General features: G+C 37.7%; 2 protein-coding genes across 5 annotated transcripts; one reads left to right on the forward strand and one right to left on the reverse strand.

Moving 5' to 3' along the window:
• Positions 1 to 4,738: 4,738 nt before the first annotated feature.
• lrp8 (low density lipoprotein receptor-related protein 8, apolipoprotein e receptor) lies at positions 4,739 to 202,458 on the reverse strand. 4 transcript variants are annotated; one of them, XM_053498480.1, is made up of 19 exons: positions 202,255 to 202,458; positions 201,498 to 201,617; positions 100,506 to 100,628; positions 74,277 to 74,405; positions 58,842 to 59,225; positions 55,994 to 56,119; positions 54,947 to 55,069; positions 51,112 to 51,231; positions 49,708 to 49,833; positions 37,650 to 37,821; positions 33,870 to 34,097; positions 30,370 to 30,488; positions 29,649 to 29,788; positions 23,066 to 23,207; positions 20,485 to 20,637; positions 19,914 to 20,318; positions 15,610 to 15,669; positions 13,124 to 13,293; positions 4,739 to 11,006 (listed from the first exon to the last, which is right to left on the reverse strand). In XM_053498480.1, the coding sequence occupies exons 1-19, from the start codon at positions 202,319 to 202,321 to the stop codon at positions 10,968 to 10,970; spliced, it is 2,946 nt and encodes a 981-aa protein (XP_053354455.1). In that variant the 5' UTR covers positions 202,322 to 202,458; the 3' UTR covers positions 4,739 to 10,967. The 4 variants fall into 4 exon arrangements, with proteins under 4 accessions (XP_053354455.1, XP_053354454.1, XP_053354453.1 ...); XM_053498479.1 differs by having other exon boundaries at positions 13,124 to 13,311; XM_053498478.1 differs by lacking the exon at positions 4,739 to 11,006 and having other exon boundaries at positions 12,968 to 13,293.
• A 69,303-nt stretch (positions 202,459 to 271,761) lies between these two features.
• dmrt2b (doublesex and mab-3 related transcription factor 2b) lies at positions 271,762 to 275,355 on the forward strand. Its single transcript, XM_053499339.1, has 4 exons — positions 271,762 to 271,782; positions 271,910 to 272,219; positions 273,724 to 273,820; positions 274,433 to 275,355. The coding sequence occupies exons 2-4, from the start codon at positions 271,947 to 271,949 to the stop codon at positions 275,158 to 275,160; spliced, it is 1,098 nt and encodes a 365-aa protein (XP_053355314.1). The 5' UTR covers positions 271,762 to 271,782; positions 271,910 to 271,946; the 3' UTR covers positions 275,161 to 275,355.
• The last annotated feature ends 13,003 nt before the right edge of the window (positions 275,356 to 288,358 follow it).

Raw genomic sequence — 288,358 nt, forward strand, 5'->3', positions numbered from 1 at the left:
TCCATTTTTTTTTATAGATGACTCTATAATCCCGCCCCCAGCCCCTGACATAAGTGGTTCTTTGTTTTAGCCGACCAAAATGTTGGTGCCATCACGGAACTAATTTCTCTGTCTAAAGGCCGGTGCTTTGGCTGTTGGAAAAGGCTAAACTGCCCATTCACTGAATCAACATGCTCACTGGAATGTCCAAAATATATGATTGACATAAGACAAAACAGAGTCGAATTCCCTATTTATACATGCATTAACAAAATACTACAACATTAATCAATATAAAGGTAGTAGTAACACGTTGCTGGAGAAAAGTTGTGAAGGAACTGGTTATGTAAGGAAAACATTACAGTACATACGCCTCTCCAGTGCTCTCTCTCTCGCTCTCTCTCGCTCTCATGTGTAACATCTGCGGTTGTGTCCTCAGGGGGGTCGAGATCTAAATGTCACCCATCAGGCTGAAACTCACAAATTACAACAGGGAACACGGGTAACCTTAAAATATTCCATCCTACTCCAAACCCTGGACAAAAGGAAAGTGATATTTCAATATGACAAAGGTGACTGCACTGCTGAATGACACTGTGTTGTGGTAGGACGGATGTATGATGTCATTAAGTCCCCTGGGAGCACTAAAGAGCATGAGGTTACTGCGCAGAAATGAAGCTGTGGGCAATTCACGTCGTAAACCTGGCAAAATTCATAAATCCATGTACAGTGGGTTCAGATCTCCACAGATTATTGTATTATACTGTACATTCAGTGACTCTAAATGTCCTTGAAAGCCCATGAACCTTATAGTACATCTGTGGAGGTACTGCACATGAAGAGGGCAGTTTACAACACATCCCATCTCTATGAGTTCGATGGAATCTGGCAAGGAGATTGATAGAAACCACCAACATTTATGGAAATATTTTGACAGCAAAATGAGATAAATCTAATTTTTACAGTTGAGTAAAAAATGTTTTCAAATTAAGCAAGCAGTATTGCAATCTAATAGAGCATATTGTGTGCATGTCTTTGGATCACAAAGGGGTTAAAAAGCACAAATGCTAAAATAATGTTTTGGTTATACAAGTGCAAATTTGGAGACTTTTGCAAAAAGTTATAAGTCCACCTCCCAAAATCTTGGAACGATGGATAATTCAGAAGAAGAGTAGCGGACAAAAGCAGAAGCATTAAACCCAACAGCCTCCCACAAACACAGTGTGTACATCTCATATTATGCATCTTCTGAGTGTTAAGTTAAAACTTGTTGGGTTTTGATTAAAAATGTGTCCACTAGTCATGGTTTATCTAAAACGTGGAAGACTTCTAAAAACATTGCTTCTAAAATGGTATTATAACAGGTTTCACATGAAATGTTCTGTCGTGTATCAGAGAATGAATATATCATGCATTTATATATGGCGTTTATTATGCTCTTTTTTGTCAAACTCGTCATGTGGGCAACGACTTACCGAAAAAGACTTGAAGCTGTAACTGAGGCTTCTACAAAGTACATTAGAGATCAGACCTTGTAAAATAAATAAAAAAATTATATGTAAGAATGTTTTTTTTTCTTTTCTAGTTATTGTGTAAACTGTTGACCACATGAAAGTAAATATATTATAGGCCTATATTAAATTAAATACCATTTAAATGAACTACTATTTAATTGGACTATATCTATATATTTATATATCTATATCCAGTACCAGTCAAAAGTTTGGACACACTTTCTAACTCAATGTTTTTGGTTTAGTGATTTATTTTCTACATTCTAGAACAATACTGGACATTCAAGTACAAACATTTACTTTTTACTCACTTGTAACCAATGAATAATTTATAGTCCTTACTAAATAATATACTTTAGAATAACAAGCCTGGACACTTTAACTATTTTATAACACAATGACCAGGAAAAGAAAGCCAGAGTATATTACATCAGCAACCCTTTAGCAATAATAAATAGGCGGTAGCTTAATCCTTAGTCCTTAAGCTTGAATAGTTTAAAGCCATTAATTATTTATGCATTGTTGTATTGTGCCAATATTGTAACTTATAGTCCACTATAAACACTGAGCTCAGCTGCGACAGGGTTTTTCAAGGTTTACTATTACTCACAGCTCAGCCAGTGGTGAAGATATCTTTTTCTTACATTACCCCGGTACTGGAATACTTTCCCATGCAATATAAGGAACAGTGGTTTATAATGTTTTATTTTAATACTATTATTGTTTTTTTTTTTTTTTTTAATCTAGATAAAAAAATACTTGTTTAACCTAGTCTTATTTCAGTTATTTTTTTAAAGTTAATTATTGTTAAATTAATGAATGTGCTTTATTTAAAACACACACACACATAAAAAAATTATGCCATTTTAGTAGGGTCACAATTTTGCCCAGCATTCAGCAAAGAAAGCATATCTGAAATTACTGGAATAAAAAACTTTTTTTTAAACCCGATATTAAAACCTAGAAGGAGAGTGCTAAACTCTCAACTTTGTGGAAGAAACAAATCATATAAGGGGATCACTTAAATGCAGGTAAAGTTGCATTGTAAAATAATCGGCAGTAAAAATCAGAGCTATGTTTAACAGTGGAAATAGCAGCATTTGCATATACAGACATGGGACAGTCACAGGATTGGGACTAAACAGTTGTGTGGCCATAATGAGACTATTCAGAAAAATATGCTTCAGTTTGCCAGGGAGCATAAAGATTGGACTTTGGAGCGATGGAATAAGGTCATGTGGTCCAGATTAAGCCTGTTCCAGGGTGATGTGAACATCAGGGTAAGAAGGGAACGCATGAAGCGATGCAACCATCATGCATAGTGTCCACTGTACAAGCCTCTGGAGAAGAGGTTATAATCTGGGGTTGCTTCAGTTGGTTAGGTCTAGACTCAGCGACATTATATGTGGCAATAAAATGAAGTCAGCAGACGACCTGAATGTATTGAATGACCAGAATATCACATCTATGGAGTTTTTCATCCCTGATAGCACAGGAATATTCCAGGGCTCAAATTGTAAAATAGTGGAAGCATAAGGAAGTTCAAATGAAACAAAATAAAATGTAATCCAAATAACTATTAACCTTTATCCTCAAGTCTCTCACCTTTCTTTTTTCACCATCTTACTAATCTAGACTCTAGTTCTGCAATCACTTCAGTCACCCATAGCACAACTTGGCACTACATTGTACGCACATCATATTACTCAAGTTATTTCAAATGATCTTAAAAATCTATGCAGGACCTTTGTCCTTGCATCCTTTGTGCACCTGTCTGAATGTGTCTGTCCTTGTCTTGTATGCTGTTTGTCATGTTAGCTGTAGGAACATTACTCTTAGAGCAAAAGAATTTCTTTGGCTTTGTATCAGAAAGGAACACAATAATAAATCTGACTTGACATGCCTGTTTTGTATTAATTGTAGTAGTAGTAGTATTTTTAGCATTATTAGTATTATGCTAAGTGGCACTGTTGAAATTGCATTGTGTCAGTAGAGTGGTGTTATTAGTTTCCTTTTTTTAACAATAGCAGGTGATATCAGCTAACATGAACACATGACCCTGTCTCATCATGCTCACTGTAATGAGAAGGAGAGGCGAGGGGCTTGACAACAAAGGAGACTCACCGCCTCATAAATGCCATGGCAACCCTATGAATATCACACACGAGACTGAACGTCTCGGCTGCTGACACAAAGAGAGAGAAAGAGAGAGAGAGAGAGAGAGAGAGAGAGAGAGAGAGAGAGGGGTTTTACTTCTTCAGCATACACACACACACACAGAACAGAAACATTAGGCAAATTAGAGTGGTGTGCGGCAGGAGATTTTCCTGTCAGTGCCAGACAAAGAGCCACCGTCATCCAGACACAACACACACATGGGGGGCTCACAGCCAGTCACACACACACTTACACACACACTCAACCAATCAGCTGTCTTTCTAACTGATAATTTGCTTTCTATTCAAATGGATTATTGTAATTCCCTCAATCAGAATTATTCATTAGATCAGACAAGCTGAACTGCTGACCTTGATCAGTTTAACGCTGAATGACGACAAGACAGACGAAATAAGGAGATTTTTATTTTTTTTAAAAAACAATTTAATATATCAATATATAGAGATATGTATCAACAGCTCGATTTTCATAGAAATGTGAGTGAGACCATTTTGGCATACGGTACAGATATCCCATGTAAGTACAGCGTTGCTAGGTTAAACCCCCCGAGTACCCTACACCCCCACAAAACCCTACACGCGGGAAGAAGGAATAAAAACATTAAAGAAAATAACATTGTTGAAAAATATACACAAAACAAGGCACCAATAAATTAAACTCATAATCCTCGCTTTCAACACGTGATCTATTACACAGAATTAAATACACCATCAATGCCTACTTCTGCAATGATTTACTGTTAAGAGACTTATTAAATTATAATAATAATAATAAAAAAGAAAATACAAAGAAAAAAAAAACACTTTGGCTGATTAATTTTTAGTTACAATCAAGTAGTAAAGAAATCCAGTGCGTTTAAACTGTACAAATAAATTTTCCAGTCCGGTCTACACTCTTCCGTCTGCTTCCAGGTGACTAATATAGACATCTTTTTACAGAAATGTTTAAAACATTATCAAAATTTCCGCCATATGAAAAGGTATTTACAAATCTTGATTCCAGCCCAGTTCACATCCCGCCCAAACCGCCCGCCCGCCCCCTTGTCCCTTCCCCTATGTAATCATTTACACAGTGCAGAAGGCTTCTCAAAAGTTTGTGCAACAAACAGTGTAGAAAAGGTTTTTTTTTTTTCCGTAGGAACACGTTAAAGGAACGGTTCGCTGAGAGAAAATATCTGCTTCCTGATACTGTACAAAAAAAAAAAAAAAAAAACAGGAAAAAAAAGAGATGTTTCTGGACATTTGTTCAAGTAGCACATGATCGGTCGAGGAAAATCAAAACGGAGGTCGTTATATTCACAGATGGCAAAAGACCCAGGATGAGAGGGATCCAGTGTACAGGCAAGTCAGCAGTACTGTTGTGTTGTGCAGGATGGATCAGGAGGGGGCGCTCTGCTCTCGGAGTGTACAGCCGTGACGAAGCAGCGGCGCGAGGTTCCACGACAGCTTCCCGGCTCGTTCTTCTGCTTTGCCCGGCGTGTTTTTTCTTTTTCCGGCATGAGGGAAAAGTATAGCCCTTTCAAAAACATCCGTTCTGGGATGAGTGAAAAGTGGACGTGTTAAAAAAATGCCGTTAGTGGTGAGTGATGTCATGTGATGTGATGATATGACATGACAGAAGGGAAGGAAGGAAAAAATGAATGAAGGAAGGAAGGAGCAGCACGGTGCAACCCTGCATTGCACTGCACTGCAGGAAGGCAGGGATTACCTTCAGATATGCATAGAGTAAGAGAATATAGAAAGCACTGACATCTACTGAAAGGTCGGGGATTAGTCGACATCTAAACGCTTGGTGTAGACTTTAACAGGAACCGTGCAATAAATTATCATCCGACTAACACGTGAAACCAAACTCAAAGCCTCCGAGTATCCCTTTAAAAGAAGACAAGCGAGCTCAAGCGCAGCACCTGGTAAACCTGGGACAAAATGCGCAGAGCTCTCATCTTTAAACAGTAAAAACCACTACGAATCGTTATGTACACTTAGAAAAAACACCAGACCTCCTCTGGAGAAAGACGAGTCATAAAATTACCCTGTATTGCTTGTGTAAGATTTGTAACAAACAAAACAAAACAAAACATCGTAGAAGTACGCCGTTGTAATCATTAGACATATTGTTAAATAATGTTTTGGAAGTATGAATCAGGAAGAGTGAAGAGAAGTCCATAAAGATTACGTATTAAAAAATCCAGACACCAGGACTTCATTGCTTTCAGTGTTAAAACCTTGGCAGTGCAAACAAAAACTGTTAATGTGAAGCACAGCAGGGCGACTACAGGAGTGTATCTCGTTCTCCATCAAGTACAGAAGATTGACCAGTGCAGCATGTTCCTCTACTGTAATTTATGTTCTTTTGTAACAATGGCGTCAACAAGCCACGAAATGTCTGAAACGAGTCTTTACTGAATAATCTGTCTCTAGATTCCCCTAAGCCCCTTGTTTCTCACACTTTGCTTCCAAGTCATAAAATAACATGCATATGCTAACGGAATGCACTAAGATCACTTCAGATTTAACACCCAGTGGTTTATTTTCCCTTTAGCATATCATAGCATCCTCGCTTGCTAATTAGCCGGTGTGCTCCTTCTTATATATATAAGCTCTTCTCTGTTCATGTTATGTTTAGTTACTGCAAAGGAATAAAGACTAAAATTCCACACTGAGACCATAACAAACATTTTACACAGCAGCACTAAGTAGCTAAGCACAACAGCAGCAGCACAATAGCCTACTAGCTAACTAGCTAGCCTTAGCTGTTGCAATTACAACCCTGCTAGCCAGCTAGCTTCTTTTAGTTAATTTTTTTTAACTTCAGTAACCTCTTTTTGCTATTCAGTTTTTTTAAATCAGCTGGTTAGCTTTAGAAAATCATTCATCACTTTGTTCTATTAATTTTTTTTTTTTTACAAAAAAACAATTAACTGATTTCAAAAGAAAGGAAGTAACATATCTGAATAACGCTGTGTAATATTTAGAGCTGTGAATCACACAGAGATTCACTGTCGATTTAATTGCATTTGATTTCTGGGCTTTTTTACTGAATCGATTCGATATAACTAATGTTTGCTGTCTGATTTGTCTCTGACAGCTGTATTTCTTTAAGGTTTTAAAGTAGTAAAAACTACTAAAAGTATTGATTATGCATTGATTTTTAATATTTTTTAATATTGTGTTGTTGTTTTAAAATGTCATACAAAGCGATTATCTTTTTTTTTTCCAGCCAAACTTTTCCAGCACACTCCAGGCTAGTAGGTGGTGATATTGCAACCGTCCATGAAGTAAGAGATGCAGAGTCACAAACATTTAAAAGTTTACCTTATTAGTTCAAAAAGTATGCCTTGATTGTTAATTGAAAACCGATCCATTGATTTAATTAACCGTATCGATCAACAAAAAAATCGCTCAAATTGCATAAACGATTAAATCGCACATCTCTTGGTGATATTCACGTAAGCACTGGTTTTTAAGAAGAAAGAGTCTGAGAGAGTGAGAGAGTCTGTCATGGTCGCTAGGTTACAGCATTTCCATTTTTAAAATCCTTCTACTGTAAGAGTTATTAGGGATTAATTACAGCACAAAGTGGTGTGGAATCGTCTAAGGAAAAAATAGAGTTAAAGTGATTCCTTCTCCATTTTCGACAGCTGTCATAAGTCAGTTGCTTAGTAAAAATTCCTCTAGTAATAAAACCACGATTATCTCCTGATCTGATCTCATGCTGATATTTTTTTCCAAGTTCATGCTCTTCTGGTCTTAAATATCTGACATACTGTAAAAAGTGTCATACAAAAATAAACTAAATTAAATATATAGAGCTATTTCTGTATGTGGGACTCTGGGACGCCTCGGATATCTTGACTTTGAGACGTCATTAAATTTGTGTGTGGGTCATGCGGGGACGTGAGTTACAGAAATAAACCAGTGCTTATTAATATTGTAGTCTGGACCCGGAAAGGTGCAGGAACATTTTAACATTTCTTACTTTCTCATTAAACTACAAATTTGTGAATAGTTCAGTATGATCTCGGATGCACAGTTAATCTCTCGGACATTAACGGTCATCCTGGTTAACCCTGCCGCCTTCAGTAGGTGTACGTGAGACAGACACTGTGAAAATCAGCGGCCTTAAATCTTATTACAGCAGGAAAGATTTCCAAAGTGTTCATTTAGAATTTGTTCATTGGTTGTCAGATATCTTATGTCAGATATTTAAGATATTTTTGATTTAAGAAATATATAAAAAAAAACCCTGAAAAATAATATATAAAGATTGTTCAGGTATAATAAATATTATAATAAAATTAAATAAATAAAGTAAAATACCTTGGACCATTCCTAAGTAAAATCAGCAGGATTTTTCATGTGCTGCAATATAGGAAAATTATAATTAGCCAATATTTATACCTGCATATGTTCAACCAATACTTATACATTGACTATGTTCATGCTTAAATGTCCTTAAGTATATTTGGATTCCTAAATATTTGATTTCCAGACAAGTGTGATCAAAATTGTAGAAGAAAAAATTTTTTCTAAGAAAAAATATTTTAGTTTTAGTGGGTACAAAGAATACACAAAAGCTCTGACTGTTTTCCAATTTTCATTCAGAATGTTTTTTTATCATGCTCTTCTTACTGGCCCATGAGTCAGTTTAACCAGTTTTCTTTTCTTTTTTTTTTATTTATCTAGATTTAAGACAAGCACAGCATGAATGCAAATCCAGCATGAATTCAGGTCAGGACATGACCTTTTTCTATCATGGCATAACTTGGACCAACATTGTTTCCTATGAGCTGCTCTGAAAACGTTTACACGATGGATATATTTATATAAACCTAATCCACGACAGACTCTCTGTTTACATCTGCCTGACCAGCTAGCTTTCCCCTGACCTGCACCACTCAGTGAATCGTGACTATAACAAGTCTTGTAGAACTAAAAAATAAAATTCATGCTGTATGAACAAAAATGCAGCAAATGGTTACGCTGCTAAAAATTGTACACTCTGAGGAAAAATCCTTTCCTTGTCAATGGAGTTAGGCTCAGAGATTAGTGTGTAAGCCCGTCTTTTAACTAAAAAGGTGCATGGTAATGCTTTACTCCAAAAAATAATTACACTCCATTTATGCAGTTTAAAGAACTAAAATGTTTACGAAAGTCAAAAACACATACTAAAAGTAGAAAAGATGTCTCAGTGAACAGGGATGTGGGAATGGTCGCCTGAGAGTGTTATTTACTACAAATGCAACTGTTGAGGTTAATAATACTAATACTAATAATGAAACAAACAAACAAAAAATCTTAAGCAAGCTTTAAAATTTGGATGATTTTTAAAAATTTGTACAGTATGTTGTAAATAGACTTGAGCAATATTGCACAAGCAAGAGTGCTTTATACTGAATAACAGCATGGTTGTCATTCTGCTGTAGCTTGTCACAGCTACGCTGATATGTACTATACAAGGGTGAGTCAAAAATTCTCAGCACGCTGGTTATATTAAAACTTGGGTCTTATCAGCGCTTTCCGTTCACGGCTACTGTCTACCCAGTCACTGCTGTGCAGGTATAAAAGTGTTACATCAGTTTATTTGAGCAAAAGTAGGTGCCCCAGTTATGATTTGCGCAAAAGAAGAGCAGCGTGGTCTGAGAGTGCATCTGGTGCCGAAATGATTAGAAGTGGTTGGGTACCTGCAAACTAAAATTGCCAAAAAAAAAAAAAAGTTTCTTAAAGAGAGTCATTACTGGTGACGAGATACAGATTTATCACTACGAGCCTCAGACTAAACGCCTGAGTATGGAATCTCAATCTCCAACCTGGAAAAGGTTAAAAAGCCAACCATCAGCTGGAAAATTCAACAATCAACAGTGCTCGTTACAGTGAGATGCTTATTGAAGAGCTGTAGCCTAAACTTTGGACTGATATCTGAGGGTGTTATGATCTCGCATGATGATGCACGTATGCACACTTTTGTTTACACTGTCAACACTCTGCAAAAACTTTAAGGTGTTATAGTCCTATAGTCCTGATCTCACTACATCGGACCTTTACCTGTTGTGGTCCCCTAAAAGCAGCCCTACGAGGACGAAGATTCATTTATGATGAAGCAATGACGACAGCGGTGTATTTGTAAACCGCAGCTCAGCCTAAAATATTTTTTAACGTGGAAATACAAAAGCTTGTTGACGGATGGACGTTGTAAAGCGAGAAGATTATGCTGAAAAACGGTGTATTTGTCTCTTCTACAAGTTAATTAAAATAAATACTACAGCCACGTACAGTGCGGATCATTTTTGACTCACCCTCGTAATTACACTGCTGTCAATATGTAATCAGTATTGGTGGAGGTGACATTTCAGCCATGACATGACCAAATGTTCTGTTTATTTTTGCTCGGAATATCTACCTGATTATTTATTAATGAACCACCTATTGCCCTTATAATTACATTTAAATGTTATGATACGTCCTGAAATAACGGGGGAGCGTGGAGCGTAATTAAGCCAGGAAAGTCCCTGTGCATGAGCTGTTACAGGTACAAAAGGTTATGAGAAAGAGCGCATTAAATCAAAACCTTTACATTTATCCTACATTTGAACCGTTTCGGCGACAAGGAAAACTAAACGATCGGAGAGTGCACACTGAATTAGAGCGCAGAAAGATGTTCTAAAGACTCACTCTGTTTGAATCTGTGATATGGGGAAGACACAGGGCTAGAAGACTGCTGAGAGGAATGACACGACCATTTATTTCTTGTATAGTGTTTGTAATTTAGCATAATTCCTTTCTTATTTCATCTAAGACCTGCCGGCAGACATCACATCATCTACTGTAGCGCTACACCACAAATGTACTGTACAGTGTGTTTGCAGAAATGTTTTGCTTTTCAGCTCAACAACATGTCTTCAGCTTAAAACAGTCCAGAGCTAACAAAACAGATTAGGCAGACACACACAGACACACTGCGAGTTTACACCAGTGCTAAAATAACTAAGTGTCTACTGAATGAAGCAGCGTTGGATAAAGTTAGTCCTGATGAAAGAGGAGTCATTACTAACACACCTGCTGGAGACGCAGGGATGAAGAGGTTAGTGTTAGTCTCTAATCACTGAGCAGCGCTACACAGCATCTAAAGGACAGGGGTCTGTGTGAGTGTGTGAGTGAGTGTATGAGTGTGTATGAGTGTTCCACTCTCTCTGTGGCTTGCTGTGCAGTGCTGCAGTCTCCCCACCAGACTCAGAGCCCCAAATAAGTGGATGGATGGACACATGGATGGATGGATGGAGGGGAGGAGGAAACAACCTCAGGGTAATCCGTCATCCTCCACACTGAGCGCCACGCGCTGCACACAGCACATGAAAAACAAACAGAAAACATGGTTACATACACTGCTGGAGGGAGAGAAGGAGGAAAGATGGAAGGAAAAGAAGGAAAGAAGCATGAGAGAGAAGAGACGCGAATGAGTAAAATAAATGAATAATTACACAGACGATTACCTAACGAAATAATAATTAGGTAGCAAGAAAGAGCGGAAGAAAAATAAGAAATAAAGCAACTAAAAAAAAGAAATGACAAGAATACAGACAGATAAGTAAATAAATAGATGAAAGAAATAAGAAAGGAAAGAAAAATAACTAAGTAAACAACAAAAAAGATGGGAAAAAGAAACTTGAAAATAAATAAAGGAAAAAAGGATGGAAAATATGAGATTAACTACATAGAAGTAGTAAAAAGTATTTACTTTAACAAACAAATAATAAAAATAAAACAATTAAATAATTAAAGCAAGGGAAAAAAAGGAAGAACTAAATAAATAATGACAGAAAATGTAATAGGAAGATAGTAAAAAAGAAAGTAATTATCAAATTAAATAATCACAAAAACAACAACAAATTATTAGACAAACAAAATATACAAATGAGGAAATAATCAAAGATGGAAAAAGTAAGAAAGAAAGAATTAAGATGACCACAGAAAGAAATCAAACAATAATGTGTGTGCATGTTTGAGAGAGAGAGAGAGAGAGAGAGAGAGAGAGAGAGAGAGTCAGACTGAACCTTGCTCTCTGTACAGAGCATTAGCCAAAGACATCTGTCTATTTTCACTGTTCTTCAGAATACAGATGCGAGAGATTTATGCTGCTTAAATAAACACCCGCACACACACACATACCTGCACATGCGCGCGCACACAAAGTCATGCACGCAAAGACACTAAAGAATGTAACTTCTAAAAAAAGATTGTCGAATCATTTAAAGTGCTCGTTACTCACCCCGATCTCTGCTGTAGTGAACATGAAATACAACTCAGGGGCACGGCACAGTCACTACTTCATACTTATTAAACACTCTGTGTGCTTCCACAGCAGGAACCTTCTCAGGAACTCAAACTTTTCTTTAGTAAAGGCAGAAATTTTGCCTGCACTGCCGTACGATCCTTACTGAGCTTCTCTCATCCTTTACACATTGAAAGCTCAGGCATCTTACTGAGATACATTTTTGACGGACTGGATTTTTATTCACTGGGAGTGGAGTACAAACGAGGCCATAACTGGTAATCCCAGTGATGTGAGGGAATGCTGATAATACAGTAGCTAGGTAGTATCTTTTCTAGTCTAGTGTGATCAATACTTTAGTAGTAATCGAAGATTGGACAAAAAACAGATCTGTTTTATTTTCTAGAAGCTCTTACTGTTTTTTTTTTGGTTTCACCAGACTAAACTTGTGCAGTGAAAGTCACTGAAGGGCAATTTCTTTATTATTATGTTTTTTGCACCCCCCTGTTTTTTAACATTTAAATGAATCAGCACATTGGTTTGTAGCGCAGCTGGAGGCTTACTGTATCATAAAGTACGACCGGTAATGTGGAGTACTAAAAGAAAAAGTAACATAAAATAAAAGTAAACAAGTGGTGAATGAAAAATGCAGCTGGCTTAAATTTTGTGCTTTTTTTTTTTTTTAAAGGCATCTGTCTCATGTGTTTAAAAGCAAGTGGGTAGAATCACTGCTGTAGTTCCTTGGAAGGTTCCCAGAACTTCAGCAGAAACCTGCCTGATAACCAGCTGAAACTGAATGCGATGCCTGTATGAATACAGATAAAAACTTCCACTTACTTCTAACAAACATGATGTGGATTAAACATACGTACGTGTTGTAGGTGTGCAATGACGTGAGAACAGAAAACATCATGACCGCTTTGTGGTAGATGTGGAGGTATGGAATGAGCTTGTGTGAAACATGAGAGCGACGGCGTGTACATTTAGTACTGCAGCATCGTCTCCTCTAACATCAGGGCATACCTCGCGCAGCCCTAATCTCATTAAACCTGCAGTGAAGCGCTTCTCGGTCCTCATTTTGTGCTGGTCAGCATGGGCACCCCTGAGTACCAGTGAGCGGCCGGGTCAGGGATGCCGCCTGCAAGAGGGAGAGCTAAGAACGGCTGCCTGACGTTTCCACTCACGGCTGGGTAGATGTGTCCGATCTGCTCGCTGTGGCCGATGTGGATCTCGTCGTCGTCTTCCTCTGTGGTCTTGCGGTACACTGGATTGTCGAAGTTCATGCTCTTGGTGTTCCGCCGCCTCCAGTTGCGCCAGACCAGGTAGCCTCCAGTGCACGCCAGGGTGAGGACCACTGTGGCAAGGATAGGAACTGCATGCGTTTAACACACAGCCGACACACGGCGAGGGCGTTAACACAGCCAGACACAGGCCAGCGCTTCATGACACACACATACACAATCAAGAGCATAAGCAGCTGGGTACATCTGGGGCAAACTTTTGGGCACAAAATGCTGTATGGGTTCAAATACTCAGACACTTCAGATGATTAAATTATTGGGTTTACTAAAGCGAGATATTTTAAAGTAAAGTATGAGCCAAAATATTTAGTACTTCCAACACTTACATTACACATACCGTGGTAAATCAACAGCCTAATAGTGTGTATGTTAGTTTCTTTTATGAGAAAGTAACTCGCAGATGACAACAAGGTGATATTGTTCGTCTTTTCATTTCAGTACTGTATATCTTGGCGCATACTGTAATTTTTTATAAGATGACATAATACAATTTAACAGTCTCTTTTTTTGTTTGTCTTGGGCTTTGTTCCTTTTACCCTATGGGGCGCCACATCGGATCATTTGATCTGCAAGATCTAGCAAAGGTTTTGCACCAGATGCTGATCCTGCCTCAACCCAGCCATTTTCTAACCGGGCTTCGGACTGGCACTGCATGCAGTGACTGGGTTAATAATCTTGCCCAAGGAACCAAACGTGGTGACTGGCGGTGGCGGGGCTCGAACTCCGGCAACATACAGTAGAGCCTCAACCGCATGAGCCACCACCACCCCTACTTCTGACTGATATAGGCAGGAAATGATCCTGCTTTAAAGGGCATCAATACTTAAAATATTTAACTGTCGCAAGTTAAATGATCAAACTACAAAAAGAAAGAAAAAAAAGAGGTTAAAGTCTGGAACTATCAGGAAGTAACTTTGAGTTATCTATTTTTAAGTAGAATGTATTTATAGGATAGGTGGGTGCACAATAAGCAATGGATTATTTTGGATTATGTGATTGCAAGATGTCTGCTATAAATATCTGTTTAAAAAGCCACTTATGCACAACATCAGAAATGACCACTGTGTGTCTGCATGGTGAATAGTGTGTACCGTTCAGTGTTCACTGTGAAATTATTTTTTTGCTTTTAATCCTGTAGGTACATAAGGGTAGTATACACTAATATAAGCCACCCTTTAGAATGTACTGAACTATTTCCCCCAGTGATAGTTTATGTATTATCAAAAAGTATAACTATTATTAGAATATCAACATTTGGATATACTCATGAGCCCATACAGCAAATGTCCAAAGAGTTTGGAAAAAAATAAAAATAAAAATCAGAGCCAGAGGTACCACATAGACATGCACATTCACTAGGGCTTTCTTAAGCAGCAAGGGAATACAGCCATATCTACTGTACAGTGATCTATAAACACATTCACAGCAAGTCAGGCCACATTCATAAAACATTTTCCATATAGTTATAATTATTTTGGAAAATGCATTACACTTTATTAAGGGATTTTTTTTTTTTTAAAAGTCTATCTTAAATCCGCACTGAAGTACATGTTTTATAAGTGCGTGTGCTTATGGAGGTGCATATAAGTACACGTATCTGGAACTAGCCATATGGCTCCAGGGGGAAAAAAAGGTGTTAAATTTGTACTAAGTACACCATAATTTTGGTAGATACCAATTAGATTTAGCTAAGTCTCACCTGAACTTTGGAATTAATTTCTGTACAGAACGATGGTTGTAGAATTTGTAGAAAGTGGTTGTAGAACTTTACGGTCGGTGTACAAAGCCAGAAAATTGTTATCGACTAAGACCTATTGTAATGTACTTATATGCACCTGAATTTCGATTTAAGACAGACTTGAAAAAAACCTAAACTATTTCTTTAATGCAATGACTGACCTTAGAAAAAAAGCCTTATACAGTATAAACACTGTGCATTAAAACAGTCTAACGTTTTACTTAATTATAAACAAAATATTTCCTGATGTCATACATGACTTAAGATGTCTTTTTTGGGCAATATATTAATTCAGTATGCAAACTGGGACTGAATTTTCTTGGCATTTACATACTAACTAAAAAAAACATCACTCAAAGTGTAATCCAATTTCCATTAATAGTTATAATGCTGAGTATGATGCTTTCATATGAATGCATCACATTCATAATTCAGTAGAAATATCTTATAAAAACATATTCTAAGCATTTATAATGCATCATTCAAAGTATACGCATGCCATATACAGTCTCACACTGATTGACTATAAACAGATAGTGGAATATCATCAGATCATGCAAATCGTTGAAAAGCATGAGATCCCGCTGCATGCAAAGTGAAGCGTGGCACTCGAGTAAGTGTGAAGGCTTACCTATAGGGATGACGACACCAAGCACTGCTATAGTGATGTTGTTCCCCAGGAAGAAGTGACCTGTAGTTGAGGCAGAGAAAAAATGTGTGTGTATCAGTGTGTGGCACGGTGAGGTTTTTTTTGATCGTCTAATTCAATATAAAGTGTATAAATCTGAATTTATATAAAAGGGACATGAGTTTAAAGAGCAGGCAGGTCATGTGATCAGCATATACACTCTGTAACAGCTTTGTCTACTTCATAGGTTTACTTCATTTATCTGCTATACCACTTATTCTATACACAGGGTCACAGTGCCAACCACTTAGCCACCGTGCCACCGCATAGGAGCATTTCTAAGCAGATATTATTTATAAGGTGTGCTCGCTTTGTCCAGACCACTCACATCATGATCTAAATCCTTCTTTTCACTTTTTCAGATCAGATCCATTCATTTGCTTTAACAGTGCCTCAAAATCACACACATCTTAACTCCATTATTTTCTCCTGAGCATAAACAGGTGCTGAAATAAACCTAAAAGATCTAAATCTTACAATTAGTGCATTTAGCTAAAGGCCAATTAATGTCAGGTAATAAAGCCTGAGCCCAGAGAGCAGGGGAACCAAAATGCATACACAGTCTGGTAGGTTCTCTGGAATGTGCTCGGCATATCAAAAAGATGATTGAGTAAAAGATACGGCGACATTAAAGACATCAAAGAAATGACTTGAAGAACACTCAGAATGAAGCGCTCTCGCTAGTTTTTCCGCTGCAAGGAGAGCTGATTGCAGAGAGCTGCACTAGAAAAGGCAATTTGTGGCATAATACGTCGTGTTTTGGACAATATTTAAATCAGATTTTGAGAAATGAGGATTTTGAATGTGCTTTGTATACAACCGTACACAAAGTGGAATTTCCCGAAGGTGATTATTTTTTAATAATATAATGATCAAACATGCTTTATACATCTTTTACTACAACAATTCACCAGCACAATGTGTTTTTTCCCTCAATTAATTAACATCACGCTGCACTTTTTAAAATCATGAATATAATTTAGCTATATTTAATACTGTGGAGAGCCTGTGAAACAACTTACTTCCCATGATCATGACATTATTGCATCCAATAACAGCTGGATCATCCACAGGCTCTCTTTTGTTTCTCTTTTTTTCTGTTAGCGAAGCGCATATACAGTTTAATTAAATTCTACGTGATATAAAATTGATTTGAATTTGCTGCAACCATCAAATATAAAGCAGTAATATTAAACTCATCTATATAAAGTCATAAATCTGAGACAAGTTTAAGACATTTTAATTTAAAATAATAGTCCTGTCTTCTACAAATGTAATAAATGCTCTCGTGTGGTATTACTAAAGAAATCATTCTTTCTCAAGTGGCCTTTAAACACACCAAATTGCAGACTCATTAAAGCAAGCCATTTTTTTTTTTTTTAATGATTTAATCGTATGAAAGATGCAACCCTGTTAGTAATCAGCACCTAGGTTCTGATCTGAACCAGAAACGAGAATGAGATCTTCTAGCCGACAGCTAAATTCCTCAAAGCCACTACCTACTTTTATCAGGATGCTCCCTGTCCTAACAGTTTCTTTCTCTTCTGGTTTTTCTTAGGCTGACATTAGGGGGAAAGCTGCATTACAGCACCTCTCATGACTGCTCAGAGTCATTGGGAAACGGAGAGAAAAGGCCAGAGAGAATGGGTTGGCAGCCGTTTCTAAAGCATTCGTCATTTAGCTCAGAGCTGCAATTCAGGTTCTTGGTAAATTAATGTCCTGCAGCTTGACTTTGCTGCTTTTAGACAGCGATAAAATATCCAAGTGTCCATAGTTTTCTTGGTTAGACTAGAAAGTGGGCTTTCTCATGCTTTACCTGAGAGACTGAGTGGGTAAAAATAGATCTGGAAGAGTAATGTGCTGAGTGGAAAATGTCAAATCGGTACACAACTACTATCAGAGTTTAGAAGACTTCACTATCATAAACACTAAAACAACGTTATGAGCAAGATCCAGGCACAAGACAGGTTTTCACATTTGTAAGTGTTAACTTTTTATTTGGGTTGAATTGGTTAATGTAAAAGCGGTGTAGTGGTTAGCACTGTGGCCTTGCACCTCCAGGGTCCGGGTTCAATTCCCGGCCAGGCTTGATTCCCGTCTCTGAGTTTGCATGTTCTTCCCGTGCTTGGTGGGTTTCCTCCGGGTACTCTGGTTTCCTCCCACATTCAAAAGACATGTAGGTTAAGTTAACTGACGTTCCCAAATATAATTGCCCAAAGTGTGTGTGTGCCCTGCGATGGATTGGCACCCTGTCCAGGGTGTACCTCGCATCGTGCCCTAAGCCTACTGGGATCGGCTCCAGGTCCCCGCGACCCCAAATACAGGATAAAGCGGTATAGAATATGAGTGAGTGAGTGGTTAATGCAACTTTTATTGCAATGTATAATCCCTGTTATATCTCGGATCTTAAACAACAAGGGAAACAAAAAGGAAAATTTCTCAATTATTCAAGCAGTACATTTTGAAAGGGGCCTCCTCTGACAGGGCTTTGTAACAAGCAGAGTAAAGCATAGCTTTTAAGTTTGCCACCATTAGAATGAAGAATAAACTTTTTTTTTTTTGGTAATAAGAAAAAGTTGCAGTAGTCATAATCTACTCATCAAATCCGTTATCTACACTGCTAGTCGCTGTCGGGCCTGGAACCTATACCAGGGAACTAGTGATGGGAAGTTTGAATCATTTTAGTCCTCCTTTAGAATCCTTTTTTGAGTCATTTAGTTCATTTCGTTTTTTTGAGAAGAAATAAAATAAAATGTTTCATTCTCAATATACAGTAGACCCCCAATACATCTACATACACAAATTTACACATTACTGTAAATGTCCGTATAAACACAGTGTTTTGACTCCAGAGGTTAGGAATCTTTGGGTATGATGAAGGAATGTCTCGCTGCGTTCTCCTCCAAGCGGACTTACAAGCTGGCTGCGCTTACCAGCAGGTGACGCTGTCTATATAAGCAAGGCCATGATCTAAAGTAAGGAGCGCTTTGGCTTCTCGAGTTTGTCTGTGCCATATTCTTGTGTGTTCTTAGACTTTTAAAATTTTAGGATTGAACAGACCAGTGCTCTTTGCTTGCACAAAGCTGGTTGATTATGTTGATTAGCTCATGACTGATCCTAATGTTTTGTAACTGTCAAGTGAGAAAAGTGAAACTCCAAAATCAAAAACAAGTATGTTGTGTCATTCTTTCATTAGCATTTTCTGTCAGGACAATTGACACTTACTATACTTTACTATACTATACTATACTATACCCAAGTACCTTTTAACGCTTTATAAATCCATTGTTGACAGATTCTCCAAAGTCGCTGCATAAAACCTGCCATTCCTGCATCTTAATCCCAAGGACTGAGGCAGTTGTTGTTGTTTACGAGTGCTGGCGTTACTGTAGCCGGACAGGCCCACTTACCACAGCGTGCAGAGGAATGAGAGGGAAGAGCAGAGAACAGACCCTGGGGCGATGTTCATCAGTCAAGCCTGGCTGCTTCTCTCTGCCACTGCCTGCTCTGATTCAGCGGAGAGTGAGGCGCTTCTACACAGGGCCAGGGCCACAGCCTAATCCATCACTCTCAAGTGGCTTGGTGCTGCACAGCAAGCGAATTCTCCCACACATTAACTTCACAACCCCTTCTTGCCGTGAGGAAGGCACCGTGATCACGAGCTTGATCTCATTTCCATTTTCAGCGTACGACTGAAGTCAGGGATTTTGTCACAACTCGAGGCAAGACCTCCAAGGAAAATGAGGGCAGATGAAGTTGTCTGAGCAGACTGAGACAGAGGCAGACAGACACGAGCACGTGTACCGAGGTGTTTGATCTCACAAGCGCCATCTGTCATGCCTTGCTTAAGGTCTGTTTAAAAGGTTTTATGTCATGATGTTGCACTGAGAAGAAAACACTCAAGTGCATTTTTGGGATTCTCCGGTTTCCTCCCACCTGCCAAAAAACATGCTATGGGGGTGGACTGATGACTCTACACTGCTTCTAAACTTGGAAATAGATGGAGATGTGCTTCTCTCAAGTGGTTTCTCATTGTTTAGCTCATTCGATACTGCGCTGGTGCAGTGTTATTATTATCTTCCAAACATCGTTGAATGACAATTTCTTTATTAGAAAGTAATGTCAAAATGCTAGACGTTTTCATTATTCCTCTAATTATAAATTGACTGCCGTTATACCATTAAATACAGCAGCTTCTACTAATAATTATAAAATAGGTTTTAATTTTTATTCTTAAAGTCACTCACCACGATGTGAGAGGTTGCTGTTTGGTCCGTCCTTCTGAGAGATGGTGGTAGATCTGGGCGTCGTCTGTTGCCTGCTGTCTGTCGTGTTCTGGGTGGAGACGGGATGTTGGCGTGGCGTCGTGGTGCCGCTCTGAGTGCTGCTTGTCTTGGAAGACGATGATGGAGTTGAATGCGGTGTTGTGGTGGGTGGTGGTGTGGTTAACAGAGTGCCGTGTGTCGTAGAAGGAGCATACGTGCTCGATGCAGTTGTTGTGGTTGGGGTGGATGATGTGGTACTGGTCGTGGTTGTCGAGGACGGCGTGGAAGTAGACGGAGGTGAGGAAGTCTCTGTCGTAGACACCGTAGAAGGCTCTGTTGTTTCTGTAGTAGTAGAAGGCATAGCCGTTGTAGTCTTGGGCTTTGGCACTGTATTAGGAGAAAAATAATAAAGCACAGTGAGTCAATTTCACGCCAGGTCGCATAAAATGTAATTTGTTCATGTTATACTAGTTGCACAACATAGCGTTATACCATTATTCCTCTATCTTCCATCATTCAGTGTAGCTTATTAATTGGGCTAATTGAGACTCACCTGTGACACAGCGGCGCATGTCCGGGCCGAGCTCAGCATCATCAGGGCAGGCGCACGTGTATTTAGGTGAATGCTCGGTGATCTGCGGGGCTCTCAGACACAGGTACTCGCAACCTCCGTTGGGCAAACTCCCTATATTACAGCTGTCTAGAGCTGAGACAGAAAAAGCACACGGCGTGAACTGAAGCGCATTAGCCGAGGGAGCTTCGCTGACGAGGGGGTGCGCGTGTTTAAACATCATCATTACAGGGCAGGGGTCTGTCTAAAAGGCAAGCTCTACTATTAACATAACACTGTGATTAAAGTCTGGCGCTGGAACTAGTGCAGAAATAAAGCTCAGCCAATAATGTCCTTGGCAAATTCCTCTGTCTGAGAGAGAAATGACCTTGTTTAAGAACGTCGACAGCTAACACACTTTCATCTGTGCACACGAGGTAGTCGGGTTTGATTGCTTTTAAAGTGGTTATATAGAGTCGAAGCGAAAGAAAGAGCGAGAGAGAGAGAGAGAGCAGAATCCTCATAAAGAAGAGGCATACTGTACACACATCAGTGTTCATTTTACAGTATTTGTAATCCACTGGGAACTGGCTGCAAGGTGAAGGGAATGTGGCATGACAAAACAAATTCATTCTTAATGAATTATAATACGTTAAATCTGATTTTTTTCCATTGGTAGAATCCCAACTACAATAATAACTTGCCAATATAAAAAATATATATATATATAATTTTTTTTTTTTTTTTTTTTTAATTGTTTTTGTTTTTTTTGCTGTAGTTGCTGGTTGCAGTAGAATGGTTGTAATCCCAGATCCAGGACACATTTTTTTATTATTATTTTCTAAAAATCTATATTTACATCCTGTCTTTGGATAATTTATCTGAGAACATAATTCTAACAGTAAATGATTTAGAGAAACTTTAAATTATTATGCACACCAATCTCAGTGTTAATCTCAGAGCAGGGTCTTTAGTGGTAACAAAAAGTAGACGCCAGGGTTGTCGATGCTTAAGCCTCAACAATTCTTTTAAGTTTTTGTTACTTTGTTCTTACTTTAAATAAGAAGGCAGCTTAAAAAAAACTCATATTTTGCTCTTCATCATGTTTAGATAAATTTTGAAATATGAACTGTTCATCTGCTGTTTATAGTGACTATTTCATCTTAAGCCTATACATGCTATCATCGAAACATACTATCACAAAAGCCTGCAATTTATTACAGGGTATATACTGTACAAACAGTCTGAAATGTATGTAGAGTTTGTCAATACATAAAGCATTTGTTATACTTTTAAATAACTTTTGAAGTGCTAAATAAATATTGGTGCACATCTTCTGAAGGTTTTTATTTGTGCCATTATTTAGTGTTAGCCTGGATGACTATGACTGATTACAAAAGGTAATCCTAGGTAACATAGCATTACCATATGTCTGGAAAATAATCACAATGTAAGTTTTTGATCAAATCATACAGCTCTAGTTTCCATTTTCCATTCCTGGCATTTCCCAGCTGCCCTTATCCAGAGTGACTTTCGTTTAACATCTGAGGGTTAGAGACAAGCCCAGAGGCCCAACAGTATCGGCTTATTGGTGCTGATGTTTGAACTCACGATCAGCAGTACAACGTCCAATTTAAAAACGAAAAACCCTCCTTGTTTTTAAAAAAAAAATATATATAGTGTATTTGACTTTTTTTGACTTTACTTTTAGTATTTCAGGTAAAAATAAATAAATAAATAAAGCTTAGTTTTTTTTTTTTTTTTTTAGAAAGCCATATGTATGTACATGGTGCACTGCAATGGACTGGTTGTGTTTCTCCCAGTCTTGCTGAGATAAATGGGATCCACTACACTACAACCCTGGCCAAGATAAAGCACTTACTAAAGGTAAATGGATTACTAACAATAACATAAAAGCAGCCTAAAATAAAAACAAATCAACGAATGAAAAACCAAAGCAAGACAAATTTAAAAAAAGAAAAAAAAAAGTACTGATGAAATTTTTTTTAAGTATACTGAAATATGTGAAATAAGAAGAATATTAATAAATGGACCTGGAAGACAATGAAAGCATAAAAGCACTGAAAGTGTTACTTTACCGCAACTCTCGCGGTTGCTCCCAAGTGTGGAAAAGAAATTTAAGGATGATCTTATTTCCGAGCCGAGCTCCCACTGCTCGGAGCACTGTGTGCTTTCTTATTGAGTAATATTTCACTAAAGCTGTTGTCACACAGCACCTCATGAGGTTTCCCTTCTGTGAGTGTTACACTCTGTTTTCCAGCAAATACACCGAGCCAAATTACATTTTCATTCGTTTACACCTTTTCACTTAGTTTAGAGCTTTTGTTAGCACCTTTAGTACATTTAATACATTCATTACATTTACCAACACCATTCATTTATCAAAGCGAAAGTGAGAAAGCTGCATTTTCTTTTCTTGCAAATCTGTAAGCCTCATTTAAACATAAAAATGTTTAAAAGTATCATAAATGCAAAGCTATGAAAAATATGAAATATAAAAAATAAATGATGCAGGTCCTTAAAGTTTATTGGTTCGTTAAAGTTTATTGGTTCTGCGTCTGACCTTTGGGCTGCCGGAGCTCGTGGAACACCACTACGTCCAGCGGGCTGTCCAGGTGCTGCGCCAGCATGGAAACATCGTGCCCCGTTAAACGATTCACACTGTAGATAGCGTTGTTCTCCAGATCTGTCCAATATACTCGGTCCTGCAAGAACAAAAACAGTTAGTTTTAGTAGTTAGTACTGGACAAGCAAAAAAAACCCAAACAAACAAAAAAAAAAACACCGCATCACTATTTAATAATCCTACAATGTATAATAATTTGTGGGTCAAGAAACCTTTATAAACACTCCCAAGGCTTCGCCATAGTATTCATGGATTGTTTTGACATTTAATATCAACATATATTTATTGTAGTCGTGCATTTCACATGATCATGTGCCAGGAACTCTATACTCTTCCTAAAAGCCATGAAACTATGTCCTGTTTATCTGCAATTTATTGATTTCTATTGTTCCTTCGTATATTTTTTGAAATGTCCTGTATTTCAAAATGTGTCACATGTGCAAGCTACAGTGCCGCACTGGAATGTGGAAAGTTCACCTTTGTTTTTTCTTTTTTGTGTGTTTACTCTTTATCTTTAAGTATTGTGCTTCCAAATCTGCACTGTGAATTTCTTTACTGGAGTGGATTCACAGAGTGCGGTGACCTCCATTTGTTTATCTGAACACACTGGAACAAATCAATCCCCAAAGGAAAACCTGAGATGGACTCAAAGCAAACATGTCTGTCAATGCTGCTGATCTGATGACCCGTGCTTTTTGAAAGTAATCATGCTCGATCGTGATGCAGCATGTACGACACTGAATTAAGTATGTTGCGCAAAGCTGTTAAAAAATAAAAAATGCTGTGCAAATGTCAATTCAATGATCACAGATTAAATGTTCAAGAGGACGGTGGGCAGAAAAACTGCAGAAAATAAATGTGGTATTGTAGATCTGAAATTGGAGATAAAAGAACGTAAAAGAGAATGGGAGAGGATAAAAATATGGGAGAAAAAGTCCATGAAAGACTATCAGATCTTTTAGGACAATGCAGGGCTTTTTTGATCAGCCTAATTAACACTAACACCACTATCTATAGCTTCTACGCAGAAGAGCCTGCCAACACACGCACTTTGAAAAACAACGCTTCCTCTGCCATCCTTCTATCTCTCTGTATCGCTTTTCACGTCTAAGAAGCCATACCAGCCTTGACAACAACACCCCAAAGCCGTGGACACAGACAGGTCGGTTGCTATGACTACCAGATGTTCACACCATTTTGGTTCAGCGGAGTTGAAAGTAGGTGAGTACGGATGAAAACGAGTAGCTAGCACGCAGGCTGCTAGTTTTAAGCTTGCTGTTTGGAAAGGTCAGCCCTGTGGCTCCCCGCAGAGCCTCAGAAGATCCTCGCTTAGTGCTGGATGAGAAGAACTCAGGCAGTGTGCTCTTTTGAAATGCCGTCCTGTTCTGGCACTGAGAGGAAAATCACACTCTCATGCTCCCGATGACTGGATTAACCTTTTCTAGGAAAGCAAGTTTGCAATTAAGATGCAAAACTTGCAGTACCACTGTAAGAATTAGTTTTTTCAGAAATCTTAAATTGAACCCCAAGGCCCTTTATTAATTAAGTTCTTTATCACATTTGGGATATCCTTATCTAAAATCACACTAGCTTTTTTCTTTTGTAAACAAAACATTAAACTGAGGTAATACGGGAATTTGCATCATTGACATTGATATCACAACTGATTTATGTGTCTAAACTAATCCTCGTACTTGGAACGGTTTACTGTGAGTAGCGTCTATGCTTCATAATCACAGTGTGTCTAGCTCAGTCCTGAATTCGGTTTAACCGTTTCATACAGTATGTTTATACTTTGTCCTCCAGATTCTCCTGTTTCCCCTCCCCCCTTCCAAAAATAGTTAAAATATTTCATCCACTCCACCAGTAGGTAATAGTGTCCAAGGTGTACAAAAGTCTGTGAATGTGTGTATACATGGTCTTGTGTGCAATTGGCTTGTTTAAGCCCTCATCAGGAGACTTAGGGCACGAGCCGGGTATAGCTTTTGTGTAACATCCAAACTTCATGCTAATTTACTAAACCAAAGGAGTGCATTACTGTTTTAAACAACTGTAATCTTTGATCTTGATTCTTAGCTACAGGACAATCACAGTAAATTGTTTAATAAGGATTTCTCCTCCTATTTTAAATATTCTACGCAAAAAATATATACACTCATCACCTCTGTTGCTCTCACTCACTCACTCACTCACTCACTCACTCACTCACTCACTCACTCACTCACTCACTCACTCACTCACTCTTTCTCTATACTGCTTATCCTGTAAAAGGTTGCAGGAGGCCTGGGGCCTATCCCAGGGGACTCTGGCCACAAGGCAGGGTGCCAAGCTTCATGTCTTTTGACTACGAGAGGAAACTGGAGTAATCGGAGGAAACGCACCATGAAAATGCGAAGTTTACGTACACACACACCTGAAAAGGAAACTAAACCCTGGAGGGGCGAGGCCACAGTGCTAACCACTATGCTACCATGCTACCTACATCTGTTGCTACACAATACAAAAACATTAAATTAAAAAAATCATATTTCCACAGCTTTCAATAAAACCAGTCAAATGATATCTGACTAAGTGAAATGTCATTTAAGTGCCTGCAAAACAAGCATTCTCTCATTAGAAAACAAGAAAAATATGACAAAGGAAAGGAATTCTACAAAATATAATAATAGAAAATATTATAGAAAATAGAGTGACAAAAACAGATGGATAGATAGATAGATACTGTAGTTAGATAGATAGATAGATACTGTAGATAGATAGATACTGTAGTTAGATAGATAGATAGATACTGTAGATAGATAGATAATTAGATAGATAGATACATAGATAGTTAGATAGATACTGTAGATAGATAGATAGATAGTTAAATAGATAGACACTGTAGATAGATACTGTAGATAGATAGATAGTGTAGTTAGATAGATAGATACATAGATACTGTAGATAGATAGATAATTAGATAGATAGATACATAGATAGTTAGATAGATACTGTAGATAGATAGATAGATAGTTAAATAGATAGACACTGTAGATAGATACTGTAGATAGATAGATAGTGTAGTTAGATAGATAGATAGATAGATAGATAGATAGATAGATAGATAGATAGATACTGTAGATAGATAGATAATTAGATAGATAGATACATAGATAGTTAGATAGATACTGTAGATAGATAGATAGTTAAATAGATAGACACTGTAGATAGATACTGTAGATAGATAGATAGTGTAGTTAGACACTTTAGATAGATTGTTGGATAGATACTGTAGATAGATAGATAGATAGATAGATAGATAGATACATTTCAGAATGAAAAAAGAAAACTGAATCATAGAGGAAAAAATGAAGAGAAGGAAAAAGATCAGAAAGAAAGAAGTAAAAATAATTAAATGAAAGAAGAAAAGAAAAAGAAGGATGTAGAAAATTCATAGAAAAAGAAAGAATTTAACCTGTTTAATAAATTAAACTGAAAAACAAAATACAAAAGATAAAAAACAAAAAGGAAACAGAAAATGCAAAATAGTAACAAACAAACCACTAACACAATACATATGAAAAACACAAACTGAAAAAACAAAACGATAACAAAGAAAGTACTAAAGAAAGGCAATTACAAATCAACTCTCAACAACCCAAGAAACTAAACAAAAACTCCATATGAGGAAAAAGCAACCCGGTGCATTGTTGTGGACTCTGTGAACTCTTATTCCTCCTTTGTCTCATCTGTACTGAGCTACAAAAGCAATCAGAAGCAAGAGACGTAATGACTCTGCTGCACAACACATGGCTCCAGAGCGAGGTGGAGAAGTGTAGCAGTAGTTTAGAAGCAGCCTGGAGGACTGTGCAGAGCCGACATGGCACCTCATTTCTCAAATACACGGGACGAAAGTTATAGAAAGAGGGAGAAAAGCCATTGTGTGCTGTTTGTGGGCTCTGGCTCCTGGGTGCTCTTGTGTTGAGTTGGCTCATTGACTGGTCTGTAGGAGGTGGAAGCTGATGTATAGTCTGGAGCCGCTGCTGTCCTCAGGGCTCCTGTAGAGTTACCTGCCTGTAAAGGATTTCTAATTTGCTTTGTGTCTTTAGCTACTACCAGCAAACCTGGGCCATTTATCTACTCTCTTCCAGTGAGCACCACTTCTAATCACAGCACGAGAGGATGTGTATGTTTGTGTTTGTATGTATGTATATGTGTGTGTATGTGTTTTGTATTTGATCTTCATTTACTGAAGCAGGGATAAAAAGTAAGACCCGATAGCGATACTAGCAAACGCTCTCTGTGGAAGCGCACAGATTAAACCCCTTTTTGTACACAATTTTCCTTCAATACACCAACCCTCGGAGCACATTTTCACACTTCCACTTACACACAGTTGGTCTCATGGATCTGCCATGGTTACAGCATAGAGATACAGTGTTTTGTGTGTTCGTCAGCAGTGAGCGTGTCAGCCTCTGTAAAACACATGCAGCTCCACTTTATCAGACAGAGCTACAAACTGATCATCAGATCTAAAGCCTTCCTGTAGGACTGGTGTCTGTACAGATCTGAGGGTTTGGTGTACACAAGCATGGCAGACGCGAGTAAACATGGGACAAAAATACAGATAGAAAATAAATAAATGAAAAATAATACAGTGAAACCTCTGATTGAGAGTAACATGGTTTGTGAGTGTTCCGCAAAACGAGCAAAGTTTTTAAAATAAATTTGGACTTGGAAAACGAGCAAGTCTTGGTTTACGAGAACTGAGTATCATGTATCACGCATGCGCTTCTTGTTTTGACGCCAAGCGTCACGTGATCACTACTGAGCCGAAGTTTTTTCTCTCTCTTGCGCTGCGGAATTGTAGGTAATCGTATTCCCTGCTGGTTCTTAGTGCGTGTTTGTTACTGATATAATCAACATGCGTGGCTTCACACACACACACACACACACACACACACACACTCTACACAGAAACACTGCTCTGTCGCAATTCTTTTTAAAAGTAAAGTGCAGGTTAATTCGTTTGTTTGTTTTACTTTACAGCAGTGATTTCGTTAGTATGGGTCACACGAGTGTCATTAGCGATGTTTCTTGCTAATGTTTCCGTTAATTCTGTAACACTGCATAAAAAAATTATGAAATAAACAATATTTAAGTTCTGACTGTTTTATCAGATGTATTACCCTATTCCACTGGCAAATCGAAAATGTCAGCTGTAAGTCAATTTAGGTGAGTGTGATGTGTGCTGAGTCAAAATTCAAATTCAAATTCAAATTTTATTTGTCACATACACAAACATACACAGTACGAAATGTAGTGAAATGCATTATACGACTGCCATTGACCCTAAAAGAGAGTTAAAGTTTACAAATAAGAAATAAATATAAATAAAAGAATACGATAGAAATTAAATAAAAAAATTAAATTAAACTAGGAAAAAATAGAACTAAAAATAAAAATAGAAATGTGCTAGGAAAAATAGAACTAAAAATAAAAATATGATGTACATAAAAATAGAAATTTACTATACATAGAAATATGATGTGCATAAAAATAGAAATATACTGTACAAATTGAAATATACTGTACTGGGTGTGCAAATATGCATAGAACCTATATGACCTCAAATCAATATCATGAATAACTGAACATTTTTCCTCAATTATGATTTATGAATATCGCCCCCCCCCACAGTTAATTGATAAAATTTGTACTGTAAATATGCACAGCTATTAAAACTTGTTTTTTTCTAATGAAAGAGTTATTCTCCATGTGGCCTGCTGTTGACTCAGTAACTAAAGTTGGTTTCTTACAGATATTATTTGTTTAAAGGCACAATTCTTAGATTAGTCAGAACTCAAATTTTTTTCTAATCCTCTTCCATAGATACAGATACTTGTATATGAAAAGAAAACATTTAAAAAAGATCAAAACAGTATGAACAACCAAAACTAAGCAATAAAGAAGTTATTAAAAAAAAAATATTAAAACAAGAAAAAAAATAAAAGCAGGAAAAAAGAAAGTAGCAAGAAAAGAACACAAAACAAAATAAAAAATCTAACAAAAAAATAAGAAAAATAAAGCATAAATTATGAAAAAAACAAGAAAAATGAATGAAAGAAAAAAAGAAAGAAAAAATAGCAAGAATCAAAGAAAAAACACAAAATATAACAAAATAAAAATGTAATCGTAACCATAGAAAGAGAGGGAGAGAGAGAGGGGGAAAGTAAGGAAAAAAGTCAAAAATAAAAAGACACACCTGTATTTAATCTAAAAAAAAATGAAAATAATAAGCAAAGCAAAAAAAGCAAACAATAAAATCAAACACCAGAAAAACAAAATAAGACTAAAAACTAAACTTACAAAGAAATGAAAAAATAAGTAATAAACCAAGATACTAAATTAAAGAAAGAAAGAGAGAAGAAAAGAAATGAACAAGGAATGAAGGAAGAAAGAAAGAAAGGAAGGAAGAAGGATGTCGTCCAGACTGAGATGATGTGTGTAATTAATCTGCTATGAAAAGTACACTCCTCACCTCGAACAGCGTGAGGGCGAAAGGGTGGCCCAGGTGCTCTGTAGACAAGAGCAGAACTTTGCGGTTATCTCCGTTCAGGTCCACGCTGGAGATGAGGTGGAGTTTGGAATCTACCCAGTACAGACGGCTGCTGGACAAATCTGTGAGCAAAATCCAGCAGGAACTTTAAGTGCTGAAATGATCAGGATGGTATGTAATAATTGTTAAGTTATGAAAATTAAATTGCAAGTGCAAAAACTACAGTACAGCTAAAGCAACAGAATGCTGAAAACTAATGAAAATATTGATAAACAATATTGTGTATATAATTATATTTGGTTTGTCCTGAACATGTGGGAAAACCCGGCATGAAAAACACAGCGCTGAGCTTCAGCCCTGCTTCTGGTTGTTGACATTCTTTCCTTTCGTCACTGATGAATCTCAGGCTTTGTGTCAGATATTGTTTTTCTCCTCGCTTTTCGAATTCATTGGATATCTTTCTCTCTTCTTAAAAAAATATACACTGTGGCAACACAACATGTTAACAGGGATTAACAAAAACAAATACAATTCCTTTTTTAAATGCTTTGTGCTTTCCTTCGTGTATTTCTTTTATCTTGCTTTCATCACTTCCTCCAGGTATTTGTCAGAACTTCAATTCCCTGGCTTTAAGTGCACGCTTTGAGAAATAAAAATAAAAATAAAAAGTTTAGGTTGTTTATGCACCGGCATCTTCTTTTACCTAAAGTAATCCCATTAGGCCATTCTATTCGCTCTGAGACCAGCACCTGCCGGTCCACGCCGTTCAACCCAGCCTTCTCGATTTTGGCCTGCGTCCCCCAGTCTGACCAGTACATGAACCTGTTAGCACAAGTAAAAAAAGAAACACAAGAAGCAAATCATAATCATCATGGTGGTTTCACTTCCACTGTGAATATCCCCCAAAAAACATTGTGGTGATGATCCTCTAAATAATATTCTGGAAATGTCAAAATAAATATTCCCTGAACACATCAATAAAACGCCTCACAATGTTAATACGTGATAGAACTTCAAATGATCCAAATTGTAGAAAATGATTGGTTTACTTACCTTTTTAATGAAAGACATTTATCACAACAGGCATCTGATGTATTCATAATACGTTAAATATATTTTATACCACAACACTGATAAATACTTAATTCTAATCAACGGAATTCAAGTCACTTTTTTATAACAGAATCTCTGACAAAAAAACTGGCAAGTCAAATGACAGGTTTATATTAAAATATATTATGTTATTGTTACTGTTGTACACCAGGACTCCTATCAGAACACGCCATATAAACATAAAAAAATATATTTTAAACAAAAACAAATGTAGAGTTCCTGACAAGGTAATGCTCTCCAGTATATTGAGACATTTAGTTTATTCTATAATCTGGTGTACATTGCACATAAGCAAAAAAGAACAAAAACAACATTCTGTCTCACTGGAACAAATGGTTCAAGTTAATAAATTGCTTCAATGTAACATTCTTGCTAGTTAAAAAGCTTCATCATTATTATAATTTTTATTATTGTTTAAGTTAAAGGATGGTTTCACTATTCAGTCTGTCAACTATTTCATCAACAGAAATTAAAAATGATTTGTCCCAGTGCCAATGAGCAACATCAAATGATGTCATTTTGTGGACGTCATTTTAGTCACACTTGTGGTGTGATTCTCCAAATATACAGTAGTCCCCTGCTTGCAGGATCAGCATCCCCATGCAACATGTCTTTTCTGTTTTGTTTATCTATTTAAAACTATTGGGTATAAAAAATGCATTATTGGAGAAAGTGAAAGTAAGTATAATATAAGTAATGTGTGCGGTGGCATACTGTATGTAGACCCATAACAGTAATGATATAGTGATGTAAAAAAGTTTTTATTTACATGTGTGTATATATACAGTTAACTGTTTTTCCTAATGATGGTATTTGAAAACAACAGTGTAAAGTTCTCCACCCTCAAGCATTTCCTCTGCTTTTCCTTTAATGACGACTACTGTGTACCATTTTCCTTAAGATTCTGTAAACTATAACACTGTTATAGTGTTATACTATAGTTTATAGTGTTTACTGTACCATAATTACACAGTACTACAGTACCACTGTTTCCACAACATTGGGACAATTCATTATTGTGTTACAGGACGAGGTTTTGTTAGTAAATTCGATATACATTAATAAATTGATATGTTCAAATAATTTAATAGAGAAAATTACTCATGAAATAATTTTCTACACCATTTTATTCTGTGTACTGGTTTGCAGGGGCCTGGAGCCTATCCCAGGAGACTAAGGGCACGAGGTGGGGTACACCCTGGACTGGATCCATAGCCGAGCACACACAGCTACACTACAGGCAATTTGGGAAAGCCATAAAACCACATATCTGCAAATCTTTGGACTGAGGGAGGAAACACACCAAGCATGGGGAGAACATGCAAAATCCATGAGGTGGAAATCGAACGCTTGACCCCAGAGCCACAAGACCAAAGTGCTAACCACTGTGCCACCATGCCATCATGAGAACATTTAAAAATAATGTTTATGTATTGTTTTGATTAAAGAATAGTTGTTAAGACTAATATTTTTTTGGTCATTATTTTAAAACCATGAATGCAATTGCAGAAGGGGACAGGGCAAAAATGGTGAAAAGTGAAGCACAGGATGCACATGTGTGCATGTGGGTGTGTGTGATATTATAACATGCTTTGCCTTGAAAAATAAAATATGATTTTTCTTTAAAGAAAATATTTTGAATGGACATGGAATGTACCCCAAAAAAAGAATGACTTGTTAGCACTTCGTAACAGAGGAAAAGCTTCTTTTTTTTCTTTTTTTATACCAACATAAAGAAAAACAGTTTATATATGCTCACATGTAAATAAAAACCTTTGTATCCATCATTAGCTTCCCACCAGTGATTTTGGCCAATTGGTCTTGACTCATGTACACGCTATGCACTTGCAAGCCTCCATGTCAACACCAGATATAGACATATCTGTCCCACTATCACCAAACTGCTGTCTGAATGTGCACCATTTGGGAGAAGGCATAGTCTATTCAATTTTATTTCTTTGTTTGCTTGTTTTGCAGTGCACAACTTGTCAACCCTACCTGTCAACCATACCCATCAATTTAAAAACAGAAAAAATTCCACTGCGGCACTTTTTTTTTTTTGGGTGCGATCTCGTGGTACATCTTAGACACAGTGCTGCTCTTGTTTTAAAACATCATAGTTCCATGTTTGGATTGAAAAGTGGGCCTTAAGGTAGAAAGGGGGAAAAAAAAAATCAAGAACTAAAATCACTGAAGGTCGAGAGCATGATTAGCGCTGTAAATATATCTATATTATCTATACAAGTACAAGGACCAACATGGTTGGCATTTTGTCCACAGGCAGCAATTAGTTCTCATGTAGACATGTTCTCTAGAGCTCATTAGCATCCATTTCCTCTACTTCGATAATTTGCTTGAAAGAGGCTCGAGGGGATAGATGGAGACATCATATAGACGACACGCCATGATTAAGAGTTTTAGTGCCTGGCTGAACTTTAGCTACATTATGGTTTGGGTTTTGAACATCCTATGATTCAAATAATCAAGTTCACTTTTATTTATATGCTGCTTTTAACAATTGTTATTGTCACAAAGCAGTTTTACAGATAAGGAAAATGTTACATTTTAAAACTATACGATTATAATACATTTTCTTTTTATAACTATACACCTATAGACCCAATTATTTTGAAAGGAACTTGACTATGAACATTCCTGCCATTGTGTGCGCGCGCTTTCTTCCTGGATGACCACCTCCCCTTCTACAGGACACAAAGGTCCACTGAGTGATTTAATGAGGATGAAAATGATGTTAATCATATGCCGTGGCCTTTACAGTCACTAGATCTCAAACCCAGGGGAGATTATGAAGTGACATCCCTATCATCAAACCTCCAGCTGAGGGAACATTATTTTTGGAAGAATGGTGTTCATCACTTGATGAGGCACAGTGAAGCTGTTCTGGTTGCTTGTGGGGATCTGAAACCTCGCTATGTTACCTTTAACTTTTTTTCATTTAATAGGTCTCCCTTTTGTATTCTAGTGGTGAAAAATAGTATTTTTTTTATAATATCATCCTATTTAACATTAATTATATTTTTCATTAATGAACAAGATTTATTGAAAGAAAATGTTTCTCTTTTTTCTCACCCTTGTCTGGGGTCAAGCGCAATCGCCCGCGGTTCCCTCAGCTCACTTTCAACCAACACTTTTCTCTTCTTGCCATCAGTAGTAGCAACCGAGATGGTTTTGTGTCCTGAATCAGTCCAGTAGATGTTATTGTGGACCCAATCGACAGCTATGCCTTCTGGGGAATGTAGCGCTGAATCGATGAGCGTGACCTGCTCTGATGAGTTAATGGCTTTGTTGATATATGCACTGCAAAACACCACACACACACACACACACACACACACACATATATACATAAGCCTATATACACTATACAACCCACAGGTCTGGATGACACCAATTTGTTCGCGACAAGTCGCAAAGTACTGCGCGTCTGCCAAACCACCTAATGAACATCTCATAAAACACTCTCTCATTGCGAGAGATTTAATCAATACAGCTTCTGTATACATTAAAAAAATGATGCTGGTGCAATAATGTCTTCCACAATCCCAATCTGTTCGTTTGACATCTATGGAATAACATATGACAGCGCTGTGAGGGAATGATGAGCTACACGCATGCTTATGATCATCAGAAAGCAACTCATTGTTACTCCACCAGTGGAGTGGGACTTTACAAGCTGGTAATGTTCCATCTGTGAACACAGTGAACGCATGTTGAACAGATGCTGCTCTACACTGGGTGCCAGTTCTCAAATGGCCCTGTCTCTTCTTATCAGATATCGAGGCAGCTTGGATTACAAACTAAGAGATCTGTTATTTGGAGAATATGGTCTGTCCTCCACATTATCCACAATTTTAGTGAGACACCATAAGCAAAATAAAAGCCAATGGTTGAAGTGGGATAAGTTCTGGGATTAATGGTCAGAACTTTGTGAATTGTGAACATTATCACAATGTTTATCTTAAGTCGTCTTAGAAGTGTGCAGTGTTTAGGGGTCTTTAGGGAATACTGCATCTGGGTGGTTTTACCTTTTTACAGGGGTAGTACTGTGATAATATTCAAAGATTTAAAAAACTTTATTAATCCCAGAGAAAAATTGCTTATTTTTGGTTACAGTTGCTCACAGTTGTTATCCAGTAGAAAGGAAAAGTAAAATAACAAAAAAAAAAAATAGAATAAAATAAAATAAAAAGAGTCCTAAAACTAAGCACCATTTTGCACACTAAACTTTTGAATACCTTAAATGTATACACTAAGTATGCCATTATGACATTATTGCACACTAAATATGACCCAAGAGCATTTGTAAATATTGCATTGTACTGTGTGTCAGGCATAAACTTGATTGGCAGCTACAAAATAAGCTAAATTCACATATATATACCTATTGACATAGATACTGATACACATCAAGTAGCCAACTCATATAGTGTATTTCTGTAAATTACATCAGAGTCTGTTGAAGGATTTGACAATGATGAATTGGATGAAGAAGCGCAGCAGACTGTCTCCCTAATTGCTTGTGCTATTGTTTGCCTGAGACATCTTGGCAGAAATGTCACATCTCATCTTCCTAAAATGATGCTAATGAAGATTAGTTAGAGTAGTCAGAACCTCAGAAAACTCTAACTTTATCAGCATGAAGTCCAGCTGACCATTCTTAAGAGTGTCCACTCTTTAAAAGAAAACATCAAAACTTTCAACAAGTACTGGAACAAATACGTAACTAATAAGCTTTATCACAATATAACATATCAATGCCGTGCTCTTCACATTTATTCTGCAATATTGTATAGTGTATTTTGTTATGCATTAGTAGGGCACTGATTGTAGCACATGTTGTAGCACCACTAGATTTTACTTAGATCTTCCTTGTTCACATCCATAGCCCTATTAACTATCAAACAGCACATTCTTTGCTAGGGATCTCTATGAACAACTCATTCTCCTCTGGCTAGAGCTCTACTTCAAAAGCTGTTTCACAGCCCCAGAGGGCATGTGGTTAAATCCTGCTAGTGAGGTTGAATAATTTCCCTTGCCATTCCACCCTACCAGACAGGGGTCTTCCTCAGAACTATCTTTCACATCTTCCATCGTCTGACCACCTTGTCAGTTCAGGCCACATATTACTAGAATGACTGAGTGTTTTTTTTCTTAGAGGATTGGGTCATTAGCTCAGTGATACTGTAGGTTTCTCACTTGCCATGCGGAAGGCTGGGTTCAATTACCACCCACTGCCCAAACCAAAGTCACTGGATGCAGTCCCAGTCCCAAGCATGGATAAAATGGGAGGGTTGCATCAGGAAGGGCATCCGGCGTAAAAAAGGCCTGTGCCAAGTTGTACGCTGTAGCGACCTGTCAAAGGGAGCAGCCGAAACTGAGTGGTTTACATCACATAGGAGTTTTTGGTGAAGCTAAATCAACATGTTGCCCATTGTGGTTTTTCCAAGTCGAGCTTGGCCACAGGTTTGAAAAGGATAGACTGGCCCACAACTGGTCTCATCATTCTCTAAAACCCTATTTTTCCCAACCAATAAATACACAGAATTCAGCAACTTGGACACAAAGACCTCTCTGTGGCCCCAAAGTGGGGGAAAAGACCCTGAGTTCGACTGCTTGACCTCTGACCATTCAAAAATCCCAGTGGATGATCTCTATGGGCGCCTATGCAGGATAGGAGAACTGGATGCTCTGGAGATAATCTTGCATTACAGATCCAGGATTTTCAAGGTTACATCTACCAATTTTGTAAATTTATCAAGAGTCTATTTGAAGTCTATAAGGAACATTCCTTGTTGTTCCAGGAATTAACCTGATGATACCATTTGTACAAGGGTCATTCAATGCTTAGAACCATTCCTTATCTCTTAAGGAGGTAAGCCAATGAGAGCTTACCTGTCTAAACTAAGACTACCATGGTCTTCAGTCTCGTCAGTTACATGCCATTGCTAGTTAAACTGTACCATCTGTCAAACTAAATATTATTTGTCTGTTTTCTGTAAATGAATTATTTTAAGCATGCAAACTTTGCACTATTGTACATACTCAATTCAATTCCACTTTTTAAATATTTAAAATTAATTTAAAATAGAAGCAAAATAGTTCAGTGGCAACTTACAAGCTACTTACAGCTTTTTACTTTTCCCATATCTCCCACAGTCCTACAGTGTAATTATGATGCAAAAATGCCAGCTAAGTCACCTAATAATACATCTTTGACACTTCTTACAGTTCATACTTCAAAAGTTACATTGTACCATTTTTATTACTGAAAAATAAATGGCACAACTTTACTTTTATCCATATACAAAAACACACCAAGCTATTCCAGAGCTGCTGAATATTATTCAACAGAACTCCACTAATTAGGACATCCAGCTGAGTGGGAGGAAAGACACGGAGATGATGATGGCAAGGAAAGACCGAGAGAATGAGAGAGCATGGAACCTTACTAGACACTCCAAATTCTAGCCAATTACCATATACCAGGTCGTTATGTACATGATGTGAAGAGACTTCAGCCTCGGCAATCAGCAGCCAAATGTCCTGCTTTAGACTTAGCATGGTGATTAAACTTAATTACAAGCAATTACAGCATCGTTTGCATCAGTCAGCCGTCAAGATGTTCATCAGCAGACACCCAGCAGTGAACATATGTGAAAGCCAACATGTTAGAGATACGCCTTAATACTTCTAAACGACTTCTGCTTCCTCGAAACTTGCTTATTGCGGTGGAATTTTAAACAGACCCATTATGTGACCCATAATGTAACTGGGATATGCAAAGAAATCATTTCACAGTGCTGGAACGTACATGTGACAAATAATTATTGTATTCTGTGCATGGTGTACCTGAAAATCTTGCGATGGAAAAGATCACACCAGTATATCTTGTTTGTGGTGACTTCCACATCCAATGCCACAGCGTTTTTCAGGGTGAGCGCCACCTGCGTGTAGCCTTTCCTGACCAGACTGAGCCGCCGGATCTCGTGTCTGTTGGTGAATATCAGGTACGGACTTTGACCTGTGTGGAAAATAACAGAGACATCACACATTAGGATGGAGGAGATGAAAATGATAAAGGGGGCATGGGTGAGCCTTGTCCCGTTACCAGTCATGATCCTGTCACCAGTTTACTGGTTTAAAATGAATAATGTTCATGTGTTAATGTTATGGCTAATCGGTATAACTGACATCACTAAAAATTATTACAAGCTGCTTTACAGTACAGCTTTACAAATGATACATAAACTCTATTCTTTTTTACTCTATGGCTTATGCAAAATCTAGAACTATCCTATGTTATTATTATTATTATTATTATTATACAATATTACAAATATGTCAGGTATCAATTTTCAAAATAAGTTCTTGGAACAGTGAACTTGCATTACATTTCAAGGTCATTAAATTGTATTAAAAATGGCGAAATGCCTGTCTGTGTTGTGTCTGTGTGTGTACAGTATGACACACACAGACACAGCTGTTGTGTCTCGAGGCAATTAGTCTGCGGTGTATGTCACTATATTTGTGCCTGCCTTCTGACAAGTCAAATCAGTGTAGTCTGGTGACTCAATCATGCCACCACACGGCAACAGTAATTCCACCAAATGTTCACTAAAATTCTCTGAACTCAGGTTTCAGAAAGAGACACAAACATCCGCCTTCCTTGCAACCATTAACTTTGTCTCTTAATAATCATTCGAAATCTGCATTATTAGACAGCCTTTCATTATTGCCAAGGACGTGTTTCTCATTTCGTGCGCTCTCCGTGCGTTATGAAAAATCCCAAACCCTGCCCACACTTTATAACTGTCACTAAGAAGGTCATGCTTCTGGCAGTCACTTTGTTAACTGGGGATCAGTAAAGACTTCAAACAGATGCTGGCTGTGAAACCTTAGGAGGAAGCATAAACCATATAAAATGTTAAATTACTTTAACAGATAAAGAATAATGGTGGCAACATGGGAAAGACAAACAAATCATATGACTGAGCTGAACTAGCTAACAGAACGTTACATGATATATACTATATTGCCAAAAGTATTTGTTCGCCTGCCTTCACATGCATATGAACTTGGTAACATCTAATTCCTAATCTATAGGATTTAATATGATGTTGGTCCACCCTATGCAGCTATAAGAGCTTCAACTATTTTGACAAGGATTTCCAAAAGGTTTACGAGTGTGTTTATAGTCATTTTTGACCATTTTTCTAGAAGCATATTTGTGAGGTCAGACACTGATGTTGGATGAGAAATGCCTGGCTCGCAGTCTCCGCTCTAATTCATCCCAAAGGTGTTCTATCGGGTTAAGATCAGGACTCTGAGCAGGCCAGTTAAGTTCTTCCTCACCAAACTTGCACATCCATGGACCTTGCTTTGTGCACTCGTGTTGGAACAGGTGTGGGGTAGTTTTTCAGGAGTTTGGCTCAACCCCTTACCTTCAGTGAAAGGAACTTATAATGCTTCAACATACCCAGACATTTTAGACAATTTTGTGGAAACAGTTTGGGAATAGCCCCTTCCTGGATGTTATCCCATTGATTTAGAATCGGACGTTACTCAAGTTCATACTGTATGCATATGTAGGCAGTATAGTGTAGATACTTTCTAGCTGAGGCAGAAAAAGATCTATTAATGGGTAGTCTTAGTAACTATTAATGGGTAGCATAAAACCATTTAGAATGGGAACAAACTTTAGGGTTTTCAGAGTTTCATTTTCTAAAACTAGACCAGGACAATACCACAGTCTCAACACATCATATGTAGCTGGCATTCCAAATGTTTTTTTAACCCAATTTAACAAAGACGAGTTAGCTACAGTAGCTAACACTTAGCCTGCTTGCAAACTTTGGGTTGTTTATCATGAATTTTAACATCATGGGATGTTTGGGATGTTAATCATGACTTTTACAGAAGTAATGCAATTTTACAGAAGTAATGAGGTGGTATGAAAAAAGTTTCCTGTCTAGCTTTGAACTCGCCAACAGAGCACAAGGCTGAATGCACAGTCTCGGGGAGGCCCAACCTTCATAAGTCAGTGTGCCAAAAGACATCGTCTTGTGTACATTTGGAGCTGTGCAACTGGTGCTAATCTGACCACATGCATCCCCACGTCTGCGATTTCATCATGGACAGCAAGTTAGTACAAGGAATGTGAAATTTTGCATGAAACTGGGAAAATCTACCACAGAGATGTTTGATATGATTTGGCAATTTAATAGCGATGCTGCAATGAGTTGTTCGAGGTGCTTTGAGTACCACATGCGCTTCAAGAGTGGAAAAACATCACTGGAAGATGACGAGCCCTTAAGCAAGGCCCTTAATCTTCAACTACTCAGATGTATGTGGCCAGTATAGGTATAGGTATAGGTATAAAATGCTAGTGCGTCTTCTAAAAGCTGAATCTGGTAAGAGCAGATAGCAATGGTTGCTGAACAGAATCAACGATCGCGATCGGACAGCCAAGTAAATAGGGAAGGAAGTTTTGAAAAAAAGAGGTGGAAATTGCCAAAGCTAGAAGAAGTGAGGAAGAATAAAGGGAAAGAGAAAGTAAAGGGCTGTGTGGCACAGAAAAAGACAGCGTGCAATATAAATCCTGATAGACAGATGGTGAGAGCAGGTGCGGTATGATGGTGAAAGAATGAGTAGAGCATTCAGGTCTGACAGTGATGGAAAAAGATGAGGAAGGCTGATAGATGGGCTCTTATTATCACTCCTCATTCTTTCTTCTTCTCTTCCTCGCTCCTGAGCAAGCTGTTAATATCGCAGCCAGTGATCTCACTAAAGCCAACCTGCTTTTCCTGGCTCTCAGAGTCTCCGGCAAGTGGCCCCAAAGCCATGACTCAGATTATGAGACCCTGCTGTAATAGAAGGGACTTGTGGGAAAAGAAACATTTCATTCCACTTCTCCCAAGTCCCTCATGGGCCATTGCAGTGCAAGCAAATATTTTCATTTTCAGCCAGAGTTCAGGATTCAATCATTTCTTCCATCTGCTGGATTTGCTGTCATCAGTCTGAACAAGCTCATCTAAGATGTACGACGTGGTACGGAGAGAATAAAAGAGATAGAGGAAAGAAGGGGGGGGGGGGGGGGTTGAAGCAAATATCTTAAACATGTGCTGAGATGAGATGTAATGAGGGGAAAAAAAACTGTGACATCATTCATGCAGAGTTTTCACTCCTGAATGGACTGCGTTAGATTAGTAAGTGGTCTTCATCATTCACTTAATGTGTTCTTAATGTGATTTATCACTCAGCCTTCAGGTCTATGAATTAGTGCTACAATGATCCCATTCCTCTGTATTCTGACTTCATCATGTCAATAGCTGGAGCTTTGACTGACAGACTGTGAATAGGGTGGGCTAGGATCTGTAATGTAACCATAGGACGGCACATAATTTAATTTTACCGCTCTGCCATGATGACATCCAGAATTTTTCTTCCTTCAATCATTTCATTTCCTATTTATTCCTTATTCCCTTTCTCCATCTATCCACTATGCCCTCTGTCTATTCTTATCTCTTGTTAACACTTTATCTATCCTTTCATCCCTCTCCCCATCTTATCTCTCATCTCTCTATGTTGCCGTTGTCTTTTCTGTTTTTATTTTTCCATTTTCCCCACACATTATACTTGTTCTTTTCTCTGCATTGATCCCTTTGCCCATCTTATTTACATAATCTCTTCATTTATCCATGTGTATCTCACTTTTTATTCCTTTTAACTTATCAAGGCATATCCACCCTATTCATATTCAAAATTCTCCATTTTTTCTCTCATTAGTCTATCCTCTATCAAGTCTTTATTTTCCATTCTTTCTTTTCCCCCATCTTGTTTTCCTCAATCTACATCTCCATTGTTTTATCCTTCAATTATTATCCCACTCCTTCTGCATTCTAGCTGATCTCCATTTTTTGATTCTTCCATCTATCCTTGCTGCTTCAGTAGGGTCAAATTATTGGCCTCCATCAAGCAAAGAAAACAAGTAAGGAAATTGCTGAAATGACTAGAAATGGTTTAAGAACTGTCCAATGCATTATTCAAACCTGGTAGGATAGTGCTGAACCGTCAAATTTGTGGAAGAAATGTGGTCAGAAAAAAAAAATCATGAACGGAGTGCACAAAAACACTTGGTGAAGCTGACTCGTAAAAAAATAACAGTATTATGTTTAATATTGAAAGTAAGAGCATTTTCACACTTACATACAATGTGCTGAGAACTCACAGAATTAGGACTAAACAGCTGTGTGGACATAAGAAAACCACTTGTTAGTAAGACTAATCAATAAAAAAAGGCTTCAGTTTGCTAGAGAAAATAAACATTTTACATCGAAGCAGTGGAAAAAGGTCTTATGCTCTGATAATTCCAGACTGACCCTTTTCCAGAACGATGACATCAGGGTAAGAAGAAAGTTTCATGAAGGAGTGTACTTATCATGCATATAAGCCCCTGGAGGCAGTGTTGTGATCTTTTACGATTGCTTCAGTTGGTCAGGTCTAGACTCTAGACCTTTATGTGGGAATAAAACAAAGTCAGCTGATGACCTGGATGTACTGAATGACCAGGTTATCACATCAGTGTGTTACGAGGTGCAGATTGGAGAGCCATACCCATAGTACGAGATGTAATAACATTTATAAGAGCCAAACCATAGGGCTTCTGAGAAGGTCAACGAAATAGGAGGCTATGAGAGTGCTTATGACACGCACGGGAAGATCTTCCTGTTTGGAGATAGCATGGGATGAAAGCAAAACTGAAAACACAAAATAAACAGAGCTCCGCAGTCTTCGTGAGATGGGCTCTGGAAACAATATAAAAATACATTCCTGGACTGGAGCTTGCCGCTCTATCTTTCTTTGGAAGACCGAGGCTGAGTCTTTTACCTCAGTCTATTGGCCCTAATACCTTACTGGTGCTACCTAAATGATTACACAAAGTGCGGAGGTATCAGGACCCTTAAATAGACATGCCGGCAGCTGCAGCGTGTCCAGGCTGATTGCCTTGCGGTGGCGTTGCCTGGCAACCCCGCACCTGAGTACCCGCGCTTCTGCCTATTCAGAACGCCGCGGGATAGCAGCCTGCGGAACTGCCCGTTCTGAACATTGCAAAGTACTCTTGCATGGTCCTGGACCCACATTGTTACACTGTGGAGCTTTTCTTTCCTGATAGCATGGGCACAATTCCATACAAATTGTGAAAAGGTGGTTCTGGGAGCATAAGGAATCATTTTCACACATGAATTGATATCTCCACTACACTGTGAGAGTAATCAAAGCTAAAAGTGGTCAGATGTAATAATAGTTTGTGTCTTTTTTGACCAGCCATAGTGTATTTACCCCTCCCCTCGAAAATGTACTTTCTCTCCTTTCACTTTCATTCTCTTTATTCTCCATTTTCAGAACTAGCTACAGCAACAGTCAGTCTATAATAAACAAAGAACAATATATTTAATTAGTTTTTTAACGAATAAGGCTTTCATATGATGGAAAATTTAAAGAGGTGATGCAGGTTAAAAGTAATGATATTCTTAAGGAAACCACAAATGGTCTAAGCAGATTTGATGACTTCACCCTCTGGACCTCTCAGCACACAAGATTCTCTAATCTATTCTCACAAGCCTTGGAATCTGTGCCATGACATGGCACAGGTTTGCTTTCTACCTGAAAGATAAGTTGTATGAGGTGACATGAAGGGGATTCATGTCTGCCCAATGCAAACTCTCTACTACTGTCCTACAGGGCTTAATACTTGGTCCTCTTCTGTTCTCCCTCTATACCCAGTCTCTTGGTAAGGTCCTATCATTGCATGGCTTTTCATACTGTTGTTATGCAAATGACACACAACTTATTCTCTTCTTTCCTCCCTTAGACATTTGTTTTTTTGGGTTTCTTAGACATTTGGGGTAACTCTGGACAATCAACTGTCATTTTTCCCACACACTGCTAACCTTACTCACTCTTGTCGATTTCTTCTTTACAATATCAGATGAATTTGTCCATTTCTTCCTTCACAAGCTACTCAGGTGCGAGTAACTAGTCTCTAGTTATTTCAAGACTGGTCTACTGCAACTGGCAGGTCTGCATTTGTCTACCATTTGTCTTTTGCAGCTGATCCAGAATGCAGTTGCATGTCTCGTCCCCGACCTTTCTAAATTCTCCCACCCCACCGCACTTTTTTACTCCCTGCACTGGTTTCCTGTAGATGCCCGCATCAAATTTAAAACCATGATGCTTGCTTACAAAGCTAAAAATGGCCCAGCACCCACTTACTTTAATCACACCCCGCACAGCACCACGTTCCCGCGGGTCATAATAATAATAATAATAATAATAATAATAATAATAATAATACATTTTATTTATAATGCACTTTATATTTGAAGCAAATCTCAAAGTGCTACAAACTAATTCGACCTGGAAGATCTGATAAAAAGCTAAGTTTTGCATCTAGACTCTTTTCTGTTGTGCCACCTATGTGATGAAATGAACCTCCTACAAGTTTTCCTACTGGCAAACTTTAAACAATGACTTAAGACATATCTTTTTCTTCAAATAAGGCGTTAATCCTGCCTGCCCACAAAATACCTTTCCAACAGAGTTTGACTAATGGTACATAGTTTGTAATCTAGTAACCCAGTGGTAGGGGACCTATCCAATGACGGAAATTTTAGCACTTTTGTAAGTCGATCTGGATAAGAGCGTCTGCCAAATGCCAAAATGTAAATTACCATGTTGTGAGGGGTTGATACTGTAATGGATCAAGCTCTTGGAAGTGGAAAGTTCGCTCTTATTGTTAAGCTTTCAAAGTCGTTCTGAGGAATATACTGGAGACCAAAAAAAAAAGGTATATTTCATAAAGCTCTTCAACTCTTTCATCTGCCGATCAACACAACGTGAAGATCATTACTTATGGTAAACTGATGGTTAAAAGGGTGGCATTGTAGTGCAGTGCGTAGCATCCTACGATCCTGAGCTGCATTATGTAGTCTTTGGAGTTTTGCATGATTTTCTCCATGTTTCCTCTGGGTTTTCTGGCTTTCTCCAACCTCACAAAAACATGCTGCTAGTAGAATTGCCTACACTAAATTGCCCCTGAGTGTTGCCTCATGGAGGGTAATTCCTCCTGCCTTATGTGGTTTGCTCCACCCTGACCAGCATGAACGAATAAATGAATGAATGAAAATATCACGTGCTGGAAATACTTTGTAGGTTCACTTAAAGGCAGCATGTAAAATACATATTTTGTGTACATCCTTATTTAGCCTGGATATTTAAGTACCTGACCATGACACGATTGTGAGAAAGAGAGAGAAAGAGGGAGAGATAGCATAAATAAATCCAATGCCATGACAACAGGTGGTGTCCTTCCACTCACCATGAATTTTCCCACCTGCTCATTAAAAGCAATTTACAAGTTTAAGTTTAGGCTTGCAGCATGCACTAACGGCACACTTCATTCCCTTAATGAGGATGTGAAAGGCCAGGATGGCCACATGTACAGAGCTTCATGAGTCCCAGTAGACAGCATCACACACAGAGGCCCGTTCCAGCAATACTGCTGATTAAAGATGTGAGGGTCTACTCGACTGGTTTTACCCCACAGGAGAGAAAACAGCAAAAAGAAGAGACACTCAAGCACGTTATTACACCCCAAGGCTTCATTTGCAATGCTGCTTTTTTTCTCTTATCATCATCACACAACTGTAATGTGACCTATTAATGTCACTAATATTGATTTGTGATTTATTAAACTTGTAGCTTTAAAGCTTTGAATATATGAATAAATGGAAGTGTGTGTGTGTGTGTGTGTAAGAGAGAGAGAGAGAGAGAGAGAGAGAGAGAGAGAGAGAGAGAGCACAAAGCATAGAGATGAATGATCATCATGGAGCTCCCTGGGGAACACACATCTAGACTGAGGAACATCAGAAGATCCAATCCCTCTCTTTACTGCTTATCCTGGGTAGAGTCACAGGGGTCCTGAAGCCTGTATAAGGGAACTCACAATGGGGTGTTAACCCATCATTGGGCACAAGCAATCACACACTATGGGCAAATTGGAAACACCAATCAGCTAACAACACGTCATAGGACTGTGGGAGAAAACCCAACAAGCACAGGGAGAACATTTAAACTTTGCACATAAAAACCGGGGGCAAGATTCGAATGCCCAACCCTGGTTGTGAGAGCTGATCTAAATAGATTAAAACATCTGCCAGATGACTTGGTTTAAATGTAAAAACTTTACAAAAATCTTCTTCGTCTTAGGGTTGGCAGCCTCAGGAGTACATGTTTTGTGTCTTTCATACAGGTACTGTATGCATGTAGCCTTCTTTTATAATTATTTTCGATACATATTGTGACTTTAAGGTTTAGTCTGGAATCATTTTATTCTGGTCAGTATAATGGTGGATCCAAAGTCTATCACTAAGAACCGAACACAACCTTAAAAGGGACACTAGTACACCGCACAAACCCACTCACACCTAGTGTACCTACACATTTTAGTCTACCTAGTGGTACAGGATTAAACTAGGATGAAGTGGTGACACCGACAGGAGGATAAAGATTACGTATTCAGACTGCAGATCCATGTGGAGAATCTCATTCCATTTCAATTTAAATGCAATGAAACTGGAAAATATAATTCCACATACATCTTTTTTTTCTTTTTAAACCTCAACACCCCGGGTCCTGCCGATCCTTTTAAAAAAAAAACGATAGCCAAATGTAAACAAGCTTATGTAGTGCTTGCATACTGTTTCTCATAATGAACTGCTCTCTGCACTTGCTCTTGACGCCAACAGTCATACTGGTTTGCCAAAGGTCATATTTGCAGTCGCTGTTGTGTCTGTAAAATGGATTTTGAAAACGAGCCTGGGATGCCTTGTGCATCAAAGCACGGGTCTCTTATCTTTGCTTCGCCTCTGCAGAGAAAGCTTCAAAAAAGGGCACGGATGAGAGCCCTAATTCACTTTATGTTATTAAAGAGATATCTATAATGAGAAGAGGATCAAAATTATTTTATGGAGTTCCCATCCAGAGCTTAAGGATAGAAGTAGGGGGGAATAGATGGATGATTGGATGGATGGATGCACTAAATTTTTTTTTTTATTAGGGTCTAAGCATAGCTATAAGAGCTGATGTAGAGAGATTTTAACAATGAAATAGCTGTAAAATGTGTTGAGTGACAGGACGCAAGCGCGTGATTGCTTTGGTGCTGCTTTAATTTGAGGAAATCTAGGTATAATGTTCATACTCTGTAACAGCTACAATCTATCCACGATAGATGTCGGCTTTCAAGTGGTTTTATGGATTGCTGGCTAATGTTTTCTTTTTCTAAGCTGTTTGTCACATCTCCTCCACCTGGTCATCATTCACTCGAAGCAGCAAAGTCTACAAGTGACTAAAATACACTTTTTTAAACACCACGCCTGACCTAGTTTCACAATCATTCTTTTCAGATCTTGCAATAAATAAAGTAAATCATCAAGTAAATCATCTCAATTTTTTCATTTTGAATTTTCTTTATGTATTCAAGACTTGGCATGCTTCTGGTGATTTCATCTGGTGATCACTACAGACTTTTCAGAATTTCCACCAACCACTGATAAAAGTCTGATTCTGTCAACTTTTAAATTTGCTGACCATCAACGCTGTGGACACTTGGGAAACCTTTATAAGGTACTTATTTGTTGACTTTGTCTAAATACAAGATTTGTATTCATTCTGACACTCGATCTTAGTTTAACATAAGGTTTCCCTGTGTAAAAATGAGATAACAGATATCAGCTCGTCTGTCATCTTACGGAATGTGATATCTATTCAAATCATTACCAAGATTTTCATTTCTCTATTGCTTTGATTCAGCCCTAGAAATCATTGATATGATGATGTTGTTCTAGATGTATTGAAAAGATACTCACACTTTGATGCACATTACTACCATCTGGATTAAATGCATCTCAGGCTAAATCAAGTTTGTTTATATGTAGGGCTAGCTTAATTCTAAAAAAAAGTTTTCTAATCAGGGCAGATCTAATAAATTCCATTAACCATTTGGTTAAACCCGACGGTATCTGGGAGCGCTCTGATCTAACTCTTCTACAAACAGATACTGAATGCAATAGCAGCTGCATTTTTATGTGGATAATCCCTATTCAATATACAGCATACACCTGATATTCAAGATTACCAAAATAATAGCATTGTGCTTTGAGAATACGCCCAACAGGATTATTTACCACTACATAAAAAAACGAAAACAAAAGCACCATTACAAGGAGTAGAATGATAAATGAAATGTCTTCCAAGGACAGGAAGTATTCTGCATGCTGCTTAGCCTGAGGCTGAGTGGTTTCAAGCTCACCGTGGCACAATATGCATAATGACAGTGTCCCTTCAGATGTCATCCCCCACTGAGAAACAGAAAGCAGAATCTTGGGAATTTTTTCCACCATCTTTGACAGCGCAGTGAAAAATGACGACTGTAATAATCAAGGGAATATTACATTCGCAAACACCACTTAAGCCACATCGTATATACACACAGGTTTAAATAAATAAATAATAAATAATAATAAAAGCTTTTTGGTTAATAATAATATATATTACCGGTGATTTGAAAATGATCGTTTGCTTGGCTGCATGACTGCACGTGCCGTATCTTAACTACACCGGCTTATTTCTTCCTGAGAGGTAATAAAGACGTATTTGCCGGTGAGTGCAGCAATCAATGTGATTTTTAAACCATTTAAAGCAAAGCGGAACCAATTACTACATCCACTTCCTCATTATTAGTGATGCTTGCAGTTACTTCATGGGATATAAGAATGATGACTGGCTCTTCATGGATCCCCCTCCCCTCTCCTGCTTGAGCGATATAATGAACAGGTAGCTCCTAGAGCATTTGATAGACTTGGCATTTGTATATTAAAGACTGGATTAAAAACAGCAGAAACTCATTTAGCACTACGGAAATTGAACACATGCTTATTGTGCCATATCCTAAATAATAAACTACAGTATATAGAACAACATTAAAAATATTTTTCTCCATTTAAAAAATATGTACTATAAAATCATTTTTGCACTGTATTGTACCACATTGTTACCACTGGCAACTTAATTAAAACTAGATTGTAATTAAAATTGTTTAAACTAAAATTTCATTAGCACATAAAACTTGGATGCCACTGAAGATAACATTAATCATAAACATCATATGTAAGTTGTGAAGAGTGGATTATTCCATAAATCTACTTAAACACTTGAGACGTTTAAGTCAAGCCAGGACTTTTGATTAAATTTCTTGTGAATGGTAAGTTCAAGCACATACAGTGATGAGACTCTCAGCAGCAGTAAAACATTTATGCAAATAATTAAACAATTATGCAAATGATTTAAAGAAGTCTGTGTGTCTGTGGAAGATGATCCCGCGCGAGGTGGCTCGGAGCCCACTGCAGTCATCTGTGAACATTCAGCGAGTGGCACGACTGATCCTTGAAAATCGAAGGATAACTTGTTGCCAACTTGCAAAAGAGAAGCATTTGCCAGTGGAAACTGTACATACAATCATTCACCAACCCCACTTTCACATCACAGGAACTCAGCTGGGTGTTATTGCCACATTGCCCCGTACAATCCTGACCTTACTCTAAACCACTTCCACATGTTTGGTTGGTTAAAGGTGTTCCTGGGAGGCCAGAGTTTAAGATGTGGAGTGTACTGATAGAACGTTTTACCTTGATGAAACTGTACTGAGATAAGTGCATTAGTGTAGCAGCAGATTATATAGAGAAATAAATTTAAAAGAAGTTTTTACTCTCATGTTTTCTGTTATTCTGCACAAGCAAAAGTCCCGGTTTGACTTCGTATATCAAATCTGCAGTTGCTTTAAATGGCTTACCCACAGCCTTGCAGGTGTTGGAAACTGGGTCCATTTCATAGCCCTCGTAGCATTCACACTTGTAGTGACCTTTGTAGTTGATGCAAATTTGACTGCAGGCATTCGGGTTCTCGCATTCGTCTATGTCTGGAAGGGAACAAATAAGTTAAATATGAAGTTCGTATTGTCATCTTGTGGCAGTTTTTATAAACACATATACTGTACATGGCCGCTAAAGCTAGCGATTCATGCTATGCACCTGTGGTTGTAAATGTAAAACATGGAATGTTATCTTATATACAATTCTGAGAACTATATAATCTCATGATAATTCACAAAAAGTTCTAGTTTACAAACAAATATATATAAAAAAAGCATAAAGGTACATAAAAAAATTCCACATGTGTGATGGAGCATTGCATACATTTAGTTTCTTTTTTTCTTCTATTTTGTATCTAGTATTTTGTATTTGTTTTGCTACAGTATGTAACTACAAGAGTGATTTATTTGAATCAACATTTAGAAAAGACACATACAACATTTTCCGACATAATTTCTCCACTTTTCAATAAACATTGTCGATCTGTCAAGCTTTCAGATTCCCTCATTAAAAAATGTTTTGGGCTGAGCTGCAAACTATGGATGCGCCGCTATCGTCACTTCTGCATCAGAAGTTAATCTTCCTTCTCAAAGGGCTGCTTTCAGGGGACCAAACAGGTGAAAGTCCAATGGAACCAAGATCAGGACACTAGGGAGGAAGCTATAACACCTCAAAACCTCAAAATAAAATTCGCAAATTGATCGCAATGCCCTTCGATTTAATCTGAAGTTTAGGATATAGCTCTTCAATAAGCGTCTCACTGTAACGAGCACTTTCGATGTTCCAATACTGACCCCAGATAATCACAGAAGACTGTAAGAATTGATAAATTTTCCAGCTGATGGTTTACTTTTAAACCTTTACTTCCGTTTCATACTCTTGTTTTTACTCTCAGGCTCGCTGTGATAAATCCATGTCCATCCATTACCATTAATGATTCTCTTAAAAAAAAAAAAAACTCCACCTTCCTTAGATTATCTGTCCACATTTTGTTTGCAGATATCCAAACGCTTCTGTTTATGTTCTTCTGTGAGTTACAAATTAGTTAGAAATGTAGTGACAGCAGTGACGTGGATCGAGGACAGTAGCCTTAAATGGAAAGCGCTGATAAATTTTTTAATATAACCAGAATATATATATATAAATATATACAGTGTATATATATATGTATGTAATAAGAGTGAGAGACCCCACAGAGAAAAAGTAATACACTCTACTTGCCCTAAATCAACACCACTTTATCATTTATCCGAAGTAGATATATTAATTTGAATTACAAATGTGCTCTACTAGAAAGCTTCAGCTGAATTAAGAAGAGTCTTTACCTCCACAAGTCCTCTGATCCAGCAGCTTATAACCTGAGGGACAATCGCACTCGTAGCCTATCCGCTGGTCCTTGCATATGTGGGAGCAGCCGCCATTGTTAGTGGCACATTCGTTGAGGCCTATGATGAAGTAAAGACAGCAATAAAAAGGTCAGTAAATCCAGCAGGGATTGGGCGCTGAGTGAAACGTGCCACTGGCGTCCTGACAAGAACCGACAAGATCTGTTAATTCATTTTGCCTTTTCTCAGCGGACTCTCGGGCTGATGGGAAAATGATGAGCTGAGTAAAATCTCGCTCTTTGCGTGGCTATGCAAAGGCAAGAGACAGGATAATGTGCCTGATTGCAGGAAAAGTAGTGGCTGATGTCATGCAGAATACATCTGAGCAATCTTAGACGCCCATTAGGAAGCTTTTAATACTCGTGCTACGTTCACAGAACGGAGGAAGAAATATGCTATAAAGCATCTCTCTCTCACACACACACTAATTACTTTGAAACAAAAATACATTCCACTTCCAGTAGAAATGTTCTGCATGCCCATTATCATAACCAGCTCAAGACGCTTTCACAATCAGCAGAGATGTACACAGTAATTAGTGTGCCTCGCGTCAGCATACAAATGAGCATCGAAATAAATCAAGTCACAGGGTTTCGAGTGTGTACTGTTTTTTAAGGTTAATGTACTTACACGATCTGCATTTGTCCATATCTTTAAACTAAACTGGGTTTTGACCTGAACATTTTTTTTCAATATGAGCCGGATCCACTGAAAAAATCCCAGAGGTAGAAACTCTGACACATCTTCAGCCTCAGCTACATTCCCCAAGTTTATAATTGGTCTTACTTAGTTACTATTTTTATACCTACCATATTATATTCTCACATTTGCTTATAAAAAAAAAAAAGTTGGTTCCTTTACCCAAAGAAATAAACATTTAAACTACCCCAGCTCTGACCAGGAGGTATTTAAAATGATGTCCATGAATGTCTCAGCGTTAATGAACGTGGACTTTGTCCATCCCACAAGCTTCATATCTGACTCACTCATACCTGCATGAAAGTAAAAAACCTCATATTCCTATGACATTTTTATTGCTTCCCATTCCTGATGCACACTTCTCATCTCAACCAGATGTCAGGTGAAGCTTTTTGGACAGCTTTCTCCTCCAAAGGAAAAAAAAAAACAGATAGACTTATTACTGTCCTTATGAGAAAGTTGTGACTTTGATACCAATGATACTACGATATGGAGGATTCTGTAGAAGGAAAAATTCATTGTACTGCAATGTGATACAGAAATATGCAATCTTTAATGAAGCATACTAAACAAACAGTCAGTTAATTAAAAAATTCTAGTTTGAGATTTTAACTTACCACTATTGTTACTGTTCATTACATGTGAAAGTTTATACACGTTTGTAATAATAATATTTTTGAGATACCTTTTTTCAATGTGTCAGGCTTGGAAATGATCTTCACCTCAAGCTAAAACAAATCTATTTACTTCAGCCAATTTTTCATTTATCTGTAACTTACTCCATACAGTATGCAGATTCATTAAGGATGGGAATCACCAGGGATCACATGATACGATATTATCACGATACCTTTGTGGCGATTCGATTTGTTTTGTGATTCTGTAAGTATCACGATTTTATAAATATCCAAAAATTTTTCTTTACATTTTGCTACAATTCTAATAATCTGTAAAAAACATCTTTATAATTGTCAGGGTCACAGCAGACCCTTTTGAAGGCTATCCCGTGACAGATGTTCGCATCTGTAAGTCATGAGTACCACGGGGAAAACAAGTAAAATCACTTATAAAGTAACACCATACTAATGAATTTTTAATGAAACAGTATAAAAATGCAGTTTTTTAATAGCCTTGGCTGGCATAACATGTCTAACCATCACATCTAACATGCATGATGTCCAACTCTGAACCTGTAGACCAAAAAAAACAAAAAGAAAAAAAAAAAAATCAAAACTCAAAGACAAGTAACTTTACGTGGAGAAATAACAAACTGAACCTAATACTAATTAATAATAACCTCACTTTCATATAATTTTTTTATTTGTTAAATTGGTTATTTATTTGTTTTACATTTTTTCCACTGGTGAACCGCGGATGAGGGACCTCGTAGGGGATTCAGAGCTGGGTGAAATGTCACACATGATGATTAAAGAGACATGTTCATGAATATGTTGAAGGTGATGGGTATTCTTTCGTGTGATCTGGATGATCTGGATTCGCCTACCGTGCACTTGAAGCTAGCGGGGCGTGGCGGTGAAGCAGGTGCTCCATCTAATCTCATTTGTAGGGTGGAGAGAGCAGAGCGGCTGCCTCAGGGAAATTAACACCAGCTACAACAGCAGCCGCTCCCCTTTATATGTTTTGCATTAAAGATTCATAAGGAGATAAGCCACCAGAGAGAGCAAGCAAAAGAGAGAGAGAGAGAGATACAGAGAAAGAGAGAGAGAGAGAGATACAGAGAGAGAGAGAGAAAGCACTGTGTGTGCAGGAACATTTACAAACAAAAGCTGGCATTTTGGAAATGTCATATATCCTCTATTAACATCCTGCTGCAGTCAGGGAGAGACCACAGAGAGGAGATTCTTACAGGGGAAACGCTATCATGGTGAAGTCGCAGGGGCAGGTGAAGGCATGTGACTATATATATATATATATATATATATATATATATATATATATATATATATATGATGTCATCTCACTGTTAACATGCCTGCTTTGATAGATGTTATCTGCAGTATTGGGGAGCAAAGTGAACAACTTCATCATGAAACAGGAAAGAGGAAAAATGGATCATGATTCTTTATAATCTCCTTTCATTTTTTGGTTAATGTATTGATTGCCACAAACATCATATTTTAGCTTTTATAATAATGTCAAGAGTAATGAACATTTTTATGAACTGGACTAAATGATCGTTCAAGTCCAACTGGGGCTTGTGATTTCTCAGGACATTTTTCCTAAATGACTGCATGAATCCGATTGACATTAATGACAACCACTGCAGTCATTCCCGTAAACATTCAACAAGTGGAACACCTGATCTTTTGATATACTGTAACTTGTCAACACCTTAAGGAATGAATCTGTCTGTGCAACCACACAACGTGGTTCAGGAATTCAGCTGTGTCCCCGCACAGTCATGACCTTGATCTAAGCCACTCTGCATGTTTGGGGCATTAAGGAGTTCCTGGGAGGCCAGCATTTCAGACATGAAGCAAGCAGTCTGATCATGGCTCCGGCGTTCTGAAGAAACTTTCTACCTTGATGGTGTCCAGGTGCTAGTGAAATGCTGGGATAAGTGCATTAGTGTAGCAGAGGATTATATTGAGAAATGAAGGGGGTTTTTACGCTCATAATTGCGTTCTGTTATTTTGCACAACCAAAAGTCCCAGACTGATGAACTTCCCTCACATTTACTAGCTTAGACTATTTTTGTTATTGTTTGTTTAAACCTATTTCACTGGAGATTACAAGTTGAACAGATTATTAAAACTATAAACCTTTATCTGTAACTGTAACAGCATTAGGAATTTTAGGTTTTGGTTTTGGGAAATGTAAATAATAAGTTTTTTTATATTTAAACAGCAGCTCTTTTTTTCTCTGACAGCCCTAAACAAAATCAGTTTTAATAAAACACTTAATTAATGAATGGGCAAAACAAACAAACAAAATAAACAAAAAACAACAGAAACAAAACTATGCATCTTTCAAAGTTAAATCAGCGTCCACAGTCTAATGAACCTACACGCATTCATGTGTGTGAGTACATGTGAGCGTGCGATACTGTACATACCACACTGCTTTATAGGCTCATCGGACCAGTCCTTACAGTCCTTGATGTTGTCACACACCCTGCTTATGTCGATACACTCTCCGTCAGTACACACAAACTTCAGCGGCCCTTCACATTTAGTAGCTGTAAAAAAAATATATATATTTTTTTAAGTTCAGATTTCTTTCTGGGGCTGGTAACTTTAAATAACCTTCTACGCTGCAGCAAAGGTACGTTTTGGTCTTCATGAGAGACAGTTACATTATGGTGCTTGATGGGTTTTACAATGCACTTGACACAATACTGTTCTTGCAAACTATGGCAGAACAGCTGACCTTCATCTCTTAAAATAACAACTGACTGTTGTTGTTGCTGTTATTTAATTACCCAATGCTATATGTGTTGTTTCATCGTTAAAAAAAAAGAAAAAGAAAAAAATCAGCATTGTTTTAGAATGTGGAAAATAAAATCAAAATTGTGTCCAAACTTTTAACTGGTTGTGAGACAGGGCACTTGAACAAAAAAGGTTAAATATGCTCTCTTTGCTGATAATAAATAGAGATCTTTACAACACATCATGCATTTATGTATGTGTTTATTCCTCTCACACAGGCTGGTAAGCGTATCTACAGTAGGTGTGGCCGATGCATAAATCAATAATTCTTCTTTTTAATTCATCTTAAAACGTTACTCGTCTCGGGTACTCGTCTTAAACCTAATGGCTATTCTTTACAGCCAGGAGTGGGAAAACTAGATCACTTTTATAGTCTCATAAACTTTTGAGGTTATTTTTTCAATTTGAAGAATTTCTTAGATGATCAATGATTTAATTTCAAATGTAGAAATTTTTTAATGCAATCACAACTCAGGAAGATTAATTTTAACATGTAACTTGTAATTAAGCAAATTAAAAACAGACCAGAAAGTTAGTGATGTTGACTGCATCTGAGCTCTGAAACAGATTTTACACTCAACTAAATGGCTGAATACAGAAAAAAAGTGTGTAGTCGCTCTGTAGTTATCTCTGGAAACAAAGTGGGAAGAGGAGGAAAGAGGAAAAAGACACACTTTTGTTGACGCAGCCTGCTTCGTCGCTGAAGTCTGGACAATCGTGCACGTGGTTACACTGCTTGGTGCCGTGGATGCAGGAGCCGTCGCCGCACTGGAACTGATCCGGCCTGCAGGTGAGCAGAGCTAAAAGCATAAACACACACAAACACACGCTAGTTCTTAGTGACTTATCGTGTTACTCGTAATTACAGCAGAGGAAACGGTTTAGTCTTTTCTATTGCAGTCAGGTCGAACACAAAGTGCGCTGCAATTCCAAATCAATCCCTCACTCACATCCGCACTAACACCCCCAAGCCTCACGCTAACACCAATCACTTTTTGCCTTCATGCCGTCCTCTCAGAATAGGGATACACACAAAGTAGGTGCGTGCTGTGATTTTTGCTGCCTGAGCGAGATGTTGTTTTTCTCATTCATCTTTTTTAAAGCGTGTTTAATTATTCATGCTGAGTGTCTCAGCAGTGCGGGAGATAAACTGGTGATCAATTTCAGCAAAACAGAGAAAATTATTCCATGCTGGATGTAGCTCAGAGGATACACACACACACACACACACACACTCACTCACTCACTCACTCACACTCACATGCTTGTCTTACTGTACTTGTAAGGACCTTCCATTGACTTTTTATTAATCCGAGTAACACTTAAGATTCGTTCAAAATGAACGTATCGTTCAAGAACGACCTATCACTACAATAGACCCCGTATATATTAAAAGATGTGCCTTATCCTCCCTTTCTGTACTGTGTATTTATTTGTCAAGACATTTAAGCATGTTTAGCTGTCAAGGGAAAAAAAAAAAAACGACAGAAAACCCAGAAACCCTGTCAGGTCAAATCCACTCATATTGGACTTCTGGGATGACACAACTAGTGCACATAACAAATATTCATAGCTACAGTACACTCTGTACACAAGCGCGATCAGGATAAAAACTGAGAGACAATCTGGGTTCGGATGGAGCTATGATGGATTCATAATATAAACATGAAGTGGGCCCTGCGGGAAAAAAAATTTCCCATCTCGGAAAAACAAACAAACTGAATTAATGCACAGATTCACAAAATTAGCCAAAAGTGTGTCACACTTAAAAGTATCACATATTAAGGATTTTAAAATAACCCTGACTGCAAGACTGTTTACAAACTCATTTTACTCTAATTAACTGAATGTGTAGACGGGATTCAGATTAGTCGTTGTGTCTGGAAAAACATATGCAGGTGTTTTAAATTGGAAATGAAAAGCGTGAAGTAAGAGAGAAGAGACTCTCAAACTCAAGTGGTCTCCTTTGATCCCCGATACACACAGGGTTACCACACACGCACACATACACACACACAGTTACTTAGCAACAAGCAGGGCACTAGTAAACGGCATCACTCTGATTCCCTCTCTACAGCAAATGACTCGGGTTTACATGGCTCAGATGGTAAGATGCATGTCAAAGGGACAGAGTCCTGAACACATACACACATTTAATATTGTGTGAACACTGTTTATTAAGACCTAGGCTACAATGCTACTGAATCATTAATTCTGATTGGTCAGAAGATGTTTATTAATTTCTATAACTGCAGTCAATAGGTAAATAACCAAAAATACATAATTGTTGATATGCTGTGCATTTATTATTTTTTTTATCTTTTTGCAGTCTAAAGTGAAGCTGTAACTTTATACCTACCAACAAAAGAAAGTCTTCAGATGGTGGAATTATTTTTTTTTTTTTTGAGCAACTGTTACTAACATGCTACAGGCCCTGAGGTATGAAAGCAATGTCTATGCGTAGATGAATTTAGCATCCCGAGATGATTTACTGCAGACTGGAGTTCATTTCAAGGACAACATTTGGGTATGCAAATGAATACAAACCTAGGGCATGTATTAAACTGAAGTAATCAGAATTATATCTTTATATCTGTGAGAAACTTTTCAAAATCAACAGCTCACACTGTAACCATGTCATTCACACACTTCATCCTTGTGGATCAACCAAAAGACATCCACTGCATACACAAATGATCAGCTAATTAGTGCTTGCTATTTTAGGGTAGAGCAGATCCTGGAGTTTGTCAAATATTACCATAGCATTTTTACTGTACCGCTTTATTGCTTTACTGCACCACTACAGTATAACACACTATAACACAGTAGCATTCACCTTGTTCATGAACACAGAATCTTTATGGGAAGGATCTTCTGGTTTCCTTCCCTATTCACTTCCTTTAGCTCATTATTTTATTCCCCTCATTGTTTCCTTCCCTACACATTTCCTCTACTTGTTTCCTTATATCATTATTTAATTCTTTTACTGTTTCCTTTAGTACTTGTTTACTTATTGTTTTAGTTCCTTCTTACCTCGTTGTTTTAGTTCCTTCTCATACATGTACCTTTTTTTTTCACATCCTTACCCCATTTTATTTCATACTCACACTCTTACCACATTGTTTTATTTCCTACTCACACTCTTACCTCATTGTTTTATTTCCTGCTTACACTTTCATCTTATTAATATATTTGGTACTAATACGCCTACCTCATTGTTTTATTTCCTCCTCCTTCGCTTACCATTACCCCTACTATTTTTCTTCTCTGCTTATCTCCTCCCTTATTCATTTCCTTACCTCATTGTTTTTTTCGTCATTTCTTATTGTTTTTATATCTCTAAGTTCCCTTCTCTACTCCTTCCGCTCCCTTATTGCTTTCTTACCTACTATATTCCTTCCTTACTCATTTCTGCCTCCCTTCTTCACTCTCATGATTAAATCCACATTGTTTTTTTTTTTAAGTTCTTCTCCACTTGCTTTGTGTGTCACAGCCTTGACTGCTGGTTCCATCTTTACTTACGACAGTTTGTCTCATCAGACTTGTCCTTGCAGTCTGGGTCTCCGTCACATTTCCAGTTAAGATGGATACACTCTCCGCTCCCGCACGGGAACTCTTCAGCTAAGCAGGCCGTCTTCTTTGGCTGGTTCCTGCTGTTACAGCGCTCGGGCGACTCGTCTGATTTATCTCTGCAGTCGGGGTCGCCGTCGCAGCTCCACATAGCCGGGATACACTCAGAGTTGTTGCAGCGAAAATCCTGGGGGCTGCATATCCTGGTTGTTCCTGGAGTGCACTTTTCTTCATCGCTGTTATCTCCACAGTCATCGTCACCATCACAGACGAAGGTGGGGGCCACGCACAGGCTGTTCCGGCACTGGAACTCTTTTGGTGGACAAACCTTTGCATCTGTGAAGAAGGAGAAGCAAGAAATCAAATGCGCCATCCCACACACCAATGTCATACTCACTATATAGGACATTAATAAACATGCGATCAAACAAAAACCCATTAACTTTGGATAAAATGATTATCTTCTCAATGTTGTTAGTCATTTAACAGACCTGTTGCAAGTATTCCTTCCTGTTGAAGAGGATTATTAAATAACCTTTAGCTGTAAAGTTCTTAGGTTTTAATTTTCACCTCATGCAGCTCTGATAATACGTGTACATGCTGTGAGAAATTTGCAAATTTGAAAGGAGGCGATGTCTGTATCTAAATGAAGAAGCTATATTAATGTGCACAATAATAATAATTAAAAATGAAAGACTTAATGAAAATATTACATATTAAAATAGATGGATGGATTGATAGATAGATACTTTATTGATCCCAAAGGAAATTCCAGGTAGCAATAGAGACAGTAACATAAAGACTATATACAATATAGTTGGTATAAACAGGGTAATGTGAGAACTGACCAGAAGTTACTAGTGCAATGCCAAGAGCAAAAAGTACATAACATAAGTGTTGCTAAGAATATTGTCAGGCAGCAGAGATGGTGCCAGTTTTAATTAAAGAGACTGCCAGGTGCAAACAAATCCAAATCATGACACAAAGATGAGCGTCCACAAACGGGCATGGGGTACAATGTCAGGGTCATGCCTAGTGTCCACTGTACAACCCTCTGGAAGCAGTGTTATGATCTGGGATTGCTTCAGTTGGACATGTCTAGGCTCAGGAACATCATGTGGCAAAAACGAATGAATTCAGCTGACAACATGAATGTACTGAATGACCAGGTGTGTGCTGTAATCAAAGCTAAGGGTGAATGAATGGAATCTTAGCATGTGCAATTTTTATTTTTTGGCCAGGGACATGTAACAGGAACACTTAGGGTAAGAGAACAGGTACAGCTTACCTCAATGACAGTAACTCTGGAAAAGCCATAATATATTTTAATCATCACCTTCTGACCAATGGGATTGAAGCACTAAACAGTATAGCTACCATCAACATTATGTCAGCATTATGTCAGTTTGCATTTGATCCGTATTTCTGACAAAAGGAAGGACGCTGGAACATTAACCATGACGGTTTGTTTGAAAGATTTAAGCCATGTCACTCTAATCTCTAACTGCTCTACGGTATGTCGTGCCTATGACTGCAATTCTTATAAAGCACTGAAAAACTGCTTGGCCGATACCTCTAAATTTATAAAACCTTTCTATCAGATGACTCCACCGTTTACCGGACAAACTACAAAATATATATTTCACTCAGATCTCATGCCTAAGTCGTACATCACCTACAGTACCCTTTTCATCGCCTGCCAAATAACCAAGGTGAAAAAGATGGAATTACAAACCAGGCTGGGATAAAGGCTCGTAATCTTTCCTGCAAATTCAACACAAAGCTTTTGTTGGGTGAATAAGATGCTGGTGTGATATATGCTTCACCATTCCTCTGCGTGCAAGGGCACATCACACATCAAACATGGAGTGTTTTTAATAGGATTGTCAGGGAGCGTGGACACAGATTGTTTGCTCTGACCAACATTCTTTTTTTTCCCGAAAGCCAGTGGAGCGGAAGCAGACCACGGAGATGAGATAACCATTGAGAGAAACTCATGCGAGCTTCAAGTCCATCAAGGAACGTCAGTATTCAGTCAATATGATGCTATCTGCTAGAAGGGTCAGGGCTGATGTAGAGAATCAGAAGAGGAGAAAGTAACACAAAGAAAAAGAATTAAACCGTATTGATTGATTCAGGCAGGTGCTGTTTAATCCAAAGCAGCAGACAGGTAATAGATAAAGCCTCGGATTAGCAAGATCATAGTAACCTTGGACCAGACAGACATGTACAGTACATATGTGAGGTGGAACAATGGAACAATACATTTTGTTGCCAAGATGGCTTTTAATGAATAAGGGTCTCATTATACAATGCTAAGCTTTAGGCGAAAAAAAAACAACAAAAACAATCACCCAAAAGATCTGAATCTAAAACTTTTCAATGCACAAAAATACTGAAAAAAAAAGTGACAATGAGAAGATAAACAGTGCCTTCTTCCGAACTGCTCCCAAAAATTATAAGCAGGCAATTTTATCGGATGACTACCAACGTTGTGGTATTAGAGTTTCCCTTCCTTGGAACTGATAGGCCTCAAACCTGTTCCAACATGACAATGTCCATGTGTTCAAAGCAAGCTCCAAGAAGACATGGTTTGCCAAGCTTGCAGTGGAACTCGAGTTTCCTGTCCAGAGCCCTGACCTCAACTCCCACTGAACATCTCTGGGAGGTACAGTACTAGCACAGCAAGTGCACCCCAGGCGTCTTCACCTAACATCACTTCCTGACCTCACAAATCCCCACAGCTTCACTCCAAAGTCTAGTGAAAAGCCTTTGGAGATCCGCATGGAAAAGATGTTACATAAGTAAATGATTGTGATAGTAAAGGGTTACGAACGTTTGGCTGAATAATAATTATTATTATTAATAAAATAATGGAATATATAGTCACACAGTAGCTTCTTGGGCAGTAACAAAGCAAGGGTGTTCAAGTCAAACCTGGACTATTGATTGTGCAAAATAACAACACAGTTATAAGAGTAAACACTCCCTTTATTTCTCTATATAAATCACCTGCTACACTTATCCACTTACTCCAGCGTTTCACTAGTGCTTGGATTCCACCAAGGTAGAACATTTTCTTAGTACGCCGGCGCCATGACCGCATTGCCTGCTTCACGTCTGAAACTCTGGCCTCCCAGGAACTCCTTTAGTGCCACCAACATGTGTTAATGGCTTGGAGGGAGGTCAGGACTGTACAGGGATGTGGCAGTAACTCTCAACCGAGTTCCTGTAGCGTGCAAGTGGTGTTGGTAAATGGTTTCCACACATACAGTAGATGTGTCTGTTCTTCTAGTACAGTAAGTAGTCGATGTTTAAGGATCAGGTGTTCCACTTGCTAAACATTCACAGGAACGACTGCAGTGGGCTCAGAGCCACCTCAGCCAGGATCGACATTTACGGACGTGGAGGCTTCTTTATAATATTTGCACCATTAAAAGTTGTACTGTTGCTCTCATCACTGTACTGTGCTTGAAGTCCTCTGTAAATGTTAATTGGTTTTTATGCCTTCGTTCACGAGAAATTTCATCCCAAGTCCAAATTTGTCTTGAAGGCCCCTTGTAATAAAATTAATAATAATAATATTTTACTTTTAGTTTTCTTCGTATCACACCCACAGCACACAACAAAATGGAGAAGTATTTTAAGGTACAGTGGGTAATCGTACATACAACTACCCCGTGGCCCACAAGCAGCAAGTTAATCGAGCGCTCAGGAACACACAGCCACTACGCTTATATCATTATAATCACGAGCTATAGACACACTTCTCTCCAGGGGATGTGGTGTGTGTCTGTGTGTGAGATAAAGACAGGCAGACTGTAGGTATGATACAGTATAAAGGTAAAAATATCACACTGGAAGTGAGGGAGATTAACATTTTGAGTTGGCAGTGTTTTGAGAGGTCAAAGCCAGCACAAAGCCAAAGAAGGGGGGTAGAGAAAGGTTCTCTGGGTCACAGTACTCACTGTAGTGTCCAGAAAAAAACTGATGTCACGTCCCTGCGTGACTTGTCAATAGTTATACGATTCAATTTGATAATTAATTAAAATCTCACGTTTTAACAGTTTATAGTCAGAAACAAGTTCCTGCTAACACTTACTCTATAACAACCATAAACATCGTTACCACACCAGGGTCTCCCTCTTTCTCTCTCACACTGTCTCTTGCTTGTTCTCTTCTCTTCTTTCATCCAAAAAAACACAGCTTGTTATTTTACAAAGAATCAGGAAAACATAACCTTTAATGTCATTATCTTTATGGTATCTCCTGCACACTGTCTCTCACTTGAAGAACAACGTGTGACAGTAATTTGGGGCATTTTCTTCTTCATGTACACGTGTATGAGTCAGTGTGTGTACAGTACGTGTGTGTGTGTTTGTGTGATGTGCAGGGCTTCTTTTTTGTTATGCTCCAGTAAACGACTGGCTAGATATTATAAAAGGCAAGCATTCCAATTATGCGCCAATTATGGTGCATTTTAAGATTGTCCCTAAACTGCACATGCTATTTTTCATGCTGTGTGCGTTTGACTAATGCAAGGCCGACCTTTATAACGAGTGTGATACCTACATGCACTCTATTTTGGAAAATAATTTGCTCAGAGATAAAAATCATTACAAAAACACCAATTCCTTTAGAGCTGTTGGAACTTGGTTCATCTATGAATAATTTCGCATTCAGTCTAGACAAGCTAATTAAAGGTCTCTCGCCGGCTGTAAGATAATGCGTCCTGGATAACAGGGGAGCAGACAATGCTCTGACAATTACACACACGATGGTGAAGCTCTTTGGTAATTTTCTTTCAAAAGCTTGGGTGAATCGCAGGAAAATGAGATAAACATATTGAATGGGGTGTGAATCTTTTTTTTTTTCTGAATCGGGATGCCAGGTTTGTCTTCATGTTTACATTCCTAGAAAGTTTTGCACTAGAATCCAAAGGACACGTTGGCATTACTGGGGAAAAAAAAAACGCTTAGAAATTAGCTGTACAGTATCTGGATCAGATGCAGGGAAGCTTTCCAAGAGTCCAGAAAAAGAATTTGATTCAGAACTGTGTGAACTCAAGAATGGAAAAGAAAACAAAAAGTTTGCCATGGTGTGTCACCATAGAAAAGAAATCGCAGATGTCACAAAAAGCATGCTTTTTTTTTTTTTTTAGAATTTCGATCAGAAATTGGGATGGATACAACAGATTCCCATACAAAGCGCATCTACATCTGCTCGTGTTGTAATGTTACCTCTTTGTTTCATATTCTTTTGGAAATATTACCATGAGGTACATCTTAGCTGCCAAATTGATTTACTGTAAAATGCTGTTTGCAGAACATCTAAACCGCATCACGTCCACTTCACAGGACAGATCTCGGAAGGAAAGCTTTTTTATTTTTATTTTTTTAAACCCTTTTGCATGCTTTCGAATGTAATATTTCAGTAAATTGATCTCTGGTATTTTTGTCAGGGCACTCGTCGTTATCTACATGCATTCACCAATATCAACAGCATGATCCTGACTGGTCCAGGGGTAAGCACACCATGCTCTCAATGCTGCATCCAGTGTATGAATGGTATTAATATTCTGTGGGATATTAACATGTGGGATAGATATTAACACAATTGATGTGGGAGTGCCATCCCTCCCTCCCCCGGATCAGCTCGCTCTAGGTTCCTGGCTCTGGGAGGCTACAGCATCACCCGGGATTCAAACTTGCAATCTCTGGATGATGAGGCGAGCTTGTTTGTGCTGCACCTCTCAGGTGCTCAATCCCAAAGTATGTTGAATTCCTACAATTTGTTCCAATTTAACCAAGATCCCAAATTGGTATTAGCTAGCTAACTAGTCTGAATAGTTCCTTTGAATTGAATTGTGGTGCACTACATGGGGTGGTAGAAAACTGTACAAACAATGTAATGTGCTTACAATAAGAAGGACGGAGCAACTTGAAGGTTGTTGAAGACTGTTCACTAAGTGCTTATTTTTTGTTCGCTATGCTAAGGTAGATGACAAGACATGAAAGAATATCTCTGACAAGCCCCAAAGTTATGAAATAGTCTTCCCATTAATGTTCGGGACTCAGACACAGTCTCAGTGTTTAAGTCTTGGCTAAAAACCTATTTATTTAGCCAAGCATTTTTGTAAATATATTTCCCTTAGTAAAAGGTGCAGATCTGGGGGACCCATGGACGTAGAGTATTACTGTGAACTGGTATTTTTAGATGCTGTCTTCCCCACTCTCATTGATCACTAAGGTTTGTTCACAGTGAACTGATTGGTCGCTTTATATCTCAGTGAGCCCTCATGTCTGTGTTTCCTTCTGGCTCTCTTTTTTACTTATTCGATTAAGCAAGTTAGTCCCAGCTTGCACTCTGCACTAAATATACATTCACATTGTTTGACTGTGACCATACCTAACTGCCATCTCTCCTTCTCTTCTGCTCTCTCCTCTTCTCGTTTTCCCTCTACCTGTCCCCCTGGAGCTGTCTGACTCATTCTAGTGTCCTGCTTCTGGTTGGAGATCTTGTCACATGGATGCCCCATGTGGTCTGCCTGGGATGCGTGTGGTGACTGGGGTCGGTTCGACTTTTCCACGAAGATGGTCCTATCCTCGACTGATGCAGGCAGCTGGTCTCTGAGGACTTGTGACTTGAGTCGCTTAATAGTTCAGGACTGAAGTTTCCTACAGTGAACCTGAACCACCAATAACAAACCGGACTTCATTTTAACTTAAACACATCTCCTGTTATACTGAACTTCCTGTCTCACACAGTATGACTGCAGATTACTCCCTTCTATCCATGTCACCCAAATGAGGATGGGTTCCCTGTTGAGTCTGGTTCCTCTCAAGGCTTTTACCTTACTTTCTCAGGAAGTTTTTCCTTGCTTCGGCTTGCTCATCAGGAACAATCTTATCATTTTGATTCATACGTGTTCGCATTTCATACAAACTTCAATAATTCCTTTGATTGTGTAAAGCTTCTTTGCAACAATGACAATTGTTAAAAGCGCTAGACAAATAGAATTAAATTGAATTGAATTGACAATGGGTTATCCTTTATATGGTCCATGAAAAAAAACAAAAACAAAGGTAGTCACCCAGGCAATCCTGGATAAGGCATATTATCATCACTAAGCAAACATCTTTGCAATGACAAACAGTAAAAAAAAAAAAAAAAAAAAAAAATAGATAATTTAAGAGACAGGAGTTTAGTCTTCATTTTAAAACAGCTTAGACATCAGCTTTTTTCCTGCCAGTGCTTTTGTGTCAGTACTCTTCATGCGTGTGTAACTTCTGTCCATTTCTACAGTAGCTTTATAAACAAGCATAATGATTTAAATGTTACCCTGGACGAGCCAGCGGCCTCAATTTAAGAAGACGGAAGAGAGACTGCTGTATTGTGGATCAGCTAAACGAACCTAAAGGCATGCACTTTGAATTATTTTTTACCCCCAGAATCTATTTCCCTTCTCATAGGGTGATAAATGTCCTCCGACATTCTCTGAGGGAATATTTATAGGATTTTTTTATTTTTTTGCCTGGTGTTCTAGTTATTTTAAATGCATGACTACATAACAGTTTTTTTTCTACTGAAATAATCCAAATGACTCAGTATTACAACCCTGTGTGGCAGAGGAAATAATTTTGTCGAAATAGAAAACGGCGTTTAATGTGTTTTGCTGTTAAACTGTTCACATGGAGTAAGTTCAGAATGGATCTCTGAGTCATCTGAAATAATTTAGTGGAAAAAGCTGTATGGTGTCGTTATGCTTTTAAAGAGACTAGAACACCAGGTTATAGACTAGAATAAAGAGTTATATAGGGGTTTTAAATTTAAACGTTTTGTTATAGACAACCCTGCCTATAACAAAACGTTCAAATTGAAAACCCCTATATAACATTTTTTCCAGGCTTTAAATATTCATGTTTTAAGCAAATTGTTGACGTCGCTTCTGTTTGTCAAGTGATCAGTGAAGCGAAACCGCAAATTGTGCAAAGCACTGGCTAATGTGAGTGAACCAAATGCGTTTAATACATTTTCAGAGAATGTTGAAATCAAGGAAAATGTTAACACACTCTTACTGCCATTGGAGTTGCACTAAATAGCTCCTTAACAAAACTATGTGGGATACTGTAGTGTAAGTACTGTGGTGCAGTTAGTTTGTAGTGTAACCTTCTGTTTCACTTTCAAATTGATGTGTCAATTTTTTTCCTTCTCTAGCACTGGTCTGGTGCATTTGGGAGCCAAGATGCACTTACGGTACAATATTTATGAAAGGAAATGAAAAAGAAAAAGTAGAGCTATAAAATTGCACCACTTCAAAAATGTGCAAACTTTGTGTACAGGAGACACATGAGATGCATGTGCTGTGTGTAGGCAGCTGTTGGGTTTGATGCATCTGCTTTTATCCATACTCCTGTTCTATATTGTTATTTTAAAACTAAGTTATAACCTTATGAGACCGCAGGGGTATGTGCAGTCTGACAATGCATGAAGGGACAGTAAAAGGTGGATATCTGGACTATGATAAGGTGCTATAGTAAAGCAATGAATTAATACTAAACTTCTGGTTGAGGAGGAGGCTAATGATGCTGTAAAAAAAGTTTTTGTATTGTTTATAATATTTCTTATGATATTAAAAAATATGATTTTGAATTTTTTTGGGTGCAAACTTTTTTTCCTTGATCTAATTTGCTCCCTGTGACTCACTACAAATTCACAATCAAAGCACGAGTTTGCTGTATTATTAAAACTCAACCAAAACATTAATGATACCAAATTGCATACTTCAATAACCATAAACACAACTGCACCCTGATTTATCCATAAACAAAAATGTGAAAGATGGATTTATAGCTTTTTTCAAAATCACACAAAATTTAACCTGACATACCCCAAAATAATTTGGACGTAATATTTTGCCATCTGCGATTTTTAACTCTCTTCTGACCCGAAGGAAACATGCACAAAATAATAATCAGTTTGCAATACTTCTTGTTTATTTGACAAATGGGGAATAATCTAATTTTAATGTCAAACTGCTCATATAATCTATATGGTTCTTTACGATACTTTGTTGTAATAATGATCTACAGTACAATCAGAATGGACACTGTGAAGAGGTTGGTTAACCAATATTAGAGGAAAACTTGAAAAACTGTAAAACTAAAATCACATAAATTCTAAAAAATAAAAAAAATAAAAAAGAAAAAAGGTTTGATTGACATCTGTGCTGTTCAGAGAATGAATGCCAATACATTTATAACATGGCAGTTGGGCCGGAGTTGTCCCCAGTCAGCCTGCAGATGTTTACAGAAGGACAAGGCCATTTGCAGCCCTTTAAAGAGCAGCTACAAGTTTACAGAGAGTCACAGCACTGCCTGTGGGGGGCTCAGCAAATAGTAGCATAGATCAAGGGGAAATATCAGGCCAATATGAGGAAATACAGAAAGTTCAGCAAGTCACAGAGAGAGAGAGAGAGAGAGAGAGAGAGAGAGAGAGAGAGAGAGGGAAGAGCACTTTACCCCTACAATAGGTCGGTCATGCAAGGCTGCGGTTTTAAGACATAGCTTAAGTCTTAAGCCCGGTCAGGGATGCCCTGGACACACATCACTGACCCCTTTGCCCACCATGATTCCATTGTGATCACACCAATGTTATTTGTGTGTGTCTGACAAAAGGCTGATATCCCCTGAAATCCCTGAAGCTTAAAGTAAAGCAGTCTTCCAAGAGTTGGTATTTTAAGACACAAAGGTCAGCTGTTCTGGCAAGAACAGTATAATACAGTGTATTTGCAAAACCCATCAAGCACCATGATGAAACTGGCTCTCCTAAAGACCTTCCCAGAAAAGCAAGACCAAAACTTACCTCTGCTGCAGAGGAGAAGTTCATTTAAAGTTACCAGCCTCAGAAATCATCAATTAACAAACAGCACCTCAGATTAAAGCTGTTATGACGGATTTATAGAGCATAAGTAGCAGATACATCTTAATATCAATTGTTCAGAGAAGATTATTATTATTATTATTATTATTATTATTATTGACTCCTTCAGCATTGTTTTACAATGTAGAAAGAAATAAAAATCAGGAAATACCATGGGAATGATAGGTGTGTCCAAACTTTTGACCTTTGCTATAGCATTACATTTTCCCTTTACTGGAACTTAGAGGCCACAAACCTGTTCCAGCATGACCAGTACCCATGTGCACAAAGTGAGGAACTGTGAAAGAACTTGAGTGTCCTACACGGAGCCCTGAACATTGGATAAGGAGCATAAGCTTTGATTAAAATGTGTTTTCCCCTAAAAACATGTACTTTATTCTGTGTAATAGTACATTACACAGTAGACTGAGAGAAAATGGAACTATGTGTGTGTGAAGGTACCTTACAGAGATCACATTAGAAATTCATTTAGATTAGAAATGTGCTTGGAGTGATTGAGGCACTGTGCAGAGATGACCGATCAAGGCAATAATTTCCATTTGAAACGGCTGCGTGGAAACAGCTTTAGTATTCAGGAAAATCAGATTCTGCATGGGTAATAATCCTGTCGATCCTAATTTAAGCAACCAAATTGACAACAGAGTTAAAGTGGATCCAACAACGGACCTTAGCCTGGCTGATAAACCGTGGGAGGAGAGAAGAAGAGAAGCGGCCGTGTAACGAGCGAGAAGCTCTCTCAGCACTTGCATGTGCTAACAGATGGGAGTGCAGCAGTCTCGGAGACTAAAACTATTACACCCACACACTCGCTTCTAAGCAAGAAGATAGAAATAAGTTACATTTTCCCATCTCTCCTTCTCTCTCTCTCACACACACAATGAGTGTGATATTTCTTTATAAAGTATAATGTGGGTGTATAGATATTCCACTTCCAATTAACTGTGATTAAAAACTGAAATAAAAAGGCACAGGTTTACAGTGTGTGCGTGCATCAGATATGTGCATCAGGTGCTACTACTACAGATTTATTTTTTGTTTTTTTACGTGACACAGGTCATATTTTTTTATGGGCTGTCTGACCGCACAAGTCTGCTGTTTCTTCTGTCTGGATCGGAGTCACTTTCGTATCTGGTGCTGGAGATTTAGACTCTTAAATGAGAATGTGCAGATGGGAATTCATACGACTTTTTTGCCTCTGCATATGCGTGGGCACTCGCTGACGTCTAGCTATAGCTTCTAAAACAGCTTAAGTGAGGCGTCTGGCAACAAATTCAGCCAACTAACTGCTTGCCATCGTCCAGACCGAAGCTCCAAGAATATTCACACACATTGTTTGAAGCAAATTAGTGCTTGCACAAACTCATAATGTACAGTATTTTTAACTCGGATTGTGTGAGCAAAGACATAGCAAGGGGCACACTAGTCCCATTTCAGGAGACAGACATGTCCACATTAGAGTCAGATAAAAGTCCATTTTAATTATGAATGTGAACCATCATGATATGCAAATCCGAAAAACCGGAATTGTGCAATGTGGCTTATAATAACAAAATAGCCGCAGACACTTCTCTGATATGCAATACACATTTTATTCATTACTTTAGATTTATTTGTTTTTTACTTTTATTTAATCTATGTTATATCCTATGTTTAGCATTGTTACCATTCCGGCCATCTCACTACTTCCGGAGGTTCTGGGAATCTTCCGCATATTCATCGAAGCTACTTGATGCTTGCAAATCAATTTTTTAAGAGTGATAGATAGAGAGTATGTGTATGCTGATACTAATGTGCTAAGGTAACCTGTTAACTTGGGCAGAGCTTTGCATTTAACCTTTCTTTTACTCTGCCGGGGTCTCAGGCCGCGACATGGCAGAGCTGTCATCAAAAATACAAAACGCACTTTACCACAAAGTACAGTAAAGTGTCCTCCTGCCCATCATAGCAGGAGAAATGTTGCCACTTTTGCTCGATTCACGTTTTCCTTTTGGGCTTAATGGGTATAAAAGACATGTTAAGGTGAGTTTAAAAGCGTCTGATACTGCTGTTCAATGAGATCTCCCTGAAGTTTAACAGCGCACTGGGGTACTGGTGTCCAAGGGGATCTTCCTGAAATATGTTTTTGCATGGTGGGATGCCTGCCATTACTGGGATAGGTTGTTTTCCATGTGTTATGGATCTGTTGTCTGCATGGTGCGGTTATAACTACAAGATAGATCTATCCATCCATCCATCCATCTATCTATCTATAATTCTCCAAATTGTCACGCTAACGTAGAATGAAAATCACTTTATAATATCTTCAGTTTAGATCTCCTGTCAAAACTTTAGCGTTAGTATTAACTGTGGAAAAACTTGTCTGGTTCAAGTGTGATTCACATGTATTATACTAAAGAATAAAGCCTAACCTTAATAGTGGGTATATCTGTTATTTAAATTTGTTAGATTTGGAAATAACTATAACAAACTACTGTAAAAGTTACTATAATAGTCTTTCAGCATAATTATGATGATGATAATGATTATTTATTCTGTGGTACTCCTGTGCTTAATCTTTAGTCCCTGAGTTACCTTATACTCTAGTGAATAGTGAGCATCCGCACAACCAGGACGTAATTACAGTATGCAAATTTATCTACCATACATTCTAAAAGTAATAATGTACTTAGTTACTATATTTATTAAAACATAAATATGGTTTGAGTTATATATGAAATGCATAGTGCTTTGTTGGAGCTGTATAACAACTATAATCATGTATAATGGCCTATAATGAACTTAAAATATTCGTACCACCGCATGCTTAAACGCAGTTATCTGAATCTTTCAGCTTCTCTATAACACACACTTTGCTTTTTCTTTTTAATGTGCCATACAAACGCCTCTTCTAATCTTTACACGGTCCTGCTCCCCCCAACATTGCACCCATTAACACGCTCTCAGGTGCTCATACTGGACTAGTCTTCTTCTATATCCTTGTTTAAAGCTGAAATCCTACCTTTTTACTCTTAACATTGCTGCACCTTTGTCTACAATGATTTACAGAGCGTCTTTCTGCACAGCAGACGGGCCTTGTGTTTTGACACCGCATTTGTTTAATACAGCAGGAAATGTTAGCTGCTTTTTAATAATGCAAGTGTACAGGAAAGGTAAAGTGATATTTGAAAATGTATTATTCATGTCTGGCTTCTGGGGGGTAATGTTTAATGATAGCAACGTCAGTTTTACACAGGTAAGAGATACTGTGTAGTGTGGTAATAATGCATAGCATGTTAAAGCCAATCAAATGCTTTTGTCATGTTTTGTTAAGGCGGGGTGCCAACTTTATGCCATGACCCTGATTACATGTAATAACATGATAATAAGGCTGAGGCTTATTTTTGTCCTGAAATGTGCATGGAATTAGTGTAAACCATTGTGATGACCTTTAATTGGTAAATTCTGAACTGTATAATATTTCTACTAAAATACCACTAAAATAAGATTCCTGCAGTTGTTTTTTTCACTTATATGGGGTTTATTTTTGGACAGAAATACATTTCAGTAATGCAATATTTATCAGAATTCACTATATACTATAATAAGGATTTGCTTAGCAGACAGGCTAGAAATAAAAGGAAAAAAAATAGATTCCTTTACTTTGATTTCATATGAGCTGGATAAGTACCTGGTAATATTTATTAACGTTACCTGCCATCTAGAACATTATAATCCTGATATCACTTCCAATGTTAATAATTTTTACGGTTAATCATTACACCAGCTCAGCTCTTACAGGTATTTACAGCTATCAGGTTAAATTACACATCACTGGGCAGTCATACAAGCTGTTCCAGCTGTGCAGAAATGATAATGGATCTCACTAAAACAAACATCGAAGATTTAGGAAATCAATTATTATGTGAGTGCTTGGTGACTGCTTTGATAACACAGATGTATAGAGAGGAGAAGTGGGTTCAAATCCTCACTTCATTCCAGTAAGCAGTATCAAAGCAGTTTGTTTCTATTACAGGTGACAGGATCATTTGAAGACACAAGTATTCGTTATTCATGTTGGTTTATCCACCCTACTGTATATAGTGCGCTATGTTCCAACTTCAAGCCAGCTGGAATTTCACCCGAATGCAAATCTACCGTACACCTCGGATAAATTCATGCACAGCTTTATAATGTCAGCTCTTGAGTAAAGATGGCACATGCATGTGTCAGATTGTCTCCCTAAATACTAGGTTATGGTTTATAAAATAGCAGGGCGTACAGGGAGGGTGATAGGTGCTGGCTGCTGGGGGGGATTGAATTTGAATGTATACAAAATAGTGTGTTTTCAAAAGTTATTTTACAAATCACTGTGGAATCTGTGATGGTATGACGTTTTATGGAAACTACGTTACACTTGGGGAGGGAGGAGGGTGGTCAGGTAGATCAACTACACTGCTGCTTGCCTGGTGGTTATTGTAGAATTGTAGAATAGGCGGAATTTTATGTTAGGAACTCCAAAAAGCTTCAGATGCTGCTAACAACAACAAAAAAAGCATCACACTATGATGTTACCCCATGTAATGTCATTCAGTGTGATGTCACTCAATGTGATGTCACACAAAAGTTATATATATATATTTGCATAAATTAACTTGAAACATTTTTCATTCGCCTTGACAAAAATAGCGGGGCGTCATAAGCAGTACATCTTTCCAGAGCAGACAAGAGATTATTCAGGTGAAATGATGGTAAGGGGGCGGGGCTTCTGCAGTGTTGGTTAATAATGGAGAATTTCAAACAACTACGAAACTATCAATCATTCTAGATGCCACAGGCTCATTTACATCATAAAAACAGCTGCAGATTTCTTCTGAGTAAAAACACAAAGCGGCGTAGTCTGATGTTAAAATACAGACCTCCTACACATAAGGTGTAAAAGGTTGCTTGTTCTGCTTATGTATTGCTCAGTCTAATCTAGTGTCTTCATCCTATTATTTGTTTAGACATGGTTGTGCTATAAAAAAAGTACTGTACTAAAAAATACATGGAAATTTATTTCAGTTTATTACCACTATCACTACTAGTATACTTATACTAGATTTATAAACCATAAATGATGAGGAATTTCTATAAATCAACACAGAAACATGTTGAGGAAGTAAGGACTGAAGCTGCTTTACTGTAATTCTCTAGTTCTCTAAACAGCACTTGCTGTTATTTCGTCTCACTATCAGTATCAATGGCAGATATTTATAAGCCAAGAAGGTTCTGGCATGACTAGTAAAGATGTGCCAGTTAATCTCAAGTGCAAGATGTGCAAGATCGACATGGCTCCACTGCCCCTGTATTTGCGACTGTGCTTTCTAAAAAGCAGTGGTCTTTCAATTTTCACCTAAAGCACCACTCACCACACACGCGGCACTAGAATTTCACCATCACGGCTCCACCACTTAACCATGTCCTCACCTGTAGCGCAGTGTTCCTCGTCCGCTCCGTTCTCACAATCCGTCTCTCCGTCACAGCGCCAGGACAGAGACACGCATTTGTTTGCAATGCCTCCGCAGTCAAACTGATCAGATTGACACGTCTGCCGATCTGAAAGATAAAAGTTCACAAGTAGTGAGTACTAGAAATAAACTAAATTTCCAATGTCCAGGCTTTGTTTGCTATACTGTTCCTGAAAAGCACAACTGATTCACTCATCGAGGTTTTATTATAAGATAAAGGAAAATATCATGGGTTTATACAACAGAACTGCTTCTCAGGGGGCTTACAGCAACACCCTTCTTTTCTCAGGATTTTTATGCCAAAAATGCATTTTTTATTTAGGGTCTCTGATCAAAGCTTCCAGCTCTACTCTAGACATATCCAGGACTACCTGCATTTGTGGATGATTTTGCTTCATTTAGAGGTAATACAAAGTCCACCCTTAGTAAAATTAAAAAATAAATAAATTCTAATAAACATACAGTAGATCATGCAGATTAATTTTTAATTTTTATTTTTAGTAGGCTGTAGAAACTTGGACTTTATGCCAGGTGTATTACAATAACAACAACAACAACAACAACAACAACAGTCTGCATATTATCGCAACATTTCTGCAGATATTTTATAAGAAATAAATCAAAAGACAGTTGCATCATATCAGTTGAGACTTTCCAGTTCACTCTCTTACCCACATCTCATCCCAAACAGTTATCATTCATTGTTAATAAAAGCTGTCATTCCGTAACAACAGTATACGATGTGTGTGTAAATGTAAAGTGGATATACTGCGTGCACTACTGGAAGTACTGTTTATTACTTTCAACCGCATCCTAAAAATATCAAGTAACGCCGCAGGATCAGGTTAAAAATGGACGTGATATGCAAAGTCTTAATAATTCCTAGCCTTCATTCCTATACTGGATCCAGTATTTACGCAGGCAGTCCTAGGCTTACGAACATTCGTGTTACGAATCTCCACAGATATGAACAGACCGAATTAATCGAGGAGGTAGGTAGCTCACAGGTATTGTACAAAAAACAGACACTATTATAATTATATATTTACCATTTACAATTTTATACAATATTTTCAGTGTTTAAATGAACGTACAGTATGAAATGTCTAAAGTCTGGTATTTCGTATGTGTGTGTTTTTGGTTGTCGTTGGTGGGGGGATGGCGGGGGGGACTGGATACACTGAATGTCTTTCATGATAGTGAATAATCCTAATTTCGGAAAATTCTCAACAAAACAGGATTCACTTTCCAATACAGTCGAAAACAGCTCTAAGACAAAATGGGGCCCTGGATTCCCCTCGCGATTTAAAGGCGCAGAGACAACACTTACATTTGAGATCTATTTCCTTAGGCGCGGTTATGGTTTTGGCCACATGATGGCAGTATGGGAAAAAGGGACAGAGATTTAGTCAAGTGCATTGGTATTGCTTTAAATGGAATGTTCGTGTCAAAGGCGTATAAGTCTTACAAACGTGCAGAACGGAATTCGGTTGTAAGTCAGGGACTACCTTTTTTAAATTTCCTGAACGGGACACAGACATGCTGATTACCTGCTGTATATGAGCATTGTATAGAATAATGTCATAAGAACTTAATGTGATCTTCTATAATGTGGCATGGACCTAAGTCAGGTCCCTAATACTGTAGGTGTTAGCGTACGCTGTTAACTGCCATCATTACTACGTCCTTGTTAAGCTCTTCCTACATCCTGCTTAAACTATGTCCTCATCAGGCTTTTTATAAACATGTCCAAAAAAGATCCGGCAGCTCCATGTTTATGAAGACAATACTACATTCTTACTAGGTTCTACTTCGTTTCTGCCAAGTTCTACAAGTTCTTACTCTTGCATTCACCCAATTTGTTTAAGGACGTAGTGGGAACGAGGCTCAGTGTGACGAGGGCATTAGTTTCTGCGTTAGCTCTTCTTGTTCCAGACATGTTTTTCTGTTACAAAATGCACAACAAATTCCTTCTCGGCATAGAAGGAAAAATATTCATATGTAACTACAAACATCTTTACAGATCATTTCCCTGGGAACACATCATGCTGCATAGACGAAGGAAGGAACGAAGGTCCATGGACAGAACTAATGAGCTTGTGTCAGCTGCATCATCTTTTTTTTCTTTAATATATCACGGAGTGAAGCTCATCCTCTTTTCAATTTGTCTTTAGGGGATGAAATAAGTTATGAAAGCAGGATGTTCTGTTAGATTACCATATTTATCCAATAATACAAATCACTGTCATACTGATGCAAGACTGTTAATGGGTTTCTGGGGAAAATGAAATCCAAGGGATGTGCATGGAGAAGTTCAAAGACACGTTTGAAATTACAGAAAATGTTTCTGCGTAAAAAAGTGAAATGTATCAACTTTACCCTGAGGCAATGTAACGAGAAACCCTAAAATACATACAGATCATCAAGTCCAATAAAATCTACATAATTGAAGGTAAACTTCCCCTGATTACTCCTAATTGAAAATATTGACAGTTGACAGTTAAAATTAATATCAGGTCAAATGACAAACTCTGCGAATTTTACTTTTAATGGTGCTAATAGTACTGTATATAAAATAACAATCACACGAAACTGATTTTATACTATTTAATGTAACACTTTTTCAGCAACATTACAGTGCTGTAATATAAGGCATGTTCAAGTCAAACCAGGAAAAAATATGTTTATTTCTCTTTTTTACTTAATGCACTTATCCCAGCGTTTCACTAGAGCTTGAATACCATCAAGACAGAAAGTTTTCTCAGTACGCTATGATCGGACTGCCTGCTCCATGTCTGAAACACAACCCTCCTAGGAACTCCTTTAATGGCCCAAACATGTTCAAATGCCTTGGAACAAGTGATGCAGTTGCAGTTGGCCGATTTTTAGGGCCGATATCTTGAAGTTTTCCCTTTCATTTGCATGCTAAAAGGTCACACTAATAACGAGTGGATGCACAACATTTCTAAACTTAACATAATTTATTGAACACTGACTTATAAATAAAACAGGTAATATAAAAAAACTGTGAATCATTTACATAAATGTTTTAGAGCATTTATCTAGCAGAATTTTTCAAGTTTGTTGGAACATGAATAAACTTAAATATACATTTAAATAAAATAAATACAACATAAATAAAATAAATAAAAATCAATTAAACTGAAAAATATAAAAATAAAAACTAATATATACAAAACATAATAAAAAAAATTATAATGACGTGCTGAAACACTAGCAACTAGGGCTGCACGATTTGGGAAAAATGTCACATTGCGATTATTAAGGTCAAAATTGCGATTTACGATTGCGATACGATAAACAAGTGGTATGACTCAACCTGCTTGTTAGCAAGGAAAATGCACTTACATTACTAATAATGCTGAAATTTTAGTTTCTCAACTGAGATATAGTGTACAGTGCAATCTAGCAACTAGAAATGAACAATGTTTTCTAATTAAAACAAAATTGTACAAATTTAAATAACAGTAACATCTTTACATTATTGAATTCAATTACATTAAATTAACTTTTAAATTAAATTAGAAAGTCAAAAGTACAGATAAATAAAACAAATACCTATTTAAAAAAATATATTTTTACATTTTGTCCCAAAACAGGGACATTTAAGGAGGATGTAACATATACTTTATTGGTATTCTTATCAAATCACTCACCATTTTTAATCTAATGATGAAAAAGAGATTAAAGGAAAGAAAAGTGTCCTTTAAACATATTAATTTTAGAGTCATGCTAATAATCATGAAAATAATTTAAATGAGACATTTCTAGTGTTCTTTGTGACACAGATTTCTACACTGTATTTCCATATATTCTTAAATAAATCTGTTATTAGCTGTCCTCTCTAACGTACAGGTAAGTAGCTTTAAATATGAAAAGATTAAATTAATTTAACTTACCGATGGCCAAATAAAGTCTATGCCCGAAGCACTGTAACCTAGTCCAGTGATTAACCCCCCCGCTTTGGCGATGTGCGTGCCGTTGTCTGTTGTGACTGCGACCAAACCATCCTTACAGAGGTCCCATGCAGCCAGTGCCTCTCTTAAACCCGCGGCTACAGTATGTTCTCTCTGGTGTGATCGTCAGGGAAATACCATGTTTGCAGGCAACAGCTTTTCAGTTCAAACTCATTGTGCGCGGTTAGGCTAATATATGTCTCAGTCGTCCTGCTTGACCAAAGGTCCGTAGGAGTTAAAAAGAATTTCACTGCAGTTATTTCAAGTTCAACGTCGCTACGTCACTTACTGAGACTTACAAACACATCTGTAATAATGTGTTGTTTTGTTTTGTTCACACTGGGTTGTGCTTTGTTTGGTCTCTTTACTACTCTTGGCTTTTACCGCCATGCATTTATCATACTTTTCTGTGTTGCTTCAGGTGCTGATATAAATTTGTCGTGTTTGTTTATTTATTATAATCGCAACATTTGCTGTAATGTAATCGCATAGGCTGATATTGCGATTGCGATATGATTAATCGTGCAGCACTACTAGCAACCAGCAACATTTGTGTTCGGTATAAATGACACAGAACATCTGAAGTGCATTCTAGTGCATTGAAGTTTTGGCTTGGGGTCCTTCACACGCGGCAGCAGCACATTCCACCGCATCAATAACATGGGACTGCCCGCGGATGTGCCTGACTTTAAATCGGCGCTACTAAACAAGGATATCGGCCGATGCCGATATATTAAAAAATGACAAATATCGGCGCGATATATCGGCCGACCGATATATCGGTCGACCTCTAAAACAAAGGCAGTGAAAACCATAAGAGTGTAGAGTATATAATACTATGACAACTAAAGTGTGTCCTGGTGTGAGTGAAGTAAAGTTTGTGTAGTTCTCGTAAAGGTCAGTGCTGCTCCAAGCAACACCAAAAAAGCTTCGTTGTCAGAGTCTGAACACAGTCTAGCGAGACAGAGTCAGATGTATTGATGCACTTATCGACAGCTTCCGCGAGAACTATTCAGATCCAAAGATAGAGGCTACAAAGCAGATCCAGGGTCAACAAGACTTTCAGTGTGATTCTTATCAGTTCTGAAGGTTATCTTTTTCTTGAACTCACTCAGAAACGCACGTCTGATTTCTTTAAATCTCTCTGTGGCGTAGCGTTTGGATGAGTTTAAACATTACTAAGTTTGTAATTTAAACATGCAAGAAGTAACAAGAAATCCTGTTATATCCTGTATAAGCTTATTATAGAGATTGTACAGAATAAATATGTAGTAAATGACTGCTTTAACACACTTACATAAGCAACATGAGGACAACAAGTAACAACTCATCATTCGTTCATTTTCAGTAAGCGCTATATCCTCCCGAGATTCCGTTGATCCAGACAATACTATCCCAGAAACACTGGACAAATGTGCACCAGTCCATCACACCATCCAGGGCAGGGAACCATGCACACATTCAGTCCTACCTAAAGAGCTAGTGTGGATTTTTTTTTTTTTTTTGGTCGAAGAAAACCAGAGAACCTAAAGAAAACTAAAAGGAGAAAATGCAAAACTCCAAATAAATAGACAGAAGACCCAGAAGACTGGGGCTATAATAAAGTGAAAATATATGTTTTTACACATTCGGTATCAACCCCACACATTTTCTTCAATTTACCGATTTCTACTCCTTCAGTCATTATCCACACAGTTTATTCTGTACATGGTCACGAGTGGCCTGGAGTCTATCCCAAGTGGCACAGGACATGAGGAATCGAACCCCCGACCCTGCAGGCCTAATGACGTCTTACTTAACTCAATTTCTTACTGTACAAAAGATCCATGTAACATCTTTAACACTCACTCACTCACTTATCATCTGTACCGCTTAATCCTGTATTCAGGGTCGCAGGGGGCCTGGAGCCTATTCCAGGAAACTTAGGGCATGAAGCGGGGTCCACCCTGGACTGGGTGCCAATCCATCACAATGCACACACATACACACACTCACTTACACATTACAGACAATTTTGGAATGCCAATTAGCCTAATCGCCATGTCTTTGGACTGAGGGAGAAAACCGGAGTACCGGGAGGAAACCCACGAAACACGGGAAGATGCAAACTCCAGCCACACAAACCTGGACCCTGGTGGTGCGAGGAGACACTGCTAACCACTAAGCCAACATGCCACCCTTTTAACACACAAGTACTGTAAAGCAAATATAAAATAGCTCCATATTCACCCCGTATGCTTGATACATGGGACAGCTGATTAGTTTTATAGAAGCACCGATGTGGTCAGTGAATATTTAAAATCTTTTTTTTCTAAAGAATTTGGAAGACAAAACACCTCTACATTATGTATGAATGATTATATAAACGTTTGTCCATGCTGCCCTGGACATCCCATTCGGGATCTATCCCGCTTCACCACCTGTTTCCTTGGGATCGGCCGAGACTCTGAGGTGTATAAAGTGGTTGAAGAAAAGTGCAACGAAAGTTACAACATGACAGCTTAATCATTTGAACGCCATGGTTTTTATCCTAAATACCTTTTAAAACTTCATGCCACTAATTTACATAATCCTCTCATCACATTTTGATTTAAATTTTATACATCACTTTAACGGGTTTCTATTACACCCTGCCAGGTCTCTAGGGTTCTGTAAAAGTTGAATATTTAAAATGCCTTGACAGCAGCTTGGAAGCAATGGACAACAAAACTTGAAGCAAACAAACACGAAGGAAAATAAAGTGTCTGGGTCGGTACACAAACGTCCATTCATGTATACTTTAGGGAATCTGAATCATCAACTGTTGTCGGGCTCTATTGATCCAGACACTTATTCCAGTGAACTAGGGGTCGGAGTCTGTTTTCTGATTTCAACAAAACAGCGTAAGATTGTCTCTAATGGACTTGTTGTGTTTACGAAAACATCATTTTGGTGTCCTTGTACTGACACAGCGGAGCGACTGCTGGCATTCCGGTCACGTTTTTCCAGCTAGACTGAGTTATGCTAAGACGGGGAAAATAGGCACCCTTGCAGTATGCTAATGCGTGTTGATGAACTACCTTGCTAATGCTGTTTTCCTGACAGAGGAGAGAGTAAGAAAGAGAGAGAGAGAGAGAGAGAGAGAGAGAGAGAGAGAAAGAATAAGATAGAACTCAACTGTGATTGATTTTGGTCCTAATTTTTGATACTAAGTTGTACAACTTTGTCGGTAATGAGTAATGCTATGATAATCAAACTGAGCTCCAGCTTAGACAAACAATGAAGCAGATGAATAAGAAGCATTACGCCACTGTCATGTAGTAAGAAATAACACATAGATGATCTATCATCACAAGTCATGGTATTAAGTGGAGGCTATACTAAACTTATAATCGTCTATACAGCTTCATACTGTATTCAGGGTTGTGGAGGGCCTGGAGCCTATACAAGGAGACTTAAGGCACGAGGTGGAGTACACCCTGAACAGGGTGCCAATCCATCACAGAGCACATACACACACTACGAGCAATTTGGGAATGCCAGTTAACTTAATCTGCATGTCTTTGGACTGTAGGAGGAAACCGGAGTACAGTACCTGGAGAAAACCCACCAAGCACGGGGAGAAGAAGCAACTCCATGCACACAAACATGAAATGGGAATCGAACCGACAACGCTCAAGGCCACTGTGTTTTTTAAAATTCCCCTATTATAGTTAAAGATGGATAATTGTTTAAGAATAAAACACACGAATGCACACACACACACACACACACACACACACACACACACACACACACACACACACACACACACACACACACACACACACACTTACCATGTGGAATTTACCTTAATGGGCTCAAAATGATAAAATAAAATAAACTATACACAAAGGCTGTTTAAGTTGCGTTGGAATTTTAATGACATTGTAATTATTTAAACAAATGAAATATCTGAATGTTGTAGAATGTTAATGAGACTATAATAACTGAAATGCACCAAAAATTTTTGCATACGTCCTATACCTACCTAACAGCAAGGAACGGGTTTAAAAATTCATATTTATTGTAATAGGATTTTATATTTAGTAAAAGTTATTATGCAAGCAGAGAACACGTCCATGCCACTGCTGCTTCAGTAAACCAAGAATTTTTTTTTTTAACAGAAATAGAATTTGGAAATGAGAACTTATTATATATATATATATATATATATATATATATATATATATATATATATTAAAACACTGGGGTAATCACACAAAATGTCAACTAGATCATTGATCACAATTCCCAGTATTAAAACAGTACTACACATAAAATAAATAAAGGAAGAAAGACATGATTGAATGAATGAATAAATAAATAAATATGTAATGCATCTTTTTAATGAATATGATTATCATAAGTTTTGCAAAACAAGCAAGTAATATAATTACTCATTAACTAAAGTATCTTGTATGTTTGCTATAATAATAATAATAATAATAATAGATCGGATATTAAAGTAACAGCAGTTATTTTCATTTAAAAAGTTTACTTGTGGTCGTTTATACATGTTTTTTTTTTTAGGTGTGGTAACTGGACACAGGTCCCCACAGGTGGGATAATAAAGCTTTATCTTATATTATTTGTTTTCAAGCAGTTTAATAATGTTTAAATAAATGCATTTATCGGTTTGTGAGCAATTTGTGTGTTTACTGTGGGTAGTTTATCTATGCTTGAGTAGTTTAGTAGTTAGTGCTTGCCACGTTTATGTGGGTCCTTGTAATTTATCCTGGTTGGGTACCAGATTGTAAATAAAAAAAACATTCTGTGTTTAAATAGTTAATTTTGGTTCAGTTTGTCTTTGCACTGGGTTGTACACGGAGTTAGAGTTTATCTAAATTGGAGTAGTTTGTGTGTTCCAGTCATGTCATTTATGTTGATACAGCACATCTGTATTCAGTTACTGTACTTTATTCACATTTGTGTAGTTTATCTGTGTGCGGCTTTGTGTTAAGGAAGTAATTTCAGATTTTAATCTGTGTTCAGGGAGTTTATGTGTGTTTAGGGAATTTGCATGCTCAGGAAGTTTAGTTTAGTTTGCATTCAGGTAGCTTATCTTTGTTCAGGTTGTTTATCTGTGTTTAGGTAGTACACACACACACATCCGTCATGGCATATATGATGTATAAGCTCAGGTCTAAGCTTACACGCATAAATATAACCTTCAAAGGAAAAAGCCCAGTGTATTGCTTAAGAGGAAATTAAGGCAACATGGCAACACAGATAAGAGATGAAAGAAGTAATAAATAAAGCATATTGCTGTTACCAAAATTACAGCCTGTAGTCAAGCATTAAACATCTGTTTTATTCATTAATATTAGGTTTAATGGTTGACTTAAACCATGCATTATGCATAAGAGCTATACATTTAACACAGCAAGTTTCAAACGAGCGTATCGATGCTAAACACTAAAAATAAACCTTTCAACATCACTAACATAATAGGAAAGATTAAAATAAGCATCATTAGAGTAATTTATCCCACAAACATTATACTGTCAGGATTGAGACCTTCATTCAGCTGTTCAGTATCAGATCCCGAGAGCTCGCGGTGGGAGGTAGAGCGAGAACAAAGAGGCGCGTGGCTGTGTGCTAACGCAGAGGGAGGTGAAGTACAGTTACCAGAGTCACGTGACACACATGAGGGGCTGTTAGTGGCTAATATGCTGATGCAACACAAATCCTACCCCAGCGCTCGCATGTCTGATTTGCAGCTTCATTAGAATTGCTAAGAGAGAGAAAGAGTAAGAGAGAGAGAGGTCAGACTACGGTGATAATGAGGAGAGTTTGATTTTGAGGAAGAGATTGGGAGGAAGCAGAGCTAATAGCCTACTAATATAAATACTTTACACACTGATCACATCTCAATAATCAGGCTAATAAGCTGCTTGTAGCTTGGGGAGGAGAATCCTGTAATCTATTCACAGAAAGTGGAATTGACTCTGTGATATATTTTTTTTTCTGTCCTCCATTCATTCATCTTCTATGCTGCTCCAGGGTCGCAGGGGGCCTGGGAACAATCCCATGAGGAACGAGGTGGGGAACACCAATCCATCTCAGATTTATTATTATTCAAGTCTGTGTGAATGAAGTTTGCATGTTCTAACCATGCTTACGGGGTTTTCTGGTTTCCTTCCACAGTTAGAAGACATATAGGTTAAATAAAGTTCCCAATTTGCCCGTGTGTGTGTGTGTGTGTGTGTGTGTGTGTGTGTGTGTGTGCGCACACGGCCTGTGTTGGAATGGCACCCTGTCCAGGGTGTAGCCCGCTCCCGCTTCATCCCCAAATTCTCCTTGGATAGGCCTATAATATTAATATTATTATTAATAACAACAATAGTGCTGTGATTTTTATTAGTATTATTATTAATCAGTTATATTTAATTGATTAATCACTCTATTCCAGAGTGTAGAGTGTGGACTGTACAAGCCTCTAGAGGCAGTATATTTTTCAATAAAATGAAAAGTACTGAATGACCAAGTTATTACATCAGTGATGGCCAGGGTATATTCCAGGATTCAAATTGTAAAAGAGTGGTTCTGTGAGCATGAGGAGTCATTTTCATACAAGTTGGCACAGAATCTTGAGCTTGACCCCACTGAAAGCCTTTGAGATGCGCTGTAAAGCATGTTATGAAGTGGTTCGACTCTCTGGTCATCAAAACAAGATTCCAATGCAAACATTGATAAAAATACATTTTGTCACATCAAAAATGCCACAGTGAATGCGTGTCATAATCAAAGTTTGGTCTTTGGCTCTATGGTTACTGATTGGATAGTCGGTGGTTCAAGCACTGTTGACCCCATAAGCATGACCTTTAACCCCATCTGTTCCAGGAGTGCTGTATCTTGACTGTCCCTGTGGCCTGACTCCAGCTTTTTACTTGGCAAATTTAGATTTTTTTTTATTTATATATAAATCGTCACTGTCCTTTAAGGTACATGTGACAAATAATTTAATCTTTTTTTGGCCAGGCAGTGTATTTCTCTCTCTCTCTCTCTCTCTCTCTCTCTCTCTCTCTCTCTTTTAAGGATCATCTTTAAACTATTTAAATATTCTTATAGGCCTATGTATTTTACATAATATACATGTTTTTATCTATATTAGTATAAGTTGGTATAGGAGCATTTAACATATTTTTTATATTTAGAGAATAATTCAAAAAGTTTTAATTAAGACCAGCATAAAAATTGCTTGCGTTCATCATTTTCACCACACACTGTTTTTTCTCAATAGAAAATAACGGTTTGAACGCAGGAAGAATGAGTCATTATGAATAAAATGTTTGCTTGTGATTTGCTATTCACTTAAACCAACTGAAAAATGATTGTGGAATTGTTGAGCTGTAATGGACAAAAACGAAAGTGTTGCTACAAGGACAGCACTGAACAATGCTGGTGTTATTGTCTAACAAAAGGAAATGCCCACACTTATGAGACATATGAGGCATTAATCAAACAGACATTATTTGCAAGTCTAACAGATTCATTCTGATTGTGCATTATTGTTTCTCACATTATGTTCATAAGCTAAATCTCACAATTTTCCTCTAGTGTATGGCACATAGAGTCATGATTCCTCCAGGCTAACTTCCTTTTGTACACAACAGTAGTAAAACCCTACAATAAATGCTGTGAGACAATGCTGCCTTCTGTACTGTGAATATTGAGTCACTCCACACTCACACTCTATTCCTGTTCCTGCCAAAGGCCATCTTGTAAAAGAAAAATGAGTCTTTTATTTTGATGTCGATATGGCAGCAGAAGTGACATCTCGAATGAATCAAAATCTTATTCGAAAGTGTGTAGGCTTGTTTATCATACAGAAATCTAGAATATGAGTGCAAATGCTTGCATTTCTTCTGACTGGATATCACCCTTAAGGAAATAAATACAAGGTTCATCGTGAGTCACACTGATCAGAGGCGGAATTAAGGGATTTATACGGTATGTATTATTTGCAGTATATAGTATATGGATATTATTCAGTTTTTTCTTCCCAAGCCCATTCAAAACACCTCTATCGTACACATCTTTAAACCTCTATGTCTTCATGTCACCTTTATTACAAGTAAGTCCCCATCTTACGAACTTTCGAGTTAAAAATTTCAAAAGGATTTATAAACATTTGTACATACTGCAGTGCACCTGATATCGATATTTACAATCATATACAATATTTTCAGTGTGTAAGTGAATGTCCAAACTTCTTTATATTGTATGCGTGCATGTGTAGGGGTTAGGGAAAAATGAGTCGGCGTCACCGGTTTCAGTAAATCAGTCCTGGAGCACAATGATAGAAAATTTTTGTCCTGTAAATCTGTTCTGATGGCGAATAATCATAATTTTTGAAAAAATCCTCAATAAGACAGAATTTACAGGCTAAAACATCTCTGAGACAAAATAGTTTCTGTTCAAGCGTGCAGTAAACACCATGTAGCATTGTCTTTCCTGGTTCCCAATAAACGAAGTCAGATGACTCTTGCTGTGTCAACGGGATTCCCCTTGTGATTTGGAGGCGTTTTGCAGACACAAACCTGTCTTTTTTTTACATTATATATTTGTTTTAAATGTGTATAAAACCCACTTCGTCGGACTTACAGATGAATTTGATTTACGAAAACGTGCTGTTTCTGGGAGCACGTTCATAAGTCAAATTCGTTTGTAAGTCCGACAAAGTGAGCCCTATTATCCGGAGATCGGTAGTTCAGAGGGGGGGTCTAGGAAAAGCTGATTGGCCGAGCTTTCTCAAAGTGGTTAATCACGGCTCTACAGCCAATCATGGGCATCTGTGGGCTCAAGGAAGCAGAGAGAGCTGTCCTCCAAGTGTGTTAGGCCGCCCTCAACGGTGCATGAGCAAGCAGTTCGAAAAGATGCAGTCGGTTGGTGTCACAAGGTACGGAGGAAAGACGTAATAGTCTTCTAAATCAGGGGAAAAAAAAGAAGTGAGACTTATAGGGCTGCTTTCCAATGGTAAAAGTCCAATGAACCATATGACTATATAAACTATGCTTTAACACCTCAAAACAAGTTCTTGCAGAGTGTCGATGATGAAGGTGTGCAACCTTCATTGAACTTCTCTATCCATTCATACACACTTCTTCGCAACAAAACACTTTCTCCATACTGCGCACAAAGACTTTGAAAAACAACGGCACCAGGTACACACTCAGACCACAAAAACGGATGCACATTCTGAGCTTCGTGCAAATCACAAGCGGGGCCTCCATCCACAGTTACAAATGAACTGATGTAACACGTTCACACCTGCACAGCAGTGACTGGGGAGACCTTACATGGAAAGCGCTGATGAGACAATTCTAAGTTTTAATATAACCAGAGCGAGGCTTATTTTTGACTCACCCTCATATACCCACAGGTAGATACTGATGTTGTTCATTTTTATAAGCACAGAGACAGTACACGTGTTAATCTCTAGTGGTTTTATATGTTTTAACGATCACTGTATACTGTATGTAAGCTTATTGATTAGATACGGCATATGATTGACTGAAATATGTACATCTGGATTCAATTAATTTCATCAGTAGAAGTAAGCACATGCGCTCGAGCCTGTAATCTGCTGCAATCCTCTACACTGTGATATTTTAATAAGGGCTGTCGTCTCCTTGAAATCCTCAGAGGGTGACGACACAGAGCAAAGCCTTGTGTAATGATGAAAGCATGAAAGCAGCCACTTTCCCCGCCCAGCAGGCTAAATTAGTACAAAGATACAATGATTTTTAGCCTTATCAGGCTACACCAAGAAACATATAAGAAATTATACTTCTATAAAGCATAAGTGAGGATTTTGTGTGGTTAGTGGTAAAGTCTGATGAGGATCTCGCCTTATATGATTAAAAATGTCCCTCTTCACTTTCTTGCCACTGCCAGAGTTTAATGCAAAAAGGAAAAATTGTAAAGAAACTTTTTCTTTTTGTAGTTTTGCTGTGAAATTTTGCTTGAGTTTAATTCAGATTTCCTTGGGATGCACTTCATCATCACTTGGTTGGTAGTTATATTGTCTTTTCTGTATAGGACTTAATTTATAATGTTAATCTGTTTTGTCTCAGCTAGTCAACTAATAGTTAGTTAGTTAGTTAGAAAGTTAGAAAGTTTGTTAGCTAGTTAGTTTTTGTTAATTTATGTTGTAAATTTATGTTGTATGTACTGTACTGTATCACCTTGGTCCTGGAGGAACGTGTTTCGTTTTATCGTGTACTGAATTGTATATGGTACATCCTTATCATCACCAAGACTTCACTAACAAGAACTAAACAAGAAGGTTACGTCCAGTTTCCCTGAAAAAAAAAAAAAAAAAAAAAAATTGTGTTTAATTTTAGGCTTTTTTTTTTTTTAAACCAACCTAGGTGAGAAATTTAAAAAGTGGCTTTAAAAGTGACCTAATGGACAAAAATTACATTGGGGGATTGTTGGTAAATGACCTTGCTAGCCTTGACCCAACATTTGCCAAATTTGATACATTTAAACCTTTTCACGGTATCATTTCACGATAATTTTATTATATTTTAGGTAAAAAGAAATACACAAAACCTCTGCAGGAAATACCTTTTCTTAAAAAAGGCTGCAAATGTTAATGATGAAAGTAAACGTACAAAAAAAAAAGTAATTATGGCATGGGCAAAAATTAGGACAGCCTTCTAGCTGTGAAGTCTCTGAAACTAATTACCTTGTTAGGCTTTAATTGACTCATTATGACTTGTTACTTAAGTCGAGGATTGTCATTAGGTATTACTCTCACCACGTAACAAATTTTCTCAATCACAAAGTCTTCTAAGCAACTGGCCTGAGGATCTAAGAATGCATCCAATGAACGGCTGGAGAATCTGAGGTTAGAAAGAGATATGGAAGTACTTCCAGCTTATAGTTTAAACTGTCTGAAATGTTATTGGCATTTACAGATGGCAGTTACAGAGAAGGGCAGAAGTCAAGGTCAAGTCTGGAAGAACAGCATCAACTCAACACTTACTGTAGATAGACATGCCAAGATGCTGGTCAGTAAAGCTGAGGATGCACTACATACCTTCAGACAGGATTTTGTATTGGGTTCAAAATCATGCCAAGTTCATCCTAGTCTGCACCAGCCAGCACAAGTTATTGAAATCTCCAAGTGTGTAAGTGTGTGAGAAGAACAGAATGAGAACAGACTCTTCCTGACACGAGTTAGTGTATCTCATAAACGTTTGAGATTTTCTCAATAGCCAATGAACATAGAAGGAAGCAGAATAATTTGTTTGTTAACTGATCGATCACGTGGTGTGAAAAAACCAAAACCAAAATGAAACACTGTGCGTGTTCACCATGGAAGTGAAGTAAAGTCGAGTTGCTCATGCAGAAACAGTGCTGTTTTTTTTTTTCTCAGCGCAGATGGTGGCGCATATTCAAGCTGTCTTGCTACCTGTCCTGCATCCATGTTTGTTTATTGTTCTTGTCCCTCCTCTTTGTCTTCACATGAAACCCTTGCTCCCTCGAGAGTTGCGTTCAGCTGGCCTCAGCTGGAGTGACAAGTCGTGTAGTCTGTGATCTCTCATCTGCCTGCAGTCGTTAAGTGTATGATCTACTGATTTTGAGTTGTCAATAAACAAAATCTGCGTAAGCCAGTCAGTTAGTGTATTCAGAATCCTTTCTTAAGCTGCAACGGGAGTCGTGGTGCAATCAGAAGGAAAGTTTACTTCTGACCTCAGTACAATTTATATAGCATGCAAAGCAATGTACTGTATAGTAGACTTGATGTGCCTGCGATTTTAATTGCACACTCGTAAGTGCATTTTTAAAAATATAGTGTGTTTTGAAAAGAACTAATGATTTTTTTAAGGTCAAATTTTTATTATATACAGTAAGGGGGTATTCCATTTAAATTTCAAAGAAGCATACTGTATCTTCTCTCCCCGTTGGCCGATTGCGATAAAACAAAGCCTATATGTTACCCCAAGCTCAGGCAAATACACCTGTGTAAACCGCATTAAAAGCTGTTCAGTATTTTTCGTGTGATGCGTGCACGAACAAACAGACAGACAAAAATTTCAAAAAACATCTTAATGTGTTTTATTACTCATCTTGCGTCAAATAATTTTTTTCCGTAAATATCTTCAATTACCAGACACACCAACTTTACAGTTTTATCATATGTACAGTATAGATATGTTTGAGACTTTTTGTAAACAAGTGCTCTCTGACTATGTCGCCACAATCACTTGTATGCTTGTATAAAAAAAAAAAGAGTAGTTATCATGTGATGAAAGAACATCCTGCCAACACATAAGGATGAGAGCAGATCTATTAACGTCGGCATTTTGTGGCAGCAACAGCAACATTACATAAAAAGGCAGAAAAATGTGATTTAATTTTTATATTTTTTATAAATGAAAGCCACATCAGTGGCAACCAGTGGCATTTTTATATAAAGTGTTGTTATATAATAAGAATCAGTATGCTAACAATGCAGGCACATACCAATATTCACATTTACAGCCACGCAGTTATCTCTTAAACACCACCTCTCAAGCAATGCTTATTTAATGTCATGCAGAAGTGGGGGGAAATGGCTGAAATCAATAAGAATTGCTTAAAAAGCTTTCCTTGGACAAGATAAGGCATTTAGGATGGCCCTTTCTTCCATATCGCATTCAGATATATATACACAAGTCCAGGATCACTCCTGGGGTGAGAGGTGAATTTTCACAGGAAGCTTATATTAAATACCCCTGAGGGTAAGAAAAGTTCCTTTTTTTTGTATGTTCAATTTCCATTTTTTTCCTTTAAGACTTCTAGAGGTGACATTATACGCACATTGAGATGCCAGTTAAATTATTCATGATCTGCCACATGAAATCGATTAAACCCCACTAACACATACATGCACATGCACGTACACTGAGGCCACCTCGGTGACTGGATTCTCTCGAAAACACCCCCCAACACTGAGGGGGGGATAAACAGACTGGATGAGAATGTGTGTCTCCAGACCATTTGCCAATTAACTCATCCTCCAAGGAACAGGGACCTTTTAACATTTGAGCACCGGCAGCTCATTCCTAACATGCTGAGCACTTCACAGCAAGCGTGAGGATCACTCATCGGGAACGAGACACAATCAAAAGTCATATAAGTCAATTTAGGATTATGTCCAATTACTGACCAGAGTCCATATCTCATGCTCCACCCCCTTTTATCCTGTCCAGCAGTGCAAAGGGACAACATAGGATGAGTCCCGAGCAGATAGTAGCTGCTGGTGTGTCATACGCAGGAGAACAATAAAATGGCAGTGTGTGTGTGTGTGTGTGTGTGTGTGTGTGTGTGTGTGTGTGTGTGTGTGTGTGTGATGTGGGTACGAATGCAGCAGGGTTTTAAACACTCTATTCATACCTCACACTGTTCACACTAGAAAACAACAAAGTGTTAAGTGCATTGACTGTATATGTCTATGGAGATTTTTCTGCAAATACGGTAGATTAAGGTAAAATGCTAAATTCAAATCCCATGCTGTACAGTATATGGGATGGGGTATCCATCGCCTGATGTGCTGGATGGCACATGGACAGACCAAAAATAAAAAGTTTATCCTACTGTACATGCAATTACATCCCATGTTTTGTCTGATTAGCAAAAATAAATGACAATTTTTAGCCCTTGCTTCATCTTATACCTCTTATTAACTGACGGTTACTGAAGCTCAGGGGTCCAAACACTTGCTCAGCCAAGGCTCTCGAGCAAGGCTCTCTCAACATATCAGCTGTAGAAGTGATGACCCTGCACTTTGACCCCAACCTTATAACAGGTCTAGGTGACAATTAAGGGCTTATTTAATCGCCCAAATGTGTATTTTATGAAATTATTAAATCAATAAAAAAAGACATTTCTGATTTTACATCAATGACTTTGTTTAACTAATTACTGTTTACAACTGTTTTTTTTTTTTTCTTTTAATGTAGAAACTTTTTTAGGACATCTGCATGTGCTTAAGACCTTTACAAATATACATAATTGGATGCGTAAATTGTTTTTAAATTAGTATTAGTTTCACCAAAATGTTTCGGTTAACACCATCACCTCGGTGTGTTTTTCACAGGCTTGACGAGTTTTTAATATGTAGATACTCCGATTTGTAATCCAAGCGTTCTGGCATGCTAGCTACAGTAGCATGTCTTTAGACTGTGGAATGAAACCAGAGTACCTACAAAGAACATACCAAACACATGGAGAACATTTAAACTCCACACACACAGACCTGAGGAAGGAATCAAACCCTCGACCTGGGAGGTGCAACCACCATGCACTTTTGGCAGGAATATTTTGAATAAGCATTAAGGTGATAGATTCAATCCTCCTTTCACCCTGTTAGTGAATCAGTTTGTATCTTTCTCTTGGTGTTGTGAAGTTTGCACACATTTGTACAATCAACACATAATCAGTGCAAAGTTTTACAGTGCAAGCTATTTGCAAGCTACAAATAGATATCAGAGATCCTCCAGGTCTCAACCACTGCCATGCAAAATCCACACGACCCAGCTTTCCTTACAGTTCTCACTTATGGTGCTCATAGAGAACCCTCACCTGGTTAGCACTGGTACCAAGAGAAAACGAGCCAGGTGCTCAGAAATCCAGCAGCGCAAAGTGGGAAAGCTCTTGTAGTCAGCAAATCTCTGTTGTTTGGACTTAGTGAGAAAAATCATCGTTGAAAGGAGTGAAATTAAAACGGGTACATTGGTGACGTTGCTAAGAAGCAATCAGCCTATGGCGAGGGTCTGAACGGTTCAGCAGAACAGGGGAGGACAACTGGACAAGAGGTCTGGCACGGATATCGCGGAGAGTGCGGCCACATGGGAAATTACTTTGGGGAACCGCTACCTGGAGCATGAAATTGAACCCATCCGGTGCATCTGACTGGATCCAACCTTGATATTAAAATAATTAGGTAGCAAAACTACTATAGAGGTGTGTGTAACTGCTTTGGTTTTGTCTCCTGACTCAGTAGAAACTACAGCATGCGTGCACTTGGCTTTTTGTTCTTAATGACTAATAAGTCGAATGCATGAGAACAATAAACACATGAAAACATTGTGCAGACAAACCATAACTTTACAAAAATTAATAAAATAGATAAATGTGACAGAGGCATGATGGGAAAATAAGACAGTAGGAAGCAGGAAAAGAAGATACAAGTTTGTAAAATGTATAACTTGCATGGATATCCAGACGAACTGGGTATTTTGGATGGGAAAAGATGCAGTTGGGTTGCAATCCTAAAGGTGGATAAAATTCAGCTTGTTATTTTAACTAGTAAGTCTTTAGGGACATGGAAAGTTTTTTTTGCACCTGACTGTTAATTATTTATTCATCTCCAGTAATTGCAGTTGTTTTGGAGCTAATCATGGAAACAACTGTAAAAGCAGAGGTTAATTCTGGGTTTCCAGGCATCACAGGGCCGACGTTTATATCACAAGTAGCATATACAGCACTAAGTTAATGTTTTTTTATTCTATTATTTCTATTAATATTTTTATTTCTGTTAATATCTATTACACTTCTATTAAGATTTTCTCAGGTGGCACGGTGGCTTAGTGGGTAGCACTGATGTCTTGCACTTCCAGGGTCTGGGTTCAACTCCATGCTCCATTCATCATGCTTGGTGGGTTTGTTCCCAGAGTGTGTGTCTTGTAATGTATTGGCACCCTGTCCAGGGTGTACCCCGCCTAATGCCCTAAATTTCCTAGGATAGGTTCTAGGCCCCCCGCAACCCTGTATATAAGGTAAAGTGTTAGAGGCAATGAGTGAGCAATATTTTCTCTCTAGGCTTTAATTAATAAACTTAAACCAGTTCCAATATTGACATGACAAGAAATTACATCACATTGTTATGTATTTAATTAACAAATGGTTTAAATAATCCACCCTCTCTAGCAGTACGGTGGCACAGGAGGAACTTTTGCCCCTTCTGGGTCGATATTGAGCTCAAAATACTGTATGTTCTCTGCAGGTTCTCTGTGTTCCCTGGTTTCCTCCTACCACTCAGATAATTTATGCAAATGCACACACCATGCTAAATTGCCCCCGGTTAAGTATGAATGCATGTCTAATTGCAATGTTTATATGTGTAAAGAAGAAACCAGGAATCACATCACCAGGAATTCATTCACTGACATCTTTGTATGTTTTGGAAAATTGTTTAATCTTATCCACATTGGTTTTAACTTTTAAAATGATTCCTTGTCTCAACAGCAGTGGGATGAGAACAAACTGTCAATATTATAATGTATTTTGGACCAACTAAAATATATAATTTAGCAAAGACAAATGTTTGACTTTTCAAGGTCAGCAATGTCTCCCATCATTGAAAATTTTGTGTCCATGGTGAGATATAAAAATCCATTTTTTTAATTTTTCCATTAACATTCTCCACCATCACCTCATTCTCACATTCAGTAAGTATTAGTGCCCGAGATGGCGTCTCTAATGGTTTTTCTTTAATCTGTATGCAGGAGTTTCTTGCGCAAACCCGTCGAATGCATTCGAGGGAAATCCTTCAACCAGAGGATTTTTTTTTTTAGCTGACTGAGGATCCTTGATGGAGACAGCTACGTTTTATAGGTTTGCTCAGATGAAAGGAGGAGTCTTAATTACAAAACAATCCAAGCAAGATGATAGAAGAGGCAGAGAAACATCTGATTAGTGTTTTAGAGAGTCTCTGTGGAGAGCCCTTTTATATTGACCTGAGCCTGATTAAAGAAACTGAGGTATTGTAATATTGTAGAGTGCTAGTGGCTTTGTTTGCATTTTTATGGGCTTTTTCAGTCCACTTAAATCAGCATGAGAGATGGGTGACCTCTCATCGAATTTGAATGTGTACTTTCTCTCAGGTCCATGTTTGCTCCAAAGTGGCTTGTCTTGTGATACTATTCCATAAGCATGGGGTCCACATTAACACACTAATGACAGACAATATAAAATGACATTGAAATGAGATCTGAATGTATATCATGGATCATTTTAATAATAGCACTCAAAAGAAAGAACCACTGCAATATCAATATATGGGGCAGTGGTGGTGGAGTTGTATTCAGACGGGGTTCAAGCCCTCTTCTTGAGAATCCAGGGAGTAATGTGGTTTACAGTAACTATGCTTCACATGTCTGTGCTACTGTATGTACTGTACATGCTGTAAATCCTGGAAGTTTGAAAACATTTAGCAGAAGTGTATTATGGTTTGTTTTTAGGATTATTTCTTTCAAATTCACACTGCATAAATGAAACAACACTTAGGGGCTGAATTTATCTGTCTGTTTTACACGTGATTTTATTATGTTCTGAAAAATGTAAAATACATTTACATTTATATCTGTGACATTTGGCAGCTCCCTAACAAAGCACTTTAAAGTCTATAATAAATATATAATATAAAATCTGATTGTTTTTTTTTATTTTTTAGTTAGACATAAGGTCACCTATACCAGTAATTCCCAAAATATGGGCAGGAACTCCCAGGAGTCCATGTAATATAGCCAGGAACTTTATCAAGTTTATTTAATATAATGTAGAATATACTGTAATCTAAACCCGAAATCTCAAACACACATAGGCTTATAAATAAATGTGAAATTGGGACATTGTTCTTCAGGCTGTAAAGTTCAAGAGCAGGAAAAAACAATGTTCCTTGGCTTCAATGAATACCCAAAAATATCATTGCACATATTTAAACAAGGAGCTTAACATTTAAATATTTGGCTTGTGTTAGTAATAAATCTGTGCTGAGGTGGAAAGTGGAATTTATTTTAGAGTGGAAGGAGTATGAGGCTGCGAAAAGTTTAAAACCCCTGACCGATACCTAAAATAGTTCTGGCCAAAGACTAAGAAATCCAGTAACGCTGTAGTTTAAAGAATCTAATATTATTTGCAGATGATTGCAAATACTATGGAAGCTAATAATGAAAATACACTGCGAAATACCATACAGATGTTTTTATTCTAACTTCAGTTTATATTTAATTATCAAAACATGGTTAACCTAACACTAATGAGATTATAACCCCTGTATGGGCATGTGTACTGATGTACTATACTGTATATCTGGAGAATCAGAGAGCACTATAATCCATTGATATTTATTCAGTTGATCAGATAGGATGAAATGAAAAGTGACAGGGCTATTTGGACATGTTGGAAAGTAAATTGCTTAAGAACTGCATTTACACAACCTCCTCCACTGTGTACTTATACTGTATGACTGTATACACCAGAGATACTCCAACTATCTTGCTCATGCGGTCAGAAGGAAAAGCTATTTCAGTGCGAGCTGATTAACTCACAGATGAGTGAGGCAGGAGCTCGATTTCATTATTCATAATCATGCTGCCGTATGACCTGGACAAGCTGCTGGTTTTGTATAAAATTATGAACGTATGCTTCTGTTTATTCCTTTTTAATGTAACCATAATGACTCCACTGCCGTCGTCTGCACTGATTAAGACATTGACAGTGCACTGCATGTCTGCGGAGCTGTGGTCATTTTTCACCATTACATACCCGCTTTTACCAGTCTGAGTACGTGAGAGTGTCCCACACCACTACTCACTGCTAGACTCAAGCTTCAGGCCTTCCTCTGACAGGAGGATTTTCGTCTTCAAATGGTGGTGTGGGTTCAAATCCCACTTCTGACATTAAAGTTCTGAAATTTCGTTAAGGTATTTTTGTATAAACAAAAACATTTACTCTAATATGCAATTCTACATTCTGGGATACGGCAAGTTACATTTACTTTATTTCCCTGTGAAAACCTTATATTTGTTTAAAAAATAAAATGTCATGCACAGTCTTAGGTTTGATTGCAGGCTGTCACCAGAAAGTCATGCACTCCAATATTCGGTTCAAAAGCTTTTAGCTTTGCTGATATGTGTAAATGATTCAGCAGGCTCCCAGAACCACGCTTTCACAATTGGAATCATGAAATATTCTCGTGCCATCAGGGAAGTAAACCACTCCATAGATACCCCGGCCATTCAGTACATTTAGTTCGTCAGGTGACTTCATTTTATTGCCACATAACGTTGCTGAGCTTAGACCTGACCAACCGAAGGAACCCCAGATCATAAAACTGCCTCCATAAAGAGTACATTGGTTTATATACTTCTAATCTCACCCTGATCTAACCCACACATCGCTTTTGGAATAGATATTACAAATTAATGTTGTATCTATTATACTACGATTAATAAAGTTGGTATTCTGTCTAATGACTTTAACCTAAACATGCATATTTAAATCATTATCTACTATTATTAATTTTTGTTTAGCATACATGGCTCAATTCAGTTCAATTAATCAATATATCGGTCTATATTGCTGGGAATAACTTTAAAAAGCATGAGGAAGCATGTTCGTAAGTCGGATTTGTTCTTATGTCTGACAAGTTTTAAGTCTTGTATGCCTTCAACATGAACATACAACGTAAAGCAAACCAATCCACTTGACTTAATCCCCATTCCCCAGACTGACATCATGTGGCCAAAAACCTTAACCTGGCTAAGGAAATTAATCTCACACGTCACATGTAACAATGTTGTCGGAATCCCGGACACCATTTTGTCTCAGAGCTGTTTTTCACTGTATGGGACTGTGAATCCTGTCTCATTGAGGATTTTCTGAAATTAGGATATCCACCATCAGGATGGCTTTAGAGGACATCCATTTTCCATCATCGTCCTCCTGGACTGATTTATTGAAACCAGTGATAAATATTGGTATCTGGTGCACTGCAGTGTCTATTTTTTTTGTACAATACACGTGAGCTACTTCCACAATTTGCTTGCATCTACAGATGTTTGTAGAACCGTGAAAATCTGCTGAAATTTGTAACCAGACTGGTCGCAAGTCATGGCGAAAAACTTCCTGAGATGGAAAAACCTCAAACGGAACCAAACTTAACAAGGAAACCATCCTCATTTGGGTGAGAGCAGGTAGCAGGGATTGGTCTGCAGTCATACTGTGTGTTAGGAAGCTAGATGCTCAGTGTAACAGGAGAGATGTATACTGTAGGTTTATATACTGTAAGGAGAAGTTAATACGGGGTCCACTTTTTGTTATTAGAGACTCAGGTACAAACCTGTTTGTGGGGAATTTAGTCCTGAACTATTGAGTGACTGCATTCATAAGTCATCAGAGAACAGCTGTCTGCATCAGCCGGGTCCAAGACTGTCTTCATGGTCAAGTACTTGTAGAGCTGCCCTTTAGTGTATAATTTGTATAGAGATTATTTCTAAGATTAAATGTTACTAGATTTCATTGTTAGGCTGCCTTTTATAAAACACTCCCTATGTAAAACTACAGTTTCCTACAGAACTACAGGAGTATTCCTATTTGCTCACTGCCATGCTAAACACAATAGCAAAGTCATCATATTGTGCCATGTCTGTGTCTTTCTATTTTTTGTTGAATTAGTGTATTTTTACTAATTAGACTAATTATAGTGCACCACTGTATGTTTTGTTTCTTGCTGATTTTGTTTGTCATTATTGAATGAGGGTGTGCTGAAGCACAGTTACAATTACACAATTGTAACAACAAGTGACAATTACAGTGTTCGAGTTATTGCTGTCCCGATCATGGTGATCTCATTAAATAATAATTGTTTTGTATTATTGGACTTTTTGCATTTTAGGACAGAATGGCAAGCCGTTGTATTCAGCCAAGCTGAAAAGGCAGACAATAGTCAATAGCCAAATCGTTTGGGACTGGTGCATGAGTGACATGGATTTACATGCATATAAATTCTGCTGACTAGTCATTATCTGTCTTCTGAAACTGCACAGTTGCAGCAGGGAGAGAAGAGACGGAATCAGACATAGAGTTACAGAACCCTTTAGGAAGAAACAGGTAAGCGTTTCTTTGCTGTGTTTTACTGTAACAGCAGGAGCAGAATTTAGGCAGAAGGTGTAGCAACTCACCCTGCTGTAAACACAAAAAAAAGAAGAAAAAAATCTTCTGTAGCACATCTGCTTTAAGGTTTAATATGTTGTGTTTTCTGAGATGCTTTTCTCCTCACCATGGTTGTAAAGAGTGATAAATTTGAGTTACTGTAACTTTCTTTTTCTTCTTAGCTTGACTAATTTTAGCCATTTTTGTCTGACTTCTCTTATCAGCAAGGATTTGTTTCTCAAGTCTAGATGCCAGCGCGATCCAAAATTCAGCAGCTTTTAAAATATTTACTCAACCATGCCAAGGGCAAAGTCACTGAGATGTAAACATTAACTAAAGCTCTCGACCTGTATATTGATGAGTTTATGCATTGTGCTGCTGCCACATGATTGGCTAATCATTGCAGGAATGTCTAAATGTACATTCAAATAATTAATACCTGGCACAAGCTTGGGGTGAACGATATATAACGAAAAAAGGGACTCATATTTAATTTCTGTTTTAAAATTTTAAATGTTTAATTTAACATTATTTTCAACATAAATTGTAAATGTTTTTGCACAAAACCTGATTGTAGTTTTTAAATATATGTAACAACCACCGTCTATTCTTTACTGAACTGTATGATATGCAGTGCCGTGCCAAAGTCTTGAGCCATGCCTCATTTCATCATATTTTGCTTCCAAACAGACAGACTTTATTATTAATGTCAAAATAGAACATTTGTTCTCATTTCTTTCATTTAATGTAAATAATTAATTTAATATGAAGAAATGAGCAGCGGCATGATGTGAGATGTCTTAGTGGTTAGCACTGTCGCCTTGGATTTCTAGGGTCTGGGTTCGATTCCTGCCTCGGGTCTGTGTACAAGAAATTCGCATGTTCTCCCCGTGCTTGGTGGGTTTCCTCCAGGTATTCTGGTTTTCTCCTACAGTGTAGTCCAATGACATGCGAATTAAGCTAACTGGTGTTCCCAAATTGCCCTGTAGTGTGTGAATGAGTGTGTGTGCCCCGCAATGGATTGGCACCCCATCCCAGGTCGCGCCCTACAGTAAGTCGCCTGGAATAGGCCCCCTGCGACCCTGGATACAGGATAAAGTGGTATAGATGATGAGTAAGGGGGGGTGAGATGATGAAGAAACGAGAGGGGTTGGGGCCTCGGAATTTTGCCGTATTTATACATCAAATGCAAAAGCTGATTGATTGTGTAAGTAGGATTGCATTATTTTTATGACATGCACAGACAGATTACTTACTGCAGGTAGACTCAGCCTCATCAGATCCGTCTAGACATTCAGGCTCTCCGTCACACTTCCAGCGAGCTGGCACACAATGCCCATTCTTACAGGTAAAGTCTGTCGAAGAACAGGTGGTCTTCACTGTACCGAAAAAAGGAAACAAAGAGATTTCATTTAGCATAAAAATGTTATTCTTTTAACAGCTCATGTTCTATTTTCTGTTAAACTATTTGCACAGACTTTCAACCCTCTAAAACGGGAACATTTCACAAAATGAGAAAACTCTATTCAATCCCAAAGACAATAGCTGCCCTGGAGAAGAAAATACAAGGGAAACAATTGCAATAAAAGCTATATCCTTGCCTCCTGCTTAATTCCCGAATTACAAAGGACAAATTAAATGTGCCTTAATGTGCCTTTACTGGCATCTTCTCTTCTGTTAAGTCCTTTAAGCTGAGAAAAAGCCTTCATTGGATTGAATGATTGCTCCTTTGAAAGCCATTATAGCCGCACAGGTATACATTATAGTGGGTCCATAAAGAATACAGGGTGATGTGAGTGTGTCTGTGTCTGGGGATGTGTGTAGTGATAAAACAAATTGGGAATCCACGAAATTTATTGTGTAGCAAGTGAGAAGGGAACAAGGAATGGCGGATTGAAAGGCTGGCCCCTCAACAAATAAGATGGTCAAGGAAAAAAGCATCAGTCAATGTCAAAAATGTATATGGGTTGGAAATGATCCATCAGACAAAAGCCAGAATGTATTGGTTATGATGACTGTTTATTAAATATGGCTAATAAATGACAAACTTTTTTAAGGGTTTTTAAGCGTATATTCCTGTTTCAGGTGTCCCTGTATGTTACAAATACCAATAAGGAGATGTATCTATAAGAAAATAAAGTATTTCAAGGAAGACACATTAAACATGCTCCATTTTATGTGGCTTTTCGACCATACACAGAGAAATGTAACAACGAACCCCCAGGACCATGGTGCTGCATAAAACACAAGGGTACTCAAACACAAAAAAAAAAATTATACATAGGACCCTAAAATATATAAACTGCACAAATACATGCATATGCGAACAGTGAAGACAATGTGTGGAAATGGGAACAGGTTAAAACATTACAGCGCTAATTATTGGAGAATGAAATAGCTATTGCACATCTATGCTTTCTCATATACTGTAGGTTCTGTGAAAGTTTGTTGAAATTCCCATGAATGGTTTAGGAGGAGTTGGGGATAGAAGAAAAGTATGACTACAGCGGACGATAGTCGAGTGACGGCACGAGATGATGGTTAGTGATCCCGATGTTTCAGTGCAGAAAACAGTTTGGGAGCTATCCTCCTAGAGATTATTTTTAACGTATGATTTATTCTTTAGCACGCTTCAACATCAAATCCCTTATTAATACAGTATAACTTAATATTAAAATTGTGACAGGCTAGACTTTGTTTATTTTACTACACAGGGCTTGATGAAACTGCCAGTATTAAACTGATTAAAGCTTCACTGTCTCATTTTTCATGCTCATATTGTACTGGGTATAATGTGAAAGCTGGTAGTGTCGCATCTACTGTACTGTATATACAGTACCAGTCAGAAAAAGTTTGGATTAATTTTCTAATAACGGCTGTTCTGGAATAGTTCTTGCAAGAACAATACTGTCGAGTGCATTTGCAAAACCCATCAAGCACCATGATGAAACTGTTTCTCATGAAGACCATTTTAGGAAAGCAAGAGCAAAACTCTACCTTTGCTGCAGAGGAGAAGTTCATTTAGAGTCACCAGTTACACCAGTTTCTGTGTACCTCAGAAATCACCAATTAACAAACAGCACCTCGGTGTAGAGCCGTTATGAAGGATTTACAGAGTATAAGTAGCAGACACATCTCAATACCAACTGTTCAAAGGAGATTATTAAATATTTTGGACGCCTTCAGCATTGTTTAGTAAGAAATAAAAATCAGAAAACACCATGGAATTAGAAGGTGTGTCCAAACGTGTGGTAGGTAGCGTATATATTTATATTTTATTTACATATTTTGGCGGCATGGTAGCTTAATGGTTAGCGCTGTCCACCTCCAGTTCCTGGGTTCGATTCCCACCTCAGGTCAGTGTGCATTTAGTTTGCATGTTCTCCCCAATGCTTGGTGGGTTTCTCTCACAGTCCAAAGACATGCAGATTAGTCTACTTAGTGTCTCCGAATTTCCCATAGTGTTGACCGGAGGTCCTACCACATTCTTACAAAAATGGGAATAAATACAATAGTCGCATTACATACAGTATATTACATTACATTACAATGTCCTTTTTGGTTCCTTATCTACATTTGAGTATTTCATTTTAGTAATCAGATATATGTCGCTGCCCCTCAAGACTCCTAGTATGACTTAATTCTTATCTCTGGTGATTTCAATATTCATACTGACAGCACCACAGACTGCCTCGATAACCAGTTCACTGACATGTTATTAACCTTTGGGTTCACACAGCACACCACCGAGCCGACCCATAAGCAGGTTCACACTCCTAACCTTGTTATTTCTAAAGGCTTTGACATAACCTTGAAATACACTCTAGATCTAGGTTTTTCAGATTACCTTTGTATTTTTTACCAATGTTGCTTTTACGGACCGAGCATACTGCATAAAGTGTGTGGTATAAAATGACGAGTTTATCACTAAATACACCAGTTCTAATTTCGATGTGTACCTGGTCACACTTTGATTGTAATTCTAATCTTTATCAGTTTTCCTTGTCTCGGGTTAGTAACAAGGAAAAAAAAAACATTCAAAACATTAATTAAAAAAATAGACAACATTACACCTCCTAAATTATTAATAGAAATTTTACTTTAACTAAGGTCTGCTAGTATTTTCTCACAATCTTTACCTTTGTTCCAAAGTGTGTAATCAGCAGGTAAAATTTTCTTTAGAATTATTGTTATTTTACGTTTATAATATGTGAAAAGGTTTGTATAAGGAAAAAAGCACCAGTTTCATCACAGTGCTTGATGGGTTTTGCAAATGCACTCAACAGTACTGTACTGTTCTTGCAAGAACTATTCCAGAACAGCTGGCCTTCGTGTCTTAAAATAACAACTGACTGTGTTGTTGTTGTTACTTAATTACCTAATGCCAGATGTGTTAGTAAAACTCCAGTATTGTTCTAGAATGTAGAAAATAAATCCAATGTGTCCACACTTTTCACTGGTACTGTATTTTAACACATTTCTTACTATATACTCTTTATGCCATTTATTTCCCATGTATTTCTGCCTTTCTTCCCCAAAAAACCTGACTTGGACCAGTTTTGTGTTGCCCATCCCTGAGAGAATCCCTTGCCTTGCCTTTCACTAGCTGTCCACATGGTTTCTTTATGTGTTTTTTTGGAGTGCTACAGTACATCCTCCTATATACCATTTCCTTTTTTTAAGAATCCTCTTGTTAAGAAAAAAGTGTCTGGACTGTCTTCATTTTGAATAGAACACGATTAGTGTCAGTTCACAATGTGATTTTTTTCTTTTTTCAGTGCTTCTCCTTCAGTAAGAATAAGAATATCATTCCTGTGGATGTATGTTTGTACATATTGTCCAATGTACAAAAATAACTTCAAAAACATGGAGACTATGGTATCATCCTTGCTAAAGTTGCCTGAAGATGGAATGGGGGAAGGTGGTTATGAGAAATCTTCCAAAGATGGTAGTTCACTAAGCTAAACTCAAGTTTGTTTAAATTGAATGGTAGCATGGGATACATCAACAATTGAGATATACAACAATGGACAGCTTTACATGGCCAATCCATTAGGAGCATTAGTGTCAATGAGAATGATAAGGGATAAAAAATAAAAAAAATTAACAAACCCTGTTAAACCTTACATAAGTTAAGCACTTTAATAGAACGAAAAAGCCAAACGATACAAGATTTTTTGTTTTAAGCTTTTTCTATCTTCTGCACCAACATTCCAACAAAAGAAAAGACTACTTCTTCTTTTCTACTTATCTCTCTATAAAACCAGGACTGCGGGGCTACAGGTTCAGGTCCTCTCCAGATTACAAAATGAGGTGGTCAGCTAGAGGCGAGCCCCTGTTAATTACCAAAGATCCTTCACCAGCCTTATCTCAAGGACAAAGCCTGATGTGACTTTCCCAGACTGCTACCTTCTTCACTTTTCACCTGGATTATTTTGCTCTTAAGAAAAGGCTTTGAGATTGCGAAATGTGTTTTAATTATCCAGAAGAGCAGAAAACGTAGCCTGAAGCGCAGCCAAAAGCTGCTGATTTTACAGAGTACACTCAGGACAATGGGACTGGTGGGGGGTTGCACGTGGTAAAAGTTTTACAAAATGCCAGCCGGCGAAATTGTTGATTTGAGTAAATTTCCCCACGGTGCTGAGGCACAGCTTGGTTTAGAGGCAGACGCTATGTTTAGCATCAGCATTTCAGCTGGGGGTTGTTTATGACGTACTGTAGGTATTACTACCCCAGACAAACCAGCCCATCCAGACACCCGTTTAAAGAACACAATTAAGTGAAAAACACAGTTAGAGTATATTTCTTTGAAAAAGATCTTTCCTGGAGTTTTTATATGTATACTGTACAGTATTAGACCAACCCATCACCAGGACCAAAACGTATACTACATGGCCAAAAGGTTCCATCCCATGCCACATATAGTCCTCTTTTACTTTTATAATAACCTTTGCTCCTTGGAGAAGGCGATCCATTCAGCAACAAAAGAAGTGATGAGATCAGGCAAGGACACATAGTGAATAGTTGCAATTGCAGCTTATTCCAATGGTGTTCAATGGGGTTGAGGTCAGGGATCTCTTTAGGCCAATCAAGTTATTCCACTTCAGCCTAAGAAAGCCATGTCATCACGGAGCCGACTTTGTGCACATGACCATTTCATGCTGGAACAATGTGTTTCTCTTAGTTTGACTGAAAAGAAGTTGTAATGCCGTAGAGTACAAAAATCTTCCATTACATTGTGTGCTTCCACCTTTGTGGCAACAGCTTGGGAAAAAACACATGAGTGTGGTACTCCAGTGTCCACATACTTTTGTCCACAAGAGTCCTGTATGAATGCAACTATTTTGGGCACGTTTACTTTCTTTCAAAGTTTTTTTTTTCCAAACTGAGTCATTGAATCCGGTGAGGCTGATTCATTTTCCCACACCCCCACCCCCACAGACATACAATATACTGTACCAGACTTTAAACATTTTACACATTTACTTACACACTAAAAATATTGTCTATTGTCTATTGATCTATTTGTAGTAGTGTCTTTTTTTGTACAATACACGTGAGCTGCTTCCACAATTTGTCTACGAATACAAATCTACGAATGTTAGATGCAAAACGCGGTCTGTTCGTATCAGTGGAAATTCGTGACTTAAATGTTCGTAAGTCGGATACTACCTGTACAACTAGGTAATCAACCAGAACCTTGCAGCTTTGCTTACATTTACATTTAGGTATTTGGCAGATGCTCTTATCCAGAGCGACTTACAATAACTATTGATTAGCCTAACTTATTGATTAGCTTTAATTAACTACCTGGTTATATTGTTCAGGAAACTCTCATTCAGTTGTGCTCAACATTAAAAGAGATTTTAAAATAATTAAAAGCTGCAGCTAAAAGCTTGGAAAAGAAGTTCCTTAAGAGTTCTTTAAAGATATTTAATTTCAAGTCAATAAAATTTTATTTGTATAGCACTTTCAACAATTGTTGCAAATCAGCTTTACAGAGTCAAAAGAATATTATGGAAATGAGTATGAAATGTCTGAGATAATATGTATGAATCAAAATGATCAGATTGTCTCCGAAGAGGAAGTTGAGGGCGACAGCGGCAAGAAAAAAACTTTGAGGTAGGAACCTTGAGCGAAACCAGACTGAACAGGGAACCTATCATCATTTGCGTGATAACGGATAGCAGGGGTTGTTTTGCAGCCACGCTGTGTGTTAGGTGACTAAAAGTTCAATATAACATAAGATGTGTTTAAGGTAATACTGTATGGAATCCCATTTAGGTATTCTGACTTTCTTAAAGTTCTCGAGATTTACATAAAACATAAAGGGTTCTTCCAAAGAAGGACAAAGCTCAGAACAGTTAATGAAGCCAGAAGGGATTTTTCCTTTTTTTATTATATGGGATCTCATTAGGAAGCCAATGACTATTAAAGTGGTTATGAAGCAGTTTCAGAGCTATGATTTGATTCCTTATGTTGACGCATTTCCTTGTGAAACGGGAAGCCAGTGGAGAGGTATAACGAGGGGTTTCACTGATTTCCACAAAAGCCACTGAAGCGCCAAATATGCTAAATTATTTTTAAAAAGGCTCTAAGAAGCATTTTATTTATTCATTATTAGGTACAGTCACATTAGACCCAGAGCTTATCCTGGGAACACTAAGTTTAAGGTGGGAGTATACCCTGCTAGGCCATTTCAGGGCATCACACACACACGCACGCACACACGCGAAATTTAGAGCGAACCTTTACACATCCAGTAACCTGAGCTCTGGATCAAACCTGTGACTCTGGAGGTGTGAGTGAGGCAGCAATAGTATCCGTATCACCAGCATGCTGTTATTTTGGATTCCCATAGCCATCATCCAAATATTTCCAGCCATGTTGTTTCCATATCTAAATAATGAGCAACAAGTTTTGGCAGTTCAGTGTTTGACTGACGGTCAGAAATGCTGCTAGTTGTTAAACTCCATGAGTGCTTTTTCAAATGGTCAGAGCAGCTGAATAAAAATGATCAGGGGTCAGTGATGGGCCCTTAGAAGAGAAAATGCCACTCTGACTGACTGATGGACGAACAGACTGATAGACAGACTGACTGACAGTCCTGAGTGACTGGGCCTTATCTTGACCTGAGAGCTCTTTGGAGATAAGACACAACCAGTCATTACAGAATACGGCAATCCAAAAGGCACTCACGCAGACACCCAGGAGGGGCCTTCTCTCTCTCTCTCTCTCTCTCTCTCTCTTCCACTACCATTAAAGGCTATAGTTAAAGCTAAATCTCAAGGACAAACTTTTACCTGCACCCTAACACCTGCACACACACACACACACACAGTGAAATGTTCATTCACCACTTGTTGCTAAGAATTACTGCTTCCACTGCGGTGTGTATGTATATGTATGTACAGTATGTGTGTATGTATATGTATGTAAAGTGTGTGTGTGTGTGTGTGTGTGATAGAGAGACATTCTTCTGCACTGAGAATTAAGGACAGAGTTGTGTTACCCCTGTGCTCACCGTCATTTCTGTTGAGGTTTTTCTTTTTTGCATGTTTCTATCTATATCTGTGTCTACTTGAAAGACAGGAAGAAACTTAAAGAAGAAGAGACACAATAAGAATGTGAGCTGTTTTAAATCAGGGCAGAATTCGATTTCTAGGAGCTGAAAAACACCACATGAAAAGCTGGGGGAAAAAAAAGAAGTGCATGCATTCATTTCTAAAGCTTTATCTGAGTACGTGTGATGTGTGAGCGGGCATGTGTGGGATGTGTCGCCCACGAGATGGGCGTAGATGTGAAGACATGAAAAAGCTACAGCAGAGAGTAAGAAGAGTAATCAATTTAGGGTTACAGTTAAATAGAGTACTTTTTTCCTATGATGAAAATACAATCTAGATGGTTTAAGGCATCTTTAGTTGAACCGACTTTTCTTAACTCTATGATTTTTTTTTTAAATGATTTGTCTCTGTCTGTAACATGATCTTTGAAAGGAGATAAATTAGACAAGATTAAAAAAAGTGAAACGAAATAGTTCTGTCTTCTTAAAGCCAAGACCCAATTTAGATTCAAATCCTTTTTTTTTTGTTTGGCCTTTTCAGAATTCAAGCACAGTGTTGACATTAAACAGATTTTCTTCCCAGGCGTTCATAACCATATGCTGTACCAGAAACCAGACTGGCAGCGGTACAAAATGGCAAATGCTCTTAATATCCTTTTAAATATCTTTACAGATCGTATAAATCAATACGACCCCCTTACTGTACTTCCTGGACAGCTTTTTTTATTATATTTAAGTAAGCTGTTTAAATATATAATCAAGATCTGTCGCCATACAATGACTGATTACATATAATAAACTCCTTATGACGATTCTGGTTTTTAACCTTTCAACAGATTCCCATCTTTGAAGTGTTTGTGCCACTCTTTTATTTTGTGCGGCATCGTCCCCCAAAGCCTTCTAAACTGTCCGAATATTTTGCATGGAGGATCATTCAAGCTTAACCCAAAATTTTTCAAGTCATATTGAATGCAACAACCACACAGGACATGTGCTCATGCAACTGCGTCTAACGCCTCAATGACTAGGGCGATGGACTCGTCACTGTTCATGCGAGGGGCATTCTACTCTCTACGATGGCAGAGAAACTATTTCAAAAACAAAATAACAAAACTGAAAACAAAATAACAATTTTAGAAACAAAATAACAAAACTGAAAACAAAATAACAAATTTAAAAACAAAATAAAAAAAACGAAAACAAAATAACAAATTTAGAAACAAAATAACAAAACGAAAACAAAATAACAAATTCAAAAACAATATAACAAAACTGAAAAGGAAAATTACAAATAGAAAACAAAATAACAAAACTGTAAACAAAATAACAAAACAAAACCGAAAAGAAAATTACTAAACCAAAAACACAATAGCAAGGACAAAAACAAATTAACAAATTTGGAAACAAAATACCAAATCAAAAAAACACAACGACAATTCAGAAAAAAAAATCTGTTTTATTTTGTTTTTAAATTTGTTATTTTGTTTCCGTTTTTCTCATTTTATTTTTTTTGTTATTTTGTTTTCGGTTTTGTTATTTAATTTTTTTTATTTATGTTGTTTTCGGTTTTGCCATTTCATTTTTCAATTTGTTATTCTGCTTTAGGTTTTGTTATTTTGTTTTGCACTTCTCGGCCACCGTAACATTCTAGTCCACCCTCCTTGGCCTTGACAGGTTACATTGATATCTCGCAAACCGTTCTAGTTATATTGACAACAGCTGAACGTTTTCCGGACAGAGCTTGTATAATAATAATAATAATAATAATAATAATAATACTCATAAAGCAGTCAGGATTATGATCGCTGCAAAACCCATCACTCTACAGTATGTGCAGGCTTTGCACTTTAGCTTAACTATATTTAAAATGTTTAAAAATTGGCAAATATCTCATTTATACTGTTATATAATCCACCCACTACTAGCGTATAGTATCAAAAGTTAAAGCTCCCACTTTAGGAAACACCATAGCAACGGAAAAGATGAGGAAAAGATGAGCTGGCTATTATGCAGTGGAGTAGACTAGCAGCCACAGTCTGTTCCAAAATATTATAACTTAGTTTCCTTGCAATGTAGATAGAAAACAAAAAAGTACAAAAATATACTGTATATGCAGACAACGCATTGGATACCAGACAGATAAATCACTTTGTATGTGGGATAAATGAACAGAGGGCAAAAAATGCAAAAACAAGGTTCAAAAGTACAATACTGATATATCCTCTGTGTGGATTTTCTTAAACCGTTTTATTATTATTTTTTTATTTACATCATACTGATTATAGCGCTGTTGTGACAGAAGTAAGAATATCCCCAAACAAACCCACAAATCGTCTTTATTTCTATAGCTTAAATGCTGAGAAAAAACTAACAACGTCCACTAAAGATCAAGGAGTAGTCTTGTTCAGCTTAGTATATATCTGTTGCTAACAGTGACTGATAAAAATGAAATAAAAGTAACACCAGTGCCTTCCACGTCTGACAGCAAAGTTAGATAAAAAAAGAGGCCACAACAGCTTAAAGCTACTGAATGAGATCAAAGAACAAAAACACCCAAATACTGTCAAATTCTCCTCTCCTCACATGGTTAAAGACAGCCAGGAGAAGCACAAACACAACTGTGCTATTATGTTACCGCATAAATTTATCCTGGTTATGAACTCGGGTTACACTATTCCCAGAAGTTCTGCTGCCACTTTAAAAAGAGACAGTCCATGATTGCTTGGAAAGCAATATTACAATTATGCAGTCTATTTTTCCTGCTTGTGTATGACGTCAGTCAAACGTTAGGTTTCATCTAAGACAACATTAAGGTTCATCTAAAAAGTTAACCAGGTTGGAGTTCTGCAGCAGATGATGTGGAGGCGTGAGGCTGTTGTTTGAACGAAGAAGGCTTCAAGTCAATTAGATGTTTGTCATATATTGTGCACCTGGTTGCTTGTTCTTCCAAGACTATGAGGCAACTCTTTGGGCTAAAGGTAAGCACCTTTAGCCAATTAACAGGGATCATTCACAATTCACTTCAATTTAATTTAACCCCATGTATTACAGAAATCTGGATGTGATGTAGGTTCAGATCTGGTAAAAAAAAAAAAGGCAAAATAAAGACCACTTGTCCTGAGCCGCAGGCACCCAGTATCCTATCTCAGGGGACTTGGGACACGAGGCAGGATACATCTTGTATTCCAATCCATTACAGGACAGACACACATACACTACAGGGAATTTGTAAATGTTCCTTAGCCTAATCTGCATGTCTTAAGACTATAGGAAACCAAGCACAGGGAGAACTTGCAAACTCCAACACGCAGAATCAAAGCGGGATCAAGGCCAGTTTTTTTTATTTTTATTATAATAGCAGTAGATCTTAGATAAGCACTCTGCACTCCAGGTCAGATTATCCACTAAAGCAAGGGTAAGGACATAATGTTCATGTAAATTGTGTGAAAATGTGGCTGGTTTTGAAGATGCAGCAGTATGTATAGAAAGTGTCCTTAATGATACGGATATTCTCTATGCTTTTTCACTGCAGGACCATGTGCATTCCAATATGGACAGTACTGATGCTCAGCTTGCTTCATAATCCTGCTCTAGAGCATAAGGTTATGCAAGTGAGAGGTCTCCACAAGAAACTAAAACGCTGCCGGCCATTTCTGGTGAAACAAGTGGTGTTTGGTGGCCACAAGACATCAGGAGTGATTCGCACAACAAGGAACATGACTGTTTCCAAGAGAGAGCCATTGGTAAGAGATCACCTAAGGCTCCTTGCTTTTTTCACATTAAGTGTCAAATTGTTGTTTTTACACCTGGCATGATATGGATCGAGCTGTTCCGACCAGTCAGCAGAGTGAACATCACCGGACTGAGCATACACCTCTGTGAGTCAGAAAGTCCATTTGCACTTGTAGAGAAAGGTGTTTTTGCCCTTAACACAATATATTTCTCTAATCATTCATTATCCTATTTATTTGTTTATTGTCCTGTAGATGAAGGGCAATGGATATGGCCCTGGATCTAGTAAAAAAAAAAAAAAAGGAAAAAGTCAAGGTTATATGCAACATTACTAGCCTCTCAATGCACTTTATGGTGTGTAACTGAGGTGAAAAATGTTGAGCAAATGTACTGTACAGTAAACCTAAAATACAGAACAGGTTTAATGGTAGTGACTTTGGAAACCTTGTACAATGGCTAGACTGATTGTTACAAAATGGATATGTCCACTTACAATCATTCTACCTGTAGGTATGTTCTCCTATCTTTTATTTTTCCTCAAGATGTTTTCCTAAGGCAAAATCGAATTCTAAATAAATAAAAAAAAAGTTGGAGGATTGAAAGTTCCCTAATGCCCAGTTACTGAATAAAGTGTTTTTGGTTTAATGGGCATCTATTATGGAAACATGATTTTTTAAAGTCATTTTTAGACATTCAGATGGCTCTCTGATAGAAACTTAAAAGGTGATAATGTGCTTTATGTACTTCTTTTTTTTTTTTAATTGACAAAGGTTTTAAACAAGCCAATTAGATTTTCCCTATAATGTGACCTCATAAGCAGATAACCTATTCCTACTTTGGAGGACCTCTTAGCTTTATGTTAACTTATTACAGAAATAGTTGTACAGTATTGCGTCGCCTTCCAGGTCCTGGGTTTCTCCGTGCTTAGTGAGTTTCCTCCGGGTTCTTCGGTTTCCTCCCACAGTCCAAAGACAAGCAGATTAGGCTAACTGGCGTTCTCAAATTGCCCATAATGTGTGAAAGAGCGTGTGAATGTTGACCAGAGGTCCTATTACGGTTGTACAAAATGGGAATGAATACAATGGTCACCACTGGCCTCCAGGGTCCCTAGTTGGACTACAGAGGTTCCTGGATGGATGGACGAATGGATGGAAAGGACACTATGGGGAAAAAACATAGAACAACAGAGCGGTCTAAAGGAGAATGGTATTCTAGGGATGAGGATGTGAGGATGTGAGTAAACAATAAAGGTTATCACATTAACACCTTTTTAAGAAATAAGATACATGCATGCACATGGTCACTCTCGCTTAGATGCACAACTGTGAGACATTGAGTCCATTGATTAAAGTAATGATCTGCTATACTTTAATACAAATACAATCCTATTACAAAGAATCACACACACACACACACACACACACACACACACACACACACACACACACACACACACACACACACACACACGCAAACAAACACAAAACACTTGTGATCTCTGTCCCCTTGATAGGTCACAGTCTAATACCATCAATCAAGCTTCTTTTATTCCTAGCCCAACACCGGTCAATACTTCTCCCCAGGTGTTTTAAAGACAGTTTGGTGGACGGCATTGTTACCCAGGTTTGTTTTTACAGACTCATTCCTACTGAACTTGCCATTTTAAATCCTCCACATCCTACAGTATGTGAGAAGTAGGAGGTAATGAACACACCTGTTTACTTGTTCATTCATTAAACCATCTTATCTTGGTCTTGCAAAGGCAGATCCAGACCAGAAACGGGCGGAAATGTATCCTGGGTGGGACGTTTTTACACAACAATGCACAGAATGGCATGTTTTAGGGAGGTGAAAGGAACCAGGATTCAGACAAAATGCACTCAGAAATGCGGTAACACCTGTGAGATGCCAAAATTAACCGCTCCATCACTGTGCCACACATCAATGTTTAGTATGCAAATATATTATTTATTCAATGTTTTAAATGCTTTATGCAGTATATTGTGAAGGCTCCATATTGTCTCATCTTTGCCCACCCCTTTAAAATCGTAAAGTGGAAGGTACAAATCTACCCAAAGTTCAAATCCATTTTGTACTGCTCCGGTCCCAGGAGCAGACAGCTTTTATATTTTGCGCAGTCTATACCCCAGACCACTACTTTCAGGTGCGCCAGATATTGATTGAACTGGCCCTGGGTTCAAAACCGATTGCATACCCAGTCCCAGTAGCAGACAGCTTTTACAATTTCTGCCCTCTATTCCCCGGAACACATAAAGCAAGTCCTGGACCACAACTTACTTTTAGGTGTACCAGAAATGGTTTAAACTGTCCAGGGGTTCGAAAAGCAGCTTTCACTTTTTTAACACTCCCCCCCCCTCCCCCTCCCTGGCACCTTTTGCCCCCTGGTATTCATTTGGGTCCTAGTGATGCAAGCGATCTGCCTGCTGTTACCTCAGCCGCATTAGGTGTGGGAAATTGAAGTATAGTAATAAAAGGATTTGGAAAGATGTTGTCTGAGTTCAACGACCCACAGTGACAAGACCACAGGGCTACATCCTCCGGTCATAGAAAACCCCATAATGAAAGGTTTTGGCAGCAAGCCATTGCTCATTGGACTCACATGGCCATACAAATTATCAGGCAAACCCACTGATATTACAGAGAGATGGACGGCCTGCTGGGATACAAGCAACCTGTAGTGAATACAGCATACTAATATCACGTCTCCGATCAGCGACATTCAATCTCTGAAACAACAGACAAGGTAGACAGTAACGACCTTAAGGGTATTTGACCAAAGCTGTGAAATCGAAATTGCCGTTTCAAAGCCATTTGTGCCATAGTGTTATAGCTTTCAGTAAGACAAGCTTATCTAGAAAAGAAATAAAAAAAATAAGGTTTAAAGATGTTATTGTTTTCCCCTAAAAACATAAAGATTTATTATAAACAGTCTTATAGCAAAATGAGATATTGGCAGTTAAAAGAATTTTATTTTTTTTATTAAGTATTGTAAACTGATCAACATGTTTTATTCATGTTTTCTTTGAATCATATTGTGGGGAAAAAAAAAACAAATGGCAAGATTTTATGTAGAAAATATATATTTGGTTATATCAACAGAAATGTTGTATGTTTTTGCAAAACTCTGCCTCCCGCAGCTTTCTTCACAATAGATACATCAGATTGCAGGTCATGTTTAATATATATATATATATATAAATAAATATATATATATATATATATATCAAACTCTACTGAGACATGGTGGCAAACTAGGACAAGAAAAAAAACTGTTAAGTATTGTTGCACATTAAACCTTAAGTAATTACAAAGATTGTAAGCAATGTGTTAAAACCATTCAGTTTACAGCATCACCAGCCTTCCATACCAGTTTCACTTAGAGACTTTTTTTCAAGTACGAAACGCGCACTGTCCATCAAGACATCCTCTAACCACATACATGTCTGTGGTTGTAAAAGAGTTTAAAAAGTTGTGGTCTTGAGCAAGGCCCTTATCATATCAGGACTGACCCTGTGCTCTGACCCCAGCTTCCTAATAAGCTTATGCGAAGAAAATTATTTTGCTGTGCTGTAAAATCTATGTGAAAAATAAAACCATGTTTTTTGTTTTTAAATAGCACAGTAAACTGCATAATGAGTCTCAAATGCTGCGAAACACAAAAAGGTAGTTATAGTCCAAAGCGTCTAAACATAGCATTTTTCAATTATATAAAAAAATCATTATATACAGAATTAAGTGCCAGAGGTCAGAGTAAGTAACTTTTGCGTTCATCTTGTTTTCCTGTTCAACTGGCCATATAGTCCTCTGCTAAATACTGGGTCTTGCAATACATTTTAGTGCTTTCTCAGCTCCCAGCATACCTGATTAAAATATGTAGGGCAATGCTCCTCCAGGAATAAGGAAACCACTGACCTAAAGCACTCCAGCAAGCCATTATAAAAGAATGTACAGTATATACAGTGGTGTGAAAAACTTTTTGCCCCCTTCCTGATTCCTTATTCTTTTGCATGTTTGTCACACTTAAATGTTTCTGCTCATCAAAAACCGTTAACTATTAGTCAAAGATAACATAATTGAACACAAAATGCAGTTTTTAAATGAAGATTATGTTATTAAGGGAGAAAAAAAACTCCAAATCTACATGGCCCTGTGTGAAAAAGTAATTGCCCCCCCTTGTTAAAAAATAACTTAACTGTGGTTTATCACAGTTAAAAGTTCAATTTCTGTAGTCACCCCCAGGCCTGATTACTGCCACACCTGTTTCAATCAAAAAATCACTTAAATAGGAGCTACCTGACACAGAGAAGTAGACCAAAAGCACCTCAAAAGCTAGACATTATGCCAAGATCCAAAGAAATTCAGAAAAAAATGAGAACAAAAGTAATTGAGATCTATCAGGCTGGTAAAGGTTATAAAGCCATTTCCAAAGCCTTGGGACTCCAGCGAACCACAGTGAGAGCCATCATCCACAAATGGCAAAAACATGGAACAGTGGTGAACCATCCCAGGAGTGGCCAGCCGACCAAAATTACCCCAAGAGCGCAGAGACAACTCATCCGAGAGGCCACAGAAGACCCCAGGACAACATCTAAAGAACTGCAGGCCTCACTTGCCTCAATTAAGGTCAGTGTTCACGACTCCACCAAAAGAAAGAGACTGGGCAAAAACGGCCTGCATGGCAGATTTCCAAGGCGCAAACCACTTAAGCAAAAAGAACATCAAGGCTCGTCTCAATTTTGCTAAAAAACATCTCAATGATTGCCAAGACTTTTGGGAAAATACCTTGTGGACCGACGAGACAAAAGTTGAACTTTTTGGAAGGTGCGTGTCCCGTTACATCTGGCGTAAAAGTAACACAGCATTTCAGAAAAAGAACACCATACCAACAGTAAAATATGGGGGTGGTAGTGTGATGGTCTGGGGTTGTTTTGCTGCTTCAGGACCTGGATGGCTTGCTGTGATAGATGGAACCATGAATTCTACTGTCTACCAAAAAATCCTGAAGGAGAATGTCCGGCCATCTGTTCGTCAACTCAAGCTGAAGCGATCTTGGGTGCTGCAGCAGGACAATGACCCAAAACACACCAGCAAATCCACCTCTGAATGGCTGAAGAAAAACAAAATGAAGACTTTGGAGTGGCCCAGTCAAAGTCCTGACCTGAATCCTATTGAGATGTTGTGGCATGACCTTAAAAAGGCGGTTCATGCTAGAAAACCCTCAAATAAAGCTGAATTACAACAATTCTGCAAAGATGAGTGGGCCAAAATTCCTCCAGAGCTCTGTAAAAGACTCGTTGCAAGTTATCGCAAACACTTGATTGCAGTTATTGCTGCTAAGGGTGGCCCAATCAGTTATTAGGTTCAGGGGGCAATTACTTTTTCACACAGGGCCATGTAAGTTTGGATTTTTTTTCTCCCTAAATAATAAAAACCATCATTTAAAAACTGCATTTTGTGTTTACTTGTGTTATCTTTGACTAATAGTTAAATGTGTTTGATGATCAGAAACATTTAAGTGTGACAAACATGCAAAAGAATAAGAAATCAGGAAGGGGGCAAATAGTTTTTCACACCACTGTATGTCAACATACTGAGTCATATCATCGTCTCACAAGCCATCGCGTATCGGTTTCATGAAACGATACTTAGCCTTGGCTTTCGATCTGACTTGCAGTAGTCGGTACTGATTATGAACCTGCGCTGATTGATGTGCTCAGCAGGTCTTTACACGGCAGTTATACAACAACATGTCTATTGCAAGACTGCATGCTGATAAACTACCTCCAGTCTCAGTGTGGGTTCTGTGTATATATGCCACAGTAAACGAGTGTATGTGTGTGTGCTTTCTTGCCTAACATCAGCCCCTGTGCCTGGTCATATTCTATCATCACAGTGGGCGCTCAACCACACGACAGATTGCCATTCAATACAGGAGGAAGAGTACTGCAGAGAGCCAGGACAAAGCAGGAACACACGTGAATGAAGTTAAGAATCCTGATTGCCAGCATGACTCCTTAACAAAGATTGTGTCAATTAACAATTAGGCATTTTTGTTCAATTTAATGATGTTGTTAAAGTGTCATATACTATGATTATTTAAGATGATCTGCACAAGTAGTCAAAGTATATTATTTAGAGTAAACTAGAGCCAAACTATAAAGTGTTTTCAGGTTTATGACTAGAATCTCAGGCAACCTTTGACAAATCTTTCTACTAGACCTATTTCAAACGGTAGTTTGCGCATGGTTGTTTTAAGGGTTGCAAGGTTTTATCAAAATTCCCATTCCTTACAAGAACACTTGATCCTAGCACAAAAGTTTGGTATGGTAGATGCATTTGGGGGGTAAAACTGGTACAGGTTTATGATACACGGTTTTATGACGCATAACGTTTTATCCCTGAAAGGACCCAGCGCCAAAAGGGAACCGTCCGATGCAATTATCATTATTATAATCATTAGAGAGGCCGATCTTAGGCAGCATGTTGATCCATTTTCATTTGATTAGATTTTTTTTTTAGGCATCGCGATTTTTAATTTAATAGCACTATAATGTTACAGTAATAATCTGATTTGACTCAAGCAGCTGTATTTCTTATAGATTTTGAAGTATTAAAAACTACTTAAATCATCTAGCTTGTGTTGTTGATTGTTTAACTGTCGTGCCTTATACATAATCGTTTTCCCTGACAATCATCTCTTCACTTCGAGTGAAGATGAAAATTTTTTGTAAAACCAGAGGGTTATTGTACAAGAAATTGGCGGATAATAAAAGCAGTTTGTTTTCTGTAAAAGCTGAGTAATACAGGGTGATTCACTCGAAAAAGGCCCCAAATATTTTATAATAAATCTCGCTGTGATGAAGTAATAAAAAAAAAGCCAAATACCATGAGCGGTGTGTTTTAGCCGTCGAATTGATTTGCTCATACATGCCGAGGTCAGATGTGTCCACATTAGAGTCAGATAAAAGTCACTTGTAATTATGAAAGTGAATCGTCATGACATGCGAATCTGATCTAAATTTAACAATGTGGCTTGTAATGCGAACGTGGCAAAAGGTCTAATAAAACGTCAAATGCTAGTTCTATTTGTCGAAATATCTAACTGCTTTAGAAAATGACTGTTTTCACAGTTAAAATATATATATTTATTTTGCATTTTAGTTTCAGCGACTAAACGAACATAAAAACAAATCTTACGCAAGGCTAGGAATCTTTTGTGCATTTTTTTCACTCCTGCTCATACCCTTTTTTTTTTTTTTTTTTTTTTTTAAAAAAAAAAGAAATCCCTTTAGTTTATGCAAAATTTTAAATTCAGGCCTGGAGTAACTTCAGGAATTTGATTCATGTATTCAATAAAAGTTGCCGTTTCTTTTTTTTCTTTTACTCTCTGACCTGGCTTTTTTTCCTTTCATCCTTTCGTGTTTAACGTCTCTCTTTATGCATCCGGTCACAGTATGTTTGTCATTCGTCCTGCACGTCCATCATCCTTTAGTAACCTCAGTCAACCCATGCATAAACAATCTACACAAACACGGAGGCCTTAACAAACACGCAGATGCGACACACAACTGAAAGCAGACACACACACATACACACTGACAGTGAAGGATGATGAGCCTTGATTAAGCATGGTGTATCACTGCGTTTGTTCAACCCTAAAAGAAATTCTGATTCAGAGGGTGTGCAGACGTACACTCGACATGCCCCATTCACAACACACACACACACACACACACGTTGCTATGTTCCCACGCATTTGATTCTTCCTTTGCCCTTTGCTTGTGCACAGAGCACCTTTCTAGCTCTCCGGTTAGAGCTATGATCAGTCAGGACACAGCTAGAGAAGCGTAATATTAACATCCTACTTTAGAATTTCATGTTAATGAATCCTGCTCTAATTACATCAATTTATCAGTGGATGTTGGTGCTCTGGCTGCACAACGCTCTCCATCATCATACACTACATAGGTGCTCTATTAGCCTGAGGGTAGAGAAGATACTAGCATACATAAACGTCTACTATCTACAGAATACCTTCAGGATTTTTTCCTCTAAACCCTGTTAAAAATCGAATAAATCTGATTATTCTCAAAGCCGTCAACTCCCTCTCTGCAAAGAAGACAGTTTTTCAGGAAGACAAAAAGACTAAATTGGAAATCTACAGTCGTTGTTGACGAGTGTGAATCGAAACAGCTTCGATTAACTAAGACGCTTCTTAAAATTTGTTAGAATCATTGTTCCGTGCGCCTAAAGTAATTCAACCTTTGTAACGTCTTGTAAAACGCTTCAGTAAAATAGGAATATCAGGCATGCTTTGGAGTCTATTTACTCTATATTTGCAAGGCAGATTGTCCAAGCTATAAAGCATGCTTTTTATAAAACACTTTTAACAAGAATTACGGGGGGTTCTGACCATTTTTATAAAAGGAATACAGTACAGTGGTATCAAAGTTAGTGGTATCAGTAGTCTGACCGAAAAGGGCACTCTACATCATAACTGGTTTTCTGTTGGCCCATCCCATAGTAAATTTTACCATGCTTTAGTTACCATGGTAGTCTAAGGATTCCTGTACCATGGTAAATAGTTTTTGACAGTGCCATGCTACTTATGGTACTTACCATGCTACTTCCACTATGGTACTGTACATGGTTCTACCACCGTATATACTCGTCCAAAACATAGTATTGGTGCTAAAAAGTGTCACTTGTGTAAGTGAATTTTCAGATAGGATCATATAACAGCATTTTTCATATTACTTAATGCTTCTTATCCCACAATCCATGTTTTTTTTTTTTTTTGTAAATACAAATAGACATTTATATTTTTATCAGATAAATATAATAAACAATTTTATAACTGTAGTTTACGTAACTTTTTAATTAAAATATTTTAATGATCTTAACTGTCATTAAGATAAAACTTCTTAGATTTCACGTGAAAAGACATGAACCTTAAAAAGTGTATCATTCTAAAATGCTAAATTGTTAAGATATCGCAACATGAATTTGACATGGTTACGGACACTACAGATTTTTTGCTTTTTAGGCTTTTTCCTAAAAAAAATATTTGTACAGGTTGTATGCATCTAGACTCAACTTACACCAATTTTAGTATCAATACTTATAAAGAAATACAGTATGAATAATTTATATTTGAATTTATTATTATTTGAAGCGAGACAGTATAACCGTATGCGTGTGGGATAAACTTCAGAAGTCGTTTCTTTGACACACATATTTTATGTATTTTATATATAACATTAAAAAAAAAATCTAATCAGCACCAATACTTCATTTTGGCTGACTGTGGTACAATCGTCCTTGTCCTGTAGCATGGTACTATGGAGCACGTTAGAGGATAGTGTCAGAAATATGTTATATAAGTATAATTGTATTGTATTATATTATATTATATTATATTATATTATATTATATTATATTATATTATATTATATTATATTATATTATGGGATGGGGATGATGATGATGATGGCTCTAATGATGAAATCAAAAGATTTGGATTGCACGGATAAAGATTAAGGAATGAAGCATTTGAAAACAAGCTCTTTCTACTGCTGGTAAAAATTAAGTGAAGGTTGCTCCCCACTAGTGCCACAATCAGCAGGTAGTCATGTGGCATTGTGGGTAATATAGAAAACTGTTAACCAGGGTGAAAAGTCCATTCATTCTGACCACTCAAATTCTGGTGGTCTATTTGCTAATCTTCAATCCATTGTTGATCTAAGCTCCCTAGGCTCCATGTGATGTTCTTTGGGCATAGCTTGTGTATAGAGCTGGAAGAACATGTTTAATTTCAGGAGGATAGGCTGTCTTGCTGAGAACTACCCAGCATGTAAAGCTCTCTAATATCATTTCTTATAGAGATCGTTTTTCATCAAAACGGACCGATATTCACGAAGATTCACGTTTTTTTTTTTTTTTGAAAGACCGCAGGGAATGTCTTCTCCTATCTTAAATCCGAGTATGGCTCATCTTTCTCTATCCACAAAATGACCGGGAGTTACCTCCTATTGTGCGGGACGATTTAAACCAGCGTGGGTATGAGCAGGCTTGCCCAGTGCAAGTCTATTCACTTCCTCTCGCCTTGAATGTTTTCCAGTCACCTAAGCGTATCCAGGACTACCCCTCCGATTAGAATACAAATGACCACCCCCTTCCAGCGCTCCGTGATTGCCACTATGTCACACCTCCCTCTGCTCACTCACTTCTCGTCCATTGTTCTCAAGAGGAGACTGACATGGAGGTAAACATGGTCCCGGGCCTCCGAAATGCACGAAGGAGCTCCTGAGGGGAAGGACTTCTAAAACTCCGCGTGCACGTTTTTCTGGGAGAACAGGAGGAGACGTGTCCGGCACTGTTTAATTCCGTGGGGAACTTTGAAAGCGCAAGCAGCAGGAAGCTCTTTTGACATGACAAGACAAGGCACAGGATATAACCCACCACTAGGGTGAAGGAAAGTGGTCGAAACAAACAAAGGCACTTCTTCATTGGGAGATGCAATGCTTTCAGACGTGAAAACCCTTGAAAGAACTCGGTAATCAGTCATCTGCTGACTTCTACTTCCTCGGTGAACACGTCCTGAGCAGTAAGATGCTAAAAAGGTTATATTCCATATTACTCCGCCTTTAAAGGTGCCTTAGTCTACTGGAAGTCCAGAGGTTACGTAGGTGAAGTAGGAATGATGAACCTGCCTCTTAGTCCGATCCACATACACAAAGCAGGCCCCTTATATCCATAGCTTTCAGTTAGATGGATGATGGTGTTAGCATGTTACCTTTATCTGACCTCTGGCCATTCAACTGCATGAAAGCCAAGTTAGAACTCTATAAACATGATGTTTGGTGCATACTGATTTTAGAAAATGGTCAAAAGTGTCTTCTGTTCTTCTTTGGAATGAGGCTTTCATATGATTGTTAACTTCAGGACCAAGTTTGCTGCATGGGATCTAGCATTAAATCCATTTCTAAGAAGGCAGCTTAACCAAAGCAATACCTAACCAGAATCTACCATTTCTTCATCTTAAAACCAACCTGCCCAGCCTATGTAACTACTGTATAATGAAGGCTTTTCCTAAATGGTAATTTTTCATGTTCTGTATATTTTTCAGGTTATTTACACTAAAAAGAAGAAAGAGAAAGAAAAAAAACAAACAGACTATTGTACATTTATGACTTGGCACTCCCCAGATGCCCAGCATGGGTCCTGCCAAATTGGCATACACCTACATCAAAGGTGTCTAAGCCTCTGTCTGATCAGTGCCTGGGCCCCTGGCAGGTGAGTGAGACCTTTTAAATATTTCATCTGTCTGGCCTTTTCCTCCACCCCCTAAATCATCTGGTTAAGCATGCTGCTAAACTGCTCCTCAGAAACAAGCTCAAATGAGTCCTTCTATGATTATCCGGCATAATATGTATCTTCCACATCTGTAGCATATTCACAATTACCAAAGTCAATAAGCTTGACACATTTTTCTACACTGAATAAGGAACAGAAAAAAACCCATTTGCTAAAAAAAATATTTAAAATTGATCTTCTCTGGGCAGTTAACAGAGCATTGATCAACATTTACACAAACACATTTTTACAAAATCTTCAAGGACATTACTTTTTTCATAGCTGATTTTATTTCAAATACACTTAGCAGATGTATTAAAAAAAAAAAAAATCAGCTCAACCAAGTGAAGGTTTTGTTAACTTTTATTAGTTTTTGCTATCCATTTGTGTACGTCCATTACAATATAAATTACATATAATCATATATGTTGCAATGAGAGATGTATATATTTTGTACCGCTCAAAAGTTTGGACACACCACCTAATTAATTTTTTTGTTTTTGTTTTTGTTTTGTTTCATGATCTATTTTGTACATTCTAGAACAATACTGGATTTTATGAAATAATACATGGCATTTTTGTAGGTAATTAGGCAACAACACCACCAACAGCAAGTTGTTATTTTAAGACATGAAGGTCAGGCTTTTCTGGAATAGTTCTCACAAGAACAGTGTTGTGTCAAGTGCCTTTGCAAAATCCATCATGCACCATGATGAAAGTGGCTCTCGTGAAGACCATTCCAGAAAAGCAAGACCAAAACATATATATACACACACACACACACACACATATATATAGCACTGGAGCACAAGTTAACTTCTTTTAAACCCTGTGACCTTGTCATATTGCACTGCACTCGTTCCCGAGGTTTGGTCCTGAAGCTTAAAATTCAGGAGGATGTCTTGTTTGGAGACATTTTTACTAGTGATAATCTGACTGTAAGCCCAGATTCACAACAGCCAAAGTGCTGTATTTACTATACTGTACGAGTTTAGCGGTTATAACGATGTAAGACAGTAAACCACACAGGAGGAACGAACGATATAAAAATAAGACATCGTGCTTACATGATATTCACGTCAGTTTTATTATCCGTGTGTGACGAGTATATTGGGATTGTTTCAGGATCCCTGAGAACAAACAAACATGTAGTTTACATATAAAATAACAAAAACCTAATAATAATAATAATAATAATAATAATAATAATAATAATAAACTCTTCATAGATTACTAATAAACATTTAAATATTATTCTGAGAGCATTTATAACTGCACCTCATCAAGTAACTCTTAGACCTCACATTTCCCTGGGTAAATATTTTATTTTTTTTTTTTTGTCCACACAGCTCCAGGGTTTGGTCCAGAGTTTAAGTTACTGCCTGTGTGCAGCTCTGCATGTTTTCCACACAGGCTCTCTTCAGTTCCCTCCATTCTACAAAGAACATGCCTGTACGTAAACTGACAACCCTAAATTGCCCATGGAGTGAGAGTGTGTGAGTGTGTGTGTTGCATGATGGTGACCAATCCGGCATGTATTCCTGCCTCACTTCCAATGGTCAGATTAAAAAACTTAAAAAAATTAAATAATATATGAAAAGATACCCTTATTTTCACTGTACACATATAATGAAGCTAGTAAACCAAACCTGTTGGTATGGTGCACAAAGTGAGTCAGAATTATTTAATGCATGTAACTGTTTTTTTTATTATGTGTTCATTTTTGTATTTATTTATTTATTTAGTTAGTTAGTTATTCACTTGTTAAAATAAAATAAAAAAAACGATAGCATGATTAATTGTATTAGTTCCTGTAAGGTGTCCCATAATGATGCTATAATAAAAAATCGTCATGCTGAATTCTTGCCAGTTAATGTGGATAAGAAAATAAAACCTTTTTTTTTTTTTACAAAATAAGTTATGGTGAAAGCTTATCCAGGAATGTTTTTTTTTTTTTTTTCGATGTGAATAAACAGCTCACGTGGAAAAGAAGATAAAAAAAAAACAATACTAGAGTGATTCACAGCAGTAAATTGTTGGTTTTATTTAATATTGGATTACCAAGTCAACACCATGGTCATGGAGAAAAAGCATGCAGCGTACCACTATCTTCTTTAAACTTTGTGCCTTTTTATGATGTCCCCTTATGCAGATGGAGATAAACCAGCAAAATATGAAATATATGTAAGGTTTTGCATGATATTTTATCATCTGAAGTATTGGCTTCACTGAAAAAACGCAAGTGCTCTAACACTATATCTCTAAGCGATGCATTTAAATCTTCTCACTCTGGCATTCCTATGGAATATATCTGCTTTCATTAGTATTCTTCAGAGCAAACACTGCTACCCATCTGGCCCCAAAGTGAAAGGTTAACACAAAAGCGGGACGGCTTTCAAAAATGGACCCCCGAAAACCCACAAAAAAAACAAAACACATAATAAGGCACAATATAGTGTATGGAGTGAGTTTATCGACTTTTGAAACTTCGGCTTTCCCAAAGAAATACAGTTCCTTGTATGTTCAGGTTTTTCTAAGAAACGTTGATCAGACAGCTGACTTATGTAACCTGTTTATACCGATGTTGTTCTTTCACTTGATGTCAAAGCAGTAAAGTGGAGAAATAAAACACCAGCAGTAGAGATGAGAAAACACTGAGCGATAAGGATGAGCAGACTCTCTGATGAGAAAACTACGCTATAGCTCCTTCACACTGCTCGCTTGGGAACACTCAGAGTCTGTGCTTTCCTCCGACACCCCGTGAATAAAAACGAGTTTTTTTTTTTTTTGGAGTGACACGTTCACGGCACATTTGGTTCCCGCACTTTCGATCTTTACCCCCCGTCGATGCAGTTGCATCTTGTGTTTAAGAGCCTCTTTTCCCACTCGCTGACGGAGACGGCTGGCTTAAGGGAACTCGAGTGAGGGTTTGGAAAGACTTTAGTGTACTGTGGGAATAATTTACAGCCATGCCACATTTAATTCCTCTCAGTGCGGCCAAAGGCACTCAGCCCAGTGTGAGAAAAAGCGGGATTCTTTTAGATATGAGAGTTGCGGAGACAATCTTGGGGATTATATGAGTATTTATATGTCTATAGATCCGGTAAACATTTGCAGAATCTCAATCAGGATAAAATTTTCAGGTTAAGTTTGGTTAAGATAATTAAATGCACCCACCAATGAGGAAAAAAACAAAAACATTGGTTGGGGTGTGAAGGGACAAAAGCGTCTCATAAAATGCTTTCATTCGTTGGTCAGAAAGGAAAACATTACTGGGTGTGTGTAGAAATCTCAAAAATCGCCTGAGCACTGAAAAACGGGAACGGCAATAAATAAATGATTAGATAATTATATAAATAAACAGAGTATATTTTCTGGTTTTGTTTGTCAGGTCTATTTTAGAGAAAAAGGAGGGAGAGGGGCCCAAGAGAGAGAGAAAGAGAGACAGACATTGGCTGTGCTGTTAGGCAGGGAAGGAGGAGCATACTGTAGCGTTAATCTCTCTTTCCCATATCGGTCACAGTGACACTAGCCAATCAGGAGCATCTGGGAGCTTATGTATGTAGAAGGTGGCAGATAGCGCTTTTGTTCGATGCTGTCAGATGATGGGAAAACTATGCCTGATGAGTGGGAATTGATCATAAAGTAATTATGGCGGAAAATTAAATAGAAAAATCCAGAAAATGTGGAATGTCTGCAGCGCTACAGCTAGGTCCAGCCATCAAAATGTCTCAGGATTCAGGCTGAATCAGATTCGAAAGTCTCTGCAATCGAACACTAGAGTCCATACGAAACTGCACTAGGACTTCGATCAGACTTTCTTAGAGCTTTGGCGTTTGGTATGATTGCTGAGTAAAATAAATTTGGATTAAAATGGACTGAATGCTGCCAAGCACTCGAGTCATGTCAAGCATGTACCTGCTAATTAATTATTGACCTCGAGCACACCATCTCAACAGCACGAGAACCGAGTTGAGTGAAAACCGATCGATCCCTCTTTCAATGTCGATGTCACACATCACAAGAATAGCTTCAGTTTTAAAACAATGCAGTTAACGGTAAAGAAATACAAAGGTCAAAGGTTAAGAATCAAGAAGGCAGCTTGCGTTGCTAATCTGAGAACTTTACTTTGTCAAGGAAAACTAATGGGATACATTAGCTTTTTAATATGTGCTTTCAAAAAAGAAATCAGGCATGACATATTATACCTCACTCTGCAGCAAACTGCCCTAAAGTAAGATTTAAAAAAAAAAAAGCTTAAAATAGATTCTGGCATTTCGGTTTTAGTAGTCTGAAAAGTACAAAAGAAGAAAATAATATGCGATATGGAGGTCAAAGCCAATCACAAACAAAACTCTATTTGACCATTCAAGACTGGTTTCAAGCCTTTTATAAATTTTTAGATTTTTTTTAAGCATGTAGTGCTAAGTTAACGATTTGTTGAAAGACCTGTAACAATCACCTGAACATTAAACCCTGTCCACAACAAAAGATCAGTTTAAAAACTCTTGTTTAAAAACTCTTGTTTAAAAACTATTTTTGCCAATGTGACTGTTTCTTGAGTAAAATATAGTCCACAGTGAAATCTCTGTGAATTCCTACAGCTCATTATTACATTATTTTGATCTTCGCTTTATCATGGTGTCATGGTGGACCTAGAGTTAGGAAAACTGAAGTGAAGCTCCGGTAGAGCCTGGATGAGACATACTGAGATGTACAGTGGTGTGAAAAACTATTTGCCCCCTTCCTGATTTCTTATTCTTTTGCATGTTTGTCACACAAAATGTTTCTGATCATCAAACACATTTAACTATTAGTCAAAGATAACATAATTGAACACAAAATGCAGTTTTTAAATGATGGTTTTTATTATTTAGGGAGAAAAAAAATCCAAATCTAAATGGCCCTGTGTGAAAAAGTGATTGCCCCCCTTCTTAAAAAATAACTTAACTGTGGTTTATCACACCTGAGTAAAATTTCTGTAGTCACCCCCAGGCCTGATTACTGCCACACCTGTTTCAATCAAGAAATCACTTAAATAGGAGCTACCTGACACAGAGAAGTAGACCAAAAGCACCTCAAAAGCTAGACATCATGCCAAGATCCAAAGAAATTCAGGAAAAAATGAGAACAAAAGTAATTGAGATCTATCAGTCTGGTAAAGGCCATTTCTAAAGCTTTGAGACTCCAGCGAACCACAGTGAGAGCCATTATCCACAAATGGCAAAAACATGGAACAGTGGTGAACCTTCCCAGGAGTGGCCGGCCGACCAAAACCCCAAAAGCGCAGAAACAACTCATCTGAGAGGCCACAAAAGACCCCAGGACAACATTTAAAGAACTGCAGGCCTCACTTGCCTCAATTAAGGTAAGTGTTCACGACTCCACCATAAGAAAGAGACTGGGCAAAAACGGCCTGCATGGCAGATTTCTAAGGCGCAAACCACTTTTAAGCAAAAAGAACATTAAGGCTCATCTCAATTTTGCTAAAAAACATCTCAATGATTGCCAAGACTTTTGGGAAAATACCTTGTGGACCGACGAGACAAAAGTTGAACTTTTTGGAAGGTGCGTGTCCCGTTACATCTGGCGTAAAAGTAACACAGCATTTCAGAAAAAGAACATCATACCAACAGTAAAATATGGTGGTGGTAGTGTGATGGTCTGGGGTTGTTTTGCTGCTTCAGGACCTGGAAGGCTTGCTGTGATAGATGGAACCATGAATTCTACTGTCTACCAAAAAATCCTGAAGGAGAATGTCCGGCCATCTGTTCGTCAACTCAAGCTGAAGCGATCTTGGGTGCTGCAGCAGGACAATGACCCAAAACACACCAGCAAATCCACCTCTGAATGGCTGAAGACAAACAAAATGAAGACTTTGGAGTGGCCTAGTCAAAGTCCTGACCTGAATCCTATTGAGATGTTGTGGCATGACCTTAAAAAGGTGGTTCATGCTAGAAAACCCTCAAATAAAGCTGAATTACAACAATTCTGCAAAGATGAGTGGGCCAAAATTCCTCCAGAGCGCTGTAAAAGACTCGTTGCAAGTTATTGCAAACGCTTGATTGCAGTTATTGCTGCTAAGGGTGGCCCAACCAGTTATTAGGTTCAGGGGGCAATTACTTTTTCACACAGGGCCATGGAGATTTGGATTTTTTTTCTCCCTGAATAATAAAAACCATCATTTAAAAACTGCATTTTGTGTTTACTTGTGTTATCTTTGACTAATAGTTAAATGTGTTTGATGATCAGAAACATTTTGTGTGACAAACATGCAAAAGAATAAGAAATCAGGAAGGGGGCAAATAGTTTTTCACACCACTGTAAGTAATGTTTATCTGCAATGGTGGCATAGTGGCTTTAGTGGTTAGCATTGTCGCCTTGCTCCCCCAGAGTCCCCCCAACCTCCCCCGACCCAGAATACAGGATTAAGTGGTATAGACGATGAGTGTATGTGCAATACTTTTGCTGGAATATTCAAACCGATTGAACGTCATAACTTTACCAGTACAGAGGCTACGTTCACATTACCAGTCTAAAGTAACTAAAAGCTGTTTTTGCCCCAATGTGACACAGATTTGATGGTTTTTAGGTTCATCATATAGTCCTTGACTGGATATATGTCTGATGTGTGGTCATGTGACTTGAATGAGAACTGTCAGGTTCAGAATTTATGCGACTTTTTTGCCTGTGTGCATTCAGTAACTACACGTAGAGTGGGGATTTCATAAAAATGTTAGCAATAGTTGCTAATTTGGGGCCAGGGGTAGCTCAGTGGTTAAGGCATTAGACCATGGCTCGGAAGATCCCAGGTTCAAACTACACAACCACCAAGTTGCCACTGTTGGGCCCTTGAGCAAAGCTCTTAACCTTTAACTGCTTAGATGTGTAATGAGATAAAAATGTTAGTCGCGCTGGATGAGAGCGTCTCGTAAATGTAATTTCTTCCTTCTTTTGGACTTCAACGCCATCATCAAGAGCAAAATCCTAAGCGTGCTTTTTGTCAAAATCAAACCCACTGTTTCAACACGTTTTAATTCAGATGGCGCAAGCAAAGACGTATTGATTTGCGCGTGCTTGCCATTTCAAAGGACGGACGTGTCCGCATTAGAGTCAGATAAACGTCACTTGTAATTATAAACGTGAACAGTCATGACGTGCAAATCCAATCTGGCACAGAAAGACTAAACGTAAAAGAACGAATGTGAACAATGCAATGGTGTCGATATCAGAGCTGCTGGTATATTCGGCAGTGTCACCATGTCTCTCTGTCTGCTCCACAGCACTGACATTTCTCGCCAATGATCCTCAGTCAGCTGTGGAACAATCCCTGTCTTGTGCTTTATTCACGACTAGGGCTTATAAGTCTTAATTGTATTACTCTCATCCAAATTGAGTTGGGGGGGGGGGGGGGGTTGAGGGAAGCAGGCTAAAAAAGGAATTTTGATTTAATGAAAAGTAACATAATCCTAGAGCACTGGAGAAAATGCTTTAAGAGCGAACATTACGCTGGCCCATGCCTAAGAGGATTAAACACTGTTAGATTGAAAAGAAAATGACAAAAGAAAAGAGAGAGAGAGAGAGAGAGAGAGAGAGAGAGAGAGAGAGAAGAGGGAGAGAATAATATTGAAATGCAAAGGTGAACAGGTCAGAAAAAGATAATGCACACTATCTGGTTAATAAATACACACAGGGTAGGTTATTACTAGAAATGCCAGTGAAACACATTTATTTCAGGTGAAATATGATATTTTTGGTCCTTGATGTTACTGATACTAAATTGACAGTGTTTCTTAAGGAAAGAAATCACATTCTAATGAAATCGCAACTTGTTGATGTTTACAACCCTGATGTTTAGTGATGTACACTACCGCTCAAAAGTTTGTGATCACTTGCACATTTCTTTGTTTTTGTTAATTGTTTTTTTCCCACATGTTTCACAACAATGCTGGGGATTTCAAAGCTGTAAATAATAACACATATGGAATTAGGTAATTATATAAAAAACAACAACAACAACAACAACAGTCAGTTGTTATTTTAGGACATGAAGGTCAGCTGTTCTGTAATAGTTCTTGCAAGAACAGTATTGTGTCAAGTGCATTTTCAAAACCCATTAAGCACCATGATGAAACTGGCTCTCATGAAGACCATCACAGGAAAGCAAGACAAAAACTTACCTCTGCTGCAGAGGAGAAATCAGAAAAAAACTCAGAAATCACCAATTAACAAACAAACAAACATGCTATCTTAATTCATTGTAGATACCGTCTAGACTACCTACAATGTCAAATACTGGTTGCTCAGTAATAGGTGGGTTTGATGCCAAGCTATTGGATGCAGCACATCCTTACTGCTGGTCCAAGATCAGATGGACCACCTTGGAGTCCTTAACAGGAGCAGCAGACATGTAAAGCATTGTCGATGTCATTCACATCCTTTCGGATGATCATCACTGACCATCTTTTTATTGTCATACATTTTATCCACTTCTAGCTACATTTAATGCTGTAAAATATAAATTTTAGTTAACAACTTACTTCCTGTTATGTGTCGAAAAACTTCATTTTGAGCATGCACTATTGTGAGGTACTTTGCTTGGAAGCACCATACAGCGGATTGGCTTTACAGGTATATAATGCAAATATTTTTTTCTCCTTTTTTAAAACCGATACATTTAAAAAAAAAAAAAAATCCTTGACTGATTAGCACCCTGGCCCACATTTCAAGGCAGGGAGGAGAAAAGCCCTGTGAGACCACTTTTTTCCCCCTTTCAAGTCTTTCTTCAGACATAAAAGGTAATGGCATAGAAGGCTGATGCTTACTGAATATGTCTGTGAATCTCAAGGTCACATCTACTCTTAAAGTCTAAGAGCAATTACCTACGGTCCCAGAAAACCCAAGACGAAAAAGAGAAATCCAGAATGAGGTGAACTGGACAGCAGGAAGGAACGGTGAGGAAGGAGAGTGAAGAAAGAGACGCATTAGTATAATGCGCTAAGAAGCCAAAACAGCTGATATAAACGAGGTAATAAATAAGAAAGGACGGGTGAGTGAAAAGTGTGAAGAATCACATACAGACTGATCGTTGACTGACTCGATAATTGTTCACGCCTCTGAAAACTCTCTCATTGTGCACAGGGCCATTGTAGCACCATTGTGGTCGATTTGGACACAGAAGACAGCTAAAGGATTGAACCCCAAGATTAATGTCTTTCCTTGTGTCCACTACACACTCCATAAAAACCTCCCCTTCACTTAAGCGCACTGTTTAACGCTCTTTCTCTTTGGCATGGTGTTTAGCGCAGTTTCTGTGTCATTATCAAAGCCGGTCTGTATCCCCACACCAGTAAATGACTATTATAGTTACAATATTAGAATGAAATTAAAGCATAATTATCACACTTATTTCATGACTAATGAGTCACTCTAATGAATTCAATTATTAAGTTATGATTCAAAACTTTAAATCTTTTCTCATAGTAGAAAATAAGCTACTTGTGTCCTTTGAAAATACTTGTCGTTAGTTCTCTTTTCACATCTTTCTCGAGCTAAAAAGACATTTTTTTTCTGCTTCGTAAAAGTTGCTAAAACCTTAGCCATTGTGTTTGCCTTCACTCTCTCCTAAGCGATGTTCATTTCGCTTCCCTGACTCAATCATTTTGTGAGCACAGCCAAATGCCCAAGTCACCACTCTGCCTGTGCCAAGAACTCGTCTGTTTCCCCGGTTTCAACCCTGGGATTCTCATTTCTCCTGGCCTGTCGTCATACCTCTATATCTAATGAAGCCAATGTCATCTGAAACAGAATCATTTAAAAGCACTCAGCAGTTATCCTGAAGGTATTAAAGAAGACTCTTTTTCCGATAGACAGTCAGCTTTGATTTTGCTCTATGAAACAGTCCAGTTTCTAAAACATTTGTAAACCTGGAAAATGGGATTTGATTTCAACAACTTTGGTCAGCTGGTTGGGGTGCAGTGGATCACAAAACAAATGGTTTGGATCATATTATGGTTTTTAGTCATAAATTACTATTATCATCACCATTTGAAAAATCTGAAGTATATTCAATGCAAGGAACCTTTATTTTATACATTTTATTGTAATTAAATAGGCTATTTGTTAGTGACACAACGTATGTGCATATATAATTGGGCTACAGTACAACAACTATTACAGATTTGTGTTGTCATTTGGCTTGGCTTTTATTGAAATGGGCAGGTATTCAGCACTGCACTGGGTAATTTTTTCAGCATGATCTGGCAACCCTGACGTGCACAAAGAAAGCATGTAGATGAGTGCATTTGAGGGGGTAAATATATACATTGAAGTAACGTATATGTACAAGTAAAAACATAATTTTTGATTTTTTTCTTACTCAGGAATGGGTCTAAGTATAACACTATACAGCATCAGTAAAATCTTATTTCATGGTATGATGGCTCACAGAACAAGACACTCATCATGAGTGTAGGCACTCTCTAGAAAAGAGCTATCCACCTTCTTTTGCATACACGAGAAAACCTTTCTGTTCGTATTGTCAGAATTTTAAAAACCTTTACAAACTTTGACTAAAGATTAGATGTTAAAAACAATGACAATCATGGTAAAATAAATAAAATTAAGTCTAACTTAATAAATGTAAATGTACTAATATACTTTGCAACCCTTAATATTGCAATTCAAACATTTTTTTTTTTATATTATGAAAATATTCCTGTCATAATTACTCTGTCATATAGCCCATACTGTTATACATTATATACTGTATATATATAATTTTTAACAACCATATTTTATTTTTGTGCATTATATATTTTTTTTATTTAAAGGCAGAACAAAACATTCATATTTTTAGTGGTGCTTGTGAAGCAAAGCATCAATTGTATCATCTAAACCCAAACAATACCAAACCCCAACAATGTATAACTGATGTTTTTTTCAGTTAGTAACCTGGTGAAACATATATATTTATTGATGGAAACATCAAAGCATTTATGCAATTCGACCTTGATAAGGGCATCTACCAAATGCCGGAATGTAAATGTAAATCACACAGGCTTGTTACTATTATTTTTCTTTTTCTTCTTCTTAAAAAAAAACAAAACCTTTTTCCGTACACACTTTGGTGCGTAACTAGTCCCTAACTGTTTGTTGTTGTTATAAAATCGTGCGGGTTATTCTGAAATTATGCGTTATGACTTCTCTAAAGGTGTGGGGGGACTTTTTTTTAAGGGCGGCAATTTACCGTAACAAAGATCCCATAGACTTAACATTGTGACCAAATTTGACGGATTCTATGCAGAGCAAGAATTTTGTGGAAATATAAACATTTTATAAGGCTTGCAAGCTGTATCAGAACATACCCCGCAAGAGAATATAAGTTGTACCCCCTGAGGTGCAAGAGGTGCCCAAATTTGCCCCACTGACATATAACGGTGAAGGTACTCCCCATTGTAACAGGAAGTGCTCACAGTTGCCTTCCCTGCTATGGTAACTTCTATAGGACCTTCGATTGAACCTAAGTGCAGACCCGAGTTTGCTGTAGAATGCCTTAAAGGATGTTTTAATCTTCATTATATTAAAAACATATATTATACGGTTGTTTTTTTATCTGTATGACTGGGCAACTAAATGTAAGGTTGTTATTTGTGATGTAATCATAAAATAAGAAGGTTTTTTTCTCAGCTTCGGACCAAACTGGACTTTTTCAGCTAATAAAAGCCTATGAAAAGATTACACTGAGCATTGCTGCCTCACAGCTCCAGGGTCACGAGCTCGATCCTGTGCTCGGAAGATGAAAAAGTAGATTACAGTAGCTTTGGAACTTTGGATCTGTTTTTAATCTGTGTAAGGTTGCTGCATCTGCTGACCGTTTTGTACCTATTCTGGTTTCTTTAATTCTTCTTGTTTTATTTGCAATTCATTCATTAACTACTTGCATCATTCAAAACGTGCCGAGGTGAATGTGCCTCCCGCGTTGCCAAACAGCAGTACTTACCTTTATCCAATAGGTGAAGAAGCAGTTTAACTTATGAGGGTCATGAGGTTATGTAATAAATGGCCATACTGCAGTTCTAGCTTGGAATCAAGTGTATTTACATACAAAAGTGTGTCTCTGTCATAAAACATTATATATTATTAGCTAGCTACTTAATATAATAAATTACATCTTATCTTTGTTTCAGAATCTGTTTGTAAAAGCATTGAATCTTGATATCAGTGAATGCCACTCATCCTAAATCAACCTCATACACACATTAAACTGCTGGAGAGAAATCAGCTTTGAAACCTCTACAGATAATCTGAAATAATAATCAAGCAAATAACACCAACACATTTTATATATTAAAACATATTTAAGTGTTTTTGTAGTGCTACTTTTTCTTTCTTTTTTTTTACTATTTCTTTCCTTGATTTTTTTTATCATTTAATTGAATTCAATTCATTTTCTTTATCCTTCTCTGGGATTTCCTCAATTTCCGTTTTAGTTCTTCATTTCACCTAATTCTTTTCTATTCTTTATTTCTATTCATTCTTTGTTTTCTTTTTTCCTTTAAATTAGTTTCCTTCATTTCATTCTTTTATAATTTCTGCCTTCCTTTTTTAATTTTCCCCCTTTTCTCCTTATATTATTTGCCTCCTTTTTATTTCTTACTCTCTTTTATTCCTGTCTTCCTCGTTTTTCTTTTTTATTTCCGGGTTCTTATTTATTTTTTCCTTTTATGTATTTCTCTCATTTTTTATTCCTTTTTTCCCTTCATTTATTTATTTATTTTCTCCTTTTATCCTTTAATTCCATTTTCCATTATTTCTTTCATATTTTTCCTATAATTTCCTATTTGCTTCTTCCTTTCTTTTACTTTTTTCCTTTTTTTATTTATTTCTTCCTTTTCTTTTTTTCCTTCATTCTTTCTTCCTCCCTTTCTTCCTTCCTTCCTTACAGTGGAAAATGGCAAAAATCTGGTAGTCCAACTATAAAATTACATGGTGCTAAAAAGACATATTGTCCTGAAAACACTGGACTAATGTTTTTTTTCTATATTATTTTATACTTGTTCCATTATTATTTCAACATTAAACTGTAAGTGCTTGACTCAGGTTATGCAGTGTAAAAAAAACTCTATATTTATATTTTATACAGTCTATTCAGGGAATTTTTACAGAGTGAAATAAAATGTAGTCCAATCCAAACAGATGGTCTGAGTCGGTGGGACGGATCTTGCTAAGTGATAAACATAACACAGATTAACTACTTGCATCAAACAGCATGCTGTAACTTTGTGCCTGAGAGAAAGATTAAACCTGTCTTTATTGTGCCTGCATTTATTACACTTCCTCCTTTCCAGTAAATCCAAGTTCATCTTAGAAATAAGATAAGATGAGATAAGATAAGATATTATTAATACTGGAGGAAATTCTTGTACTGGAAATAAAATATCAATTATCAATGAGCAATTAGTCATAAATCATGGTTTATCTTTGATTCTAATTGGTCAGAAAATGTTGATACTTTTTCTTTAACAGCAGCTTGGACAGTAGTTGTACGTAGGAGATTTATACAACAATTGTTCAGGGCAAACAGATGAAATCTCTCATGAATAAAGATATAAGCTCAGTGATGAGACTCTCAGCCACAGTAAAACATTTAAAATGTGGTGCAAAGTTTTTTAAAAAATACAATAAGATAATATAAGATAAGATATGATAAGATAAGACTTTATTAATCCTGAAAGAAATTCTTGTGCCAGAGACTGCTCCAAGAGCGAAAAGAGTAATAAAATATAAGAAGCAATGAAAGCTAAATAAAAATAAAATATCCACAAAATTGATATTAAAATAAACAAAAGAAGAACACAACAACCAGTACCAATGAGAATAGCAGAACCAAACTCAGTCATGCAAATTCCAAAGGTAAGACCAAAACTTAAGGACACTTCAGATATTGTGCCTGACATGTGATAGTCTTGTGCCAAGCAAAGGAAATGAAAAACAGAATTCTGTAAGAGATACTTCTTTTCTTTCTCCTCACCCCTTAAAGGCACGTGGAACTCTGCTGTGTCCCTGTGGTAATGATGATGGCTTCAGAGTCAAACGAGGAGGATATTGAAAGCAGGGATCACACAAAAAACTCTCCCTGGCACACACACACATACACGCACAAGGATTAAACACTTCGGGCGGTGTCTAATGTGAACTGTCAGTGCAGTAAAGATCTTTAGCTCTGTACTGATGCTCATGTGATCTGCTAGCGCGGATGAAGACCTAGGCCACATGCGAAGAAAAAGATGCATCTAATGTTCAACAGAAAAAATATAATTCTTACTAATAACGGCTAGCCATAAATCATGGTTCATCTTCGAATGCTTGATTCTGATTGGTCAGAAAGTGTTGATACTTTTTTTTTTTACCAGCAGCTTGAACAGGAATTGTATGTGGAAGGTTTATACCGTACAACAACTGTTCAGGTCAAACGAATGAAATCTCTCGTGAATGGAGACATAAAATTCAAATTAAATTCAAATTTAAATTTTATCTGTCACATACACAGTACAATGCCGTGAAATGCTTATACGACCGTCTGTGACCTTAAAAAAAAAAGATTATCAATAAGAAATAAATTATGGAATAAAATAAGAAATAAAATATAGAAAAACTTCAACTATAGAAGATAAAAACAAAATATAAAGTATAATTAAAAAAACATAGCTCTACAAATATTTAACATTTTTCTGAAAATATAGCAAACCTAAGTTGTGAAAATTGAAATGGAATTTAAAAATATCCAGGGTGTGCAAATGTGCATGAATGTGCAAATGTGCAATTTCCATAAATGTCCATAAATGTCCAAGGTTTGTGTGAAAATGTCCATAAAGTTGCAATGTGCAAAAATGTTTATTCCCGACATTTACAGAAGACTTTAAGCACAGTGCGGTGATGAGACTCTTAGAAACATTTAAAATTTTGTGCAAACGTTTTTGTTTTGTTTTTCCCGTGGAAACTGTTTACCAACACCACTTGCACATTACAGGTTGGCTAGAAATTATTCCTCCGTCCATCCCCTGTACAGTCCTGAACTCGCTCCGAGACATTTCCATGTATTTGGGCTATTAAAGGAGGTGTTCCTGGGGGGCCAGGGTTTTAGATATAAACGTATAAAACCTTCTACCTTGATGATATTCAAGCACTAGTGAAAACACTAGAATAAGTGTGTTAGCAGGAGATTATATAGATAAATAAAAGGGAGTTTTTTATAACATGCACAACCAAAAGTCCTGGTTTGATTTGAACACATCTCATATTAATATGTGTCCTAATACATGACTGTTTCCATAGTAACAGGAACCTGTATGGTAGATGTTCCATCCTTAAGTGTTTTATCCTTTACTCATATCACTTAAACCCGATTGGTCAGAAGGTGATAAACGTCCCACAACAGCAAGTTGCTTGTAATCCGGACATAAAATTCAACAGTGTGATGTGTTGTTCATTAATAAATTAAAAAACGGTGATTGCACAAGCATTAATCCTGAATGTGGGATTTGAGAACACTAACCCTGGTGCTTACGGCTGGCTGAGGATTTACACAGCTAATTGCACTTGGAGATTACTGAAGGCGCAGGCTGGGAGCACCAGATGGGGAGAGCGGGTCAGAAAACAAGGCACCACGTGTAATACAACGCCAGTGGAAGCTTTCATGACTAACGGGGGCTGAGAGCATGCTGAGAAACACGCTACGATACTAACACACTTCAGCCTAGGACGATTTGCTTTAATGAAACCACGCACTAAGCCGAGATGCACATGCTGGGCAAATCTTTGTGCAAACCTTCACAACTCACAACATCTAAATTCTCCATTAAAACACAAGCTCAAGTTGTAAGTAAACAAAAAAAACAACAACAAAGAATAAAGTTATCACTGAAAACATTTTCTGTATAAAAAGAAAAAAAAAAACACCAACAAGAAGACCACAGCTGCCCATGGGTATGCGTTTGAAAGCGTTATTTTCTTTCTTATAAAAAAAATCTGCTGTGTTCATCTTAAATAATTCATTCTAGCCAGAGTTTGCTCTTTGGATTCTTCGTTTGATGATCGCTCAGGATGTAGTATTTATTGACAGTTTGTGAGTCTTATGTCTCAGGAGATGACTAGGATGAACATTTTTACGGCCAAGGTTTATGCAGGGTGCTTGCTGACATCGTTCAGCACTCAGTGTTTTACAGTTATGCTTTGTTTAGCTTTTATTTGTCTTTTAAGAAATAGGACTAACGTAGAATTTGAGAGCTGCTGTTGGCACCTTGCCGTTTAACTAGACAACACTGGCCGTCGACAAGAAGGGAGTCGACCTTACTTTCTTTTGAGACACGGTTCCTTGAACGTATGCAATAGGATGCTCCTGATGGTTTATCATTATAACGTTCAGAGCACTATCTTTTTTTGCTGTGGTGTGTTAGGGTTCAACATACTGAATAACCACATTAAAATGGCTGAATCTGTTGTTGGACTTAAGCTGCTTTACCTTGAAGGAGGTACATAGCAACTAACTAAAACTACCGCTCAAAAGTTTGGGATCACTTTCTAACTCCATGATCGTTCCTGATTTTTCTTTCTTTCTACATTGTAAAGGAAGGCTGAAGGCGTCCAAATGCATTAATCTCCTTTGAACAGTTAATGGTGAGATATGTCTGCTACTTCTGCTCTGTAAAGACTTCATAACGCCTTTAATCTGAGGTGCTGTTAATTGGTCAAATTGTTAAATTTTTTAGGCTGATAACTCTAAATGAACTTCTCGTCTGCGGCAGAGGTAGGTTTTGGTCTCGCCCTCCTGGGATGGTCTTCATGAGAGCCAGTTTCATTATGGTGCTTGACGGATTTTACAAATGCACTTGACAATACTTTTCTTGCAAGAAATATTACAGAAAGGCTGACCTCTGTGTCTTAAAACAACAACTAACTGTTGTTTTTGTTGTTATGTAATTACCAAATTCCATATGTTATTTTATAGTTTTGAAATCTCCAGTATTGTTGTAGAATGTAGAAAATAAATCACTAAACAAAAACAAAGAAATTTGCAAGTGACCCCAAACTTTTGAGCAGTAGTGTACAGTATGTTGTTTACTTTCCAGTCTTATTAATATTATAGAGGTCTCATTTATTTATATAGTTTTATTTTTTAGTTCTTTTCAGTACAATGTTCCATTTTCTATATTCTATACCTTTAGTATTATTTATTTAAACGCTGTGGGAATTAAAGTTTCCCTTCTGAGATTATCACATAATTAATCGCATGATCTACAGTCCCAGTTGAAAGTTTCGACACAGCTATTTTAATACTATGAAGTAACACATATGGAATTATGTAATTCATTAAATAATAATAAAAACAACAACAAAAACAACAGTCAGTTGTTATTTTAAAGAATGAAGGTCAACCATTCAGGAATAGGTCTTGCGAAAACAGTGTTGTCAAGTGCATTTGCAAAACTTATCAAACTTATCAGTCCAAACTTTTTGACTTGTACCGTACCGTAAGGTCAATAAGTCATAGTTTTTTTTTTACAGAATATCTTACAGACTGAAGTTACTCCATGCCTACAATTTCCAGTTTTGTGTTTCAAACAATAGGAGGTAAAAAAGTAAAGTTGAATACAAATAGCCTGTCATACAATAAAACTTCTCCTCCTTTCTGTCAATCAAACAGACAGCAACAAGACAAACAAATAGCTGTCTTCATAGAGTAATTACAAGGTAATCATTGTAACTTTCTGTGAAATATTACACTTTGATCGGTGTTTGGAGGGCTCTCAAAATCAGGCATCAATAGTACCCTTTCATACTGACAGCTACGGCTTTGAAGTAAAAACATGGCCTTTGGCAAAGCAGAAATCTATGATTTATTATTTAAATCTTTCATCCTTAGAAAGAAAAGAATAATTTTTTGGAAACTTTATAACTGTGAAATTTAATGATCAAACAAATAAATGAATTCAGGCACAACTGGCTGATATACAGTACATCATTTAAGTTCACTGATAAATAACATATTCTTTGAAAGAAATCAGTGTTTCAGTCTCCGATTAATATAACCATTTATTCGCTGTGTTATATTTGATATAAATGTCGATACACTAACATTTTTTGTTCCTCTGTTCAATGAGCCAAGGTTTCCTCAAAGGTACAGTGAGACATTTTTATTAACCTTTACAGAACATTTTATCTGAAAGTAATGTTAGTTCCTGTTCTCACTTACATTATAGCTGCTATAAACCAGACGGTTAAAAAAAAAATCATGTACAGCACATTATATGAAGTTATAGGGACATCTTTACCAGTTTAAACCCAGAAATATAAGCCATGTACATGCTTGATAGACGTGAGTGTTTGCGATTCCATGTAGCAGTGGATAATTTTCTACCACTGAAGTAATTTTAGTTCAAGCTGATACACACATTTTCTATTAAACATCCAACAGCAATTATAGCTTAACTCTTGTGATTCTAAGTAACTATTTTATTCTAGGTGTAGAGCACAATCCCTTACCTATAAAACCAACTGGTTAAGAAATGTAAGCATTACAATCAAGCAATATCACATCAGAGTGCTGTTGTGATAAATATTAACACCATAAGCTATGATACAGTTTAGGCTGAGCCAATAAGGATGCAGCACTCTAGCTGTTTCCCCAACAGGTCCTGGCCATTAAGGACACAACAGTGTAACTCCCCTCAACATGTCCTGACCAATAAAAGAAGGTGCACCAGTGTATCTCTGGTCCAAAAGGTCCTGGCACCACTGTAACCCCTGCCCAACAGGTCCTGCTTAATGAAAATGCAGCACTGTAACCCCCGCACAACATGTCCTGGCCAATTAGGACATAGCACAGTAACTCCCTCAACAGGCCCTGGCCAATAAAGATACAGCACTCTAACTCCAGCCCAACTGTTCTTGGCCAATAGGGACACAGCACTGTAACTACCTCCAACAATCCTTGCCAATGAGGACACAGCACTGTAACTACCCCCAACAAGTCCTGGCCAATGAGGACACAGCACTGTAACTACCCTCAACAAGTCCTGGCCAATAGACACACAGCACTGTAATAGGGACACAGCACTGTCCCGGCTAATAGGGGCACAGCACTGTAACTACCCCCAACAAGTCCTTGCCAATGAGAACACAGCACTGTAACCCCCTTAACAGGTCCTGGTCAATAAAGATGCAGCATGCAAGTCTCATCTAAAAGGTTCTGGCCAATGAGGATACAACACTGTGATCTGCAAATCTAATTCAATAACTCTGCTGAATGTCTCTCAGTCACTCAGATGCTACGTAAATGTATATAGGACTTAAAAATTTTCTTTAGTTTAAAAAAAATAATTGATGCAGTTCTAGTTCTAGCAAAAAAAAAAAAATTTATTGCTAGTACTGAGCCAGTGAAATAGTCTAAATAAGTTAAATCAATAAACAGTGATTACAAACAGCTTAAAATCTTCCTTTTTGTGTTGCTTTGTGTACCTTCAGGCAACATTATAAGATCTCGCACTTCCTGTGTATTTTATTAAACACTAAGCTTATCAAACCTCGTCACACTCCACCACATCTGCATCCATTTTGTTATCCTGTAGAAGTTTTAATTCTGTGGCATTTCCCATATCGGTCCTCGGCAGCTCTTCCGTCTCGATCGTATCGATCTCCAGTTCTGATTGTAGGAAGTGGTGAAGGCAGACACGGTGAGGAACGGGAGGATGGCTGAGGTCGAACGATGATAACACACGAAATCTCATTTCACGACTCGCTGCTATGTTTGCGAAAAAAGCCAGAGCAGCAATGCGTAAAAAGTAAAAAAAAAAAAAAACAGTGCCAAGGCTAAGGCTACGTTTGCTCATCTGGTTGCTAATGGCTTATTGATTGAGAGGTGGCTTTACTAAACAGCAGAACCATGGAGAACTAGCGGCAAAGATTGGCTTAGCAGACGGCTGCGAACACAGATGTTCTTTCCAATCCATTATGCAGGGAACCGATCCATACCGGTCGTCGAACGCCAAGACTCCAGCTCGGTCACGGTTTGGTTATTTTACCTGCTCGAGGTGTGTTTGAGTGAATAAATCGGCAGTTTGCTAGACTCCAGGTTGACATCTGTCTATTTTAGTAAACGATTAGCAATCCTAAAAAAAATGTGGAGTTAATTAGGCAGGACATTTTTTTAACTGCTTAGATTAAGGAGGCAGATTTGTGTCACATACAATAATAATTAGTTATTAGTTATATTGGTGTGTGGAATGTGTGTGTGCGTGTGTCCATGTCTCCTGTCTGCGGCCTGTCTGTGTATTGGTTTTGGTGTCTGCTTCACTCTCTTTGTGTCTGTGTCAGTCTTTCTGTGCTTTGTGCTTGCTTTGTGCGTGTACATCTATGTGTCTACCCATCTAAGTCTTGGTGTGTGTGTGTTTTTTTTTTGTCTACGCACCTTTCTTTATCTTTTGCTTCCTGTCTGTCTTTGTGTCTGCTACTGTCAGACTGTCAGCCTGTCTGTGCGTCATTCTGTCTGTTAGTTCCACTTAATTCTGAAGAAAACACCACCATCACACCATCGTTAAACAGGATGCACAAAGAGCTCGCTATAATTAGCTGCCACATAACTGCCCATTACATCATCAGAACGGCAGACACAAAGCCGTTTATGGTGCCATGCTGATTTAACCAGGACCTCGAAATTCATTTTATAGCTTCTCATTCTCGCAGGTAATGGCCAAACGCTGGCACCTTCAAGTCCTCCTGATGCATTTTCGACTTTGTTTTACTGAGCATGAATGGCTGCGTCGCTCTTCTAAAGCACAACGGGTCTGATGCGGGGACGCAGGTACACAATGATGCAAAGTGTTAACCATACTCACAACAAAGTGTTAACATACTCATACTCTTTTCAAATTAGATTTGTAATTAATTAATGTTAACCAACTGACCATTTTTCATTTATTTGATAAAGGATCTCTGCGAAACACATCTTACATCATTACACACAGCAGGGATGCAACCACATGTGAGTGAACATTAAGTGGGGGAACGCCTTATCCTTGGAAATCAACAGATTACTTTTTGCCAAATTGCAGAAGAAACGCATTTGTCCGTGTGAACTGTACAGAAATCTGTCTACCTTGATGGTATCCAAGCACTAGTGATACGCTGGGGTAAGTGCATTAGTGAAGCAGTGGATTATATAGAGAAATAAAGGCAGTTTTTATTCTCATAATTTTGTTGTTATTCTGCACAATTAAAAGTCCTAGTTTGACCAGTTTGACTCGAGCACCCCTTAAATATTCTTTGAAATGAGCGTACAATGTAGCCTGGGCTGGTTTAAGTATTTCAGAAACTGATGAACTCACATACGGTCCAAGTTTCACATTAAAAAAGAAACACTCTACAACCGTGTTGAGCAGAAAAGCAGTACAAGAGCATGCAATATATTTAAACAGGTGAGGTATAAAAAAAAAAAAAAAACAGTACTCTGAGCTTACAGCTTACGGGTGTCCCTAGTTCACCCCTAATTCAAATAATCTAAAATCAAAATAAGAACATCAGATCTGCCTGCATTGTCTGTATCTAATATAAAACACTGGACCAAGCGTATTTCTTTTGTACAAAGGAGAAACAGACAATCTGATTGAAGGAAAAAATCCTTTGATCAGAAACCTATTCGGACCCAGAGCCGGGACTTTAATCCTATTAAGCTCGTATCAAAACGTACACCGAGCATCTGAAAACAAATGTGCATTAGAGGAAAGTGTTGCGCATCCACGGTGATACAAAAGTATGTAAATCCGCAGCTATGGAACCCTGGCATGAGAGGAAATGAACAGACAAGATGTTATCCAGTATCTCTATCCAATAGCAAATTGCTTGTGTACACATTTTATCTCCTCTCTATGGTTTTCTGAAGGTGTCTGTGAGTGTGTGTGCATGTGTGTGTGTGTGTGTGTGAGAGAGAAAGAGTGTCTGGGTGAGCTGCCAGGCTAGTGTCAGCTTCCTGGAGGCTGTCATTTGCACAGTGATTACAGCACAGTGATAGAGGAGAAGGGGGGGAAAGGGGGGGGGTCGGTTTGGAGGGACGCACCAATCTGTTCACAACTCTCTGCCAATGAATGATAAGAGGACACAGAAATGAATCTCGCTACGACTGACATTCACTTTGTACTCGCCCACAATTACGCCAAGAGAATTTTCACAATTACAAAACAACACAGAACAGAATAGCATAATGAACCAGATGACCAGAAAGTTCTTTGCTGGGGCACATTCTAAAGATTTACGCGACATTTTAATAGCTCTTTATATGATTACTTTTCAAAGTAGTTAATTATGAAGAAGAAAAAGAAGCAACAGAAGTGCGTCAGTTTTCAAAATGTAGTGCGGATATAATAGGGTGGAAATCGATAAGAAGACCTAAGACTAATCTTTTCTCCTCCTATGACTTATAAACCAGTACCAGAGAGAGACTGACTCGCTCGCCCACGTGTACGAGATTAAAGTTAATGATCAGCTAAAATAAACACGTTTAAAGAATGCAGTGTGGTCCTATTAAACGTAACTTTAATACGTGGGTGTTTTGTTAATCCTCCTGTTCCTAATTAGAAAGCAACTGCAGACAAACGATTCACAAACCTGCGGGATTTACTAATAAACCTGAATCATAGCCGCTATCCTTTACTGGGAGTGTAAAAAAATAAAAGAGACCCGTTTTATATTGAGTGTACAACAAAGTAAAAGACTTGTTCACTCATTAAACTTAAACTTCCTCATATAATCAAAATCAGCACCAGCCAAATACCCCGGAGGTGCGTAGCCTTTATCTGACCACATCATTTACACAGTGATCAATATGCACTAGGAAGTGAAGCAAAAAAAAGACGATTGGCAGGTGAAAATATCTTACAGGTAAATTAATCGACAAATATGTAAAAATATGATTACAACAAACCAAATATAATATGATTCATCTTATTTCCAAAAAAATGTTTTAATCATTAAAATATACACTACCGCTCAAAAGTTTGGGAACATTTTCTAACCCCATGGTTTTTATTTCTTTCTACTTTGTAAACAATGCTAAAGGTATTCAAAATAAACAATAATCTCCTTTGAACAGTCAATACTGAGATGTATCTGCTACTCATGATCTGTAAAGCCTTTATAACGGCCCTAATCTGAGGTGCTGTTTGTTAATTGGTGATTCCTGAGGCTGGTAACTCTAAATGAACTTCTCTGCAGTAGAGGTAAGTTTTGGTCTTGTTTCCTGGGAAGGTCTTCATTAGAGACAGTTTCATTATGGTGCTTGATGGGTTTTGCAAATGCACTCGACAATACTGTTCTTACAAGAACTGTTCAGTTCAGTTTCATAGTTTTGAAATTCCCAGTATTGTTGCAGAATGTAGAAAATAAATCACTAAAGAAAAACAACAAAATTTGCAAGTGATCCCAAACTTTCGAATGGTAGTGTATATTGTACAAATTGTATAAATATGTATTGGCTAATAATTTTAGGAATTAATTTCTTAAAAGTTAAAAGTATCTGCCAATAGAACAAGACATTTTTGCTGACAATTTCAGACTAGAAATAAGAGTTATAATCTTATATTTGGTTTGATGTACAATAATTTTAGGAAAGTATAGATAATTCTGGCCAGTTTTCACTTGCTAAGATGCTAAGATTTTTTGCAGTGTAGAAAAATAATCAGTAATTATAATGCTGATGCAATATCGCCTAATGCAACCTTACAACCTCAAAAAAATATATTTTACGATGTGTCAATGTGACTTTGCAGTTCTATAAAACAGCTTTACCTCGAATTGCTACAAGGCACTGACTGACACTGGAGACAAAAAAAAAAAAAAAAACTGTTAAATATACATTCGATATTGTGTTTATTCGGAAAAAAAAAACATATAACATATATTACCAATTAAACCCGGACCCTGGAGGTGCAAGGCGACAGTGTAAAAAGAAGCTATTATTATTATTTGTTTCATATATAATATATTTATTATATTATACAAGATGGGCAAATTAACATCATAATAATGATCACCAACATCACCAACGCCATTGCATACGCATCTTCAAATGTGCTAAGACGCGTTTATCACGTAAATGGGTAAAGCGTATTACAATGTGTTTTCAAAACAATGTTAACCATAAAGAGCATTTTATTTGAATAAATTGTTTCTTATATAAAATTTTTTTATTTTTCCTGTCTATAGAAACGTATGGCCCAGCCTGTGTGTGTGTGTATATATATATATATATATAAATATATAAAAACATTGTGTATTATAAATAGTATTATTAATAATTACAACAAAAACAATAACAACAACAATAATAATAATAATTAATATTATTATTGCCTTTGTTTTGCTTTTTTTCCATTAATGTCACTTTATTTTTGAGTCTATTTATTTCTGTTTTTTTTTTTTTATTATTGTTTCTAAGCTTTGGCAATACGAATATTCATATTTGTCATGCCAATAAAGCATCCTTTTGAATCTATGAATCTTGAGAGAAAGAGAGATTTGATAAATGTTAAATGATTATCTTTATTATTATTATTATTATTATTATAGATTATGAGTGTGAGATAAAGTGAATGACTGTGTGTGTGTGTGTGTGTGTGTGTGTGTGTGTGTGTGTGTGTGTGTGTGTGTGTGTGTGTGTGAGTGTGTGTGCGGAAGAGAGTAAGAGGGAGAGAGATCTGATAAAAGGTGAGAAGACAATGTTAGCTGTTAATCTGTTAAACCGAACGCTGCCTTTGATGCCTTGCTGCCGCCGTCGCTGCCCTGTGAGCCAGTCTTTGTTCTGAGCCAGAAAATATTCAATATCTCCGCGGTGAGCCGCCACACCAGCTGGAGTAACAAATCTTCAGGAAGGTCTCCAAGACAAATGAGCTCCTCTTATCACTTTCTTATAGCAGCTATAAACAATAGTCTCCTCACCAGCCTCTGTTTTTTTCTCTTGACGTTAACCAAGAAGGCTTTTCTGTTATGAAATTTTTATGCTTTCATAAATGCTTAATAAACTCGTCATATTGACAGTTACGGTACCATTTAAAAGTTTGGGCACACTTTCTACTTCAGTGTGCTTTTTCTACTTCAGGCTTGTAAGAAACAACAACAGTCAATTGTTATTTAAAAAAAAATAAAAATCAGAAATGACCATGTGAATAGAACGTTTGTCAAAACGTTTTACTAGTAGTGTAAATAAATGTATTAATTGTTTTATTTCCGTATATCCTCCATGCAAATCCTTGCATATGGTTTTATTATAGAAATGTTAATTCACCATCAAAGCTGCTGTTACAGATAATTAATCACCACCTTTTAGATTTGACAATGCTGTTGTATAACACTGTACGACGTAATCTCATTGTATTATCTAATAAATCACGCTGAATATAATCTACACTTCTGGCGACTCCTCCATCACATGTGCCAGAACACACCAGCTCTATCGTTTTAATGAATTCGTCTCTAAGATGCATCTTTTGTCCAGAAAACTTCTCACAAGTCAGCTTCTTGGACAAGCGCTCTCCTCGGTCAACTTGCTGCTTTCTCACCAAAGAGATTAAAGTTAATAACACAACAGATCTTGGCTGCTTTAGTCTGCGCATTGTGTGATATAAAGAAGCCATCTGTCACAGGAGGGGAGCAGGACGAGGCACAATGAAGTGCTCCAGGGACAGCGGTGCTGGAATGTCCAAATCAAACGGGAGACCCGCTCAGGGACGGAAACGTAATAGGCGGAGAACTTTTCCAGTAGGATGTGTGGTGATAGATCTGTGAACAATTCGTCTTATATTTTTCTTGGCTCTTAAAGACAGGGAGCTATGCCAAAGTTTCGTTTTAAAATCTTTATTAACTCTGCCGAAGCTCTGTATTTTTCATCTCGAAATAGATTTTATTCGGCAATGCAAGCAAAATGAGAACGTAGACACAACTGCTGACATTTCACACTCCAGGCTTAAATTCGAAAACACATACAGATATTTTGAGCGCTACATTTTCTTCACCACAGGCTTTCAGTGTGGCCATTACAAAATATTGATTTTATGCTTTGTTACGCATTTCTGTATTGATTTAGAAGTACATTGTATTTGCCTCATTACCTATTTAAAATCTATTACCGAGTCTTAACCTCCTGGCAGAGGCAACCAGGTTTCCGAACTGAAATGTCCAGCAAATTTCATCATTTCATTAAACTTCACCAGCCCAGGACCCTTTATATCTATATCCAGTACCTATCAGATGTTTCCTCCTGTCCACAGAGCACGTTTATCTATTATTTAAAAAAATAAAAATAAAAATCTCTATGCTTTTAAGAGCTGATTCTTTTCCCAGTCAAGATGCACTTTAGTATAAAAGTAAATATACAGTATACATTTGAGTGTTTTAAGATATAAAGCTCACTGCTGAGCGCAAATCACAGCTTGATCAGAGAAGAAAGGAACAGCGAGGTGTCTCCATGGGGCAATGTACCACCAGGTGCCTACATTACCACTTCAAAACACAGACAACAAAGCCAAAAGAAAAAAAATGCTTTTCAATGCTTAAAAGTGGGAGAGGTTGAAACACGGACTATGCTTGTAAAAGAAGTTTTTTTAGGATTATGAAAAAGATGGGGATGCAAAAAGTACTGCAGAGTATATATATATATATATATATATATAGAGAGAGAGAGAGAGAGAGAGAGTCAGAGAAATGCTGGAAAGGTTGAGAGAGAGAATATACAAACACTCATTCCTCAATAACAGAGAATAAAGATGGGTTCATTGTCAGAAAAAAAATGACACAAAACAGTTCATAACAAATTTACACATAAAAAGACAATTGTCAGTATCGCTATGGCTCCAAATGTCATAAGTGGGCACTTGAGACAGAGACTATCGCCTAAATGACCCCCAGGCCAGAGACACAGCTTGCCCCTGACATCTATTTTTTCCCAAATGCATACCAATTATCTCTAATATCTCTTTTCCTTCTGCTGTAAAACACACAAAAGCATCCAGGATAATTATCTAGGAATCAGATACAGATCCTTAAGGGATATTTATGCATTTAAAAAAAAAAAATTATATCAGTTTAATAGGACAAAGGAAAAAGTCAATTCAACCAAATAAACATTAGAAAGAGACGCCTTTTGTTTAAAATGGGTCACAGTTGGTTCAACCCCATGCTTTGTTTAAAACCGCTAAACTGCCGACGTGCCAGCGGGAATGATTTCTGATCCTCAGTGCCTTGGAGACCTCGAGTCCCCGTGAGGAAGAAAACTAATCTGAAGGCAATTAGTACTCACATTTAAAGACTTACAGGAAAATTGCATCAGCGCATGGTTCACCGCCGCTTCCTACCACCCAGACTAACTGACCCCTTGCTGCTGCCACCCATGAAATCCATTTGGTCATGTATTACGCTCGCGACAAGGCTGTTTGTTTAGTAGTAAAAGCTTTATTCTATTATGAGAGTTTATTATTATTATTATTATTATTATTAGTGGTGTTTGAAGCAAAGCATCACTTGCAGGCTAATTATTATCGCATTTTGTCTAATATTTATTACTTATTTGCACAAAACTATTTTCTGTCTTCGCTGCTACTTACAAGAAATGTTTACTGTTTCTCCTCCCACTACCTCAACTCATTACCTCATCACCACAAAGTATTGAAACGTGTCATGTTGCCGTTTTGTCACTTTGTCGCATTTCCACGTGCACTTTTGCTACTATACACTATACACAGATTTTTTTGTTTTTTCCTGTAAACTTAAAAATCTCAATCTGTCTTGACTCAGCTAATTAGGTTTCTTAGTTAACTAGTTAGTTTTTGTTAATTTATATTGTTTATTTATGTTGTATGTAGCACGTTGGTTCTGGAGGAGCGTTGTTTCGTTTCACTGTGTACTAAACTGTATATGGTTAAAATGACAATAAAAGCTTACTTGACTTAACTTGAATGGGGTGCTCTGACTTTTCTTAGGGGTGGTGATCGGGGTCGGGGGGGTAAATTGCCACCCAAAAAATTCCCGCAGACTTAACATCGAGACCAAATTTGATGAATTCTAGCGCAGAATCAAGGATTTTGTAGAAATATAAAACTTACCACCCGGAAGAGTAGTTGTACCCTTAGGATGCAAGAGGTGCCCAAATTTACCCAATTGATATATTATGGTGAAGGTACTGCCCCCTATTGAAATAGGAAGTGCTCAAAGTTGCATTCCCTGCTATGGGAACTGCCATGGGAACTTTGAAAGTGAACCTACAGTAACTGTGAATCCCACAGTCATAGAGACATAAGAGTGGGTTAATTTTGCCACAGCAAGCACCACTTACATTTTCTTGAGAAAAATGACTTCTCTAGCTATGACTTCTCTAGTTCTCTAGTTATTAATATAAAAATGTAGATTTTTTAATAAGTGATTAGTTATTAATAACATAAAATAAAAATGTAAACTTTTAATTGTTTTTATATTTTTATATAAACCTTTATGGGTCAATTACAGGCCTCGCACTGCACACTGGACAAAACATCTTCAAGATCTTTAGGCCTGTTGAATCACCAGAGTCCAGCCCATACGATATTGTCACGAGGTCTGGGTGATCATTTATTTTGTACTGAGATTTTGTTAGTATCCCAAGTCTAAATTCTTTTTTTTTGTTTGTTTGTAGTAAATAGTACATTTTATTTATATAGCCCTTCTCAAGACAAGTGTCACAGACACACAGAACATCGAGCATGAGCATATTAAAAGACAATAAACATACAGTAAATAGGTAAAACTTATTAAACAGGTATTATAAAAATACAAGAATTATTAAAGATAAAAAAATACAGTACAGTACAATACATGTTAAAACTATTTAAATGTGTCAAGCTAGGTGTTCGACTGCTGTTTAAAAATGTCCACAGTGTCCACAGAAAATTGTTTTGTTTTAAGAGATTTAGGGGTGAAGAAGCTCAGATATACAGTATATGCAGGGGCCTAAACTCTCAGAGATCTGAAAGTCAGCAACAGAATCTTTAACTAAATTTGATTACTGTTGGTAAGTCAGTGCAAAAAAAAAAAAAAAGTGATTTTAAGTCAATGTGGTGATATATGCAATCACACAAAACAATGTGGTGATGCACAACTGAATTAATTTCTCCTCTTATTTCTACTTGAGACTAACTGGCAGACAGAACCTTATCAGAACACACAATAAATAGCATTCGGTCACTATATTCTTAATTTGGTTTTGTATATAGAATAGTACTTTGTCTTTAGGAAGCTGAAAGACCTGAAGTGTGTGGCATCCTTAGCTATCCTTTCACAATTTGACAATGCTGACAATTTCTATGTCTAGTTTTCTTTTATATCTACTGGAAGACGCATCCTGAACATCATATGTGGTTCTTTCGTACACTTTCACCACAAAGTTGGAAGCACAAAATTGTAAGTGATGTCTTTGCATGCTGTAGCATTACAATTTCCATTAAAAAAAAACCTGTTCCAGCACGAAAATGCGTCTGTGCACATAGTGAAAGCTATATGGAGACCTGCTTTGCCAAGGGTGATTAAGATAGAAGAGCTTGAGTGTCCTGAACAGATGTCCTGACCTTAACCTCGCTGAACACCTTTGGGACGGACTTGAATGCCGATTACACCCTAGGCCTCCTCACATAAGCCTGGCAACAGCGTCTGATCTCACTAATGCTCTTGTAGCTGAATAATGAAGTATAGTAAGCTAGTGCAAAGCCTTACTAGAAGAGTGGAGCTTATTATAACCTCAAAGTGGAATAAACGCTGAAATGGGATGAGGTTGAGATGGCCAGACTGTACTTTTAGCCATGTAGTACATATATATACAGTGGTGTGAAAAACTATTTGCCCCCTTCCTGATTTCTTATTCTTTTGCATGTTTGTCACACTTAAATGTTTCTGATCATCAAACACATTTAACTATTAGTCAAAGATAACACAAGTAAACACAAAATGCAGTTTTTAAATGATGGTTTTTATTATTTAGGGAGAAAAAAAATCCAAACTTACATGGCCCTGTGTGAAAAAGTAATTGCCCCCTGAACCTAATAACTGATTGGGCCACCCTTAGCAGCAATAACTGCAATCAAGTGTTTGCGATAACTTGCAACGAGTCTTTTACAGAGCTCTGGAGGAATTTTGGCCCACTCATCTTTGCAGAATTGTTGTAATTCAGCTTTATTTGAGAGTTTTCTAGCATGAACCGCCTTTTTAAGGTCATGCCACAACATCTCAATAGGATTCAGGTCAGGACTTTGACTAGGCCACTCCAAAGTCTTCATTTTGTTTTTCTTCAGCCATTCAGAGGTGGATTTGCTGGTGTGTTTTGGGTCATTGTCCTGCTGCAGCACCCAAGATCGCTTCAGCTTGAGTTGACGAACAGATGGCCGGACATTCTCCTTCAGGATTTTTTGGTAGACAGTAGAATTCATGGTTCCATCTATCACAGCAAGCCATCCAGGTCCTGAAGCAGCAAAACAACCCCAGACCATCACACTACCACCCCCATATTTTACTGTTGGTATGATGTTCTTTTTCTGAAATGCTGTGTTACTTTTACGCCAGATGTAACGGGACACGCACCTTCCAAAAAGTTAAACTTTTGTCTCGTCGGTCCACAAGGTATTTTCCCAAAAGTCTTGGCAATCATTGAGATGTTTTTTAGCAAAATTGAGACGAGCCTTGATGTTCTTTTTGCTTAAGTGGTTTGCGCCTTGGAAATCTGCCATGCAGGCCGTTTTTGCCCAGTCTCTTTCTTTTGGTGGAGTCGTGAACACTGACCTTAATTGAGGCAAGTGAGGCCTGCAGTTCTTTAGATGTTGTCCTGGGGTCTTTTGTGGCCTCTCGGATGAGTTGTCTCTGCGCTCTTGGGGTAATTTTGGTCGGCTGGCCACTCCTGGGAAGGTTCACCACTGTTCCATGTTTTTGCCATTTGTGGATAATGGCTCTCACTGTGGTTCGCTGGAGTCCCAAGGCTTTGGAAATGGCTTTATAACCTTTACCAGCCTGATAGATCTCAATTACTTTTGTTCTCATTTTTTTCTGAATTTCTTTGGATCTTGGCATAATGTCTAGCTTTTGAGGTGCTTTTGGTCTACTTCTCTGTGTCAGGTAGCTCCTATTTAAGTGATTTTTTGATTGAAACAGGTGTGGCAGTAATCAGGCCTGGGGGTGACTACAGAAATTGAACTTTTAACTGTGATAAACCACAGTTAAGTTATTTTTTAACAAGGGGGGGCAATTACTTTTTCACACAGGGCCATGTAGATTTGGAGTTTTTTTTCTCCCTTAATAACATAATCTTCATTTAAAAACTGCATTTTGTGTTCAATTATGTTATCTTTGACTAATAGTTAACGGTTTTTGATGAGCAGAAACATTTAAGTGTGACAAACATGCAAAAGAATAAGAAATCAGGAAGGGGGCAAATAGTTTTTCACACCACTGTATATATATCGACATACTGTAGTAACACCGACACGAACCAAAACCCTTTCAAAATCCCCGTGTAAAGGAAATGCTTGTTAAAACATCTGTAATGAGTGGAGACTTTACCTTCTCCAGAACAAGCATTACCTCATGTCTCTAAAGATAGAGCAAAAAAAGAAGAAGCGCATGCAATCGTTTGATCTCCATGACCCTCACACATCTCGGTAGTTTTATTTTATATGCTATGCCGGTTTCAGCTGCAAATGCAGATCTCAAACATCGGATAGAAGTGAAGTGTTTATTTCTCTGAGGAATTCGAATCTATAAAGCCCACGTTGCTATAAAAACCTAGAAATCGTGCAACATTCCATACACGTTGCTGTCTAATCGCTCCAGTCTCGCAGTGAGAGTCAGGGCATGCTGTGAGAACATGTCAGCTTGCCGATTATTATGCTGGCTTAAGTGCATTAGAAAACAGATGATTCAGGCACTCTCTTAATCACGCACACCAGGCACTGATTTCATCCATTAGGCATATTAATCCACAACACTCAAAAAGGAGGAAAAATTAAAAGGTTTGAAAATGTACTTTTTTACACAAGTATCACCAATCTAACAAAACATGCATACATTTTCTAAGCTCAATGACACTCGTGTTGCTTGTCAGTTACTTCAAATTTAATTTTACAATTTAATGATGATTTCATAAATAGTTCGTTTTTTAAGTTATTTGTTTTTTGAGGCTAAGTCTCAAATGGGGTTCAGTACATAGTGCCCTGCAATGCTGTTATGTTTTACCTTATGTAGGAAGCACACATAGTGAATGTGAAGCATTTGGGATCAGCAAACATACTGATACCTGAAACATAACAATAAAATTGCATAACAGCAAAAGACTTGAGAATATTATGATCCTACCTTTTTGTGATTTTGTTTTTATTATGAAAGTGTCTCATTTTACCTTTAATGTTTTTTATTTCTTTAATTATCTAATGGGCCAAACACATGGCAGCAACTCAAATGTATTTAAGCATGTAGACATGGTCAAGAAATTCTGCTGCAGTTCAAACCGAGCATTAGTATGAGGACGAAGGGTGATTTAAGTGACTCTGAACATGGCAAGGTTGAGCATTTCTGAAACTGTTGATCTACTGGGATTTTCACGTACAAGCTCTAGTCTACAACACATCTCTAGTGTTAACAAGGAATGGTCTGAAAAACATAAAACAACCTATAAGGGGCAGTTATCTGGGTGAAAATGCCTTGTTAATGCCAGAGGGCAATGGAGAATGGCCAGACTGGTTTGAGCTGATTGAAAGGCAACAATAACTCAAATAACATCTCTTTACAACCAAGGTATGCCAAAGAGCATCTCTAAACACACAACCCTGAAGCAGATGGGGCTACAGCAGCAGAAGACCACACCAGGTGCCACTCCCATCCGCTAAGAACAGGAAACCGAGACTGGAATTTAAATGGACTCACCAAAATTGGACAATAGAAGATCTCAGATCTCAAAGTCTTGATTTCTGCTGCAGCAGTCGGATGCTAGAGTCAGAATTTGGAATTTTGAAAGCATAAATCCATCCTGCCTTGTATCAATGGTTCAGGCTGGTGATGTAATCAGATCAGACCATTCGCTCAAAATTGTAGAGCAATCTCGTTGGCGCTGTGCCGTCCAAGACAGATGCATCTTTGCAAAACTCTTTTCGTTGTGGTTGATTTTGCGCAACCATCATTAAGTCACAGTTAGTGAGACGAAGGCATACTGTATTGCTTCTGCTTCGATCTGGATATCCCAGGTCTTTTTGGGTGCTGTTCGCTGCACTTTCCAATACGATGGTCAACATCTTTGGAGCAGGCGGTTGGGCATTCGCGCCCGGTCCATTCTTGCCATGATCTCCTTATGGTGGTGTCTCTGATGAATGGTCTCAAAAGGGTTGATGCACAGCGGAGGCATCTCACACCCATGGTGTGGGGGACATTTTCTCGGCCCACTTAGGGCCCCTTAGTACCAGCTGATCATGGTTTAAATGCCACAGCCTACCTGTGTATTTTGCTGACCATGTCTTTTCCTTTATGACCACAGCATAACATGCCATGTCTCAAAGCTAAAATCATCTTACACTGATTTTTTTGAACATGACATGAGTTAACGGTACTCAAATGGCCAGGTCTCAATCCACCAGATCTCAATGCAATAGAGCACCTTTGGTATGTGGTGGAGCGGGAGATTTGCATCATAGATGTGCAGCTGAGAAATGCCGTTATGTCAATATGGACCAACATCCCTCTGAGGAACATGTTCTTATTAAGGCCTTTACTTAGAAAGAGACAATTTGCTTGTTGCCTGTGTATTGTGTCTCTTACTTTGTTGGCGTTGGTTGTTGTTTTCTTTATTCTGATAAGAAACAGTCGCAGCTACTGGACATCAAGTTGATAAAGCTGTTGTGTTAATTCATTTGTTTGATTTATGTTTGCAAACTGTGTGAGCTACAGTACTTGGGTAAGAAATTAAGTTTTGAGCTGGGAACTAAAAAAGGTCAGACCACACACATTAAAGGATTAGGACGAGGAATCCTTTGAAACAAACGCTCAGATTTGTCACTTTACATCATATGTAATTTGCATCATGTCAACTAAGCTCAAATCTCATATTATTGTTTATAGCTGTCTCTCATGCAATTACTGCACATAAAATGAATAAATATAGATGGCCTATCATTTTGTCCTTTGCTAATGTGAACTGAAACTCACTCACTCACTCACACCACTTGTATTCAGGGTCGCGGGGGGCCTGGAGCCTATCCCAGGAGACTTTGGGCACGAGACGGGTGTCTGAGAGGGTGCCAAGCCATCGCAGGGCACACACGCATATACACTCTTACACACTCATTCACACACTACGGGCAATTTGGGAATGCCAATTAGCTTAATCTGCATGTCTTTGGACTGTGGGAGGAAACCGGAGTACCCAGAGGAAGAACATGCAAACTCTATGCACACAGAGGCAGGAATCGAACCTGGCCGTGAATCGAACCCAGACCCTGGAGGAGCAAGGCAATAGTGCTAAGGACTGAGCCACCGTGCCGCCTGTGAACTCAATTATATGGGATTTTTCTTTTTTTTTTTTTTAAGTAATCTGAAAGCCCTAAAATGCACCAATATGTGTGTGTCTCTGTGTGTGTGAATGTGTGATGAATTGCATTACTCCACCAGCACATTTAATCAGTGGGTGTCATTCTGGTGGCATTAGGCGAGCAGCAGGTGGGTGAAGCGGGTTCCAACTCCATGACAGCTGCTGAAGTCCCATGAAATGGCATTTTCTCAGGAAGGACGATGTTCCACAAGCTTCCTGTAGTGTCAAGGCAGGAGACGGTGACCACCTCCTGGCCACACACACGCCATTACCCATCCTTTCTCTCCCATCTCTCACCTTGGAGAAACGTGCCGTGGAATGGAACTTGGGTTTGGCGTAGATATCGCCATAGAGAAGGTGACCCTGAGGTCATGGTGATGCTGGGAGCGAGGCGTGAACTGGAGAAGGAATAAAGCTGGCGGAGCTGCTGGTGCTGTCAACGCTGCATGTTCAGCCAGATCAGTCAGGAGAAAGAAAGCGCAAGGCTGCCAAGTAAAGTCAAGTTAAAGTGCTGTGTGCTAGAAAGACTGAAATAACTCCAGAACTTCAGCCATGAGATGATGCATGTGCAAGAAGAAGAAAAAGAAGTCCTCCTTTGCTAATAAAAAAAAAAAGTGATTGCATTCACTGATCTGCATACTGCATAAGTCTTACATAATTTTTGAATAATTACAGGTTAGTGCAAAGATAGAGCTTTATTGAGATCTTTTCCTACAGAGTAGTTTCTAAAAAACCCTTTCAGGCGCTAGATAGAACTTCAGGGTGTTTTGATTATGACACAAGTAGTATGTCAGTAGTTATGTAATACATGATCTGTATTCACTGATGAGTGCGTGCAGCATCAAGAAACCGCCTCAAGCAGAGTCATGCAAAATACGAGGAACACTAGGGTTACGTTTTTGGCATCCATGGAAAAAAAAATGTCTCTGGAGACAAGGTTTGTTGGTTTGTTGTAGGCAGAGCTGGAGTTTACGAGAAGGACCTCAGCATGTGGGAGCACGTGAGTTTGGCAAGCACTGAGACATCCGCTCTTAACCAACATTGCTTCCTTTGTAAGGACTTTCTGGAAAATGCAAGCCACTGAACTAATAATAAATTAAATATGATCTTCAAGTACTACCGGATTCAATGATAATGAAGTGCTAATAAAGAAAGGCTAGCAATTTTATTTACATGCTTATATAATTATGCAAAAGGAAAACTGCTAGATAACTGCTTAGCATACACCTTGGAGATGTGATCTACATAAAGATCATTTATCAATTTATCAATTATCTTCTAATTAAAGATAACAATAATCATCAAATTATCTTTACCATATCGTAATTTTTTTTTAAGTTATTACTTATGAATATATAAAATTAGTTTTTCATTTATTTATTTAATTTTTTGTGTAGAAGAAAGCTGCTGTTCCCTTTCCTACAGTATTAGTGGACAAATGATTAAATCAGCTATATAAAGTCTGATTATCCAGTACGTGTAACTGTACACATCTGTTTTGGTGTGTTTCATCCACTAACGTCAATCTCATTAAAATTCCAAGGCCATAGGTTTGTTCTTGAGAGAAAATCAAACCTGTGAAAGCATGTCAGAGATCATGTTTATTTTCATTTTCATGTGGAAAAAAAGAATAATTTTCCATAAGAATAGATGATAAACCTATTATCACCTCCCAAATGCTTTAGTATTTACATTTCTGAAAAAACATTTGCATTTATTTTTTAGCATTAGTTCAATCTGATTAAAAAAAAATAATAATATAAAATCTGTGAATATAACAAAAAGGCCATGGCTCAGCCCAAATGAATTGATTTCTCAATAATAGGGGAAAAAAAGAAGTTTAAATCAATTCACATGGCACTATATTTATAAGATCCTGAATTTTTAATCACTATCACAGCAGGTCTAAATTAGATCTCATTAAGCCTTATCAGACTGGTAAAATCACCAAACCAAAGTACATCTCTAGCATTCTAGGAAGATCTTACTTTCCTTGATGACCCCATGAGGCCCAGAATTATTTCAGCAAGATAATAATATAAACAAGATCATATAAACAAGTGCTTATGGAAGATGCAGGTAATTTATAGCAAATTTATGCATGCCATGCTGTGTCTGGTGTGTTTCCTGGCAGGAAAGAAAACAGCTTTAAACAGCTTAAGGAGTTGCTTATATTATAATACCAGTGAGACAGCAAGCAAAACAGCACCTGAGAATCAGGAGAATTATATTATATAAAATAATAATAACAATAAAATAAAATAATAAAAAACAGCATTTTATTTATTTATTTGAATGATCGGATAATCTGAGTTAATTTCTTTAAGCCCGCTTTGTCCTTGAGGATCCCGGGTTACAGCTCAAATTGCATAATGTACAGTAAATTAAATGCATGGCACCTTTGTTCTCATATTATGAATATAATGTTAGGAGAATGCACACCTTACAGGACCTAAAGTACTCAAGGAAAGCAAGGAAAACATGAAAAGTAGTTCTGACCTGCAGAAAAAGCAGGAAGAGCTTTTGCTTGGCTGGACACAATGTGCTTCAGGGTGGTCACTGACACTTTAACTGGATCGTGACATTTCAGTTTATGGCTCTGAAGGATTGAAAATCAGAAAGCGACTCACTCTCACTCTCTTTCTCTCCATCTGATTTCTTTTCACAAGCACAAGAGGCTATCAAATCTCTCTAATGTGAAAACATGGTCATAAATGGCAGATTACACATGTGAAATTGAACTTGTCTGGCTCAACAGTTTGCTCTCTGTTGACACAGGATATCAGAACATCCACATTACACGTCAGTATTGAGGATGAATGGGAGAAAACCTACACGGGCAATAGCTTGGAGATGACTATTAGTCTAATGGCCTTGGATACATAAAAAAAAACTTTGAAGAATGGCACACAAATGCAATGGTTTTCCTGGGCAAAACAAAGAAAACTGATCCTTTGTATATATACTGTATATGTTGGTTCCTAAGACATGAACGCTCACCAGTCATGGGTATGTGAGTGTGTTAATGAAGGTGGTGTGTTTTAGCCTGGTTGTTTTAGTAATGGCTCTTGCTGCATAGTTTACTATGGACTTTTTTCAAGTCAATTCATTTCTATGTGGGTTTCGGTTTTGTGTCAGGTCCCAAACAAGTGTTTGTAACTCCCAAATGGTTTGACCAATTTTTTCTATTTTATTTCGAGGAGCACTCAGGAGAATTGGCGAAAGGTTATGATATAAGTTTTATGGCAGAAAGGTAGTTTTTTGCTGATTCACTTTCTTTACGCTGTAGAATCCCAGTTATTTTCAACAAGGAGAACTTGGAGCAAGTTTTAGAAGTGTTTTGAAAGGGGTTATTTATTGTTGTTTTTTTCCAAAAGGAAAAAAGCCACAAAAATACCATAAAAAAAACCTCTCTTGTTGATCTTAGCCTATGAGAATTTTAAAACAAAACTGTATGAAAGTACCATCTGGTCAATCCTTATCAAGAATTTAACAGCATAGTGTTGAAATAATAATGAATTCAGACAGTGTGAGAACCAAATACGCAGCTAAACTGTTCAATCCCAAAAGGCCACTAACAGCACTGAGACTTTCTTGCTCCAATGTGAACTGGCCTTCAGCAGGATGTACTAATGAGAAGAGATATAAGTGCAGACACAGGCCAGGACCTTCGACTTCAACACACCAGTCAGTGAGCGTCAATTATGAATGTGGACAGCTTGAGGCATGCCGTCGGAGAAAAATCCGGTAGCATGTTCTGAAGATATCTGGCGGGACAGATATGCCTGAAGGTGGGTGGAGAGTATATACTGTAGTGTCACCTTCTTTTTTTTTTTTTTTAAGCCAGAAATACACCAGAGCTGTCAAGGCTGTTAAAGAGTGTTCATCAGAGTCATAGCTTCCGTAGCACAGCTAGAATAATCAGACTAGCTCTTTACCGCCTTCAGGGGATGGATTTGACACGTATTTATTACATTCTCACCTGGCTAAAGTTTAGCTACGCCAAACGTAGAAACACAGGCTTCGAAAGCAAACGAAAGAAAAAATGGAATACAGATTGCTATAATTTGGGCATAACCACATGACAAGCTAAATATGGAAAGTCAAGACGTGGCATGTTTAAATACATAAACAGTAGTTTCATGCTGTCATCAATTTTAATGAATTTAGCATTAGGAATATATTAGCATTCAATACATAAATGGGTGATAATTATTTGTTTTATTTGTATTTAAGAAATTAATTATGTACACTACACGTCAAGAGTTAAGTACTTTCTAACTCCAAAGTCACTCCTGATTTTTATGTCTTTCTACAGTACATTGTAAAGCAATGCTGAAGGCGTCCAAATTATGCAATAATCTCCTTTGAACAGTTTATATTGAGATGTATTTGCTACTTGTGCTCTGTAAAGCCTTCATAACGCCTCTAATCAGAGGTTTCTGAGGCTGGGAACTCCTCAGAAATGAAGTAAAGTTTTAGTCTTGCCTTCCTGGGAATTGCAAATGCACTTGACAATACTGTTCTAGAAGGGCTGACCTCTGTGTCTTAAAATAACAACTGACTGTTATTGTTGTTGTTGCATAATTATCTAATTCCATACGTGTTATTTTATAGTTTTGAAATGGCCAGTTTTGTGGTAGAATGTAGACCATTAATCACTAAACAAAACAAAGATATTTGCAAGTGATCCCAAACTTTTGATCAGTAGTTTAAAATTAATTATGGTTATAATACAAAAAGTAAAATAGAGTGTAATCTGTACTGTGTGCACTGTCCACATGGACAAAATTCCTAAAGATAAACCTGTAATAGTAACATCATCACGAGTCCAACATTAACCCACTTTGGACCAAATATTTTATTCAGATGTCAGAGAAGGGACTAACTCACACAAACGCTTCCTGACATGTAATAAATGCCAGTGCATGCTAATAGCTAATTTAGCTTTGTGCATTATGCCGGGGTTTTCTTCATCAAGCACGACAGCGTCTTGGAACGCACTGACCGTGCATGGTGAGCCAAGCCTCACTCGAAGGGACCCAAACAGGATCAGGACTTAATAAGTCATCAGAGAATGAAATGAATTTCCGAAAGCGAAACAGAAAAGGTGTGATATGCACATCTGGTGAGCTGCACAAAGAATGCAAATACTGAAATTAGATTCCTCTCTGGCTGACAGGGTGAGTGTGTGTGCCGTGGCGTGAGGCTGCCTGCGCATCACCTGGCATTGCTCTCACCAGCTGCTGCCAAATGCTGAAGGAAGAGCGAGAGCGGGTGAGTCTGCGCGCCAGGATGCGCAGCTTAGAATTTTGAAGCTGCTATTAATATGGAGACGCCTATCATGAGAACGTTGATGCCATTGAAAAAGCCACACCTTTCCAATACAGATGACGCATATGAACCTACGTGTTTGTAATATTCTTGTGCAAAAATTGTACAATTTGTGGACGTAGTACGAATGTAAACGTGTTTGTGCATCTTTTAAAACTGCCAACATGTAACTACTTTTCTTAGATCAAAATTATGTGTCAAACTAATTTCCAAAATAAACAACGAAATATAATTCACTATAAACCGATTTCCTTAAAAATCCCGTACCCAGTTATGCTATCCCCAGGTGTGTGCACTAAAAACATGAAGGCAGCTTTTTTTAAGCATATTTCAGAACATACTACCTATCATCAAAACATACTACCTAGTACATTTTGCTATAAAAAATCTTATTTCTCTCACAATGTTTTGACAATTATTAAATATGTGAATGTACACACTGGTTCTGTGCCAAACCTGGCGGATAATGCCACGCTGAAAAACATCGTCCCAATCTCAGAGTTATGTTATGATATTCACACTGTCGGTTCATGTTACAGTAGCACATTTCAACAATGCAACACACCGCATTAAAACACAGAAAGCAGACCATTAAAACCAAAGATTCCCATGTTGGCCGTGTTGATTTGGTTATTATATGGAAAGTAAAATACAGTGTAATCTTGGCCGGTGTGTGTACTGTGCGCCCTTTCCATATGGACTAAAATTTCTGTGTAATAGTAACCTTATCACCTAACCCAATCCATTCCAAATAAGGATTAATTTTATTTAGATGGCAAATATGTCAGAGATGGGATGAAGTCTGGTCAAATGGAAAAAGATTGCACCAATCTTATTTTCAGCGGTATGCTTTGACCTTTTCTCATAACGCTATGGGTTTACATGCTACTGATGGTAGCACAATTCGACAAGGTAACATGCCTCCTCAGAACACCAAAAGCAGACAATGGGGTTACAAACATGACTGAAAGTAAGATGAAGATTTCTAAGTCAGCCATGTTGTTTTGAAAGCTGAGCAGATTGTTAAGTGTTTACAAGACAATGTTAAAGTAGTTTCAATCAAGTAGAATTAATCATTTTTTGCACACATCACTGAGGTGACTGAATGGTAATTGTATGCATTTATATGTACAGATCTGCACATATGTGTACAGAGTCAGCTGTACTATATGTCATTAACATGTACTGTATACACACTTGAGGAAAAGGAAAACTTTTATAAATATTTATATTATATTATTAATATTAAGTTAATATAATATACATACTACTATTTTTCTTTTCCTGAAGTGTGTGTAAATTTTTTGTCTGACTCTTTTATTTATATATATATATAAAACACAAAAAAATTCTAACCCTGAAGCTAGGGGCTACTACAGACGAAATTTGCATCAGAAGCTGGCAATGGCAATAAAAAAAAAATTTTAAAAAAAGCCACACACATACTCATGAGCTTCTGAATGTGTGTGTATGTGTGTCTCGGTTGCCACACTGGACTGAAGCCAGCTCATTTAGATTCTTCGCAATTATCAATAATTAAAGCCAGACTGACTAAACCGAGTCCCAGCCGAGAGAACATGCTAATACTCGCCCGACGTCTGTAAGGGACCAGACAAAGAAATAAAAAGGCCTATTTGACCCTAATTACTACAATACTGGGATTATGGGGTATTACATTTTGGACATGGGACAGGACTCTTTTGTTGAGTCCAGATTAGTGCTGGGCATTATGATGAAACGCTGTCAAGATCAGAATATAATTACCTCACGAAACACTTTACTGGGTATAGTTTATATCAGGGGTATGTAACTCGAATGTTTTGGTTTGCGTAGTAAAAAGTTATGTTTTGTTTTTAATTATTATTATTTTTCGCTCTTTCCTGTCACCTGGTCTTTAATTAAAAGAATTGTTGAAGTCTGGCAAACACCTTCTTCTACCTACAAGAGCTCAAAGATGCCCACTATTCACTAGTGTCGCATGAGGGAGCGAGAGAGAGAGAGAGAGAGAGAGAGAGAGATGGAGAGAAAGAGATCACGACCTATTAAGATGCCATGCCACAGGTACGGTGCCTGGGGCATTTGTAATATTCAAACTTAAAATCTTCCAAAGACAAGGCTGAACAAAAATCACACCGTATTGTCCTCATTTCTTTTGATTTAGTATGATTTTTTCAGGAAGCACAGCTGTGTGTCCTGCTATGGCGGGGGGAAAAGGTGTGAAGAAGACGGCAATGCTGCGCTACACTTCCCGATGCGATGAGAAGTGTCAGGGACCCAGATGTTCTCAGCGCAAAGCTCCGCTGCACTGAATGCAGCACGGAACTGGGTTTAGGATGGATGAGTGGAGATTACAGCTCCTTTTCAATCAGCATGCCACACACACACACACATGCACACACACACACACACACACACATACACACACTACATGCAGTGAAGGCTGATTAAACCAATTGTATGCATCATTGGAGCGCTCCTTCTCTCACTGGGCGACAGATGGGTTGGAGTGGAAAGGAGGAGTGGAGCAAAAGACAAGACTTTAAGAAAGAGGAAGAGAAAGAAGGGGCAGCGCACGGGAAACAGCCAGACTCACATGAGCCAAAGGACCAGTTCACCAAACACACAACTCTTCAGCTCACAGCCATGGAGACAGGAGTCCAAAACAACCCAAACACAAAATCAAATCATGCATCAAACAGATGGAGCTACACATGGTATGAATCAGATCTTTCTAAGTTGGACGCATGGTCCACAAACAGGTGTGTGCGGGTAAATCTCTCTCTCTCTTTCTCTCTCTCTTACACACAACATATTTTAAGTTGTTTTTACTCCAGCATCCTGAATGAAGTGCCACCTTAAAGTGCGTGTAGTGTTTTTCTGTCGCTCACGTCCTCCCCGTGTCCCCGCCCGCCTCCTCCTGTCTAAAACACACCAGTTGGCTTGGCTGCTGAAGAAAGAGATGAAGAAAGAGTTGTGTATCTGGGTCACTAGAGGCCATGCATCACAAGTCTGCCACCAACAAAAGAGCGAGCAGATTGTTTCCTCTGTTTCTCTGTTTGCTCTCTTTACCTCCTTTTCTCTCCCTCTGCTGCATATGGAAATTAGTTATTTTTGTGTCTTTTTTCTCCTCACCCCAACAACAAAAATTAATGTAGCTTGTAGTTATTCCATAATTCATGTAATATATCTATGATATGTTTTAATCTTACTATGTATTTGCCTTAAATTTAATGTTTCAAACAAAATGACTAAAGGCATGATGCATGAACAGCATTGCGTGTAAAGAGGGAAACACGTCAAATCTAACGAAAGATTTAAGGGCACACGGAATAAACTTGAAAGCAGAGGGAGGCACCGTGATTGACAGCTTGCGGACAACAGCTGGCACTATTAGTGTGGATGACTCCAGCTCTGGTCATACCTACCGTAGCAAAAAGGAGTCCACCGATTATGATGACGACAGCAGCCTTTCCGCAGGCTAGTTATAGGCTAATGTAATGTTAATCGCAAAATGCAAATATTGCATTCATGCTAACATATGGTCAAACGATTACATTAGTATTTGTAAAATACTAATGTAACATGGATTCTGTTTATCTGTCTTTATCTGTCTTTAATTTATATGTCTTTCTAGCTAGTACTAGTAGTACTACAACAGTGACCCCATTTACCATTGCAAAGAAGGCTACGCATGTCCTGTGCAAGTCAGGAAATGTGTCGTATTTTGCCAGAAAAGGCAAATATGGTGAAATTTCTGCAAAAAAATTGTTAAATTTTGAAGCGGTTAATTATTCTAGTTGGTTTAGGTGGCTTATGTTTTGTTGTTGTTTTTTGGTATTTACTTGGATATTCATATATTCTTTAAAATTTTAATATATTGTTTAATTTTAGGCATTCAATTTTTTGTTCAATAAAAATGTATTCTTGAGTCATCCACCATCATTTTGTGACTTTTGTAAAGTATCGGTTCAGGCACTGTTTTGGCACCGTTTTGAAATCGATTTAGCACCGGTATCGAAAAAAAATAAAAAATAATATCAATATTTACAATTATATACAATATTTTCAGTGTGTAACTCAATGTATAAAATGTCCAAAGTCCGGTATATTGTTTGTTTGCGCGTGTGGGGGTTGTGGAAGAAATGAGTCTGCCTCAACAATTTCAATAAATCAATCCGAAAGCACGATGATAGAAAATGTCTGTCTTGTAAAGCTGTCCTGATGGTGAATAATCCTAATTTTGGAAAATCCGCAACAAAACAAAGCTCTGAGACAAAATGGCGTCTGTTCAAGCGCAGTAAACAAAGTGTGTACCTGTCCTTCTCTCCTGGGTTGTATTTAAACGAGGTCAGCTGATTCGTTAGGCATGTGTAAAAAGCATGCGATTATGGTTTTTGGCCACATGATGGCAGTGTGGGGAAAGATGCACCACTCAGATTTAGTCAAGTGGATTGGTATGCTTTACATTGTATATTCATGTCAAAGGCGTATAAGACTCATTTTGTCAGGCTTAAGAACAAATCCAACTTATGAACGTCCTCCCGGAACAAACTCATTCATAGGTCTGGGACAACCAGTATCATGATTATATTGTATCGGGTGAATTCAGTCCCTAGCGCTTCCTTTAAAATCATGCCAAGGTGACTTAACAATAATGGCAATTACAATTCGGTGTGAATAGTCAGCAGAAGCAATGCAACAGATTGCGAAGATTAACCAAAGATGATGATGGTGAAAAAGGCAGAATTGCATCATTCCTCCATGCCTTCAACCTCCCACATCCCTGTTACACAGCGAAGATCAGCGTAACCCTGTCTGCCAAGCTGTTTAAAATAACTCTGCCTCAGAGAACATCACCTTTCACACACACACACACACCAGCAGTGTATGGGAGCCTACCTTTTCACCTTCTCCATCAAACACCCATCATCCCTCTACACTCTCTTTTTGCTCACCTGCTCGCTTTCTGTCCAGCTTTTCACTCAAACTACGACAGACAACAGTAAAGAACACAAAGTATGTGTGTGTCTAAGTGTGTAAAATTATTGTTATGTTCAGGTAGGCATCCAAATTGAAATCCAATTTCTTGTCCCCTTAAGTGAGCTCATAAGGACACACCTGCTTCAACCCGTTTTCCCCATCCTCCCACTCCATCTCTCCATCTTCACTCATCGTCTCTCAGGGCTAATTAGTACCACAGAAATATCCCACTACACTGTACATGAACACAAAAATATACACACACTCCTTTTTTTTTTTTTTAACCTTAAGTCAACTACAACTATATTTTAAACTACATGCAGGTATATACAAGTCTGTTTAAAAAAATGTTTATAAAAAAAAAAAAAAAAAAAAGACCACTGCAATTTACTCCAGAAAACTTCTGGAATGTCATCAAGAAGAAGATGGATGGTTACAAATCATCAAGCAATGCTTAGCTGCTTGCTTTTTTTGTATAAAGAGTGGTAAATTTACCCGACAGCAATGTAAAAAACTGCTGGAGAGCATACCAAAACACATGAAAGCTATAATTGTAAATCTGTGTTATTTCACCAAATACTATATGCTTGAGGTCTTTTAGCCGTAGCATTACCACAATTTGTTTACAAATTATTTGCATTCTGTTTTATTTGAGTTATTAATGCTCTGCAAATACTTTATAATCTTGAGTTATTTTGATGTGTTGTGATGTCATTTCCTTTAAATATACACTCTAAATAACAATAGTTATATTTTGAATTTGGGAGAAATATTGTCAGCGGTTCACAATAAAATGAAGCAAAACTGTTCATCTCACAAACACATGCACCTGTAAAAAAAAAAAAAAAAACAACTAATTATTTTGCAGTGGTCTTTTTTCCAGAGCTGTAGCTTAGTGTGTTTTTCCTTCTATTGTTTATTTATTATTATTTATTTGTTATTTTCTCTCTATGTATTTAATGTATTGACTTGGTGCTGTCTTTTACTGCTGCATGTTAAGTGTAGCACATGTTTCTGGGAGACTTATATTTCATTCCCTGCTCGTGTCTGTGATTAGAGTAATGCCCATTTGACTTAAGACCTGTCTTTGACTCTTTACTTGTGACTTGATTGAGACTAAACATGAGACCAAATTGAGAATTATTTAAGATAAAAATTGACTTGACTCTTAACTCAACACTTAAATTCTTGACCTAACTTGAAACTTAGCACTAAAGTTGTTACACTTTATTCTTTACTTAAGGCCCAACTTGAGACTCAACTCGTTAACAGTCGAAATTTGACTTGAGACTCGCCGCTCATGCTTGAGACGTAACTTAGAACTAACTTGAGACTCAAATTGAGACTTGACTTGAGCCTTGACCCTTTATACTTGAGAAACGACTTGAGAGAGACTTGTGTCTCAAAATTAAGGCTCAACTTGAGACTTTATTTGAAATTCAACTTAAGACTCAACCCTTGAGACTTGACTTTTGAGATGTGACTTGAGATTGAGTTATGACTCGCATTAAATCTCAACTTGATTTGTTTCGAGATTAGACTTGAGACTCAACTTGATTCTTGGCACTTGAGAGTCTACTTGGGACTTGACTTGAGACACTTGAGACTCAGCTCTTGAGACTTTGAACCTAAGCCTCAACTTCAGACTCAACTTTCAAGATTGCCCAATCAACTGAGACTATATTCTTGGCATTGAAATATTTTGTTCTACAGCCATGACCACGTAGCCCCAATCAATATAACACATCTTCATTCAGCATTTTACCTCATTTTATTCCCCAAACCGCCCCCACCGATTAAACGTCCTGCATCCCTGTGGTTCTGTAAGTGTTCGGAGAGCAGAGATAGTGTTTTTGTTGTCAATGGAAAGTGTGCATCTGTGTTTGTGGTCTAGTGATAATTACAATCAGCCCAAAGGGTCTCATTAGCCGCTAGCTCAGTCTGTGCATGTTGACAGTGAAGTTAGTCCCAGAAGTCGCAGAAATAATAGTGCAGCAGACTATGCCATTGACTTCCTGGCCCTCCAGATGTGTGTTCTCAGTCACGGCCTATCGACACCACTACTCAACAAATTCAGAATCAATGGTCTTTTTAAGCTCGACACTGAAACCGATGCCTGGTCCCAATAAACTCCACATCCTCTTGAGTTCTTAAGTGACCTTGAATGCGTCACTACTAACACTAACAGGATATGAAAAGGGCTAATATATTTTTAATGCAGAAAAAAAGAGTGTCATTTTACAACAATCACCACATTATCTTACATTAATAACGTTGGCTATGTTGCATGACTAGCTTGCTTAACAAATAACCTGTATGGCAAAATAGTAATGACGCTAAGCCACAGTTTTTAATGTTTTGTTGAAAAGAAGTCAATATATCTAGCCTAGCTGCTATCATGTCATTTTTAGTATGACATTACTGCCAGCCACACCATGTTAATTTAAAATTGCTGGAAGGTGCAGGGCCGAATCTAGCATCAGACCTTTAGGTGAGCATCTTGCTATTAATAACTTGCTATTAAGAGTAATTATAATTTTATTATTTACTTTATCTTAGCTTTACATTAATATATTAATTAGCTTTACTATTAGGTAAAAAGTTCTGCACCACATTTTTTTAAAGGAAAAAAAAAAACACAATATTTTGGGCATTACACCTATACCTCTGTGGCCTTTGCACCAGGTTGTTCTTGCTGTTTCCATTCTGCTCTCTCTCTCTCTCTCATTAGGGGTAATTGTGCAACCCTAAAAAGGGTCTAAAATTACCAAGAAACTTCCAGAATTGGTCCTTTCTTTATTGGATAATCATTCATTTTTCACAATGATATTTCACAAATCTATATATCTGGATATATACATCATATCCAGATAAAATTATAAAGTCATTCTTGAATTCTACAAAAATCTATAGTATAAGTGGAATAAAATACTTTGCAGCATGCTGTTATGGTTTAGTAAATCAACTTCCAAGTAGTAACAGATCACACCACCTTGTTGAGGAATCCGATTGGACAAGAGGCATTCTAACAGTGGAGATAACATACCTTTATGTAGGTGATCTAATAACTGTTAATTACACTAACTCTCAGTCACCAGCATGGGTGAAAGTAGGTCAGTATGTCCGCTCTACTAAGAAGAGAGTTGCTCCCTGACAAAACCCACTTTTAATATGTGTCACTGAAGCACTTCCGACAAGAAAACACACCTGATAACAATATGACGTCTTAAACAAACACTCTGACTTCTTAATAATTGCTTTTAAGTCAATTATCACTGAATCACTTTTCTAACAGACTACAGGTACTAACTGGTCTGCGAGACAAGTGATTTTACACCCTAATGTACTAACATTCTCTTTTACCCTATTTGAGATTTAACCCTGGAGCCCGGAAGTTAAAGTAGCTGGTTTTGTAAAGAGAAATAAGTGGAAATATAAAGTAAATCTCTTACATTTTTCAGGCCTGTCCACCATCATCATGGTTTATTCTCCTTTGGCTGGTTAGAAACGGAACAAAAATAACTTTTACCCCTGTCGGACAGCAACTGTTGGTCTCAAGCTTTAGTTAGTTCCACCAGATGCGGAATGATACAGTATGTGTTGGCGGAGCAAAATGACTGGTTTAAAATCTGTTGATAATAAATGTAGTGTTTGTGGAACTGTTGTATAATAGCAATATCACCTAGTATATCAGACCTCCAGCTCCAGGTGACCACTAAGTCACCCTGCTGTTGCCTATATAAGGGGATACACAAACCAAATGCTAGTTTAATATAAAACACTGACAATATCTTTGCTTTAAATAAAGTCACATTTGAATGTAGCATTTCATTAACAAATTTCACTCAAATACCAGATTTTGTCAGTAAATAACCTGACTGCCCTTTTGTTACGGATCTCACATTTTTAAAAGCCCACCATCTTCAATGTTTCTACAGTCCCAATAACCTCTTTCACTCCCACAAACCTCTACGAGTGAATTCAGACCACTGCTAACGGTTTTAATACAGCAGGAAATGAAGGCATTCGCTGACCCTTTATTACTTTATTACCTCACCCCTACCTCAACCATTCATTTGGATACATTAATTTCCGCTCTGTTCTCTTTGCCACTCTGTCACTCGTCTCCACAGAGTCCGCTGACTAAAGGTGAAATGAGGGATGTGTCACATTGCCTCGAGCCACTTTACTTCTGCTGCCTCATTGCCCTCAATTTCATTCACACATCAGTCTAACACAAATCTTACAAAAACCATGAAATAAAGGCGTTTATAAAAGAGTTTATACTTCAAGTAATTATTATGCGGTTAAAGGAGTTTCAGTGCACCTTGATTAGGCTTAACCTTTAGGGTTAAAGCTTACGCCACTGATAAACTTTTGCACCAGAGAGTGCGACTCGCCTCTGCAAATTACTCTCCTCAGACTGGGGACTTGCATCACAAGCTGTATCTGAGGGCCAAATTTGGCTTCCCTTCTTGCCCTGGTACTGTGAGAGCCAAGGTGCGACATAGAAGTAAAGCTAAAAATAGTGCAGACTATCGATTGATCAAGCACAGTCATCACAGACGTGTCCTGATGAATGTCTCTGGCTGGAGTCATTTCTCTACCGGCACAAAAATAGTAGTGGTGTTGCTCTGCTATAACGTTTCTCTCCTTTTATTCAGGTCTTTTATTCGTGCAGATTTAAAAGCTACAGTAACCTCAAAGCAATTTAATGTTCTTTATCAACATACAGTATAAAGTATAAGTATAAAACACCCTACAGTACCTAGTGCCTTCGTTTACTGTAAGGTGCAGCATGACAGGTTCAGGCACGCAAACATCACACAAGGTGTGAAAAAAGACAAAACATTCTCACATTTGCTGTGTTTTGATGCGTGGGCAGTCTAAAAATTTCCTCCTTTTATTTCCACCAAGGTATTGCTTCGGTGTGTGTTAATAAAGTCCTTTTTGGATTGGATTAGTTTATACACATCTCCTTAAATTATAAAAAATCTTGCATCTTCAAAGAAAAATAAATAAAAGGCCACTGGATGAAAAGGTTTCTGCTAGTCTGCATTTTTTTATACAGGGCCCAGAAGTTTGTGTCACATGGTTATTCGATAATGTTCCATTCACAACAATGGCATTTAAGCGGTGGAAGAAGCGCCAGAGTAGAGAAGAGATGGTGGTTCTTATTTTATATCTGTTTGGGGTAAACCAAACCTTCCCTTGACAATTTAAGTAAACAGTGGAACAGTAATCACAGAGCATGAAAAGCATCCTGAAAGAATGAATATGACAAATAGCATCTGGCCTTTAATTGTTTTAGAAAAGGATGGAGCAATACCTGATTGAGGCAGAAATAAAACCTTGTGTACAGTACAAAATTGTATCCCATTCAATTAGGTTTTAACTCACCACCTGATAAACTCCGGAGAAATTCATCTAAATTTTATTGGGAAACTGATACATGTGCTCCGACAGGATGCGGATAGTCCTGGAGTCGGATATGTTGCCGAAATGAACGGTTTGTAGAAAAAGTACTAAAACTAGCAGCTTGGTCTCTTGTAGTGGTAAGAACCTATAGACGCTATATATCAAATGTGAAAAGATATCTATAGGATTTCAGAGCAGTGCTAACAATAACTGCTAAAACTGGCTTTCTCTTTCTTCTTCTGGGTTTTAAAGAAATGCAGCCGACTAACTGCTTATCATCCTCCGGAGCAACATCCCAAGCATATTTTTAGCCAAACTCATGCATCCACTGTCTGAAATGAACGAGCAGTTGCACAAATATGACATATTTTAACATAGATAGCGTGACGTATCGATTGCTGCATGTGTGCCGTTTCAGAGAACAGACATTTCCACATGAGAGTCAAATAAACGTCACTTGTCATTATGAGTGTGAACTGTCGTGACGTGCAAATCAGACCTGACCAAAAATAAATCAGAATTGAGCGGTGTGGCTTGTAATGTGAACATAGCCATAATCTGTTAAATCACACACAAATACATGTGTTACTGGCCTTACTATCCTTGCAGAGCTTCTTCATTGACTTCTTATTGTATTATTATTATTATTATTATTATATCTACATAATACATGCATGCAAACAAATATCCAAATAGCCTAAATATTCTTCTTTGCATCTTGAAAAAAATCATCAAAGTTCAACAAAATGTGGGAACATTTTTTGTCATGTTGAACATTTTTTTTTTACTTTTACAAAGCTTTGCTCTTGTCATGATAAGGATGACAATAAATTATATATTTTGTAGCAGGTAATAGTTTTATTTAGGTGCATTTTTTGTGGATTTTTGATTAGTGTCTAACTAGTGGGCGGAGGTGTTCTTGCTGTTGTTCTTAGTAGTGTGTAGAGATCTTGGATGTGTTGTTTGTTTTTATCATTTTATCTTGTATCGTGGAATGCATATACACAGAGTCGGCCAAAATGTATACAAACCTCAGAAAAAGAAAGGTGAATATTGTATAAATATTTATTGCTATACATTATATATTGATATACATGATAATATTCTGCTAATATTATTAATATGATATTAATAATATCCATCATACTATCATGCTAGTTTTCCTTTCCTGAAGTGCGTTTATATTTTTTGGCATCTTGGTATATTTTATTTTTATTATTATTTTTTTTAACAAGTGAAATAATATTTTAACTGGAAGTTAATTCCCAAAAGACATTTATTTTAGCCCTTTTTTTCCCCCCCTCTGGCTGAGTCTGAAATAGCACACATAGTGCACTATATGGGATCTGGGATCATGTCAATATACAGTACAATTTACATCCTATCTAGTGAGCATATACGCTGAAAACACCACGGAGTGAGTTGGAAGAGGTTGCCGAAAGAATGTGAAATATTAGCAAAAAAAAGAAAAAAAATTCTGCACTTTAATAAACACAAATCAATTTGAAATCATACGTTATGTGATAATATTATGACAGTGCTAATTTTCTGTTTCCAAAAAAAAAATTCTTTACTTTACACAGTATACGAGATATACAGTAAACACAGAGTGTAGAGCTAATGTTCAGACTGTTTAGGTAAAACAAAATGACATTCATTTATCCGTACCAAATCCAGAACCTAATCCAGTTTTCAAAGACTTTCACAGCTTTATCACAGAAACACTATTGTTACCCATAATCCTACTCATGGTTGCATGACTCCCTGTGTGACTAGTCAAAGCCCTTGTTGCACATCAAACACTTGCTCTCCTCCCACTTCCTCTCATTCCACTCATTCCCCTCTCTCTCTCTCTCTCTCACACACACACACACACACCACTCTGCTCTGTATTTACTGCTCAGATATTAGGTAAGTGCATGGGATTGATCTCATTATAAATCACTGACTGTACAGATCTCAGAGTGCTGGGTTTCCTGCTAAGCTCTGTGCAGAGAGGAATCCGATAAGTGGTTTGTAAGCCTGCGCGTTTCATTCTAGGTAATTTAACACTAGTGTGCCGTGCTTTTTTAATATCAGTGTGCAGGGTCCAAACACAGCAATATGGAACCGTATGTGAATTTCCAGCTAAATCTGCTGTAGCAAGTGAAAACATAAGACACTTTTGAGCGGAGAGTACAAGAACAAGTATTCTGGGATGTGACTGAATAAAACAATGTTATTCTAATCTGTTTTAAAAGAACACGAATGCAGATATGAATTGGAAGCACTTTATTTTTCTTTTTTACAAAGTTTGTCACCAATGACTTTTCTGTTGTCTTTGTGCTGTCTTTCATGCAGATGTGAGCGAGTGCTCAGATATGAAGCCTCAATAACATAGAGAAAAAGACCACACCGCATATACAGTGTTTATTTATGCCATGCTGACAGTGCTGGCATTTTTATTCCTCTTGGCCTGTTTTTTCCAGCATCTTTTAGTGTTTCTATGCCTCAGGTATTCCTGAAATATCCCGGAATCATGTTTGAAGTAATGCCGAAATAAAAACAGCTCATCTACTGGTGTGCCATCTAGGATAAGTCTGCATAAATCCTACATTTAACCATTATTTTTAATTTCGCCTTTTCCACCAATAGTTGGAGAAATTTTGTTTTTAAGTCCATATCTCTGTTCACCTGTGCATCCGTCCAACAGGAATTTTTGGTTGCCAAAAAACGTTGTGGTAATGTTAATTTGGCAACGTTATGGATGGCGGAACACAATTGGTATAAGGTTATTTTAGAAAGTTAGAATTATCTTGATAAAATGATGTAGGATCAGTGTGGATGACATGACATGGGGTAACAAAGGGGTGCCCCTTACACAATAATGCAAAAATAACCAAATTAACACCAAAAACAATGGCCTGAGCAGGATTTAAATTTAGGTTGCTATGGTGGAAGCGCTGCTTGCTTACCATTGCTTACCACAATGGAACGTGCTGTTGAAGCTTGTACAGTAAGTGCGCATACATAATGAGCTCTACAAACACCGGAGTGGAGTAAGACGCACCTCACAGTGATAATTCTGAAAGAAAATGAAACAACGGTAACATTACAACACTAAGAGATGAGTGCCTTGAGATAAACGCAGGAAGCTGTTGTGTCCATTCCAATTTCTGATCGGAATTCTAAATCCTTTTAGAAACGTTAGGGATGATGGATATAGTCGGACGTTGTGTGAATGGATGTTAATCACCTTTATTTTAGAATAAAGGTTTGTTGCAACATACAAATTGTGGGTCGTTAATTCAACGTTATCTCAAAATCTTTTTTAAGCAACTTTCCAAAAACGATGTTACCCTGACCTGTAGTTATTTGTAATAATTGCCTGTGATCTTTATTCCGTGCGAATCGGCCATGTCTGTACAGTAATTTGTACTGCAGATGACCTCCCATATTTCACCAAACACCGATGTCCTGTGGTAATATTAGTCCCGTGATAATCAGCATGCCTGTGATTTGGCCAGGATTTGGCGGAGTCGTATATCTTTTTTTTTCAAGGTTTTTGTGTCCTGTGCACCTTTTTATCCACCTTCTGCAAAGAATGCTGGCTGCGTTGGAGTGCTTTGAAAGTATTTTGGGCGTCGGGTCATATCGCTGTACACCATACAATGTGCAGAAAGAGAAAGCTGAAAACCATCAGAAGAGCAAAAAAGCAAAACGAATGATTAGATGGAGAATGGATGACATGTATAGCAGCATGCGGTAAGAAAAGCTCTTCTGTTTATTTCATATAGCTAGACCTATAATGGCAAGACAATTCCAAACCTTGACATCATATCTGGCAGATAAGTCAGAAAATATGAATATAATCACAGGCTTCACTGAATGCGCCACATGAAATTCAGATTGGGGGTCTAAATCACATGAGGTCCCACGATAATACTAATCCTGTGCGAATTGGACTTATATTACAGTAACGGTAATCCAACGTTAGGGTTTTTACTGGAAAACGCTGCAATAACTAATAGTTGAAAAGTTGTTGTTATATGGAAGTAGATGTACCGATGCAATTTTAAAATTGGTTTAAACAGGTTCACAGTCACAGCAAGATCAAGTGTCTGAAAAAGGTTCTCCTCAACAGCTCATTTCAGGTTTGATATATTAATTGGTCGAAGAGGCATCTTTATCATTACATTTGTCATCAAGTTCTACATGTTTACTTATAGCAATATTATAAAATATTAAAAGTTTCAAATTTATGGATTAGTTGACAAAAAATGGACTAAAGTGTCAACATTTGTCTTTAATTCCTGGAATTAAATAAGGTAACATATCTGTGTGACTAACAGAAAGTAAGCTATTGCAAAGACAAAACTATATAAATTCTACAAAATTCAACTAAAAATTTTTGAGATTTTGAACAAGTGCATAGCCATCTCGTTAAAGTCACAGTGAACAAAATTTTAAATCCTAACACAAATACTGATATGAATATTTGAAGCACTAAGCAGGCACAAATATAGTTACCGGACAGAGTTAAACTGCTAACTTGTGTTAAAACAATAGGCTTATACTTGACATTTTAAAAAATCGCCTAAATATTCGGTGTGTGACTCAAGGTTGCAACCTAATGTGCCATAAGTTTCATCACCCAACATGAATTTCCTGAAAAAAAATAGAGAGAAAAGGAGAAAGAGAGTAAGAGAGAGAGTGAGAGAAAAGGTTATCGCCTTAATCATCCTGCACTTGTAACCTACTCTAGTGGACAGATAAAAGGCGCAAACTTTAACAGACCGAGCTAGCTCATTTTCTTAAATTAATATCACAGAGATCATTCTCAACTACACTCACGCTCTGTTTTAACTACCTCCTGAGCACAGCTCTTTTTAACACTGTGCCCATTCCTGCACCTCAAACTTTAACTCCCCACACTACACCGAGAGTGTGCAGCTTAGAGTTAGCGGTTTAAATCATTACTACAATTCGCTCATCCCAGAGGACAAGCAGCAGAACTAGAGAAAATGAATATGTGATGATAAAAATCCTGAGCGCCTAACAGGAATGTGTTTTGCAATCTTTAATATTTATGAACAGCAGAGGAAGCAGGAGGGAAAATAATTAATTAGAGTAAGTGTGATGAATTTTAATTAGTGCTGAATCTCTCGCCCATTTGCTAAATCTACATGTTTGCCCATATAAGAACAAAAATGTAGAAGCGGAATAAAATGACAATTAGTTAACCCCCTTAGCTAAATTTCTCAAGTTCAAAAAATGCTTAAGATTTAAAAAAACGTGCCCTTATTTTCTTAACTGAAGTCTTGACCTTAAACATGGATCTGAGGAAAATAATTTCTATAGAGCAGCAACTGGATAATGGATACGAGATTCTTTTATCTTAATTAAGATAAAAAATAATTAATTTATTTATTTATTTTGACTAAGCCCCGATCAGGGTGCATCCCAGCCCTATCCTGGGAACACTCAGTATAAAATAGAGGTACACACTGGAAAGAATGTGACACACTTGTTTACACATTCAATATGATCATGTTTTTGAAATTTTAAGGGACAGTAAAAAACCTGGAGGAAAGTGTGGAACTTTACACAGTAACCCAGGCTCAGGATGAACCCAGGGACCCTGGAGGGGTCCAGGAGGGTCATGATTAATTTTTTAATACAATTCAAATTATAGTAAGTCACCGACCTTACGAACATTCGGGTTACAAAATTTACGCAGATGTAAAGGGACCGCGGATCTACAAACATTTGTAGATGCAAACAAATTTGCATTCTAGGTTGTAAAAAGTTGCTGTCCTCTATAACCCCAAGGTGATACTTAATGACAGAATTGCAATAGGAACTGAATCGGCACCTAGGTACAGTAAGTCCCCGAGTTACGAACATTCAAGTTACAAATTTCTGCACAACCCAAGAATCTAAAAACATTCAAAGATACAAACACATTGTGGAAGTAGCTCACATGCCACTGCAGTGCACCAGATACCAACATTTATAATTATATACAATATTTTCAGTTTATAAGTGAATGTATAAAAATGGCCAATGTTCGGTATAATGTATGCGTGCAAATGGGGATGCGGGAGAAATGAATCGGCCTCACCAGTTTCAGTGAATCACGAGGATGAAAAATGTCCTGTAAAGCTGTCCTGATGGTTAATAGTCCTAATTTTGTTACGATAGAAGTATAGCAAAAATGTGTGTTTGGTTCTTTTATGCTTTATATTGTGTATTGGTGTTAAAGGTACAGCATATAAGACTCACTTTGACAGACTTACGGATTAACTTGACTCATAAACATGTTCCTGGAATTTATTGTTTGTAAATCGGGGACTTACTGTACCATAAATGTGTGCATGTCATGTCATGTCATATGTCTATACAATAACCACTAGGCACTTAAAGGGGGGGAAAGTGTCCAATATCTTTTTTAGTTAAGACGGAGACAGTTTATAGTAAAAAGTAGAAAGGTTTACCATCTTTCTTCGTGCTCCAGAATCAATAATGATGTTGCAGTTAATAAGAATGCGCGCATGTAAACTTACAATTTAACTCAAAAAGACACGAACATGCTTCTTTCACATCCCTCATCCTTTCCACTCCAGAAAATAGAGTATGCTGTTTTAACTCGATATATTAATACACCTTCTATTGGATAATTACTGCAATGATTAATATGGTTCAGTTGAAAACAAGTTGGTCAACCCTAACTGATGCAGTGAGTAGCTTTTCATTTCTTGAACAACCATGACAGAACACATATGCTAAAATCATGGAAAAGATGTTACTCTGTTTCAGAAGGGTACAATTATTGGTCGAAATATGCAACTTTTTTTGGTAGGGCCAGGTAGTGTATATAATGTGATACTGTCCAAAAGTCTTGAGTCCCAGGCTTATTTCTTCATATTAAATATCATGAAGATTAAATTAATTGTATGGGAAATGGGAACAAATGTACTGCAACAAGCTACAAATCTTAGATACAATAAAAAAAAAAATTGGTTGTTTATGCAACAACCTTAGCAGCTCCTCATTTCTCCTCTCGTCTGTTCCAGCCACTCAGCATTCAGCATCAGCAGTACAGTATACTAATCACCGGCCTGATCATCAGTCATCGTCTGAACCTGTTACCCGCTGAAGTAATGTTTCTTCATGATTCCCTGAATGATGTCACTGTGTTTGGCTTAACAAAGAAACAAAAATTCTCTGAAACTGCTTAGATACAGGAACTGGCCAAAAATGAGAGACGAAAACATCATTCAGGAAGCCTGGAGAACTATTCCTCAAGACGACATTAAAATGCAATGAAGTCTGACTGTTTTGGAAGCAAAATAGGAAAAAACTGAGTCTTACATCAAGACTTTTGCTCAGTACTACATATACTGTACAGTGAATATATATTTGCATGGTTAATGACCTTGCCACAATACAACTACTTCTAGCCTCTGTGAATATTAAAACAAGCTCAGTGTGCAAACACAACCGTTAAATCCCTATTTCAACCTGGTCTATTATTTAGAAACGGCGTGTGATTGTTTCTCCCGGTGGAATTTTAGTATAAACCAATTGATCAACCTTTTTTTATTAGACTAGGAATAATCAAGTGGATAGCCACACATTTACATTCCAAACCACACACACACACACACACACACACACACACAACACAAACATGTTTGCTTCGTTTCATAGCCTGACAGCTCCTAGGAAACCTTTGTGTCTTTGTTTATACACCTCACTAGACATTTCGGCGGGGGGACTGGCGGGGGAACTCCGGACTCCAGACACAATGATGTAGAAATCATACTGGAGGACTGAAAAAGATGGACACATTAGTTATCAGTGACCTGCAGTGACCTTTAAGCATCACCGTACTGCTCTTTATAAGTGGAGACATTAGAAAGAACACCGTTTCTATAATGTATATGTCTTGCACATACATGTTGAAAACCTTGACGACAAATAATGTCTTGATTCCTCAGTTTTTTATGTTATATTCTTTTTGTACTTTTTTTACATACCTTTACTGTCTACAAATTTGCTAAATATTGTGCTGCAAATTTCAGTCTGCAATGTCCATCCATAATTAGGTAGACGCTAAGCTTACAATGATTGAGGTTATCTCCTGTCTTGCTCTCTCTCACACACAGAGTAGCAGCGACAGACATTTCCATGTGTAGTTATTACCAGACATGCCAGACAATGCTCGACCCGACCCCGCTCGCTCCGGCAGGACCGCAACCTCACCGAGCTCGGCAGGAAATCCACTCTGGAACACACTCTGTAATTTGCTCAGTGAGCCGTGCAGATATAATACACAATATAATACTCACATATGACCCACCTCACAAGCAGCATTTGCCCATTATGGAGCTCATTTTATGTCATTTTAAACCAATAAGCTTTAATACGCTGACATGCAGTAACACAATCACTGGAAGGGTTTTCGCAAAAAAATGATGTTATTTTAAAATATTCGCTGCATTCAGACAGAATAGTGAGTTTAGCATATCCTGATATAGAGTTGTTTCAGTGAATGCACAGGTGAAGCAGCATACATGTCCAACAACTTAATCAAAGCCTAATGTTCGCTGTCACTTTATATCTGCATTTGATAGACTCTTTGTAATCAGAACTGGCGTTTTTTACCATTCCACTTTACAGGAAATATGAAAGCATATAAAAAATATTTTTAGTATAAGTTGGCCCAAAAGTCTCCACAGGCAAAAGGGATTTAAAGTGATAAATTTTAAGCAAATTGTTTAAATTGACAGAATCTGACCTCATGGCAGATATGTGCTGAATATATATGGTTAACATGAATGGTTTTAGAACTTTAACATCACCACCAGGTAAACCGAACAACATCAATCCAACATCAAACTATATACCAGCAAACTGATGACAAGATCATGAGCCACGACCCAACGCCCACCCATGTTCACTTGGACCAAAGACCAGCCTGTCAGGTTTGATCCCAAAAAAGAGCCAATGCAGCACAGATCACTGAAAAACATCACTGCTGACTATGATAGAAAGGTGTCAGAATACCCAGTGCACCACCATGTATGAGGAAAATCACCCTAGACTACTGATTTGGGCTTCAAACTCCCCAGATTCCAATTCGATTGTTTACCCGCTGTATGCACCAGACAAAAAATCTGATCCACGGATGCTACACCTCGCTACCCACAGCATCCAAAGGATCCGCTGCCAAAGGAACCGCTGAAGAGCCTTGCCCTAAAGGAGGTAGAACCTCCCCAACGGCACAAGGGTAAACCAAAACCATGGTCTTCTTGGTCTTCTTAATTCTATGGCTGATTTGTGTACAGTACATGCTGAGATGATTTTCTCCTTCAGTGAAACAACTGTCCTGAGCCAGTTCTAACAGACCTAAGAAGACGAGTCACATGGTGTTAGGTCAGGTCCTATTCCATCTTCTATGGTTAGTTTTGCAGCTACACTATATTGGCAGAAGTATTCTCTCGCATGCCTTCACATACATATGAACTTGAGTACCATGAGTACCCTATGAAATCTTAATCCATAGGGTTTAATATGATGTTGGCCCACACTTTGAAGCTACAGTATAAGAGCTTTAACTCTTCAACTGCGAGCCAGACCTTCTCATCCAACATCACTGTCTGACTTTACAAATGCGCTTCTGGAAGACTGGTAAAAAATTCCCAGAAACACACTCCTAAACCTTGTGGAAAGTCCTCCCAGAAGGGTGGAAGCTGTTATAGCTGTATATAAAGGGTGGGCCAACATTATATTAAACCGTATGGATTAGGAATTGGATGTTACTCTAGTTTATATGTATGTGAAGGCAGGTGAGTAAATACGTTCAGCAATATAGTGTGAGGAATATAAAGAAATATATTATATATATATATATATATATATATATATATATATATATATATATATATATATATATTAAATTGAATATAACAAAAAATGTTATCTATGGATCCAGACATTTTCCGTCACTTCAAGATGTAGTGTCAAAGTGTGTTAAAAGCAGAAAAAAACATTTGGGACAAAACTTCAATTGAAGTCATGTCCTTTAACAGAGAAGACCAAAAAGAGCCTCCTCTGTAATAGATTTTTTTTTTCCTTTTTCTAAAGGAGAAGACATTGCATTTGACAAGAAAACCAATTCTTGTACTAGGACACTTCCAATTGAAAGGATTTAGAGACACATTATCGAAATTAAGAGCGACTTTAGACTCGGAACCACAGGCTACTCCTGTGTAAGCCCATGATCACCAGGCGCTTAACTTCATCTCAGGAGATTAACTCGAACCATGCTCCTCAGCTAGCTGTGACGCATGTTTCATAGTGTGTAGCACAGCAAGAGGATGAAGAGGAGAGGATGAAGACTAAGGGAAAGCAGAGAGCAAGAGAGAAGCAGGGAGATAGAAAGTGCCAGGGCCGAAGAATTGTTGTAAGGCTCTAAGATATTCTTCATTGCTCTGGCTGCTGTCCCAAAATCTGCCTCAGTGTTTTGCCACGCACACACACACACACACATACATATACACACACACACACACACACACACACAAAGACACACCCCCACCCACATAAAGAATCCTAGTGAGAAAAATCAAAGGCTGCTAAATGGTGCTCATGGATTGTTTGCAGGATTCTGTGCCAGTAACAAAGACATCAGAGAGAGAGAGAGATGAACTGGACCGCTTATCCGATGCAAATGCGTCCACAACCCACACACCCGGTCGCCCCACATCCCACACGCAAACACACGCAAAGAAACAGCTCCTGTCATGGTGCCTTTAGAACAGGTTCAAAAAGCACGACTTTTTTCTGGTTATTGTTTAATCAATAATTCTGCAAAAGGAAATGAAAAACAGAACTGAAAAAAGAGAAAACTCTCACCAGCTTTGGTACTCAACACCTGTGCATCATTTCACGGAATCAACGCGGCTTGCATAATACATCAGTTCTCCATGTAACTCTAAACCTCTTTCAATTTCACTGAGCACGTTATTTTAAAAGGTGCACTGTAATATTTTTTTATCATTCTATCATTTTATCACACAGAGCCAAATCACAATATTTTTATTAGTTCCATAGAACGCATTTGAGATTCAAGTCGGAATTACTGAAATGTCATCAAGGTTTGTATCTAAACCATTCAGTTTAAAATACCAAAACTTGTATAACTGAAAATTTGTGCTGTAAGGTTGTGCTGAATATCAACACAACTGTGATATCCTCAGTACGAGGGTTTAACCTGACCTCCATTATGATACTGCTTTTACACAGTACAAGAGTTCCACAAATGTTTTTTACTTTCAACAGATTTTGTTTGTTTATTTACCCGATCGCGAACACATATCCTTTCGCAACTGGCAGGACTATTGTTAAACTGGTGACCGACTCTTAGCAACAGACAGTGTAAGTAAAATTATCTGGGTTGAAAATTCTTGCCAGTAGTATGTAGCCAAAAGGTGAGGAGAATAAAGCATGGGGGTGGTGGACAGTCCTAAGAAACTTACGAGATTTACTTTATATTTCCACTTCTTATTTAATCCCCAGGTGATGCTGTTTCCTCAGCTGATTGAGCGAGCTCTCTCAGAGGGGAGGGATAAGAGGTACTTAGTCTTCTTCTTCTTTGTCTTTCGGCTGTTCCCTTTCTGGGGTCGCCACAGCGAATCATCTGCCTCCATCTAACCCTATCCTCTGCATCCTCTTCTCTTACACCAACTAACTTCATGTCTTCTCTCACTGCATCCATAAATCTCCTCTTTGGTCTTCCTCTAGACCTCCCGCCTGGCATGTCAAACCTCAGCCTCTCTGACTTTATCTCCAAAACATCTAACATGGGTTGTTCCTCTGATGAACTCATTCTTTATTCTATCCATTCTTGTCACTCCCAAGGAGAACCTCAACATCTTCAGCTCTGATACAGTACCTCCAACTCTGCCTCCTGTCTTTTCTTCAGTGCCACCGTCTTTAAGCCGTACAGCATCGCTGGTCTCACCACTGTCCTGATGAGAGGTACTACTGTAAGTGCTCCCACATTAATCACGGCTCTACAGCCAATCAGGGGCGCCTGTGAGCTCACTCAAGTTGAATTAGCGGGTAGCGCCGTTCTCCGAGTGTGTTACGCCGCCCCCAACGGTGCGTGAGGGATCTTTCCAGTTCTGCAAACCATACCAAACTACTTTTACCCGTGGCGAATGTATATAGTTAAGTGTCCCAGTGCAGTTACCATCTATTATCATGCTCGTGTAATGCCTCTTGTATCTGATTACCCAGTCTGAGGTAATTATAACTGTAACTGTTGCATTATAATAATAAATATAATAACTTGTTTTGTGTTGTGATTTAGATTTACACTGCTGTATGAAAAATATTAACGAAAGGGAAAACATCAAACTCAACCATAAGCATATACAAATTAAGATAAAGTTACCCCTCCACATGTACACACACATAATGAAATACACATAGTAAATCTGTTGCACGTTGCACTGGGAACTCGGGCCTCACACTAATCTTGCGTGGAGACGGGTCTATTGAAATAGTGTCGGCATGCTTGCAAACAGGAGCGATGCCTTCACAAAAAGATTATAAAGAACGGAGGGAGTGGAGGAGAGGAAGCAGGGGGCCCTCAGAACAGAGAGAGAGAGCGAGAGAGACAGAGAGAGAGGAGTGAGAGAGAACGAAACTTTAAAAACAGAGCATTGGAGTAGCAGCGAAAAAAGCGAACGAGTGTGAGAGAAAGAGAAAACAGCAGGCCTTAATCAATCCATCTTGTGAATCTCATCTAAGAGCAGTTTGAGTCCAGCTCTTCCTCTTCCCTCTTTTTATAAGTGAATACAGCATCACTGTACTTTAGTTCAGTCTTCAGAACCATGAGGAACTTTTTCCTTACTTTTCTATTCTCACAGATCGGCGCAGAGCCCTTTCTGCCCTTTTCTCCGGGCCCCCTGCTTCCGACGTCCTTTGTAAGAGTCCTGACACTACCTCAATAGCTTCATCTTCACGCAGGATTAGCCAGCATTACGGACATTAGCTACGTGCGCATGGACAATATTTTTTCAATCCAACTGAAATAATTCTGATTAGAGATTCCAACTTGACTGTTTACATGCATGCTGATTTGATAAGACGTGGATTTGCACACCGAAAGCTTTTAATTAGAATCGGAAAAAAAAAAAAAAATTCTGCAGAGGGGTGTTCGCTGCATAGCCTTTAATCTACCATAAATATATGAGAGGAAAAACAAGAAGAAGAGGCAAAAGAAAATAAAAAAACTTTAAGGTCAGGTTAGGCTTTCTATTTTTTCCAATAAACCTTCCGTGTTATAAGTAGTTACAAAAATTCTGTCTCATCTATGACTGGGTAGATTTGAAATGGCAAACCAATCTGTACTTCTTTCACAGCCAGAGACCCGGTGGATAAACGTTAAATTAATGACTTGCGATATAGAGAATTGTCCTCATGGAGATCATTGATCAAGAATGAAAGAAATAATTCCTTCCTGGAAACGTCTCAAGTCACTTAATGTTGCAAACATGCACAGAAAAAGTATACTCATTTCAACAACAGAGAAACAATAAGATCTGGTGTTTACATGGCTGATATTTACCCACTGATTATTACAGGTTTACACCACCCCTTACATTTCCAGTGAAAATTCATTCAGATCGAGTCGAATCATGTCCGACTGTTCTGATTGAGGTGTTTATGTGATGTATTTTTATTCTGATTGAGCTAATATTATTCTGATCATTAGTGGAATATTAGGGACAATCTAAATGCACCTATTGATTATAAGTGTGTGTGTATGTGTGTGTGTTACTGAGAGTTCATCAAACCTTCATGGACAACATTTGTATTTGTATTTGTATTGGTATTGTTGTTTAAACAGTTTGCTAATGCTGAAAATGTGAGATTTTAGAGAGACAGGTTGAGCTGGGTTTATACCGTACAATTTTCATTGACTGAAATCGCACATTGTAAAAGCTTTCTTTGTTGGTGAGCGTTGACTGTTTAAAAAGAATTGGACAAACCCTCAGCGATGTCACCCATAGAGGTTTTGTAGAATGTTTTTTTTTTTCAGCTCAACTGTGGGAGTCGCCATCTTGGCAGGGTCTGACTCCACCTAAACCTTGATTAATCCATGAACTGGAACGAAAGGAGCCGAGCTGTTGAGTGGAAAATGTCTTCTTACATCAGTTACCACAAGCTAACAAGTTTAACTTAAGATTAGCTAATAAAATGATAAGGTGGCTAGCATTACAGTAACATTATTTAGCAATGATAAGGTGGCTAGCATTACAGTAACGTTATTTAGCAGTTGACGTCGTCTATTCCCCATGTCGTCCTTTGTCAACTCCAACTGTGTCATTTATTATGGTAAGTTAAACGATTATTATTTAGTTAGCTGGTTAGCAGACAGCTAGCGGGGTTTGATACTGTACCTGCAATGCAGCTGTCACTCACATCGGCCACGCCCCTAATTATGCATAATGTTATGACTTAACATAATTTTAACTGATGAGTTCCATAATAATTGTCCTGAATGGGAAGTCTAGCCATGGAGACCTAAAACCTGGGTTGTGAACATTGTTATGTACATGGTTATTTTAACTCTGGGATTGACTCTTTTTTGAGGCCAGTGGACAAATTAAGGAAATCCGCATTTTGGCGCTTTCACGTTGGCTAATAGAGATTGCTCCGTGGTTGTGAGATGAAATTGTTGGGCTTAAAACATGGAGCTAATTTAATGTCACTAACTTTAGAAAGCTCAAATTACTGGACTGCCTCAAGCAAAGAAAACAACCAGGAAGATTTGTAATTACTGGGATAGGGTTAAGAATGCTATGTTATCAACACGTTTACATTTACATTTAGGCATTTAGCAGACGCTCTTATCCAGAGCGATATACAAAAACACCTTGAAGGACAGAGCTGCCCATCAACTTTGTGAAGGACAAATCATAAATTAAGATCACTTAAACACTTAGTGAAGTTGGTCTAGGTTCAGCAACATTATTTCTGAATGTGCTGAATGACCAAATTCTCACAACTTTTTCTCCCCTGATTGCACAAATTGTGAAGGAGTGATTCTGGGAACGTGAGGAGTCATTCTCACACATGATCTGGCCACCACATTGTGTGTCGTAATCAAAGCTTAAGGTGACAGAATGATTGTTTTTTCAGCCAGGCAGTGTATAATTTCCATTGCATACTCTGACATGTAGAACACACGTTACTGCGCAGAATGTTATAAAAATTTCATCAAAATGTACATCATCTGGCAACCAAATTGCTCAAATCCTGACAAAAAACTTTTGTCTCCAGGAACGAGGTGAACTTTTGCTCAGCGTTCAGAGTCCCGAAGCGCAAAGCCTGGGCTGCCACTTAAAGCTGAGAAATAAGGCTGAGTGCGATTTTCCCACCAGTCACAGAGGACTTGAGCTAAGCCTTGCTGAAAGGACGAGGAGAACTAATGAGAGCGACGTTATAGACTCTTCAGTCATTCTGTGACTTCGCAATAATAACACCCAGCATGCACAAATACGCTACGATGACTCTTAGGTAAGTATTAGCCATGAATAAAACATCAAGCACTGTGAGGCGGAAATGTCTGAAATTCCACAAAGCGACAGTCCTGAGCTTAAGGAATGAATTATGGGTAAAAAAAAAATTTAAAAGAAGAAGAAGAAAGAATCGTTATAAGCTCTGTCGCTAATCTGGGGAGGGATTACGTGCTGATACTGCATAGGGCACAGGAGCAGATCAAACAGCACCGGGATTAACTTCAGCAGTGTTGTGTTTCTTATAGGTTTACACGTCTATATGAATGCACACACACACACACACACACACACACATACACACACAAACAGCCTTGAAAACATCTCTATTGCTGGTACGCTGTCTGAAAGTGAGCAAAGAATCCCTTTCTACATTGATAAGAGAAATAAAGGATAATTGTTGAAAGGGAAAGGAAGGGGAAATAAAAGAAAACAGGAGCTTTGTCAGGAGGGCAAAGAGTTCGCTGAGGGCTTTGTGTGTGTAAGGGGGCAAGTTTGGTGAGGGCAAACGGTAGTAACCTCCGGATTCTACAAAGTTTGTGGTTTAATTGATAAATTTCAGTTGCTGTCTGATTAACTGTCACTTTGGACCTCGTGGGGACATTTGGCCAATTCCCCCCCCAAAAAATATTATCTTATATAATTTTATTTAATCCTAATTTCATTTTTTATTTAAACATTTAAAAGACGCACTGTTTCCTTTTGGTTGCTCAGCTTAAGGTTAAAGTTAGGATTCAAGTTAAAATAACATTAATTTCTGTATTAATAATTGTGTCTACTATTAGAAGAATAGTAAAATAAACATGTGTGTGTGTCCAGTGCAAGAATCAAGCTCAAATATAAGAAGAATAAACTATAAAAAGTTATACCACACATCCAAACACGTCCCCACTCTCTCTCTCTCTCTCTCTCTCACACACATACACACACAAGCATGCACGATCACATCCTAATTACAATAAATCACCATAACAACTCCAATAAAAATCAATAGCCAGCAAGAGACCCGGCCACATGCTCTCAAATATGGATGGATTTATTATAGGTTGTGTCTGTGCATCAGGATTCTGAAAGTGTGCACGCGTTAGAAAAAGTATGACACTTCCTACTGATAAATGTGTCTTCACCTCAAACAAAACATTTGATTACTGCTCTTGTTTAAGAAATGTCAAGTTCACAAAGATTAACGTGTGTGTGGGGTGTGTTTACTGAATCCGCTCTGAATTTATGATCCATATTTCTAAAGAACAGCTAAGATGAAATCTACATGAGAGCAACAATTCTGGAATAAAAGACACACGGGGATGCGCTGTCGTAGGAACCATGCAGGCCGTTACTGGAAACTGTTTAAAGTTTGCATTTTGTGTTTGTTTTTTTAATGTGTTTTAGAGTTACATTGAATGGCGTACAGTATATGAAATAAGAGACTTCCTGTTATCACTCGAATGATACACTGAACTGCTGAAAGTAATGGAATTGAGTTGAGATCTGTCCATAGCATGATTAAAATCTGAAAAAACAGGAAAGAATAGTCAGAAAAAATTTTTACTGTAGAAATCAAAGCCAGGTTTAACAGTGAGTAAGAGCATTTCCAGGCACACACAATGTGATAAGCTTACACGATTGGGAGTCCATAACAGCTGTGTGGCCAAAAGAAAACCACTTGTTAGCTAGTGAGTAATCAGCAAAAGTCTTCAATTGCTTGGAAGTGTGGAAGATTGGACTCTGAGGCAATGAAAAATGGTCGAGTGAAAAAAGGGATGCGCATGAAGTGATGTACCCATCATGCATAGTGTCGACTGTACACACCTGTGGAGGCAGTGTTAAATTTAGCTGATGACCTGAATGACTAGTGTCTAACTCTATAGAGTTTTTTTTTTTTGTTGCTGTTGTTCCCTGATGACACAGCCATATTCCAGGACTCAAATTGTAAGAGTGGTTTTGCAAGCTTAATTCAACATTTTTTCACATGAACTGACCACCACATCACAATCAAAGGCAGTCGGACCAAATATTAACAAATGCGATTTGTTTTTTGGCAAGTCATTGTAGCAGCTATAAACACCACTCCTTTACCAGCTCTTGTTTTCTCTATCCTGAAGACATTCCCAGGTGAGAGAAAAACATAAAATAACACCTCTATCTTTGGGTGTTACCAAGCGCTGATGCTGGAGACTCCTTTCTTGTTGTTAGTTACCTGTACAGTATTTTCATAGAAACAATAACATACTAGAATGAGCATGTTAATATTAAACTTGTACAGTAGCTGAAGTACCTCATAACACATGTGGACAATATGATAATGATTGATGAAAATGAAAATTAATTAAATGAGGAACAACTGAGGAAAAAATACAAGACTATAATGATAATAATGTTTAATAACCTGTACTGTCTGTAAAAGCGTTATAAAGGTATACTGATTTTAGGTTTTCATCATATTATCATTTCATTAAGTGGATGAAACACCTTCATGAAGAACACATGACTCCTGTATATGTCCAAAAATAGAAAAGCCTTGAGGCAATAACTGGGTTCAACTATAATTACTCTAATCGCTCTGGTTACAAATCTCATTTATAAAAGCATACACACACACACACACACTGGTGCTTCATACAAACCCTTTGTAAATCCCCCTTCATCCACAAAACGCTGCTTGCTCATGACATTTTACAGACCAACGATGTGAATATAACGTAAAGCAAAACTCTACAAAAGGGACATTTAAAGACTGATTGGGGTCAAATCTGGACTTTTGATTGTGCAGAATAACAAAACAGAGAGTTTTGAGAGTAAAAACTCCCTTTTTTGTCTTTATATAATCCCCTGCTACACTAATGCACTTATCCCAGAGGTTTACTAGTCCTTGATATCGTCAAAGTAGAAAGTTTTCCCTTTTTTTTTTTCCTGAAACCGTTCCACTCGTTAAATGTTCACTGAAATTCACTGGGGATGTTTTTTACCATTCAAATATTTTACTACAACTAAAAGTCTCATCATCGTACTAGGCTTGAAGTCTTTTGAAAAAACAATGTTTATTCACGAGACATTTCATCAAGTCCCGATTTGCCTCTGTACACTGCACAGAGTAACTGAAGAAGGTCCTGTCATTTCACAATCAGCTGAGAGTACAATAAATTCATGTCTTACTTTCATTTAAATCAATAGATTTCGAAACCTATAATGAGAAAACGACAAAAACTATTTTCATGCCATTTCAGAGTTTCAAACTGTCATTAGAAACTATTCATTATAACATGTACATTACTTACAGTAATATTTATATTTTTATATCATTTCATTTATTTCTAGACAAACCACTCACTTCCATGCCAAGTAAACAAATATTGTTTTGCTCTATTTAATAAACCAGTATCTTTATTTTACTGAGGCTACTGGGTTTTGTACAGAGAAGTTGTTAACCATACTGTATATAGTGATCTGGGGGCGGTTCTTTATGCAAATAAGTATGGATGTGCATGAGCATGTGTGGGATTTATCAAAGGCCATCGCTTGCGCACAAACATTTAGCACTTATACCATGCTATCACGCTTTGATAAATGAGACGAAGGGACTTCAGAGTGGGTGTTTGTGTGTGTTATCAATGTGTGTGCTAGACAATATCAAAATGTAATTTGTCCTTTGATTTTCAGAATTCAAGAAGCAAACGGTACTGAAAGCTCAGATTTGAAAAAGAAAAGAAGGCTGAGTGCACGATTTTACAACCTTTATAATGGCTGGTTTGTTGTAGCAGATGCTTTAAAGAAGGATTTGAGTCTTTTGGTGAATGATTTACTTAACAAATCGCATGCAACACAGAAAAAAAAAAAGACTAATAGTTCTGTAAATTTCACTACAGTAATTACCGACAGCTTCAGAATTGTTTAACTGAACCTGTTCCAAACTAGCATTAACTAGCATTCTTTAGCTAGATTAAACTAAAGAATTAAAATACAGACAACTAACTGTTTGTGGAAAAAAAGGAACCGGACACCTGAACCACACCACGCAGCAGAAACACTGGCTAATTGATGCCAGAACACAAAAGAGGACATGCTACTATGGCTTAATCAACACCATGGCTTTATCTTTTACATTGTTAGTTTATGTCCTTGGATTTACAATTCATTTGTACTGATTACTTTCAAAGGCAATTTAATTCCAGTGTCTATAATCAGTGCAGACTCTGAACATTTGGCGGCCCTGAGTGGACAAAAAACAATTCCTTATAGCAGCTGAAAAGAATGACTTTTATGACCATTAAAATTGCATTTACATTTAGGCATTTGGCAGAGTGAGTATACAGAGCGAGTTACAAAAGTGCTTTGATGTTTCTGTCACTGGACAGATCTTTACACTGGTTTACTAGACCATTAACTACTGTATAAGTACCATCAGTCAAACCCTGTTGGGAAGGATATTTTTATAAAGGGGTTCAACTTAAAAACCTAAGAAACAGATAGGTCTTTAGGTGTCGCTTAAAGATTTAAGCCAGTGCCTCAGCTGTACAGACATTAGACTTTTATGTTCAATTATGTCTAAATTAGACTATTATGTTACTTTGCATGGTGAAACCACAGTTTCAGTGCATCATTTATTCATTAGTTGTGACTGTCTATGCTGATAAATCTTAGTATGTATCGTTAACTTCAACAGGGTAAATTCGTCATGAGCTCAGTTCCCAGTGACAAAGCCAAAGCTTATTTATGGCCCAGGCATGGAAGACAGCTAAACTGGACACAGTAATGAAATTATATATATATATATATATATATATATATATATATATATATATATATATTCATTCAAATGCAATAAAATTTACCCATAAGAGCCCAGACCCATTTCGCCTTCAAGAGACATTATGAGAGATATAACACAGACCAAACAGAACACATGGAACACGTGTGGCATTTTCCCTGACAATTTTAGAGTTATGTGACATATTTCACTGCAATATTTTCTTATCAATTTGTTCAAGACATGCAGTCAGAGCAGGATGAATACAAAATGTAAGATGTTATTAAATAAACAGATTTTTAATAGTATAAAACTTACCAGTAACAAAAAAAAAAAACAAGCTTTTTAATATTAGATAGCTCTGTCACATGTGCTACCCACGTGCACCACCATTTTGGAAATGATGTCATGGGTACACAAATTTACAGACTGTCACATCACTCCACCAGGATGTTCATTGGATGCCACATAGGGACTTTAACTTGAGTTAAAGTTAAATCAGGAACTTTTCAGAACATTTAAAGGGTATGTTACACCAATGTCAGCATGAGTTTTAGCCAGGGTTTGCCTACCAAACCCTGTGTTTGTACGTATTTTCACCTCTTCTTGGGTTGATGCTGTTGTTATGGGAGGTGTGTTATCGTCTGCAATCCATAGTGTTGGGTTAATCAAATCCAGGAATAGCTCTTATTATATTTATCACCCATTTTCTGTAAAAGTCCAAAATATAAAAGCATGCATATCATGCTTGACTTATAATTTCTTTTTTTTTAACCTCTTTTCTAGCCTACATTCCTAGGCTGTAGTTTTTTTTTTTAAGCAGAAAAAATCCACCAAAGAAGTATGATTGTTCTTAACACAAGCGTAGAGCGAAAGTTATATTAAAATCACATTACCACAAAAACTCATCTAACGCTTTTGGTGGTATTATAATGAGGATAAAATCCAAAGTTATGGTTAGAAAGTGTGATGGGACAATAGTGATTTCCACACGTTTTCATACTGGAACTCTTATAGTCCAAATAAATGAGGTAACACTGATATTAAAGCTAATATTTTCCCAAATTAAACTTACCTGATCGAATACACACATCTACAAACAGTGGCAACTTTATTACGTGACCACAGTGCAAAACGTTTACATTTATAGCCTGTATAAAGGAAATAAACTACACACACACACACACACATGCGCACACACACACACACACACACACACACACACACACACACACACACACACACACACACAGTTGTTTTATTGCACAGTAATAAAAGTACATCCCAGACAACAAACAATAGAGATACACATATTCCCATATACAGAATCATAAAACAGAATATTAAAGGAGTGGTTTAAAAGTTTAAGAGCCCTCTCTTGTTTGCGAGAGGAATTGCATTGGCGATAAAAACATTTCCGAGCATTCTCTGATGCTGCCTTCCAAAAAAAAAAAAAAACAGAACAATACTGCAAATTTTAACAGTGCTTATAAAATAAATTGATGGTAACGGTTCTAAAAAAATACTTTTACACATTGCAAATTGCATCTTTAATCATTATCATTCAAAAATATAAAGCTTCTCTTATTGTGTGTGTGCGTATGAGTGTGTGTGAGTGTGTGTAATACAAGAGCTGTGCACTCAAAATGTAATAGCTACATGATGATACATGACACAAACAGCGGCGGCTCGTGATAGCTCTGACCCTGCGTCTTGAAATAAAAATGAGGTTTTATAACAGCTGGCTGGGTCTCGGATTCACACGGCTCCACTTGTTAATTCTAATGGATTCACCAAACTTTCTCCTGCATAAAGGAAACTGATTAGGTGTCTGACCTTTGACCTTGTGGAACATGTCCTATTTGACTGCTCTTTTGAGATGGAGAGAGGGTGTATGTGTGAGGGTTGGGGGGGGTTACTGATTTCGATTTTAACACAGAGAATGTCTGAAGCTGAAGACATCTCTGCGTCTCGGAAAGGAGAGACTTTGGCTTAGACACATTTTGCATTGCTCAGTCAATTAATAATAATAATAATAATAATGCTATGCAATACCTAAGTACTATGAACATAGTACTATTAATATAGTAAGACTGCAAAATCTGACTAAAGAATAAAACATAAAACATAGGAAAACAACTCGAAACCAGGAAAAACAGTGACAAGTCCATGCCTGGCCGCATCACAATATATTTTTATCTCTTTAAAGTTATATTTAACTGTGTCCACAAGACAACTTTCCACGTACATTATCGCATCCATGCACCCTCACCAGCTTTTCTTGAACTTACTATGACAAAGAATTGTTTTGTCCTTGGATTTTTACCCCTTTTATCCTAGGGGTCACCAGATCAGACCATTTGATCCGCAAGATCTGGCAACGCTTTACGCCAGACGCCTTTCCTGTCCCGACCCACCCAATTGTTCTAACAGTGCTTGGGGCTAGGAGTGCATGCAGTGCCTGAGGGTTAAAGGGCTTGCCCAAGGACCTGACAGTGGTGACCCGGTGGTGACGGGGCTTGAACCTGATTGACTCTGATCAGCAGCACAGAGCCTCAACCGCCTGAGCCATCACTGCCCCTACTGAAACAAAGGATGCGTAAAAGTTTAACTCAACAGAATACTGCTTCCAAAAATCCTTATCGTCTGTCCACAGAAAAATAACAAAATAACACCATATCAACTGTTTTTTTAGGATGATGAGAACAGTACGCCGTACAAGTCTTGGGAATGAACCGATAACCTATTGAACTAACAATACCATATTAGACGAGTACGGTAATGTAAATCTGTGATTTTATTGACACCTGGAAATATTAACACCCTTTGACCAATCCGAATCAAGAATTCAACGTAAACTTTTGATAACTGAATAATATCGAACAATATTGGCTTTGAAATACTGATACTTTATCATAACAAAGATTTTAGACATGGGTGTGGAATATTTTGAGAAATAATACTACTTGGATACCAAAGACAGTTTTTATGATAGGAAAAATATGTCCTTTAAAAAAAATAATCACAAAAGACTAGACGTTTCTTTTACACAACCCCTGATAAGTTCAGACAGACACTTGGTTAGAAAGTGTAAAGGGCAAGAAACCAGGAGAAGCTTGAAGTTTGAGAAAATGCCTCAGATGTTAGAGTGAAAATGTTCAAACTGTTTATATAAGAAAGAAAATCAAGCAAAATATAAAGATAATAAAAGATAATAATAATGATAATAAAACAGCTACTTGTTTTAACATATACCATCATAAAGGATTGACACCTGATAAATTCAGGAAAACATCCAACTGCATTTAAAAAAGTGTAGCATTATCCTCATCTATTACAATATCCTTATTATATTATATTATATTATATTATATTATATTATATTATATTATATTATATTATATTATATTATATTGCTCAAACACTTTCTGTTGCAACATTTTTAAAGACGAGCATGTGTTTGAGCACATTGTGCAGCACTGTTTTAAAAGTCTGTGGCGGCTTTCTGTTACAAAACCTACAAACCGTGAAGTCGCACTAACCACAAAAAAAAAAAAATCTTCAGACTCTGCTTTCAGACAGAAGGCTGCGTAAACAGAGTGTGGCAAAAGAGTGCACTAAAGAAAGGAAGGCAGAAAGAAAGAGAGACTGTGTGTGTGTGTGTGTGTGTGTGTGTGTGTGTGTGTGCGGGTGGGTGAGTGTGTGTATGTGTGTGCGGGTGTGAGACGGTTGCTACAGCCGTCTCTATGGGCAACCGGAGACGAACCCTCCGCCTCTCTGAACACAAAGCGCTAAACACCATCCTTGAGGAATTATTTTAATTCCATTAATGTCTGCCTGAATCTGGGGGAAACCAGGGAACGGACCCTGCTCACGTCCTGTCTGCCGAAGATACGACTTAAAGAACGTCAAGCTGACAAGCAGCTGAGACAGCGCCAAGCGGAGTGCCAGGTTGGGAGTGCTACCTCTCTGGAATACCCACACACACACAGACCCCCGCGTCGCTTTTGCTGGGCTCGAGTTGGTGTTGTTTTAGAGCTCACAAAAAGAGAGAGAGAAAGAGGGAGAGAGAAGGGGAAAAGAAGGAGCGCTGGCTGCTGGCATGATGCGAGTCACAGTGCCAGTGGACAATCAAGCTGCATGCAGTAATGCCAGTCATAATTAATGCCCGCTGTGCCGCCTGCACCCTTTAACGTCCGTGTTCATGTTATGGAACGTGAGTGTTTTTGGATCGTGCTTAGAGGGCTGAACATTACAAAAAAAAAAACTTCTCTCACAGTATCAAAGAAGCGGTCCTCTTAATTGCAAAATGAGTCAGAGTTGCACTGAACTCACTGACACCCCACTTTGTATTTGGAGTCTATTTTCTTTTAATTGTGAAAGCACCAGACCTACACAAGAACTCAATTCTGGACCAGAAAGATGTCAATCAACACATGAAACAAAAACAAAATGCTTAATGCATAATCAGTAGTGTTGTGGTACAGAAAGGAAACTACACCACTAATACCATTTCTGTTTGGAAAATATTTTTAATTAAAATATATTTCGGTCAATACTCGTGACCCTGTCTGTAAAAACCCTGCTAGTCTTTTTTTTTGTGATTTACTGTTTTCTACGTGAAATCATTCACAAAAAAAAAAATCCTACAGACAGGGTCGCTTTTGACACTCTATTTTTTATAAAGAGTCGGCAAATGAACTCCCGTCAGCAAATTACTCCCACTCAGACTTCAAAGCACCACTTCCTTGGAAAACCCAGCAAATCTGAAGCTTTGACCTTCTGGTACAGTATAATCTCAGACGACTTAAAATGGTGTATCCTACTGTAAATTCTAAACACTGTACATGTTGGTCTTTGCTGAAATCTGACATTGAGCACTTGGATAACCCCTCCATCTATTCATCCATCTTATCTTTAATAAAATCATACGTCATAAGAAATAAACAGTCCAACTGTTATTCAACATGCGTACATGACTAATATGGACATTTCTTTCTAATGATTTTGGAACGTTGGCTAGATTAAGGGGTTCATCCAGAGGAACAAAGCAAATAGAAAAAAAAATTCCTTTTATTTTATTTAACTTTCTTTCCATATGTACAACTTGTATAAAGTGCACAGAGAAATGGATGCTGCTTTTTGAAAAATAATTCCTGGCTATGAAATCTGCTTTAAAAAAAAAAAAAAAACTCAAATTGTACACCGGAATGGGTTGACAGATTGTAAACCTTTTCTCCCATCCCAGTCATTTCACTGTAATGATCCTGCACACTATTATTTATTGTATAGCAGCGGTTAACTATAATAATAATAATAATAATAATAATAATAATAATAACAACAACAACAGACTGTCTTGGTACAGATAATATTATAAATATTAATCTTTTTTATATTAGAGTTCAATAGTATACTGCATATTTATTTATAAGAGCCTTAGAGGATTTAGATTTCTGAAATTCCCCTCACATATTAGTGAAACTGTCATAAGATTTTAGTTAACCAGATATAGTTGATTTATATCACAAATAGATAAGGTTACTTAAAATACCTTGTTTTTAACCTTAAAGTATACTGTTGCTCTTTCTTGTGCCAGTAGCTTGTGCAGAAACACAGATGATACGCATCCTGTGTTGACTGACTAATATTTCAATGTAACACTATTAAGGTAGAAGTTGGAAGTGTCCTCATTTCACTTTTGATATCATAAGAATTATGTACTTGTACTGAGTCTCTAAAAAAACGGCATTGATTTGCCCCTACTATTCTAAATAGTAGCAGAGAAACTAAAAAGCAAAATGCCTATTAATACAATATTAAGTTTTACACGGACAAAGAAAACCCATAAACTTCACCTCATGAGGTTCAGTCACACTGTGCAGCCTGAACGGATGAATACTCTACTGCTTTCTGCCTCTGTTTTTAGAAAGACAAAAATTCTGAGCAGAGTTCACGGGCGAGCGATCGCTGATGTCCTAATACGGTGTTACTCATTACTTCATATCATTGTAGCAATGCCGGAGACTTTTTTTTTTAATAGCTTTAAAGCTGATCACTCTATCAACACTTATGCACTAGAATGTAAGTTTTAAATTTTGGCATGTTTTTTCTCTTCTACTTTTTTTTTTTACCATTTCTGATCGGGATTTTTTTATTATTTAATTATAGTTTATTGTTGTTGCATAAACACGTATGAGGGTTTTTGTTTATACATAAACACATAAATATGGAAGGAAATTAAAATAAGTGAGAAATGATATAACAAGCCATCTTACTCCTCAATACAGTGATACTGGACTGATAAACACACACACACACACACACACACACACTCACACTCACATAGATGAACACCACATCACCTGAATACAATAGGACTGGACTGATAAACACACACACACACATTCTCACTCAGATGAACACCATCTAGCAACTTCACACACCAACCTTCACAATTGTTTTCTTGCACATAACTCACTGCTGCGATTTGGCCAAGAATTTGTATTTGCTGCTATTACAAGACAAAAAGTTTATTGCATTCACCATCTCATGGAGCCAATCCATATGCACATAGCCGCTGAGGCGGGAATCAAACCCAGATCCTGGATGTGCAAGGCTAACCACTAAGCCAGAATGCTGCCATTAATCTTAAATATACATATAAACTTAATAATACACTATATGGAAAAAAGTATTTCGCCAAATCTGTAAATGATTGAATTCAGGTGTTTCAATTAGGCCCCTTATCCCCAGTGGAGGGCAATCTTAATAATTTAGCATACCACTATGCTTATAACTTTGTGGCAACAGTTTGGGGAAGACCCTTTTCTATTGCAACATGACTATATAGTAGTTTGGTATAGTTTGGAAGAACTTAACTGGCCCTGACCTTAACCTCATCGAGCACTTTTGGGATAAACTGGAAACGAAGAGCACGAGTCAGGGCTTCTCGCCCAATATCATATATGCCTGACCTCATAAATGCTCTACAGAATAAATGGGCACGAATTCCCACAGAAACACTCCAAAAAGCCTTCCAAGAAGACTGGAAGCAGCAAATGACCAACTCCATATTGAAGTGAGTGAATTTGGATTAGGGCTGTCAATATCAACACATTAATGGGTGTGATTAATCTAACGAAATTTTAAACGCAAACCAATCAGATGACCAAGTTTGATCCTAATGGCTTCCCGGCTGCGTGCGATAATAGCACATTTAACAAGGATAATTAGATGACTGAGGAAACATCGCCAGGTGTGCTAAACGGCAAGTTACATTATTAAAAACCTAGATGGACGTTCGGATAAAACCAAAGTTGTGTGCTGGAGCTACCTTTAAGGGGAACTATTGTTACAAGAATACATTAAATATAAGATGTAGGAGTGGTGGCTCAGGCTCCTGTTACTTGTTGAGTTTCAGATCTGAGGACCCGGGATCGAACCCTGGCGTCTATGGGCTCTCACACCCCATACGACCCAGCCACTGCATGCAGTGCCGGTCCCATTCAGGAGATTTTTAAATAAACATTTGTTAAATGTTAATGTTTGAGATATTATAAAAATTTATAATCTGTTTCCTCTTACCAGTTTGTCTCACATTTGTTTATTCCAACATTGCAAATTCATAATGCAAGTAAATCAGAGTATTTAAAAATTCTGATTAATCACAGATTATGATCAACTAGATCGACACTCGATATTTTTACTCGATTGACAGCACCAATGTCATTGGAGGTTTTGGCAATTACTTTTGTCTATATAGCGTATAGACTGATATACAGATATGCTTTGAAGATTCCCAGTACAAAAACTGTCTCTCTGATTCCAGTGTATTTGCCACGACTGGGCGAAACGAGTCAATCTGGCAACCCGGTGCGGTCTGGTACTCACGGCAGTGCTCCTCGTCGCTGTTGTCCGAGCAGTCGTCGTCGTCGTCGCATCGCCACGGCGTCGGAATACACTTGCCGTTTCTACACCTGAACTGTCCCGTTTCACAAGCTGTCTCACTCCCTGCAGAAAAAGACAACATTTTTAATAAAACAAACAGGCAACGAATTAAAACAAACAGAGTTACCTTGACAACCAAGAGGCTAAATTACTCTCCAGTACACCATGTTACCTGTCCCGGCTACCTGTCCTGTCTTGTCCGTTTTGTCGCCCTAGTGATGCGCTAATAATCCGCAGACAGAACAGAATGTCGAAATAAACACACGACACACTATATTAACGGGACATATTTCTTTAATAGAGTTTATTTAAATGTTAAAATGGCTTTTTAAATACAGTGCACGTTATAACGCTAATACCTGGACTAAGGTGGAAACCATCTGTAATACTAAGCGCGTGTTACAGGAAGCGCGAGCGCAGCACGTGAAGGCACGAGAGTGACAGCGCATGTATTTACTTTATTCATTTGAACTCTAACGTTCATCTAAACCGGAAGAGAGCGGTTATTAACGGTTATTAACACCGGTAATACAAGAAGTAAATCTGTTACATCCTACGCGCGCGCGCGCTCTCTCTCTCTCGCTCTCTCTCACACTCACGCGCGCTCTCTGTCTCTGTCTCACACACACTCCCTCGCGCGCGCGCGCACCGCTCAGCATTATGACAGGCTAATTTCCGTTTTTTTCCGTTAAACACCCACCTCCGGTGTGAACAGTCTCCATGAGGAACACGTGTAGAAGCAGGAGTTTTCCGAGTCCTGTCCGCATTCTTCACGCTGGAGGCTCTGCGCTCATATGAAAGGGAAACATACACACACACACGCGCACCCACACGCGCGCGCGCACACACGCATAAATGTATATATATATAAATATATACACACACAGCGCTGCTCCAAGCTTCCCGGTTCAGTTCCTCCTCCAGTGTGCTTCACCTCGCCGCCGCTCCACTACCCATTTGAATGGGTGACGTAACCAGGGGTAGGCGGAGTTACAGCAGAATGCGCGTGTCCCCTAGTAGATGGTCACCTAGAGTTAGAATTAGAAATGTAAAAGTGAAAATAAAAGTAAGCATCAGGAAAAAATAAAAATCTCCTGTCTCTGTATATATACAGAGTTAGCCAAAATGAAATTATACAAACCTCGGGAAAAGAAAAATAATATGATTTATATTATATTAATATAATATTAATAATAGTAGCATATTATTATTGAAATATTATCATATATATTAAGATATAGTGTATGGCAATAGATTCAAAATATCAAAATATTTATAGTTTTTATATTTTCCTGAAAAGTGTGTATACATTTTTTGGCTGACTCTCACTCTCTCCCCCTAAAAAGAGAGAGAGACATGTACACACACACACACACACACACACAAATATATATATATATATATATATATATATATATATATATATATATATATAAATATTAGTTGAAGGTTTAAGCCTAAAGGTACAGGTTTAAGCCTTGAAGGTACATGTCTGCCTATCTTTCTGTATGGGAGAACTCTCTGCCTAACTTATTAATACAAAGAAATAAAATTTCCTTGCTTACGCTAAGTTGTACTTCTTTTGTTGTTAAGCCAAATACACTCTCTGTTTAGTAATCAGTCCGTTAAATTTACTTGTTTGTGTTTTATGTTTTCATTATATTTTCTGCACATATACCTTGCCTATATCATTTCAATCATGACAAGGGGGAGAGAGAGAGAGAGAGAGAGAGAGAGAGAGAGAGAGAGAGAGAGAGAGAGAGAAGATGCATGTGGAGCAGTGGAGAAAGGTCATGTGGTCTGATGAGCTCGGATTGACCATATTTTAGAGCATTGGGGGCATCAGTGTAAGAAGGCAAGCGCATAAAACAATGCACTCATCATGCATAGAGACCATTGTGCTTCACAATTTTCAGATGTGGGGTTGCCAAATTGCGAAAGAGTGGTTCTGAAAGCATGAGACATCATTTTCACACAGAAGTCATTGACTGATGTGAGTCTTCACATGAGTCACCAGATGTAGAGTTTCCTCCCCTGAGCTCAGGTGACTTGGCCATTTAGGAATATTTAATTTCTTTGCTTTAAGAAACTCTCGGGTTTGTGATGCATTTGGGGTGATTATCCATCTGTACTGTGAAGCACTGTGCTAGCAGGTTTTCCAGTGCACATAACAATTCATCTTGCTAATTTTATCAGCAGTCATATCATCAATAAACAACAGTGACCCACTTCCACCGGCAGTCATACATGCCCATGCCATAACACTGCCTCCACCGTGATTGACAGATGATGTGGTGTGCTTGGGATCATTAGCCCTGCTTTTACTTCCTCACTACAATACAACGCCATGAAATAATGAAGAAACAGGCCACAACTGGCACCACCAACTGCTTATTACTTTTAAGCCTGTGATAATGGAGGGCCTTTGTTAAAAATAAAATGGCTAAATGAAAGGTTAATTAAATATGATAGTTAATTGTGCAAACAGATATTATAGCATACCAATAGAAGCTGTGATAAATTTGTTAATGAATACCCCATTCATTGTTCGAATTTATTAGGATGTTATTATAAGCTGAAAGAGACAGAGCTTGTGAGGAAAGGCAAGAGAAAAAAATGGCATGGCAGTAAGCACTTAGCTAAAAATAGATAATATATTGTTTAGTTCTAGTAAGAGAAGCCACCTTCTTCTGTGCATGTGAAAGCTGAGGTGTATGAAGAATTATATGTTAGGACTGCTAGCAATATAAAATGCCTACAAATGTCTTGGTGGGGGCAATGGACTCAGATTTAAATGCGTACATTTGTTTCACATAATTGAACCGAGGTATGTTATGATTTTTTTCCCCAGTATGATTTAAAAATGTATTTTCAAATCCCTGAATATAATCAAAGCCTGCACCCACACCAAAGCTGAAGATTAAACCCAAGTTTCGGTGTTGTAATTAGTCATTAGAAACTTGTTTTAAATTAAACTTAGCATTAGCGTTAAATCACCTTTTAATAATAACATTTATATATTTATGTAAACTACATACAGGTAGTCCCTGACTTAAGAACAAGTTCTGTTTTTGGAGCACGTTCGTAAGTCAGATTTGTTCTTAAGTTCGACAAAGTGTGTCGTGTACGACTTAGACACAAATATACAATGTAAAGCATACCAATCCACTTGACTAAATGGCTGTCCCCTTCCCTCATACTGCCATCATGTGGCTTAAAACCTCATACTGCCATCATGTGGCTCATAACCGTTCTAAGGAAATAAATCTCACGCATGTCAAATGTAACAGTGTTGTCTCTGTGCCTTTAAATCGCGAGGGGAATCCCAGATGCCATTTTGTCTCAGAGCTGTTTTTCACTGTATTGGACTGTGACATCTGTTTTGTTGAAGATTTTCTGAAATTAGGATTATTTACCATCGGTCAGCTTTATAGGACAGACATTTTCTATCATTATGTTCCTGGTCCGTCTCATTTCTCTCGCACCCCCACATGCGCACACATACAATATACCAAACTTTGGATATTTTATACATTCACTCACAATCTACAATATACAATCTATCCATCTCATTTAACAATTCTAATGATTAAACATGTCATATTTTATATTTGACCTGTTCTAACTGCATTTCTTGAACAAACTGATATCAAGCAAATTACAAAAATATCACTGTGACAAAGTACCAACTTAAGGGTACAAGGCTGTGCCAAGTTGTGTAAAAGATGAACAGCCCTTTAACTTCATATTCTCAGCTCAGTTGTAAATCATATTAGATATAAGAGTCTGCCAAGGCAGTGAATAAAAATATAAACACAGCCAAAAGCCTTAGAGCAGTCCATATTACCTGCGCAGAGAAACAGAGGGTTGCTGTATTATGAATTGGTGGCATCCAGAAAGAAGCAGGTGAGAAAAAAATATTTGGGGAGTACCCTCCAAGATGAGAAAATGAGTCCCTAGGCTACTAAGGAGTCAAGTAAATAATGGACAAGTAAACAGACGGAAATGCATTTTTTATTAGTGTTCTGAAAAAAGTGAACTGTGATGCAATGTCCCACCAAACCGCAAAATTATTACAATGCTACAATACAGCGTTAAAGTAACACACCACACCTGGTGAGGGATTGAACAGAGTGCATTCTACTCCAGAGCTTGTGGAATAAGAAACCTGCGAAGCCACAGCTCATTAAAACTGCATTAAAAAGTTCGGTATCCATGGTCAACAATGACCAGGAAAAAGCAGGAACTAAATCTAATGTAATGAATGAATTAACTCCTTCTTCGTTTAATCTTTATATAGCATGTTCTCCCCATGCTTGATGGGTTTCTTCCGGGTTCTCCAGTTTCCTTCCACAATCAAAAGAATGTAGATGGATTGGCATCCTGTCCAGGGTGTACCCCTCCAGTCTCCTGGGATAGGCTCCAGGCGCCCCACGACCCTGTACACAGAATAAGCAGTATAGACAATGAATGAGAGTGAGTACTGTAAGTAAGATGCAGGTCATTCAGAGTAAAGTTTTTCTTTTACAATTATCCCAAATAGATTTCCCAGGATTTTACCCACTCCTCAATTCAAACTTAACCCTGTGATGGTACTTATGGAATTTTTATTTTATACAAAACAGAAAAGCAGGCGATAGAATAATAGCATAAAATGTTTAACCTTGATAAATCAAGCAGCTGTATTTGGTGTTTTTCAGGTTAATTTCATTCAATACAAATTGACTTAAAGTACAGTGCTTGTAACAATAGTGCTTGGGTGATTTATGACAACTCTCTATACCCATGAATCACACGTGCTACAACTGTACCTCAGAGAGAAGCAAATGCCTGACTAATCAAAACCTACACTTAAAGCCAGAGAGTATGTCTGAGTCCTAAACACTAATTAGAAGGTTTTTCTATAGGGGGCATTAGGGGAAAATGTCGTCCCTTTCATTATTCTAAATACAGACAAAGCACAAGTAGAAGCAGTGAAAGAAGATCATAATAGACCAAAGGTTCACTCTGTTCTTGTGGGGTGAGACCATTCTGTGCTTTCTAGGTTCACTCCCTTTAATGGGAGCCAATAGCATGGACAGCAAAGTATTGGTCCAACCTAAATGTAACAGAAACATGGTCTTTCTGTCTCATTTACAGAAACATCTTTTTAGTTAAATATTTAAGCTAAGAGCCTTTCAATTGCTCAAGAGCACTGCTGCAGGAACAGGAACTCGGTTGGGAGTTATTATCTCCTGTACAGACTTGACTTCACTTCAAGCCATTTCCACATATTTGGGGCGTTAAGGGAATTCCTGGGAGGCCAGAATTTCAGACATGAAGCAGAAAGTCCAGTATTCTGAGAAACCTGCTGCCTTGATGGTATCCAAGCACTAGTGAAACGCTGAGATAAGTGCATTAGTGTATATCGAGAAGTAAAATGAGTTTATACCTGCATTCTGTTATTCTGCACAATCAAAAATGTTGGTTTGACTTGAACCCACTTCATAGATCAGTGTTTCTGTTTTAGTACTGTAATGGGGCAGAGACAATGACAAAATCTAGATGTAAAATAGTTATACAGTCAAGCTTAAATCATGAGCCTAATTTGTTTTTCAGATAGGAACATGTAAAGAACTTCTCAGCTGATGGACTATAAAAAATTTATTGCGTTTGCATTGATTGGGCAACAGCGGATGGAATTTCTTGACACTTCCTGGTTGCTGGCACAATAAAAAACCTAACTACTGTACACCCATTCTCTCTCTTCTCCTTCTCTCACCCGCTGTCAGAGCAAAAGAGCTCATAAAGTCTAAGTAAATAAACTGATTCACATACAGTATAGCAAGTCATAAACAACAAACATTTTTGTTTTCCAGTGTACAGAAACTTTTAATTAAAGTGTATGAACTGGTCCCCTTGGATATATCACCTTGTTTACTGTTAAATTGTTCAACCATATCTTGTATACTGGTTGTACACACACACACACACACACACACACACACACACACACACACACACAATTCTTGCTTTTATATACACTAACTAGTCGCTTTATTAAGAACGCATGTACATCTGCTCATTCTTGCGATTCATCCAATTAGATAATCATCTGGCAGGAACATGATGCATAAAATCAGGTTACGAGCTTCAGTTAGCATCGACATCAAGCTTCAGAATGAGGTAAAATTTAAAATCTCAGTCAACTTGACCATGTCTTAGCCAGACAGCCTGAGAAATTGGGCAGACTGTGAAAATGACACCAGGTCTATCGTTGTAGTAGTAGTAGCCTTAGATTCTTGTTCTTGGCTGAGAGGAGCAGAACCTGATTCTACTGTTAGACATGTTGTGCATAAAACAGTTTTCTTCCTACTTACCATGGTTGTTATGAGTGCTTGTATGTTTAACTTAGCATAGCATTTCTGCAAGCTCGAACAAGCTAAACAGCTTGTTTGTTTGTTTGTTGTTTTGCACAATTTGTATAAAATCTGGATCTGAATGTTAAGACAGAAAATTCCAGGAATTGTCCGAAAAAAAAAAAAAAATCCGAAATATTCAAATATACCAAAAAACATGCCATTAGATTAGGCTAATTGGCGTTCCCAAATTGCTCATAGTGTGTTAATGAGTGTGTGTAAGTGTGTACCCTGTGATGGGTTGGCACTCCGTCCAGGGTGTACCCTTCCTCGTGCCCTAAGTCTCCTGGGATAGCCTCCAGGCCCCCGAGACACCGTACACAGGATAAACCGGTATGGACGATGTGTGAGTAAGTGAGTAAGTGTTGTTGATGATGCTAATCCTTTTTTCCCCGAAAACAGAGAAAATAAAAACAGATAAAATAGGTGGAGGAACTGGAAGAACACCTTCCGGTAAGTCAGACCCAGCAGAAATCATTTCCTGCCAAGTCTAAAAATAACAAACATGTGTAGTCAGTACTTGACCCGAGAAACACGATTTAAATGAGATGTACTTATGAGTGAAGACTATTATAGTATTGTCATTTGCATATAAAATACAGCAGGTGATTAGAGAGAGAGAGAGAGCGAGAGAGAAAGAGAGATATTTATGTAAGTTATCAGGATGGTGCAGTAGTCTCTTGCCTTTGCTGATCCCGTTCTTTACTGTTTCTTCTAGAAATCAATTTGTGTATTTCTGAGGTGTATTACTGGACGAATCATAAAATGATAATAATTATTCTCATGTACTTATTATCCAATGTGCAGCATGTATAACAGTATAGATTTTCTGTCCCCCTAAAATTACTCAATATACAGCCACTATTGTCAAACTAGCTGGCAACAAAAGTGATAACAGCTGTACATCTTTAAAGTCATCTTCAAATGTCCAATTCATTATGTTCATGTGTTCAACATCCAATATTCTGAGGGAGAATGTTCGGTCATCTGGTTGTGACCTTAAGCTGGAAAGAACTTGGGTTCTGCAGCAGGACAATGATCCAAGCACACCAGCAAGTCCACTTCTGAATGGCTAAGGAAAAACAAAATGAAGACTTTGGAGCAGCCTAGTCAAAGTCCTGACCTGAATCCAATTGAGATGCTGTGGCATGACCTTAAAAAGGCAGTTCATGCTCGAAAACCCTCCAATGTGGCCGAATTACGACCATTTTGCAAAGATGAATGGGCCAAAGTTCCTTCACAGTGCTGTAACAGACTCATTGCAAGTTATCGAAAACGCTTGATTGCAGTTGTTGCTGCTAAGGGTGGACCAACCAGTTATTAGGTTTAGGGGGCAAACACTCCACACAGGGCTATATAGTTTTGGATTTTTTTCACAACACTCTATATATACATGTTACTCACTAGGATAATCAGCTGAACAGCGAACAAGTTTGAACATTTTAAATCAGAGATGATGGACGATTTTGTATATTCAGGAAGCCATCAACCCTGAATGGATCACAAGGGATGTTTCAGTTTTTTTTTTTGTTTTTTTTTTACCCATGGAGATGCATTCCCTAAGATGCTTAATCTCCATGGGGAGGCATTTGACAGGTAACTTCTTAACAGCCACCTACTGTTGTTGCTGTTATATTGACTCATTGAGGATTCAAACATTAGTCTCCAGGAAGGCTGCTTTGGTTGTTTAACATCCCAAGATTGTAGTAATGCAGCCCACTTTTGGCAGGCCTTCTATTATGTCCCATCAGACCCCTGTAACTGATCCAGAATCCAGCTGCATTTTCAATTACTCCAGGTTCTCTTGGATCATCCGGTTCCTGTGTTCTTTCCACTGTCACACCATTGCAGATTTAAACACCAAAAACAGAACCCCACCTTCTAGAAGGTACTGACCACTGACCCAACGATGGCTTGATGTGACCTAAGAGCAATAGTACTCTATTACTATGACTACTAATACCCTATGGCTATTACACGTCACCTCTTACCTGAAAATGTCTGTGATTTAATGCTGTCAGTCATACAGAATGATGACGGTTCTATTTCACATCAGTGGCTGAGGAGGAAATGAAGGTTAGATAAATGAAGGGTAAACCTGCAGAAAGGATGTTTCCACATAAGAAATCAGTCAAAATTCATGAATAGCAATTTGTGTGCATATAGTATATTATATACATGCCTTTATATATAAAGTATTATATAACCTGTAAATAAACATAACCACACTTCTATTACTATAAAATGTAACATGCTTTCTAAATGGTGGATTACGCATATTTTTCTTTCCCCATCCTCCATTCATTTGCCTTCTGCCGTTGTATTATTTTTATGTTGCTGAGTTATAACTAGAGATAAAGAAAAATTGTTGGCTTTCACCCCCCCAAAAAAACTAAACATACCAAGCTTTGATGGACGGAATAATGTTGAGCTGGGGAATATGTAGATATCTCCAGGTTAATCAGACTTATTTCCCACACTGTGTAACACCTGACATTTTAAATTTAAAATCACAAGCCATTATAGATTACATTCTTCTTAATTATTCCACCATACAGTACACTTTCCTTGTTCTGAAAACTGAAAAGAAACAAGCAAACCTGAAAACCTATTACCATTTCTCACAACATAAACCATCTAAGTAATTACAGAATAAATGTTACTTTAATCAAAACTGAATGAAATGGCTATACAGTACAGTACTGTGCTGTTTCGAACACAAACATGTCTCACATAAATAAGACAACAGGAAATGTGTTTATTTTGCTATATTAAAGAAAAATCAATGCATTTACAAATAGCACACAGGCAAGTTTGGTTCCAATAATGGATACAATGTCTAAATATGATTCCTTTTGTAAAGTGATTCCAGTCGAGTAATAATTTATAAAGGACAAGATGATACAGAGATGGGCAGCATGGTAGCATTGTGTGATAGCACCATGTGCATTTAAGTCCTAGCTTCAGATCTGTGTGTTGTAATGTTTGCATGGTGGGTTTCCTCCCCTGCTGGTATTCCTGGTTTTCTTCCACGGTCCAAAGACATGCAGATTAGTATAATCGGTGTTTTCAAATTGCCTGTAGTACGTGTGTGAGTGGATGTTTGTACCCCGCCCAAGTGCCCCTGAGACCCCTGGGACAGACTACAGACCTTCCACAACCCTGTACAGGATAAGTGATATAGAGAATGAGTGAATAAGAATAATTCAGGGATACTATGTGAACTTGCAGGAGACAAGTGAGAAATCCTTACTAAATGTTGCAGTCTCTTTTAGGAATCTGCAGCCATGATGTCATCACAAGTACTGCCTCTAGTAATGACTTACTTTTAAATGCAATAGAAAGTTGTTTGTATGTTGTGCATGCTTAGTTCAGTATATGGGTGCCTACACCCATTTTAGGTCCTAAACATTAATACTCAACATTATATGGCCAAAAGAATGTGAACACCTGACCATCACTATTACAGTACATGTGGTTCTTTCCTAAACTGTTAAAACAAAGTTGAAAGCATGCAACCATAAAGAATATCACAAATCTACACAGACATGCTCCAAAATCTAGTGCAAAGCCTTCCCATTCTTCTTATAACAAAAAAGAGGACTAAACAGTTTGTGTGTGATGGTCAGGTATCCACCAACCTTTATTATAGTCTAGACGTGCCCATGACTTTGTTTGTGTGGTATGTAATTGCGCACATTTTCCATTTAAATATCAAAGTAGCATATCTTCTCTTCAATGGAACAAAGCCTATATGTTACAGTACCTCAAACTTGGCCAAATACACTTGTGTAAAATGCATAAAAATTCATTTAGTATTTTTTAGGTGGTGATGCCTGCACAAACAAACACACAAATAGACAGACAAAACCCAAAAAACATTGTGATGCCAAATTTTTTTTTTCACAAATATCTTCAATGTACAGACATGCCAACTTTACATTTTTTTTATATGATTTATACAGTAGATGTAACAAATGACTGTTTTAGATGAGGCGAACCTGATGTCATATCATTAGTTGTGGGTGTTAAATTGGTTGTTACAATATTTGAGTGGAAATTCCTGAAAATATTCAGGCGCCTTTACCATTTCTTTTTTGCTTTGAGCTTCTGCAAACCTTTTCCTCCCTGACCAGATCACAATGCTTGTAAATGCCTAATGATTATTAACAATGTTGTGCTATTGATGAGGATTTTGAGGCACTATATAAGAATGATGATAGTGTTGGTAATGAGACTAGTCCATCTAAGGAATTAAGAAATACTACAACAGCGTGTACATCATATTTTGTACTGAGCAAGAGTAAAGGCCACCTTAAAAGTAACAACTATAATCTTTCAAGATTTCTGCAGAGAACAGATTATAATAAGTTTACGAAATGCCAGGCGAAAGGGGAACATCTTGTGCTGGATAGTCTTTGGTATTTCATGTAGACCTGCAATTATTTTGTATTGTTATGGTTTAAAAAAAAGAAAAACAAATAAATGTGTATTAATTTTAAGCAATGTAATACTTGGCATTGTAATTATGACATTTAAAACATATTAATTTTCATTAATGGCGGCACAGTGGTGTAGTAGTTAGGACTGTCGCCTTGCACCTCCAGGGTCTGGGTTCGATTCCCGGCCAGGCTGCTGTGTGCATGGAGTTCACATGTTCTCCCTGTGCTTGGTGGGTTTCCTCGGAGTACTCCAGTTTCCACAAGTCTAAAGACATGCAGATTACGCGAACTGGCATTCCCAAATTGCCTGTAGTGTGTGAGTGAGTGTATGTGTGTGTGCCCTGCAATAGGTTGGCACCTTGTCCAGGGTGTACCCTGTCTCTTGCCCTAAGTCTCCTGGGATAGGCTCCAGGCCCCGCGACCCTGAATACAGGATAAAGTGGTATAGGTGATAAGTGAGTAATTGTCATGAATTACACAAATATTGCTAAGGTATAAAAGTAAGTGTCTGCATTATCTCAGCCCCATACATGTCTCACCATATGTAAATCTGGGAAGGGATATTTGTCCTCCAGATGTTGGTCATCACATCTGCAACAACAACAACTGATGTTGGTTTTGTTTGTGGATCTGTCCGGTGTGTTTGTATCGTCGCTAACCATGGTGCTGATCCTGACCCAGTGGTTCTTTAGGTGCTGTTGTTTTGTTACTTCTTTACCTTTATTAGTACTCTATATTTGTGCAATCATACATTAGACAATTTAATCTGCCATTGTTCATGATTGTCTGGTTTGGTATCACCAGTGGAACATTTTGATTTTAGCCAATGGTGTTGTTTCTAATCTGTGTGGCATCAAAGGCAATTTCACTCTTCCGTTTCCTGAAGTCTAAATTTAATTATTAAAGATCTCATTGTCTCAGCCAGATGCTCCTGCTCTGTTAGTTTTGGCCTTCTTCAGTTATCAATATTCAACCACATCCATTTGACATTAAAGGGATTATGTTTAATAGAGGACATTCTGGTCTACCTTTAAGGTATAGGTGACTACAGTAAAAGTCAATTATTTATGGGGCAACCAGTATGTGCTGCAGCATTGGGGCTTTTTGCTTACTAACCCTAATGGATTAAGATGTTTGGAAGGAAGTCAGATGCCATGAACAGATCAAACTCTCTCTCTCTCTCTCTCTCTCTCTCTCTCTCTGACACACCATTTAACATGTAGACTCTCTCTATTTTTCAGGTACCTTCACCATCATCACAATAATACATCCTAATAATCAGCTCATCTAAATGCAAATCACAAGAAGAAAAAGATTCCTTTAGCATATTGAATAGAATTTCACATCTCTCTCTCTCTCTCTCTCTCTCTCTCTCTCTCTCTCTCTCTCACACACAAACACACACACACACACACACACACACACACACACACACACACACACACACACACACACACACACACACACTGTGACTATGTGTAACTATTCCTCAGGGTTTAACTGTTTAGTGCACATAACTCATATACTAACACTTTAGCCTGTACATTTTTTTAACCTAAACATTTTAGAAACTGGGAGTGAAAATAAATCTCTATAATATCTTAAGCTGTAAAGGAAGAATTTGAGCAAGACTACATTACTACAAGAAATTTTCAAAAGTAGTCAAAAGTTGTTACTTTTATGTAGTGAGGTGTTAATACTGAAAAGATGATCATAAATATTTAGGCTTAGACATAACTACGGATTTACATTCCACTTAGGGAGGAAATCTGCACAGGGTAATTCTGACCTTGAACTCAAATCTGTTTAATATCCCACACCACTGTCTGACAGACATAAAGATAATATGCTACATCAAAATTGTTATTAAATAATTTTTGGGATATTACGTAATGCCAATTTTAAGTGCATAAACATGACATTATCAATGCATGAAAGTATCTTGTGGTCACATTAAACTGTCAAACAATGCTAGAATTCTAAATAGTTTTTATGAATTTTTCAGCCTCTTGCTGTATAACAGTGTCTCTGGCGTTCACCTAATATATCGGCATATATGCCGATCAGCCACAACATTACCTAACACTGCACACAGGAGAACTGAACAGTCACGGGCACCCAAGTCTCACACATGCCCATGGGGGACCAATGGTCAGCCTGTCTGGTCCAATCACACAGAAAATCCAATGCAGCACAAATCACTGAAAAAAAGAAAGAAATGCTGGCCATTGAAAGGCACCAGAGGCAAAGAGCAGAAGGCCGTCGATCCAGCCTCCAAACTCCCCAGATCCCAATCCAATAAAGCACCCTCGGGATGCGCCATGTGCCGGACAAACAAGTCTGATCCATGGAGGCCCCGCCCCTTGAGACAGAGGCCCTCCGCAGCCACACTCAAGGGGCCAGAGCCTATCCAGCCGCACAAGGTGAACCCATAACCATGGTAAATTTATTGTTATGGCTAATCGGTGTGTCCTTATATAAACAAAATCTGCTTCTACAGTCAGTATTTTCTATGCATCATTAAAAAAAGACAACCACCAAAATATGAAATGCAAAATGATACCACACATATTCCATTTATCTAATCATCCACCCATGAATGAATCCATCCATCCATCGATTGTCTATACCACTGTGTAAGGTCTCACAGGGTCTGGATTCTATATCAGGGAACTCAGGGCACAAGATGTGGTGGTATACTGTACACTGAATGGGGTGCCAACGTATTACGGGACATATACCCCACCCAATCACACACACACACATACACACACATACAAAAAAAGTGTGGGGTCTATGACTTCTTTCTCCTAGACTGACCTAGATCTCCACCTCCATAACTCTGAACCTCTGCTAATAATTTTTATTGTGGTTTCTGAATTATTCATACAGTACAATCTCTGATGAATGTCACTGAGAATGAATAGTGCAACAATGATCCAGGGGTGTAAGGGGGTCACACAGGAAATCCAAACAAGATGCATCATTATTGTGCATTTTTCAGCACTCAGTGGTTTGCTGAGTAATTACAGAAACACGATTACACCCTAGCACAGGACGTTTGTCATGATCAAGTCATGCTACAAAGCGCTAATCAGATGGTTGGGTTGAATTATGGTAGGGATCAAAGAGAGATTATACTCTGTTTGTGTGAAATCGCTTTGAACAAACTGCTTAATAGGCAAAAGGGAGGACTGTATATCCCGTACACACATATCTCTGTTGTTGTGCATACTGTCATGAACTCATAATTATTTCAAATGTCCTTGCCCTTTGTACTCCAAGGAAAACAACACCAACCCCGAGCTCATTCAGAGAGGCTTAATAAAGCAATAATGCCTTCAAACTGAAATAAAGCATTGTGCCTGTTTAGAAATTGTTGTGGGTGAAGGCTAATAAGGCCAGCGAGGTCTTTCTGACCCTGACTGCACAATCGCGGTACAATAAATCATTTTACAGTGCAGAGAAATAAAGTGATTTCCCACAGCAATGGAGGAGAACAGAAAAGAGTGAAACATCTTAATTCAGAATCATAATGTATAAATTGAGTAATTGCAAATGAATGGATATGATTGTTAGTGAATGAGCAGAAGGATGCTTTAAAATAAAGTTGCCAATAATGAAGGAATAAAAATTTAATGCAGGATGGTAAAGATAATGGAGATGTTTATCTTACAGTGGTGTGAAAAACTATTTGCCCCCTTCCTGATTTCTTACTCTTTTGCATGTTTGTCACACTTAAATGTTTCTGCTCATCAAAAACCGTTAACTATTAGTCAAAGATAACATAATTGAACACAAAATGCAGTTTTTAAATGAAGATTATGTTATTAAGGGAGAAAAAAAACTCCAAATCTACATGGCCCTGTGTGAAAAAGTAATTGCCCCCCCTTGTTAAAAAATAACTTAACTGTGGTTTATCACAGTTAAAAGTTCAATTTCTGTAGTCACCCCCAGGCCTGATTACTGCCACACCTGTTTCAATCAAAAAATCACTTAAATAGGAGCTACCTGACACAGAGAAGTAGACCAAAAGCACCTCAAAAGCTAGACATTATGCCAAGATCCAAAGAAATTCAGAAAAAAATGAGAACAAAAGTAATTGAGATCTATCAGTCTGGTAAAGGTTATAAAGCCATTTCTAAAGCTTTGGGACTCCAGCGAACCACAGTGAGAGCCATTATCCACAAATGGCAAAAACATGGAACAGTGGTGAACCTTCCCAGGAGTGGCCAGCCGACCAAAATTACCCCAAGAGCGCAGAGACAACTCATCCGAGAGGCCACAAAAGACCCCAGGACAACATCTAAAGAACTGCAGGCCTCACTTGCCTCAATTAAGGTCAGTGTTCACGACTCCACCAAAAGAAAGAGACTGGGCAAAAACGGCATGCATGGCAGATTTCCAAGGCGCAAACCACTTAAGCAAAAAGAACATTAAGGCTCGTCTCAATTTTGCTAAAAAACATCTCAATGATTGCCAAGACTTTTGGGAAAATACCTTGTGGACCGACGAGACAAAAGTTTAACTTTTTGGAAGGTGCGTGTCCCGTTACATCTGGCGTAAAAGTAACACAGCATTTCAGAAAAAGAACACCATACCAACAGTAAAATATGGGGGTGGTAGTGTGATGGTCTGGGGTTGTTTTGCTGCTTCAGGACGTGGAAGGCTTGCTGTGATAGATGGAACCATGAATTCTACTGTCTACCAAAAAATCCTGAAGGAGAATGTCCGGCCATCTGTTCGTCAACTCAAGCTGAAGCGATCTTGGGTGCTGCAGCAGGACAATGACCCAAAACACACCACCAAATCCACCTCTGAATGGCTGAAGAAAAACAAAATGAAGACTTTGGAGTGGCCCAGTCAAAGTCCTGACCTGAATCCTATTGAGATGTTGTGGCATGACCTTAAAAAGGCGGTTCATGCTAGAAAACTCTCAAATAAAGCTGAATTACAACAATTCTGCAAAGATGAGTGGGCCAAAATTCCTCCAGAGCTCTGTAAAAGACTCGTTGCAAGTTATCGCAAACACTTGATTGCAGTTATTGCTGCTAAGGGTGGCCCAATCAGTTATTAGGTTCAGGGGGCAATTACTTTTTCACACAGGGCCATGTAAGTTTGGATTTTTTTTCTCCCTAAATAATAAAAACCATCATTTAAAAACTGCATTTTGTGTTTACTTGTGTTATCTTTGACTAATAGTTAAATGTGTTTGATGATCAAAAACATTTAAGTGTGACAAACATGCAAAAGAATAAGAAATCAGGAAGGGGGCAAATAGTTTTTCACACCACTGTATATGCCCATGTGATAAATCTCTTCTTTGTTTAAGATTATGCTCTAATCCTGCTTCAGTCCCATGACAAGATGATCAACATATGATATAAACTGATGATCAGGAGTTATATATAAGGTCATTAGAGATTCGGCATAAAGGACACTCTTATGGATGTGAATGTATATAAAAACAACAACAACAACAACAACAACAGTAGCAATGACACTAATGGCTAAAGTCGGTAAGGGAAAAACTAATTTATTTTTATTCTATATCTCACAGCACATTATTCTGTAACCTCTATGAATTATTTTATAACTACAAACTAAAATAATTAGATAAGGTGGTAAGGAAAATACACATGTGTAAACATGAAATGCAATACTGATTAAATAAATATGAATAAGATTGAATAATGCCTTTGGTGGTGAAACGTAAATAAATAAAAAAAAAAAAACAAGACCAAGCAAAACATTATGCAATCAAATTACATATTACACAAAATGACAGACAGCACAAGTGTAGGATTTGCATGGTTTAAATGAAAGAGTTGGTTAACAGCGAGCACTTCTTTCCCATTTATCCATCTCGGACCCTCTGTAGTCCAATTAGGGACTGAGGAGGCTAATGGTGACCATTTTATTATTCTCATTTTTACAACATTGGTAGGATGTCTTAGTCTCTTAGGACCTTTTATGCAAATTAACCTTATTTACATGTGTTTAGACTGTGGAAGGAAACCAGAGTACCTGAAGGAAACCCACCAAGCACGGAGAGAACATGCAAACTCATGCACATAGACCCCGAGGCAGGAATCGAACCCGGACCCTGGCACTGCAAGGCAACAGGGCTAACAACTGAACCACCGTGCAACCGTACTCCTTTCCCAGCATTCCAAAAAAATCATTTAATTTGATATCTGCATGTCTTTGGACTGTGGGAGGAAACCAGAGTGTGGAATTGAAGCCAGACTTCTACTCTGTATGGATTATACAGCAGCACTAATGAGTCTAAGTGCACGCCTCTTAATTAGTGTGTTACTTTGTGTATTTGTAATAGCCTACGATAAGACAATGTGTTATAATACTCAACCTAAAATGTTACAGAAAGTTGAATGGAGTGACAGATAAGGAGTGTATGTGGTTATGAGATTGTAACGGTATTTAAAGCCTTAGGTTTGTTTTTATGAATTATGTCAAAAAAACAACATAATTTATTCTAACAAATTGTGTGTAAATCACAGAATGCGCAATAATTTCTGACACTGTTTAACCTTGCTGCTGTCTTAAAAAGATACCCAGCTGTCTTCAAGGAACAGTGAGAACTCAGTGGGTGGGTGTGAATCCATGCATGGAAGATTTTAATAAAACAACAACAACAACAACAACAACAAAACAAACAAAAATCTGGAATCACGCATAAAGTGATGGACCAGGAACAGGACAAGAGTCGCAATCTGGATACGTTTGGTTCGGTGCTTTGCCAAATCCCAGATACAGATTCTGAACATGATGATATGAGATACAGTTAGAAGATCAATCAATGAGAAAACATCAGGAGGAGACAAGAGAAGGAGAGAAGAGTACAGTGGCCCTAGGCTTTGTTAATCATGTTCGGTGTAAATCAGTAATCAGAACGAATGCTCTACCCTCCTCTTTTGTGTAAGTTCATATAACAGCTCATTACCACAGCTGGAATCTCTCATTGAAGAAACGCTCCTAATTAAAACCATTACAGTTTTGCTTTCTCTTTGTTTAAATGATCATTGTGTAAAGCTGTTGGATGCCATTTACATAAACAAGTACTTCCAAATTGTCAGAAATGCTCTGATGAATGCCAGTGCGGTTAATATTTTAATTAACACCGAAACGACATAATGAAACACAAACGGATGGGGGTCGATCAATCAGCTTGCAGCATCCACAGGGGCTTGACAGGATCAGAAATCAAGAACAAAAGAAACAAGGTCAAAGCCAGAGGATCAATAACCAGAATCAGGGATTAGCAACGACAAGTAGCAACAAGGAACAGTTCTTATACCCAGCAGTGAGCTTCAGAGTGAGAGGACCGTGTACTGTATATAAGGGGAGTACCCGCATGCAGGTGGAGTCAGTAATCATGACAGCTACAGATGATTGAGTCTGCCACAGTCATATCTCTGTTCTCCTCTGAAATATGGGATATAGAGTTTAATGCTGACTCAGGCATGGATATAAAGTAACAAAAAGTCTTCCCCAAGGCACTACCGCTGTGAGCAATACTCATTTTAGCCCCCTCCTGGGATGAATATGGGAGGCAGGTATTAAAATCATGCACCAGAAGGGGATCTAAAATTTTTTTGGAAGGAACCCAACATCTTTCCTCCAGTCGATAATGCTCCCTGTCAGTGAGGAAGTGAAGTTGCTTACCTCTGTGCCCGGAATCCAGGCTTGATTTAATCACTGAGCTGTCCTGCAATGTCTAGGGGTGTCACAAGACGGGTATCTTTTTGTCAGGGGGTCTGGCTGCACTGAACATGGAACGTGAGGGAGAGAAGGTGGTTGTGGCTTAGTAACTCTCATGTGTATATTACTCTATTAATTGCGTAATTAGAAAACATCCTATCTGATCATGATGGGAGATTACTTAAAGACTTAAATCAAATTGTAAAAAAACTAACAGTCGAACTCTGCCTAAAATAGGGACTAAACAGTGGTGTAGCCTTAAGAAAACCACTTACTGTATCAGTAAGACTTGGCTTCAATTTGCTAGGGATTTGCAAAAGGACTGTGGAGCACTGGAAAAAAGTCCTGCGGTCCGATCATTCCTAATTTACCCCGTTCTAGAGTGATGGACAGATCAAAATAAGAAGAGAGGTGAATGGAGTGATGTACCCATCATGCCTAGTGCCTACTGCACAGGCCTGTGGAGCAGTGTTATGATCTGGGGTTGCTTCTCTTGGTCAGATGTGTGGCCAAAAAAGTGGTCGAAATGCAATGCAGTGGGATGCATTGGAGAAGACTATAAGCAGTGGTTCAACTCTCCCATCAATACAAGATCTTGGAGAAAAATCAAAAGGTTATCAAAGCAAAAGGCAGTCCAATAATTATTGGTGACTTTTTTTTGTCTTACTTAAATCAAAACAACAAAATGAAAATAGGCAGTGGTCAAAGGATCGGCTTGCAACTATCATAGGGTGTTGGCAGGAACAGGTATCTAGAATAAAACACAGGGTCAAGGCCAGGAAATTATCACTCACTCACCCACTCACTCATTTACTCATATACCACTTTATCCGGTATTCAGGGTCGCAGGGGGCGTGGGGTCTATCCCAGCAGGCTTATGGCTCAATACGGGGTACACCCTGGTCGGAGTGCCAATCCATCACAGGGTACACACAAACACTACCAGCAATTTGGGAATGCCAATAAGCCTGCAGGTCTTTAAACTGTGTGAGGAAACCGGAGTACCCGGAGGAAACTCACCAAACACAGGGAGAACATGCAAACTCCATGCACACAGAGGCGGGAAACGAGCCTGGCCGGGAATTGGACCCAGACCCAGGAGTTGCAAGGCGACAGTGCTAACCACTACTCCATGTACCCGGCAGGGGTCAATAGATCTTTAACAGGGAGGGTAATTGCATGCAGGTGCAAGTCTGTAATCATGGGAGCTGTTTTGGTTCAGCTGGGAGCCATATCTCAAGACTGGTATGAAGTTTAATGCAGATTCCATCATGGGTCTAGAACAAAAGTCAGTCAAGCATTTTGCTAATTTATACCTGAGGTAGAATTTCTGTTTTATAGATATAGATGTATATTATTTAAGTCATAATGAAGACTTTAATTCTGCATTTAGGTCATTTATTTGAAAGTGATTGTAAAATGCGCAGCAGATGGCATATGTCTACAGACGTATATTAACATATGATAAAACATCATTTGTTTTATATAAAATGTGTGTTTTATTTCAATTATAAAATGTGGTGCGAATAGAAACAGACTTGTGACTGAATCATTTTGTCTTCATTTTCAACAAAACACTGAATCCAGTTCAGTAGTGAATGTTGACATGACCAGAAGGAATTGTGACCCCAGTGTGCTGTACCAGCAGTGGATAATGAGCTATGAGTTGAAGCAAGTCCCATACACATTTTAACTCAGAACTTCACCATGTCATGTACCACTCTCCCAGCATGCTGTCCCTGCTTTGAGCAAAGTGCTGACCGCACAATTTTATTTTTCTGTGTATTTTATTTATAATAATTGTCCTTAAATGTCTCGTGTCACCTACGCCACAATGCCCTGTCAGTGTCCTGAATATCTGATTACATTCCAGCCATGTGTGACAACCGTCGGGCTTATCGCTTGGTAAATGCCACATCATGGCCGAGTGATTTATTTGAAATGTCTGCCCTAGTGCACTTGCAGAATGCAAATCGAAACGGCTGCCTGTTTTGGCCACTCCTGCTCAGACACATACCGCGTGCTTTTACATTCAAACAAGTTGTGTCAGCCGGCTGCAGGGTTAAACCTGTTTCCGCCTGAGATCTCTGTTTCAGGTCTTGTAACTGTCGTGGTTTGCATTATAATATAATTACATGAACCTTATTTAAAAGGGATTATAGCTGCTTAGAAATTAGAGTCTGAAAGTCACAGCAATATTTACACTAAGGTATACAGAATGTGTTTATAGACTAAACACCAGTTAGACTATATTTAATACAATACTCTGCTATAATTAAAGCTCATTTTATTGATTTAAAAATTATTGATAAAAAAATAGGTATTGAAATAAAAAAATGTCTGTGATTAAGAGTCTTAAAAAAAAAACTCTAGGAAAAGTAATTAATAGTACAAAATTGAAGGATTCAATATTTGCCTTAAAAGGCGTTCTATTTGTGCAAATCCCACTCGACTTTATGAATATTTCCAAAGCCTCTAATTGCATCTGAAGTCTGAATATCGATGTGCACAATTTGTAGATTAAATCCTGACTAAGTGCACATAACTCAACTCCAAAAATGTATTTAGTGAGTCAATGTGTGATAAAGCTAAAACAGTCTAATATAATAAAAAAATAACTATTCACACAGCCAAAGTTAAGCTTATTGAGCAGCTAATTATAACAGCTTAAACAAGAAAAAAAAAAAAAAAAACCTATATATGAGACAGCGGGACAGCGAACTCTCTGGTTATAATGAGGGTCATTACTGTACAGCCACGTTGCTATGCAACTACAGGTTAAATCGTCATGACATCGATGTGGATTTAAAATAAAATTTGCAGCGTATAAATAGATGTGTGGGATTTGAATGCATCTTATCAATCGTGCTTCACGAGTTAAAAAAAAAAAGGAGTTTGACTGAAAGGTTTATTAAAGCTGAAAGTAACTATTGCATCGTATACATGCTAAAAGTGCAAAAAAATATTATCCAACATTCATCCATCTTCATCAAGCACTTTATTGTATGTATAAATAAGGTCAGACTCAAGGTAAATACAAAGCCGTTTTCAGAATCACTGAACATACCCGCGAGAAATTCCTGCTTTTTAGTTTTTATATTCATATTTTTATTCCGATATCCTTTAAAATGCATTTGACAAACAGGACTGTATCGAAATCATTCTCATGGCCGGATCAACAAAGGGTTGCAAGGTTGTAATAGACTTTAACAGGAAAAAATAGCAAGTACATCACATACAACACAGATAGGACACACTGATTGGCGAAAATGACCTCATGTTTGGGGTTTGAAGTGATTTTTTTACAGCCACGTTTTTGCACAGCACAGACATTACCTTGGGGTAAAACCAAATTCATAGTGAGTGTTAGATGCATCATCAGTGCAGTCTGATTTCACAGGTTCCGTTGTGGCATGTGTTCTCTCTGTGCTCGATCAACGAGCTCTGAGAAATGCATGGAACTTTCCATTATATGGAGTTGACACTTAATTATGACTCAGAGTAACAAGATGGTCCACTGGGGAACTCAAGGTGTAGAAAAATGAAATAAGGGCTCGGAAGTACGACGTCTGGACCATCAAGAGAGGAGTCCCATATGGCTGAAATGAAGACAAGACAAGACAAGACAAACCAAAAACAAGCAAAAGACATTGGCAGTCCTGTTGCTATATTAGCAGAGTAAAGAAAAAAAAACATGCGAATTATATAGGTCATTCAATCAAATCATTTTCAGCAGATTTATCCTAGACAGGCTCAGAGTGAGTCCAGAGACCGTCCCAGGAATAAAGGTGGGAGATAAAAAAAAGAAAAAGAAAAAACCTAAATAGCATAGCAGTCCATCACAGAGGATCACAAAAACACATATACACTAAATATATTTAGTAAGGGGAACCTATGATGGCCAAAATACTGTATGACTTTTAAGGGTATGGTCTTTCTTTGCACATCTCTGTCCTTTAGATTTTTATAAGGTAGATTTTTAAATTCTGATTTTTAATTCCAAAGCTGTTAACTAACTGCAAAAAATATGTTGTTTAAGACAAAAAAAAAAAATGTTAGAGGTGTTTTTTCCCCTCCTATTAAACATAACTGTAACCGTGCTCGCAATGGTCACTGTTAATTTCTCACATGAATTATAAAAAATATAGCACAAGCCAACTTTTAGCAGCAGTATTACTAAGCAAATCACAAATGAGTGACAATAAATATTTAAAAAACATATTTAATGTCTTTCAGCACAACAGAACAGACAGATGCTGTGCAAGGATCTGTGTGCTGAAGATTTAATAATATTCAATATATTCAAATATACAGTATTAATAGCTCTTAATATTTCGAGGCCACAGTCCAAATACCTGAATCAGGGTTAGGGAAAGCTCAGTGGCTAATGGGTTGTTGGACTGCTGAACGGAAGGTCCCAGGTTCAAACACCAGCATAACCAAGTTGCCACTGTTGGGTCCTTGAGCAAAGGATGTCTACCAAATGCCAGGAATCGTTCAAGTGTCAGAATGCAAGCAAGTAAAATAAAGCCTGTAAAGACAAAAAGAGGAAGGGTCACTGGTCATACACAATAAGGGTAATACCATGCCACACGGTTCAGAATGTACATATCGCACTGCCGGACTGAACAAATGTCCATGAGATGAACAGATGAACCAGGTGAACCAGGAGGTGACCTGGACGTGGGTGCAAGTGGTAGAGGTCACATTTATTACCCTAAAGTGCAACCTCTGCTGATGAGGAGTGGAGGATGAACAGGATCATTCCCGAGAGCATTTATGATGTTAGCACTGATGGTGGACAATCTCCGTTCCAGTTCATCCCAAAGATGATTAATGGGGTTGTGGTCACAGAGCTCTGTGCGGCCCAGTCAAGTTCCTCCACACCGAACTAATCAAACCATGTCTTTAAATAGAAGTAGAGAAGGGCCTTCCCGAAACTGTTGCCAGAAAGTTGGAAGCATAGCATTGCCTTGGTATGTCTCGGTGTGCTGGAGAACTAAGATTGCCCTCCAGTGGGGATAAGGAGCCTGATTGAAACCTAAATTCAATAATTACACATTTGTCCATATACTTTAGTGTATTTCGCATCTTATCATTACGCTTCAACACATCTTGCAAAAAAGAGTTCCTTAGTTCGGCCTTATCTATGCTGTAGCATAGATTTTTACAAAACAGTCCCAATCCATGAAACAACCCACACGGAAAAAACCTATATAAAACATATATGTTTTAATATAGGTTTGATATAGGTTTTTAATATATGTGACATATATAAAATTGGCCGTTTTCCTATATTATATGTACATATATGCGTACATATATGTGCGCGTGCATATATGCGTGCATATATGTACCTATAGACATATATGTGACATATATAAAATTGGCCGTTTTCCTATATTATATGTACATATATGTACATATGCGTGCGTGCATATATGTACCCATATAGACATATATGTGACATATATAAAATTGGCCGTTTTCCTATATTATATGTACATATATGTACATATGCGTGCGTGCATATATGTACCCATATAGACATATATGTGACATATATAAAATTGGCCGTTTTCCTATATTATATGTACATATATGTGTACATATATACGTGCATATATGTACCTATATATACACATGCATACATGTACCTATGTGCATATATATGCACCTATATTTTTACCTAGATATTAGTAAAATTATTAAAATCCATAGCTGTTAGACAACATAAATAAAAGCCCAAAATGTAGAAATTTAATTTTTTAATTTTTTTTATGAACAATCAAATAGTAAAAGAACAAAAATAAGACAAAAAAACTCAACAGGAAGAAAACATATATATTTTGAGGACCTTCTCAGCTTCGTGAGCTTTGAATTGATAGACGTGCCTGTCTGCCCTCGGGTGGCTGCCGGCCACTTCTTCAATGTAGCATCTAGAAAAGACAAAAATAATAAGACAGTATAATAATAATAAATGATTATTTATTAAAACGTTTATAAACATCTGTAAACTCCATAAGGCATTAGCTTAGCCACCGGGAAATATCATGTTTGTGCTACATACAGAAAGGCAGCATGTTAGCATGATTTACCTAAACTATGTAAATGGCATTGAAGCCAATGTGTCACACAAGCTGACAAGAGCTAGCTGAAGTGAGGAAAATATTTACTAATATTAGTTTAATATTATCAGAATAAGAGTTATATAAGACTTAATAACTTACCCAGTGTGTCCTCCTGGATTCTCTCTTCAAAATGCTCCCGTTCGTCGTCAGGGCCACACAGTCTTCTTCTGAGGTAAATGTAAACTCCTCCCACTTTCCAGAACATTCTGAAGAGTTTCCTTGTCCGGGGGCGTGGCCTAGTATGTAAATTAGCCGGACTGATTTCCGTGTGATTGGCGTGTGGGCGTGTCCTGCCTCGGGTCATTAGCAGATAACTCGACAGAAATTCTAAAATGTGTTTTTTATTTAGTTAGTTCTTAGTTATTGCCTTGATAATAGAAAATATGAGCGCATCATGTATGACAGTTGCCAAAGTGAGATATGAGCTAAAATGACCAGATCCTGCCATGAGCTATATAGGAGACATATCTTGTATGTACATATAGGGCTTATATGTGGATATAAAGAAGCAATACAGGAGACCTATATGGCCTGTATATGCACATATATGCACCTCAATTTTGCCTATATGCAGCATATATATTATCATATATATGCATATATACTGCATATAGGCTTCATATATGCGCATATATCCTCATGTAGGTCAGGATATATGTGCATATATACTGCATATAGGTGAGGATATATGCGCATATATACTGCATATAGGCCTTCATATATACTGCATATAGGCTTCATATATGCGCATATATCCTCATGTAGGTCAGGATATATGTGCATATATACTGCATATAGGTGAGGATAAATGCGCATATATCCTGCATATAGGCCTTCATATATGCGCATATATCCTCATATAGGTCAGGATATATGTGCATATATACTGCATATAGGTGAGGATATATGCGCATATATCCTCATATAGGTGAGGATATATGTGCATATATACTGCATATAGGTTTCATATATGCGCATATATCCTCATATAGATTCTTTCCATGTGGGAAATGTCTCTTGCTAACTGCAACTTCCACCTTTCACTAAAAAAAAGGCATCCTGATACAATAACATTAAATTGCGAAATTGGGTAGAGAAAAGCTTTCTGAAAGAACGCGCTTGACAGGAAATAATAAACCTGCCAAAATAAAACTGACAAAAAAGCATGATACAACCGCGTGTCAAGGCTGAGAAGCCAAGAGTCATTTTAGCAAAATGAATTTGTATGGAAGAAAATATGCTCCTGAAGCACATTAATCTCTCTCATTAGCATGCGTAAGGGTACTCTACAAAATGCTTCATGTTTTTGTTTCAGATTCTGGGGATTGTTAGAGAATTAGAGATGTTGCATGTGCATAAATTATCCCTATTGGTAAGCATTTAATTGCTATCATACAAGCTGTGCAAATTACCAAGGTTATATTCTGAAAGGCCTAACTCTCAAAATGTGCACGCATATTAGTAGAGAAAATGGGATGAAAGGCGAATAATACTTTTTTTTTGTTCTATATAGTTTATCCACCAATTAAAAGGATGTCATTATTTTCCAAATAGTATAAACTATAACATTGAGAACGTTGGTGTATTGGTTTAATATAATTGCATTGTCATACTGCGAAATATCGGGTGTATGAAAGTGCTGATAAACATGATTCGAAAACAAATGTATTAAATAATGGAGAAAATGAAAATCTGTTCCCTGGTCTGTTTTCCCTATACGTCGCCTTTGCACTCAGTCACGCTCCTAACTAAAAACCAAGCTTGATTAAAAAAATATTTCTTTAACCTGAATAAAAAGTTCTACCTGCAAAGATTAAGAAGATTTACCAATATAAATGAATATAAAGGTTATTGTTTGTAGGGAGGAAAGCATGGTGGCCATGAGTGGGTGAGAAAGCACTCAGCTCAAGCAAAGAAGATTAGAACCACAGCCAGAGGCAATACTGTGGCTCTAAAATGAGATGAATTTCCACTTAAATGAAATATTGTTTTGAGTATTGTACTGCTTTTTGATCTGACTATATTTTTGGCTGAAAAAGCAGGAAACCGACCTTTTCTGATTTTCCCCATATTCCCCAAAATCTGCACACACGCCTACTTCCTGAGAATGGTCAAGTTTTTGTCCTGCATCAGTTTGGTGGTCTCTCTCTCTCTCTCTCTCTTTCTCTCTCTCTCTGTGTTAGTGTTCTGGGAGCGTAATAATTGTATTAGTACAGGTGATGCCTGCAGGCACAATAAACTGATTAAAAAACGCTGTCTTTGTTTGAGAAGTAAAAGTTCTTTGTATGCGGCATCAGAACAAAGAACACTCAGTAAGCTCAGGGCTATCTTAGATAATAACTGTTATTCTCTTCATGCCATCTTGGCTGAACAGAGGAGCAGCTACAATAACAGACTGAGACGAGTCGTTGGAGTGATTCAACCTTAATAACATAAATCAGGGATGTAGATAGGCATGATCTACAGTGGGCTTGGGGGTGGGGTGGGGGGGGGCTACTTAGGGATTATGAAAGCAAAAATTAGTACACTTTATAAATATGATTTTATCAGTATTTCATTTTTATTATGCCTTTCAGCCCAATTTTCTATGAAATATTCTTTTCATAATTATATAAAATTTGCCTTCTATATGATTTTATTAGGAAGTAATGCTAATAGTAACAGGCGGATTGGTTTAAACAATTTCTGGTTTAATTGGTTAACTGCCACTCTCGGATTTCAATGTACTGTACAACGGTTAATACACGTCCTTGATGGTTAAAGGGTTTGTAGAAAGAGTTAAAAGGTTAAAGCTGAAAATAATATTATTTCAGGTCGAAGCCCACATACTGGACATGTCTCCCTGTCCTTCCGTACAGCAGAACTCTCTGCTTAATTTATTAATACAAAAAATTACAATTTTGTAAGGTTGAATATCTTACACCTTGTGTATCGTAGAGTAAAATTTAACTTCAAGCAATTACAAAAGGACTGGCAGAAAAGCATCTAAAAATGCACATCATGTAAAACGTTAAGGGAAGTGATTCGAAAACATGAATTTCAGGCTAGAGGATCAACAACTGGACAGGAAAAGTTTGATAAAAAATCATTGTCTGTTCTAAACTTTAACTCTATTTAAAGCACACATTTCTGTCTGTAATCCTGGCTCACAAGGTTACTGCCTTTAAACAACACCTTTACCCCAATCAATATGACCAAGTATAAATAACCTACAACTGATCCTTGTGTTTTCTCTCGCTATATAACATTTTTAATTTGCTTACCCATAGACCTTTGGTGTGAGAGTTATGAAATATATAACATCTAAAATTCTCACACTTTTCTTTAGATTCATGGCCTTGATACATATGATAAACGCACAAAGGCACAAAGTATTTCAGGAAAAAAAAAGTGTTTTATTGTCTTGACGCAGTGAATTATGAGAAAATAAAATTACTGTATAAAAGGTCTTTGTTTTCAATATTTATGCATATGCTTTCAGTGGAACGAAGCATAGCTGCACAGCGTTTTTCTAAAGACAGAAGAATATGTTAATTATGCAAAACAATATGGAACATAGACACACATACAGTGCCGTGCAAAAGTATGCATACAACTTGAACGTTACAACCACAAACCACAAAATGTATTTTATTGAGATTTTATGTGATAGACCAACACAAAGTGGCAATAGAAAGGCACCAGAGCACTCACGCTCAACAAAAACAGGGTTAAGCAGACAAAGAGTCCAAGGCCACCAACCCGTCCTCTAAACACCCCAGATCCCACTCCGATTGAGCATCCATGGACTGTACCTGACAAACAGGTCCTATAGCACTCAAAAGATCTTCCATTGTCATGGTGCCAGGCACTACAGAGCACCCCCCAGAGGCCTTGTGATGTCATGCCCTAAGGGGCCCAGAGCTGTGCATAATACTGTGCATAATGTTTGCATAGTAAAGTTATAGCTGATGTGTATATACAGTCATGTCCAAAAGTTAGTATACCCTCTTTTCATTTTGTAAAAACATCATAAAAAGCATCTGCTCATAGCATGTCTCACTATTAGGCAAACAGCAAAAGATTTATTTTTTCTTCATGACATTATTTATTTAACAAAAATGAAGCCAAAAAGGCAATACTAAGTAAAGTACCCCATCAGGCCGTGGTTATTTGATCAGCAGGTGTACAGACCTCTAAAAGCAGAGGTTTTGGAAGTGCCACACACACACACACACACACACATACACACACACACACACACACACACACACACACACACACACACACACACACACATACACACACACACACACACACACACACACACACACACACACACACACACACACACAGCAACAACAATGGACCTACCTTTTAATATTAGGGCTCAAGCTGATGCACACAATAATATTAAAAAATAACATTTTTATTTGTATTCATTCTTGATTAGGATGAAGATATTTTATCTGCTTTTGAAATGCACTTATCTGAATTGTTTAGAACCAAAAAAGCTTATCAGTTTCTAAGTTGAAAATAAACCCCTTTGGTGATCTAATAGGCATTCTGGACATTTGTGTTTGACATTAACGGTGACTAAAGTGTAATAGAACAGGTGTTCAAAACTGAGTATAGAATAACACCACCAGTTGCTGTAATTTGTTTATTCAAATTGTCAGCGTTTTGGATGCAGTGATCAGATGTATTCTAGGTGCTAAAAAAACAAACCAAACAAAACGGCAAGTCCTGCAAGTCCATAATAATCAGCGATAATTATGGCAAGGTGGAAAAGACTCCCTGCATTATCTCCAAACACACCAAACACAACTAAACCTGACAACATGATGAAAAGAAAACCAAATAGATATATTTTACATATCAGTAAGAATACTAAAATAAAAGTAGGCTTTATTTGTTGGCTCACGATTTATAGTGCTGAAGCTAAACTTGGGTACAGACAGGACTTGGGTATATGCTAAGGACCCCCAGGAAAAGGAGTGTGTAGGTCTGGAGAAGTTCTGTGAGAAATGAGGGGTGAGATTGTGAGGAGCTTTGAATGTTAAAAGGAATGTTTTGTAGTCTATCTGATGAGACACAGGCAGCGAGTGAAGTTGAACAAGCAGGGGGGAAATGTGAACAGTAGATTTGGATTGTGTGCTAATCCATGCTGGATGAGTTCTGGATGAGTTGAACTCCATTAAGAAGTTTTGCTGGAACACTGACCAGGATGGCATTATAATAGCAAGATATAGAATAGAGCACACCACCATTAAAGTGATACCAATTCTTTCCCATAATTTGCATTTATTTTTGCCTTGGCTTACATTTTCAATTTAGTATTTATTCTTGCTTTTCAAACTCTGTTGGACTACTTTAAGTGAGGAGAAGGATTATCCACATACTTTTACAGAAACTACAGTGGCAAGACAAAAGTACCATACGTGAACCTGCATTCATTTGTCATGAAATGTGATCTGATCTTCATCTAATGGCTACAACACACTATCTCATTCTTACAACTTAGTAACTCATGGCCACAACATAGTATCTCATTTTCACAACTTAGTAACTCATGGCCACAACATAGTATCTCATTCTTACAACTTAGTAACTCATGGCCACAACACAGTATCTCATTCTCATAACTTAGTAACTCATGGCCACAACATAGTATCTCATTTTCACAACTTAGTAACTCATGGCCACAACATAGTATCTCATTTTCACAACTTAGTAACTCATGGCCACAACACAGTATCTCATTTTCACAACTTAGTAACTCATGGCCACAACACAGTATCTCATTCCCACAACTTAGTAACTCATGGCCACAACACAGTATCTCATTCTTACAACTTAGTAACTCATGGCCACAACATAGTATCTCATTCTCACAACTTAGTAACTCATGGCCACAACATAGTATCTCATTCTCACAACTTAGTAACTCATGGCCACAACATAGTATCTCATTCTCACAACTTAGTAACTCATGGCCACAACTTAGTAACTCATGGCCACAACATAGTATCTCATTCTCATAACTTAGTAACTCATGGCCACAACATAGTATCTCATTTTCACAACTTAGTAACTCATGGCCACAACATAGTATCTCATTTTCACAACTTAGTAACTCATGGCCACAACACAGTATCTCATTCCCACAACTTAGTAACTCATGGCCACAACACAGTATCTCATTCTCATGCATTAGTAACTCATGGCCACAACATAGTATCTCATTCCCAAGCCTTAGTAAGTTATAGCCTCAACATAGTATCTTTTGAAGATCAGATTACATTTTATGACAAATTAAGGCAGAAAGCCATAAAATTCCAAAAGGTTCAAATACTTTTTCTTACCATTGTATAGACACGTTTGAAAGTGCTTCCAAATCCAATAAGAAAGGGCCACATCACACTCTGATGAAGATGCATTGCAAACAGCACTATGGCTCTCGATTTGACTATCTATTAGATCTGCTTGTTTCATTAAAAGGCTTAGAGGTTTTTCTTTACTGCTTATATCATCCACATCAGATATTTATTCATTTATTGATGAAAACATGTTCTTTTTGCTAATCATAAATAGTAAAAGTGAATGGATGAACAATAGATAATTTTATATAAATCGACCAAGTATGTGTAATACAGTACATTCTCCATTGACCCATTCCGATAGTCATGATATGCACATCCATGCTTTCAAAAATGCTAGGGGTTAGATCGGACATTTCCGCATCCTTATTCATGCAATGCTATTTGTAAAAGCAGTGTAAGAGGAGTATTTAAAAGACATGCACGGCAGTTGGACATCTGTGGAGGCCGTTTGACCGGCATCATCTCCAGAGCGAGCCACGCTGTTATCTGTGCGCTCAGAGAGAAAAGCAACATGAATGCAAAGAGACAGATGGAGCAAATGATTGGCCAGTGTAAATATACACCAAGGTCAGGCAGAAAGAGCCTCTAGTGCAGGATTATGCACAATGTTGTGATGGAAATGGGTTAACATGTCATACACAAGTATAGTTATCATCATTTAGTTAGGGTCCTTTTCTTAAATTGCATTGCAAATCAGGACTAAGTATGACAATAATGTCCCTACAACATCGCATCTTCTCCCTTGACACCGTACCCACTAACTGCAGATCAAATATTTACATAATATTTACCAGAGTTGCTACAAGTGTTGTGTTTTCGCTCGCCTGCCTTCATATGCATATCCATCTCATGGACCTGGCTTTGTGCAAAGGGCCAACATCATATTAAACCCTATGAATTAAGAATTGGATGTAACTCAAGTACATATGCATTTAAAGTCAGGCGAGCGAATACTTTTGGCAATATAATGTATTTCCTGACAAACATCTTAAACAAGCATTTCTCTGACAACTAGTGGCCAGTCAAGGATGTTCATGACCAGGGGCTGGCAAAGTACACAGATCTTTTACTTAAGAAAAATTTCATCTGTAAAAGCTTCATCAGAATAATTTCGAGAGTCTGAGAAACAAGAGGAGAGAAAGACAGACAGGGTCGATAGGGTGGCCTGACAGTAATAGAGGAGTGAAGAAGACCCCTGAAATTCACAGCACTATCCATCAGAGTTACGTCATTTATCATCCCTCTGACATGCAGCAATATACACAGCTTCATCCTTACAGACAGAAATGTTTTTTTTCTGACCTTTGGCATAAGCATACATACACAACTACATTACAACATGTGCCCAGTATCATTAACACTACTTCATGACAGGTTGTTTTGTGGATGTGATATGACACATGAGTAGATAATCTAATTGATGTATGATCAAAAAAAAAATACATTTGTCTGCCATTGTCGGGTCTTTTTATATATTTACACTACTGTTCAAAAGTTTGGGGTCACTTGCAAATTTCTTTGTTTTTGTTTAGTGATTTATTTTCTACATTCTACAACATTACTGGGGATTTCAAAACTATAAAATAACACATATGGGATTAGGTAATTACGTAACAACATCAAAAACAACAGTTAGTTGTTGTTTTAAGACACAGAGGTCAGCCTTTCTGTAATAGTTCTTGCAAGAACAGTATTGTCAAGTGCATTTGCAAAATCCGTCAAGCACCATAATGAAACTGGCTCTCAAAGGCCATCCCAGGAGGGCGAGACCAAAACCTACCTCTGCCGCAGACGAGAAGTTCATTTAGAGTTATCAGCCTGAAAAATGACTAATTAACTGACTCAGATTAGAGGTGTTATGAAGTCTTTTCAGAGCATACTGTAAGTACAGTAGCAGACACATCTCACCATTAACTGTTAAAGGAGATTAATGCATTTGGGCGCCTTCAGCATTCCTTTACAATGTAGAAAGAAATAAAAATCAGGAACGATCATGGAGTTAGAAAGTGACCACAAACTTTTAAACTGTAGTGTATTATATTTCTTTAATTTATTTGAGAAAATATTTAAATAAATCATAGAGATAACCTTATTTTACCTAAGAGAAGAGAGAATGATCTATACATCTCATTACAATGTTTTGGCAATGGCATAAGTATTCATATTCATAACCATCTCAGCATGATACTGTCTGTCACTTCAGTTGATGATTTTCTAATATAAGTGTACTGAAAATTTAGGAGTATAGGTGATTTTTCTGTGTTAACTAAAAATCTTTTAAAGCTGTAATATATTAAATATGAAAGCACAGTTAATTAGGGTGGCTTAGTGACTAGCGCTGTGGCCACACACGTCCAGGGTCAGCCAGAACTAACTGTTGTATTCAATTCAATTACATTTTATTTGTATAGCGCTTTTTACAGGTGATATGTCGCAAATCAAAAGAATTATTTAAGTTTGCATGGAATGTGAAAATGAATATGAATCAAAATGATAAGACTGTCCCTGATGAGCAAGCCGAGGACGAAGGCGACAGTGGCGAGAAAAAAAGAAAAACTGCCTGAGATAGTAATATGAAGAAACCCTGAGAGGAACCAGACTCAACAGGGAACCCATCCTCATTTGGGTCAAGCAGTTCGTTTTTGGAGGCTCAGGTAGACTGTAGGAAACTCCAGTCCTGAACTATCGAGCGACTGAAGTCACAAGTCCTCAAAAAACAGCTGTCTGCATCAGCCAAGGACAGGACCGTCTTCGTGGAAAAGTGGAACCGTCCCCAATAATAATGTATAAACAAGAATAAGGATAATATTTAAACCACTGTCAGGTGAAGTGAATTACATTGATTATCTCATTACATTGGTACATGTTAAGGGGTGGAATATATTAGGCAGCAAGTAATTGATGATGTGTAAGCATCTGAGTGTCTTTGACATGGAACAAAGTATCTGTTATAGTACAGTTATCTCATTCTCATGCCTTCTCCAAAACTACAGGTCTTGTGGTGTGTTCCAGCAATGCAGTGGTTACCTTAGTAAGTGATGTATCTTACATACAGTAGTTTCCCATTTCCACGCCTTAGTAAGTTCTGTCCACAACAAAGTATCTCGTTCTCATGCCTTAGTTAGTAAGTAAGTTCTGGCCACCACATAGTATCTCATTCCCACACCTACAGTAACTTGGTAAGTTCTGGCCATAACGTGTCCCATTTCTCATACCCATGCCCTAGTAAGTCATGGCCACAACATAGTATCTTGTTCCCACACCCTAGTTCCTTGTGGCTACAGAATATTCCCCCGATGTCACAAGAGAGTCTATATACATAGATAATGAGAGGAAAATTACAATAATAAGATAAAAGACCTTGAGTGCAACTGAGAAATACTGGGTTTAGTTCTATAATGAGTCTGTTTCATAATTAATAAAATGCATCACGTTTGTATGAACGTTTCCAGCCTCTAAAGTCATATTACCCAGTAATATTAAAGAAAAGAAGACAACATGATATGTGTAAATGTTAACCCAACAACAGTTTGTTGGAGTTTATTTCAAAGAATTAACAAAGCATTAGTGTTTTAAGTTGTAGTTAATAAGAGATTGGGGAATAGTGACTTGGCGAATGAATCACTGTTTGGTTTTGGTTACGCTTTCTTGCAGACACTGGCATAACCAGATCCCTGTAGGTTATTGGCAGAATATGTCGAGCACGGAGTGTGATTGTGATTGAAGATATGCAGCCGTGCTGCTGCTGATAGTTTCACACACAAAAAAAAGTCTTACTTTGATTGTGTCTCTGAATTTCTTTGACTTCATCATCTGTCATGCGTATGGGGTCATCATGCTTGATCGGTCTCGATCGGTCTGGTCCCTCCCTGCTACAGTCCTAGTTTTGTCTCTCTTTTTCATTACTGCTCAGCCTCTCTTTTAAAATTACATTTGCCTCGCTGTTTCTGACCAGAGCCATTTCTTACCAGTGTTTTTTTTTTTTTACTTCACTATCACTCTTTTCTCACTCGTCATTTCTCAATGGGTATCTATTTATTACCAGCCACCTACCGTAACTGCTCTTACTTCTACAATGATCAATCACTCGAGTCATTATTCATCCAATGGTCTAATGAGATTTAACTGTAATTTCTACTGCATGATCGAGCTTTAAGTTGTTTGTAGTATCATTCATTTAAAATTGACAGCGGTTGCATATTTTTAATATAATGGATTCAAGTATAAAAACTTTTTAAAGATAAGGACTTCTTAACAGTCACGTTGTCTCTGTGTGCAGATTCTTTTCCAGCATGAAAAACACTGCTTTTGCATAGATTTGATTTAACTTCAGATCATTTGCTTTAATTTTGTATTTTTCTTTTTTTTTGGGGGGGATCACAAATTTAGAGTCTTATTTCTAATTTCTATGATCCCTAGATTTGATCCTAATCTGTTGTTTGTGTTTTGATTATGGATTTTGAGCGCAAGTACTCTCTATTGGCAAAAAAGTGTTTGTAGAAATAGTTTAAAGGTTAAAGCTAAAAATAAGCTGGTCACTAATGTAATCAGTAATATTATTATTCCAGGTTGAAGCCCATGTACATGTCTGCCTGTTTTTCTGGATCGGATAAACATTTAGTTTTGTCTTAAAACGACTCCAGCATGATAAAATACACTAATACCACTTGTAAGTTATCCCAGTTTTCAATTTAACTTTTTTAGTAATATCTATTGGTGCAGGTGTTGGTTTACATTGAGCAAATAGCTCATTAGTATCTTTAAAGTATATTATTTAATCTGGCACATAACATCGCATTTACTCAACATTTTGATTTTACTTATGGTGCAGGTTAAACTTCAGGCAGATATGTAAGTTTCATTCAATTCTGTCCAGCAGTTGCACCCACTGTTTACCGCATATGCAGAACACTGTCAAAACTTCGGGTTTCTCATCTGGCACATAACTGCTCATAACTTCTCTTCTACTAAACATTTTGTTTTCATTTATGGCACATGAATGAATTTAAATGTATGGTTTAAACTAAGTATTTTTGAACAATACCAAAATACTGTTAAAGTTTCATAAAACTCTGTCCATACGTATAGACAGAAATTTTTCTGTGACTGGTTTTACAGTAATTAACTGGCAACCATGGATGCTGATAGTGTAGAGTAGTGTAGAGTAAACCACTGTAAGTCATGTTAACAGTAAATATCTGTTATATCATACACAGCATAAAATAATGCTTATTCCAGTACATATCCCTATTTGGCTTATTTCGAGGATACAATGGCGCTAAAGGCTAAGGGTCTTGCACTAAAGGACCCACCCAAGGCAACTAGGCAACGCTGGGAAGCAAACACATGATGTCACAAAGGCAGATATTTACACAAGTGCGAGTAGAGAGTGTTTGATTAAATGCAACCACGGGGGGGCGCAATCCAGTGTCTTCTTGTGCCAGTCCCAAGTCTGGATAAATGCAGAGGGTTGTGTCAGGAAGGGCATCCGACGTAAAACATTTGCCAAATCAATGATGCGAATCAAGAATATAATTCCCATACCGGATCGGTCGTGGCCCGGGTTAACAACGACCGCCACTGGTGCTGTTGACCTACAGGGTGCTGGTGGAAATTGGGCTACTGTTGGTCGAAGAAGGAGAGGAGGAAAGCGTGTTCGTAAGCAGAGAGAGAAGAGGAAAGGCAAGAGTTTAGGAGTGATAGTAGGGACTTTGAATGTTGGGACCATGACAGGGAAGGGAAGAGAGTTAGTTGATATGATGCAGAGAAGAAAGGTGGATATACTGTGTGTACAGGAGACCAGGTGGAAAGGTAGCAAGGCTAGAAGCCTAGGATCAGGGTTCAAATTGTTTTACCATGGTGTGGATAGGAAAAGAAATGGAGTAGGAGTTATTCTGAAAGAGGAGTTTGTAAGGAATGTTCTAGAGGTGAGGAGAGTATCCGATAGGGTGATGAGTCTGAAGCTGGAAATTGAAGGCGTGTTGTTAAATGTTGTTAGTGGTTATGCCCCACAGGTAGGATGTGAGTTAAAAGAGAAGGAGAAATTCTGGAGTGAGTTAGATGAAGTGATGCAGAGCATCCCCAGAGGTGAAAGAGTGGTGATTGGTGCAGACTTCAATGGACATGTTGGGGAAGGGAACAGAGGTGATGAAAATGTGATGGGCAGGTTTGGCCTTCAGGACAGGAATGTAGAAGGACAGATGGTGGTGGACTTTGCAAAGAGGATGGAAATGGCAGTAGTAAATACTTTCTTCCAGAAGAGGCAGGAACATAGGGTGACATATAAGAGTGGAGGCAGAAGCACTCAGGTCGACTACATCTTGTGTCGACGTTGTAACCTGAAAGAGATCAGTGACTGCAAAGTGTTGGTAGGGGAGAGTGTAGCCAGACAACACAGAATGGTGGTGTGTAAAATAACCCTGGTGATGAGGAAGGCGAAGAGGACAAAGGCAGAGCAGAGGACAAAGTGGTGGAAGCTGAGAAAGGAAGAATGTTGTGAAGTCTTTAGGGAGGAGTTGAGACAGGCTATGGGTGGTCAGGAAGTGCTTTCAGTTGACTGGACAACTACAGCCAATGTGATCAGGGAGACAGGTAGGAGGGTACTTGGTGTATCATCAGGTAAGGGGAAAGTGGACAAGGAGACTTGGTGGTGGAATGAGGAAGTCCAGGAGTGTATACAGGGAAAGAGGCTAGCTAAGAAGAAGTGGGACACTGAGAGGACTGAAGAGAGTAGACAGGAGTACAGGGAGATGCAGAGTAAGGTGAAGGTAGAGGTGGCAAAGGCCAAACAAAGAGCATATGAGGACTTGTATGCTAGGCTAGACAGTAAGGAGGGAGAGGGGGATCTGTACAGGTTGGCAAGGCAGAGAGATAGAGATGGGAAGGATGTGCAGCAGGTTAGAGTGATTAAAGATAGAGATGGAAATGTACTGACAGATGCCAGAAGGGTGATGGGAAGATGGAAGGAGTACTTTAAGGAGTTGATGAATGAGGAAAACGAAAGAGAACAAAGAGTAGAAGAGGTGACTGTTGTGGAACAGGAAGTAGCAAATATTGGTAGAAGTGAGGTGAGAAGGGCGTTGAAGAGGATGAAGAGTGGAAAGGCTGTTGGTCCTGATGACATACCTGTGGAGGTATGGAAGTGCTTAGGAGAGGTGGCAGTAGAGTTTCTGACAAGTTTGTTTAACAAGATCTTGGAGAGTGAGAGGATTCCAGAGGAATGGAGGAGAAGTGTATTGGTGCCAATTTTTAAGAACAAGGGAGATGTGCAAAGCTGTGGCAATTATAGAGGTATAAAGCTAATGAGCCAGACAATGAAGCTGTGGGAAAGAGTAGTGGAAGCTAGGTTAAGGGTAGAAGTGAGCATTTGTGAGCAGCAATATGGTTTTATGCCTAGAAAGAGTACATCAGATGCAGTATTTGCTTTGAGGATGCTGGCAGAGAAGTACAGAGAAGGTAACAGGGAGTTGCATTGTGTCTTTTTAGATTTAGAGAAAGCGTATGACAGGGTGCCAAGAGAGGAGCTGTGGTATTGTATGAGGAAGTCTGGAGTGGCAGAGAAGTATGTTAGAGTGGTGCAGGACATGTATGAGAGCTGTAAGACAGTGGTAAGATGTGCTGTAGGTGTGACAGAAGAGTTTAAGGTGGAGGTGGGTCTGCATCAAGGATCGGCTCTAAGCCCCTTTTTGTTTGCTCTGGTGATGGACAGGATGACAGATGAGGTAAGACAGGAGTCCCCATGGACTATGATGTTTGCAGATGACATTGTGCTCTGTAGCGAGAGCAGGGAACAGGTGGAGGAAAATTTGGAGAGGTGGAGGTATGCTCTGGAAAGCAGAGGAATGAAGGTTAGCCGCAGCAAGACGGAATACATGTGTGTGAATGAGAGGGACCCAGGAGGATTGGTGAGGCTACAGGGAGCAGAGGTAAAGAAGGTGCAGGATTTTAGATACTTGGGGTCAACGGTCCAGAGCAACGGAGAGTGTGGAAAGGAGGTGAAGAGGCGGGTACAGGCAGGTTGGAATGGGTGGAGAAAAGTGTCAGGTGTGTTGTGCGATAAAAGAGTATCAGCGAGAATGAAAGGAAAGGTGTACAGGACAGTGGTGAGACCAGCGATGCTCTACGGCTTAGAGACAGTGGCGCTGAAGAAAAGACAGGAGGCAGAGTTGGAGGTAGCAGAGCTGAAGATGTTAAGGTTCTCTTTGGGAGTGACAAGGATGGATAGGATTAAGAATGAGTTTATCAGAGGGACAACCCACGTTAGATGTTTTGTAGATAAAGTCAGAGAGGCCAGATTGAGGTGGTTTGGGCATGTTCAGAGGAGAGATGGTGAATATATCGGTAGAAGGATGCTGAGGTTGGAACTGCCAGGCAGGAGGTCTAGAGGAAGACCAAAGAGGAGATTTATGGATGCAGTGAGAGAGGACATGAAGTTAGTTGGTGTGAGAGAAGAGGATGCAGAGGATAGGGTTAGATGGAGGCAGATGATTCGCTGTGGCGACCCCTAAAAGGGAACAGCCGAAAGACAAAGAAGAAGAAGAGTAGAGAGTGTTTGATTAAGCTTAGGAAACAATGTCTATAATACAAAGACGAAGCTCATGATCAGGCAGGTAACAAACAGTAATAATTAAACAGAGCATGTTGTTCACCCAGAAAAAAGAAACATGGGGACTTAAATACATGATCTTATCAGAGTGCAAACTGCAGGCAGGTAAAATGGGGATTACCTTACTGTCTCAAGACATGAACCAAAACAAACAGGAGTGCATGGCAATGTAAACACTGGAAAATATGAAAATAGGTGCTGTAGTGCTACTAAGTCAGCGCAACTACTGTAGTTCCCACAGCCTACACCGACTCAATTGAATGTTTTGGGTGGCTGACTGGTTAATGCTTTGAGTTACAAATCAGAAGGTTCAACCCGGGTTACCAATAAATTGATATACAATTTACAGTAAACAAACATACACAGATCAGCCGTAATGATACAACACAAAACATCATGCTCAATATTGTCTGGGTTCCTGTTGTGTCGCTGGGGCAACTCTGACCCCTCGGGAATGACTCCACAAGACCTCTGGGGATGTGCTGGCAGGACATTGGTAGCAAATCCTTTGGATATTATAGGTTGCAGGGGTGGTGGTGGAGGGGGATGTTTTTCCGGCGATCAGACTTTTTTGTTCAGCACACCCTATAGGTGCTTGATCAAATTGGGATCTGGGGAGTTTGGAGACTGGGTCGCATAGCAAGCTATGATGCACTGGGGCCTCTCTACTGTGGCCAGGATTCTCCTTTTCCTAAATTTTGTCCTGCATTTGCTTTCCTCTAAGATCGGACCAGATGGGCTAGTCTTTGGTCCCCATGGGCACGGGTGAGGCTTGGATGCCCCTGCCTCTATCACCAGTTCAGTTTACAAACTGGTATTTAATTAATAATCCATGTTAATGTGTTAATGTTTTGGCTGAATGTTTTACATCCAGTTGTATTACAACAGGTCTCAGCAGTGTTAAGGTTTTTTCTAGGGGATTCTGCAGGCACCACAACACCATTATTTTATACCATATATCCTGTATTAAACGTTTTTTTTTTTTCATTGAAAAATTTTTGGATTTTTAGTGAATTGCAAGTATTATTCCAGAACAGCTGACCTTTATGTCTTAAAATAACAACTCACAATTTTGTTGTAACTTTATAACCTAATTCCATACTCTATGTGTTATTTCATAGTTTTGGAATTTCCAGTATTGCTCTACTATTACTCCAGTATTGTAGAAAATAAATTATAAGAAATAAATTAAATGAATTAGAAGGTGTGTCCAAACTTGTGACTGGTACTGTACAGTATGTGAACTCTACTTTGATCAAAAAGTGTTCGGTGCCACTTTATGTGTCTTTTTTAAAGAATTTTTTACTATTTGCTTGTATTTCTTTTCTTTCAACTCTGTCTCAGGATTCTTTCTTTATAATCATCCCTAGTCATAATTAAGTTGTGATTAAGTACTATATTATGAATGGTTAGGAAATGTTGGTGAACAATTTGCATAATTAAAAGCTTTTCAGTCTTTATTTGGTATGTGATGCCTTTATTTAGGGGGATTTATCCTGTTTATCCAAATTGTCTTAACCAAATAGGTCTTTCAACTAATGTTTAATTGTTTAGCCATTAGACTGATTATACACTCATTAGCTTAAATACATCTTTTAAGATTTTTGAATATACTGGTAGTCAAAAGTTTAACAAAAGTTCGCTAATTGCATGGTCTTTCCTGATTTGTATTTCTATTTATAACACTATAAAACAATGCTGAATGCATCCAAAATATGTAATAATCTCTTTTGAATAATTGATACTGTCTGTAGTAAACACACACACACACAAAACAATTAACTACAGGGTGTGTCTACACTTTTTTTTTCTGCTTCCAGCTTTTCCTCAAGGTTCTACAAGGTTAATATCACCCCCTCCTAGTGGTGAGGGTGGCAGTCATCCCCAAACACCTATCCGGTTAATCCTACAATATGTCAGGTCCTTTTGACATTGTAGTATACATTGTCCAGGTGGTTCTTAGCACCTCGAATGGTTGGAGTGGCGAAATAGACCTGTAATTGTGGTGCTACAGTATGAGCCCTGGATGACTGCCAGGTTTTCTACAGTATGACACCTGCCAGATTATTTGAAACCAGTGCCAACCTAGTGAGAACTCTGTGAGGAGATTTTAAAGAAAATTGCCAAGCGTGTCATGAGCACTGTATAGCATTTTACTTTGCAAACAAAATTACATTATCAACATGGATAGAAAGTACTGGAAATAAATTATTGCAGGTGATCTTCAGCTTTATTAAAAGAAAAAGAGACTGGAGGAATTACAAATGGTACACAAAACCATGAGGACTGGATTTAAAGAAGAAGTATGCTTTTTTTTTTTTAACTCATCCAGACATAACCATAACCTTCCCTATTTTATTTAATATAGTCATATGCACATTGTCTGTTAACAAATCATTTCCCCCTTGCTGCCCTTGATGACATTGCAACACAAGACATGACTCAGATTTCATCATCAAACTCGAGTGGACTGAACATACGTACCAACCTTTGGATGGTGAATATTTTATTTGATCTTATGTTTGAAAATGAATATGAATTTGCAATAATAAACAAAGCCATCATAGCCTCTTTAGAGTTGTGTTGTGGCCACAGCCTGCCCACTGTCCTGTTACCGGAAGGATGACCTGACCAGCATCCACCCTCACATCTGTTGTGCATTTTTATCAGAAGCATATTACCATTTCAAAGAGGCAATCCAGGATCACACATAAGGCTTTATCTTGGAACATGGACAGGTTTTAGATGTGGAGCTCATGAACATGCAATAAGGCTGAAGCTGGAAATATAGTCAGATGAAGCACACCTCTTTTATGAATAAAATTAAATAAAATTGACAGTATTGTATAATATGCATAAAAATGATATTAAAATATTTTTATTACATGGGAAAGTTTCATTGTAGTTACTCAAAATTTCATAGTCAGTACTGAAAAATACAATCTAAATTAAACACCTTGTTCTCCAGTTTCTTCCAATATCATTCCAGTGGATGATTACAGACTTTAAATAAGTGTGTTATTATGTGAATGTAAAGTGCTCCATAATGAAATGACATCCAACACACTTTAGACCCTCTGTTCTTTGGATAAGCTTTGGTTCATCCATGACATTTACATTACAGTACTAGGATAAACTACTTACTGAGCAGGGATGAATTAATTAATTAATGAAACTAATATACAATTAATTTCTGGGAAAATAATTCGGAGTAATGTCCCATACATTAAATAAATTAACTCTCTCACTTACTCACTCACTCATTGTCTATACCACTTTATTCTGTATACAGAGTCAAGGGCTGCCTGAAGCCTATCAGCCTAATCTGCATGTCTTTGTACTGTGAGAGGAAACCGGAGTACTCGGAAGAAACCCACCATCCATAGGGAGAGCATGCTAACTCCACACACACAGAACTGTAGTGAAAACCTTCAACCCTGGAGGTGCAAGGCCATACGGCACCTTACCACCTGCACATTAAGATAGTTTAGACAAGCCTAGTTTAGCATCATATTGGTGTTTTCTTGGTACCAATGTAAGAAAGACAGATTTTAGTTTTATTGCTTTGATCTTAAACTCAAAACCACACACACACACACCAAGTTTGCTAAGTATGGCACATCAAACTGACAGTCGCAAAAAGACAACGTGACAGTCACTTCCTTTAGACATTTCCGACACACATTCACCCTGGCCTCCAGAATAAGTTGCCCTCACATTTCCTAAACTATCTGCATGTCAGTGTTTTTCCTTCCATTTTACGTTCCGTCATCATTCTCTTGTGCTACTGTGTGACAGGTCGACTGTCATGTCTCATTCGTTTGAAAATAACGTTCACAGGGTTTAGAGCAAGTCTGGGGGAAATGAATGGAAAAGTCAGTGTGAAAAACAAACCTCAAATGGAGTTCAGTTCAAAGAATATTTTGCTAAGATAATCCAATTCAGCTTGGGTAGCATTGCCGCCTCACAGCTTCAAGGTTCCTGGGTTGATCCTGATCTCTGTGTGGAGTTTCATCATGTGTTCTCTCTGTGTCTCTTTGGGATTCATCTCTGTTGCACCCCATTTCTCAAAAACATACCAGTAGGTAACTTGTCTACCTATAAATTGCTCTAGGTGTGAATGTCCAGTGACCGCAGGATAAATCACAGTTAGATAACGCATGGATAAAGGATAATACATCACTAAATCAAAACCCACAAGTTCATTAGGATTGTTTAGTTTTAGGAAGGTATTCTTACAAAACATTTACTCATCCAGAGGAAATTAATCATATGCATTTTCCCACCTCAACAATTCCCTTAGTCCAGTCTGAATTCAAAACCATGTCACAGAAGTCAAACAGTCCAGCTGTGTTTCTGCTCCTTTGTGTCAGGCAAATTTGCATTTAAATAAAGTTCATCTGTAAAGCACTGGTGAACAATGACATTTTTTATGTGTTTGAATTGATCAGTCAGAAAGTAAATGCAAGATAAGGACAAGATTGAATAAAGGCATAATTTAAATGTCAGTTTGACGGCTTTGTGTGCAAATATATTTTGGGGCAATGTGTATGTGGGCTTTGACAGGTTATTATCCTAATGTCTGATTTAATCACATTCAATGGGCAGAGCAAATACCAACCAAAGTAGGTACAACAGAGGGTTTTAAACTTCTTAGACTATTCACTTAACTGCGGTGAAGCCTACTAGAACAACAAAAATTTAGAATGTAGCAGAATAAACTATTTACTGTATTTCTGCAAATTTACAGTATCTTCATTCATTATTTTTTTCATCTTGACTAATTGTGGCCAAGGTCATAGTAGCATACACCAGGATGGTGTGGTCTTTCTTTCATTCGGTCACAAGAGCATTAATGAGGGCAGATACATGAGGAAGCCTGGTGTGGGTGGGTTCAGTTTCAGTTTATCCCAAAGCTATTCAATAGGTTGAAGTTAGGACTTTTTGCAGAACACTTAAGTTCTTCCACTGTAATCAACTTTGGCACACCATGTTTTCCGGGAGCTTGCTTTGTGCACAGTGGCATTGTCATGCTGGAACAGGCTCAGGATTATTAGTTTAGGGAAAATGTAATCCTACACAAAGACATCCCACACAATCAGGGCAAGTGGAGGCTAAACACAAGTAAATGGCATTTACTTACCTCTGACTATTGTTTACCCACCACTGACTAGCATTTACACACCTCTGACTAGCATTTACTTACCTCTGACTATTGTTTACCCACCTCTGACTAGCATTTACCCACCTCTGACTAGCATTTATCCACCTCTGTCTATTGTTTACCCAACTCTGACTAGAATTGCCCACCTCTGACTATTGTTTACCCACCCCTGACTAGCATTTATCCACTTCTGACTAGCATTTACCCACCTCGGACTTGCATTTATCCACTTCTGACTAGCATTTACCCACCTCTTACTATTGTTTACCCACCTCTGACTAGCCTTTACCCACCTCTGACTAGCCTTTACCCACCTCTGACTAGCATTTACTTACCTCTGACTATTGTTTACCCACCTCTGACTAGCATTTACTCACCTCTGACTATTGTTTACCCATCTCTGACTAGCATTTACTTACCTCTGACTATTGTTTACCCACCTCTGACTAGCATTTACCCACCTCTGACTAGCATTTATCCACCTCTGTCTATTGTTTACCCAACTCTGACTAGAATTGCCCACCTCTGACTATTGTTTACCCACCCCTGACTAGCATTTATCCACTTCTGACTAGCATTTACCTACCTCGGACTTGCATTTATCCACTTCTGACTAGCATTTACCCACCTCTGACTATTGTTTACCCACCTCTGACTAGCCTTTACCCACCTCTGACTAGCCTTTACCCACCTCTGACTAGCATTTACTTACCTCTGACTATTGTTTACCCACCTCTGACTAGCATTTACTCACCTCTGACTATTGTTTACCCATCTCTGACTAGCATTTACTTACCTCTGACTATTGTTTACCCACCTCTAACTAGCATTTGCAGACAAATGCTATTGTTTACTCACTTCTAATATTTACAGACATTTGACAAGTGTTTACCACCTCTGGCTAGCATTTACTCACCTCTGACTATTGTTTACCCACCTCTGACTAGCAATTACCCACCTCTGACTTGCATTTATCCACCTCTGACTATTGTTTACCCAACTCTGACTAGAATTGCCCACTTCTTACTATTGTTTACCCACCTCTGACTAGCATTTACCCACCACTTACTAGCATTTACCCACCACTTACAGTACTAGTGTTTACCTAAAGTAGCATTTACCCACCACTGACTATTGTTTACTCAAATCTGACTAGAACTGCCCACCTCTAACTAGCATTTACCCACCTCTGACTAGCATTTACAGACAAATGACTAGCATTTACCCATCTCTAACTAGTATTTACCCACCTCTGACTAGCATTTACCCATCTCTAACTAGCATTTGCAGACAAATGCGATTGTTTACCCACTTCTAATATTTACAGACATCTGACAAGTGTTTACCACCTCTGACTAGCATTTACCCACATGTGACTAGCATTTACAGACATCTGATTTGTGTTTACTCACCTCTGGCTAACAGTTAACCACTACAAGTAGTGTTTAATCCCTCTGACTAGCATTTACAGACATCTGATTAGTGTTTACTCACCTCTGATTAGCATTTACCACCCCTCAGTAGTTTTGACCCACCTATGACTAGTGGTGAATACCACTGACTAGTGTTTAAAAATAAGCTTTCAACTAGCTTTAAAATTTGCTAAAGCTATTCCTTAAAAAGTGTCCCTTTACAGAAAAAATATATGGCATTAAATTGTAAAATACAGTATAATGCAATATATTAAACAATACATTTCCATATATAGGAAACTAGTGCTTATATTTATTAATATATTGCAATATATGCATGGACCATGAAAGAACATAAATCATTCAATAAATTGACAGTTAACATATAGAGAAATATATTTTATTTGCATAAGGGCTCTCAACAGCTTCAGTTATTTACATTGTCTTGCCAGATTAAACCGTAGTATATTGTATACTGCGGTGCTAAATCAGCATTTACAGTACCTGAAACGTCTACTGTAACCAATCACATCATCACTTGTGTCAGCCAGTTGATCAAATAACATTTGACAACATGGATATATGACGATTCTTGAAGCATGGAAATGACAGGTTCTTTGAATAGTAACTGATAAAATGTTCCATCATGTCTTTCATTGTTTTAAAATCTTAATGGTGATCAGTAAAATGCCTAGACTTCAGGTATGTTGATTCCTTTTAATGCTGTTAAATAATGAATTTCAGCTTTAATTCATAATACTTAAAATGTAAGTCGCTCTGGATAAGAGCATCTGCCAAATGCCTAAATGTAAATGTAATTTTTTCCCCCAATAAATAGTCTAATATTAGTTTACTGGTATGTCATGGTCCACCGTACCTTGAATCGCTTACTGTAATTCTTAGTTTAATCATCTCTTGTCCTACTTTTTGCAACAAAGTCCACTTTACTGATCATGGAAGTAAATTAATATACCATAAATTTTTTGATCAAGTACAGTAAACTGAGGTGTTTGATGAGACAAAGCAGAAAGTAAAAACCAAGAATACAAATGAACCCATTAAATAAATGAAACCCTTATTATAACTTTTATAATTGCATTATAAAATTCTAAAACTGCCTCATAAATCTGCCAGAAAGAGGACACTTGAAAAGAGGAATACAGTAAACCACGTCAGAGAGTAATTACTTAATAGCATTAATAACCCAAATGAATCTCGTTTTAATCCGTACAGCATAGCTCAATTGGTCATGGAAATAATGATAAAATATCTAAAATGCAGGATCATGGGTGATGCTCTGATCTGTACCATTGATTGGAAAAGCAATAAGAACTATCCAAATTGAGTTAAATGCATCCATCATGAGAGAGATGATCGTCATTATTGGACGTTTGTAGTTAATCTTTTAAAAACTGAAAAGGAGTATCATATATATCAGGACGTATTCTGTAGAGGACGAATGTTCTTCTCTACTCAGCATGTTCGCACCCCTGCCATCAGCAGCCTCACAACTGGGTCCCTCCTCTCCTCTGACCATCTGTCCTACTGGCAGACACAAATGACTATGTGTCAAGAGGCAAGTAGAGGAGTTAAACAGAGAAAAGGAGAAACCAAAGATGTAATAATAGCACAGATGCTGCGATAAAACAGAAATACGCTTCAAAAGAAGCTTATCCTTCATAGTGTCGCTCTATAATGGGTCTTTTAACGACTGCCACTTGTCACAGCTTCTTAGAAACAGATATGCAAGAGATAGAGATCTTTTTTTCCCCCCTTGACCACAAAATTGCAGCACAGACATGATGAACAGAACAAAAGGAATTGAAAGACATTCTTAAACAAATGAATTAAGTAATGAATGGCAGAGAGAGAGAGAGAAAAAGGGAAAGATGAGTGTGTTAAAGATGCAGTGAGAGGTTTGCATTTCAAATGGATTCAAGTAAAGGAAGTGAAAATATGAGTTACTGTATATCAGCGAGATAGTCTTGGATTGAAGTCATGAATAAATCATGGCAAGAAATATTAAAGAGATATTATGGGAAAAGAATGAAAAATGAGCTGGACTCAGAGTCGCTACCACCTCAAAGATGATAATTTTTCCACGACAGCATGTTATAAAGTGATGGGACTCTTATATCCCATATTTTAGCAACAATTATAAGGATTTAAAGTATGATAGGTTGCGGAATGTCCGTAAAATAAGAAAGAAAATGTTATCACTTGTGTTATAAAGAGAACATAGCAGCTATAAACAATATGATAAAGTCATGTTCTTTTATGAACTTAGTAAGCAAATAAAAACACTTTTCATGTTAACCTGAAACAAGAAAATACAAAGTCGTCTGTACTGAAGGCTTTCCTGTGATGGAATGCTTGTTCTGACACTAAAGACTTTTTTCACAAATGTTTTTTCAGCAAAACCAACTTACAAAAAGCAGAACCATATCAGTGAATAGATTTTTTTTGTTAAATTATAAATATTATTTTTATATAGTAATTTATTGTAACAATTAGTTACAATTATCTGTGCGTGCGGAGTTTCCCCGTGCTTGGTGGGTTTCCTCCGGGTTCTCCGGTTTCCTCCTACAGTATAAAGATATTTAGTTTAGGTTAACTGGCGTTCGTTCACAAATTGCCCGTTGTGTGTGTGTTCTGTCCAGGCTGTACCTGGACCCAGAGTCTCCTGAGAATTGCTCCAGGCCCTGTTCCCCCTGTACAGGATAAGTGGTATAGAAAATAAATCAATGAATATTAACTTTTAGACCACTGATAATGTGTGCAGCTTATTTCGATTTTCGTCTTAGTCTTTTGACTCAAATTTATATTAGTTTTAATCACATTTTATCTTTTAATAACTACTATTTCTATTTGACAATAACAAAAAAAATGCATACTAACTTTCGTAAACATAAAATTTATTTACCTAAAATATAATTACTGCTAGGTCACATTTTTATAGGTCAAAATTAAGTAATGCTACACATCTATTTTAGTAAACTGTATTAATTAAACAATGGGTTCACAATCTGCCTAACTGTTACATGCCTCTTAATGTTAAAGGATCTTTTCATACGTTTCTGACGAGCTGGTATACCCACCATGGAAAGTGGCAGCATAGGTTCATTTCTCAGATTTTTTTTCCACGAGCAGGGAGAGCCATACTGGGTAACAATAGGTTTGCTTTTGATACCATGGGCAGGGCAAAACTTTTCTTTTTTTTAAAAAATCACCAATTATATGGTGCGCTACACCATACAAACATGTAATCATAGTTATCGTTTTCAATAAAAAAAATTATATATCATTATTATAGTCTCATCTCCAGCATGAAAACAGATCACCAAATACTTTTTATCATTATTTTGATTGATGAAATGAGCAATGCTTTAGACCATCGCACTTATATAAAGTGGATATTACAGTAAATAATTACTCGTGAAAAATAACGTACTGTATTCGTGCTATATTTGATTCCTACAACACAGAAATGTACACGATAATATCCTGGTTTAATTTACCACCTAGAATCCAGTTATGTCCAGCTGTAATGTGATTTGGTGTACACTACACTATATGCAGTTCAGATATGCATTCAGATCATTTATTTAATTATCTTCTGTACTGACTGTCGTGGGGGGCCTGGAGCCTATCCCAGGAGACTTTAGGCACGAGGCGGGAAACAACCTGGACAGGGTGCCAATCCATCGCACTCACACGCTACAGGCAATTTGGGAATGCCAATTAGCCTACCCTGCATGTCTAGAACATGCAAACTCCACGCACACAGACCCGAGGTGGGAACAAAACCCTCGACCCTGGAGGCGCTAGGAGGCAGTGCTAACCACCAAGCCATCATGCCGCCTTCACATTGTCCGTTTAGATTTAAACCTGCAATCAAACTGAATATTTTGACTAAAATAAATGACATTTCTAAATCAACTTAATCCTACAGTATGTAATGAGTTTAACATAAACATACCTTTTAAAAAATATGATCACCTAGTATTTTTTTTTTGTCCCAACATTTTTTTTTATTTAAATGAAAATTCTGCCGTTAGTTCACATTTGTTTATAGACTAAATATAATGACAGGAGATTTTTTTTTTTATGGTTTTTAACCAGATTTGGTTTTCATGCTGCACAAATTTCAGTGAACCTAATGTTTTATATTTCTTGCAAAAGAACTATAAATTCTGCTTGCTTATTATAAAAGAAAGAACTTTGGTGCTCAGTCATTACTGCAGTGTTCTTTGAATAATAAAACCTCACCGTGATCCACTTGGAAACTTGGAAGAGGACTGAGACCGTTTGTGTGAGGAGGTTATGTTGGTCTGAACCCAAGTGTGAATTGGTGAGAAAGTGCCCTAAGACTTTTGTGTGTGTGAATGTTCTGTGTATGCGTGTACTTGTCTGCTTCTCTCTGTTTTCAAGGGAGGTGAATAGAGGTGATAGAGGCAGGCCACTGGGCACATTGTCCTGCCCTAATTCCTTGACATTTGAGGAGGATAAATGTGAGGGGAGGAGACACAGCTGGCAGCTACTACTGTTTCAAAACACTTATGAGAGGCCAGGGGTGAAGGCCACCTGCAGTAGATTTACAAATGGACAATCCATGCTTTGTATGGAACTAAGTATTACACAAATCTTATATCATGTCCATTCAAGTTGTCCTTTGTATTGCCACTTGTGTAACACCACTAAGAACACAGCTCAATTACTACCATCCGCACCCTGTTAACATCCTACATATCACATCACCCAACCAATTATATGAGTCCCAATCAGCAGATTTTTTTAAACCAATGACGCCTGTTCACTATCATACAGTGCTAACTATTAAACTTGCTTTGACCCAACATGACCCGACCCAAAACAAGGTTTAAGCAACCACAGATAAGCAAATGCAGCTAATTACAGACATCACTGCACATTTTCTACATTTAAACTATGCTACTTCCTTGTGATGAGGAGTAGAAAAATGACTTATTTCTTACGCCAAGTCACAGGAGAAGGTTTGGATTAAACAGTACTGAAGCCAAGTCTAAGGCAAGTCAAAAGTAACACACAACCAAAACATCTGCTATTACACCTTAAACCCAGATTAGTGTCTTGTACTTAAACCACTTATATGGTTCATATTTTAAGTCAATTTCATTTAAAATCATGTTATTTTTAGTAAAATAACTACGAGGTGAAATCAAAAGGTTTAAAGATGAGTTTTACAGATTACAGAAAGTATTAATCTTCATAAGTCAGTGTGCCAAAAGACATCGTCCTGTGTACATCAGTACAGTAGCTGTCCAACTGGTGATATCCTGACCGCGTGTTTTACCAAGTCTGCTATTTCTTCATGGACAGCAAGGACATTTCATGCTGCAATAAGTCGTTTGAGGTGTTTTTAGTGTGTTTAGGCACGCACGGTTCAAGAGTGAAAGAACATAGCTGGAAGACGATGAGAGATCAGGAAGACCTTCAGTAACTTGTGCATCGGGGAACAATCCACTGCCATTGTGGGTGTGTCATGCAGAACAGTCCAGGTGATCCTGACATGTGATTTGAATATGCCCTGTTTTGCTGCCAAGTTCGTCCCCAGGCTGCTGATCCAGGAGCAGAAGAAGTCTGCCAAGAACTCCATTATCGTGCGTAGGCAACCCGTCTTTTGTGTTGAGGATCACTACTGGTGACAAAACTTAAGTGTATGGGTATGACCCTTAGACAGTTTTACAGTGGAAGAGCCCATCATCTCCGTGACCGGAAAAGGCGAGGCTGGTCCAACTCGAGTGCACCCTCATTGTCATGAAATTCATGGAGAATTCGCAGTGCAGTACATTTATCTAAAAAAAATAAATAATACAACACACAACAAAGAATTAAATATAATTAATAATGTTCCTTGTGAACTCCCAAATGTGCTAAATTTCAAAAATAAGTTTTCAAAGGTAAAGAATGGGTTTCATACAATGACTAAAATGTTTTTTTTCATGACTTATTACAGTATATTCATGCTTTTTGCCACAGGGGCCTAATTTTGCTTTAATAATTAAAACAGACCTAGGGAGACGTCCACTTTACTGAAGTCAGCTGTTGATTACCATTGTCCAAACTTGTGGAAAATAAGAAACTCCAAATGGTATTTTTTTTCCAACTGTGCGTGTTACTGCAATAAGCCAGAGGCCAGAAAATAATATTTGTCCAAGAAGAAGTTAAATTGTAAAAGAACAAATTTACTCTGTGAAAATAAGAAAAAGGTGCAACTCTCTTCGTAGCCTCCGGCAAACAAGTCCTGAGTAAATTGGCCAATCACAAGCTGCAAAAGGTATCATCCTTGGTAAAACTTGATGTTTGTTAAACTTACAAAAATGAGTGCCCCTAGTGATTGCTTCTTACACTATTTAAATAATGCAATAAAACTATATTTTATAAAGTGAAAAAAAAAACTTTTTTCTTTTAATTTCTTAATCTGTTTGCCCAGAAACAACTTTTAGGTTAAAAGTACAGATATGTGCTTTGGTAGATAACAAAACTGGATAATAAAGTTTTATTTGCTATTGTTCAATCAATGAGTTCATTACCAAGCGTAGTTAAACACAGACTCAACGTAAATGACTATTCTTTGTGAAATCCAAACAGTGAGAGGTTCATCGCTGCTTGCGGGGTGGTGCTGGAAATTTTCCACAGAAACCAGTGGGACGTTCAAATTAAATGCTAATCTTATACTGCATGTAATTGTACATTCCCCTTCCTGCTGAGCAGGAATAATGCCACACTTTAATTTACATCATGCACAGTATATGGATCGCTAGTTAATAAAATGTAAGGCTGTATTTTAGACTAGAACATGTAGGCTTGGGGTGTAAATTAGTTCCTTTTTGACTTTACATACATATACATTGTGCCATTAAATGCATTATGGAGATTTTTTTTGTTTAAAAAATACAGTACAACTTATGCTTTCCTCCATTCTATTTTTGCTATAATTGATGTGAAGTTGATAGACAAAGAGACAGCAAAGACGGAGGTAGAGATTAGTGAAGGGTCAATTAAGTGTGCCTACTAACACCACTCCAATCAACAATGGCCTCTAAAATCTAATTTGTTTATTGCCTTAGAGAAGAACTTAAACTTAAATAAATAAACAAACAAACAAACAAACAAATAAATAAAAACACATCAGTGCCATCATCTGAAAATGAGTTTGCTCCTTTATGCTTCAGAGAGGCTGGATTCATCAGCACAATTAATACTATTCAGTGCGACTGATGATAAGATAGACGATGAAGACGCTACTTCCATACTGTTCAACTGCTCCTTATATTGTAGTATAAGTCCCATGGAAAGATGCATTGCGGGGACACTACATATGGTCCAATGAGCCACTAGATTGGGCTGGACTGACAATCATTTTTCCCATGAGACACTAGGGCAAGCACGGCACCGTGCTTCAGGAAGACAGAACGTGGGCGCTCTTATCAGAGCTGTCAGTCATAATTAGGAGCACTTCTCCACCTTCACCCACCCCTCATTTATTTTCCCCTCCTGCTGCATCACATTCTCCTCCAGCAGGTCCTGTTCATCTCCCTGACAATGGAATAATAGAGTGTAAGCAGCAGCATGACAGAGTGTTATTACAGCTAGCTCTCATTTACTAACAGGGCCCACCAAGCATGAGATGAGCCCATGAGACATCTCCAGGCACCAGGCTGTGTATAAACGATATGCTCATGTCAAAAGGCATATATGACCTCAAAGGCAGCGTCTTAATTGGTCAAATAATGGCACGGTCTTGCATAAATGTCTCCTCTGCTTATGCTGCAGGTCCAATGACTGGCATTTTTCCCGACTAGTAATTAACCCCAGTGACCTTGTGTCTGCTAAACTGTGCTTTTGACTGGCTGTCACATCCATTACGTTCAAAATGGCAGTGTAATGTATCCTGCTGCCTGGAGTGAAATACTGTTGTGCACTGACTCACTGAGAGTGAATTAAAAAGGAATTATAAATGAGGACAGGAGTCAGTATGTACAGTTTAATCGCAATGGGCAGCTTCTTTTCCAACAGAATCACCTAGGGCTTTAAGAGATCTTTAACACTACATTAGGCTGAAAGAGGTGGATAACTACAGGATAACAATAATTACATTATTGTACATTACTAATTAAATCACACATGAATGCACCTTATTTTATTGATGGTCAGGTGGCTCTATAGTAGGAGTGATTCAATTCCCAGCCAATGCCCAAATCCCAGCCACTGGATGCAGTGCCGGTCCCAAGCCCGAATTAATGAGAGGGTTGCACCAGGAAGGAATCCAGGGGAAAACCTGCGAGTTGTGTGCGGATCAGACGGTCCACTGTGGTTCCAATGTTCTATGTTCAATGTTCTAATTCTCATATTTTGGTCAGTAGATGTTGAGACTGGCATTCACATCTCAGGTTTGTATTGATGCACTCCTTCTAATAAACCAAATTTCATTTCTGTAGAAACAAGTCATCCACAGGAGCTATGGGGGATACTCCTTATAATGTAAATTTCCATTGTTTATACATGGATAAGTGTGACTTAAAAAAACAAAAACAAACAACCAACCAAATGAACAACCAAAAAAACGTGTAATTTATGGAAGGAGTCTTCAATGTCAGTGTAATACCATGGACAGGGTCTTCTGGGTTTATCCAACCATGAACAGGACGTCCCAAGCCTTACGTGCAACAGTACAATAAATAGTATAACATATTATCCATTAATGAAAAAGAAATTTTAATTCCTGAGCTGTAAGAGGACTAAAGCATTTTGGGATATTGTGAAATAATCTACTTTGGGAAGCTAATGGAAACACTTCCCTCCCAACATATCATTGAATCTTCTACTATGCATTCATTTTCTCAGCCAGTGCTGCAGCTCTCAGCTCCATATGCATATTGTTTGGGTTCAGTCCCCTGGGCTGGTTTTCCTTGTTCCAGTCTAAAGGTTCCTGCATTTCTAAGCCTTGTTTCTCGTTCCCTAACTCATGTTCATGTTTGTGGTTTTCTGATTTATGCCTGTGGACCTGATTTACGGGCCATGAATGATGACACCCACCTGTTTTTTTACCTTTGCTATGAAGTCTAATAATTACTCCTGATTTACCCCAATGAATAAAGAGCACTTGTACCCTGCCCCTCTAATGTGCAACTTACAGTACACTGGTTTATTTCTTAATACTACAGAACTGGGCGAAAGTCTTGAGACACACCTCATTTCTTTATATTAAATTAAATGATGTAGATTGCATTAAAGAAATGAGAACAAATGTTTTACTGTGTTTAAGGGAAAAATCACATTTTAATGATATATTAATTTTGCCACACAGACTGTAAAAGCCTTCAAACTTGCCTGTTGGTTTGTGCAAAGACAAGGCCAAGGATGGAATAGAAACAAAGAGTTGCCGCTGAATGATAAGGTGAAGACATCTGGTCTGGGTCAGATAAAGAGAATCAGCTTCTTGAGTGTGGGAACATCGTGTATCGGGCATACATGTAGATTATGATAGCAGGAAAGTTTGTGTATAAAATGGAACGGCTAAGAGAAAGAAATCACCTTTTCTCACATCTTTAAGTTAGATGTTTTTTTAGACTGAAAATGAGAGCCAAGGAGTCTTTCAGGAAACCTGGAAAACTATTTGAAACAACCTGGAAATAAACAAGACTATGTTAAAAACAAACAAACAAACAAACAAAAACAAAAAAAAAAACAAGAAGGTTTGGCTCTTTCGAAGCAAAAAAAGCTAAACTAAGGTTTGGCCTCAAAACTTTTGTACATTATTGTAGAGTGATACACAGTGATTTCCGTATATTTTAATTGTTTTAACTGTTTTATAAGTAACCGTAACCTATTTTTGCACGTGAAGAAAGGACAAAAAAATTATCTGAGTTTTTGTCGAGAAAGTTGATCACTCTTCTAGGACCTGTCCCTCTTTAGTCACTGTCTGTCTCTGTCACTGAGTTTTGACACTTAATTTTGATCACTGTTTCTTTTTCCCGAGGGGAATTTCTATCCTTGGCATATACGGGTATGATTTTTGACAGTGTCACTCTTAATAAGTTTTTCTTTTGCTCTCGGTGCCTACACTTCTGGCACCCACTGACTTTCACTGTCTGCTGGATGCCTTACGTAAGAGCTGTAAATTCTGTGTCTTAAACTTATTACTTAAAAATATGGAATCATTGTTGTATCAAGTATCATTAGTTTGATGAGAAAGTATTTGACATTTAAGGCAATTTGCATGCAAACCAACTCAGCATACCACAAAACTGACTTGTTAAAGATGAATATATATTTTAAAAAATATCATTCTAAAAATATTCCTGATATACAGTACAGAATATGCTTTTAATATTTTTTTCTTTTCTTTTCGTTTTTTTTTTTTATATTTTCAAATTTTATGAAACTAATACAACATATTAAGTGATGCCAGGCACATAAAGCAAGTGTGACTAAGAGAAAAAAAAATAAAGTCTTGGAGGGAAACAACAAAGCGAGAGTACAGAGGGTGAAGCAGATGAAGCTTGACAGTGAAGGTGAGAGGAAAAGGCAGAGCTGGAGGAAAAAAAGCTTTGTACAATGTCCTCTCATAAAGGTCTATAGTTGTCATCGTCTATTACTGTAACATCTTCTGAGATTTTGACTGCTAAATCTTTTGCAATGGTGAAACCCATTATTCTGTATGTTTTGCATTCACTCTTAGAGCTTTAATTATCAAGCAGTATGAGGGAGCAATTTATTGTCACTGGATTAATGAAGTAATGATAAGTTTCACTTTCAGAGGCAGAGATTCTACTGCGCTTATCCTTGCCATAAAGGTCTGAGAGTTTCAGAGGCTTTAGATGCCAAGGGGTTTTAGCCATCAAAGATATATAAAAAAAAGTTTTTTGGCACACTTTTCCAGAGTACAGATGTCTGATCCTCATGCAACTGCACAGGTGCCAACGTGTTAAGAAAATATGATGGACACATGAAACACTTTTTTTCTCCCAGGAGAAAAAAGTGAATCAAATCAGAGAAAGGGTGGGATCTTTTAATACACAAGGAGAGAAAAGCTTTTTCTCATTGTGACAAGCCGCTACACCACTTTATTTTTGATTGTGGTGAAAGCTCAGATCTGACGGTTATTGTGTTTTTGAGAAAGATTTGAGTTAAACCATTTGACTGGTGTGTGTCAGAATTCATGTGTGAATTTTATTTGCATATCTCTACATTTATAATATATTTTCTCTACATTCATAACCAAATCTACTTACTGTAGCAGAAAACAAAAATACTGGCTTGTCTTAAGGGAGTACTTATGAATAATCTATAGGGTAGAAATTCATTATTATAACATCATCCTGTTGCACAGAAAGTCACTCACTTTATTTTAAACCCGAGCCTCACCAGCATCTCTTCACACAGATTTCTGTCCATAACCTATACATAATAATAATAATAATAATAATAATAATAATAATAATAATAATAATAATAATAATAATCATTATAATAATAAATCCAATAACACAGTATCTCCATCAGTCAACTGGCAACATATGTCTGTTTTTGTATATGATCTATTGTATAATATCTTATTCTTTTTGATAGAAAGCTTTTATATATGTCCTACAGCATTGCTATATTTAAACCATATCATACTCCTAATAATGTGCTTATACTGAATATATGCATAGCTGGGATTCAGCCGCAGGGCAAGTGCCGTAGCTAATCACAGCAATGCGAATATTCAATATAACCACATGATTGCAAGTGGGAATTCGCTTGTAGCCTTTAAAGCTCAGAGCATTTTATCCATTATTTATTTTTGTGTGTGTTTTTTTTTTAAATAAACATATATAGGGCTCAGTATACTGTAGATTGTGCAGTATAGAGTAACATGATTAACTAAATTTTAACTTAAACTGTATTTTATTTTAACCAACTATACAAACATGACTGAGCAAAATGTTTCATTTTAAACATGTCACATAGGCAAAGAAATAGCACAGATACACACAATGTGTTAAATAAGAGATGTTTTTATTATTGTTTTTGGTTTTGAAAATTCTAAACTTTTTGCAAAGTCATTCCTATATTCCAGTAGTGGTAAAATTTACACATTATAAAATAATTTATAACATTTGTTCTACCTGACATATGGAAAACCTAAATACAAGTCTGATGCATCCACCGGCACATGAGGCTTCTATACTGTATAAACACTATTCTGTGTTGCCGGCATGTATTTGTGCCGGATTCAGTTTTAAGTGTTTTTATGAAACAGTTCTATAAGAAAAAAATAAAACGTGGCAGTTTTTATATAAATTGACAAAACCTAATATTTAATTTTGCCTCGCTTGCTGAAATATACCCCAAAGATGGCACGCTAATGTTATAACATGCCGGTTAGCTAGCTCACTAAAGCTACTGTATGTTTACATGAACTATATTTTTTTAATCAATGATTGTAATCGTAGTGAATAAACATTCCAAACTAACTGTTTACTGTACATAGATGCTGATAAAATAAGATGTGCGTTTACATGCTCAAAGCATTTGATCAGAATATTACTTTTTTGATATTGGCAAAGTGGTTGTGCCTGCTGTGAAGTGTGCAGCCCTTAAAACTCATTTATTTTACCCATCTTTAAATTTTTTTAATAAACATCCCTAGGGGTCAGGATTGTGCAGTACAAGAAGTAGAACAAGTAGAACAAGAAGAATACTATCCTTTTTTTCAGCACAAGATAGGCAATACAATGAACTATATATAATTTCATTTTAACTAACTATATGAACATGACTGAGCAAAAAATCAAAAGATGTCACATAGGCAAAGAAATAACGCAGATACACGTGATTTTATGTTTATATGTTTTTGGTTGTTTATATGCTCATTTTTTAAGGTTTCACATTTTTGCGTTATCATTCCCATATTCCGGTAGTGGTAAAATTTAGACATTATAAAAGTAATGATAACTTTCAATCTATCTGAGATATGCAAAAACCCAAATACAACGTTTGAAGTCTGAAGTCATTAACACACTTCCATATAAGGTTAGGATTCCTATCTTTTTCAAAAAATCCTATTATGATTGTTTTCATATTTATAAAATGGGGAGCCAGTCAGTGTCCCTTCCTCAGCCAGAGACTCTCAGAGTTGATGAAAGCTAAGACAGGTGGAAGGGGAGAAAGTTGTTCTTACAGAGTTTACTGATCAGGAACGGAAGCTAAATTTCCCTCCTAGGAACTTGTGACCTAATGTAACCCCTCATATAGGGCAAACATGTGCAGAAAGAATATGTTTATTCAGACAAGAGAGAAATGTTCAGATCAAGTGTCCACATGGCTAATATTTACCGACTGGATGGATTAGCAAAGGCTTACACACCACCCCTCTGAATTTATTCAGATTAGATCAAACTGTTTCGATTTACAGAAGGTGGTTACACGATTTATTTTTATTGTGATTGGGCTACTATTCTGATTATTAGTAGAATATTAGGGTCCATATAAAGCACCTATGATTTGTCCATTCCTGTTAAAGGTGCCATCTGTAAAATTGGTGTATCATCTTTCTTTTCATAATCAAATAATAAGCGTTCATATTTTAAGGCTAAAATTACATTCCTGGAAAGTATCACGTGCCATGTCTGCCGCTGAAACAATTAAATTAGTGGACTAGAATTAACTGTTGTATAAAAAAACTTATGCAGTGCTTTTGAATGTATGATGAATGCACTAAGTAGATATCTTGGAATAATAATAAAAAAAAGTTACTGCTTATTTTATTTGAACCACAACTACTGTATAATAAAACAGAGTAATAGCACAAGATCATCATGAAAAAGAGAAATATGACTAATAATGTTTTATTGGTTAGCTAATAATATTAATAATAATCATAATAATATTGTAACAAGGAAAAAAATATTTAATGAGATGTAAATGCACATGATGAGCCAAATACTCCATTTACACTTCCGTAAGTAAACTAATTAAGTTAATATCAAAGCTGGAGATATTCATTACATTATAGACCCAGTTCTGTTTATGCAGCACACGCTTTGCATAACGAAGAAACAGCAGGAGAGAGGAGGTTCATTTGATTCATGAGTAGGTTTAATGGAGAAACATTGAAGCATGAGAACATTTGCTAGAATGTGCTATTCCTGAATTCCTTCTACAAGCTGCATGTCACTCAGCCACTACACAATCCACAATGTCTAACGTTAAACATGCAAATTAGATGAAGAAGAGGGAAAAAAGTCGGTCAGAGGATGCAATTAATTAACACATGTTCATTATAAGTGGTGCCCTGCGTTCAAATTTAGCTTGGTCTGAGTAAAAAAAAAATTTGTTTTAAATATTAATTAATCTGCTAATTGTCTGCCTCGCTGTCTTTATAAATCTGTTAAATTATATCAAAAAGCTCTCAGGAAACATAATTAATGTTCTCGGGGCATCAAGAACGTTTTCAGTACATGGCATTGTAATTAGATTTATCAGCTTTGTTTATGCAGCAGGTTTGAATAAAAGTACTTTAAGGCTGTTTAATCCCATAGCCCTCATTCTGCCACACACAACACACACACACACACACACACACACACACACACACACACACACAAACAAAATCAGAGTTCTCTCTGTGATAGATAGTACATAGTAGGTATATAGTATATAGTATATATATATAATAGTACAGTACGGTATGGTATGGTATGGTATGGTATGGTATGGTATAGTATAGTATAGTATGGGATAGTATAGCATAGCATAGTATAGTACGGTATGGTATGGTATAGTATAGTATAGTATAGTATAGTATAGTATAGTACAGTATAGTATGGTATAGTATAGTATAATATAGTATAGAATAGTACAGTATGGTATAGTATAGAGTAGTACAGTATGGTATGGTATAGTATAGTACAGTACAGTATGGTATGGTATAGTATAGTATAATATAGTATAGAATAGTACAGTATAGTATAGTATAATATAGAATAGTACAGTATGGTATAGTATACCATAGTATAGCATAGTATAGTATAGTATAGTATAGCATAGTATAGTACAGTATGGTATAGTATATTATAGAATAGTACAGTATGGTATAGCATAGTATAGTATAGAATAGTACAGTATGGTATAGTATAGCATAGCATAGCATAGTATAGTATAGTATAGCATAGCATAGCATAGCATAGCATAGCATAGCATAGTATAGTAGAGTAGAGTATAGTATATAGATAACATTTTCTATTCTACCAGAATTTTTTTATGTGATTGGTCAGAACCAGACACTGTTCGGGGAGCAGACACAGTTTCCCAATTCAAAAGTAGACTGAAGACGCATCTCTTTAATCTGGCATACATGTAACTCATCCCATAACCTCATACTCCAGTACACCTATCCTGAATGGCAACTACGCTAATTCTCTCCATCTGTTCTGTATTTTTCTACCCACCTCAAGGCATCTGAAGATTTTGCCAGCTTCAGTAGACAAAGGCCAACCCTGCGAGGTTTCTGAGGCATCCAGAGAAGGACCAGCTCCAGCTGGATTCTGCTTTATGATGGTTGGAGCTACACATCCTGCTCCTGTGCTTCCAGTGACCCAGACCCCATCTGCCTTCTGCACCTACTGACTCGTCCCTATGCTGAACTGGACTTCATGTTAATTTAAATAACTTCTGTTATATTGGACTTTCACCTGCACAACACACATGATGTTATTTCTATGTGTTACTGTATCACCCAAATGAGGATGGGTTCCCTGTTGAGTCTGGTTCCTCTCACGGTTTCTTCCTATTGCCATCTCAGGGAGTTTTTCCTTGCCACCGTCGCCGTCACCCTTGGCTTGCTCATCAGAGACATTTCATTCATCATTCATTCATCTTCATATTATCTAGACACATTTTTCTCACACATACACACTTCCAAATATTTTCTTTTCAAAAAAATTCTTTCATTTTTGTGAAGCTGCTTTGGGACAATGGCCATTGTTAAAAGCGCTTTATAAATAAAATTGAATAGAATTGAATTGAATTTACACCCACACACACACACACACACACACACACACACACACACACACACACACACACACAATCAGACACAAAAAAGACCACAATCTCACTCACTTATTCACACATTTAAACTTTTCCTGTACAGTGTTGTGGAGGGGACTGGAGCCTATCCCAGGGTACTTGGGGCACTAAGCTGGGTACATCCTGGATGTGGTGCCAATGCATTGAAGAGCACACAATCACATACTATGGGCAATTTGTTAACACCAATTTGTTAGCATCCTACGTGTTTTGCATAGTGGAAGGAAACCTGAGTTCCTGAAGGAAACCCACCAAACAGAGGAAATTAAGATTTTATGTAAAACTTTTCTGTAAGGAGATGTTTATTTAACTTAAAGGTTAAGTTTTTGGGGATTGTTCAGGACCATAGGCTTTGTTCTTTTTGTGTGTAATTGTCAAATTAACTAAAAAAAAAAAAAACAGGGTAAAAAGAAAGTGGTGAGTGCATTGATGTTGATAGCTGTTGTAATATAGGTATCCAGCTTGGATAGTCTTCATAAAAGTGCTTTAGAGCAGTGTTGAGGATTCTGATTCAGAAACATAAGGTATTTATCGACCGATTTTGGCTGACATTTGCAAAAAGATTTGGTACATTTCACCCTCTGCATCCTATGAGCCATAGCGCAAAACTAACCTGTGTGTGTTAAAACCTGACTTAATATTACACAATGCATGTACAACATATTGTTCATTAATAAATGAAAAGGAAAAAAAAGTTTCGGGTTGTGTTTAATGGTTGACAAGTGCTTTGGAATAAGACAAATAAAACACGTCATTATTGTTCCAGGATTGCTGATGCAAACGTGAAATTCTTTAGCAGTTGCTATAATCCTACTGTGCAGGTATGCGAGTGAGGAAACAAAGAGAGATTCCAGACTGTTCTCTTCTATGGCACACGAGGGCAGTGCAGTCTATGCATTATTTAAAAGATCTCATTAACCTGCACTGAATACGACAAAAATTAGGAGTCCTGCTGAAATACAAAGCATTCAAACACACCCTCTGGCTTTTTTCTTTCTTTTTTCTCATTCTCCTTCCATCACACACCCAAAACACAAACATAGAAGAGAATACATGAACTAAGACGATAAGATAAGGAATACAGACCGCTTCAAAGGCTTCATTATCTGCAATTTAGAAATGATTGCTCGAGATGATTGGATTTTTTTTTTTTTTTTTTTTTTTTTATAAATTACCTTTATACCTCAAGAGGCACTGGAGTAGGAGAAAAGCTTCACTTATCTCTTTTAAAGCACATTTACGATTCAACCTCTTGTAGGATGCCAATGAAATGTGGCTAATCGTGTCTGAAACACAACTCGGCCACGTGTGAAATAAGGCTTTCTCTCCCAGATGGCACTTCTACATCGATCTGTGAGAGATCTGTTAGTTCTATCCATCTACTTATTTATTGCCTCGTATCTAGCTCATAAATGATTTAAATCACTATTATGCAGCAAAACCAAATTCTTTCAATAAATAGGAAATATGTACTGTACTGTATATACAAAGCAAATCCATCAAGTCATATTATTTACTTCATGCAAATCAGATATCTGATAACATAATGAAGTATCACATTCTTGCTCTGTTGATCAACATTAAAATAGATTTCAAAAAGACATTATGTTTCCATTTGTTGTTGTTTTTTATATACAGTAGTGATCTCCCTCTGGTGTTAAGCAACAGATAAAAGAGTAACCAGTATGGTGTTGGACATGCAAATGTGTAGCAATTTGCATGACTTAGATTTACAAAGGTTAAGGTAAGGATTTGGGACCGTGTTAGCAGTTGTAACTTTTTATTTTGTAAGACTTCAAATGATACTGAAGCCAAACAAGATACACTGGCCAACCGTTTCTCGACACCTGACCATCACACCCTGATCTCAGCCTTCCCCAAACTGTCACGCCTAAGCACTTAGATGTAGCTGCAGGATAAAGATTTCTGTGCACCTGTGCATCGGGCCTTCTCATCTGACCTCAGTTCTTGACCTTGCTCTTGCTTTTGTGGCTAAATGATCGTAGATTTTCCCAGCCCTATAACAACATTATTCCTGCCCAGAAGAAGCAGCAAGTTAATGGTAGTCGCTTTTTATATGGGGAGCTCAACAAGCATGGGTCTGAATGTGTGCACATACTTTTAATAATAATTTGACCATCCTAAAATGAGGGTAAAAATAATACTGAGCCAGTGTCATCAATATTTTGTTTATGCACATTAACTAATGGCACAAATGTTTTAGTGAGATTTAAATGTGACTAGAAAGACACTACACTTGAACCTAATTTTATATGAATGCTATAATTTTTAAAGTGCATTGTTCTGAAATATAACTAAAGCACAGAATATATTTTACTTTACATTGCTTCATGCACGTCATAAACATTGGTGCCATATGTGCTGTACTGTATTTCATCTTTGTTATTAACATACAATAATGTCTTTTGACTATTCTTGCCTAAAGTAAATGTCCTGTAAGGATTATATGAAAGTGGCGGGATGATTTAATAACAATTTTCTGAGTATGGAAAATGCATTTGGCGGCACAGTGGCTTGGTGGTTAGCACGGTTGCCTTGGACTTCCAGGGTATGGGTTCAATTTCCAGCCAGGTGCGATTCCTCTGTGTTTGCTTGGTGGGTTTCCTTCAGGTGCTCTGGTTTTCTCCCACAGTCCAAAGACATGAAGAGTGAAGGAATAAAAAAATACATTTACTGTGTATCTTTAGTGGTTCATGCATCCTTTTTATGTTCATGTGACCAGTTACACCATATGTTAATATCAAGGCACCATGTAATATAAGATTTTCAATTACAATTTCCCTTAAAGTAACTATGTAAACTACGGCAGACATACATGTCTTTTATCTTGATAGCCTTCTCCCCATTATGTCTGTACTGCATGTACCATCTGTTTTTTTCTTCACCATCTGCTTGTTCTGTCCTCATACAGGATCTGTCCAATTAGGCTTTTAATCTGGAGCATCACTAAACTGGTTGTGTTTCATCTAACTAGCTCTCACATCAAAAAGCATAAATTCTTATCAAAGTTGTAGACATTTATTCCTAATTAGAAAAACTTATTATTTGGAGGCCAGGGTATGAGCATGATAAAGTTGAACACTCCTAAGCTGATAATACTCAAGCCCATCCTCATCTTTCCTTCTTTAACCATGCATGTGTCTGATGATCATCTGAAACTGAATCCCAGAGAGACAAAGCTGCTGTATATCTTTCAGAGATCCTTTCTCATGTCAACCTCTTGTGATCTCTCTGGAGCTTGTACTGTACAGTACCTTATGCAGCAGCACTTTAGTCCATTTATTCGTTCAGATCTTTTACCTCTGCACCTGTACAGATCGTCTTTAACTTTTAAGAAAATTTCATCGTTTACTTTGTTTGTCATTTTGTAGATTGATAGTTCGCCAAATTGATTTACAAGAGCAACTTTGTCATATAGCTGCAGGGCATTGTCTGGAACTTTGGGTACATTATTTGCACAGACATCTTTACTTACTTCTATCCTGGATTTCTCTTTATTATGATATTGAATGTTGCTGGAAGGCAGAGAGTGAGAACAGGATCGTTACTTATGTGTGAGATTGTTAAAGTTGTTTTAGAACTAGCCAAAATAAGCGTCCTATTGTGATGGTTGAATGGCACACGGTTGCAAACTTCTCATCTGAGGAAAAAAACAAACGTCAAACACAATACAAAAGTGTTTCTGGCTAAATATACAAGAAAGTTTTGACTTTAACTGTTAGTTGCTGTACATGTAGATCCTGATCTAATTGCACTGACATGAGAATATGTTGTTGCTTTAAACTACAAAACACCTCTGTAAGACACTCTTTAGAAGGACATCAGTCACATGTTGTTATATGTAAATGTAAATGTAAATGAAGCTTTGGTAAAATGCTAATACAGTCAACAAAATGGAAATACCAGGGCATGACATTCAGAATTCTCCATATTTACTTACCTGAGCAAACAAAACAGTGGTAGCATAGGCAGAAATGATTAAGAAGAATTGCAGAACGAGTCAGGTCCTAAGCTCTCCAAAGGTGTGAATGTAATGCAGTGATGCGGGCTTTGAACTGAGCCAGGGTGCTGTTACTTTCTCTTTGAAGCTTGTTTGAGATTCCGCTTACATTCTGCCTGAAAGTCAAACTCTGAGCACTTTCAAAAGATGAAAAAAAGCAAAGTTTTACTCGACGGTGATTAAATACCACAGCTACAGAGCCCCACAAGAGTCCCATCACTATATACTTATGAAGGTAAAAGTAAACAACTAGAAAATATTATTTTTTAAGTACAGTACTGTGCAAAAGGCTGAAGTCGTACCTCATAAATTAAATGATGCCACCAATCATAAACCTTAAGCCACCAATCAGAAATTAAATTATGTAGATTAGATTAAAGAAATGGGAACAAGTATTTACTGGGACAAGCTGTAATGTGCATAAAGATACATTTTTTAAAAATGACTTAAGAATCACCGGAATATTAATCACTGGCCTGATCATCTGTGATCATCTGCATTCCACCTGTTTCTCACTGGTTCATGCTTTAAATTAAATGTGTGTTTTTATGCTTGAATGATTTATAGGTCATTGTGTGGCTTTAGAAACAAAAAAACATTTCTTTAAATATGTTCAGGTACAGGGACTGGACTGAAAATAAGTCCCTGGATTTTGGGACAAAAAAGTCTTTTGAAAGACTTAAGTCCTATGTCTCAAGACTACAATGTAAATACAAGAAAGTCTGGCCCTTTGGAAGCAAAGTTTTACAAAAATAAGAGGTGGCTCAATACTTTTGCACAGTACTGTATATTTCTGAAGGACATATAGGAGGTGCATCTGGGCCAATTTCAATGTGTAGATTGGATAGTCCACGCTGGCAGATCGTCCTTACTTGGAGCAGCCGAAAGAACAACAGCGATATTCTGATAGATATATACGTATCAAATATAAATCCCCAGTAAGTACTGAAGAAAGACTGACACATCTAAAGTCATATTAATATATAAATCAAGTGAAACAGATTAATGAATGCAATGTACAGTATTAAAGTAAGTAAAGCGTATACTTTCAGCGTTAATTCACCAGATTTAAGCATAAATCCCATTTATTGTTTACACACTCTCGCCATTTTCACAGTTTATTTATCAAGTTTTATTTTGTCCAGTAACTGGACAAAATAACAATCATAAATATTAGAATTAATTTGAATACTTGGATGATAAAACTTTGCAGTCAATACCTGCCTGAATTCTGGAATCAAAGAACAATCCAAGAAGTTAAGATGTTTAGCCACCTTCAGTTGCTGCCCTTAAGAAGCTCTTGGGCTGCTTTTTATTGTACGTTTTGGGTTATTATTCATTTAGCTATATGAAAATCACTGTGCTATCAGTTCAGCTAGCTCTGAGCAAAATGTATAGATCCAAACATTTCAGAACTCCTCCTACTACTTCTACCAGCAGTCACATCACTGAGAGACACCAGTCACCGAGTTTTATTGGGAGACGTACATGCCCTTGTTCAATGTAACTCTTGTTCAAGCATTTAAAAAAATATTCTCTAGCAAACTATAGGGTGGACCTCCCTGTTCTAGAGTGTCACCAGTGACAAAACCAGTGTATTTAAAATGATGAATGTGTCTCTTGATTGTAGGCTTTGACAATGATCCTCCTCCGAAGTGTTATTGACTTGTCTAGATGTTGTGAAATGCTTTTGCTTCACCAAGGATAGAATTATGTGCTCAACTGCTTTTGTGTCTTTCAGGCCTTTTGGTGTTGTTAAGCTCTCCAATGCAAATCAAATTGTTGATTTGGCCACTCCTAAAGTTTCTGCTATCTCTCTGATAGGCCAGGGTTCTTTTTTCCAGCCTAATGATGCTGTTTTTCATTTGCACTGGCATCTCTTTGCACAACATATTGAGAATTCTCATAAACAGCAACCAAATGCAAATTAAACATGTTTAATCAATGCCAGACATTTTATCATCTTTACTTATCAAGCTACTGGGCAAAAAGGCCACAAATGCCCATCAAACTGCTTATAAGTCATTTGTCATGGACAATATTGTTGTTCAAACCCTTGAATAAAAAAATATACTTTTATCACATCTTGATTGCTTCATTTGACCCATTTTGGTGGTGCAGAGCCAAAAATTTTAAAACTGTGTTACTGCTTAACTTTTTTGTCATGACCCTGTGAATGCTGAATATCTAAGAATATACAGTATAGTGTGCAATCACATCTACAACCTATCTTTGTGTTACTGTCTCTATTTCTGCAGGGTATCAAAAATTCTTTTCAGGATCAATAAATTTGTCTGTCTGTCTGTCTGTCTATAATAAGTATGTTTTTAGCATTGAAAATTTCAAGATTTTTTTTTTTTTTTTTGAGGGACTTACAGTACAAACATCAACCACATGGGGGCTACATTTATTCACTGTCACTTCTGAGAGCAGCTGTGATTTATTTGAGCTTTTTAAATAAATTATTGTTATTCATTAATTGCACATGAACTTGGTATTAATTTGCATTAATTGCACATAAACAAAGTTTAATTTGTTTATATAGTTATTGTGCATTTTCCATATGTTTTGTAATTATCTGTAAATGATAAAACTTTGTCACAATATTCTGAAACAATGTTTGTTACGTTTCTCTTGACTACTATAATCCGTGCATTTGTTATGTCAGTCACATAACAAAATGTAGTTTTTACACTTTAAAAAAGGTAATCATGTCTATTTCAGTTATTTTAAATGATGTACACATTTTCTTAAATATACTAATCAAACTAATAAAAATATTTAATGAACACATTTGTACAGACATGGTGTTTTATTCCGTTTTTTTTTTATACAATAATAAAGTAAGTGCTATTTTCCAGAAGGCACATGGTTAATCCCCTCACCCATCTATGATAACAAAGACAGCACTTCTACCTGCTAGTCATTAACATATGAAAGGCCTTTACACCTCATAGCCATCACTCTTTACTGCAAGGTGTGAGGATTCCTAGGAAATTTTCACAGATTCCCATATACAGTACATCTGGTTATTTTGAGAAATTAACTTTTGCAAGCTACCTTTCCTAGCCTTCTTCCTTATACATCTGGCAAAGTTTAGCTGTTATTTTCCATACCCATGTTTGTCCAGGATACAGCTCTTTTCAAGCAGTGTCAGCTGTGTACATGGAGTTAGCATGTTCTCCATGTGCTTGGTGGTCTTCCTCCTGGTACTCCGGTTTTCTCCCAGAGTTCAAAGACATGCAGGTTAGGTTAATTGGCGTCCCAAATTGCCCCAACAGGTGTTTATGTGAGTGTGTGTGCACTGTGATGTCCAGGCTCCTGGGTTAGGCTCAAGGCTTCCCTGTATACAGGATAAATCAGTATAGACAGAGTGAGAGTGAGTGAGAAGATTATCCAGGATTATTATGTAGGAAATGCTTTTATTTCTTTATATAATTTGATTTCTTTGTTTGTAAAGAATATTATAAGCCCGAGGGAGTTGGAACACTGAAATGAACCCCTCGCGTTACAACTTTATGTACTTTATACTTTGTAAAGTAGGTTTAAATCAGGTGAAAGAACAAAAAAAAAAAGTTAAACACAGGCCCTTTTATGTGAAAAAAAAAAATCAAAGCAGCAACTAGTTTGTGGCACGACAGGTGAAACAGACTCTTCATGCATACATTAGTAAATAGGATGCCCATGTTAAAGTGAGTGTGCAGTAACCAGAGAGGAGAGGAGGAGTTGGTTTTGAGCACCACGACCTGGGTGGCGTTCACAGTCACCAACGATGCCGGTTTAAATACGGACACGTGCACAAGCTCAAACTTTGGCACTTTGGAAGTTCATTCGTCATCATCTTAGTGCGCAGTGAGTGGCAAGTCCAAATACTACTACTACTACTACTACTAATAATAATAATAAAAAGATCCAGAACGACACTCAGTGTAACAGCTCTCTTCCAAATCTGGACGTTTCATCATTTCCACGCGAGCAGAGAACCCGATCCCGGCTCTGGCGTTATTACCGTCCACATGGCCGATCACCTGGGGCCGGAGTGCCAGCTGCAGGAGCGCGCCGAGCTCCACGGACCCGCGGAGGGAGCGGACGCGCAGCGACCGCACAGAGCCGCCGTGCGCAGCCCCAAGTGCGCGCGCTGCCGCAACCACGGCGTCGTGTCGCGCCTCAAGGGCCACAAGCGCGCGTGCCGCTGGCGGGAGTGCCAGTGCGCGAGCTGCGTCCTGGTGCTGGAGCGGCAGCGCGTGATGGCGGCGCAGGTCGCGCTCCGCAGACAGCAGGCCGGAGAGGTGCGTGGAATGTGTGTGTGTGTTTGTATGTGTGTGCACTCAGAACGTATGTACAAGAGTAAAAATATTTTGTTGTAAAAGCTAATTTTAAAATGTATACATGTTAAATAAACATATAAATGTAATATAATAAAAAATATAAGCATATACATTTAAATTTACATTTTGCTCATGTTTTTTATAATTATTGGCGTTACTACAGTATGTAACTCAAAACAACAATTCAAAACAACAACATTGTAACACTTTTCTGCATTACTGTATATAATCTACAAACATTATGCTCACATGGTATTGCCTATACTTTTATTTGACAAACTATATGCTATATATATCTAAGGGTAACTATGACTACATTGATGGCATTACTATAACCCATAACCTCAGTATTACTGTAGTCTACATAGTTCTTTCTGACTTTGAGTGAATCATTTAACAGGTTGCTAAAGTTCTGGCACCTAGTTGGTGCTTTTGCTTATGCTTCTGTTCTTGCACCTACAGTAGGTGGTGGAATGAACTTCCTCTAGATGTCTGTACAGCCGAGTCACTGGCAATGTTTAAGTGACGACTAAAGCCCTATCTGTTTCTTAAATATTTGGGTTAATTAATCCCACTAAAAAAACAAACAAAACACTTAACTTTAAATCAGTCTTTGACTTATCGTTCTTAGTTAGTAGCGCAGTAACCCAGAGTAATAATCAATCGAATGAAAGGAAACTTCTAAGCACCTAAATGTAAATGTAAAGTCACAAATATTTGTGCAGAAAAATTATATATATATATATATATATATATATATATATATATATATATATATATATCTCATCAGTCTAACATTAGTGTTTATTATCCATTAACAGTATGCTTGCAATATAGCCTATACCTTTTTTCACACTTTTAAAACTAAAAGGTATGGGGTATTAGTGTAGTGCTACAAAAATGTAAATCTAGTTAAATTCTTATTAAAATTTTTTATCATATTTCTTCTATTGATATCTATTACTTATAAGTTTTAATTCTCTTTTTAAGGTCACTGGCGGTCGTGTAAGCATTTCACTACATTTCGTACTGTGTATGACTGTGTATGTGACAAATAAAATTTGAATTTGAATTTGATAACCTCAGTATTACTGTAGCCTACTTGGTTCTTTGTGACATTCAGTGCATCATGTAACAGATTGCTAATGTCACAGATATTCATGCTTTTAATTTTTATTTACGTTACTAATCGCTACTCAGATTCATTTAAAACAACAACAACATTGTAACACTTAGCTGCATTAGTGTGCACCATTGATAATATGCTTGCATATTATTTTCTATATCTTATTTTACACGTTTAGTACTATATACATAAACTATACACTTGGCTATGGCTACAATTATGGCAAAACTATAACCCATATCCATTGTATTAGCCTACATGGTTCTTTTGTAATTCAGTGAATCATCTAACAGGTTGCTGTCACAAATATTCATGCAGAGCTGCTCATTTTATTAACAGAGTAACAAAACGCAAAGAAGTGCTCCTTTCCTGAGACGCCAAACCTACCAGCGCTACAGCAAACCACCTAGCCTCCTGGCCAAGAGTTTACTAGAGGGTAAGCCTTAATTAACACGTATCTTATTAACCCATCCACAGGGAGAAATTGGATTAGCTCAGGCAAAAGTACAGATCCCTCTGGCAGGAAGAGTATCTATTTGTGATTATTGAAAGTAATTAAAATTATGTAAATGAAGGTCAGGTAGGCTAATTACCAAATGGAATAGAATATAAAATGGAACATAAAAACTTATATAAAACTTTATAAATTATATTAAATGTATTGCTATACATTATATATTTATATATGATAATGATATGATAATATTATTAACATTATATTAATAGAATATACATCATACATACTTTCCTGAAGTGTGTACACATTATTTGCCTAACACTGACTTATCTCTCTCTCTCTCTCTCTCTCTCTCTCTTTATGTATATACTGGGAAGGAAATATTTCTTTTAGGCTACTGTTACCCCTATATAACCATAACCTGAGAAAAAGCACTATTAATACAGAAAGAAGGAAAGACATATGAAAGCCATAGGAAAAATAATGAAAAATAACTAATTTATGCTGATGTCAAATCAAAAGAAATAGTTTGGGCCAATAGTTATGCCTTAATATACTGAACAAGATGTTGTGCTTTTTGTTTATACATAGGATGTAAATCACCAGCGTCAGAAGACTGGCAGACGAGACTTCACTATCCTCCACTTAGTGTTAAGATGAGGAAAAGGAGAGCTTTTGCTGATAAAGAGCTGGAGAGTGTGATGCTGGAGCGGGAGCTCAGACAGAGAGAAATGGAAGAGCTGCATAGAATTGTCCTCCTTCAGGCTACCGTGTCTCCAAGTCCCGCACCTTGCTTCTGTCCGCTGTCTGACACGGGCATGCCCGGCTATGTGCCCGTGTATCAATCCAGTCCACTGGTGTTTGACTGTGATCAATGCCACACACAGGAGTTCAAAACCAGGCCTGTAGAGCACTGTCCGCGGGACATCCTCACAACACAGAATTTTTCTCCGTCCTTAAAATCGTGGGACACCTGCACTGGGACAGAGACATGTCTGGAACCTGCTGCTCTGCCCTCGTTTCAAGGCTCACACTATTATTGTTGCAAAAACAGAGGAAATTCAGAGGTGGAAAGGGTCCCCGCTGACTCGTCTCACAGCACGCCTCCACAGAGTGCCGCTGCTGACAGACTGGATGTCACGTCAAAGCGAGACAGCACTCCTTTTCTGACCGAGACGAAGACTCTGTCACAGACTGAGCAGCCAGAGAAACACTGCAGGGCATCAGGGCTTGAATCATTCACACACAAGCACTGGGACACTAAACCCAAGAACGAGAGGCCCTTACCTTTTTCTGTCGAGGCTTTGCTGATGAGATGATAGGAAGTATTCTCTGTAGAATTGGTTTTAGAGATTTAGTGATTTATTTTTCTAGATTTTTTTTTTTTTTGATAGAGGAACCCATGCTACAGGTGTTACTCTGAAGCTGAATAATTAGGTTTAAATATGTCTTAATAATGTGCCTTGGGTTGTAATTTGTTTGCTAGTTCATTCTAAGTATATTTTTAATTTATTTTGTTGTTAGTCACATATTCATTTATACAAGCTTTATATTTCCCTGATTATTCTGTATAGTAACCATATGTTTGTACTGGCTTATAAAGATACATAAATGTACTATATATATATATATATATATAACTTAAAATCATACCATATATATGGTATGATTTTAAGTTAATACACGGAGGGAAGTTACCATTAAGGCACATGTGCATATGTTTTAATGGTGTGTGATTAAAACTAAAAAAAAAAAAAAAAAAATCCCTGGAATTTTACAGACATGACAAATAAAATGAAAGAAAGCACTGAGATATCACTGTTGAAAGTACATTAAATATAGCAATTTTGATATTAATAAAATATGATGGTACAGTATGTGTACTTTATATACAGTCCGTATAAGGATTTGTGTTTCTTTAACAATATGAAGCTGTGAATTTTCTTGCAGTCAACAGCTACTGAAACTGAAAGGAATAAAGAGAGAGAAACTGTAATTAACTCTGATGCAACTACTACATATGGTACAAATGGAACTATAAAGAGATTAAACATTTTTTAATGTTTAATTATTAAACATTCTTTAATTAATTCTTTAATTAATATAAATTCTTTTTAATACTTTTAAATTCTTTTTAAGGGCCTCACCATGTTTTTGTGCATTTTCAAAAACAGGGCACACAAAAGTTTTATGTTAATTAATTAATTAACAATAATAAAAAAAATATATAAAGAGTGAGTCAAAAAAACAACTTGTATAAATATTTTAATAATAGATTAATTGCTATACATCATATATGATTTATATTATGACAACAATATGATAATATTATTCATATTATATTCATATAATATATTTCATACTATTTTTATTTTCCTGAAGTGTGTATAAATGGTATTGTTTAAATAATAATAATAATAATAATAATAATAATAATAATTTAAAAAGTTGGAATAAACACAAAAACTAAAGAAAATTTGACCAGTCAGATATATGAATTTAATGGAACTCAGGTACAGTATAATAACAATTATTTCTTTAAAAGTGATGATTTGGCAAAAAAAAAAAAAAAAGAATCACTTCACACACTAAATATATACAAAATTCTTTAATATACTGTATACCTTCCTCTCACACAGGTTTTGTATACAATCATGATTACTTTTCCCTCTTGCTATATAAGGGTGACTTCAGCTCAGTATACCTGCACATCTGATAAAGTTGCCTTAGCAACATTTTTCTTTATTCTCACACGATCATGATTTTATTCTGGAGCCTCGGCCGGCTTGTTTAGCCTGCAGCTGATCTGTATCCCACCTCTTTTTTTTCTCTTCCTTTCTTTTTCTCCCCTTCATTACAATTTCTCTCATAGGGGAGCAAGATAGTTTTGACATCTCTGGACCGTGTGGCGTCAACACCAGTGATAGCGGCGTGCCCTCTTTCTTTGTCTGTCTCTATCTCAGCACATCTCAGAACGTAGATAGGGGCGCACATAAGGACGCTTTCAGAGGAACCATAATCATCATTCCCATGCCAGGGGGAAAAAAAAACCTTAGGTAGAAATGTGGCTTGTATAGAATTAATATTATGCTCGATATAATGAGACAGAAGAGATGTTATAAAAGATGTGCCATAAAGCTCTATAGATGTATTTTATTAAATTATATATTTATATGTTATCGATTTATATAATACATTTTATATTTATAAATTAATAAATGATAAATGTATATAAATTAGTGTTTTAGTCCTAAACAAATCATTGGTATGACCTACACTACCATTCAAAAGTTTGGGGTCACTTGCAAATTTCTTTGTTTTTGTTTAGTGATTTATTTTCTACATTCTACAACAATACTGGGGATTTCAAAACTATAAAATAACACATATGGAATTAAGCAATTACGTAACAACATCAAAAACAACAGTTAGTTGTTATTTTAAGACACAGAGGTCAGCCTTTCTGTAATAGTTCTTGCAAGAACAGTATTATCAAGTGCATTTGCAAAATCCATCAAGCACCATAATGAAACTGGCTCTCATGAAGGCCATCCCAGGAGGGCGAGACCAAAACCTACCTCTGCCGCAGACGAGAAGTTCATTTAGAGTTATCAGCCTGAAAAATGACCAATTAACAGCACCTCAGATTAGAGGCGTTATGAAGTCTTTACAGAGCAGAAGTAGCAGACACATCTCACCATTAACTGTTCAAAAGAGATTAATGCATTTTTTGGACGCCTTCAGCATTTCTTTACAATGTAGAAAGAAATAAAAATCAGGAACGATCATGGAGTTAGAAAGTGACCCCAAACTTTTGAATGGTAGTGTACATAGACTGGAAATACAATAACTCATCAGATCAATAACAGAAACAACCAAAGTAATTTTTTTCTGCAATTATACCTTGCCATAGTATTACCTGCTTATGCTTTATAACAGCCAAGCTGCACCAAACTCCCAACTTCACCAGACAGGTAATTAACAACTACATCAAAAGCATACAACAAGCTCCTCACCTTTACCCGTGTCCTTAAATTTAACTTAAAGTCAACTGTATTTTCATTTTTCATTTGCATAGGTTACAAACAAATGTGTGTCCTTTGCCAGGTGAATCTTTCACGCTCATTAATATGGCCATGGATGTTTGACCTTATTGTGTTTTTTCAATGACTCAAGAACGATTCAAGAATCTATCCTCTTTCACTTTGTAGCTGTGCCACGATGCGGTTATCATCCTGACCAGTCCATGGCAGCTGAGGTGCACCTATACACTTTATTATTTCTACATTAATTAGAAATAATTAAAACAGTTTCAAATCCATTATTTGTAATTTGTCTGATTAAAAGTAAGAATACTATTAAAATGTAAAAATTGTACTTAAGCTACATGTATAGCTAGAAACTCCACAACAACAGAAAGGATAGGTTTCATCATTTAAACCAATGACATTTCTATCCATCTTACTTTCTCGTATAAAATTATTCTCCTTGATATGTTTCTTTTAAGCATGTGACTGGATTTTTTTTCATATTGCTCACAATTTTCCATTGTTCTTGGTTTTCTAAGTGACTTCATTAGCATTTCCCCAACCTCCTTAAAAAGAAAAACATTTTCAGCGGTATGCAGCTTTGAATTGGGCCAGGATCGGCATGCGGACGGAACAGATAACAGGCTTAACCACAGCATTAGCTTTTCCTCACGTTAAAAAAGAGCTTCTAAGCCAGAACTCTTGTTAAAGTGAAACTTTTTCTCCTTCTTATTTGCATTTCAGTAACAATTCACTACAGTCAAGACTTGACTTTGTTCGCATGCCCTTTAAATATGCCGGTATAAAATATTGCCACCATAGATTTATTTATGCTTATATGCTGCTCTTAGTCACCCCAGAATTGTTTATGTAAGCTAGACCTCAGTATCTCGTCTCTGTTGACAGGACATCAGCAACGTTCAGTATCAGGATTCATGAGCTCTACTTTGATCTGACTGCCAGCACCCTACACAGGCAGAATTTGTCACACTGACCCCCTCTGCCTGGTACACGATCCCAATCTCCCCAAAAAGCAGATCTAGGGTTACACACACACTGCCCGGTCCCTGAGCGCAGGTGTCTCTTTCAGTGTGCGCGGCTGGCCTTCTGCCCCCCACCTGCTGCACCCGATAAAAAGCCTCAGAGCTGATGAGTTGGAAATATTTTATTTGGCTTAAGTGTGTCAATGTGATGGTAACTGTTGTTGTTATTGCCATGTTCTTTCTGGTGGAAAAAAAAAATGAAGAGGTCTTCATCAGGGCATTCAACTAAAATTAATGAGATCCAACTACAGTACATAAATTTCCAAGCATGCAAAGACACAGTAATATAATGAATGATCTTTTAGTTGATTACCTATAACGCTATTGCCACTACTTTCAGTGGCTCCTCTGCAGTGACTAATTACCTAATTAAGCTAATAATCCAGTATTCCCATAAAAAAAACATTATGCGAGACTGGTTCATTACAATTCATTCAATTACACCATTATTTGGGCAAAGCTGAAACACCATAGGAACCGTTTTGATTAAAAAAAGACCTTTATTGTTAGACTATGTTGCTTATAAGTTATTGCATTATATGGTCATGCATTTTATTCTTCTTATTATTATTATTTGTTTTGTTTTTTTTGCACTCCCCAAAACCTACCCTTACATTTCCATTAAATGTAAGCCTTGAGTAAACTCGCTTTATAGTACAAGGAAACATGTTAAAATTCAGTACATACTCTATATAGGGTGTTTTATTTTATTTAGTCTACTAGTATGATGTGGGTTCACTTTTGTCTTGCAAATCCATATAAAGTTCTTTGACTGATCATCTTCATCCAGTGATGAAGTCGACAGGATACAAGGACCTACTGGATGGGTTGAGGATGAAAATAATCTTTTTGCTTTTAAACAACTCAATTAAAGACCCATAGGGGATTCTGGTCTTTACCCCACCCATGTCAAAACACAAAGCAAGGCAATATGTTTTGTAGTTTAAAGCTTCAGAGCAGCTCACTTATTTGTCGCATGTACCTCACAGCACAGTAAAGTGATTTTGTCACATATCCCAGTGGGGTCAGAGTACAGGATCGGCCAGGACACAACGCCCCTAGAGCAGAGAGGGCTAAGTGCCTTGTCTATGGGTTCAGCAGTGGCAGCTTGGCGGTGTTGGGGCTTGAACCCCCCGACCTTCCAACCAGTAATCCAGGGCCTTAACCATTTGAACCATTAGTTCTGGAGACTTTTTAAAAATCTGTTAAGCTTTTCTGGCAGCTGATGGGGCTCTAACACTTTACTGGCACTTTATGTTCAGGTTGTTTTTTATGATTAGTTTAATTTGTCACCTGTCTGTACGCAGATTGATGAGGATTTATTTCAGTCCTTGCATGTAGGGTTTGGTTTTTCCACTTGGGAATGCTAAAACTGTCTCTCTCTCTCTCTCTCTCTCTCTCTCTCTCTCTCTCTCTCCGTGGTGATTTCTTTGAGCCAGCATGGGGTCTGTGCCCATTGCTGCAGCTGTGTGGCTATACAGTTACCTTCAACTCCCGGTATCCATCTTTCCTCATTCCAAAAACATAAACCGCAGATTTCCTGATTCAAACTAAAGAAGCGGAGAACACACGAGCTATATTCCGACAGTGCTGCATCTCAATATCATATAAACACATCTTCCCAACTTTGCTTTTTACTACAAGAACTGGAGAAATCTACTTGCCCAGTGCTATAACCTTCATGATAGGCATCCTAACGGCCGTGATTTAGCAACGCCTGAATACCTCTGGAGTTTCTCCGGAGGCTGGGCAGCAATATTTAGATGAACATAGCTGTGTTCCCCACCCGATGAAACCATTAGCAAGGTATTTACTGCGCCGGGGTTTGTTTCTTCTCTATGGGTAACCTTAACCACCGGACAGACATAACAGCCAACAGTCCTGGAAAAAGAACCCACCCATGCGTGTTATGTGGTTGCTGCTCCATAAAAGTGGCATACAAGCATATTGACACCTTATTTTGAGTGATTGATTGCACCACTACCAGACCTGTGAATGAAAAAAAAGAGGTTATTGACACACAAACCTCCACTGATTATGCTGAGTAAAAGCTCCTGGAGCAAATGAATGTTGGATGTTGGAGTAATAACTGCTGTTTGGCTAAAAGTAAATGAGAGAGGGAGAGAATTAGAGAGAGAGAGAGAGAGAGAGAGAGTTGAGTTGGCAAATTGTTGGAGAAGTGAGATGGCGTGATATAGTAGAGAAGTAACAATCCCAGCTGTACAGCCTGCACACCAGCCAAGAACAGCACCATGTTTAGGGGCTATTTATTCTAACAGGATTATCATTACAGACATGACAATTCATGCTGTGAATTCTCAGGAAAAACAAGACCAAAGGTTGGATTAGGGGTCGCAACTCATTCTGGTATCGGTGGCAGCATAGATTTTCGATTTAAATCAGATTCAGCTTTTTTGCGTCGTACATGGACGGTACAGGTGGTGAAATTTAAATGACAAAACAGACCTCGGTCTACTGGAAGTTTCATTATATGTAGGTGACGTTACAGCAGTTCTCTTAGATGCACTCTGTGTGCGGTTTTAAATGTTATTCAGTGCCCTTGAGCTAAACAAGCATGTGATGTACGAGGAATAAAATACGTGCATGTGCTTTCAAAGGCAAATAATAAAGTCTCATGGTGGTTTGAAGTCGCCACTACCACCATCAAGTATATTACACCACCTGGCTACATGTTAAAAGGGCAATGCCAAGGATCTTTTTGTTTGGATAATTGCTGTTCCTTAAACAACCTTGTTGGAAGACGTCATGGAAAAGATGTTACCGTGTTTCAGAAAGGTCAAATCATTGGACTGCATCAAGCAGAGATGAAAACTGAATGATGATGGAGACTGCTGAAATTGCTGCAGTTGGGTTAACTGTCTGTCTGGTCTGAGTCCAGGTTGAGCCAATTCCAGAGCAAAGTTTCCCTTAACAGCCTTTTCTTTTTTCCTTCTTTTCATTGAAGGTAATAAGACAAAATAGTCTATCCAGTTATGCTACTCTTAACCCGGGAAGCAAAGTTCTTTGTTCTGTGGAAAACAGATTACCTGCTGTTGTTACTATAGAAACAATAATGAGAATATGAGAATAATGGTATATATATATATATATATATATATATATATATATATATATATATATATATATAGGTCTTAACCATGTATGCATATTGAAAAAGTATTGTTCATATTGCCAACAAGCTAAATTGAAAAATTTATGTCCACATATATACATTTATTTGCTAATAAGTAAAAAATATACTGTTTAATTAAAGTTAAACCAAGGAATGTAATATTAAACCACTCTCTCAAACAAGTAGAGAAGATTCCAAGATTATGAATCCTCAGACTTGGTTGATTTTTAATTGATTAACATTTCTCTTAATTCCTATCACTTTATTGTTGCTGCTTTATTATTCCTTGTGTTTTATTGCATAGTGGTAATGTCATCCTTATTATTGTAAAGTAGTGCAGACAGTAATAGTTCGAATAAAAAACAATCTTTATTGTTAACCCTATTTTTGTACAGTACCCTTGAAACTAAAGCACAGTTAAATCTACATGATGGGAAATTAAACCCATGGTCTTACATTTCCAATGGTCTTACGATCACTCTGGCACATACGCATCACACATGCAAGCAATACTCAGACACTGAAAAATATAAACACTGGCTGCTACTGTGAAGTCTCATGTCAATATTACCTTTTCCTTTGGCACTCACACACTACTTTCCTACGCATTACGTGTAAGCATCAGGAGCTTTGCACCTCCAGTCGATGGCCCTGAGGCTACTAGCATCTACCTCACTGTGGCCATTCTCTGTTTCAGAGGCCCCTCACCTTCTCCTTCTTCACCTCCTGGCCTGTCCCTCTATGGAACATTTGCCCAGTAACACCAACCCTTCTGTCTTGTGTTTTTCTTTCAAACAAAGCTATTAATCATCTTAATCGCCCTCAATTAACCTGCGACACCAGATGCACATTGCACGTCAAACCCTAGTCTGTTCCAGACAGCCAAACAGCTCATGAGCCAACATATGGACCAATTTGTGCTAGCAATTACACATAACAAAACACTAACAACATAGACCCAGGCACCTGAAGTTCGAACCGGTCCATGAGCCAAAAATGTTGCGGAAAGACGGTGCTACTGGAGCTGATTAGACGCTTCGTGCGCTAAATTTAGGTAGGAAATATTTCAGCCTCCCTGTCTGAGAGACACACAAAAATGTACTGCTCTTACTGGGACTCTGTCGACTGCAGCTTTACCAGGTTTCACCCACTGGGATGTTGCCAAATGTTTGATATCTTAGACTAAAGTACTTGCTTTGAATGCACATTTACACATGGGTCTACCAATTACACTCTTATGAGGACTGAATCATTCTGTACGTGGCCAAGTCGCTGACATCCGCAGGGTAACAGCCAAGGATTTTGGTTTCTGTGAAGATGGAACTGATGATGCCATTGTGACGTTTGTGACACAGTGTTAGATTTCTATGAAGGATAAAAGAGGAACCTGTCAGTGTAGGATTGCAGCATTACATTGAAGCAAAGTCGGCATCACTTTGCAAGCCCGGACCTGAAAAATAGGAGGTAACTAAAAGAAATAAATAAAAATATAAAGAAGGCTGATTTAACTAGTTTGAACTTTCTTTCATTACCAAAGTTCTAAATCGTGGCATGCATGAGCTCTGGTTTGGGGTGAGATTGCACATGTCTGACATTTCTTCAATTTCACACTCACAACCTGGATGCAATTAGTTCCAATATACTATATGATATGCACAAAAATAATCATGGTTGCATCAAGCCATATATAGCATCCTATTAAATGTATATAAAGATATTACGAAAATAGCAGACCTCAACACCAACAGCGTAAAAAACACTAGCAGTCAGGACATGAAGACAAACTTAATCTGACACAAATGGTTTGTCACTTGCAAAAACGTGTAAGACTTTGTTACAATGTGATGACACAATACGGTCTAAATAGACGAAGTACTCAGAAGTAAAGGGTGAGATAACAGGTAAATAGAGAGAGAGAAACAACATGGTAAGAGAAAGGACAATGAGAGAAACCAGTATGAACATAAGCATGTGCTCTAACATGATGTAGGTACATATGATATAGAATAACATTATACAATTGAACTCTATGGCATAATAGATTTTTGTAAAGCATCTACACATTGAAAATATATGAGGGTGTTCATTTCAAAACTGGGAATTTTAATTACAAAATTGTTTTAAATAACAGAAGACAATTATGAGAGTAAAAAGGTTTTATTTCTCTACTACACTAATGCATTTATCCAAACACCAAGTGTTTCACTAGTGTTTAGATACCAAGGCCTCCCAGGAACCCCTTTCATGGCACTTCAATGGCACATTTTGTTTAATAAAAAAAAAAAAAAACTGATTTAATCACCAAAGTCATTCTGTACAAGGCATGATGTCATCCTACCACTTGCGCATTACTCAGCTTGGTGTTATTCATTCTTGACCTCACTCCAAGCCATTTCCACGTTTGAGACAATGAAGGAGATCCTGGGAGGCCAGTGTTTCAGACATGAAGCAGGCAGTCCGATCATGGCTCCTGTGTTCTGTACTGAGAAAACGTTCTTTCTTGATGATATCCACGCACAATTGAAACACTGGAATAAGTGCATTAATGTAGCAGGGAATAATTGAGAATTAAAAATTGTAGTATTAAGAAATAAAGGGAGTTTTCACTCAAATTAAATTTGAACTCTGTAGCAAAATAGATTTCTGTCAAACTTTTACAACATGAATATATACCAGGGGTATGAAAATAAATTAGAACTAGAAATATGATATGAACAAAAAGACAGTTTTAATTCACTTGATCTGCTGCTAATAGTAGGCCTCAAGGTATCATTACAGAGTTCCTGAATATAGCAAGTAACCAGGCAGTGAAGCCACACAGATGTATTAGAGGGATTAAGAGATAAAATCTGATAAGTGTGGTGATTTGTGCATCTTGTGCTCATTTGCAAAATGTTGAGAGATTATTGTTAGGCTTATTTTTTGTGTAGTCATATAAGTAAGGATGGAAAGTAAAGCACTATGCGTATACTTGTTATACAGTAGTACTTGAATACATGGCTCAAAAAACAACAAAAACAAACAAATAAATAAATAAATTAATTAATTAAATGAAATGAAATGAAATGAAATGAAATGAAATTGCTGGAAATACCATGTAAGCCATTAAACTACCTCAGTGAGCTAGACTAACTAGGCAGATCTCAGCCTCACACGTAAAATTTTATTTAGATGTTATTAAACATGTTTTTGTAGCTCATTGGGTGAAAGTGTTTGGTTTCAGATCAGAAGGTTGCTTGTTCAAGCCCCAGCTCCATTAAGCTATTGGGCCCCTAAGCAAGGTTCTGTATCCTGGCTTACCATGCACTCTGACGCAAGCTTCCATTACGTGCAATAATTTATGCATGACAAATAAAGACCCAACAAATCGACCAAGCTGCTAAATCCCAAAGAGAATTTGGCAAAGTTTGCTAGCCAACTAGATTTATTGTTCATACTGTGCTCACATCAACATTTATATTATGGCATTTGGCAGACGCCCTTATCCAGAGCGACTTACATTTTTTTTCTTATTACACATCTGAGGGTTAAGAGCCTGGCTCAAGGGCCCTGCAGAGGCAACTCGGTGGTGGTGGGGTTTGACCCTGGGACCTTCAAATCAGTAGTCTAAAGCCTTAAACACTGAGCTACACCTGCCCCCGGAACTCCATAACTTGAAAAAAAAAAACCCATTCCTCAGATATAAAACATTTCTGGATTATTTGTATCAGTTTACGCACTGGACAACTAATTTAATCCTAAAGTAATTGTAGGGTAAGGCTCTGTTGCTAATCGTAGTGTCAGAGGTTCGAGCCCTGCCACCGCTGAGTGCCACAGTCAGACCCCTGGGCAAGATCATAAAACCCTATACTCATACAAAATCACTCTTCCATTGCTGGTCCTGAAGTCGGATGAGAAAGGAGGAAGGTTGGGTGATGGGCCTCGAAAAAATCCCCACTGCTATATAGAGAATGGATCCCCTTGCCTGATGAGCTCAACAGCACGGAAGGAAAGAAAATAGTCATTTAATTGCTGGTTACTATTGCTCAACTTTACTCAACTAACCCAATTACAGTATTACTACTGTAGCAGGACATTTACTCAAGTCAGGGTGTTTTTCCACTTCTGCCTGTTGGTATCTCTGTACGGTTTTGCTGATGTTTTTGAGATTGTTTCCAATGCAGCTGTATAAAAATCTGTCCATGTGTTTCTGGATAGCCCATACTGTAATCCACATGAAGCGTCTATAATAGCATGTTTTCAGAAGCTTCATACCCACCGGCGCGCTTCCGGCAGTGGTTAGAATGCTAAAGTCGGGCAGTTCAACTGGTCCAAGCTATCATTTTTTTTAAAATCCGTATAATTATTTTTGATTTCCTGTGGTGGCTCATTTTGCATGCCTCCGTATCACCTTGCTGTTTGCTTTGGCTTTTAGGCTTAGCTGGGACAGCAGGCCGGTGTTTATTTTTAGTTTCCTTTTACGATGAATTGGACAGTTTTGCTCCTTGGGGTTTCATTATGCCGTCAGGTGCTGTGAATAATTTTGACACAGCTCAATTTGAGAGCTCTGTATGAGCATAGAGAATATTAACACTTTAAAGGATGGTGTTCTGCTCTGTGCTAAAGCAACGGACTGTAAGCGTAGCGCTGTAATGCCTGATAAGGCCAAGGACTGATTCTTGATATTTGTGAGTACTGCATTTGTGTAAAGTAATTGGCAAATACTGGATGTTTCATTTAGGGTAATATAGATTGTTCCATCTGCTTTCAGAAACTAATGGATTTTAAAGCTATAATCTAGATATTTCTAAGGCCTACATTGGCAGCATAGTGGCTTTGTGGTCAGCACTGTCACCTTGCACGTCCGGGTTCGATTCTCACCTTGGGCATGTGTGTTGTGTTGAGTTTGCATGTTCTCCCTGTGCATCGTAGGTTTTGTCCCGCCGTTTAAATATGCACATAGTGTGTGAATGTTGACCAGAGATCACTTCACAGTTGTAAAATGGAGATAAATATAATGGTAATCAAACATTGGCCTCCACAGATCCTAGTTGGACTACAAAGGTTTCTAGATATATTCATGCAATGCCTACATTGTAAAATCTAAACCCACTCAAAAATCGAGGTGTGAGAACAAGGGAATGTTTGTTGTTATATTACGATGTAATTTGTCTATTTGGTCAAACTGAAAGAGCATCTGTGATTAGTTCTAAAATATTGTAATTATATGGCTCTATTGGACATCTTCACAAAATATCATACAATAGCCAACATTTTAAATTCTTTAACACAATAGATTGAAACTTTGGAATTATATGCATGATGGGGTGTGCATTCATGGGAAAATAATCAACAAGGGTATGTCATGAGGCAACTTTAAACATTAAATGTAAATTATAGAATATATCTATATATATAAATTTATATCTTTATAATTATAATAGCTTTTGTAGAACATCCATGTTAGTCTCACTGTACATTAAAAGAGCTATGAACAAGCGATGCTTTACTTTTCATTTTTTCATGAAGTTATTAAGACATAAATGCAGCTTGTACTCTATTACCGAGAAACCAGAAAGCATTAATAAAAACACTTCCCGTTCTTCAGAGAAACATTGCCCATGTCAACAATTACACGTTTTAACTTGTTTATAAGGAGCGTCCACTGTATGAGTTTGGACGTGTAAGCTGTTCGGATACAATGGATCATGTATTAGAGCTAAGATAAAAATATACCACAGTTAAAGAGGCTAAGAGGCTGTTATGGAAAATTAATCACAGATTTAAGCACTTTGTGTTGAAACGCCATCATTTAAAAATACAACTACTAGTTATCACTTAAACATGCAAAGACAGATTGTTTTTCGATTTTTGGAACTCTTGGAACATTTTTGATTGACAGTTGCACAATTGTTTTGAGCTCCAATTTTAACTGACACGTCTGAAAGCCCCGCCCCTTTCCCTTATCTTACATTAGTGTCCTTTCGTCTCCTCTCAATTTTCCAGCTTGAAAGGTGCATTGGCACAGAGCCCTCGCTTTCTGTCAAGGTAATTGGAGAATGTTTTGAATTCATCAATGTGAAATAAAATCTTTCAATGCATTTTATACTAGACAAGTATATGCAGTGGTTAGCCTGGTTACCTGGTGATTACCGTAAAACCATGTCTATACATGCACTAAATTTTCAACATAATTTAAAAAACATTATATTTTATCCTTTAAATTTTAACTATAATCTGCTCATATAGTGGCATGTAAATGCATTTATAACAAAACTAAAAAAAAAACAAGCCTCTTTTTAGTTTATCAAGTTTGATAATGCATGAAAGACAA

This window comes from Clarias gariepinus, chromosome 6 (assembly GCF_024256425.1).
Source record: "Clarias gariepinus isolate MV-2021 ecotype Netherlands chromosome 6, CGAR_prim_01v2, whole genome shotgun sequence".
NCBI lineage: Eukaryota > Metazoa > Chordata > Actinopteri > Siluriformes > Clariidae > Clarias > Clarias gariepinus.

Bases quoted from the DNA above. Each gene is read 5' to 3' on its own strand.
- lrp8 (XM_053498477.1), bottom strand. From the start codon at position 202,321: ATGCGGACAGGACTCGGAAAACTCCTGCTTCTACACGTGTTCCTCATG. The intron at 55,070-55,993 runs GTGTGTCTTTTT...TTTTTTTTACAG, and splicing joins AGCAGGCTGCGTCAACAAAA to CTACTAAATGTGAAGGGCCG. The intron at 51,232-54,946 runs GTATGTACAGTA...ACTTCATCATAG, and splicing joins TGAGCCTATAAAGCAGTGTG to GCCTCAACGAATGTGCCACT.
- dmrt2b (XM_053499339.1), top strand. From the start codon at position 271,947: ATGGCCGATCACCTGGGGCCGGAGTGCCAGCTGCAGGAGCGCGCCGAG. The intron at 272,220-273,723 runs GTGCGTGGAATG...TTTTATTAACAG, and splicing joins GCAGACAGCAGGCCGGAGAG to AGTAACAAAACGCAAAGAAG. The intron at 273,821-274,432 runs GTAAGCCTTAAT...GTTTATACATAG, and splicing joins GGCCAAGAGTTTACTAGAGG to GATGTAAATCACCAGCGTCA.